Source organism: Macaca nemestrina, chromosome 4 (genome assembly GCF_043159975.1).
Source record: "Macaca nemestrina isolate mMacNem1 chromosome 4, mMacNem.hap1, whole genome shotgun sequence".
NCBI classification, from domain to species: Eukaryota; Metazoa; Chordata; class Mammalia; order Primates; family Cercopithecidae; genus Macaca; species Macaca nemestrina.
The window spans coordinates 109196757-109406901 of record NC_092128.1 but is presented as its reverse complement, the minus strand read 5'-3'; the positions used below and the strand labels follow the sequence as shown (position 1 = coordinate 109406901).

General features: G+C 38.4%; 1 protein-coding gene across 2 annotated transcripts; it reads left to right on the top strand.

Annotated features, from left to right (window-relative positions):
* The first annotated feature begins 1781 nt into the window (after nt 1-1781).
* Nucleotides 1782-209736, top strand: LOC105497763 (VPS41 subunit of HOPS complex). 2 transcript variants are annotated; one of them, XM_011769100.3, is made up of 29 exons: nt 1782-1830; nt 33610-33648; nt 65613-65720; nt 73949-74026; nt 105703-105777; nt 114446-114508; nt 117801-117866; nt 138332-138451; nt 139585-139731; nt 145356-145422; nt 157340-157437; nt 159898-160027; nt 161503-161618; nt 162893-162949; nt 166419-166480; nt 168632-168713; nt 170706-170798; nt 175743-175870; nt 177237-177381; nt 179593-179634; nt 179777-179827; nt 182206-182343; nt 188917-188971; nt 190993-191133; nt 192426-192562; nt 206499-206598; nt 206703-206747; nt 208325-208404; nt 208978-209736. In XM_011769100.3, exons 3-29 carry the CDS (start codon nt 65703-65705, stop codon nt 209056-209058), a joined length of 2415 nt encoding a protein of 804 aa, XP_011767402.1. In that variant the 5' UTR covers nt 1782-1830; nt 33610-33648; nt 65613-65702; the 3' UTR covers nt 209059-209736. The 2 variants fall into 2 exon arrangements, with proteins under 2 accessions (XP_011767402.1, XP_070951163.1); XM_071095062.1 differs by lacking the exon at nt 1782-1830 and adding an exon at nt 22207-22270.
* The last annotated feature ends 409 nt before the right edge of the window (nt 209737-210145 follow it).

Sequence of the window (210145 nt, the reverse complement as noted above, 5' to 3'; positions counted from 1 at the left end):
TTGGAGAGGGATTCATGAAACTATCAATAAGCTAGATCCTAATTGCTGTAAATTTCAGTGACTTGACCCAGCAATAGAGAGGCGCTTGACTCTGGTGTCAAACAGATTGGGCTCTAATCTCATCTCTGCTCTTTTCCATTTGTGTAAACTTGGAAAACTAATTGTTTCTGAAACTTGGTTTCCTTATATGGAAACATCGAGTTGGTTCTCCCAAGTCACATGAATGAAAAATGGCAGAGACAAGACAGGATAACAACCGTGCCCTTGAGGACCACTCCTCTAGAAGGGAAATGAACACAAATAAAAAATTACGTCACCAAGCAACTTGGTTCCTTAAATTTTTATTGTACTTCTTGAAGGGACTTCAATGACATGCCAAAGAATTTAGACTTTATCTTGTGGAAGAAGGGGAGTTAGTAGAATATTTTAAGTAGGAATAGGGTAGGATCATGACTAACTCAACAGGATGTTAAGAGAATTTAAGAAACAACCATATGTGAATGTGATACATTTGTAGAAATTTTTACGGCTATATTTATCGTGGGTGATCATGCAGGGAAAAGACCCAAACACTGTATCTCTCACTCTGATGCTGGACATTTGTGTTCTAATATGATGTCCTACGGGGATAAAGTAAGACTACTCCTCTATAGGAAATTAGAACTTGGAAACTTAGCCTTAATTAATGGCTGCAGATCAACCTTTCCTGTTTTCACTCATCTCTTCCTTTGATCTGGATTCCAAGAAAGCTTGACAACTGTCTACATTGATGTGGAAAAATGGCCTCTGCCAAGAGAGGCAGCCAGGGCTGGACAGCCAGTCCTTCCCATCTAAATATTCTCTCCTCAGTGTCAACCTTGGAACATAGCAAGGTGATAAAGTTGCTGCCAGATATGTGAAGAGAATAAGGTTAATTTTGTTGTCTTAAAGGAGAAGCTCCATCCAGTGTTGCTATAAAGCAAATATAAATCAATAAGGCACTCAGATAAGCTCAATATCTAGTCCTTGACAATCAACAGGAATATGTTCCACTTAATATGACATCTCACCAGTTAATTTATTGCCAAAATGTGACAGGGTTATGTGAAACTTTGGTTATAAATTCCAGTGCATGTAGTTCCTGATATCTAAATGCTCTGCTTTAGAGTTCATTTTGGGACTGGGGGTGTGGAAAGATAGAGCATGCTTATTAAGAGAGGTCAGCATGCGGTGATGACAGTATTTCTAAATCTGGGTCATGGATTTATAAAAGGCTTATGATCCATCAAAAGACCTCTCTGAGTCTACAGAATGAAAAGAATGTAGAAAAACTATTGTTCAGGGAAATGCTTTCCCTGTTATCAAGATGTGGTCATTTCAATTATTAACTTATTCTGTAATGCAATCACCCAACTACAATTCTCTACTTAAAAGTGTATGTCTTTGGAATGTTACATAATCTTTTCAAAATAGTATGTCTTCCGTTTCTGAAAAATTCATTTCTCCAATGGATTAGGAAGCTGAGTCACTTTCCTAATCAGGACAGGCCCCTCCTCCAGGAGTGCTGTTCGGCTCCATTTTAACCACCCTGGCAGGTGGCGGCCTGGTTTTTAATTCCTTGAAATCTACAAATATACTCTTCACTTTGGAAGAGGCTCTTAGCTCAAAATGCATTTCTTTAGAAGATTCACTAAGAAGAAGTAGGGGAAAAAAAAAAAAACCACCACAAAGCCATGTACTTAAACAGTCTCTTTCAAGCACCACTTAATGGTGTGGAGCTGAACTGAAGAGATTAGGATTTGACGTCTGACGTAGTCACTCTGTAGCTCCATAATCAAGGGCTGTCCAAGGGTGAGTATGGGGCCTTGGGTCTCTGCGTTAGTGTCAATTATTAAAGGAGTTTTGGTAGAAAAGGAGGAAATAGGAAGGGCAGCCTATTTCTGTGAAGAGGAGAGGATTGATACCAGCACTGGAGTGGAAACTGTAATGAAGGAAGTGGCTATCTGGTTGGCAAGGCGGTGATTGAAGGGGTCAGATCCCGTGGAGAGCACCTGCAGCAGATGGGACCCACGCCACACTTTTGTTGGATTTTGTCAGTGGGGATGGGGGGAGGTTTAGGGGAGCGCTCTTTCAGAGGCTCTTACGTGCGTCATTCACTCTAGGGGTTTGTTTTGTTTTGTTTTGTTTTTGAGACACGGTCTTGCTCTGTCACTCAGGCTGGAGTGCAATGGCACCATCACAATTCACTGCAGCCTTGAAGTCCTGGGCTCAAGCAATCCTCCCACCTCAGTCTTCCCAGTGGCTAGGACTACAGGTGTGAGCCACTGCACCTGGTTTTTATCTGTAATTAATGCCATATTTTACCCTTCAGAAAATAGTATAGGAAAACTCCTTCACTGAACTCTGCAGGTTGAATGTTTATGGCTAAACCAGAATGAAAATTATCATAATGCAGGGTAATAGTTATCAAACAAAAACATAAAAATTCTCCAATGATAGAAGGGGCCTTGGGAGGCCATCTAGGCCAACCCTATTCCATCAGCCCTTTGAACCTGACAGCACTTACCATATACAATGGGATAAGCTACATGCATTTCTGCACTCCCTGATGCATGGTGAGAGTCACATGAGGACAGGGAATCTTGGGCTGTCTCCTTAATATTATTGGTGCTTAGCATTGGGCTTAAGTAATATTCGTTTGATATTTGTTGAGAAACCATGAAACAAAAGTATATAAAATAGTGTAGTACTAATGGACTGAATCCCTATTTAGAAAAATGTATAATAATCGAGTGTGAAGGTGGTGGTGGTCATAGTGTGTGTTGAGAGTGGGAGTGGAGTTAGAAGTCAGGTAGGGTTTTTTATGACTACCTAGCCTAGAGAGATTTCTGGCTGGTAATAAGTTGTTTCATCGAAGTCTGTATGCAGTGGACTTTAATGTCTCCCTGTGCGTCAAAGGCCTCACACTGTACTTCAAGGGGCTTTTATGCATCCTGGTGGCTGCTGTCTACCCAAGGTTATAGGAGATACTGGGACACCAGACACTCAGCAAGTGATGTGCTAGCTGCTGTTGCAAGAAAATTCTTACTGAGCCTCAATGCAAAAACAATTAACAAAATTCGTCAGCACGGGGGATGCATGGTCCTCACCTGAATGGAGTCAGGAAGTCCCCTAGGCATTAACATTGGACTCTGTTCATGGGACAAGGAGCTGGAGCAGAACAGGACAGCTTTGCCTCTGGCTTCTCCCAGCATTCTCCCACTTCATGTTCCCTCCATCCTTCATACTCCTCAACCTAGGGATTCCTTTCTGGTCTTAGAATTACAAAGATTTTTATTCATCAAATCTCTTTCATGTGCTCCTGAAGCCTGGGCATTTGAAAATGAAAATACAAGACTTTGCATTTCTGCCGTACCTTTTCCTTTCCTGAGGAAATGAGTAAAGAATGCCAAGCTGACAACACGAGAGAAGACAAGGGGTAGAAGAACTGGTGCAGGAGGAGGAAAGAACATATAAATTGATACTTACACTTTTTAAAATATACTATCCCGTCATGTAAGTGACTAAGCAGCCCATTTTCTCAAGGATGATAGAAGGGAGACAGAAGATAGCCTTTATTAATATTTTCAATATGGACACAGGTATGTGGTCTTCCCACTCACATCACAAATATCAAGCCCTCTGTGTCCGTCTCTGTTACCATATTTATCAGGACTCTTACACTTGGCAAGTAAGAAAACTGAAATTAGCCAGGCGTGGTGACACATGCCTGTAATCCCAGCTACTCTGGAGGCTGAGGCAAGAGGATCGCTTGAACCTGCAAGGTGGAGGTTGCGGTGAGCCAAGATTGAGTCATTGCACTCCAGCCTGGCGACAGAGTGAGACTTCGAAAAAGGAAAAGGAAGGAAGGAAGGAAAGAAGGAAGGAAGGAAGGGAGGGAGGGAGGGAGGGAGGGAGAGAGGAAAATTAGATTGTCTCATGTACAGGTTGCTCAAGCATTGATCCCAGGGCTCTCGCTGTCCCTTGCTAGTCCTCATCAGAGCAGTCCTGATTGACTTTATTATTCAATCAGGCTTTCTCCACACAAGCAAGATGAAGGTGGCGGCAAACAGTGCAGACTCACATTCTCTCAGGTTGGTGAGCCCAGAAGAAAGAGGTTCTCTTCCACATTCATTTCAGTGAAGAACTTTTGATAAGCACACCTTGAGTTAAAAGTCCTTATCTAGGACCGGGTGCGGTGGCTCATGACTGTAATCCGAGCACTTTGGGAGGATAAGGAGGGCGGATCACGAGGTCAGGAGTTCAAGACCAACCTGACCAACATGGTGAAACCCCGTCTCTACTAAAAATACAAAAATTAGCCAGGTGTGGTGGCGGGCGCCTGTAATCCCAGCTACTCGGGAGGCTGAGGCAGGAGAATTGCTTGAACCTGGGAGGCAGAGGTTGCAGTGAGCCGAGATCACACCATCGCACTCCAGGCCTGGGCGACAGAGAGAAAATCAGTCTTTAGGAAAAAAAAAAAAAAAAAAAGTCCTTACCTAGAAGAATTACTGTTTCCTATAGGAAATGTATTATAATTGGTTCAACTTGCTCACATGCTCGCCTTGAATATAGGAAGTCCTGGTAGTTGAGCCCAACCAGCAACAACTAGAAATTAAAGGTTAAAATGTCTTGAAAATGTTCCAGAAAGTAAAAAACTAGTTATTTCACTTACCTTGTTATTTTTGTATTTTTTTAAAAAAAACATGATCCAGTACTTTTCAAATTGCAGATTGTTGCCCAATTACAGATTATGAAATCAACTTAATGAATAGTGACTAGAATATTGTAGGGTAATATAGAACAGAATAGAATTTAAAAAATTAGCAATGTCAGTTTGCATCACTTATACTAAATGTAAGTATTATTTCATGGATATTTTGTTTCAATTATGTCTCTCTGTGTGTGTATACTCTTTGAATATACATATCAATATCTAGGTTATGATATAGAACAAATTACTTACTGTGGGGTGCAGTAGGTAAAAACGAAACAAACAAACAAAAACCTTTAAGATACACTGAGACGATCTACCTACCAGTAAGACTTTCAAATACTCTTAATTTTTTGGAGGATAAAATTAATTCTACTTAGCACTTGGAGTGACTAACGTCTTCTGTTAAGAATCCAAATTTGTTCTACATATTTAATGATAATATGCCAGTTTGTTTTCTAAAGGGTTTGGCCATGAAAACAGTAAAACAAAAAGTCCTAGGGACCTAACAATAAGGGCGTATAGTTTGAATGTTCTGAGATTGGCACTGTAAATTCAGAAAATAGAACCTCAAAGGCAGTTCATATAAAGGGTTGTAGAACAACGTAAGTAGCATACTCTATCAAATGACTATAAGAGTCTGGGCACAGTGGTGCCTGCCTATAGTCATAGCTACTTAGGAGGCTGATGCTGGAGGATGGGTTGAGCCCAGGAGTTTAAGGCTGCAGTGAGCTATGATCACACCAGTACACTCCAGCTTGGGCAACATAGTGAGACCCTGTCTCTAAAAACAAACAAACAAACAAACAAAAAACACTTTAAAACAACTGTAGGGAAAGCAGCATTAGAGTTGAATGTCTTTCACAAAGCAGGTCAACAATTTGCAAAGATCCAAGAAAACTAGTTCCAAGAGTCAGAATTGTTTTGAGGGCTAAGTTATTTTTTTAAGTTATCTATAACTTACTGATGGAAGATACATAGTAAAATATTAAGCTGTTTTCATTGTCAAATGGTAGCCTGGAAGCAGGAAAAGTTGTTATAGGCAATATTAGTCACAGAAAGCAACTTGCTCAACTCAGAGTTAAATCGTCACATGTTTGTGGAATAATACCCCAGTGGCTTAAAAGAGCTCTAGCTTCTTGGGGTCCTGATTCCTTTCCAAAGACAGAAAGACCATCCTATGTTTGCCAAAAAATGTTATAGTCTCATTGCCACCAGGTATAGATACACCGGCAGCTTGAACTGCCTAAAATCTTAGGGAATTCACTACAAATACAAACCAAAAGTGAAAAGTATAGTTCCTTTAGAAGAGATTCATAGGCAATTTGTTGTTGATACATAATAATTGTACATGTTCATAAAGTACATGTGAGATTTCAATATACACATACAATGTGTAATGATCAAATCAGGATATTTAGGATATCCATCACCTCAGATGTGTATCATTTCTTTGTGCTGGGAACATTTCAACTCTTCTCTTCTAGCTCTTTTGAAAAATACAATAAATCATTGTTAACTAGTCATCTACTATGCTGTTGAACACTGGAACTTACTTCTTCTATATAGCTGTATGTTTGTTTCCATTAAGCAAACTCTTTTCATCCTCACCATATACTCATCCCAGACTCTGAGAACCATCATTTCTACTCTCTACCTTCATCAGATCAACTTTTTTAGTGCCCACTCATGAGTAAGAACATGTGACGTTTGTCTTTCTGTACCTGGCTTATTTCACTTAACATAATGTCCTCCAGTTCCATCCATGTTGCTGCAAAGGACAGAATTTCATTTTTTTATGACTGAATGGTATTTCATTGAGTATATCTACCACATTTTGTTACCATTTCATCCATTAATGAACACTTAGATACACAAGCTATGAATGATTCCCTATCTTGGCAATTATGAATAGTGCTGCATGGCAGTGCAGGTATCCCTTTGATATACTGATTTTCTTTCCTTTGGATAAATATCCAGCAGTGGAGTTGCTGAATTGTATGGTAGTTCTAGTTTCAGTTTTTTGAAAAACGTCCATTCTGTTTTTCGTAATGGCTATACTAACTTATGTTCCCACCAACAATGTGTGAGTTCCATTTTCTCTGCATTCTTGCCAGCACTTACTTTTTGTCTTTTTGATAATAGTACTTGTAACTGGGGTGAGATAATACTGCATTGTAGTTTTGATTTGCATTTCCCTGATGATTAGTAACACTGAGCATTTTTTCATATAACTGTTGCCCATTTATATATCTTCTTTAGAGAATATCTATTCATGTCCTTAGCCCACTTTTTAATGTGATTATTTATTTTACTGTTCAGTGGTTTTAGTTCCTTGTATATTCTGGATATTAATCCCTTATCAGATAAATAGGTTGCAAACATTTTCTCCCATTCTGCAGGTTATATCTTCAGGCTGTTTACTCTTTCCTTTGTCATGCAGGAACTTTTTAGTTTGAAGTAGGTTCATTTGTCTATTTTCATTTTGATTTAATAGGTAAGTTTTATTGCCATTGCTAAGGCAATAATGAATGACAGTTCTGAAGCCTGAGGCTTTATCAATCAAGTATGGAGTGGGATGGCAGAGAGGGGACAGTGAGATTCTTTTAGATAAAGCAAACCCTCAGAAATTAGAGATAGTGGGACACTTACGGCATGCCAAGTGTTTCTGTGTGGCTGGAGAAGAGAGTGGCAGAAAGTGTGGTGGCATATGAGGCTGGAGAGGTAGTGAATATAAATCAATTGTATTTTAACCTAAGAGCAATGAAGAGTCAATGAAAGATTGTAGGCAGAGAAGTTTACAATCAAATATCTTTTCTAAAACGTCACTCTAGATGCAGCATGAATAAACAACGGAGAGGAATGGGGATGGAGAGACCAGTTAAGAGGTTGTTATAATAGTCTAGATGAGGGTCGATAGTGCATTGAACTAGGAAAGATGTGAGAATGGAGGGAAAGGTACAGAGCGACAAGTTAACAGGTGAAATTAACAGGGCTTGGTGACGTATTTGGATTTGGGAGTATATATGAAGGAGATGCAGCTGAGAAGACTCCCACCTTTCTGACTTGGGCATGTAGGTGCTGCCAATCATGAAGAAAAGAAACTCAAGAGAAGATTTTAAAGAACGGATAATGAATTCAGTTTGGGATCCATCCTCAAAAAGGAGAGAAGAAAAGAGAAAAATATACAATAATCAATGACAGCAATCAATTTGAGTCTCTGTGAATTTAGTGAATATTCTTACACTGTATGTTTAGTTGAACTGTCTCTCAATCTTTGCATTCATGTGTTTACCCTTAGTAGATGCTAATTGTTAAATAAATGAATACCATCTGTGTAAATGAGTAGGAGAAAACATGCCTTTTGAAAAATCTTCAAAATAGATTACATAGTAATAACGTGTCATTAGCATTTCTGAAAGGGAAATCAGGATGTTGGACACATTTCATAAATGAAAGAATCCAGTAAAGGGCCCAAAAATTAAATCATGGAACCTCCAGGAAAAACAGCTGCCCCATATAATCTTTTGCATAGGCGAAATAAGTCTTCCCAGAAGCCTTCCTGCTATAACCAGTGGAAAAAAACATTTAAACAGACTTTACAATGGCAATATTAACTACATGCCACCAGCTTTAGTGCACATGAATGCTCACAGTAAAGGATAGCTTCCTAACACGTAAGTGGGGGGCGATGTCAAGCAAGGAGCCAAAGATTCTTTGCTTGGCAAAGAAGCCTTATCCTATTTAAAGCTGAGAGAAGACTTTCTGGTTGAAATACATGATATCCACAAGATAACACAGATCTTGACAGTGGAATTGGGAGTCACCCTGACATAATTTTCTTTTCTTTTTTTTTTTTTTTTTTTTTGACTCGCTCTATCGCCAGGCAGGAGTGCAGTGCTGCAATCTCTGCTCACTGCAACCTCTGCCTCCCAGGTTCAAGCTATTCTCCTGCCTCAGCCTCCTGAGTAGCTGGGACTACAAGTGTGAGTCACCACACCCAGTTAATTTTTGTATTTTTATTAGAGACAGGGTTTCACCATGTTGGCCAGGCTGGTCTCAATCTCTTGACCTTGTGATCTGCCAAACTAGACCTCCCAAAGTGCTGGGATTACAGGCGTGAGCCACCGCGCCCAGCCTCTGACATGATTTCTAAGAGGTTCGATGAGGCTAGCTTAATTCATAGAATTTAATATGTGCAAACACAGAAAAGAGCCATTATTGTAGGATGAAAAGACTTTTTGGGTTTGTAGATGCTCTAAAGGCATTGATCTTCCAGCCATTTCCAGCAATGTGGCATTTGGAGCACAGCTTGTAACTGTTACCAATAAATCCTTTCCCAGATACAAAATTACACTGAAATTATACCAAGTCTGCAAAGAGTATCACTACTGAAGTCTGAATATTTTCTTCAATCCTGCAGTTTAGCATAAGAGTCTTAGATAGTATTTGTAAATTGTGGACCACAGTGTAAACTTAGCAACATTTTAGATCGCTAGAAAGAGAAAAATCTGTAATTTATTTGTTGTTAGTAGAAAAGAACCCACCATTACAAAATGGGAACTCAAAAGAAGAAGAAATTTAATGCTCTGAGAATACACTGTGCCTTATTTCAGAAAGGTTGTATTGCAAAAAGTCATCTTCAAGTCTTGGATTTTCAGTGTTTTATTCCTTTCTATTAAAAAGCAGGAACCTTATCTCCCAACCACATGCCACTTAAACATGAGGAAATGTATTTCTTTTAACTCAAAGAATACTTATTGTATTAGGAATACTCCCAGGGTATTGCAGCTAGGGTTTTGGTTGGCTGGCTGGTTGGCCTCATGGTTTTTCTCAACATTCTCCGCTTCATAGTGATCCCACCTCCAACAAGGAGTGGGAACCCAAGGCCAGTCCTCTACTGACCTACTCCTTAAACCAGATACTTGAGCCAATATCTTTGAGGGGTTCAGTATTACAGTTTTTCCTAACTTGAAACTGAACTTCAAAATGGTGCCTGACCCTGAATCTGGCTGATCTGTGATTGCCCATCCAAATCTTGCAAAGAAGGCATTGTCAAGTCAGTTGCTGGCTGGAATTCAGCTAGAATTGGAAAAATGGCAAAGTCCTAGCCTTTGTCAGTGCCACATGCAACTGAAGAAATGTGGCAAGGGTAGATAGTAGTGGCAATTATATGCATCATCCAATGAGCAAGGAATTCAGCCCTGCTGCTGTCTCTTCTTTTTTTTTTTTTTTTTTTTTGAGACAGGGTCTCACTTTGTCACCCAGGTTGGAGTGCAATGGCACGCTCTCAACTCACCGCAGCCTCGACCTCCTGGGTTCAAGAAATTGATCCTCCTGCCTCAGCTTCCCCCAACAAGTAGCTGGGACTACAGGCATGCACCACCACACCCAGCTAATTTTGTTTTCTATTTTTTGTAGAGATGGGGTTTCACCATGTCGCCCAGGCTAGTCTCAAACTCCTGAGCGCAAGTGATCTGCCTGCCTCCATCTCCCAAGGTGCTAGGATTACAGTCATGAGCCACTGCATCCCAGCCTGTTTCTGTCTTTTCTAAGATACCTTTCCTTAATCTCTTAGGGCTGGAAACCAAGACTGTTTCCCTGGTTACCGAAGCCCACTTAACTAAAGCAAAGGGCAGGGAAGAGAGGATATAAAAATTGCTTGGAGAAGAAAGCCAACTTGTATGTGTGTGCATGTGTATGTGTGTGTGAACACGTCAGTTAGGCCTCTGACAGTTAGCATCAGAAAATGCATTTGAACTTGTTTGAACAAAAAGCTTCCTGGGATAGCTTATAGAGCCCAAGCATCAGGAAATAGTTTGACCTTTTTCAGTCTTAATTCCAAAAATCTCAGAGAAGGGATGAAGATCAATAAACTATATCTAGGAAGTGGAAGCCTTTGCAGGTACCTTGTGGGTGGTGGGCTGGGGGCATAGGGTGGTAGGGAGACAAGTCCTAAAGAATGGGTGCTAGACAGACAGTCCAATAGATGGTCATTACAATATATCATAAATGATTAGAATAGGACTTCTGCAACATTAGGCCTTCTCAGCTGCAATAAACAGACCCAGGATGGAAAAAAACAGGAGAAAAGAGAGGTCCATTATCTATATCAGCTGATGAAAGCCCATGACTTTCTTACTCCACACCCAATCCTATCAAAAAGACCTTTCCCCATCCTTCTTTTCACTTATCTGCACCAATGACAGGCACTGAAGCACAATGACAAGATGGGAGGGTGTCTCTAGAGCAGGGTAATGGAGAAGGAGTAGGAACGAGCTTGTGAGAACAGCAAGAGTGGAACACAGGATCTACAGGAAGCGGTGTGAGGGAAAGGCATCAAAGGAAGAGCATTTCCAATGGCCTTCGGAGGGAGTGGGCATTGGGGTAAAGGTGGGGGAGTTTCTCCAGTACTTTCCAGTCATTTATGTGTCAGAGAAGAAGTTCATGATACATCAGCTGGTGATGTTAGGCCTTGGGTTCTCGTACTGCCATGTCAGTATTTTTCTCCAGCAGTTGTCAAACCAGTTAGAAATATCACCCAAGAGTCTAACAATGATGTTCTTCTTTCTTGGGTTCTCCTGGGTATGCTCCCTTCTTGAGGGGACAAGTCTTCCCTATTAATGATTAAAGCCATTTTCTCCTTAAGGCAACAATCTAAAGGTGATAACCTTGGCATCGCATGCAGTTCTAAGTGGAAAAAAAAAAAAAAAAAGCCAAAACCTAATTTCTGAGTCAGGGGCTTGCAACTAAGGTTGTTTTTCTATGATAAGAATGCCATCAGTGCTGGATAAGACCTCAGGTTGTCACAGTCCAACACAGCTTATATAAATGAATGGAGTATAGCAGAAACACAATAAAATATAAAACATAAAACTGTGGTGATTAAGTTTGGTTTTCTTTGTAAACTAATGTTCAGGTAAGTACAAAACTATGAAATGGACATTATAGGGTATTTATTTTATTTTATTACTGGTACTGCAATGGCAATAGTTTGTACTATTTCTCATATCATGTATAGATTCAACTGTATTATGGATTAAAAAGCTTTCTGGGTCAGAAATAAGGTACAATTACTGTTTCTACAAAAATGTAAGTATTAAGATTTAATCCATTAACATACTGGTTGTGTTAAATTTCGGAACACAATTGGTGACTGCCATTGCTTTCACTTAGTGCAGCAAACCCTTCTTCTTCTTCTTTTCTTCTGTTCCTCTTCTTTTTCAATTTTTCATGTCTTTATGTTAGAAGAAGGCTCTTGTGCCACAAACGTACCTTGAAATTGGACTCTTGCTGAAAAATGGATCTTGTTTTGCAAATGATATTTGGATCCAATGGCAGGATGTGTTTATGTATTTTGTTACAAAATTTTGATTGAAAATGAAAGATTTTCTATGAAATAATACACTTTTCTGGAACAGCTAAACATCTGGATACTGAGTAGATTGAATTCATGCTTTAAGTTAAAAAATTAGTTTTGTGCTTTTCTGTCAAAAATATGAAAGAAGTGCAGTAAGTGGATTGCACATAAGCATTCTATATCTGGGGAAAACTCAAACAGATGGTCTTTGAAATATTCTTTTAGTAAACATATAATAGTAATCCAAAGGATGAATAAAATATTTCCTGCATTATTCAAAATCACCACATTAGAGTATTGAAGAATATTTTGTTTTTGTTTTTGTTTTTGTTTTTGAGATAGGGTCTCACTCTGTCAGCCAGGCTGGAGTGCAGTGATGCAATCTCAGCTTACTGCAAACTCTGCCTCCCGGGTTCAAGCGATTCTCCTGCCCAGCCTCCCAAGTAGCTGAGATTACAGGTGCGTGCCACCATGCCTGGCTAATTTTTTATATTTTAGTAGAGATGGGGTTTCATCGTGTTGCGTTGGTTTCGAAGTCCTGAGCTCAGGTGATCCACCCACTTCTGCCTTCCGAAGTGCTGGGATTACAGGTGTGAACCACTATGCCCAGCCCTGAAGGGTTTTTTCTTTTTCTTTTTTTAAAGGAATTTCCTGATATTTCCAAAGAACTTTTAAGAGAATTTCAAATGTTTCAGTGACCAAACTATTACATTTCTACACATTTTTACAAGAAAATATTTATAATTTGGAGATATGCACAAGATGCAATGTTCATCACAATACAGTTTATAATGGTGAAAACTAGAAAGCAACCTAAATATTGAAAAGTAGAGGAGGATTGGTCATATAAATTACCGAAATCAACTCCATGGAAGACTATATAAGCATAAGTAATTATGTAGCTCTGTATTATGAGAAATTGCATTGTTGATGTATTAATAAGTTTTTGTTTGGTTGGTTGGTTGGTCGGTTGGTTGGCTTTTTTTTTTGAGATGGAGTCTCACTCTGCCACCCAGTTTTGAGTGCAGTGGCAAGATCTCGGCTCAGTGCAAGCTCCATCTCCTGGGTTCACGCCATTCTCCTGCCTCAGCCTCCCAAGTAGCTGGGACTACAGGCGCCCGCCACCATGCCCGGCTATTTTTTTTTTTTTTTTGTATTTTTAGTAGAGTCAGGGTTTCACCGTGTTAGCCAGGATGGTCTTGATCTCCTGACCTTGTGATCTGCATGCCTCAGCCTTCCAAAGTGCTGGGATTACAGGCGTGAGTCACTGCGTCCGGGCAATATGTTTTTTAAAGATGCCACAGAACTCTAGAGTGTGATTCAAACTATGTTTAAAACACACAGAGGTAGCCCTTGTATATATGTATCTGTGGGAAAAAAATCTGGAAAAATATCCCTCAAAATACTGCAACGAATATAAAGACCAAATTCCTCCTAGGGTCTCTTCTCACTCTCGTTCATTACTGAATAATATTGGATAGACCATTTATATATTGCCTCTTTCTATTTAAAAAGACATTAACCTTCTCCATTAATTTCTAATACTTCCCATCTAGACATCTGTAAATGTGAAGTATTAACATACTCTGGAGTGTTTTCCAATACTTACAATCAACTCTCGAACTCACTGGACACCAGCTAGGTGTTCAACAACTTAATTCAATTCTGATACTAACCACCCAGCGTTAGCACAGACCCTACAGCTTAAGAGCTCAGTCCCACAAAACTGCCCCCTGCTTCAAATGTCAGTTGCAAGTCCTGGGCCTCCTGTGCTTCGGGCCAACCAGATATAAATGGGAGCTTCCTATGAACCCCTCCTAAAGTTCCATAACTTGTTAGAATGACTCACAGAACTCAGGAAGACACTTTACTTACATTTACCAATTTATTATAAAGGATACAAATGAACAGCCAGAAGAAGAGGTACACAGGCAAGATCTGGAAGGGTACAGGGCACAGCAGCTTCCATCCCCATGGGGTACTCCATGCTCCCACTGCGTGGACGTGTTCACCAAATTGGAAACTCATCAAATCTCATTTTAAGAGTTTTTATAGAACTTAATCTCCAGTCTTCCCCACCCCCTCCCTGGGGGACTGGAAGTTCCAGCCCTATAATCAATTGGTCTTTCTAGTGACCAGTCCCATCTTGCTGCTATATAGGGGTCCCACCCTAAGTCACCTCATTAGTATAAACTCAAGTGTAATAAAAAGGGATTCAATAACAAAACATACTCCTATCACTCGGGAAATTCTGAAGGATTTTAAGCACTCTGTGCCAGGAACCAGAGATAAAGACCAAATATATTGCTTATGATAGCACACATACTTAGAAGGATGATCACTTATGGGAAATTGTATAGAAAAGGGTAACTGGTAGCATTTTCTAACCTCACTATGAGTAAGATACAAGTCCATATTCTCTGTAATTGTACAGAAGCTAACATTTTTGGGCCACACTCTTTCTGTATCTATAAGAGATCTCTTGAGAGATTGAGTAAAGGGGGACTCTGTACATTCCTCCAAATTTCTTTTCTTCCTTTTATGAAAACGAGTAAGACTTGAGAGTGGTCCTGTACCTCCAAATGAGGATCAGGAAAAATGGAATGTGAAGAGGAGACTGCAGTGTTCCTTATGTGTATAGTGAAGTGCAGGAAACAAAATAGCAGTACAACAGTGATAAATACAACTAGGCCCCAGCCTTTGGCAAGGACCTTGATGTACATTTTCTCATTTATTTTTTGCAACAACTCTGATTGGAAGGTACTTTTAGTCCATTTAACAGCTAAGAATACTGGACTTTGGAAAAGTTAACTTGTCCTAGATTTATTATAAATGGCACACACAAAATTTGAATCCTGATCTGATTCTTAAGCTCTCAAATATCACAATGAACTAGAAAAAACAAAATGCAAATTGGTACCCTGGCAGTACTGTTCTTGTCCTATGTCCCAAGATTCCAAAACTTTTATAATCTGAAAGTTTGCTCTTCTCACACACGTGAGCATGTGATTGCTCCCTTTCTCCTGTGTCAGGTGGTCAAGTAGAAGAATAATAATTTCCTCAGGTGCAGTAGGTGATGTCTTTTGGCCAAGTCATTTCTATTCTCAAAACTCCTCAATGACTCCCCACCACTGTATCAATTAGGATTAATTCTGTCTGCTTGTGATAGGCAAGCTACAATAACACAAGGAATTATTATTTTATTCAAAATGAGTTTGGAGGCCGGGTACAGTGGCTCACACCTGTAATCCCAGCACTCTGGGAGGCCAAGGCGGGTGGATCACCTGAGCTCAGGAGTTTGAGACCAGCCTGAGCAACATGGTGAAACCGCGTCTCTACTAAAAATACAAAAATTAGCCAGGTGTGGTGGCATGCGCCTGTAATCCCAGCTACTCAGGAGGCTAAGGCAGGAGAATCACTTGAGCGGGTAGGTGGAGGTTGCAGTGAGCCAAGACCCCGCTGCTGGACCCCAGACCAGGTGACAGGAGTACAATCCTGTTTTTAAAAAAAAAAAAAAATTAGTTTGGAGGCAGGCAGTTTAGAGGGGCATGTTGCCTTCAGTCATCAGGGACTCAGGCTTCTCCTATCTTTCTGCTTCATCCTTGAACTTGGTTTTCATCCTCTGGGTCACTTGTGGGACCTGTATGGTTGCTGGAGAATCTAATCGCAGAAATGGTGAAAGGGGTATCCCCAGATGTCTGTTCCCCTTTAATAGACTTCCCTGAAAGGCACACATAACATTTCCACTTGTACGTCATTGACCAGAACTTAATCGCATAGCCATGCCTAACTGTGATGGAGACCAGGAAATGTCTTTTATTTAAGCATATTGTTGCCCCTAATATTTTAGTTGTTTTACTAATAAAGTAGAAGTGAATGGATATTAGGCAGGCATTTAAGTCTCTGCTACAACTGCCTATGGAATTAAACACAAATTTATATCGACAGACTCTAGCATCATCCTACCTAATTGGTCTTGTATCTGACTCTTTGGATGCTATTCCACATTTTTATGTCTCTTCTTCTTCTTTTTTTTTTTTTTCCCGAGACAGAGTCTCGCTCTCTCGCCCAGGCTAGAGGGCAGTGGCGCAATCTCAGCTCACCGCAAGCCCTGCCTCCCAGGTTCACGCCATTCTCATGCCTCAGCCTCCTGAGTAGCTGGAGCTATAGGCTCCTGCCACCACACCCGACTAATTTTTTGTATTTTTGTAGTAGAGACTGGATTTCACCATGTTAGCCACAGTAGTCTCAATCTCCTGACCTCGTGATCTGCCCGCCTCGGACTCCCAAAGTGCTGGGATTACAGGCGTGAACTACCGTGCCCAGCCTATCTTTATGTCTCTTCTTATACTGTTCCCTTTACATGGAATATTTTCCCTTTCCTCTTACCATCAGCCTCTTACCTATCCTTTAAGGAACACTTGATGTGCTGCTTGAAGTCATTTCTGATCTTCCCAACTGATTTGATCACTCCCACCTTCAAACTCTCACAAAATGACTGACTTTAAACTTCCCAGACACCACTTTCTTTATGTCATTTCGCTGCTCTAAATCTTCAGTATCTTTTTATTTTCTCATAGAACATGTCTGAAACGTACTCAGGTGGCAGGGCACCAAATAGTCTCGTTCTCAAGAAAGCATCATGAATGGAAAGATGTTCAATTAATTAATTGATTCAGTCAACAAATAATTATAGTGACCCTATTATGCACATACACTGTGCTAGGTGCCTGGTACATGTTTAAAAGTAAGACGTTGTCAAAGCAAGCTTTATAGTTTCTTTCTGATTTTTTTTGTTGGGATTTGTTTACTATTTTTATGTATTTTTATGTCTCAGTGCTTGTTTATAGCTAAACAAGAGCAAAAAATCAAAGATTTCAAGAAAGCATATGTGAAAACCCTAAATAAAATATTTTACCCATTAATCAATTGATTTCTTTCTGTGGATTGGGAAAATAAAGTGACTATTTGATTTTACCAATAAAACCCCTTGATGCAAATCAAGGCACACTAATTTCACAAGAGTCTAGCATGAGAACCACCACAGTGAGTCTAAACTTTACCCCTTCAATGTTCCCTCAAATCTGTATATTTCCAAAGATTCTCTCTTAGGTTGTAATACTACACAATACTATGCCTCAAATATCAATTAAAAGTAATGGCAAAAGCTGCAATTACTTTTGTGTCAACCTAATATATGTTGAAGATCTCAGATTATTTATCTCCAGCACCAGACTCCTCTTAGCTTCAAAACCAAATAATCAAATACCTACTGAACACTTCTTTTACAAGCCAAATAGGGAAAAGATCAACTTTCCCACAAGAGATGGGTAAAGAACAAGAGTAGAAAGGATAGAAGAAAGTTGAAAATGGCCAGTAAATTTATGAAAAACATCAACTCATCAGAAATCAAAGAAATATAAGTTAAAACAAAAATTAAAATATTAATACGATTTTCCCCAGCTAAACTGACAAAATGTGTAAGAAATGATAATATCTAATGTTTGATGGTAGGAGGGTTTAGAGCTCTCATATATAGCTTAAGGGAGAATAAATTGTGAGAGATTGAATATATAAAGGGACAATGGCCAGACCATATATTAAAATAGAACCCAGACACACAGTCTGGAGCAAGCTGCAGCAATTGCCCAGGAAACCAAGCCATTGTCTACAATAGACAACCCAGGAATCTAGCCTGATAGTCAAACTGCCATCTCTAGTAACAATCCAGGAACCTTAACTGTAACCTCTGAAACAATCAGCCTAAAATGACCAGGACTTTATTGGTAGTTAACAACTTCCTTAATTTTTACCCCAACTTCCAACTAACGCCAACCAGAGAAAACCAAATATCCACCCCTAACCAATTACGTAGGTTGCCCCACTTCTAGTTAGCCCACCTGCAGCTTTCTCATGCCAACAGCTTCCAACCAGGGCCCACCTGAAGCCTTCCCTTTTTCCAGCTTTCCACTCTTGTGCCTGTCTTTGAGTCTCTGCCACAGCGCAAGTGCTGGTGGCTGACTCCCTTTCTAGAGCAAGCTCTGAATAAATCCTCAATGGCATTTCTCACTTGAATGGTTTTTATTTCTACAGTTGATACCATCTTGTATTACAGCATTTTCTAAAATTATGCACAGGTATGTTAATTAGATGTACTTAAAGTATGCAACAAAATATAATGATTATATACATTACTTTTCATAGGACGGAATTATAAGGCAAAATCATGTTTTATTAAAATCACGTTTTAGAAGAATATTTTGCAATGTTATTGGGAAACAATCTTGAAATATGACTAAGTAAAAAAAGTAAATGACAAAACTTGGTAATATGATCTTTGCTGGAAAAAGTTTTTAAATAAATACAGAGAGAGAAAGAGAGAAGGGAAAGGAGGAAGAGAGAGAGAGGAAGAAGAGAAGAAAAAAGAAAGGAATATATCAAACAATCATAATCTAAGTGGAGAAATCATGAGTGGTTTTAGAATTTTATTTTATAATTTATTGTATTTTTCCAGTTATCTATCATGAACACATAGTACTTTTGTAATTAGAAAAATGTAATTTAAAAAAATCTAATGTGGTTGCTCAGGGAAATTTCCAATAAACTATGTCTTAAAATGACATTTAGAATATTAGAAGGTAACAGGTTTCAGTGGGTACAGTTTTGGAAAAACTAAACTGCAAAATAAGCTGAGACAGTCCAAATTTGCTAAAGATATCATCAATATTCTTTTAGCTATTTGGTACAGTTAATTAAATAAAGGCTAAGATTATAGCTTGGAGTTAGTAGTGTAATGTGGTGTAAATTTGCTTGTCATTAGCTGTCAGACTTTTAGATTGAGAAAGGTAGCAATCTAAGAAGGAATGGAAGCTGAAGATTGGGAAAATAATCTACAACGCATCCCCTAATTAGCAAGGGCATAAGAGTGAATTATTTTAACTTTCTCTTTCCACTCTGCTGATTTTTCAAGTTTCCTGAATTTATAAATGCTATTTAATAATGGAAAATATAGAAGCCATTCATATTGTTTAAGCAATGAAATAATGCTATTGTCATGAATAAAATGGCTATAATTTGAGTTAGTAAACTGTTTCAGACCTACGAAACAAGCATATGATACAGATCCTTGAAACCAGTGAGCCACTCTACAAATATAAGGTCTTAGGTCTGTTTTCCGAAGTCTATTAACAATTTTAGGTCCTATAGACTGAGAATGAGAAGTTGAATCTTACTTTTACCTCCATATATTTTTTGTTTTGTTTTGCTTTGTTTGTTTGTTTGAGAAAGAGTCTTGCTCTATCACCAGGCTGGAGTGTAGTGGCGTGGGCTCACTGCAACCTCTGCCTCCCGGGTTTGAGTGATTCTCCTGCCTCAGCCTCCCAAGTAGCTGGGACTACAGGAGTGCGCCACCATAACCGGCTGATTTTTGTATTTTTAGTAGAGAGGGGGTTTCACTATGTTGACCAGGATGGTCTCAATCTCTTGACCTCAGGGGATCCACCTGCCTTGGCCTCCCAGAGTGCTGGGATTACAGGCGTGAGTCACTGCGCCCAGCCCTTTACCTCCATATCTTGAAGCTGGGAGAGGGTGGATTGATTATGTGCAAGAAAAAAAGCAGGTGATTTGACACAGATTCAGTGCCAGTTAGGCTGAGTACTCCTCAAACTTTAAAGTATATGCATATGACTGAGGGATATTATTAAAATCTAGATTGTGGTTAAACAAGTCTTTCAAAGGGCTCCAAATTCTTCATTTTTAACAAGCTCCTAGGTAGTCTTTGGACTACACTTAGAGTAGTTGGAGAGTACAAGACCACCTAGATAAGAGAGTCTCAAACTCTCACTTCACATGAGAAAATGGGGTTTGGAGTCACATGTGAATTTCATCCTGTCCACTGGCCCATCATGAACCTGCTAGTTCATAGTAGGTTTCTTCCTCTAATCCAGCTTTCCATACCTGTGTCTCTTCCCTTTTCCAGTCTCTCCAAAAGGAAAGAGGCTGATAATATTTTATTGTAATCAACAGAGTATACTGAATGCGGAACAAGCTTGGGGAATTGAGAGTTTCTATGGTTAAATGAGCAGAGAAAAATCTGTAAACTTTGGCTATATCTTTAATAAGACCCATAACACCCTTTTTGAGAAAGAGAAAGAGAATAAACATTCTCATTCCGGAAAAGTAGAAAGGCCAGGAAGGCCCAGAGTGAATGGCCTTCAGCTTTGCTTGCTTGGGCGGCTTGACTTCTCACTGAAATAAAATGGAACCATAAAACAAAAATGCCCTTGTGGGTAAGACAGTGGCAATAATCCTCTGTTTTCCTTCTTCATCCCAATCTCATCTGTTCACCATAGAAGAGGAGATTGCCAAGTTGGAGAGGCTGTAGTCCTGTCACTCATAATGGGAAAGAGAAAATTGGAGTTTGTGAGGAAAATCAGAAAAGTAGAAGATCTCATTTTATCTCTCTTTCCCATGGATACTGGACTGAGAGCTTCCACAGTCTCTTTGATCTGTATTAAAGTCTTTCTGGGATCTGGAGTTCACCATGAGCAATGTTTGACCCTGGACTGCTTTGCAAGATATTTCAGAAACTCTTGGGTTAGGTTTATACTTTCCCTAGGTTTATACTTAGGACATTGGGTGATTGCTTATGGATTTCTTTTTTCTTTTTCTTTCTTTTTTTTTTTTTCAGATAGGGTCTCACTTCATTGCCCAGGCTGGAGTGGCACCATCAAGGCTCACTGCAGCCTTAACCCCCACCTCAGCCTCCTGAGTAGCTGGGACTACAGGCACACACCATTATGCCCGACTAACTTTTGGTATTTTTTGCAGAGACAGGGTTTTGCCATGTTGTCCAGGATGGTCTCAAACTCTTGAGTTCATGAAATCTGACTGCCTTGACCTCCCAAAGTGCTGGGATTACAGGTGAAAGCCACTACACCTGGCTGCTTATAGACATTTAAATGCCCCAGGGTGGTCTATCCTGTTGGCTGAGTGATTAGCCCACTGGAAGAGGAACCCCAGCAAGGCTTGGAGGAAGAAGATGGAGGTAAGGCTGTTTAGGCCCTGGGGAGAAGATAGGTGTCTCAGAGATGATGTCACCTTGGCTTCTGGGCAACTGAGGAATCATGGGTTGAGCAAGCTACAGACAGAGTACTGAGTCCATGACTTCCTACTGGGTCAGACTCAATGAGGCACAGGGAGTCAAAAATGTACTGAGGCAACCACCACATGCTGCCATTTGCGATGCCCTCTTCTGGTCACTAGCTACTCCAGTGAATGGAAATTTTTAAATGTCTGTCTTTGGATAAGGTGCTGCAGATTCCTGAGGATTAAGAAGAAGAATTCATAATGTTCAGAAACATGGAGAGAGGATCACTCATTCTGAAGGCTGGAATACAGTGGTTGTGCAGATTTGGACCAAAGACAACTTCATATTGTGTCTCCACTTGAACATTTACCTATTGAATATCCTCAACAAAAGTTTAACATTTAATTTATTAAACAATAGAGATTCTTTTTTAAAATCAATGTTCATATGACAGGAGAAGACAACTTAAAGTAGCAAGCAAAAATAATAATATTATTTGTTGGTGTATAAATTTTCTCTGGCTCTCCACTGCAAAGTCTGCTTTATATTCACTGAATGTACTTAAAAAAGAGAGAGAGAAAAAAAGGATAAGAACACTTTTAGAGTAAGCAGCATTTGGCAATCACAGAGACTTTGGCATCAGACAGGGCTGAATTCTGTTACTAGTTCTGCTTCTTAATAGCTGCATGACCTCTGAGCTACGGTATTCTCCCCTATAAATGGTGATGATGGTAGGAATTGCTGTGAGGATTAAATGAGATAATTTATGCAAAGCTATAAACCCAGGGCGTGATATAGTTAAGTCCTTAATAAACACTAGAATAACTACAGAAACAAGAACAACAATAAAATAAGCTATAGTATTAGCAATGGTTATGTTCAGATTCTTCAAAGCAGAACTCCATTGAGTTTGGAGAATTGGCAGCAGAAATGAGCCCCAAGAGGTCCGTCCCCTAGAAGAGATTTCCAGGCTCAGATGAAGCTAAAACTACATTTCCCAGAAGGCCCCGGGCCCAGGGTCTGGTTTCCTCTCATTTCCGGGTGTGTCATGTGATTCTCCGGTCGCGCCATGGCGGAAGCAGAGGAGCAGGTAAAGGGTGCAGTTGGTAGTTGAGGGCACAGGGATATGGAGACTAGGGTGGGCTGTTTGGGGAGGGTGGAGTGGAGTGGGTGGAGGTGCGGAGCTGCTGGAAGAGGGCAACGCAGGCCCGCGGCAGGGCGGGATGGGACGGTGAAAGTTGCTTTCGGAGAGCAGAGAGGATGCCAGCCCCGGGAGGGCACCTGGGGAAAGCGCACCGACACACCCCGCCTTCGGGAGGCGGCCTTTCCTCGGGCCCCATCCCTGTGCCCTTTGCCCAGTGAAATTTTGGCATGAAGGCAGGCCAGGCTACCCCAGGGACTGACTGCCTGTGGGAGGCGGAAGAGAGGCCAGGTGACTGAAATTTACGTTGCTTTCCACTTGAAGTAGGACAGTAAGAACTAGGAGAGAGTAGACGATGAGTTTTGTTTTGTATCGGATTTAGGTACAGAACTGGAGCACTGTTGCGGTGCAGCAGGGATTAAGTGCATCGGTTCTGGAGCAAAAATGCCTGGGGTCCAAGTGCTGGTTCCTTTTCTTACTCAATGTGTTACTTTGAGCTACTGATTTAACTTTCTAGTGTAAGATGGGGATAATAATAGGACCGTCCTCAGAGTGTGGTTTAAGATGGAGAGCGTTTATACACAAAGTTAGAGTGCTTAGAACTATTGGGCTCAGTAAAAGTTAAATGGGATTATTTGTGGCTGGCAGTATCCAGTCAACAACTGGCAATGTGGCACTGGAGTTTTAGCGTAGAAATTAGTGATGGGAATACGGATTATTTTCATATAGCGGTAGTGGTAATCCCACGTTTTATGAAATGACGAAGTAAAATAAAAAAGACAAAAAAGTGAAGCAGACCAAAAGAGAGGCTAGAACTTGGGGGAGATAACCTGAGTTTCCTTTTCCAGTGTTATTTCAGTTGGATACTGTTTTTCCTCACAAGTTAACAGGGCTGTTAGCAGTGATTGTCTCTAAACAGTGACTTGATGGGCTGTTTAGTGTCGTAAGACATTTACCTAGTTCAATAATTTTTACTATTTTCAACATACTTCATTTGTTTTTACTTCATAGTGAAAATTTGCTCTGTATATGTTTTACATATGCCAATAATTGAGACATTTCACTAGGATGAAATTTGGTTTGGCTGGTCCTTGTGATAACAAGATAACAAAATCTCTTATCTAACACTAGAACCTCACATTTCCATTCTGGCAATTAAAAGGAAAACGCTCCATAAGAACGTATCATTTCATGACTGCCATTGCTCGTTTGAATAAGGGCGAGATTGTTTTTCACATTGTGCATCTATTTCATGTTGAAATGTTTGTTTCATGGTTTGATTTAAAAGCAAAAAACTGAGTTTCATATGTTCTTAGATATAGTATAATAAAAATGGAGAGAGTTGCTCTTAGAAAAACCAGTGTTTTTTCTTCCCTTGAAAAAAACCTGTGAAATATTTACCACTGTTTAGTGCCGAAGAAGAATTTGACAAAGTTGTTGGATGTAAAAATGACGCATACAAAGTTAGGGATATAATAATGTTTCACATTTGTACATTATTTTCTAGTTTTAAGACCCTTCCATATTGCATTTGGTCTTCTAAAAGAATTCTGTGAGGTAAATGTTTATTCTTTTTTTTTTTTTTTTTTTTTTTTTTTTGAGACGGAGTCTCGCTCTGTCGCCCAGGCTGGAGTGCAGTGGCGCTATCTCGGCTCACTGCAAGCTCCGCCTCCCGGGTTTACGCCATTCTCCTGCCTCAGCCTCCCGAGTAGCTGGGACTACAGGCGCCCGCCACCTCACCCGGCTAATTTTTTTGTATTTTTAGTAGAGACGGGGTTTCATTGTGTTAGCCAGGATGGTCTCGATCTCCTGACCTCGTGATCCGCCCGTCTCGGCCTCCCAAAGTGCTGGGATTACAGGCTTGAGCCACCGCGCCCGGCCGTAAATGTTTATTCTTATACATGGGTGAAACACCTTTGATGTTCCAGACTTTCTAGTGGCTTCTAATCTTATTCAGAGGAAAAGCCACAGCCATTACAGTAGCCTGGTTGCCCCACAGGACCTTGACCCAGCTGCCTCTAGCCCCCTTTTCTTGACCTCGTTTGTCCAACTACCCTTCTGTGATTCTGCATCGACTGTACTGGCTTTCTTATTCTTCAAAAAGCCAGGCAGGTCCTACCTCAGGGACTTTGCTCATGCTGTTTCTTTTTGAGGAACGCTGACGTTTACAGGCTTAATTCCTCATTTCCTTCATGTCTTTGTCCAAGTGTTCTTTTCCATTGCGACCTTCCCTCACCATGCTTTGAAACATTCCTGCATTATTTTTCTCTATAATGTGCATCACCGTTTGACATACTGTATTTTAAAATTTGTTGTTTTTTTTTCCCCTGTATATTGCTGTGTACCTCTCACCACAGAGCTTGGAACATCATGACAAGGATTTATTCACTGTTGTATGTCCAATACCTAGAATATTGCTTGGTACTTAATAAAATGTGTTAAATGATTGACTTTTACTGATAAGCAAATTGAAATTCAGGCAACTTGAGTAACGTGCTCAGGCTTGTATCTATAATATAAATCTCCAGTCCTCTGTCTCCAAAGCTCATGACTTTTCATTAGAATATCCTACCTTTTAAAAATATATGTAGGAACCTCAATCTAAATTGTTATTTTTTAGTTTGTAAAGTAGCATTAGCCCTTTTCATTTTAATGATTTTCCCTCAAGCCATCATTCCACCTTTGATACTTTAACAGCCTAATATATAGTTGGAATGGGCATTCTCCTCTCCAATGGTGTGAATATCTTTCTTAAAAAGACCAGTGGTGGGCCAGGCACAATGGCCCATCCCTGTAATCCCAGCGCTCTGGGAGGCCGAAGTGGGGCGATTGTTTGAGCCCAGGAGTTCAAGACAAGCCTGGGCAACATAGCAAAATCTTGTCTCTACAAAAATTACAAAAATTAGCGAGGCATGGTGGTGTATGCCTGTAGTCCCAGCTACTTGGGAGGCTGAGGTGGGAGGATTGCTTGAGTCAAGGAAGTTGAGGTAGCAGTGAGCCATGATTGTGTCACTGCACTCCAGCCTGGGCAACAGAGCAAGACCCTGTTTCAAAACAAAACAAAACAAAAAATCCCCCCCAGCAGTCTATTGTAAATGGCCGAAAGAAACAAACATTTACAAATTGTTAAGTTCTTTTTTTTTAAAGAAAGCTAGTAATTTTACCTAATCTTATCTTTTATAGATTAAAAATGGTTAAGCTTTTCTCTGTTTTTTGTTTTTTGTTTTTTGTTTTTTTTGCATTTGACAGTAGGAAGCCATTGAAATCTGATGGCGGTAGTAGGGCTTTATTATATCATTTTTTAAAAAGCTAAAAGTGTATAAAAATGGAGAAAATTGGGCTGGGCTGGGTGCGGTGCGGTGGCTCAGGCCTGTAATCCCAGCGCTTTGGGAAGCCAAGGTGGGTGGATCACCTGAGGTCAGGAGTTCGAGACCAGACTGGCCAACATGGTGAAACCCTGTTGCTACTAAAAATACAAAAAAATTAGCCAGGCAGTGGTGGTGGGCGCCTATAATCACAGCTACTCGGCAGGCTGAGGCAGGAGAATCACTTAGAGAACCCAGTAGGCAGAGGTTGCAGTGAGCCGAGATTGTGCCATTGCACTTCATTCAGCCTGGGTGACAAGAGGGAGACTCCATCTCAAAAAGAAAAAAAAAAAAAAAAGGAGAAAATAAACTGTTCTATTGAACTTTTTAGAAAACTTGACATAATTTTTTTTCTTGGTATCATGTATCATGAATGCCAGTGATCTCCAGAATTAGCAACACAAAACTAAACGTCTCCACATTATCTTTCCTGAGTGGTGGTGTTTCTCTCATGATTGCTCCCCTCCCCCTTCATTTTCAGAAGAACCAAAATAGTGACATCTGCACTGAGTTATTGTGATATAAAACAGCTCAGAGGATCTAAAACTAAAAACACTTTTTAGATATGAATGAACATTTTTTTATAAGTCTTTGGGAAATCCTTGCTTTTGCCTAATATGGTAAAGGTAGTTGTCAAAAGTAACTACATATATATTTTATAGTTTACAGAAAAAACGAATACCCTGCATTCTGCCTGGAAATCTTCTAACCAGCAGTTTTACTTAGCTCCAAAATGATTTATAGTTGACCTTCATAATCACAGATGCCCAACAGTATTTGTCCATATCTTTCTTATGAATAACATTCTGCTTGAAGTCTGGTTGTTTGTGTATTTGTCTTATCTCTCCTAGAGATTGCTGAGTCTTCAAGAATAAGAACAAGAACTTACTCATGTCTGTATCTTCCACAGGGCTAGTGCTTTCTAGGTACTAAGTGTTTACTAAAGTGTTTAAATGAATTTATTAAGGGGAAAATAGCATTTCAAATTGTCAAATTGTAAATTAGTAGGATTTGCATGAAATTATTTTATCTTACTTGAACCTTTTGTAAGTTATTAATTCAGATGTAATGTGGATTACATCTCTCCTATAATGTGGATTACATTCTATACTTTCTTTACTCTTGCCTGCTCCCCAGGTATCCTTTGATCTTTCCTACTCAACCAGCCTGGACCCTGCCTGGTCCATTAAAGTATTTCCACGATTAGACCATCTATTTCTTAACCACGTAGGAAAGTTTCTACTTTGAATTCTCCTTCTGCATTTTAGAAATTAGGGGATTTCTGTCCTTATTGTAGATTACTTATGGATTATTAGATGTCACATTTGTCATGTATATCCCTGTGTGATTATGTTACAATAAAAATCAAATCAATACAATTTTGCGTGCCTCAATTTTCTTGCCTGTAAACTGGAAATTTTACTCTCTCAAACTTTGGTGAGTATGAAGTATGTCAAAACTTTTGTGAGTATAAACTATGTAAAACTGGATAGGTTGAAATGGTCGTATAAATAAGACAGAGGTTAATCATCGAAACCTGGACTTGGCTTACGTACGCCCAATTCTTTTTCTTACAGTTTGGCTAAGATAGATATTTTAAAGGCAGCGTTACTACTAACTAAAGGAAAAATAAAACCAAACAAGAAGTTTTAAAAGTATAGAATCAGACAGATTTTTAGAGGGCGCACTCTCCCATCATGTAACTAAAATGCAGTCACAAATTAGTTTTGCTTTACTTGTGGATTGCTTTATTAGTTTTTCCACTTATTTTCACCTGAGTTGGTCGGCTAGAGGCCAGTTCACTAGTTGATTATTAGTAGCCTCACCCACACCCACATTAACACCTTGGAGAGAGGACACTCATCAGATCAGGGGCTTCTGTGTCTCATGCTACTTCCCATTCATGGCTGTGCAGTCCCCTGTTGCCTCTGTATCTTCTTGATGCCTGGGCCTCCTTATGGTTTTTTTTGTTTTTGTTGTTGTTAAAAACCACTTGTGATTCCAGGCTCTTATTTTAAACCTACTGAATCAGAATCTGTGAAGATGGAGTGTATTAGTGGGTATTAGCTAACTCCCCAAACTGAGTTTTGATGATTCTGATGCAAAGCCAGATTTGGGACTGGATCATCGGGTCGCCAGGTTTGTCCTTTTTTCCACGCTGGGGCAGACATCAAGGTTTTTCTTCATTTGCAGAATAACATGAGTGCAGTAGCTGAGCCCAGTGGGTGGAGTGGGCTTGGTAACCTGAGTCCTCATCTTTCCTACTCCACCAGTGTAGTCCCTGAGTATCTAAAACTGGCCACAACTCCTTTGAGGTTTTTGAAATTGAAGCTCTGTGACAACAGAGATATCACGTACGTACCACACAAAATATTTCCTCCTTCCTCTGCCTGTATCAGACAGTGCCTATATCAGAACTCCCTTTCTTATTATGCTCAGCTAGGGCACACAGTTTGTTGGAAAGAGAGAGAAGGTGGCAGTACCTCAGTGAGTGTTCACACGTACCTTCAGGCATAGATGGAGATAGATGATTTCTTGGAGCCTGGTCTCTGCTCGTTTTTTTCCTGCAACACAGAGCCATGTGAGCCCTCCTGCAAAGTTTGGAGTGGCCTTCCTCAGGCCCCAGCCTACCATTTCTCCCCCAAATTCTGTTTTTCTTTCCCGACAGTACGTGGGCACTTACAATTCTGAGGACTTCACAACCCAGGCAAGTCCTGGATCCTCTTTCCTGGGCTGACAGTCTTCCTTTTCACCACTCCTGACCTCTGAGGCCAGCTGGGCCAAGCCTTCTCCCAGGCCACTGTCATAGGGTTCTGTGCTGATGGGAGGATTAGGGGTGGGGGTTGGTTAAAAGCCTATATTAGAGAAGTCTTCTAGGAGCTTAAGTAATTATTGGAATTGCTGCATCCTTGTTTGATGCTACTTTCCTGCAGTTCCCTTTCTGTAACTGTCCTACAGTTCATAAGCTAATCAGATGTGAATCTGGAGAAAATATGCTTGTTATTGCTCATAAGGGAAAGGCAATATATGGAGGAGGAAGAAGATTGTTCTAGATTGGCAGCTTATCTCATCATCATCACCAGCAACATGTTTTTCCAGTAGGATATTGGGAGACAAAGAGGGCAAAGCCTTTGGGTTTATCCACAGCATATATGTAATGAGAACTAGTAGGACAAGGCATTTAATATTAGGTGCTAACTGAGGGGCATGGGAAGAAATGTAAAAACCAAGATGTTGAAGAGAGAGTGAAGGTCCTCAGGCTGAGTGCCTGGCAACCCCTCCCTGGGGTATCCCCGAGAGGTCCACTGAGCCTGTAGAGCATTCCATCAGGATGAGTGCAGGATGGGGCCAGGGGCCTTCTAAATGGAGGGAATGACATGAGGAAAGTAAAGAGCAAGCAGCACAAACTCAGGCAGGCAGGTGGTGGTGCACATGAGCAGGAGTGCCTTGGTGTTGGAAACTGGGAGTGGTGGGGGTGGTGAAGTGCATTCTGTCCTGGGTGTATGTTATGTGGAACTGTGGATCCTATGTAGACATACAGTCAGAAGTACAGGTTTTTATATGGAAGCTTTTTTAAAAACACCATCCAGGCCAAACAAAACACCTGCAGGCCATATCCAGACCCCAGGCCACTGATTTGCCACTTGTGGCATAGAGATACAAGCAGTGTCTCGGTGAGGGGTCCTCCAGTGTGGCTGGAGGGTCTCAGGTTTGTGGAGAAAGTGGGGAGTGAGGCTAAGGGTCTGTTGGGGGCCAGACTGAGAAGGACTTTGACTGCTGGGGAATCTGAAAGCTATTCTTCAGGCTGGGGCACTACTGAGGGTTGTTTGAGGAGGGCAGTGGCCATTTGGTCTGTGCTTTGGGAAGATAATCCTGATGGCAGGTGATGAGTATATTAGGCCACATGTCAAGGCACAGAAATCATTAGGTAAAGCTGTTTGGGTAGGTGATTGGGCTTAAGGGATTGGTTGGCAAAAGAAAGGTAAAGTGAAATGTTTCTGAGTATAGCTGTCAATCTGTTACCCAGAATTGGCCCAGCTAGACATTTGTATCACTGGGTATCTTCCAGCCTATCACTTTTGCTTTGATCAGAACAGCACTTTTTTTTTTTTTTAATTGTAGTAAAATATTCATAGCATAAAATTACCATTTTAACCATTAAAAAAGTTGAAAACATTTTTTTGTAGAGACAGGATCTTTCTATGTTGCCCACGCTGGTCTCAGATTCCCTGGCCTTAAGCAGCCCTCTTGCCTCAGCCTCCCCAAGTGCTGGGATTACAGGCGTGAGCCACCCCCGCCTTAATCATTTTTAAGTGTATGATTCAGTGACATTAAATATACTCACATTGTTGTGCAACCATCACCACTGCTGTCGTTTTGATGTTTGTCCACCTAAAATCTCATGTCCCCCCCAGTATTAGAGGTGGGCGGTGTTTGAGCCATGGGGGCAGATCTCTCATGATGGCTTGGTCCCATCATTGAGACAGTTAGTTCTCTCTCTGAGTTCCCACGAGAGATGGTTGTTAAAAAGAGCCTGGCACCTCCCCATTGCCCTCTTTTGCTTCCTGTCTTGCCATTTGATCTCTGCATATGCCAGCTACCCTTCAACCTACTGCCATGAGTAGAAGCAGCCTGAGGCCCTCATCAGAAGCAGATGCTGGTGCCATGCTTCTGGTACAGACTGCAGAACCATGAGCCAAATAACACTCTTTTCTTTATAAATTAACCAGCCTTAATTAGGTGTTCCTTTTAGAGCAACGCAAATGTGCTAAGACAGCCACTCTGCCTCTCTAGAACTTTTAGTCCTCACAAACTGAAACTCTGTACCCATTTAACAATAACTCCCCAACACATCCTCCCTCTGCCTTTGGTAACCTCTGTTTTATTTCTGTGTTATATAAGTGGAATTGTGCAATATTTGTCATTTTGTGTTTTGCTTATTTCACTTTGAAAACAGCATAATTTTATAACATATCTTCAGGATTTGAAGTTAGATTCTTTAAATGAGAGTATGAAGCTTAAAAAAAGTTTGAAAACCACTGACTCATTCACAAATTGTGACCATTCTCGAAGTTCAGCCTTCTTGGATTTCTTACTGAGGGCATTTACTTTATGTCTTCTTGTTTGCCTTTCTGTCTCTAGCACGTTAATTAGAGGGCTTGATGAATGAACAAAGCTAAAAAATAACAGACCAGCCTAATTCTTGACATCACTCATGCATTGCTTTGGTAGGATTGTGGAAACAAGTTTTTTTTAAGGTCACCTGTCTGTGTGAGATGTTCGCAGTGGTGCTGAGGGCAAGTCTCAGAGTTTCCTAGGGTAAATGTTCTCCATCAATTCCGTAGCCAAAGAAGCTACTCTCAGGGCCCAGTTTTCCCTGAAGATTCGGATCTCAGATCTTCATGCCTCAAGGTGTCAAATTCTGGCACTGCATGCTTTCTGGTGTGGAGAAAGAGTGTAATTTGATTTTGAGTTTTTGGATTGAAATTGCTGGTTGGAGACTTGTGTTTTTTCTTTTTTAATTTATATAAATTTAAGGGGCACAGGTACAATTTTGTTACATATATTGCATAGTGGTGAACTCTGGGATTTTAGTGTCACTATCACCTGAATAATGTATATTGTATCCATTAAATAATTTTCTTATCATCTACCCTTCCCAGTCTCCATGGTCGGCCATTCCCTACTCTTTGTCCAAGTGTACACATTATTTAGCTTCTACTTATAAGTAAGAACATGAGTATTTGACTGTTTCTGAGTTGTTTCACTTAAGATTTTTTGTTGTATTGTTTTAATTGAGACAGGGTCTCACTCTGTTGCTCAGGTCGGAATGCAGTAATGCGATCACAGCTCACTGCAGCCTTGACCTGCTGGGTTCAAGTGAGTCTTCCGGGTCAAGTGGTCCTCCCAAGTAGCTGGGACTACAGGTGTACGCCACCGCACCTAGCTAATATTCTTTTTATTTTTTCTAGAGATGAGGTTTCACCATGTTGGCCAATCTGGTCTCAAACTCCTTACCTCAGGTGATCCACCCACCTCGGCCTCCCAAAATGCTGGGATTACAGGCGTGAGCCACCGTGCCTAGCCCAAATGTTTTTGTTTTAATGAAGAACATAAATGGGGTATTCACCCATTTACCTCATGTGCATACTTGAGTGGATTCTATATGAGGAAAAAAAAATTTCCTTAGGTTTAATGTAATTTTTCTGAAAAGAGTACTCAAATGTCTTTTTAGAATTGTACATACAGGAGATAGGAATCTAAGTGTACTTTATTGGCATCGTTATCAAAGCCTTGTATTGCTGATGCTAATAACATAATATTCAGCAACTCACAGAGATGGAAAGGATGTTAGAAGTCATTAAACTTAACCTCTAAGCCTCACTCTTCCGACCCCAGTGGTGTTAGGAAAGTTTATAATGTTGCGGGTGGTGAATGGAACATAATGAGTAGTTTATAATAGATGTTCAGTAAAGAAGTCAGAATACTGACTGTTAATGTTAAAGTGGACTATGTCCACAAGAGAAGGATCAGTAGAGTAAGGGGACTAAAACCAGAAACTGTGATGGTGAGTGCAGAGGAGAAACATTTTAGAAGGTGGAACATGATACATGTCATTAACTCTCTGGACAGCTATCATGTAGTGGAATAATTGGTTTTTTTATGTAGTGCTAAGAACAAAAATGTTACTGTGGATTATTGTAGCTTCAAATGAATACGAACTTTATGAGACTTGGATTGACATTAAGCTAAACAGGCTGCATTGAGATATAGAGGAGATTCTAATATTCATTGTGGTTAATGATACAAGTATAATAAAATTCTTAATTACAAGGAACATATCCCCATTTTACGCATGGCCTTTGAGGGCAAGGACTGTGTTGTCCTCCAGGCTGTACTTTGGAGGGTGCCTGCCACCTGTCAGGCTCTTGCTGATTTTTAATGAATGAAATTAAAATTATTTTAAACACCAGATTTACATTTATCCTGCTATCCAACTTGTATTGAGTAATATATGCGTCTGATCTTCCTTAAAATGTTCTTTTTTTTCTTGAAAATATATTAGTTATATCTAAAATGTCCTTGCCCCATTTTTTCTTGTTCTTTGTTTATCTCATGGATTGTTGTAAAGTGCTTACATTCAGTGTCAGCATATTAGTTGTAACCTTTTATTGCTATTGATATCTATAAGTACGTTAAGTAAATCTTCATTTTGCTGACCTCTTTGAGGATGCATGGTATCAGCAGATTCTTTCTTTCACTGGACAGGTGAGAGATTAGCAGGATCAAGTCAATTTTTCCCTTTTTGCTTTGTTTCCTTCAGAGCAGCAAGATTCATTGTCTAGCAAGAGGGAAACTGTGTTAAATGGCGGAATTTGTCTTAGTGGTAATGGTTTAAAGAGTGCATGTAAATTATACAGCTAGTTTACACAGGGTCTGATAGGTACCACTGCAGGAGATTCTTTTTAAAAAGCTGTTTTAGCAAGACAATCATTTTAACTCAACCAGATTAATAGCATGATAATTAATAACACAAGAGCTTTTCAGTATAAAAATTGGCTTGTAGATAACATGAGATGGCAGTTTCCTCTTGCCTTCTGAGATTAGTGAGGCTGCTTTGCCAGATGGGTTTCCATTATTAACAAGGGAGAGAGTCTTCCAGGGCCTCAGATGACAAGTTCCTGGGGTAATTTGTTTACCTGTTAACTCTTTGAGGGAGAGCAGCAGGATCTGCCTGCCAGGGTGTGGAGAAGTTGTAGGAGACACGTGAAAGAGCATGTGGTCCTCTAAAGAACAGTTTTAGATTCTCTTCCAAAAAGGGCAGATGGGTGGTGATAGGAACACAAGGATTCTTTCCCCTTGCAAATGATTGTTATTCTTTTATCATCTCTTCTGACCATTTTCTTTTTCTGTGCTTTGTAGGAAACTGGGTCCCTTGAAGAATCTACAGATGAGTCTGAGGTAAGGTGGTGACTCAGGAGCCCTCGGATTTGTAGCTCACCACGTTGTTCTCTTGAGTTGCGCTGCTTTGCTAAATGCAACATTCGCAGGGGCTGAGGGTGTAAAGCAGGGCCGTAGGTAACTGAGCCGTGGGGAAGAGCTTTTAATATGCCAGTTTTCTTAAAAAAGATTAAATGGATTAGCTTAAAAATTAAACAAGAAAAGGAACAAAAAGTTTTCATCTGGAACAATATTTTAACTTGAAACATGTTGGCAGTGGGAAAATTGATACAAAGTTTTAGAAATTTATCTCAACACTTTAACATCCCCCTTGCCTGCTTTTTAAAAATAGCCACTGTAGGTTTTATGATGTTTATTCTTTCTTTGTTCTTTTAATGAATGTGACATGTTTATTGGTATAATTTTTGAATCATTGAAATTGGAGTTTGCTTCTTAAAAAGGGAACTACCTTAAAAGTTGTTAGGGTGTTGTGATAAAAATAGTTTCTTAAGGAGAATAATATATAAGGAAGGACTTTAAAAAAATTATTTTCAAGTCTGCATAAGAAATGTTTAAGTGTAAGTTTTTTTTTTTTGTTTCTTCTTTTTTGAGACAGAGTTTTACTCTTGTTGCCTAGGCTAGAATGCAATGGTGCAGTCTCAGCTCACTTCAACCTCCGTCTCCTGGGTTCAAGTGATTCTTTGGCCTCAGCATCCCAAGTAGCTGGGATTACAGGTGCCCGCCACCATGCCCAGATAGTTTTTGTGTTTTTAGTAGAGACAGGGTTTCACCATGTTGGCCAGGCTGGTCTCCAACCCTTGACCTCAGGTGATCTCCCTACCTCAGCATCCCAAAGTGCTGGGATTATAGACATGAGCCACTGTGCCTGGCCCAAGCATAATGTAATTGGCTTATCAGTTTTCTAGATGGACTCAGAAGAAGTACATTTTTCCTTTTAATATTTTGTTTCACTCAGAGAAATGAAAATGTACCTGTGATAACCTGGAAATACACACTGACATGACTCTAGCCATGATAATCTGTTACATTTGGGTTGATATTGCATAAGCTTATGTGATTTTTGTTGCTTTTCCAAGGAAAAGTTGGGCTTGTGCATGTTTCTGTAGAGAACAGCTTATATATCAGGGATGTCCAATCTTTTGGCTTCCCTGGGTCACATTGGAAGAAGAAGAATTGTCTTGGGCCAGACATAAAATATACTAACAATAGTTGATGAACTAAAAAAAATTGCAACAAAAAATCAAACAATGTTTCAAGAAAGTTTATGAATTTGTGTTGGGTCACATTTAAAGCCATCCTAGGCCACTTGTGGCCTGTGGGCCATGGGCTATATATTATGTCATTGCGTAGTCATGGTTTCTAACATTTTCATTGATAAGGACTTCCATTACTGTGGGGCTCCTGGTAAGGCATTTCTGAGTTTTCTTATAGATAGGGTATATTTGTTAATTTCTCATAGAGTATTGAAAAGCATTTTAGGTTACCTTATTTTAGAAATCTCTGGTTAACTAAGATTCCAGTGTTCTTAGAATCATTGGTACGGAATCATACAGTGTTGGAACTCTGTCCAGGAATTTCATATGACAGGTGAGGAGGGTGTTGGCAGCCACCTAAATCTAAATCTTTCCACACATGCTCCAAATACTAAACAGCTCAACAAGGAGAGCAAATAAAAGCACACACAATCTAGGCCTTCCAGTATGATTAGCAAATGGGGAGTAACACAAACTTCAGTGCAAGTGGAGAAATAAACATCCAAAGCCAGCAGAATCGGCTCTGGAGTTGACACTGGAGCTGACAGTCAGATGGAGACTGGGTAGAAATGAAGAGAGTACAGCTGAGACCCAGCCAAGGCAGAATGCACATAAAAATCATGCTTAGTGAGAAGGGGGCCCCATTCTTAGTGGGGAAATATGAGAACAGATGTGAGGCTTGGTAGATTTGGAGAATTTAAAGAAAGGAACTTGAAAGTATATGGGACTTTAGGTGACAGAGTTGGATGGTGTTGCTTTTGGGAGAGTTGGGGGCGGCATCCCTTAGAGGCTTGGCAGTGAAAGAAAAGGACAAAGCAGAGGAAATTAAGGGTGCCCAGAGACAAAGAACATCATCAGATCAGGAGACTTACTACTCACCACGAAAGGATGCCACTTAGAAAAGAAAATGCAGAAACCTGGTAAACCACACAGATGCCTCACCCCTTCTTCCCTAGTAGCATCTAGTACTGCTATCCAGGAAAATCCACGTCATTTAAAAATGAATTGAAATGACAGGTAACATCCATAAAAAGCTGCTATAGGAAGAAAATAGAATCAGAAAGCAGAAAACAATAACATAACACTCCATCGTGAGTAGAATATCTATCAACAAGCATTTGCAGATACAATAAACTACCTTAACATGTTTTTTGTTTTGTTTTGTTTTGTTTGTTTTGTTTTCTTTTTTGAGACAAGTCTCACTTTGTCACCCAGGCTGGGGTGCAGTGGCACGATCTCAGCTCACCGCAACCTCGACCTCCCAGGTTCAAGCAATTCTCATGCTTCAGGCTCCTGAGTAGCTGTGATTACAGGTGTGTACCAACACGCCTGGCTCACTTTTGTATCTTTAATAGAGACAGGGTTTTGCCATGTTGGCCAAGCTGGTGTCAAACTCCTGGCCTCAAGTGATCTACCTGCCTCGGCCTCCCAAAGTGTTGGGATTATAGGCGTGAGCCACCGTGCCTGCCCACAGTAAAGTACCTTAAATCAGATATTTAAAAACTATATTAGAAATGGACAAAGAAACTAGGAAGTTAGGAAATGAGAGTTGGCCAAACTGAGGAGAGAAATGGAAGGAAAAGGTAGTTATTGTAAGGTTGAGGAAAGTGAGACCCAAATGTGGCCTGATTGTCTAATGTCCTACAGCTGATGAGTGGGAGAAAGGGATTCCAACTCTGGGCTCTTTCCATTGTCTTGCTGTCTAGCCTCCAGTGCCTGCTGCTTTGGATAGTGCTAAAGGACTGGAGGTGGACCCTCATTTGTCACTTGGCCATACCTTGTGGTTTTTGTGTGACCTGGGCATAGCGCTTACCTCCTGTATTCTTCAGTTTCCTCGTGTGAAAAATGGGGCTTGTTGCTTGCCTTGTAGGGTTGCTGTGAAGATTACATATGATTAATATTCATAAAGCATCTTGTATAGAGCCTAGGACATGGGAAGCACTTCCTAAATATTAATGACCTTCAGTTTATATTTTAGATATTGTCATGGTGGCTCATTTTCCAACTTGGTGCTTCAACCTGAGGGCTTAGAGAGATTCCTCCCCCACTTCTCCCCGCCTGACCTCCGCACCCCCGCCGCCACTAGCTCTATGAAAGCAGTTACTCTTCTAGATACTACTGATTCTACTGAGTTTATGGACCAGCAAAGTAGTCAGAATGTTGACAGACCAGGTTTAGGCCTTGTAAGTGTAGTAAACCTGTTTGCAGTTGAGCCTTTGAAGACTTTGGAGTTTTTTTACTCAGTTTGAATCACTTTCCAGTTCCAGGAGCAATATTTTGAGACACCGCTCAGTCTGCCAGAGAATCCTCCTTCATCCATTTCTTTGTTCTCTATTATCTCTTCTCATTATGTTTTGTAACTGTTAAACTTTTTTTGAAGGACAGGCATTTTCCTTATATAGTTCTACCTTTTCCTTATTCAAGTGCTAGGATAATTTCCATTTCCATAAAGAATAATGTGTAGTGTTTTCAACCATGTAACAGTTTATATATCATTTTATGAAATGCTGCATTTCATGTAAACTGTGCTTTTATAGTATATCAGGAAGACTTTTAAGTTTATCTGAAGGTCTTATTTTGATATATGTTTGGGAAAAGAATATTGTCTACCTAAAACTGGCCATATGTTTTTCTTTACTCTTGAAAACTGCAACCAAATGAAATGAAATTGTTGAGTTAGTATTATTAATGTAAAGGAAAGTGGTGTATATGCCAATATATAATACTTTAAAAATTTTAATATATTTTGCAATTAAAGTAGAAATGCAAAATCATATTACAACCAAGATAGTTAATATGTCATTTAATAGGCTACATAGTTAAGGGTCCTGCATTTACGGTAATAATTGGTTGTTGCAAAATTCTGTAGACTAACTAAACTGGTCCTTCCAGCTAGGATTTTTTGAAAAACATGCAGTGTACTGTTTATTTCACCTTGATATTATGAGCCAGATTATTTCTTAGATGGTGTTTTATTTTGAAGAGCATAACAAAGAAGTACATTATCTTCCAAAGGATTTCACTCCTATTGTGAAGCACTAAGATCTTTTCAATACTTACGGATGATTGCTCTTGTGTAAATGGTAGCATAGTGAGGTGGGAGCACAGGGGAGTGAGTGAGTGGTCAGGAATGGCTTCAGTTGGAATCTTCAAGAGTGAGTATGCCTGGAACCTTGGGAGGTGAGTCTGGGCAGCGAAGCTGGGTGTCTTTGGGAAGGAGGGAATGTATGTGCAGAGACTGAGTCGTGGAAGAGTACGTATGTATGCATGTTCAGCCAACCATGAGGCACTCAATGTGGCTGTAGTGTAGGAGGAGGGTGGGAACAGTGAGGCTGGCGAAGGAAATTGGTGTGGTTGTGAAGCCCCTAATGTATCAAACCAGGAAGTGTGGACTTGATTCTGCGGCCATCAGGGAGCCACCCCAAAGCTTGATTGTTGAGGATAGGGAAGGGTTATTGAGGGTATTGTTGGTGACAGATGAACTGGAAGGAGAGACGATAGCAGGAAGACCATTCATGAGGTTCTCATGGAAGTCCCCATAAGAGATAGGAGGAATGTAGGGGCCTGGGCAAGGCAGTAGCAGAAGACAAAGAGGAACTGACTCCAAGAAGATGCTTCTTGAGTCCGGTCAATAGGAAATATAGGGTAATGTGGAAGAGATGAGCTAGATGGGGAGTCAGGAAGATTCCAGTGTCTACTTCAGCCTTGTTACAGGAAAGTGAGTCCAGTGTAAACAGTGAGAGGAAAAAGATGTTCTAATCCTGAATTCTGACCCTAAAGATTGATTTCTTTTTGTTTAGATTATTCTTTTCTTTAAAGTGGTACATTGCAATCCATTGGTGACCTCTTTTATATGGTTTTCTTCAGGCTGAAACAAATAATATGCTTTTGTATTAAATATGTTTTCAAAGAAAAGCAAATAATCAAATTAATTTCTGGGATTTTATTTTATTTTTTAAGTCCTACAAGTTACTGCTTGTTAGAGGCAGGTCTGAGCCCCCTTTGGAGCAAAGGTGTAAAGGAACAAGTATTGTGTGAGAAGTCTACTCTGATGATGATGATTATTACAAAAATGAACAGTTATTTAGTATGGAAAACAGTGCTGGGCACTTTGGTATGCTCTTTAGGTATCTTAATCTGCCCTGTGACTTGGCCACCATGATCGCTTCTGGTTTACAGATAAAGACACATACTTCAAGTTTTCGGAAACTTGCAAGGCTACCCAGTTGGTAAATGGATTTGGATCCCGTAGTTTGACTCCAGGGCTCCAGCTGCTAGTTATACTGCCTTTAACTTCCTTGTGACTTTCTGATTTTAGGCCAAACTCTTCTTCTGTGTACCTTTATAGAATTTGACAGGATTAAAAAAAAAATCTTTGGAATTTTCCCTATGTATAAAAATGAAATTTTTGGGTAATATTACAGATTTTGATTTGTTCAACTTGTAGGAAAATATACCAATTTCAGAATTGCTTTCTATTCTAGAGAATAGAGAATAGTTGATTTATATATAATATTAATTGTTTAATAAAGTTCCTGTTTTACTACAAAATATATAATGCTGTTTATTTACAAAACAATTATAAAAATATTTATAAAATAATGTTAACTATAAGTGAGACTTCCTTAAAAGTACTCATTTCTATATTTAGAAATTTAGCTATAAGAGCATTCATTTCTTTGTATAATACAAAAATTTGGAAACAGGTTAAATATCCAGAAATAAGAAATTGATTAATAAAGGTTTATTCATATAATCCATATAATGGATTGTTATTCTGCCACTAACTTGATTAATGGCATTAATATTTAAGTAAAGAAAATATTCCTATGTCCTTTTTCATGCTATCTTTATAATTTAAAAAGCTTTTTTATAAAAATGCCATTAAGAACAGGAGTTGACAGGCATTTTCTGTAGAGTTCTAGGTAGTAAATATTTAAAAGCTTTGCAGTCAGAGGCAATATGGCACATATTATGTAGGTATGTAACTGTAGAAGTGTAAACATCATGCTTCGTTTATGGGCTGTGCAAAAACGATGCTTGACTGGAATTGATCTGCAGGCTGTAGTTTGCTGATTCCTGATTTTGGATGTGTACTGGTTTCTCTCCATCCCACAAAATCCATATATAAGCAAAGGAAAAAAGCATGCAAGAACATATTATCAGTGGGACATGTGCTTTTTATTTTATTTACTATCATTATCTAAATTTTCATTTTCTAAATTTTCTATAATAAATATGCATCACTTATATACTTAGCAAAATAACTTTTTTTTTTTTAGCAAAACATATTCATCTTTATACATATTATAGGTGTCTTCTGTATTGATGTTTGGGTTGCAGAGCTCTGGAACCCAGAATGAAATGGTATGTCTTTCCTTCCCCGTCTCAAACTCTCTAACAAGGGAGTTAGGAGAAAGATTTGGTTTATTTCTTAGCCAATTTTATTGTATTCAAGATTTTCTGTTAATATAAAGCCAAATTTGTTTGTTGTTTTACTACCCTTTTTTTCCTTGAGATATTAATTAAAAAAAATCATTTTGAAATAACTGTATATTCACATGTAGTTAAGAAATAACACAGAGGTGGGAGGTCAAGGCGGGAGGATCACTTGAGGCCAGGAGTTTGAGACCAGCTGGGGCAGCACAGTGAGACCCTGTCTCTACAAAAAATTTAAAAATTCACTTGCCTGTAGTCCTGGTTACTTGGGAGGCTGACGTGGGAGGATCACTTGAGCTCAGGAGGTTGAGGGTGCATTGAACCACGATTATGCCACTGCACTCCAGACTGGACAGCAGAGCAAGACCCTATCTCTAAAAGAAAAAAAAAGGAGGAAAAACACAAAGATATTCTGAATACCCTTCACTCACTTTCCAAAGGGTAACATCTTACGTAACTCTAGTATAATATCACACCAGGAAGTTGATACTGATACAAGGCACAGACCTTATTTGGATTTCACCCGTATTACATGCATTCATTTGTGTGTGCATGAGTTTGTGTGTACTTAGTTCTGTGCAGTTTTGTCATGGTAAGATTCATGTAGCCACCACTCCACTGCTGTGAAAATACAGGACAGTTTCATCACAAGGTTCCCTGTGCTCTCTTTTTGTCGTCACAGCCATTCCTTGCCGCATGTCCAACTCCTGGCAACTAGTAATCTGTTCTCCATCTGTATAATTTTGTCATGTTATACATACTATATGCATCGAACCATATAGAGTGTAACCTTTGGAAATTGGCTTTTTTTGGTGCTCTGCTAGTCTTTTAACTAGTTGTAGGTAGACCACTCACATTTAAAGTATTGATATGTTAAGGCGTAAGTCTGCCATTTTTTGGTTTTCTGTCTGTATCCTCCGTTTTTCATTTCTCTTGTTTCTCTTTCCTTTCTTTCCTGTGCATTACTTGAGCATGTTTTAGGATTCCATCTTAATTTATAATATTTTTTAGTTACTTTGTATAATTTTCCTAGTGGTTACTCTAGGTATTGAAATATATGTACATAACTTATCACAGTCTACTGGTGTCCACAACATTTTGCCACTTCCAGTGAAGTGTGGAAACCTTACTTCCATTTAGTCCCTTTACCCTCCTTGCTTTTTAAGTGCAATTGTTTAAATATTTACTTTACGTACTTTGAGCGCCACATCAGTTGGTATTGTATTTTTTGGCTCCAACTATCAAATGTCGTTTAAGAAACTCATGAAAAGAATAATCTATTATATTTACCCCTATTTTCACTCATCTCTGTGTTCTCTTCTCCTTTTTGAAGTTCTAAGCCCTTTTTTCTGTTATCGTCTATCTCCTATCTTCTCTTCCTTTCTGTATAGAAAACTCCCATTAGCTACTCTTTAAGGATAGGCTTGCAAGTGACAAATTCTTAGTAATTTGAAATTTTTTAATATGAGAATACCCTTTATCTTCTCTTCAGTTTTGAGGTGGTTTTTGTTTTTGTTTTGTTTTGTTTTTTAACCAGATACAGCATTTGTGGTTGGCAATTCTTTTCTTTAAGGACATAAGGTATGTTGTGCCACTTCCCTCTGGCTTCTGTCATTTCAAGTGAGAAATCCATTTTCATTTGAATTGGTGCTTCCCATAAGTAATATGCTGTTTCCCTAGCTGTTTTCAAGATTTTTTTTTTTAACTTTAGTGTTTACAAGTTTAATTATAAGGTCTTTGGGCATAAGTTTCTTTTATTTTTCTTATTTGGGGTTTGCTCAGCTTCTGAGATCTGTATGTTTATGCCCTTCACTAAATTGTGAAAATTTTCAACCATTTTTTCTCCAAATACTTTTTCAGTCCTATTCACTCTCCCTGTGGAACTGTGATAACATGAATGTTGGCCCTTTTGTTATTTTTTTCACAGGCCCCTGATAAATTCTTTTTTTTTAAATTATACTTTAAGTTCTGGGTTACATGTGCAGAACATGCAGTTTTGCTACATAGATATACAAGAGCCATGGTGGTTTGCTGCACCCATCAACCTGTCACCTACATTAGGTATTTCTCCTAATGTTATCCCTCCCCTAGTCCCCCACCCCGCACAGGCCCCAGTGTGTGATGTTCCCCTCCCTGTGTCCATGTTTCTCATTGTTCAACTCCCGCTTATGAGTGAGAACATGCGTGTTTGGTTTTCTGATCTTGTGATAGCTTGCTGGGAATGATGGTTTCCTGCTTCATCCATGTCCCTGCAGAGGACATGAACTCATCCTTTTTTAAGGCTGCATTGTATTCCATGGTGTATATGTGCCACATTTTCTTAATCCAGTCTATCATTGATGGACATTTGGGTTGGTTCCAAGTTTTTGCTATTGTGAATAGTGCCACAATAAACATATGTGTGCATTTGTCTTTATAGTAGAATGATTTATAATCCTTTGGGTATATGCCCAGTAATGGGATTGCTGGGTCAAATGGTATTTCTAGTTCTAGATTCTTGAGGAATTGCCACACTGTCTTCCACAATGGTTGAACTAATTTACTCTCCCACCAACGGTGTAAAAGTGTTCCTATTTCTCCATATCCTCTCCAGCATCTATTGTTTCTTGACTTTTGAATGATTGCCCTTCTAACTGGCGTGAGCTGGTGTCTCATTGTGATTTTGATTTGCATTTCTCTAATGACCAGTGATGATGAGCATTTTTTCGTATGTCTATTGGCTGCGTAAATGTCTTCTTTTGAGAAGCGTCTGTTCATATCCTTTGCCCATTTTTTTGATGAGGTTGTTTGCTTTTTTCTTGTTAATTTAAGTTCTTTGTAGATTCTGGATATTAACCCTTTGTCAGATGGATAGATTGCAAAACTTTTCTCCCATTCTATAGGTTGCCTATTCACTCTGATGATAGTTTCTTTTGCTGTGCAGAAGCTCTTTAGTTTAATTAGATCCCGTTTGTCAAGTTTGGCTTTTGTTGCCATTGCTTTTGATGTTTTAGACATAAAGTCTTTGCCCATGCCTGTATCCTGAATGGTATTGCCCAGGTTTTCTTTTAGGATCTTTGTGGTCCTAGGTCTTATGTTTAAGTCTTTGATCCATCTTGAGTTAATTTTTATATAAGGTATAAGGAAGGGGTCCAAGTTTCAGTTTTCTGCATATGGCTAGACAGTTTTCCCAACACTATTTATTAATTAGGGAATATTTTCCCCATTGCTTGTTTTTGGCAGGTTTGTCAAATATCAGATGGTGGTAGATGTGTGGTATTATTTCTAAGGCTTCCATTCTGTTCCATTGGTCTATATATCTGTTTTGGTATCAGTACCATGCTGTTTCGGTTACTGTAGCCTCGTAGTAAAGTTTGAAGTCAGGCAGCGTAATGCCTCCAGCTTTGTTCTTCTTGCCTAGGATTGTCTTGGCTATGCAGGCTCTTTTTTGGTTCCATATGAAGTTTAAATTAGTTTTTTCCAATTCTGCGAAGAAAGTCAGTGGTAGCTTGATGGGGATAGCATTGAATCTATAAATTACTTTGGGCAGTAAGGCCATTTTCACGATATTGATTCCTCCTATCCATGAGCATGGAATGTTTTTCTATTTGTTTGTGTCCTCTCTTATTTCCTTAAGCAGTTGTTTGTGGTTCTCCTTGAAGAGGTCCTTCACATCCCTTGTAAGTTGTATTCCTAGGTATTTTACTCTTAGTAGCAATTGTGAATGGGAGTTCACTCATGATTTGGCTGTTTGTCTGTTCTTGGTGTATAGGAATGGTTGTGATTTTTGCATATTGATTTTGTATCCTGAGACTTTCCTGAAGTTGCCTATGAGCTTAAGGAGATTTTGGGCTGAGACAATGGGATTTTCTAAATATACAGTCATGTCATCTGCAAACAGAGACAGTTTGGCTTCGTCTCTTCCTATTTGAATACCCTTTATTTCCTTCTCTTGCCTGATTGCCCTAGCCAGAACTTTCAATACTATTTTGAATAGAAGTGGTGAGAGAGGGCATCCTTGTCTTGTGCCGGTTTTCAAAGGGAATGCTTCCAGTTTTTGCCCATTCAGTATGATATTGGCTGTGAGTTTGTCATAAATAGCTCTTATTATGTTGAGATATGTTCCATTGATACCTAACTTATTGAGAGTTTTTAGCATGAAAGGCTGTTGAATTTTGTAGAAAGCCTTGTCTGCATCCATTGAGATAATCATGTGGTTTTTGTCATTGGTTCTGTTTATGTGATGGATTACGTTGTTGATTTGCATACGTTGAACCAGCCTTGCATCCCAGGGATGAAGCCAGCTTTATCTTGGTGGATAAGCTTTTTGATGTACTACTAGATTCGGTTGGCCAGTATTTTATTGAGAGTTTTTGCATCGATGTTCATCAGGGATATTCGTCTAAAATTCTCTTTTTTTGTTGTGTCTCTGCCAGGCTTTGGTATCAGGATGATGTTGGCCTCATAAAATGAGTTAGGGAGAATTTCCTGTTTTTCTGTTGATAGGAATAGTTTCAGAAGGAATGGTACCAGCTCCTCTTTGTACCTCTGATAGAATTCGGCTGTGAATCTGTCTTGTCCTGGACTTTTTTTTTGGTTGATGGGCTATTATTGCCTCAATTTCAGAACCTGTTATTGGTCTATTCAGAGATTCAACTTCTTCCTTGTTTAGTCCAGGAATTTATCCATTTCTTCTAGATTTTCTAGTTTATTTGCATAGAGGTGTTTATAGTATTCTCTGATGGTAGTTTGTATTTCTCTGGGATTGGTGGTGATATCTCCTTTATCATTTTTTATTGTGTCTATTTGATTCTTCTCTCTTTTCTTCTTTATTAGTCTTGCTAGTGGTCTATATATTTTGTTGATCTTTTCAAAAAGCCAGCTCCTGGATTCATTGATTTTTTTTTTGAAGGGTTTTTTTGTGTCTCTATCTCCTTCAGTTCTGCTCTGATCTTAGTTATTTCTTGTCTTCTGCTAGCTGTTGAATTTTTTTGCTCCTGCTCCACTAGTTCTTTTAATTGTGATGTTAGGGTGTTGATTTTAGATCTCTCCTGCTTTCTCTTGTGGGCATTTAGTGCTATAAATTTCCCTCTACACATTGCTTTAAGTGTGTCCCAGAGATTCTGGTACATTGTGTCTTTGTTCTCATTGGTTTCAAATAAACTTATTTATTTCTTACTTCATTTCGTTGTTTATCCAGTAGTTATTCAGGAGCAGGTTGTTCAGTTTCCATGTAGTTTTGGGGTTTTGAGTGAGATTCTTACTCCCAAGTTCTAATTTGATTGCACTGTGGTCTGAGAGACAGTTTGTTGCAATATCTGTTCTTTTACATTTGCTGAGGAGTGTTTTATTTCCAATTATGTGGTCAATTTTAGAATAAGTGCAATGTGGTGCTGAGAAGAATGTATATTCTGTTGATTTGGGGTGGAAAGTTATGTAGATGTCTATTAGGTCTGCTTGTTCCAGAGCTGAGTTCAAGTCCTGGATGTCCTTGTTAATTTTCTGTGTTGTTGATCTGTCTGATATTAACATTGGGGTGTTAAAGTCTCCCATTATTACTGTGTGGGAATCTAAGTCTCTTTGTAGGTCTCTTAGAACTTGCTTTATGAATCTGGGTGCTCCTGTATTGGGTGCATATATATTTAGGATAGTTAACTCTTCTTGTTGAATTGATCCCTTTACCATTATGTAATACCCTTCTTTGATCTTTGTTGGTTTAAAGTCTGTTTTATCACAGACCAGGATTGCAACCCCTGCTTTTTTTTGGTGCTTTTCATTGGCTTGCTAGATCTTCCTCCATCCCTTTATTTTGAGCCTATGTGTGTCTTTGCACGTGAGATGGGTCTCCTGAATGCAACACACCAATGGGTCTTGACTATCCAGTTTGCCAGTCTGTGTCTTTTAATTGGGGCATTTAGCCCATTTACATTTGAGGTTAATATTGTTATGTGTGAATTTGATCCTGTCATTATGATGCTAGCTGGTTATTGCTCCCATTAATTGATGCAGTTTCTTCATAGCGTCAATGGTCTTTACAATTTGACATGTTTTTGCAGTGGCTGGTACTGGTTGTTCCTATCCATGTTTAGTGCTTCCTTCAGGAGCTCTTGTAACATAGGCCTGGTGGTGACAAAATCTCTCAGCATGTGCTTGTCTGTAAAGGATTTTATTTCTCCTTCACTTATGAAGCTTAGTTTGGCTGGATATGAAATTCTGGGTTGAAAATTCTTTTCTTAAAGAATGTTGAATATTGGCCCCCACTCTATTCTGGCTTGTAGGGTTTCTGCTGAGAGATCTGCTGTCAGTCTGATGGGCTTCCCTTTTTGGGTGACCTGACCTTTCTCTCTGTTTGCCCATAACATTTTTTCCTTCATTTCATACTTGGTGAATTGGTTAATTATGTGTCTTGGGGTTGCTCTTCTCGAGGAGTATCTTTGTGGTGTTCTCTGTATTTCCTGAATGTGAATGTTGACCTGTCTTGCTAGGTCAGGGAAATTCTCCTGGATAATATCCTGAAGAGTGTTTTCTAACTTAGTTCCTTTCTCCCTGCGACTTTCAGGTACACCAATCAAATGTAGATTTGGTCTTTTCACATAGTCCCATATTTCTTGGAGGCTTTTTTTTTTTTTTCCACTCTTTTTTCTCTAATCTTGTCTTCTTACTTTATTTCATTAATTTCATCTTCAATCACTGATATCCTTTCTTCCACTTCATTGAATCTGCTATTGAAGCTTGTGTATGCTTCACGAAGTTCTCATACTGTGGTTTTCAGCTCCATTAGGTCATTTAAGTTCTTCTCTACAGTGGTTATTCTAGTTAGCCATTTGTCTAACCTTTATTGAAGGTTTTTGGCTTACCTGCGATGGGTTAAAACATGCTTCTTTAGTTTGGAGAAGTTTGTTATTACCGACCTTCTGAAGCCTACTTCTGTCAACTTGTCAAACTCATTCTCTGTCCAGTTTTATTCACTTGCTGGCGAGGAGTTGTGTTCCTTTGGAGGAGAAGAGGCGTTCTGGTTTTTGGAATTTTCTGCCTTTCTGCTCTGGTTTCTCCCCATCTTTGTGGTTTTATCTACCTTTGGTCTTTGATGTTGGTGACCTACGAATGGGGTTTTGGTGTGGATGTCCTTTTTGTTGATGTTGTTGCTATTCCTTTCTGTTTGTTAGTTTTCCTTCTAACCAACAGGCTAGTTAACAGAAAAGGTTAACTCAGCTGCAGGTCTGTTGGCGTTTGCTGGAGGTCTACTCCAGACCCTGTTTGCCTAGGTATCACCAGCAGAGGCTGCAGAACAGCAAATATTTCTTCCTGATCCTTCCTCTGGAAGCTTTGTCCCAGAGGGGCACCTGCCTGTATGAGGTGTCTTTTGGCCCCTACTGGGAGGTGTCTCCCAGTCAGGCTACCCAGGGGTCAGAGACTCACTTGAGGAGGCAGTCTGTCCGTTATTGGAGCTCGAATGCCATGCTGGGAGAACCATTGCTCCCTTAGAGCTGTCAGGCAGGGACATTTAAGTCTGGAGAAGCTGTCTGCTGCCTTTTGTTCAGATATACCCTGCCCCCAGAGGTGGAATCTAGAAAGGCAGTAGGCCTTACTGAACTGCAGTGGGTTCTGCCCAGTTCGAGCTTCCCTGCTGCTTTGTTTACACTGTGAGCATAGAACCGCCTACTCAAGTCTCAGTAATGGCAGACGTCCCTCCCCCCACCAAGCTCCCGCATCCCAGGTCAATCTCAGACTTCTGCGTTACCAGCGAGAAAAGCTCCATGGGCGTGGTACCCACTGAGCCAGGCACGGGAGGGGATCTCCTTGTCTGCTGGTTGCGAAGACCATGGGAAAAGCGCAGTATTTGGGCAGGATTATGCCGTTCCTCCAGGTACAGTCACTCACGACTTCCATTGGCTAGGAAAGGGAAATCCCCCAACCCCTTTTGCTTCCTGGGTGAGGCGACGCCCCACCCTTCTTCTGCTCACCCTCCATGGGCTGCACCCACTGTCCAACCAGTCCCAATGAGATGAACCAGGTGTCTCAGTTGGAAATGCAGAAATCACACATCTTGTGCGTTGATCTCGCTGGGAGCTGTAGACTGGAGCTGTTCCTGTTTGGCCATCTTGGAAGTGTGGACCCTTCATTTTTAAAAGCTGGTTTTCTCTCTCTCATTCAGAGGGTATGCATTCTCTTGATCTATCCTCAGATTCAGTGGTTCTGTCCTGAGTCATCTCCACACTGCTATTGAGCCCATCCAGCGAGTTATGTCTTTTGGTTATTGTATTTTCTAGTTCTAAAATTTTCCTTTTTTAAAAAAAAATTCTATTTCTTTGCTGAGATGTCCTATTGTTTCATTTGCTTCAAGAGAATTTATAACTACAACAATTTTCTAATGGCTACTTTGATATTTCCAACACTGGATTCGTCTCATGATAAACATTTTAATGCAAGACAATATTTAAATCATGAAGAATCAATTGCTTCAATATTTCCTATATGCCTCATGTTGTGCTGAGTGCTTTATGTGGATTATCTCATTTAATATGGACCACAGTCCTATCAGATAGTATATTTGGTGGGAGAGGCTGGTTATGCTTAAGTAACAGACAGTTTCTAAATTGTAGTATCTTAACACAACATTTATTTCTAAGTAGAATTAGTAGTGCAGGGAGAGGAAATTGAGCCATAAATAATATAGAAATGTGATCATTTTCTGTAGTTTTTTTTTTCTATTTATGGAACATAAACAATGTGCTATGGAATACATTGGTGATAGAACTGGAGACTAAAGCAGGTCTGCTTCATGGAGATAAGTATTTTTTTTCTTTTAAATCCTGCATCTTGGCAGATCACGAGGTCAGGAGATCAAGACCATGCTGGCTAATATGGTGAAACCCCGTCTCTACTAAAAATGTAAAAAATTAGTCGGGCGTGGTGGCATGTGCCTGTAATCCCAGCTACTCGGGAGACTGAGGCAGGGGAATTGCCTGAACCTGGGAGGTGGAGGGTGCAGTGAGCCGAGATTGCGCCACTGCACTCCAGCCTGCACGACAGAGTGAGACTCTGTCTCAAAAAACAAAACAAAACAAAAGCAAAAACAAAATCCTGTGTCTCTGAATAGGTTCTTGGTGTATTATATATTTATAAGTATATCCCACCTTTCTCAGAAGAGTTTAGAGTATTGTACAAAGAACTTTGCTATACAAACCTCAAGTTATTAGCCTAACATTTCAAGATTACAGTTGAACAGCAGAGAGAAAAATAAGAAGGGAAAAAACAGGCTAAAGAGGAGTGTCAGGGAAAGAGAAGAGCACCAAATAGCAAGTGAAATGTTTTGAGGTCTGTTTCGTACCAGATGAGGGTTCCAGAGACCTTTGATTTGTGAACGCAACTGAATAGCTAAACTAGGCTTATTCTGCCTATAGTTTGTTCCATTGAAGCAAAGATTGTATGTGCGTTTTATTACTCAGAGCCCAGGCCAAGGCAGGTAATTACAGAACAGTTAATTGGTGTAGGCCAGGTGCAGTGACTTACACTTGTAATCACAGCACATTGGGAACCTGAGGTGGGAGCATTGCTTGAGGTCAGGAGTTCAAGACCAGCCTGGGTAACACAGTGATCCTTCCTCTCTACAAAAAAAAGCAAATTAAAAAAAATATATATTGTGTCACCTCTGTCTTTACAATTTTTGTTAACATTATTAAATAAGCATTGCCTTATTTTTTAAACATTATAAATACATGACATTATTAAATAAGCATTTAATAACATATTACATAAGCGTTGCCCCCTAAACAGATGTGTATTTAGTTCTGGTTTAATTCTTCCAAATACCAGTTAGGAGTTCTTAAATATGTTAGATATATAAATTTTAATAAAACCAAGTGGACTGACAAATACTTGAAATTATTAAAATAAACCTGTATGCTATTTAGTTGAATGAGAAATTAATTTTAAAATAAAATGCAATTTCTAGGTGTATCAGCCACAAAGAGAGTTCGTTTTCAGTTTTATTAAAATGAAAACCAGTCATTGTGAGAAATCAGGAGATAGCTTTTTAAATCAGGAAATGTATCACACAAAAGTCATTTATTTATCTCACCTGGTGGGTAGAACATTTATGAATCATTTATTGAAAATTAAATTGATTCTTTATGTGTATTAATTTTAATAAACAGATTTATGGCAACTAGTAACAAAAATGGTAATGCACCCTGTTATGAGATTGATTGCTGAGAAAAATGGAGCATAGGGTTATAGTGTCCACATAGCTTCCACATAGCACTTGGCTTATAAACTTGATCTTTCATTTAATGAGCTATTAATATTAACAGGTTCTGCTGATTATTGCGTCATTCAGGCATGGATAAACATTCCCTTTGAAGCATATATTGTAAAAATTATATGTTTGAAAACTTAGTAGATACTTTCTGGGGGCAAGAATTTTGAATCTTTATTACTGCCCTTTCTTAGAGATTGAAGAAAAGAAAACAAGTCCCCTGGTATGATATATATTGGAGCAGAATTTATAATTTCACTACCTAGAAGAAAATTTATTTTAGGCAGTCCAAGATTGACTGGTTGATCATTTTATTCATTCAACAAATATTTATTGATGACTTTTATATCTTGGATGCTGGGATACACAAGTATTTCATGAGGAAGGGAGACAGTAAACAAAAAAACTTAAATATGTAATAAACCAAGTGAAATAACACTAGGTAAGGGGACTACGGAGTGGTCTGAGGAGTTGCTGTTTTATGCTGGGTGGTTAGGGAAGGCCTGTCTGTTCAGGTGACATTTGAGTAAATATCTGAGGAAAAAGTCTCATAGGTAAAAGGAAGAGCAGACGCTGTGCCCAGAGGTAGAGGTCATGCTGGGTGTCTTCTAGAATGTGAATGTGGCTGGAGCAGAGTGGTGGGAAATGGTGTCCAAGAAGTAATGGGCAGCTAAGAATGTTGACCCTACAGGTCAATTTCTTGTCTTTGTTGTTTTATTTTTTGTTTGTTTTTGAGAAAGAGTCTCACTCTGTCCTCCAGGCTGGAGTACAGTGGCCGATCTTGGCTCACTGCAACCTCTGCCTCCTGGGTTCAAGTGATTCTCCTGCCTCAGCCTCCTGAGTAGCTAGGACTACAGGTGTATGTGACCATGTCCAGCTAATTTTTGTAGAAGTAGAGATGGAGTTTCACCATGTTGGCCAGGCTGGTCTCAAACTCCTGACCTCAAGTAATCCGTCTGCCTCGGCCTCCCAAAGTGCTGGGATTACAGGAATGAGCCACTGCGCCCGGCCCTTGTCTTTGTTTTTTACTGTAAGCTTTGTTTTAGTAGGATCACTCTGGATGCTGTTTTAAAAAATGTCTAAGGAGGATAATAAGTAGGAATAGGGGAGACCAGTGGGGAGTCTTTGTTAAAACTCTGGGCTAGAGGCGATGAAGGCTGTAGTTGCTTTTTGTTGTTAAAGTATAGCCAGTAGATTTCCTGACTAAAATGTGGGTGTGTAAGTGAAAGGGAACAGTCAAGGATGAGCAGTTGGAACGATGGGGTTGCTGTAACTGAGGTTGGGGAGGACTCTGGCTAGAGTTAGTTTTGGTGCTCAGGGTGAAGGCGGTGGTGGCAGGGTAGGTTGGAAGTTCTACTTTGCATATTTTGAGTTGGAGATGTCAGTTAGACATCCAAGTGGAATTGTCTAATAGACCTGAAAAAGAGTAGTTCAGATCTGGACTGGAGGCAGGAATTTGTGACTCAGTATTTAGATGGTATTCAAAACCATGAAACTGGATGAGATCATTTAGGACATGAGGACAGATAAAGAGGCCTGATGCCTGGACCCTGAGGGGTGCTACCACATTTTAGAGATCTGGTAGATGAAGGGAAATCAGCAAAGGAAACAGAGAAGAGGTAACCAGTGAGGTAGGAAGAGAACCAGGAGAGAGTGGTGCCCCAGAAGCCAAGGGAGGAACACATCTCTGGATGAAGGGCACCATCATTGTGTCAAATGCTGCTGAGAGGAGGAATGAGATGAGGTCTAGGGATTCACTGCTGGATCTGCAAAAGTGAGGCCACTGGTGATTCTAAGAGCAGTTGTGGTGACCTGTGATGGTGGGCCTTGACTGGAAGGGGCTCAGGAGAGATTGAGTTGGCACAATGTCTTTGAGGTGCCCTGAGAAATTCTTGTACTGTGTATTACAAAATGATGCAATCTAGAATGCTTGTATGGGACACGTTTGTTGAGTGACTGTTAAAGGAGATAGTGTGTATTCGGCACCTTGTCTGGCATTAAAAGGTATTCAGAAAGCATGCTGCTGCTATTTTATTATTTTCTGTCCATATGTATGCCAGGCACTTTCATGAGGGTAGGGACCCTGTCCCCAGTATCTAGTAGAACTGCTTGTCAGTGAATAAATGAATTGATTTTATTAATTCTCTCAACAATTATGTCAAGCTGGTGTTGCGTCCTTATTTTGGAGTTGGTGAAACTAGAGCTTTGAGAAGGCCTTTGTCAAACAGAAACAAGGACCACTCCTTGCCTCCTGACTCAACCCGAGAATTGTTTTATCCCATGCCGTGTCCTCACAGGGATCAATATTTAATTTAGGAGCAAGCAAATGAGAAGTTTTTTTATTTAGCTTTGGATTTGGCTCAGGGTTTCCAACTCTTTCGCTCACCATCATTTTTATCCTCTCTGATCCTTGTATTATTCTCCGTAACAGGCAGAATAATGGTTCCCCAAAGATGTCTACATCCTAATCCTTGGAACCTGTGAATATGTCGTGTTACACAGCAAGGGAGAATTAAGGTTGCTAATCAGCTGACTTGAGAGTGAGATTATCTGGGCAGGACCAGTATAATCCTAAGGGTCTTTATAAATGGAAGAGGGAGGCAGGAGAAAAGGCTGTGATGTGGTAACGATTGAACCTGCCTTTGCTAGCTTTGAACGGGGAAGAAGGGCCCACAGCCAAGGATTGCCGGCGCTTTGGGAAACTGGAAAAGGAGAGGAAAGGGATTCTCCCCCCAGTTTCCAGGGGAGGGCAGCACTGCTGACACCCTGATTTTAGCCCAGTGAGATCTGTGTCGGACTTCTAACCTACAGCATTGTACGATAACAAATTTGTGTTGTTTCACACTAAGTTTGTGATTTTTTTTTTACAGCAGTGATAGGAAACTAATACAGTAAATAATTTGATTGAATGACCTTGTCTCCTTAACACTTTTCATTAGGCTGCATTTCAGAGTTTTGGGAGTCAAATACAGCAAGGAAAATATACAGAAAATGGTTGTGACGGAACTGCTAATACTGTGGGGAACTGTATTTATAAAAATATGTCTTTTCTGATGATCGTTCAAGAGTGTGTTTAAACGATCATTTCACCTGACAATTAGGACCTGATTCTATGCTGTCAAGGCTTTAAGGCATTCCTGTCTCTGCAGGCTCAAGGAATGCTATAACAAATCTAAATAACACGAAGGCTTCTTTCATCCATGAGCTATTTCAGTTTCAGTGCAGCCGTTTTTAAATACAGAGATTCACAGGCATCCATGTCATCACAGTCGTTTACTTTAGAATATGACTGTTTTCCCCAAAGACCTTGGTAGATTAAATACGTCTCTCAGAATCGTATCAGGGAGGGATGGAAGTGGGGAAACCTCTGATAGAGCTTAAGGATTTAGTCTGTTGTCATCATTTCCATCACCAGTGTTTGGGCAGTTTTGAGGGATTTGGGCTGTAATGGGCTACTTTTATGTCCTTACAGGCATCCAGGAGAGGTTCTTGGCTTAAATAGGAGATGGTAGTATTTCCTTTTACATTCCTAATAACAAGATTCACGCTCAGATGTGTGTGAAAAAAAATTTTTTTTAAATGATGTGGTAAAACAAAAAGTAATGTATCTTCGTCTTTTAATAGTTTAAAACAATGAGGTAATTAGATGAGAAGTGTTACTGTTTGGTTTTATGGTCTCGTCATGTGATAGGAAGTAACTTAGAAGGGAGGCTGTGAGTTCTGCAGTGTGAAGTTGGGGTTGTAATACACCTCATGACCGTATTTTTAGTATTTGACATTCACTGGGTATTACCAGATACTGGGCTTTGTGCTTGATGTACATTTATTACATTTAATTCTTACAAAAATCCTCTGAGGTCCAGGTTATCATTTCCCTTTCACAGAAGGCAAGGTAACTGAGGTTTTAAGTAACTTGTACAGTGTATATGCACTGCATATGGTAGAACTGGCAAAATAAAAATTTTAGTTTATTTTGTGAGTGGCTCTTGATTATAAATTTCAGTAGGATTTTGGATAATTCTCTCCTTTTTTCTTAAAAAAAAAATGGCATTAGTGACCTTTATTAAGATACTTGATTGTCCTTACATCTCATACCTTTTTCAGCAGGGGTCTCCTACCCGCCGGTCCATGTGCGCAGCAAGGGAGCAAGCATTACCACCTGAGATCCATCTCCTGTCAGATCAGCTGCAGCATTAGATTCTCACAGGAGCATGAACCATACTGTGATCTGTGCATGCAAAGGATCTAGGTTGCACTCCTTATGAGAATCTAATGCCTGATGATCTGAGGTGGAACAGTTTCATCCCCAAACCAAGACCATCACCACCACCCCCACCCTGGTGGAAAAATTGTCTTCCACGAAACCAGTCCCTGGTGCTCAGAAGGTTGGGGACCACTGTCTATAGCAGCTTCTGGATTTTTTTTTTCCTGTTGTTTGAATACTTCCTCCAAAAATACGATTTAGTGTGGGAATTTGTGAGATGATTCTTCTGAGCCTTCATGAAGTGCACTTTGGGTTAATCCACAGAGGAAGCAGACCCTAACAACCATCTCTGCTTGTTAGGAGGAAGGGAGAAAATGGAGGAGTGAATGCAGCTGGCCAGTCCTCACCCCTGTGAAGCTGGGCTGTTGCTGCCCATTTCTGTAGTGAAGGGGTCAGCAAAACCAGGCACACTGGGGAGAGGCCTTTGCTGGATCTGCCAGCTTTCCTTGACCCTCATCCTCACTGTTGCCCCTGGCTCCCCACTGTGGGTCGTTTCAGTGCCTCCATAGTTTCTTACTTGGGCGTGTTAATTTCTGGAATCTCTCTTTCCTCTCATTTTTATCATGTCTTCAGGGCTGAGTTGGGAGTAGGAGACCAGCAGCGCAGGTCAGCTCTCTGTCTTGGCAGAAGCTGTGTTGTGTTCTTTCTCGTCATACTGTCTTCAAATAAGACTATACCAACAAGGATCTATTTATTATGTTTTCCATTTTCTTGTCTTTTGCCTTGGCTAAAACTTCTAAATTGGTTTTGAAAAAAGCAGAAGTGATTGTTGGCACCTGTGCGTTGTTTCCTGCTCATGATGGGAATGTTTCTCTTACTTCTTGTTCCGTATCATGTTGACTTCTGATTTCAAACGGTCATTCTTGGCTCTTCATTCTTAGCTCTTTGGTAAAGAAACTTTTTTATTTACTGAAAGCTTTTTTAAGATCAGAAACAAGTGTTGAACTTTATAAATGCTGTCTGCAGTGTCTGTCAAGATGGCCCTGTGTTTTTTTTTTCTCTGCCTTACCAAATGACGTCAGATTTCCTAATGTTCAGTCTTTGTGTTTTTGCAATATTTGATCTTCAGTGTTTTCTATTAATATATGCTGGGTTTGATTTATGATATTTAGACTTTCTACATTTAAATTCCTACGTGAGATGACAGAATTATATGTATATTTTTTGTTGTTTTTGGTGTACTCTTTGGGAGTTTTGATATCAGGGTTACAAAAATGAATTTGTAAGTTTTTATATTTCCCTCATATGGGGCAGCTTAAATAAGTTGGGAATTTTCCATTCTTTGAAGGTTTTTAATAGAACTTGCTTAGCACTAGAACAGTCTGAGCCATGTACCTTTCTGCATGAGATAGATAGTACTTTAATGGCTTTTATTTTCTCACTGTTTGTGTGTGTCATATTCAATTTGTCTTTAAAAGGTACTAATGCTTGGACTTACTAATTTTTTTTCTCTGGTTTATTAATTCATTTTAGCTTTACTTTTGTTAGTTTTCTCTGGTGCCTGCAGTGCCCACCTTCCTGCTATTAGAGGTCCTTTGGTCCTGCACTGCTTAAGGCTGGACTCCCACACCATGGAGGGCACTGCCCAGGTGATAGAGGTTTAGAGTCTCAGCCTGTGGAAGAAAGATGTAGAAAGATGGTGGTCAGGGCTAAAATGTGTGAGGATTGGAGATACAGTGGGCAGAGGCTGCAAGCATAGTTCTCCTTCTGGAAAAGAGTAGCTAAGGGGTAGGACAGGGGTCAGCTCTGTGAGGCTGGGGCAGACTCAGCCCCAGTCTTGGGCACAGAGGGTTGGTGAGAGAACTAGAAATCATCTGAATACCTTTCGCTCAGGTGGGTTATGTTTCTGGAAACAAATCAGGATATGTCAGGATTTTAGATTCAACCAATGTGTCAGTTTCTCCTTGATTTTGGTAATCATTTTAATGCTTACTGCTATAGTGAGTTTTTGTCTGATTTTTCTGGGAAATTATTGAGAAACTGGAAGAGGCTTTGGTAGGGGTGGTTAGCAAGATGCTTCTTTGCACTTGGCTTATGGGATGTGCAATTGGAAATGCTTGAGAGGTATTTAATCTCCTCTCAAACAAAATAATTTGAAGAACTTCAGCATTGTCCTTTTTCGTATAACAACATAGATTTATTAGAAATAAGTGTTAAGTTTTTCCGACAACTGAGTTTGAAGGACCTCTATTTGCTTCTACTGCTAGAAGATGGTATAGTTCCACTTCTGTAAATTTTCTATAATTCTAGTTTACAGTATTGCAAAATTGCCAGCCCTTTCCTTCTGTTTGGTGCCTCTACCTCCTTACTCCCCCTTTTACCCCTCCCTCTCTGTGTCTGCGAAGTAACACATAGTTTAGATGATCTCTGAGGTTCCTTTGGTTAATATTCTATGATTTGGATTTTCCTGTGTGGAAATCTAAATGAGAATGTCTTAGAAAAGCTGCTTACCAAAACTGGTCTGCTGTTACTACATACGTTTGTTTTCACTGGTCTTTATTAGGTACCCACAGTTCTGTTAGGTGAAGTTCAGAACAATGAAAAGGCATAAACTCTGCTTCTAAGGATCTTGTGATCACTAAGGGATATTGGCAAGAAAGGAAAAGAGGGTTATGTTGGCTTTAGTGGCGGAAATTGTCCACCTGAATGGCATAGCTTGAAGATTGGTGAGGTTATTCCATATGGCTAGAAGGAAATGAAAAGCTTATTTGCTTTTCTCATTTTTTTCCCCTTTTCTATATATTCTTATCACTTTCCCAATATAAACTAAATGATGGGAGTTGATCCTGTTTATGGTATGTGGCTTAGGGCATGGGAACCTTCACCTTATTTTTTCCTCCTTGAATTGAACATGAAATTCTAATACTACAGGGCACAGGAGAGACCAGGGTTTATGAAGACTGCATATCTTGTGAATCTTAAGTAGAGCTCCTCAATTATTAGGGGCTCAACTTTTTCTCAGTTTTCTGGTCACTGTGTTACGGTAAAGGAAAGCAGCTTTGAGAGATAAAAATCTTAGCTCAGTGGATACAAAGTGTTGAAGAGGATGTTGAACCATTTATTTTTATAATAAGTATGTTTGTTTTAGAAAATTTAGAAAATATTGGCACTAGCTCACAACAGTGATTTTTTCATTTGCTATCTTCAATAGTTACAGCAAGCCAGTGATGTGATTTCTATGATCATCCCTATTCTACAGAGGAAGAAACTGACCTTAGGGAAATTACCATTTTGGTTTTTATTCTTCTCATCTTTCCCCCATATATGCATATACATTTCTTAAATAATATTTGGATCATACAAAGCAGGTTTTATGACCTATTCTTTCACTTAGCAAGACATTGTGAGAACATTTCTTTTTGTTATTAAATTGTCTTTGAAAACAGATTTGAATGTACATGTAATATTTTATCTTGTGAAATTTACTTAATCCAGAATTTTTCAACCTTGGGGCTACTGGTACTTTGGACTGGATAATTTTTTGTTCTGGGAGAGTGTCTTGTGCATTGTAGGTTGTTTAGCATAATCCCTGGCCTCTACCTGCTAGATGTCAGTGGCACCTTTCCCCCACCCAACTGTGACAACAAAAATGACTCTAGACATTGCCAAGTAAATGTCCCTGGGGGACAAAAATCACCTCTGGTTGAGAACTACTCATTTAACTGTATGTATTTTATGCTTTAAATAAGAATATATGGGTATAGTAAACTCATGGTGAATTTTCTGTTTGAAAAAGTAGACCCATGCCGTCCAGATTACATTTATCAGCTCCTAAAATCAGCTACTTTAAAAATTAATATTTTTTTCCTTAATAGCAATTTTGCTTGTAAGTTGAAAATTTAACAACATTATTTGCATTCATATAAGAATGTAATTGCCTATCTCTCCGCAGTCTGATGGAAAGGCATGCCGGGAGCTTTGACCACAGTTATTTTACTGTAGATGAATTCCATTATCTTCATGTCACTTTCTTAAAAAGTTTGGTCATTGAGGCAACTATAATACCTGGTGTTATTAATGGAAACCAGAAGTTACTCTTTCAGCTTATTTATGTAGTTTTCTTTATACGTTTTGACACTTTAGAAGGATCTATAAAGCCATCTTTCCTATCAGATAGTCATCTTTGTGTGTAAATAAAATGATCTTTCTTTAATAAAACTATAGCATACAGTATTAATAGTTACAGTTGTCCTTTTAAGGAACTAGCATTCTTTCTTGGGGTGAGGTGGGGTGGGCAATACAAAGCTAATTGAAGACTTTACTCTTTGATTAATTTTGAACTTTACCTTCAGGTTCTTTTTTAGGCATTCTTTTTTTCTCATCTTGGATCTTTTCTACACTTTATGGAAAACTTTAATACGAACATGACAAATTTGGAGATGTCCCATATTATGCATGTACTTTTAGTGATAACGTTATAGTTTCAAATAAATGTAAATATCCAATAATATGTAGCTCCTGTCTATGTTGCCTTTTGTGCATGTTGATAATATGTTAATATCCTATGGTAGTGACTAGAACTTTTCCTTAAAATATTATTATATATTGGCTGTGCATGGTGGCTCACGCCTGTAATCCCAGCCCTTTGGGAGGCTGAGGCGGGCAGATCACGAGATCAGGAGATCGAGACCATCCTGGCTAACACTGTGAAACCCCATCTCTACTAAAAATACAAAAAATTAGCCAGGCATGGTGGTGGGTGCCTGTAGTCCCAGCTACTTGGGAGGCTGAGGCAGGAGAAAGGCGTGAACCCAGGAGGCGGAGCTTGCAGTGAACCGATATCGTGCCTCTGCACTCTGGCCTGGGCGACAGAGCGAGATTCTGTCTCAAAACAAACAAACAAACAAGCGATAACGAGATATATATATATATATATATAGTTATATGTTTTTGAATCTCAAGATATGTTTTGATTGACTTGTATTAATTTTAATTATGCTCTTAAAAATTTGTATTTAGTACCAACTGTGTTTTATCTTTCTATTCTCTCTCTTCTCTAATAAATAGTAATAGCAAAGACATATTTTAGTTTAGGGCTTCTACAAATTGAATTATTTGTAAAGAGAGAATATTTTAAAATGCAAATTTCCTAAAATTCAAATGTTCTGATACAGGATTTTGATAGCTGTTTTTATATGTTAAGCTTGTAAGGTCCACTACCAATTTTGGATATTTCAATTCCCCATAGGTAATTAGAGTTCTAGAAAGAATGTTCTAGAGGAAGAAAACCTGTATTTTATAGCTTCATCCCCAGGGTTGGTTATCGATTTTCTTTTTATTAATAGTTGGTTTTTTACTGTGGAAGTTCAAACTGCATGAAAGTTTTTTGTGTGTGTGAATTTCTTTTGAGGATATTAGTGTTTCCCTATTGTATCTAGCTTTAAAACATTGGATATTTATTAAAAGGATTTGCCCCTAGTCAGATGTAGTTGATGACATGAAACCAACTAAACCATTCATCTTATTAAAATTCCTGGAGGTTCAGCTGAGTTCTTTCTCAGGTGGAGCTGGAGAGAATGAAGGTCATCTCCACAGAGTGCGATGTGAATAGTCCAGGAGTGCTCCACTGGTGGTGTTTTCTACCAGCCTAATTTGGGCTTTGTAAGATATCTCACCTTTCTCCAACCAGTATATTGAGTATCATTTTATTTTGTAAAAACAAAACAAAATTGGATTTTAATAAAGAAATGTTACCCAGAGATGACATTTTAAGTTTTGTATAAGTAGTAACAGTAGAAAATGTAATGATCTTTCTCTTAACCCCTAGAATTAATGTGACAGACATTTTTAAAAAGTAAAATTCAAGTCTTCATTTGGTCTGTAACAGTGATGCCATATAAAATGTACTAATATGTGAAAAATACAACGTTTAAACAAGGTGAAGAATGTAGAATCCATTCTACACAATTATTTTTGGTTGTAAACAATGAAAAAATCAGTTTCTTGTACACAAATTTTAAATTATTAGGTGAAAAGAAATATAAAATATTCTTGTTGGTGTACAAGACCAAGTTAGGTAAACAGGACTTCCTCCATGAAAATGTACCCGATGGTAACACTGTAACAACATTACTAAACAGTTTTTCAGGGAGAAGTCTTTAATTGCTTTAATTTGTTATCCTTAAAAGTAATTTCCCTCCTCCTAAGTCCAAAACTCAGTAAGATTGACCATGATGTGACATTTATTTTCAGATAGTGTTTAGAATTCTGTAGCATGGTATAAAGGACTTGTCTTTAATTAAAAGTGCTCTACACTTAGTAAAAATCTATGTGAGTTGAGGAATTGATTGTTTTTAAAAGAAAGCCGCAAATTTTTCTTGTATGGGTAAATGTCACTCTGTTCGTATCTCCGCTTAGCTGCAAGTCAGGACTTGTACTATTCTACTAGGTTGTCATAGAAACGCAGTTAACTGTCATCTCAACTCAGACTGTTGATGGTTTTATTTGTAGGTTTGTAGGATTATTAAAATTTAACAAAAATTATTGATTTGCTTTTTATTAACACTGGGTTGTTTACCATGGAAGTCCAAACTGCATGGAAACCTTTTTTCTATTATTATTATTTTTTAGTTAAAGAGAAACTCTATAATCTACTAGATTTTTAAATGTTTTTTATTTAAAGTATGATGTGGAGTCTCCAGTAGCAGAATAACCTCCATGAATCGTATTTTTGAATCACTTTCTATTTTCTTTGTTTATAGCAAGGAGAAAAAAAAAAACTTAAAAATTCACCTTCACCCTGCTTTTAACTTAACATAAAAGATACTTGTCAGAAAAGCATGAAAAGGTACATCAAATGCCTAATATTGGAGTCTTCATTTTATTTATGGTTTTTGAAACCCAGTAAGGATGCTTCACTGAGCTGTATTGTGAAAGTATTTATTTTTGTATATTTATGTGTGAGAAATTATTTAGTTTTCACTTATAAGTAAGACAGGAAAACCTTATTTACAGTGACTTTATCTAATGGTCCGTGGATGAGTGCTTTTATGCAAAATAGTCAAGAGGCTAGAATTAACTTTTCACATTGGATGCACATTTGATGTCCCGACTTGAGCAACATGTGGCATCTTATTATAAAGACTAACACTCAGGATTCAATTTGTATTTAACATGTTTACTTCAGAATGCACACATCATCTGTGCTACATTTAATATTAACTTTGTAATGATTTCTCTTTCTTGCTTGTAGATACATAAGTAGAAGTGTCTGTTGTTTTTTGTAGTTTTCTTTTTTTCAGTGTTTTTAGTCTTGGCTAATTAGCTATTTTATATTTTCTGTTAGAAACAGGTCAGTTTTGGGGTGTAACAGCTCCTTGGTTTGGGTAGATTATCACTACCTTTTCACAGAAATGTGTAGGCCCTGTGGATAACTGTGCTTATACTTCTCTTTTGTTGCCATTAGTTCTTCAAGTTATTCTTGGAAAGTTAATAATAGGTATATCATCTTTGTTTTTAATACTTGCATCCGAAATAAACAGCTAATAGCTTATGTATAACTAGGGAATTAAATTTAAGACAGCTCATCAGTAGACATGAAATACTGATTTTAACTGAGCTTATGGCTCTTAAACTGTTATTACTGTTCTTGTAGCTAGTCTGCATGATGGCTTCCAGTGACCCTCACCTCCTATTCCTGCTCTGTGCTGCCCCTCCCACACTGACCTGTGTGATTGAAAGGATATTGTAGAAATAACAGCATTCCATCTGAGGCCGTATAAAACATGGAAGGGGCTTCCACTTTTTTTTCTTTTGGATCACTCTTGCTTCATGGACCCCTCCACAGGGCTGCTTGATTAGAACATGGCAAGTGACTTCCTTCAGAATGAGTGATCCAAGAGTGTTGGCAACTTCTGCCAACAGTGAGGACCAACTTGCCAGCCATTTGATTGAGCCATCTTGGAAGTAGATCCTCTAACCCCAGTTAGGCCTTCCGATAGTTGCAGCCCTAGCTGACATCTTGTCTGCAACCCTGTGAGAGATCCTCAGTGAACCACTCAGCTAAGCCACTTCTGAATTGCTTACCCATAGAAACTGTAAAATAATACATATTTATTGTTGGTTTAAATCAGTACATTTTGGTGACCAGGAGTGTGGCACATGCTTGTAGTCTCAGCTACTTGGAAGGCTGAGGCGAGAAGATCTCTTGAACCTATGAGTTTGAGTCCAGCCTGGGCAACATAATGAGTCTCTATCTTTATAGGAAATAATAAAATAAGTAAATCAGCAAATGTTGGCATAATTTGTTACACAGCAATAGCTAGCTAATGCACCTGCTAAATAAACATATTTTAAAATGTTTTCTAATAATCACATAGTTTATAATTATTTCTAGGTTTAGAATAGGCTTCTGTTGTGGTTTGTAGAGTCATTTTCATAGGAGATTTTGGAGTGTGTTATAGAAGGTATTGACTTTAGAGCACTCATAGCTGAATTTGAATTTTAGCTTCTCCTCTACTCACTGTATGTCTTGAAGAAATTACTTAAAATCTCTCATCACCAGTTTTTGCTGAAAATCTGTAAAACAGGACAATTATACTTAACTCTCAGTAGGGTTTTTTTTTTCTTTTAAGTCAGGTTGAAATGAGATTTCTGATATTAAGTCTCTAGCATGATGCTTGATATAGTCCATCATTTCCATTAATCCACAGATTAACCCCTTTCCATGTGAAGATATAATCCTTTGCCCCAGAGGTGAAGACTTCTGTAAGAATTTGAGTTTGCAGTCTCTGCCTAGTCTGTCCTCTCAGTCTTATAGTCTTCCGCAGGCAGAGCACTTACTACTCTACAAGTCGTTTTTCTTTTGCCTAATTTTCTTTTTACTATGATGCACCTTAGGTGTGACTTTATATTTATCCTGCTTATTGCAGAGCTTCTTGAGTTTGTAGATTGATGTCTTATCAGTTTTGGAAAATTCTGTTACTGTCTCTTTAAATGTTGCTCTTGTTCCTTTCCATTTTTCCTTATCCTTCTGGGACAGTAATGAAAAGTATGTTAGAGCTTTTCAGTGTGTTCTATATGCCTAATAGATTCCTTTATATATTTTCTTTCCATTTATTCTTCTCTGGGGTTCCCTTTGGATATTTTTTTTACTCATTTCACTTATTTTGTCTTCCGTTTTACTAATCTTCTATTAAACCATCTATTGACTTCTTAATTCAGTTAACATTTTCAGTGTAAAAATTTTCATTTGATTCCTTTTTTTTTTTTTTTTTTTACAGATTAGAATTCTGTTGAAAATTTCTATCTTTTCATCAGCTTTCTGTCTTTTTCTGTTTTTTTTTTTTTTTTTGAACATGTAGTTGTAGTTATTTTAAAGCCCTTTACTGCTAACTTCAGTGTCTAGGTCACCCATTTGTTTATTTTTATGGTCTTTTTTCATCTTGATTTTTGGTCATTTGGTCCTGTCTTATGGCATACCTGGTAATATTTTATTGAATCCTTAGTACTGTACATGAAGAATTGTAGAGGCCTCGGTAGTTTTCTTTCTCCAGAGAGGAGTCACCCTTTCCTTCACTAGACAGATATATTGGGCGTTATATACCTCCAATCAAAGATTGAACTGAGTCAGAGCTCTATGGGAGTTAAGTTTTTGTGTCCTCTAGGGACCAGGGGTTCCGACTAAGACTGTGATATTCACCAGGATCCAATTTCCCGATGCCTCTTGAACTCTTATTCTTATCTTCTTAACACATCAAGGCAGTTGATTTGCGTTTTTCTTTCTGTTCAGCTTTTCAGCTTCATCCTGTGCCATTTTAGAAATTGACAGTTGTCTTACAGGGAGAAGTAGCTGTGTAACAAGCTTGTGTCTCTGCCTCTTTTCCACTGATATCTTGGCCCCTCAGGTCTCTCTCCAGTTTTGTCACTCTGTCCCCACAAGTGCCAGAAGGTGTGCTGCTTTCCCTACCCCCAGCAGTGGCTGCCTTCCCAGGCAGAGCTTGGGTTCTCAGCCTCTTGTCCTACACCCAGAATTAGTAAATGCCTCCAGGAAGAAAGTGGCTGAAGAATGCCAGTGCAATTCTTTGCTGCCCTGGAATCTTGACCCTTCTAGTTGAGGTTGCCTCAGCAGCCCTTTGATGCCTTGGATAGATGATGTTGTATATTCCATTAAGACTTTCTGGTTATTTGTAGTGGGAGCACTAATGTCCTCAGGCTACTCTAATATTAGCTGCAGGGTGAAGACTGTGTAATTATGGTGGTTTGTATGGTGTTTTGACACTGCAAACCACGATAATTCCATAGTCTTCACCCTCTAGCTAATGTCAGTAAGTAGATTATTTTTATGGACTTCTGTTTTGGCTAGCTTTATGCCATCACAGTTTTCTGTATATAAACTTTTTGTTTCTCATTACTTATTGATGTAAAATAAAATCTTACTCTGAATCATAGTAACTTTTACAACTCTCCTTGATTTATTAATTCATGGCCATTATAGGAAATATTGATTACTAACTTTCTTCCATAGGAGTGAGGATTAAGAATATTTTATGAAGCCGTACCAAATAGTAAGTTTCAACATGTAAAGTTAGTGACAATGTAACACTAAGTCTGTATACTCTTGTTTTCAACTTTTGAATTTATTTTACCAGTGAAGTTGTAGCAATTAATATGCCTAGGCAAAATGAAATATGAAGATCTTAAACTTTAGCTGTAGTTGGAATTATTAACATCGTTGAAGGAACCATCTCTGATTCTCTCGTAAGAAGTGCATTTTGAGGTTTTCAAAACAAAAGCGTATGACGCCAGTCATTTTTCTTTGCCGTTTGTGCAGGAAGAAGAGAGCGAAGAGGAACCCAAGCTGAAGTATGAAAGGCTTTCCAATGGGGTAACTGAAATTCTTCAGAAGGATGCAGCTAGCTGCATGACAGTCCATGATAAGGTAAGGTGGCACTTTCAGAGGATTCTTCTGTAAATTGTTTCTATTGTAAATTTGCTTGTGCTTTGGAGTCCTGATGCTTTTGGTGGTGGCTTTTTACAGTGATCCTGTCTCCTTGCCGCTACTCTCTTCCTCCTTGCCAACAAAAAACGAACAAAAAAGTCCAAATATTTTATATGTGTGTACACGCCCATTCACACACATACAACATACTCCAAGACTGTATTAAGTAGAATGTAGACAGTGATCAAAGTCAAAGATTTATATGAAATGGTTTTTGGAAACTCTATCGCTCACTTAATTCCTTAAATTATAAGGATTCCATTAGGAACCTGTTAAGATTAGAAATAATGTGAAGCTCAGTGCTTTTATAGGGGTAAAAGGGATTATATTGTAGGCGTTATGAATAGTAGAAATGCCCCAAATTACTACTTATATCAGTGAATGAATTTATTCCACATCTGGGTCCTTGCTATAACAAAGCTCCAACCAACTTTCTGAGTGCAGGGTAAGTACTGGATAGCACCCTTAGCCTACTCTTGGACCAAAACAGTTTGTGTCATAGTCAGAATATTGGGGGGCATGTAGCTTCACCCATTGCTGTCTTCTTCCCTATGACCTTGTAAGTTTTAGTCCTTCCACAAAAAGCAAACTGCTCTTGTCTGATCCATCGCCTGGCTTTATCCTATGTTACTAGAAGTGTGGCTCATCCTCCCCCTTGCTTCCCACCCAGTTCCTTTTTACCTCAAATTTTGTTTAATTGTAAATAGAGTCCTGTACCCACAACACTTTATTAGAGTATGTGCCTTCTTTCTCATGTTTTACCAGCAGCCTTCTCCTTTGAGGTGTCTGCCATTTGGCTGCAATGCCATCGACCCCTTTTCATTGCTGCCATTGTCCAACTTCTGGTCCCTTTTCTTCACTCATTGAAGACTGCCTTTGAAGTTCTTCAACCAAATTTCATTCCAGTGACCCTTACCTCTTCCCTGTTTCATCTCCCCACTGATAAAGCCACACTTTGGATGGTGTCAGCACTGGAACTTGAGGATCTTAGCCTCTGTGACACTCTTTGTTGACCCCTGTTATTCTTCAACCTTTTGTGCTCATTTTCCCACAAGCTGTATGACTTTATGGAGTCTTAATCTCTAATCCATTCATTCTTTTTCTTTTACTTTTCTGTGCCTGTGAAATGATTGATTATCCTAACTCTATCTTACCAGCATCTTCAGTTCTTTTACATCCCTGTCTTCCCATTGTGCACCTCAGCCATACTCTCAACCCTGAATTAGTGCTTTCGTGACAAGGACAGCCATGTGCTGTTACAGACTCACACACCTAGGTAAATTTGTCACTAAAAATTATTCTGAATTATTTGTCCTTCGTCAGTTTCTTTAGTCCTCAGTCCCTCTTCTGAACCACTGTCCCTTCTTTCTTAGAGGATGATGTCATTTCTATGTAAGAAGATTGAAATTGTCAGGTATGAACAGCCTCAATTCCTGACCTCTTTTTCACACCCATTCTTACCCATGGGAGATTTTCTTTCTTTTTTTTTTTTTTTGATTTGGGTATAACTTTATTTATTTATTTATTTTGTATTTATTTATTTATTTATTATTATTATTATACTTTAAGTTCTAGGGTACATGTGCATAACGTGCAGGTTTGTTACATATGTATACTTGTGCCATGTCAGTGTGCTGCACCCATCAACTCGTCAGCACCCATCAACTCGTCATTTACATCAGGTATAACTCCCAATGCAATCCCTCCCCCTTCCCCCCTCCCCATGATAGGCCCCGGTGTGTGATGTCCCCCTTCCCGAGTCCAAGTGATCTCATTGTTCAGTTCCCACCTATGAGTGAGAACATGCGGTGTTTGGTTTTCTGTTCTTGTGATAGTTTGCTAAGAATGATGGTTTCCAGCTGCATCCATGTCCCTACAAAGGACACAAACTCATCCTTTTTTATGGCTGCATAGTATTCCATGGTGTATATGTGCCACATTTTCTTAATCCAGTCTGTCACTGATGGACATTTGGGTTGATTCCAAGTCTTTGTTATTGTGAATAGTGCCGCAATAAACATACGTGTGCATGTGTCTTTATAGCAGCATGATTTATAATCCTTTGGGTATATACCCAGTAATGGGATGGCTGGGTCATATGGTACTTCTAGTTCTAGATCCTTGAGGAATCGCCATACTGTTTTCCATAATGGTCGAACTAGTTTACAATCCCACCAACAGTGTAAAAGTGTTCCTATTTCTCCACATCCTCTCCAGCACCTGTTGTTTCCTGACTTTTTAATGATCGCCATTCTAACTGGTGTGAGATGGTATCTCATTGTGGTTTTGATTTGCATTTCTCTGATGGCCAGTGATGATGAGCATTTTTTCATGTGTCTGTTGCCTGTATGAATGTCTTCTTTTGAGAAATATCTGTTCATATCCTTTGCCCACTTTTTGATGGGGTTGTTTGTTTTTTTCTTGTAAATTTGTTTGAGTTCTTTGTAGGTTCTGGATATTAGCCCTTTGTCAGATGAGTAGATTGCAAAAATTTTCTCCCATTCTGTAGGTTGCCTGTTCACTCTGATGGTAGTTTCTTTTGCTGTGCAGAAGCTCTTTAGTTTAATGAAATCCCATTTGTCAATTTTGGCTTTTGCTGCCGTTGCTTTTGGTGTTTTAGACATGAAGTCTTTGCCCATGCCTATGTCCTGAATGGTACTACCTAGGTTTTCCTCTAGGGTTTTTATGGTATTAGGTCTAACATTTAAGTCTCTAATCCATCTTGAATTAATTTTCGTATAAGGAGTAAGGAAAGGATCCAGTTTCAGCTTTCTACTTATGGCTAGCCAATTTTCCCAGCACCATTTATTAAATAGGGAATCCTTTCCCCATTTCTTGTTTCTCTCAGGTTTGTCAAAGATCAGATGGCTGTAGATGTGTGGTATTATTTCTGAGGACTCAGTTCTGTTCCATTGGTCTATATCTCTGTTTTGGTACCAGTATCATGCTGTTTTGGTTACTGTAGCCTTGTAGTATAGTTTGAAGTCAGGTAGCGTGATGCCTCCAGCTTTGTTCTTTTGACTTAGGATTGTCTTGGAGATGCGGGCTCTTTTTTGGTTCCAAATGAACTTTAAAGCAGTTTTTTCCAATTCTGTGAAGAAACTCATTGGTAGCTTGATGGGGATGGCATTGAATCTATAAATAACCTTGGGCAGTATGGCAATTTTCACGATATTGATTCTTCCTATCCATGAGCATGGTATGTTTTTCCATTTGTTTGTTCTTTTTTTTTCTTTTGAGATGGAGTCTCACTGTTGTTGCCCAGGCTGGAGTACAATGGCGCAATCTCGGCTCACTGCAACCTCCATCTCCCAGGTTCAAGCAATTCTCCTGCCTCAGCCTCCTGAGTAGCTGGGATTACAGGCACCCACCACTACACCTGGCAAATTTTTATAGTTTTAGTAGAGACAGGGTTTCACCATATTGGTCAGGCTGGTCTTGAACTCCTGACCTCAAATGTTCCACCCGCCTGAGCCTCCCAAGGTGTTGGGATTACAGGTGTGAGCCACCACACCCGGCCACCTACAGGAGATTTTCTTTCTCTTATTTGTGAATCTTTTTGTCCACTTTTGTTGTTCACTTCATCACATTTCCTCCCTTGTTTCCCAGCAATGCATACTATGTCATGGAGCGTACCTAATTCTACCTCCAAGTAACCAGGAATCTACCTTGTATCTATATAGAGTTGCCTATTTTTGTGTATTTCATGTAAGTGCAGTCAACATTATTTGATCTCTTGTATCTGGTTTCTTTCACTTAATGTAATGATTTTGAGCTTCATTCGTGTTGTAGCACGTATCAGTACTTCATTCCTTTTTATTGCTGAATAGTATTCTATTGTATGGGTATGCTATGTTTTGTCTATCCATTCACCAGCTGATGGACATTTTGCTGATTCTGAATTCTGGATCTCACCTTTCTTCTCAAAACTTCTTTATCGTCACACCATTCTTTTCCTATTTTCTTGATCATTTGTGACATTCCTTTGTTTCTTTCACTTTCCTTTCTTTGCCTCCACTTTTCCTTTACATGTTGGCTTTCCTAGGATTTGGTCCATTATCCACATTTCTTCTTAATTTGTACTTTATCTTGGTTTTAAATCTCAGGATTTCTGTGACCACCTGCAGACTGACCTTCACTGGAATAGCATGCATATTTACTTATGGTCCTCTTAAACATCTTTATCTGCTGTTTGTCTTTTTACCTGAACCTCAGCATGTCCATAATGAATTCATTTTCATTTCCCTCTAAACTTGCATCTATCTTTATTCTTTATCCCATTTGGTGGCATCACCACCTCCTTTGTCACCTAAGCCACAGATGAATCCTTCTTCCCTTTCACTCAGCCGTTTCCTAAGTCCTGATGATTTTCTTACTACTCTTGCTCTGGCTTAGACTCTTATCTTCTCCTGCCTCTACATAGTAAATAAAAGAATCTCTTGTGCCTCTAATTTTTCTACTTTAAACCCATCTGTCACCTGGTTGCCAGAATGATCTGCTGAAAATACAGATTTTAAAACTCTTGTATGATTTTGCATCAACTATGAAATAAGACTTGAGCTCGTTAATGTTGTATCTAATGCTAAGATCTTGCTCCCTCTCTGTTATTGGCTTGTGTCTTACCACTTTCTGCCATAAGTGTGGTGCTCTGGCTACAACACTTGGCTGTTTCTACTCACACCCCATTCTGCTTGATCCACACACGTCCGGAGCCTTTCTCTTCTGTTCAGGTATTCTTTATTTTTTCCTGGGAACTAATGCACATAACTGCGAACTCGTCTATTTTACTTCAGATTTGCTTTCACCCTAGTCTGTTCATAACATTCTACTAGAGTAATCTTCCAGAAACCTCAACCTGATCGTGTAATCCTCCTTCTTAGAATTCTTTATTGGCTTCCTGATGACTTAATTATTTGGGCCTTCCCACCCTGATTTCCTCTACTTTCCTGCCTTTCATCTCTCCATAAATATTTGAATGCCTCTTATTAGCTGACCTTTCAACCTTATCACCTGTCTCTTCCCCGGGCATGAATTAGATGTGTCATCCATAATTTCTGGACTTTGTCCTGCATTTTATGTGTCTCCGTGCCTTTGAGCAAGTTGTATCCACTCTGCCTAAAATTGTTTTTACTACAAGCCTACCCTGTCTGCCTTAGTGTCTATTTTCTAATTTCTTTTTTAAAGTTCAGCACAGCTGTCAAATACTATGTTCCATAGGGTCTTAGAGATACTTCCATTTTAAGCATTCTCTTTAAATTTAATTGTAATTAAATTTTTATGTCTGTTTCCCTCATTATACCATAATCCTTTTAAGTCACACTTGGTTATTATCTAACCATATTGTAGTGTTTTTTGTGCATTTGTTGAATGAACCAGTGAATGGATGAAATGGAGAACAAAGTTTGCCTGCCTAGAGGTCAAACTTTATTAACATTGTACTTAAACCAACGTTGCCAAAGAGCCTGATGGTTGGGAACTGTAATCAATGCTAACTTTTAGAACATGCACTCTTTATCTGAAGTCCATGTTTCTATTTAAGAGGATTCTGATCCAGTTGAGTGTTTTAGCTTTTAATTCTGGCCCTAATTCTGCTACTCATCGACTGTTTCCTGGGAAGTCTTATCAACTTTCTGAACTTACTTCCTCATGTGTAATTGAAGGCACTCCCTGCTGTAATGCTTTGAATACTATAAAACACTATGTGAAGGTAGATGATATTAGACAGTTGACCAGATTTAAAATGGTCTACTTCTTGTTTCCTTTGCAATGTCCAAAGGACTGCTTATCACCTTTTCTACTTGTTTCGTTACATAAAGTCCAATCTTTATGGATGTACATATATCAGTTACTTAAGTTACTTACATGAAGTTTAAGGTAAAAGCAGTTGTGCTTAGTGGATGATGCCCAATCTGGTAGTATAGAAAATGAGTCAAGTTTCTGTAATTAAACGTGAAAGGGTCTAGTGAAATTATATTTATTCTTTGCCCATCCTGAATTTTAAGTACATTCAGGTTAAAAAAAAGAAACAAAACTCAGTAGTTACAAAAGTTCAGCTTTTAATGGCTGGAAGATGGGTAAAATTGGAGAATTTGTATTTATGTTGTCACATTTGTGGCCATTTTGCATTTTTTGTTTTGTTTTAAGTAGTGGAAAGTATTAGTAAATGATGAAAATACGACTCATCCATAATATTGGTAGTTAAATAACTATCATTGGCTTATTAAACCTTTTTTTGAAGAGTATATATTTCTAAAAATGGATAGCACTGATTTATCTAATCTAATAATGAAATGTTTTCCTTAGCACAAGATAGCTTGTCAAAAGAATCCCTGAATCTTTTTTTCCAAAATGTTCTAACATAGTTTTAGTTTTAGGATGAGACTAAAGTCAAAATAATTATTTTATGTTTTATTTCTATTTTAAAGATTAAATGAATGAAATTAGTAATTTAGAAAAAAGAAGAGAAGGGATTAATATACTTGGGTAAATTACGTAAAACTTGTAACTTCCATAAAATAAAATGTAATTAGAAGTTCAAAAGTGGCCTTTACAGCGGTGTCAGAGAATGACAGCATTAAAGCATTTTAAAGATCCAAGCTCCCTTCTCCCTTAGTTTCCTAACAAACTAAATATAGTATTTATGAGGAGAATCAATATCGTGAAATACTTGGGGTGCAGTGAGCTTTTAAGACCCGTTCTTTTACCACAGATAGCCTCAGAATGGAGTATTGTTTGTTTTCAATTCTTATCATATGTGGTGTTTTTCTATTTAAATATTGTCAGTGTCACTGTAGCGGTAAAATTACAATCATTCGAGTCCTCTATTTCTGATTAGAACATTCTTTTGCTTTGGAGGAAGCATTCCTGTTTGTTTTAACTATTCAGACTAATTTCCCCCCAGAATTACCTATTCCCCTTTCCCTTCCAGCGCCCAAGCATTCTGTTTTCACCAGGCTTGCTGTCTGCCCTGGATGACTAATCGTCATGGCACCTGGTGCATTCAGGCAGGCCTGTGCAGCGGAATCGTCATACCTAGTTATGTCTGCACACCTGATGTTTTATTAACCAGTATTGATTTTTTTACCCTGGGGACTTTTTTCTTCCTGAAAAAAGGCAACCTTGCAGGAGTGAAAGGCATTGCAGGGGATGAATTTCTAATGAACTCCTTCTTTCCCTTTTTGTGACTCGTCTTTAATGTAGCTTCATATTTTAAGTGCCTGAACTGAAATTTCATTTTAAGCAATTCCATTTTGATAAATCCTTTTAAATCTTGACTTTCTGTAAGGTTATTTTTTAAAGATTGTGCTGCTTGACTGAAACACTTAGTGGTGCCTGTAAATTTGAGCGTTTCATTATGGGTTGCAAGGAAGCATGCTCACATGCAATGAAATACAGAGAATTTTGGACTATTTGAGTAATGCTGAAATAAATAAAAAGGGAGAAAACTCTCATGTCATATTATAGGTAGTCCTAAAGTTTCTTCCGGTTTATTTAAGGTTAGTTCAGATAATTAAAGAAACAGTAGGAGTTACGACATAAAATGAATATGTAGCTCAACAGTTATTTTATGACACAAAAGGGGTTTTTATTTTGCATGATAATATAAACACTAACACTCAACATTATACATTAACTTTTATAGAAGCATCCTAAAGCTAACTGATGGTATGAGTACACCTGAGATTTTCGGTTTCTCAATATGGCATGGATTTTCCATTTGAAAAAATAATTTGTTGTTTGTGTATGTGTGCAGCTTAAGCGATAGCACTGATTTACACATTTGCCATAAATTAGGGGGTGTTTCTGAATCATTCTCTTCTCACTTTGAGTTCAACTGTAGGTTGGTCGTGTTTTCACCGCTGCATTTTTAATTTACTGCCTCAGTCCATCAGGCATTGTGTATAGACTGCATACACACCATTAGTTGTCAGTAGATGAGGGTCCTCATGAGTCATTCTGACAGCTGGCTTGCACTATCACAATAAAATAGGCCCTGTTCTGTTATTTCCCTGAAGCTGGAAACAAGCCTTCTCCAAGGAATGCATATCTTCTGAGACATTGCAGATCATTTATACATTAAGCGTCTTGTCTTTAAAAATGGTTTTATTACTACTTGTGTATTAATAATATTATCAATTAATTAACTGGCCCCTTTGTTCTTCTTACAGTTTTTGGCATTGGGCACACATTATGGCAAGGTTTATTTACTTGATGTCCAGGGGAACATCACTCAGAAGTTTGATGTAGTAAGTATTCTGTATAAAATAATGTATGAGCTAAACTTCATGTTAAGTATTTGTGTTTTAGAATATTGGTTTACCAGTTTGTTTTAATAGCATAAAGAGGATCTTTATTAATTCAGTCAGAGTTCTAAGAGTATAAAATTGAACTTTATAATGTAGTCTAAAAACCTAAAGGTGAACTTATAAAGAAAGGGGTCTAGATACATGCATTATGTATTTTGACCGGGTATCTATTATATGCAAACTCCATGTAAAAATCTATACATCTATTTAATTGCAAATTCTTAATTATAGTCATCTATTTGGCTAATTTCGGGCATTTAGAATACTTCTGTGTTCTTTTAAAATTGTGACAGTGTAGAATGTCTAGATGAATTGTTGTTAAAAGAAAAATTGCTGCGTTGTTAGTGAATAATAGTGCAAATTTACATACTCTGGAAGTTTGTGGAATCCTTAAAGTATGAACCCCCTCATTTAGTGACTAATGTCAGTTGTAAGTACATGCCCTGTCTTCTTATTGAGATGCCAAATGTAATTGAAAGTTGATTGATCACCTTGCTGAATCAGTTTATCTCTTCTAAATATACAAAGAAAATATTTTATGTGACTCTTTTGATGCTTGGACTCTTAGGGGATTATATTGATTGAAAGCAAAGAACCAGGCTTTCTTTTTTAATTGTGCTTTGGAATCATTGAGGATGAAGATACTATTGAATTTGAAGCTTGATTTTGGTGTGTAAGGTGTACCTTAAAGGTGTCAAGAACTTCCATGGTTGTGTAAATATGACACAACCGTTTGGTATGAAAAAGGTGCTCATTTCGGGGTAAAGGTGCTCATTACTACTTTTTTGAAGAAAGCATCAGCACTTGTCAAAAGATCCATCTATTGATGTAGTTTAGAAAGGAGATTACAGTTTCTAAAGCTGACACATTGTGTGGGAAAGGAAAAGGGATGCCTTGTTTTGCTAAAAAGAAATAGAACCCTGGAATGAGGACAATCTTTGGAGCAGCACAGACAGGGAATTATGTGCTCTTATCATACTGATGCATCAGGCAAATCCCTTTGAGGTAAGAGGAATATACTTTTGACTCTCCCTCATCTTCCCCCTGGACACTGGACATGCTTCTTGATGACCAAAGCATTTGGCCTTTCAGTTGCCATCCATTAAAATGTGTACCTGGTACCGGGCCAGGGCTCGTTTTTGTGGCGTTGTGCATGCCCCCTCACCTTTAAAAAGATTGGCTGTATAGTTTCTCAAATTTCCTGCTCCCATTAAATGAGTCCCTGACACTCTGCTTCTGTCTTTTTCATATTAAATAGAAATTGCAGTGTTTGCTTGCTAAGGTTCATGGGCATATACCATTGGTTCCATTGCCAAAAGGTTCATGGGCATATACCATTGGTTCCATTGCCAAAAGTCAGTCCTTGTATCTGTTCCATATAAGCCTTCAGTTATATCTTCTCTCATGTCTGTTTTATGTCGAGTATATCCTACATCCATCCTCTTTCAGGTAATTTATGATATCATCCATAAATTTGTACAAATCTGTCTTCAATTCTTTTTTCAGTCCTGACTATATGACATCTTTGAAAATGAAGCTCTCTATAGCTTTGCACCTTTTATTTGGCCAGGGAGGAAGATAGTTTGATGCTATTTTTGTGTGTTTGTTTACCTTACTGAAGAAGTTGATAGTCTGTTTTTGAAAGTTCTCCTTAGGCCATGGCTTCTTCGTGATCATTGGCAGAATCTACTGCAGCCAAGCGTCTGTCTGCCTAATGACCTGGCAGTTTGCACTCCTAAGTACATATTCAATAAAAATACATGCAGTGCATATGTCCACACAAAAAACAGTTTGTTAATAATAGTTTAATTCATAATAGCCTCAAACTAGAAACAACTCAAATGTCCGTCAATAGTAGAATGGATAATTGTGGTGCATTCTTAGCAAATTGAAAAGAACAAACTATTGATAGATTAATTTCATAGACTTAATGTTCAGCCAAAGAAGCCAGACCCAAATATGTTCATGTGGTATGATAGCTTTTATATGGTCGTCAAGAAAAAGCAAAACTAAATTATAGCAATAGAGTTCAAATAATGGTTTGACCTGGGAGGGAGCACAGAAGAGTCTTCTGGAGGGCTGAAAATACTGTCTTGGTGGTTTTCTCATGATCTACATATGTAAAAATCACTAAGCTATCATTTGAGATCTTTGTACTTTATATAAATTGTTCCTCAATAACACGCACATACTTGCACAAACACCTATACATGTGTGCATGTCTTTGGTTGAGCTTGAGCAGTGCTCAAATTATCCTGGTTTGTTGAAGCAACCCCTTTCTGCTACTTAATTCTGAATAATAGTAAACTTCCTAGGTTGATATCCTGTTCAGAGATCATTTTGTACATCAATCATGACACTGAGGTTATTCCCATGGCTGTATATTCTAAAGTTACATAAGAAGGTTGACAGGATTCTGTTTTGTACAGCCATCTTTTGTTAATGAAGAATGACAACTGCTAGAGTGATACTTTATTATGCATATTAATCCTCAGTTTTCAGAATATTTGAAAGAATATTCAGCATATGTTAATTCAAACACTTTGGCCATAAATGTTTTTTTGAGATTATTTCTAGATATAGCTTTATGTTAACTCAAAACTTAATTGCTAAAGCAGTTTTACTTAACTCACAGAGTAAAATAACGTGACCTCAGAATTCTTACAGAATCTTAGATTCCTTCTAAATTCCCACAATATTTATGCCCATATAACCACATTAATCATAGTATAATCATGCGTCGCTTAACAGTGGGATGCATTCTGAGAAATGTGGCATTAGGCAATTTTGTTATTATGTGGACATCATAGCCTCTACTTACACAGATCTAGATTGTACAGCCTACTATACACTTAGGCTGTATGGTATAGCCTGTTGCTCCTAGACTACAAACTTGTACAGCATATTATTGTCCTGAATACCTTAGGCAATTGCAACACAATGGCAAGTATTTGTGCCTTTAAAGATACCTAAATATAGAAATGATACCATAAAAATATGGTATATAAGATGACAAATGAATGATACATCTGTATAAGGGACTTACCATGAATGGAACTTACAGGACTGGAAGTTGTTCTGGGTGAGTCAATAAAGGAGTAGTGAGTGAATGTGAAGGCTTAGGACAGTACTGCTGTAGACATTATTCATCCGGTACACTTGAGCTAAACTCAATTTATTTAAACATTTTCTTTCTCCACTAACATATTAAGCTTAGCTTACTGTAACTTTTTTTACTTTATAAGCTTTTTAATTTTAAAACTTTTGGCTTTATAATAGCACAGCTTAAAGCAAGCACATTGTACAGCTGTACAAAATATTTCTTTATATATTTATTTTATAAACTCTTTTCTATTTAGTCTTTTTTTTTTCTTTTCTACTTTTAAAACTTTTTGTTAAAAATGAAGATACAAACACACACATTAGCCTAGGCCTACCCAGGGTCAGGATCTTCAATATCCACCTCCGCATTTTGTCCTGCTGGAAGGCCTTCAGGGGCAGTAATGCACATGGAGCTGTCATCTCCTGTGATAACAATGCCTTCTTCCTGATACCTCCAGAAGGACCTGCGTGAGGCTGTTTTACAGGTGACTTCTTTTTTTATAAGTAGGAGGAATGTATTCTAAATACCGATAAGAAGTATAGTATAGTAAATACATAAGCCAACAACACAGTCATTTATTGTCATCATAAAGTGTTATGTAGTACATAATTGTGTGTGCTAGACTTTACATGAGTGGCAGCTCACTAGGTTTGTTTACACTAGCATCATCACAGACACATGAGTAATGTGTTGTGCTGTGGTGTTACTAGACTGCAATGACACAGAGTGATAGAAATTTTCCAGCTCCGTTATAATGTTTTTTTATCTAAATATTTAGGAAAAGATAGCTTGTAAAGCATTACAGTCTTATGGGACCACTGTAGTCTATGATGTAAACCAAAAATAAAATTCTAAGCTTCTCAGTCTACTGAATGAACTCCTCCTCTCAGGATTCGTGGAAAACTGGTTCAGGCCATGATGGGAATGGGGATTCAGACATGCCTCATGATATTCTCTTCTTTTTGGAATTCAGGCACAACTGCCCAGCATTAACATTAAGACAGAGATCTTAAGACTGACAAAACAGAACTCTTTGTAGTGTGAAAGGAAATAAGATACCGAATTCCAACCTGACTCTAATATGGCATCACGTGACAGATAGCAGGCCCCGAAAGAAGTCCAAGTATTTTACTCTAATATATATTTCTTTGACATATTTTGAAAGAGCTGTGTCAAGCTGTCTCTTTTGGGGAAAATTTACATTCTGTAGAGAATCCCCTTCCCTTTCCGGGTCTTTTTCTGATCCTGAAGAGAGTAGCTTCAAGGTCTGAATAGGAAACATTTGTCATGTGTTACCTCTAAGGGTGCCACCTATGAGACTTCTTCTGCATAGTAAGAACCTTGGTCTTCACAATTCCCTATCTTAACTCAGATATGCCTTTCTGCTGATTCTTTCTAGTGATAACTCTTTCAAGCAGTTGCCAATCAGAACATCTTTGAATCTATCTATGACTTGTAAACATCCCTCTTTCCTCTCATCTCCTCTTTGAATTGTCCCAAACCATTGGTTTTTCTGGACCAAACCAATGTGTACCTCACATGTATTGATTGATGTCTTAGGTCTCCCTAAAACATGTAAAATCAAGCTGTAACCCAGCCACCTTGGGCACATTTCTGAGGATCCCTTGAGCTTTATTATGGGTCATGGTCCTTACATTTGGCTCAGAATAAATCTCTTAGAGTATTTTACAATTTGGCTTTTTAGTCAACAGTGGGTGTATGTGGTCTCTTGTTGACCAAAACGTTGTTATGAAGTGCATGATTGTAGTTACTTTTTCTTTAATAGCCTCCAATTTATTTAAGCATTTTAATTAAAAACTTGTTAATTAAGGGTACTTAGTTTGAAGCAATGATCAAATTATTATGCCATGTCTCTGTTAAATATTTAGGAGCATTAGGCCATGTGTTTTAAATATTTATTCCTTTAAGTGTGCTAGTGAGAGAGCAAAAAACTTGCTGATCAAACATAAATTTCTACTGTTTACCTTTATGTGTTTTTCTTTCTTTGCTAGAAATAGAAAATGATGAGGTTTTGCTGTAAGGCACTATGGTAAGAGACATTATATAAATATTTATATAATGGATGATTATGAAAAAAAGGGGATTAAAACAAAACAGGAGCTTAGTGGGCATTTTGTGTTAAGATAAATATCACATTTTTGAAATTAATCTCTTGAGGCAGAGGTGGGATGATGATTCACCTTGTCAGCTAGCAGAATCTATTAGTATTTCTATTCCTGTTTTTGATTTGAGATTAAACTAACAGACTGTATTCCTTAGTTGCTCACACCTTTCATGTTCATGTGCTAGTAAAAACACAGACTTCTGTCCATCTAACGGTTGTGTCTCTGAGAACATTTCAGAGTTCTTTGTTACTTCCCACATCAAGTCCTAACTATCTAGCTAAGCATTCCAGACCCTGGTCATTTGGTGAAACCCACCTTTCTAATCTTAGTTTTAATTTCTTCCCCTCTAGTAATTTTTATCTGTTCACCACCTTCTAAATTTTGCCGTGAGCATGCTTGTTTCTAAGCTTTTGATCACTTCTTTTCTCTCTAGAATGCACTTCTGTGAATCTCCATTCTTTCTGCAAAGTACCTCCCCTGGATTGTAACCCTGAGGTGTTTTCTTCCTCTAAACTCCTGTATTATTACTATTTCACTTGTAGTGTGGCCCCTCATAGTGTCAGTACCAGCCTCACATTCATATTTGAAGTCTTGGAGGATAGTTTTCATGTCTCCTGGTATAATCCTCTCCTCTTCCTCACCTTTCTCTTTTCTCTGGTGCTATTTGGTATCCAGTAAGTATATATTGGCTGGTAATATTGTTTTGAAACAAAGCCATGGAACTGGTGATTTTCTGTTACTACCTTTCAGGAAGGCCTCTGGGAGCCAGTTCTCTGTTCTCCTCTGTATTATTCCACCTTCACTTGCCCATTGGATGTATAATTAGAAATTTCATACTGAGAGCTACTGCAGACTGAATTGTTCCCCACCTCCTAATTCATGTGTTGAAGTCCTAACCCCCAGTGTGATGGTATTTAGAATTGGAGACTTGGGGGGTAATTAAATTTTAGATGAGGGCCAGGCATGGTGTAAACTCAGGAGGCTATGGCGGGAGGATCACTTGAGCCCAGGAGTTCCAGGCTGCAGTTAGTTATGATTGCACCACTGCACACTCTAGCCTGGGTGACAGAGCAAGACTCTGTCTCTTAAAAACAAAAACAAGTTGAAAACAATTTAGATGAAGTCATGAGGGTGGAGTCCTCAAGATGAGATTAGTGCCCATATAAGAAGAGACAGGAGAGACCTTCCCTTCCTCCCCTTTCCTGCTGGCCATGTAAGGACACATCAAGAAGGCTGTCTGCAAGCCAGGAAGAGAACTCTCACCAGAATGTGACCATACTGGCAGATTGAGGACCTCCAGCCTCCAAAACTAAGAGAATTTCTGTTGTTTAAGCCACTGTATGATATTTTGTTATGGCAGTTCAAGCTGGCTAATATAAGATAAGAGTCTTAAATCTTACTTTTGGAAAGTAACCCTTATATTTAGCAGTATTTAAGTTTTTAATATATACTTATACCTTTTCTAGTTGCTATGGGTAATGTGTAAAGTCATCAAAGCGTAGAAGCTAAAGAGACTTTAAAAGATCATTCCAGGTATAAAAGGTACCAGGGAAGAAGTGTGATGTAAATTGGGCTTGAGCTGTTCTGGTTATGTATTCCATGCCCACTACTCTTCCACCCTTATCTCCTTGTACATTCAAGACCTCTGTTACGTAGCGAGACAGTCTTATTAGGGCACTTCCCTAACTTAAGTATCAAAACATGTTTTTGTGACTGGTTCCTCATCTATGAGTGATGATGGTTTCATTTTTCTCCCTGGACTTTGGAACTCAACCATCTTTTGGACTGTACTCCTGACCTTTTGTTGCTTTCTTTGACTTAGAAGAATTTATTTCCAATATAAATCAGCTCCTCTTTTCTCTTTCCTCTGGATTAATATATGAGTGTTTGGAGGATCACCCATCTCTCTTTTCATGTTTCAGCAAAAGAAATGCTCATCTTCCTTCTCTCCTCTCTCTTTGACAGTATAATCCTGAAGATTCAGTGTTCCTTTAAGCTGTTTAAATTGCATTTTTAATATTCACAACACAAACACCTTTTTTTTTTTTTTTTTGAGACAGAGTCTCAGTCTGTCACCAGGCTGGAGTGCAGTGGCGTGATCTCGGCTCACTGCAACCTCTGCCTCCCAGGTTCAAGCAATTCTCCTGCCTCAGCCTCCCTGAGTAGCTGGGACTACAGGCGTGTGCCACCATGCCCAGCTAATTTTCATATTTTTAGTAGAGACAGGGTTTCACCATGTTGGCTAGGTTGGTCTCAATCTCTTGACCTCATGATCCGCCCGCCTCGGCCTCCCAAAGTGCTGGGATTACAGGTGTGAGCCACCACGCCCAGCCCACTTTTTTTTTTTATCCTTTACATGGCTTAACCATCTCCTTCTTTGTGTTACCTCCACTTTCCTTTTTTTTTTTCTCCACTTCTTGAACATACGGTACTTTTGTCACAATTATTTGCCTCAATGTCATTTTCCCCATAGAATGCTAATTTCCTGAGGACGGTTTGTGTAATTTATCTCTGCATCATCAGTGCTCAGCATAAAAGCTAGTGAACTGATAGAAATAAGAAATTGATGGAAGTTGGCTGAACTAATCCATAGTTCGAAATTTGCAAAGTTCACATATTTAGACTATTTTCCAGATAATCAAGGTTTTTTTATACTTTCCTCTCCCATAATCAGGATTATTGTGTGTACGTTATAGGAAATTGTTTGGGCATGACCATCTCTTTGACAGTTAATACAGATGCCATACATTCATTATTCCCCTAAACAGCCTAACTGTTTTGGGCTTATTCATAATGTGGCCAGTGTGATGCTGGGTGACTATTCATTGGAAGAATCTTTGGAGCAGATCTATAAACTTAAGCTGTGTATCCTTGAACAAAGAACCATGCTCTACTCTTGGTCTAATGGTACTCACTTATCGACCTGAAGCAAATACCATCTGTAGTATGCTGTTCTAGATGTGACATCATTAATTGACAAGCAGGGCATGTATCTTTTTGATATGATCAAAGTGGTTCATTGTTGGCTCAAATGTGCCAGTGCCTGTAATACTTGTTTAAGACTGATTGACAGGTCTCAGATTCTTGTGTGTTTAAAGAACTTGTTTTCTATATTTGAACTCCATATTTTGAGTGATAAGAGATGTGTCAAAGGAATTGAGAATTACTTAAATGGAAATCATTGTAACTTCTGATGAATGATGCCAAGGCAAGTCATATTTCCAGTTGTCTGCATTAAAAAATAATCTCAAGTTTGTGGGTTAAGTATTTATAGGTAGCTCGATAATTTTGATGCATTAAAAAATAATCTCAAGTTTGTGGGTTAAGTATTTATAGATAGCTCGATAATTTTGATGGCTTCTATGCACCAAAGTGGCTAAGAAAACATGGTCAGAATTAAGGATGCTTCTCTCTTTTAGAGTAAAGTGTCATACTTACAGAATGTTTTAATGTCTGACCCTTTAATGGTAACTCCATTTAGGCGAATATGCCTTAAATAGCTAAAATTGAAAATGCTCCTTCACTGAATGAAATTACCCTGGTATTTCACATATTTCAAAGTCAGGGTTAAAGTAATTTTAACTTTGTGGAACATGACTCTGAATTGGGTAGTAGACTGGGGCTTAGTTGTCTGAAGCCTTTGGATTTCATTCTTCAGTACAGGGTACTCTCAGTTCTGGTGCTTCGTTCTTTGGGGTTCAAGGCCATCATTGCAAAGTAAGAGCTTTAAAAGGATTATGAATAAGACGTAGACCTAGGGGAGGAATCTCCACCTTTGTAAGTGGGAGATGGGGAACCTGTAGAAAGTGAAATTTGAGGTGAATCTGGAAAGATGCATGGGCATTTTCCAGGTTGTTATAGTGGAGTTAAGACAGTGATAACATTCTTCTTATGAAACAGGGAATCACCAAAGGGTGAGGAACATTTACCATGGACTTTTTATCTTCATATATATTGTGTTAATTATCTAGTAGTATCTTGAGAATAAGGGAGAGGAGAGGAGAGAATGGATGGTGAGATGCAATGGGAGCAAATTATTTGGCAGGTTTCGCCAAAGGACCAAAGGAAAAAGAATGGAGTGATTTCAGGGGAGTGTCTTTGTGGTGACTGACTTTGGAGTTCAGGGTATTTAGGGAACTAAATGAACCAGAAGGATGATGGTAAATCAGATGTCAGGGACTAGAAGGCAGGGGCTTTGTATGTGAATAGGGTTTGAGTGTCTGTGCATATGGTTTAACAACAAATAATTTATACCTTGAGTTTGTTTTGTTAATAATAGACTTCTTAGTCTCTGGGAACCATGACAGGGTATATTTCAAAATGATAGTGTATGCTTCTTTCTTAAACAAGCTCTGTTTTTCTGTTTGAGTAGCTTTGTTTGAGTCACCTTCTCTAGAACTTGTTTATTTGGCTATAATTCCTAATGTTTTTCATTTAATAGGATTATGATATATTAGGATAGATGAATACTTAATGGATATTTTTCATGTGTCCACTCAAGACATGAAGTTCTTGTTACCCACACAACAGGTTGGTTTGATTGCTGGGCTAGGTATCAATGACCACAACCAAGGAGATTTAGTAAGATTTAGTATTTAGTAAAGGGATTTTATTGGTTGTAACAAGTAAGGAGAACACCAGGGATAGTTCTCAAAGCAGTGTCTCTCGAAGCTGGGGACTGGGTCAGGTTTTATAAGCATAGGGTAATGAGGTGTGATCTGATTGGATCTTGCAATGAGGTGATGCTGGGAGGCCTGATCTGACAGGATTCTGCCTTGGGGTAATGCTAGAGCTCCATCTGATTGGATCCTGGATCCTGTTGTGTGGTGTTCACTTCTTAATTCATCCTGCTCTTAGATTCCCCCTGTGGTTGCATGCTTGGTTCATCTGGGCATGCTCAGGTTACATGAGCTGAGGGTCCATGGCAAATGAAAACGCACAACCTTGTTACCCAGAAGTTGAATCATATTGTTCTGGTGCGACTATACTTCCACAACATTCTTGTCATTTGGTTGCCCAATCTTTATTTTATATTTCTATTAAGATGAATTTCGTTATTTCCATGGGCAGCTATTAAATCTTAACACTTTGACTTTTTTTTAAGTTTAATTTATAGCAAGGAAAAAAATCATATTAAAACTAATTAAAATGGAATAATTCATACCACTAAATATACCTTTAGAATGGCTGAAATTACAAAGACGAATCATACCAAGTATTGGTGAGCATGTGGAGGAACTAGAATTCTCATACATTGCTGGTGGATGTACGATAGCATAACAACTTTGGAAAACAGTTTGGCAAAATTTTGAAACATGAAACATATATCTATCATACAGTCCAGCCTTTCAAACTTAGGAAATGAATACATATACACCTATAAAGATTTCTACATAAATATTCATATCAGTTTTGTTTGTAATAATCCCAAAGTGGAAACAGTATATATGTCCATTTGCAGGTGAATGGGTAGACAAAATGTGGTATATCCAAACAATGGCCATTCAACTCACAATAAAAAAGAATGAACTATTGATACGTGCTAAGTATGGATGAATATCAGCTCTATAGTGTTAAGTAAAAGAAGGCAGATTCAAAAGGCTACATGTTATAATATTTGCATTTAGATAACATTCTAGAAAATGCAAACAAATCTGTAGTCACAGAAAGCAGATCAGTGGTTGCCTGGAGTTTCATCTTAGAGGAAAAGAACTAAATGCCCTGTGGGATAGTCTAAAAATCTGATTTCATTTTACTGATGTGGAAAAAAGATTAATATATTTACTCAGGGCTCTCTTCGTTGCTTGGTGGCAGACGTGTGTGAGTCCTAACCTAATCATATAGAAGGAGTTTCTTACAGAAAAAAGCAGGTTTGTTACTGCTTTAAGCTGCCCAGGAACCAACTTTTCAGTGTCCCGTACACATAGTGAGTGATGTGAAATCTTTGGGTGGGGTTGGGATATTGTTACTGACTCTTTCCTTCGAATAAATTCTATGGAAATCACCTGGACAGATGCTGTAAACATTTTTAGGGTTCTATTGCAGATTGCTACATTTCCCTGCAGTTAGGTTACACCGAAATTATGTTCCCACCAGCAGTCTGTTTATCATTGTATCTCATCACCAACATTGGCTGTTATTATTTGAAAATTCATTGCTGCTTGGATTTCTAGAAAATGGGAATTTGTCAATTTAGTTTGTATTTTTCTGGTTCCTAATGAGGCTGTTTACTCTTGAGAATTGTTAGTTTATATACTTTGCCAGTATATGTGTAAAGTTCTAAATTGATTTGTAATTAAGGAGTTCATTGCTTATAAGCAGAAATAACATTGATCGGGGTGGCTCATGTGATGACTCAAAATCAGAAGAATTAAGTCGCTACCAAGTCAAATTTAACACTTACCAGTCTTCCTATTATTAAATAAAATCCTATGATTTGCTTTTAGGAAAACATTCAATTTCACACTGAATTATTAATATTTTAAATCTGAACTTTTTTCATTTGCTTGTGCACTTGTTTTGATCTTTAAGTTCTTTAAAAGCTTAATTAGAAGGTGTTTGTACCAAGTGTTGAGTATATATATTTTTGTTAAAATGTTACTTACATAAGGAACTCTTACAGATCCATAAGGAAAACCCAAACAACTCAGAATGAAATTGGGCAAATGACATGAACAGGCGGTTCTCAGAAGAACACCAAATGCCCGGTAGCCATGTGAAAATATCCTTGATTTCTATAGTAATCACAGAATAATAAGGGAAATGTGAAGTAAGACAATATGGTACCATTTTATACCCATCAACTTGGCAAAGCATTTAAAAGTCTGATCAATACCAGATCCTGGTGCTGGGCCAGGGAATTGGGAGCTGTTCTCCAGGTTGGAAGGTATAGAAAGTCTGGACACAACTTCTTATTTGAAGAGTGACAAATGTCTGCTAGTCTGTGGGCTTATCTTTCAGTTTCCCATTTATGGTGTTGTAGGTTCAGAAATTTTTTATTTTAATGCAGTAAATACGTATCAGTCTTCTCATTTATAGTTTGTGTTTTTTGTGTCTTCTAAGGGAAAATTGTATTTGCTCCTACAAAGTTGTAAAGATATGATACGGAAGGCGGGCAAGGAAGTTCTGGGGAGAGAAGAGCATGTCTCTGGCTAGGGCTCCACTCCTGGGCCTATACCTAAGGACCTAGGTGAGGACAGGAATTCCTGTTTTCCTGCCCAAACATTGCATTTCCGGAGATCCCCCTGTCCTGCCACCACCGCCCCCCAACAACCTGTGCCTATAAAAACCCTGAGTCCCTAGTGGGCAGAGACAAAAGCAGCTGGACGTCCAGAGGAACACATCAGCAGAAGAACACACAAGTGGGACATTGAGAGGAGCACATCGGTTGAAGAGCATGCCAACAGGCACCAGCAGACACCGGCACCCTGGCCTGGGAGGTTGGAGGAGAGCCTGGGCTGCTGAGCGGCCAGACTTCAGGGGAAAACCATCTCCCTTTTGGCGCCCCCATCTGCTGAGAGCTACTTCCACTCAATAAAACCTTGTACTAATTCTCCAAGCCCAGGTGTGATCTGATTCTTCCGGTACACCAAGGCAAGAAACCCTAGGATACAGAAAGCCCTTTATCCTTGCGATAAAGCAGTGGGTCTGATTGAGCTGGCTAACACAAGCCACCTACAGATGGCTAAACTAAAAGAGCATTGTGTAACCCACCCCCACTGGGGCTTCAGAAGCTGTAAACATTCACCCCTAGATGCTGCCGTGGGGTCAGGAGCACCACAGCCCGCCTGTCTGCATACTCCTCCTAGGGGTCTGAGTAACGGGGCACCAAAGAAGTGAGCCACATTGCCATCACATGCCCTGTGAAGGAGATAAGGGAACTTGTCTTGTTTCAATATTCTCTGTATGTCCTTCTAAAGTTTTAAAGTTTTGCTTTTTACATTATCTTCACTTTTCCTCAAGAAAAAAATTCTCACTGGACTGTGAGAAGAATTTATTCCTTGATATTGTGACAGATACTGAAGTTCTTATCTTGCCAGAAAAAAAATTACATGAAAATGAGTCCCCTGAACCTACTGATTTCCCATTTTCTTTCCTTAGCGCCTGTCCAGCCCTTGACCCTATTGCATTAGTGGAATCTACTATCCCAGATTGGATATAGAAAGAGCAGTGTTGTTGGAATGATTAGAGAAGAAACTCTGGCGGGGCGGTAATGTCCAGCAGAAGGATGGTTGGCGGGTTCTGAGGTGGCAGCACTGCATGCAGACCAGGCTTGGGGTCAGACGTCAGCCAGCCGTCCCTGCCCCATGTTCATTAGCTTGATGTGTTACCACACTTTCTTCATCTGTAAAGTGTGGATCATAGTCATACCTCTCATTTAGATGATGGTTTTGAGAATTATATGAATGAATACATGTAAAACATGTAACACAAGGCTTAGTAAACATTAGTCATTATCAGAAGGTAGGTCAAGCTAAGAGTCCAATTGAACATGTTTACTACACTTCCTGAAGAACTGTTATTTTTGAATTTATTCATATGGTTGGCTTTAATAATGTTCAGTTGTATATGGGGTAGGGAAACCGAAAGGGAGGTAGGGAAGAAAGAAGGAAAAACGAAGGGAAAAAAAGAGAAGCTTCTGCGACACACCCGTTCTTACACCCATTTTGCTACCTCCCCATCCCTCAGCTCCTGTGTTTATTTGTGTTTATTCTTTTATCACATGACACAAGTAGTATTTTAAGAACATTATTAAGCTTGAGTAATTAGGTGTGTGAAGTCGATCCCAGTGCAGGTCTAGTGAGTTGACTTCCGAAATGTCTTTTCGACATAGCAACATTGCAACATGGCTTGTAAGATGCTTCTTTTGAAAAGTTTTGAGAGACTACTTGGAAAATGATTTAATGGAGATTGATAAAGCAATGTTTTCACACTGGGGAGAATTATAACAATAATTTCTGTGGTGGAAGTAGAGCCGAATTTGTGAAGTGTTCAGTGGTCTTTCTTCATCATATGTTGGAAAAATAAATTAGGCATTTTCTCTTTGATTAATAACTTGGTCTCAATTATTTAAATTATTTGTACTCCCCACCCTTTTTAGATAAGTGACTATTACTAACGTGGAAAACAAGGGCTTTACTCTCTTAAACATTTAAATTTTAGATAAATAGAATGCATTAGCATTGCTGCAGCCATTATTAAATCAAAAATAAAAGTGAGAAAAATAAGAACACACCTTTACTCCTAACAGATTTTCCCTTCATTGTTGATGGTATCATTTACGTGTATGTTGAGAACTTAAACAGGGATATTAATGGGCCCTGCTGAGATGTTCGTAAAACTCTGCAGCCTTCATGGATCTGCTATATATTTGGCTTTCTTTAGCTGCTTTTATTAGTGGAGTTTGTCCTCAAACGCGTGGCATAGCAGATCCTTAGGATTAGGATAGCCTAAGGATCTGAGTCTAAGGATCTGAGACTTAATTTTACAGAATATTAACATACTTATAATTTCCTTTTTAGTTATATCGTCTCAGGGATGATAACCCCGTTTCTGCTGCCTTACTCTTAGAGAAAAAAATTTATTACACTCCTAGGGAATGTTCTCTGGGAAAAAGGAAGAATTTTGTTTTCTGGAACTGTAGTGTTAGATGCCCTGTGGACTAGGAATCTTAAGGCTATGGCCAACTACTGGAGGATGCTGTATTTTTTTTTTAACAAACCCATTTGGATACTAAAACATCAGTGTTTATTTCTAGGCTAAATTATCATTTAAAATAGTTCAGATCAGTTGGGTTGTATGATGTATGAAAATGTCTATTTTGTGAATCACAGTTGGAATGGAAGGGATTGTCCCTTCTCCACTGAGTTCTGGCTCCACAGACAACACTGAACTATTCCCAGCAAGGTCCTGCCAGTGGGACAGCCCTTTTAATTATTAGACAGCTTATCTTTTTTAAGTCCTTGTTTCTTTTTCTGTGTGGTCTACTGGGCCAGACAAGGTGAAGTCTCCTACTCTTTTTTAATCTAAATACTGGGCCCAAGAAAAAGCCACTCTTTGCCTAGTTGCAACGACTGTGTTTCCAGACTCCTGATGAATATTATCTCTTTAGAAGGCCTGTTCTCTTCTACCCTCAGTGTTTTCTTCCATCTCTGTGACGTTTTATCCCCTATCATCTGCCTCCATTATTCCCCGTATATCCTCCTGATGCTTCTTTTAGCTCGTTCTTTCCTTTGCTGGTTCTTTATATTGCCATCATCCTTGTTCACGTCTTTATTGAATCTCACCTGGGTTATTGCAGTAAAACCCAACTGATCTCCCTGCCTTGTGTCTCCCGTAATCCCTCTTTCACACAGCTGCCCAAGTAATCTTCCCAAAGTAGTGCTGGGATTTTGTTATTCCCCTCCCTGAAAACACTCGACTGACTCCTTGATGCCTGTGGAATAAAACTTAGCTCTTCTGTGAGGCACTCAGGACTTCTGCTTTCTGTCATAACAGTGGTCCCCTGCATTGCGCCTACACTGTATCCAGACTTCGTCCTTAGGCTCTCATTGGAATGCACTTTCTTGTCTTTGCTTATGCAAACTATCGGTGTCATCTTCTCTGTGACACGGTCCTTGATGACTCCATGCAGAAGAATATGTGTTTGGTATTCATTTAGTAATTGCTACTTATTCCTTCAGCAAACAGTCTCCAAGGATGTGCTAGGGATATTAGACAGATAAAACACAGACCCTGTTCTCAAGTCACTTGTGGAACTTGCCATATAAACAATGGTTTGTAATGTAATGTGTTAGAGTATAAAATAGAGTTGTGTTCAGAGTACTGGGGTTACAGACTCTGTACACAAACATCTTGTATTTGGGCCCGGTTTTTTTTTTTTTTTTTTTTTTTTTTTTTTTAATTCTCTTTATATCATGTTGGGTGTTTGGTACTATTAGTTGCTTTTTTGTTAAATGCTGTTATTAATGAATTCTGCATTATTCCCTTGCAATAATCCGGTGACTTGGTCATTTCTGTGTTTCTCTATCACTCTTTCTTTTGTATCTTTGTTGGATGTATGTACAAGCAAGGAAAATATTTACTTGGTTTAAGAACAAATAATTTTTTAAATCATATTTGACACATTGTATGTCACCATTTTGAAAACTTAGTTGTCTTTCATTTGAGGTTACTTATATATGGAAAAAAAGTTTATTCTTTTTAAGAATGATATTCCTTTTAACAATGATATTCCAGTAAAGTGGATTGTTTCACAGTGATATCAGAACCAAGTGTAGGGTTTGGTTTATGGCAGGTGCTTGGCAATTCTTCATTGACAGTGTGAATACTAGAAAGAGAAACTTTGTTGGCTCCTTATGTCATTGCTCAGACTGGTTTTGACTTACATAAAAGGTCCTATTAGTTTTCTCTCTTCCCTGCCAAATTTAGTATTGTAAACAACCATTCAAGACATCATCAGGAGACCACAGTGCAACTTGTCCAAGGTGTTGATCTGAACTGTTAGGGAAATTTAACTTTCTCTTAGTAGCAGTAGGATATAGGCATTGCAAACTCCAGGGAAAATGAGCTCCAACTCTAGATTTACTGTTCATCCACCTCACTGTACAGGACAACTTTAGGATTTGTAGCATCCCAGAAGGTGACTATCTTCAACCTGATTGTATTTCAGTGATTTGTAAGCTTAATAAGGGCAAGGATCACATTTGTTTTGTGTACTACTGTGTATTTGGTATCCAGCACAGTCCCTGGCATGAGAATAAAAGAGATAATTTGTACCAAAAGCCTCTTTTTTTCCTTTTATTGAAGTAATGTTTTGAATATTTCCCAGATTGTGAATAACTGTCTTGAGTATATAGTCACTGTCTGGTGCCGTGTGCAAGCCAGGCTTCTACCATTGTCCATGGTCATGTGGCAGGCATGGGCAGAAGATGAAATTTAACAAAAAGAAAACAGCTCAAGGAATCAGCAGTATGCCAGCCTTTTAGGAGGCAAACCCTTCAAATCCTCCATGTGCTTTTAAAGGTTGTTAGGATTTAGAAAAGCAACGTCTATCTAATGAGTCTTCTGTAGGCGGAAAGGCCGTTCTGTGCCCCTGCCTCTGTTGAGGTTCTACCGTCCTGGTGGGTGCAAGAGCAGGTTGAATATCTGAGCCTTTTACCTGTCAGCCATGCACACAGGGCTGTTGGTCTCAGGCACAGAGTAGAGACAGCAGCCTAGGGCTTTAGGGGTCAAATGAAGTTGCAAATGGTCATTGCCTGTGGTCTCATAAGTTTACAACATATAAATGCTCTTATGGGGGAGGTGGTTAAAAACTCTTGATTAGAGGAAAAGTTAAGGAAAAGAGTAGGGATATTTTAATGAATAAACAGAGACTGATATATAATCATTCTCATAAATACAGAAAATTTAAGCTCCGTTGTTAAACAGGGATGACGTGGATGGGCAAAATTATTTTCTTTCCAAACAAGATGACTCTTCCTCAGAATTTCTTTCCGTTCTTCACATTCTCAGATGATTTTTATTTTTTTAGAGATTATTTCCAAGATGTTAGAGTTTAATCAAGGATGTTTTTATTCTAATAGAGTAATTTGATTTTTAGATCATTAGAATGGAAGTTTAAGTGGCTAAAGTTTCCTAACAAATTTACTTTTTTCAGTCTATGTTAGAAGTTAGAGAATATTAGGGCTATACGGAGATACATATAAATGGTGCAGTCGTATATCTTGAAGTAATCGTTTTATATTATTCACTTTAATTTTGTAGCATCAGGGCACAGCTCTGATGAACCATAAAGCCACTTGAAGCACTGCAGCTAGTTTGAAATCACTGGGAAGGAATCGTCTGCAGTTCAATCGACTGTGGTATTTGGGAAACATTTGTGCACTCTTGTATTAGGAGTATAAAACTCATCATCTCAAATAATAGACATGTTATTGTTTCGTATTATTAAAATAGCAGTATTGGTATGACTAATTTTTAGCTACTATATAGCTTAAATAGATACCTTTCGCTTAGAAAGCAGCATTGCTTCTATATATAAATAGAGGTGAACTTTTTAAAGTATACATTTATAGTAGATAATCAATAGTTGTTTTTGGAATAAAAGGATATTTCAACCACATTTTCATGCAGTATATTAAATGTAACATAACCTGGCCATGCCACATTTTATCACTTACCCCTTCTGTTTATAAATTGCTGCCTTTTGAATTTCCTAATTATTTCTCAAGTTGGAATGAATTGTTACTGAGAAAGCATTATTTCCTCATCTGTAGAAACAGCAGCTTCTGTTAAAATCTGGATTATCTTGAAAGAGCTTCCATTTAATATAGTCATTCAGTTTTAAAGGCGTAGAGTCATCTTTAACACCTCATAAGAAGACTTTTTTGCATATTCATGTTAGTTCTGAAATATAATTAGTGTTACGGGGACCTAATTGCCACATGTGGACTGTCAGCTCTTCATCAGCTACTCAAATCTGATCAAATCTTTTCAGTTGAGTATTGAAAACCTTGGGTCCCAAAAGAACAGGGGCATGTCAGAAGTTAACTCTTTCCATTGAACTTAATTGAGGCTTTATCATCCTTTAAATTTTTTCTTATTTTTAAGAAAATAACATTTTAACAAAACTCTGCCTCTGCTTTTATTCCGCTCTGTAGTTGTCTTTTTCTAGAGCTTTTGTTTATTTATGTATTTGCCTGTTTTCTCGTTACATGAGATGTGCTTCAGACTCCGAATGATTGTGGTTCTTGTTCTCTCGGGAGCTTCATTGAGCTTTTCTATGCCAGATGCTGAGTTTAAAGTAGATTTCTGCTCTCTTGGGCTCACAATTAAGTGCCAGAGACAGGCAGCAAAGTGAGTTATTGTTCTGAAACAGAAATGCTTGGATAGAGACTGATGTGGGAACACACAGAGGGGTATGCCATCCTGCAGAAAGGAAGTTAGGGGCCTTCCCATAGGAGGTGATGCTTGCATTGAATCTTTTAGAAAGAGCAGGAATTAGCCAAGTGGTGGGCGACAGAGGCTGTGCATGGCCTATTCTAAGCCGAATATATAGAGTTAAAGAAAACATTTAAAAAAACCGGGATATTTAGAATCTTGTGAATCTTTAGGATCTGGCTGGAAATGAGCCTGAAGAGATAGGTGGAGCCACAAAATGAAAAATGGCTTTATCAGTAGGACGACTGTATATTTTACTATTTAAATGAAGATGAAAGGGCAGCTCTTAATAATAATACCTGGGCAGCCGTGACAGACACTGACAAGGGCAAACTGGGATGTATGGTTATTCTGTTTAAAAGCCATATTAAGGAATTTACTTTAAACAGAGTAGCAACATGCGTAATTTGCTTTTAGAAGACTAACTTTGGGATTCGCAGTGTGGAAAATGGGGTGTTGGAGAAGACGAGTATATGTCAGGGGATGTGCTTGTGGGGCTTGTTTGGGGAAGTGGTGTGAATTAAGAGACCATCTGCTACAGCAGTGGGAAAAGGATGGATTTGAGAGGTATTAAGAGAGATAGAAGGATAGGACTTAGTGACTTTTGATTGCTTGTTGGGGGTGTGAGGGAGAAAAATTTCTCTGGGATGACTCTTAGTACTCTGGCTTAGATAGCTAAGTGGACTGAGGGTCATTAGGTGAAATAAAGAATACAGAAGAAGGCACTGGTTCTGGAATTGACAGTTTGACATAGAGCTGTAGAGTAGTTGTTAATGTGAATATGCAGCTCTAAAGAGAGGCCTGAGCTGGATTGAAAATACTGCTGTTTAAGAGGCAGGCTGAGGATCTACAACCTGGAAGGGTGACTGAGAAGTTGTGAGTAGAGGCCGGCTGCGGTGGCTCACGCCTGTAATCCCAGCACTTTGGGAGGCCAAGGTGGGTGGATCACCTGAGGTTAGGAGTTCGAGACCAGCCTGACCAACATAGTGAAACCCTATCTCTATTAAAAATACAAAAATTAGCTGGGTATGGTCATGCATTCCTCTAATCCCAGCTACTTGGGAGGTTGAGGCAGGAGAATTGCTTGAACCCGGGAGATGGAGGTTGCAGTAGGCCAAGATCACGCCATTGCACTCCAGCCTGGGCAGCAAGAGCAAAACTCCATCTCAAAACAACAACAGCAACAATAACAACAACAAAAGTTGTGAGTAGAAAGGCAGGAAGGAAATGAAGAGAAGTGGGTGTAATGGAAGCCAGTGGAGGAGAGTTTCAGGGGCCAGAAAGTCATGGGGACTGAAGGGCATCCACTGACTTTGAAGCTAAGAAGGCTTTAGCAACCTTTCCCCCAGCAATTTTGGTGGTGTCATTCAGGTAGAAGACCTATTTTTTGTCTACTAGTAAATGAACATAGGGAATGAAAGGAAATAGGCAGCCATTCCTTTGTATACCTTGGATGATTGGTTCCTTGGAAGTATCTTTTCTCATCAATTGGCAAAAATGGTAACTTGAGCAAGAGAATAGTGAGGCATGTGTATATATATTTTCCACATCCACGCTCATGAGGAATGAAGTACATCTGAGGCTGGCCAGCCAGGCTTCTTTGTTGGTTAAATGACTGTGACGCAATATAAACAGTATTTGTAATACAAAAATTGGTTCTTTTTTATTTCGTAGTCTGGCTCTGGATTCTTCCTAGATACTTACTCAATTCTAAGTGTAGTTATTTTAAAATCTAACTAAATATTTTAAATTGGTTTTAAATGAGAACAAAAGGGGGAAGGAAGATGAGTTGCTGCCAACACAGTGGCGACTCTCAGCTGTTCAGGGGCAGAAGGGCGAGGTCACGTGAGAAACTTGTGTACTTCAAGTGCAGGAGCGGTGAACTGGACCAGGGAGTGGGTGGGTCTGGTCCTTTTCACTGTCTGTTCCCGGGATGAAAACATTAAATGGTTTTACTGTTTCAATGAAGGAAGTCATCTCTTCTCACTTTTAAGCGAAAGCCAGCAGTCTGTCTGGTAATTAATATGATATTTCCATTTGCTAAGGGGACTGAAATTTTCAGCGTCTTAATTTTTGTTTCTTTCATTTTACATTTAATGTTTACTTTTGCATTACTTTGTTTTAATTCTGAACTCGTTTTTCATTATATGTTTAGTAATCATTGTTTCTGTTTTTTATGTTGAACATTTAAAAATCTTCATTTACTTAACATTTATAACATATCCAGAATTTAATATTGCTGTGACACAGACTAGGAGTGTATTCATTATTTTTTCTTGTAGGATTTTTGTTCAGTCTCTTTCCTAATATTTGTGATGATTGTTCACTTGAGAGCTAAAGTCTTCTCCCCCATTTCCCTAAGGGGAAGCATATTGTAATAACTGTCATTAAATAATTTCCCCACAAACGTGTGCAATAGGTTCATGTTTTTATAGCCTATTTTTTGGTGGGAAGGAGTACTGATGTGCTAGGTAAGAATGATGGATTTTGCTTTTGTCATTGGGCCCATAAATAACAAAAATATAACAGAAAATAAAAACATAACAATAGTTTACTTATTTTTTTACTCAACAGTGTTTATATAACTCATTGTTATCAATGCTGAGGGAAAAGAAAGTTGGAAGGAAGCAGTGGGTCAGCAGCATCAGTGTCACAAAGCAGTCAAGGATGGGAAGGCTGAAAGAATTCCCCGTTTGCTTCAGCCTCTGAAGTTCTTGGCAACCTTAGGGAGAGCAGTTGGCGATGGAAGGGTGGACAGCAGCTAGCTGCCATGCTACTCAGGAGTGGCAGTGATGGGAGGCCCCGGAGCACTGAGTGGATGGCTCTCCTAGGGAACTGGCTGGAGCCCTTCCATCTTCCCTTTTGCGTTTACTGAACCTATATTGTGAGACTTTCAAGAAAGCTTCATGAGAGTTCTCCAACTTCAGGATTGATTGTTTGATTAATATATTCTCCATCTTGAATCAAAGAAGGGTTTAGTGCTGGAGAGGAAATCTTAGAGCAACTGAAAAGATTGGAGAGTTTATAGTTAAAGGATATACTGTTCTGGCCGGGCGAGGTGGCTCACACCTGTAAATCCAGCACTTTGGGAGGCCGAGGCGGGAGGATCACCTGAGGTCAGGAGTTTGACACCAGCCTGGCTAACGTGGTGAAACCCCGTCTGTACTAAAATTACAAAAAAGTTAGCCAGACTTGGTGGTGCACACCTGTAGTCCCAGCTACTCAGGAGGCTGAGGCAGAAGAATCGCTTCAACCAGGAGGCAGAGGTTGCAGTGAGCCGAGATCACATCACTGCGCACCAGCCTGAGCGACAGAGTGAGACTCTTGTTTCAAAGAAAAAAAAAAAAAAGGATATACTGTTCTGGTTTTAAAATAAGTCAATGAGAAAATAAGTATTTGTATTTGTTTTTGTTTCGTTTCGTTTTGTTTTGTAGATGTATAGAAAACCTGCTATTAGGTGTGTTTTTCATAGGCTCCTTAAATCCAGGTGGAGGTCTTGCTTCCCTCCTGGGTACATCATCAGTGGAGAGTAAAATAAGCAGTAAAATGAGCTTTTCCCAAGTATGAAAGAACAGACGTTTGCTTTTCACACATGGAGTGTAAGTGTGGTGTGCTTGCTAACTGTGACTAAAGAGCATGAAGCTGCATAGGCAACCATGTGGATGTTAGGATTGCTAACTAGTGGGTCTCTGAGAGAACAAAAATGAAATCCTGGCTTCTATTTCTTATTCATTCCTCTCTGTGTCCGTGGGGATGCAGCATTTTTGAAGGAATCAATTATCCATTTGTTAGTCAGAGGAGCCTTACAAATTATACATTAGCAGATTGATTTCTTGGGTTCACTGTTGGGGGACTGATAGCTTAAGGTGGGATGATGAGGAGTGTCAAGGGAAAAGAAGTTGCCACAAAGAACACCATTAAAAGCAGCTTTCGAAATGACCGTGAATTTATTCCTAATTGAAGAGCTGACATAATCCATACTAAGTGTATTTATTTCAAGCATCTTACATTAGGTAATTGATTATCACATGAGGTGTACATGTTGGTAATTTTGCCTTTTCTTTGAATTTAAGAACTCGAGACCACCTGTAGTGGACTTAGATTTAGAAGGTGTGTGCTGGTCCTTGCCCCCTCCTGCTTACTCGGACTTCTTTTTTTATTCCATTAAGGAAACATTTTTGTATGTTCTATAGTGTCAGCTTGACATTATTGATTTTTGAACAAACTCACTTATATTGTCCAGAATTCCAAACATGTCTCCATTAGTAATAAAATTGTAGCTAATGGAAAATACAGCTGAGGCCATTTTTCTCTGGTCTTCTTTTCTCTGGTCACTCTCTCTTTCCTATATTTATGCCAGTATTACATCTTTGCAAACACACACCCCAAATTGTATGTTTAGATGTGATGCTTTCTGCTCATTGCTGTTATGGTGAAAGGTTTAGGAAAATCAGTCATTTTAGCTATGAAGAATCTTGTACTGGAAGTTTTCCCGCTATGTTTGGGAATATCCTGTACCCTTTCTGTCTTTCCTGTTGTTGTTGTTGTTGTTGTTGTTGTTGTTGTTGTTTTCCTGTCGTTGCTGTTTGTTTCTTTGTTTTCAGTATATAGAAATGACAGATGTGTGTAAGACATTTGTTTCTTTTATAGGAGGAATGATTATGGATGCCAGGCTAGTTGCATGCAACATTGACAGTTGTAATATTGAAATCCTCTTGTTTATTTGTTCTTTATTAAATGTTATGGAACTGTTATGGAAATGGAATGTGCGTAGTAATGGTATTCAGTTATCACTCAAAAATATGCATGTGAGTTCCTGGAATCCTGGTTTTAAATATTATATTTAATATCTGGTTTCTTTTTGTTTTTAGATTAATGAATTTGCTACCTTGCCATATTTTAAAACTATCTTCTGATTAGAAACAAAATAAATATTTTTTTTGTAGAAATCTAGTAAAACATAGAAAGGAGTAACCCAAACAATAATAACTTAGCACTCAGATATAACCAATGCTAATATTTGGGAGTATCTGCTTCCAGTCACATAGGTGATATACAAATACTCCAAATACAGTAATATTCGGTTAACCTAGAGTTAACCAAACTTCAAAGTTTGAGAGCACAGTTCTCCTGACAGCCAAATCTACCGAAGCCTTCTGACACACACTGCAAATTCTGGGGATTCCCAAAACCACCCTCATGTTTGATAGGTAGGAGACTCACAGAACTCACTAAAAGCTGTTGTATTAATGGTGCTTTATTACAGGGAAAGGATACAGGTCAAAAATCAGACAAAGGAAGAGAGAACATGCAGGCTACAGCATGGGAGAGTTTCAAATGTAAAGCTTTCATTGTCCTCAGGATGTGCTACCCTCCTGGTATAGATGTGTGCTGACCAGAGAAGCTCACCTGAGCCTCAGTGTTCAGGATTTTTATGTAGACTCTATTACACAGCATGATCGATTGAGGATTATTCATGTGGTTAATCTCAGCTGCCAGGTTGACTGACACCACTCTGACCCAAAGCCCCCACCCACTACATGATTGGTCTTTTTGCTTTGTCCAGCTCCCACACTAATATGATTGGGTATGGCAGGCCTACCCTAATGTCTGGTCTGGCCAGCCCCCTGCCTTTGACTTAAGATGTTCCTGTCTGTTACACAGAAACCAAGGGCAAAGACTGAACCTCACATTGGACAAAGCCAAATACCTTAGTACATAATACCTTTTTGTTAACTTAATTTCTAAGAATTATCATTTAGATGCTTTGCTTTTAGAAATTTAGATAATTTCTATTTTTTAGTATCTTACAAAAGAAACTTGTTGTGAAAAGGCCCTTGTGAAATAATCTTTCTGCTTCTCTTTGGTCATAATAGGTAATGTATATTTTAAATAATTTTGATACACATTTTCAAATACCCTTCAGAAACATTTTCTAAATTTGAATTATTACCAGCAGCATGAGTATCCTTTTTTGTGCTTCTTTACCAAAACTGTTTTTAAAAGTTTGCTATTTCCAAAGGTAAAATATATTGTTTTGGTTTTCATTTTGTTGTTGTTGTTGTTAAATTGACTCTTATTCTTGTTTACCTACAATTTATGCACATTGACTGTTTACTTGGTTTGATTTTGGTGACTAAAAAATTCAAATTTATTCAAAAATCACTCCAAAGAAAATTTTAAAATGTGTAATAAGGTACAAAGATGTTTGCAGTCTGCATGACATGGGGTAAATCTCCTTAAATATCCTTAACCTATAATGACTTCTTATAAATCAGTTTAAAAATTACAGACATCTCAAAAGTAAAATAGTTTCTGCTCCTGGATTCCTTCTTAGAACCGATAGCTTAAGACTGCAGTTTTTACTGATGTGTTAACTAGCTTTTCTCTCCAATTCTATTTAAAGTGACCCAAGAAATGGAGAATATTTATACTTTCACTTTGAAACAGAGAAGGGAAGACTGTAGTAAATAATCAAGTACTAAATAATGTGATTGCATTGATTTTGAGGAGGCATAAATCAAGTATAATTTATAATAATTTAAAAGTAATTGCTAATAAGATAAAAGTAGCTCAACATCATCTAATTCTTGGATAGAAAAGAAAAAACTTGAGTAATATAGCAAATAATAAAAAATGAAATGGGGACACATAAAAACTGTAAAATAATGTAGTAACTAAGCCAATACTAAATGGATCAGATATTCTGTTACTATTAATTAAAGAAAAATAACCTTAGCTTTAAAGGACACATATTTTATAAAATGATGAAAGTGAAAAATAAAAATGTGAGCAAAATACACAGTAAAAAGCCAAACAGAAATCAAGTGTGTTGGCGGTAGAAATGTGACAAAAACTAGAATTTAGAGCAAAAGAGCATTAACAGCAGAAGGCATAGTATATTGATTACATTTACAAGTTAAAAGGAAGATTGAGTATAATCATTATACCCTTTGATATGCCAAATTATAGGGCATCTAATATCTGGACCAAAATTCATTTGAAATTCAAGGATAAATGAACAAAACTACAATTGGAGTAAGAAGTTTTTAAAACTTGTTTTTAATCAGTTTCGATAGATGAAGGAAGAAAACAGTAAGTATATAGAGAAATTAAATAATATAAATAGCATGATTTAAAAATACATATTTTGAGCCTAAAATGGAGAATATGCATTATTTTTGAAATTATATCTTAGGTTACAAAGAGAAATTATTGAATTTCTAAAAACAGATTTTATACAAACCACATCCACAGACCACAATTCATTCACACTAGACTTTATTAATAACTAGATTAATGGGCAAATACAGCATCACCATCCTTGGAAATGAAACAAAATGTTATTTTCTCAAAAAGGAAATAATTATTGTAATTACACATTAACTTTTGTCCTTTGGTTTGTGGCCAGTGATAATCAAAAGCATTTTATTATATGACTGACAAATGAGTAATTATAATTATTAGGTAGTATATTAAAGTCTGGAAATTTCAAGGTGGTGAACAAAATTGTTCTAAAATAAAAAGGGAAAAAATTAAGGAAGAATAATAAGAAAGTAATAAAATAGAAAAATTTTAAAATAAAGCAAATTGATGAAAATATTGTTTCTGCAAAGAGGCCACCAGTACAGCGGATATACACCTGATAATGATAATCAAAGAAAAAAAGGAAACAAAGTACTTATACCTGTAAGATATCTGTATATTTGCAAATATGAAATAGGAAAAGTAATAGTACCTACCTTATAGAATTGCTGTGTTAAATGATGCATGTATAAAACTCATAGAATAGAGCCTGATGTATAATGACCATATAGTAAATATTAACTTAGTAGTAATAGTTTTACTATTTATTCTTAGTAGTATTAATATCATCAGTATTATTAAAATAGTTAAAGAATAAAAAGTAAAATAAAAGTTATTTTCATCACTAATGAATTTAAAATGTGCTATTTTTTTTTTCTTGGAAAATATAAATGACCAGATTAGATTGAGAACATTTGAGTAGCTTGACAATTAAAGTGGAAGAAAATGAAAAAAAGATCTCAAAATTTAAGAAATAACCCATTAAAGATGTTGATCTCAGACATTTTTATGAGCCGGTTCTTTTTTATCTTCTTAAATTTTTAATGTTTATTGTGAAATGTAACTTTACATAAAACGTGTAGTAAAACAGATCGTCACCATGCAAACAGTCACAAAACTACCACTCGGTTGAGAATAAACCATGTGACCCTTCCTCATCACCGTGTTCTCTCTTCCCCTCAGAGGTAACCACTATACTGACCTTTATAGTAATAACTCTCTGACTTCTCCATTTTATTTTACAACCTGTATGTGCAACCCCTACACACTCTGGTTTTGCCTATTTTTGTATGTTGTGTAAATGGAATCACACAATATGTGTCAGGAATGAGGAAAGGATGCTTCCTGTGATTGCTGCTCCTTGAATAAAACTGTCAAACGAATGTTAAGACCTCTCGGGGGAAACATATAAAACTTTATTTAGAGATATCGAAGAAGACCCAAATAAATGAAGAAATGTTCCATGTTTGTGGATTGGAAGATTCAATATTACAAAGATAACAAAGGGAGAGCTCTCAACATTTTACCATTAAGTGCAATATTTTCCTTACCATTCAGAAGACATTCTTTAAGAGGTTGAGGAATTTTTCTCCTAGTGTGCTAAAAGTTTTTTTTTTTTTTAAATACCATGAATGGATATTGAGTTTCATCAAAAACTTTCTGTATCCATTGAGATAATTCTATGATTTTTTCTCATTTATCAATATAGAAAATTCGTGTTCATAGGTTAAATCAGCTTTGTAGTTTTGGAATAAACTTGGATTTTCTCTATAGGTTGGCTTTGTTAATCGTTTCTTTAGGATTTTTTCATTTATGTTTGTGGGTAAGATTTACTTGTACTTTTTCTTTCCCCTAATATTCTTGTTGAGTTTTATTAGTATAAGGTTATCCTAGTCTGTTAAAATGGGTTGAGGAGCATTTCCTTTTTATTTTTTCTCTGGAAGAATTTATGTTGAATTGGAATTTTTTATTCTTTGAACATTCTCTCATGAAGTTAATATTCTAGTTAGTGAATTTGAAAATAAATAAGTAAAAGATATGCTAAGATAGTGGCAAGTGCTAAGGAGAAAAAAGCAATGAGGAGTTATGAAATGTTTGGGTAAAATGTTGAACTTTTAGATTGGTTGGCCAGAGTCTCACTGAGAAGATGATTGCCAGCACAGAGTAGGCAGAAAAGCATCCCAGGCACAGGGTGGACAAATGCAAAGGCCTTAAGGCTTGAGAAGCAGCAAAAGGTCATCAGGACCGGAGTAGAGAGAACCAGGGGGAGAGGGGATGAAGTCAGAAGTTGGAGGGAAGGCAAAGGCTAGATAATTTAGGACTGTCAGGTCATAGTAAACATGTTGGCTTTTCTCTTGAGATAGGAGGCCATTGCAGGGTTTTAAGCAAAGGAACGACTCTTATTAACCTGTTAACAGTGTCACTGTGCAGCCTTGGGATTGAGAACAGATTTCTAGGGGAGTCAGGGCAGGAGAAAGTCACTTAGTTAGGAGACAATTATGATAATCCCTACTAGAATGATGGACCAGGATAGCAGCTGTAGGGGTGGTGAAATGTGGTCCAAGTCTGAATAAATTTCATCAGAAGAGGTGATAGGAATTGTGAAATATTAGATATAGAGTGGACATAAAGACAGGAATCAAAAGTGACTTGAAAGTTTTTTCCCAGAGCAACTAGAAGGCATTAACTGAGGTGGGGAAACCATCAGGAAGAGCCCTTTCCAGAGGGAATATTGGGATCTTGGTTTTAGATATGTTTTAGATGAGGTGCATATTAGGCATCCAAGTACAGATATAAAAGAAATCATCTTAGATACTGGTCTGGAATAGGGAGAGGCCCAACCTGGAGATAAAAATGTAGGGGTCATTCCATGGCCTGGAGAAAATACTATGTTTTGAGTATACATGTAAAAAAGAAGAGGCGCAAGGACTGAACCATGAGATGTGGGAGTCAGGAGTTACCAGTGGTGCTACGTGTTCCAATTAGGTGAAGTAAGTTAGGATTGAACAAGGACCATTATGTTTAGCAGCATTGGGGTCATTTGATCTCAAAATTCACAAGAATAAATACTTGAGAAAAGCCAAAGAAAATGTGAAAAATTGTGACTGAGACTTACTAGATATCAGAACATACTGTGTACACCCTCTATAATTAAATCAATGCTGAATTGATATGGGAATGGACAGAGACCACAACTGAAAACCCAGAATGTTATGTGAAAATTAGCTGGACGTGGTGGCACCTGCCTGTAATCCCAGCTACTTGGGAGGCTGAGGCAGGAAAATCACTTCAACCCAGGAGGCAGAGGTTGCAGTGACCTGAGATTGTGCCACTGCACTCTAGCCTGGTGACAGAGCTAGAATTTGTCTCAAAAAAAAAAAAAAAAAGAAAGAAAATAAATTCTGAAATGTGAAAGACTTAAATATAAGAAATAAAGTAATAACCATCATGCAGAAAAATAGGAGACTGCATATACAATGTCTGGATAAATATTATACTTCATACCCTAAAAATAGAAAAGAGCTCTTATAGATTGACAAAACAACAAACATGTTAATAGAAAAAAAATGAGTAAGAGAGGTGAACAAGCAGTTTACAGAAGAGCAAATTAATTGGCCAATAGACTTAAGAAAAATGCTTAAGTTTATTAGTAGTCAGGGAAATGAATCAATGAATATTGATTGTTGGCAGAAAAAAAGTGAAAAAAAAAAAACCTTCTATTGCTAATAGAGGTACGTGGGAAAAAGGATTCTCTTACCTTAGAGGTATGATTTTTCCCCCCATAATGTTGCTAATGTGATGGCACAAATGGTTTCCATTCAGTGAGAAACATGTTGTATTGAAAACTTTGGTTTATTTGCACTTGGAATACTATTGTGTGGTATGCATTCCTTAGTAGCACTGTGGCTGTAGACACTCACATAAATTCTTGAAGCCTCATTTTCCTCATTGTGAGATGGAGATAACCAGCCTTAGCTGACTACTTTCCTCTGGGGTTCAATAACAGATCTTGTATATGCCAGGTCTTTGGAAATGATATAATGTGATTTACAGAATATTAGGATAGGCCATGAGCTTTTCAATACCAGAGTCCAAGAACAAATTACATAAACACGTATATAGAAAGAAAATCTACTAAGTGTAACTTGCAGTAAAGAAGAGCTTTGTAAAGAAGGCTTGATGTCTTAGTTGCTTTCATTATTGGGTGTCAGTTTTCTAAGCACAGAACAACGCTGTCCAGTAGAACTTACTGCAGTGATGATGTTCTGTGATCTGTATTCTTTCCAGTACGAGTCACATGTAGTCGTTGAACATTTGGCATGTGTTAGTGCAACAGAGGAACTGATTTATCGAATTTTAATTTAACTTTCAGTTTTAAAGGCTGCGTGTGGACAGTACCATATTGGACAGGAAACCTAGGCTGCACACACTTACTAAATTATAATTTGAGGCAGCTTACAACCAGATGCCAAAGAAATTACAATCAGAGGTTTTTGGAGTTTATATTTGCCAAGACTAAAATCGATATTAAAAAATTGTTGTTTGATGAACTCACAATCTGAATAAGGAAACTATTGACAGAAGATACTCAATTTGAGAAAGGAATTTATTCAAAGACTATAGAAGTTGAACATTTAGACTTCTCAGCCAGAAGTCCAGACATGCTGGTCTAGGTGCTTTCCCAGATCAGCTTTTGCTTTCTTTGTAGATTCTTTGCTGCCCAGTGCAGTATTTTTCACTCTTCCCAGGTTGTAGCCCTGACTCCTCTGTTTTCTCTGTTTTGATTCCCTGCTATGAGCTTCAGTTTATTCTTCTACAAAATGGATCAAATATCTATCTTCAAGGACCTTTACTCTTCTAACATTCTAGGAACTTTAAGGAGCTAGCTTATTTTTCATGGGCTGCATCTCAGGAGTGTTGCTCGTGTGGTGATTTAGGGATCAAGATGAGAAAGGATTTTGTAGCCAGGAGTCTCATCTCCATGTCGGAATGTCTTTCAGCAGCATCAATCAGTGGGTGGCCTTTTTGAGGTCTGGGAGCCTTGGTCTGCCCTGACCTTTGCCTACTTGCTCTATATTTTTCACTTGAAGATCCCAGATTCAACTTTGCATATTTACATTTATTTTATCAACAAGCCAAACCATTTTAAGGCTAAATATTTTTTAAAAACTACTTCGCAAGCTCATGTTGTAGCTGCTGTAGGCTTACTTTTCTTCTCATAGTTTCTACTGTGCTTTGTGTAAGATAGTTGGAAACTGTCATTATTTAATAAGAAAACAAAGAGTTTACTATTTTACAAAGAGCAAAGACATTTGATTGTTGATACATATGTTCATGAAGTTTCATCTTTTTCTTTTTAGAGTCCTGTGAAGATAAATCAGATTAGCTTGGATGAAAGTGGAGAGCACATGGGCGTGTGTTCAGAGGATGGCAAGGTATGGCAAGAATGTGGTCATGCTGAGAGTTCTGCTGTGGCGCCAGCCCCAGGTGATCGGAACAGCACCTTGCTTACTATATACCTGCATTAAGACAATCTTGATTATTCTTTCTGAGTATTGAACTTGCTTCTGATTGGTCATAATTAAAATAAAATATATTTTGCACAAATGTGCCTTAGGAAAAGTAATTACAAGAATGTCAATAATGTAACTTGTATTAAGCTGATTAACAGCTGTGGCAGGGTGACGTGTCACCTTAATCATTACTACCGTGCCACTTCTACTTCAGTGACTAGTCTGCAGTTCCTGCAAGATAGTAGTTTAATGCCTTTCTGCCATAAATCCACAAAATTGGATTTTGTGGGCATGATTTCTGTGGGCCAGTGGTTTTCATTTTCACACACAAGTTATGAATGTTTCTCTTGAATTATAGAATCTTTTGATAAGCAATCATAGTTTATCAGAAGAATAAAGTGTCTTACAATGGCCACATTAAATAAATGTAAAATCAATATATGTACAGTTTTCTAAAAACCTGGTGCCTACTTCCTTGACCAAGGACATACATCATTTGTGCAGTGTATAACTAACAATATCAGTGCTTCTTGCTGATGTTGAGCTGTGACATTTAATGGTTGTGGTGATTGATTTTCCACTTATAAGAATGTCTTTTTTGTTTTTAAGTCGATGGAAATCTTTTCTAATGTTGGTTTGCAATGATAAAATTCTAATGCACAGTATATTTAAGCTACTTTTCTAAAATAACAGTTTGAGAGAGTGCATTAAGAATCATTATAGATCTTTACATATTCCTTACTGAGTAAAGCAGATTTTCTAATCTAATTTTGTATTTTTTATGTGCCCTAAATTCAGTGGGCCATTAAGATGGGTAAATTAAAAACAGTAAAAGTTTAAAAGTGTAAAAGAGTAATATATATATCTTAGTGTAAAAGAGATATACCCATTTAATCTGTTAACAAAAAGCAACATGAAGTCTCTTGACATACAAGAATGCATTTTATAGATCTAAGCCTAATGTTGCCCAAAGAGTCTTTTGAAACAGTAATTGGAACACTAGTGCTTTTCAAAAAGCACTGTCAAATTTTCAGTACTTTCAGAAATTCTGAGCTTGTCATGATTATCAGAGAGAGATGAGGGAGGAGTTGGTTTGTGCAGAAATTGAGAAGAATTATCCACACCGCTGAAAAATTTTTTGTGTTCATGTATTTGTAAAGAAAGATAATCTTCATTTTGTTTTCTTAAAGGTGAAGAATTCCTTTTGGGCTGTTATCAATTTAACCGAACTAATTAGTTCAAAGATAGTACTCTTTTTTTTAAAAAACTGGAAACAAATTTTTACTAAATACTTCATCTAGGAATTTTCAGAGCTTTAAATGTTGAAGAATTATTATTTAATGCACCAAAGTGGAATATGTTAGCTACTCCATCTGGTGGATAAGATGAACCTCAGATTATCTCGTGGTACCATTCTTGTCAAACACCTTTGGTTTCCTATTTTGGTGAAATTTATAGCTGCCATATTTTGGTGTGGAACTGTGATATATTTTGGGAAATGATTTTCCCATATTTTTATTAACATTGATAGAATTGAAAATAAATCTTTTAGTACACATACTTATATGTAAGCTACCCCCTTACCATGGGTTAGTCAGTATTGTGAAAGTTGAGAAGCTAGTATAGAATGATCTGGTAAAGTGGTTAGTGATGATAAAAACATAAAGACATTACACAAATATATTCCAGATATCTAAATCTAATGCTTCTTTAAATAGGTTTTGTGGGTATTTTTTTCTTTTCTTCAGTCTGTTAAGGATCCTTGTTAAACAATTATTTATTAGGTTATTTCGAGGGTAACCTTTGATATTTGCATTCAGTTTTCAAGTCATAATTCCATCAGTTGTTTAAAATTTACTCTTTATTCAGCTGGTGGTCATTTTCAATCTTTTTTTGTCATGACTTTTCTACACTTGAGTTCTGCATTTTGAGACACACACATATATTGTGCGTGTGTGTGTGTGTTCAGTTTCAGTTCACTGGCATATGTTTCTAGAAAACTTTTAGGATAAGCACATAGAAGGTTTATTTTGGGATCGCTTGCATATGTTGCTTTCATGTGTAAACTATAATTTAGTATAAAATTCTGGGTTGGAATATTTTCTCTCAAAATTTTGGAGACGTTGTTCCCTTTTTTCTGACATTTATTTTTGTAGACATGTCTGAAGCCAGCTTACTTTTGTTCTTTTCTAAAACCTTTACAATTTTTTTTTTGGTCCTGCCTTGGAACTTGGACTAATAATAATAATTACAACAAGAACAACAACAGTAATAAATGGTTTGTGTAATTCAGTTTGCTAAGTTATGTCTAGTTCTGGTCTCTTTCCATTAATTTTGTCTGGTGCACAGTCAGTCCTTTTGATCCATAGACTGAAGTATTATTTTCATTTCAGAAAAGTTTACTTCAGTTATAATTTTGATGATTGTCTCAGTTGCATTTGTTTTCATTTCTTCAAAGAAACTCAATAGTATAAAGCTGAAGGCAGTATCGCTTAGAGGCTAAGTGCATAGCTCTGTATTACAGCTGCCTGGGCTGGCATTCCCACTCGCTGTGTGAAGTTGGGCATGTTGCTGGGCCTGGCAGTGCCTCCCTCTCCTCAGCTTGGCAGTGGGAGGCCCCTGAGGAGTGTTGTGAGGTGCAGAGTATATGGTGAACTGTCAGTTATGTATTAATTGTTTTTATTGCTAACCATTCATTTTTAATCCATTGCAGTCTGGCCTCTTCCTGTCTCCCATTCTTGTACCTGAACTTTTCAAGGCAAGAGGGTGAACAATCAAAGCACTATTTACCCTTCTCTTCCTTTTGGCAGTACATAAGTTGTACAGAAAAGTGTTCATTCATATTGTGTGATGTCTCACACATGTACTTTGCTTTCTCATTTTTAGCTTTTTATTTCTGTGTAGTCAGGGAGAGTTTCTCTACTTGTTTATGCCCTTCGCTGATTCACTTTTCTTCCAAAGTCTGTTTTGTGTCTTACTACTTCCTGGAGTAGATTTTTATTCCATTTTGCATTTTTAATTTTTCTGAAAGCTTTCCCAATTCTGTTTTCATATCAGCCTGATATATATTTAATTTTTTAAAAATTACAACTTTTTATATGCCATGGAGTGTCAGGCGGGTGTTGTCTAGTGGTTAGCAGTGGAATTATCCTGTCACTTTTTAGCTGTGTGATGTCTGCTAAGTTATTTATACCTCTTGTGCCTCAGTCCATTTCCTCCCCTGTAAAATGGGGATAATAACAGTACCTACTTATTGAGAGGATTAAATGAGTTAATATATGTAAATTACTTGGAATAGAACCTGGAACAGAAGAATCACTTATTAATTGTGAGTTATTATTATAATCATTGTTGTCATCTTCCTGTTTTTCTGCTCCAGGTTCATAGAGGTCTGATCTTCTTATTGTGGTTGCCAAACAGTTTTCTAGTTTTTCTTTGGTTTCTGGTTAATATGATTTATTAAAACATGGTTTTTCTCCCTTTGAGTCTTTGGAATGTTCTGCAGGACTTTTTAAATAGACCTTGACTATGCTTTTTGTTTGATTTGTTTATTCATTCCAGAACAGGGAGATCTCCTTCTGAACCTGGGTTAGCAAAGAGATTCAATGTCTAACTTGCCCTTGTTATTGTTTTGGGTATTTTAGAATCACGCTAGTTCAGTAACAGGGACCCTAAAATGAGCTCAGTTTCCAGTAACTAGATGAAGGCAGCTCTCTAGGGGGAACTAGAGGCTTCTGTCATCACTCTCTGGTCTCTGATAGTCAACCTGGGTGGAGAATATGAAAACCAGCAATCTTGACCACCAGAGTCCCTTTAGCTACCACTGGAGGTATGATGACAGTCCACATGTCCACCCTATTTTGATTTGTAGTGTGTTGTTTGGAAGTGGAAGTTTGAAAGAGGGTGTTACAAGGGAAGTCTAACTGGGAAGGTTGTATAGCACTCTGGCCACCTCTGTCCTAGTTTCTCTGCATCAGGGCTGTTGCCCAGTATTCTGGTTGGCAAATACATAGAGTTTCATGCTAAAGTGGAGAATGATTACATCCCTTACTGTTTCATGAGGGTAGGTTTCCTCTATTTCAGGTAATAAAACACATACTACGTACTTCTAAGGTACTCACATGGCTCTCTGGTTTGTAGCTAATGAGAAGTTCCCCCAGGACTTTGCAGGAGATTGGTTCTATGGCCAATTGTTAGGAATTTTCTCTTTTTCTTCATTAGGTATTTTTGTTAGCAGATTCAGGGAAGTTGTTAGGGCTTCTACAGGAGATACCATTTTCAAAAGGGTCCTCTCTCCTGTAACCTTTAATTACGTGATTCTTATCTCGGATGAGCTCTTCCCAAAAGCGAAGGGATTCCCTTCACAGATAAGTGTGAGTTTCACTGACAAAATGGCAAAATAAATAAAGAGGGAGAGAGAGGGGAAATAAATGAGAATTGTTTTGGATTTTATTAGCATTAGTGGTATAACCTGTGACCAGTTAGTTTGGCATGTCGTAGTACTGAAATGAACCAAAACATTGAAGGTTTTACAAAACACCCTTGTGCGGATACTGACAAAGCTTATGAGATTTGTCTTGTGAAGTTATATTTTTTGATATTGAAATAGAATATAAGAACAGTTGAGGAAAATGTTGCTCAGATAAGCATAGTAATAGAAACTGACCAGAGAGTTCTGTTCTTGATTTGCCACCTTCAGCAGTTACTCCTCCAGCCCCTGCTGTGGGTATGACAGTGATATTTTTGCCTCTGGCAAATTCTCAAGGATAGTGATGCATATCGGTGCCTGTTTACTATGAACTTGTTTGATTTTATTCTCTTTTTGTTTATTCCTCTTTATCACTATACTATTATGCCTTCAATATGCATTTTTTATTTTTAAAGGGACATTTATCCTTGGCAATTCCTAATTTAATTTTCAGCATTACATCCACAATCCCGGTATTTATCCACACATTTACTGATCTGTCAGTCTTCTTCTGCAGGCTTATGCATCATTTGTTTACATCTCATATACTTTTCTGCCTAATAGAAATCGCTTTTCTCTAAAAATTACCTTTATCCCATCTGTAAGGCAGAAGGAAGTTTATCCATTTGAATGAATAGTTGGCTTCATTTAATTTCAATTTCTGTCATGGAGTACCCTTAATTCAAAGTCTGATATTCATGTTCTTTTCAGTTTGGCACATATTTAAGGCTTTTGAATGTTTTTTATTGTGGTTCTATTCTACTCTTCTTACACTTTATGTAAAAAGATATCTTTCTTTTTTGCAAGTTTCAGTTTATCCTATATAAAGATAACATGTAGAAGAATAGGATTTAGAATGCCTGGGTTCTGGTTCTAACTCTTCTGCTTATGATTTTTGTGACCTTAGGCAAGTCATTTTTCTACAGAATTATCTGTTCAACAGGCATAATGATGTTTGCTCTCAGACCTAGCATTTTTGCTATGAGGACCAAATGAGGAACGGCAGAACATTGCCAATTGTGCAGAACTTCAAAAATATCATTTCACCTCACCAGAAAGTTTGATTTTGTTTGTTTGGGGTGGGATTTGGCCATTAGTTTCCAGGGATTTTAACTGTACAGGTGTGTTTGAGAACCACTGAGGTAAAGCATGTTGAAGCATTTAGGGATGTCAGTTAGTAGCAGTAGTGTGAGATTTCACACAAGACCATGCAGTACATGACCTTATTGTACTGAAAAGAAATAGATTATGTTAGGAGAAGTTCAGCGTGCTAGTTGAGCAGGTGTTCATACTGAGGTAGCTTCACCAAGGTGGCCACTTGTTGATTTGCTCCGTTAAGATTCACATGATTCAGGAGCCTTCTTCCTTTCACCTAGTTTTCTTAGATTTGTTGGGGTCCATCAAGTTAAACTTCCCCAAGTAAAGTGAAACCCTGAATGCAGTGCTTTCCTTTTCTGCTTCTTAGCCATTATTTTATAAGATGTTTGTTATATTATCCTATGCCTTTATATTTCCATAAAAGTAATGACTTTATAGCCTCTGAACAATGAGAAGCCAGATGATGGGGGGCATATGTGTATTTGCCATGTCAAAAATACATTTCAAGGCTGGCCTCAGGAAAAATGAAATTCCCTCTGTTTTGCATTATATTATCGCTTGTTTGTGGGACCCAAATAATAAACTTGGCACAAGTATATGAAAACAGTAGTTACAATATGAGTGGATGGTCCCAGAAACTTTAATTTTAATGCATGATTCCATCTCCCAAAATTATAACATAAGTGAATTTCCTGCTTGGGACTTGAAAGAATGAACCACTCAGAACTTACCAAGATTAAAATAAGAAGAAATTAAAAGTTTGAATAGCCCTATATTTATTTTTCAAATAGAATTTATAATTGGAAACCTTTTCACAAAGAAACTATCTTAGTCCATTTGTGTTGCCATAACAAAATACCTTAGACTGGGTAGTTTATAAACAACAGAAATTTATTTCTCACAGTTCTGGAGGCTGGGAAGTCTAATTTCAAGGTGCCAGCATTTGGCATCTGGTGAGGGCTGCTCTCCTTGCTTCCAAGATGGCACCTTATTGTAACTTCACATGGCAGAAGGGATGAATGATGTGTCCTTGTGTGGCAGAAGGCAGAAGAGCAAAAGGGCTAGCTAGTTACCTCAAGCTCTAGCTAGTTACCTCAAGCTTTCTTATAAGGGCACTAATCTCACCTATGAGGGCTACACCTTCATAACTTAATCATCTACTAAAGGCCCTACTTCTTAATACCATCACCTTGGAGGTTAGGTTTCAACATAATGAATTTGGGGAGAACACATACATTCAGACCATAGCAAAGCTAAGACCTAGATGGCGTCACCAATGAATTCCCACAAAAGTTATAGAAGAATAATACCACTATACTAGAGACTAGAAAGAGAGTGTGAACATATTCAAATGTTAGGAAATAGTTCTCATTGACTCTAGTACTATTTGTTAACTCCAAGCTAACAAATAGATCTCATGGAATTCTCATGCTGAGAGTATAAATAACCATCACTTTGGAGGTTAGGTTTCAACGTAATGAATTTGGGGGAACACAAACATTCAAACATTCTCATGGTAAGAGTGTAATTAATTTGAAACCACTTTGTGAAATGGTTTGCCTATTAAATGTGAACGTGCACATAAATTATGACTCAACAATTCCATTCTGTTATACATCCTTCATAAATATGTGTATAAGTGCACCAAAAGATTTGCAAAGTGTGTTCTTAGCAGCATTATTCGTGATAGCCACAATCTGGAAACAACCTAAGTGGTCATCAGTGGAAGATGGATATGTGAATTTTGATGTATTCATACATCGAAATAATACACAGCAGTGGCAAAGAACCAACCTCCACTATATGCAACAGTGTGGCTAAATCTCACAAAGAAAATGTTAAATAATGAATGAAATAAATCAGTGAAATAGAATATGATTCCTTACTTATAAAATTCTAACACCAGCACAACTTATCCATGGCAATAACTTTGAGGGTAGTGATTAGTTGGATGGTGTTATATATTGGAAAGGGAAACATAGGAGCTTATTGGCTTCTATTTCTTGATCAGAATGATGGTTACAGGGATATGTTTGTGTCGTAAAAATTTGTCACACTATGAATTTATGATTTGTATTCTTTATAGCATGTGTTTTATATTTCAGTTTTGTTTTTGTTTTGTTGTTGTTAAGTAAAGCACTCAGAAAATATACTAAGTATGAATAAAGTAGCCTGGAACAACTTTAAGGGAGACACTGATAAGCAGGAACTTAAATCTATTTCTGTGTTCTCAGTAGATTCAGCATAAGGTTGTGAGTTAAGTGTGGTTCACCTAATCTCTTACCATATTGATCTACGTGGTTGGTTTATTTTATATATAAGACAAAGACTTAAAAAAAAAAAAGCTTCCCTTTCATTTAAGGGATGAAAAAAATAGTTCCTTTAGGGATAGCTTATGGAAGTTTATAAAAGAATATTAATAACTTGTTCAAATCTGTTTCATTTTTTTAATGGCATGCATTTAATACAATTTATGGTGATTGAAGGGAACTCTATCCGTGGAATTCTTATAAAAGCTTAATTGCAGCAAAGTACCCTCACCCTGATGGGATTTTCTTTTTTCTTTTTCTTTTTCTTTTTTTTTTTGAGACGGAGTCTCGCTCTGTCACCCAGACTGGAGTGCAGTGGCGCGGTCTTGGCTCACTGCAACCTCCTCCTCCCAGGTTCAAGCAATTCTCCTGTCTCAGCTTCCTGAGTAGCTGGGACTACAGATGCACACCACCATGCCCGACTACTTTTCATATTTTTATTAGAGACAGGGTTTCACCATATTGGTCAGGCTGGTCTTGGAACTCCTGACCTTAGGTGATCCACCCACCTTGGCCTCCCAAAGTGCTGGGATTACAGGCATGAGCCACTGCGCCTGGCCGATGGCATTGTTTTCATTAGATATTTACTAGAGGTCATAGGGCCTTAGAATTATTAAATGTTCTACTTTTCTTATTGATAGTATGTGTTCGTACTGACTCAGTAACCTTCTCTGTTGCTGTCATGGTGAACTGATACAATCCATTTGCTTTGTAGGTGCAGGTATTTGGACTGTATTCTGGAGAAGAATTTCATGAGACTTTTGACTGTCCCATTAAAGTAAGTATTCAGCAAGTTTTACTTTTTCTAAGGGTTTTCTCAAGTAAGGCAATATGGATTACAGTAATTTGAACATTACCACTTCTGTATTAATTTTGTCAGTAAGTGTCTGTTCAACACTTCAGATGTACTGGATACTATTTAGACGCTATGAAAGAAGACAGAATGTATATTTTGTTATTGTGATCTCAGTCTGTCTTCAGGGGTATTTTATTATAGTGAGTGAGATCACACACACACACACACACACACACACACACACGGTCTGTGATAAAAGACTCAAAGAGGTAGAAATAATATTAAGCATTCCAAATCTGAAAGGAATCACTTTTAATTGTTCTTGTCAGTGATGGCTTCATTGGTGGAGTGATATTTAACTTGGCTTTAATAAATGGAGAGGGACTGTTGGGAGAAGCTGGTTTTCCATGTGGAAGAACGGCATAATAGAAATGGAGAGGCTAAAAAGTTCAACTTGTGTTCAGGAAATAGCAAGTGGTCCATTTTATTTGGTACATAAAAGACTGATTTGACAATGGAATGTGGAGGAAGATTGGGCTGGCTTTACATTCAGGCTAAAGAATTTTGATTCCATTTGGTAGATAAGGAGAAATTACTGAATATTTAAGAACAAAGCAAATAAACTGAGCTAAGCTTTAGGAAAATTAATACGGTGACTGTACACAGTATTGATTGAAGGACAGATAAGAGTCAGGAGGACTAGTTTTAGATAAAAAATATGGTAGTTGAAATGTCTATTATAGTTGTTGAAGGAAGAGGTCATTTATTTTTTTCACTTGTTTATTCAAACATTTATTGACCAGCAGGTAAAGGAGAGAGAGGGTCTGATGTATGTTTTAAAAAGTTGAATTTGCCGAAGTGGAGGGTGATATAAATAGGAGAGTGACTGGGGACAAGAGACAATTTAGAAGCCTAATATAGTACTCTAGGCAGGGCATTACATGATCTCAATGAAAAGAGTGATAGTGAGTGTTCAAGATGGAGTGGATGAAATTTATTTGGACAGCCTGTGCTAAATAGACTTAGGGAGCCTAGTGATGGCTTGGATGAGGGTGATAAAAGATGGAAGAGCTCACTGTCAGTTCAGGTTCTCACTTTGGGATGGGGTGTTGAATGCCATCAGTTGCAGTAGGGTATGTTTGAGTAAGGACATGGCTAGTTTGGTCTTGAGTTTAGGTAAGTGTAGTACATCAGGTGGGGATGTTACAGAGGTTTTGGAAACATGAATATGGGCCTCAGGATGGAGATTGGCCCTTAAACACAAGCGTGATAACCGTAGTTGAATAAGGTGAAGCTATTTTAAAAGATATTACCCAATTTCGAGCTGTAGAGTGAGAAGAGAAGACTGATGGTGACATTTTGGAACACTCTAACTTGAAGACTCAGGCTGTGGAAGAAAAAACAGCAAAGGAGTCTAAGAAGAAGCAGTTAGAGGGACTGGAATGAATCCCGAATAATGGTGTCGAAAAGCCAGCGGAGAGAGGGTTTCTACGAGGAGGAAGTGGTCAGCAGTATCAAATGCAGTGTGGAGATTAAATAGCGGGAAGGACTCAAACAAGGACGTTCTACGTGGTAATTATGAAGTTACTGGTGACCTTGCTGAGGACTCTTTTCAGAGCAGGAGGGTCACTATACATGAAGGAGTAAATTGGAGGTGAGGAAGTAGAAACAGCCAGTAGAGACTCTTCTTTCAAGAAATTTGGTAATAAAGAAGAGACATCATCTGGTAGAGAGAGGGGCCATGTCCTGGGAAGATTTCTGCCAATCATGTTTTGGTTCATGGCAAAAACCAGTAAGGAGGAAAAGATTAAAAATAAAAGAGAATGCTTCTTGGAGCAGCACTAAGCAATGAGATCAACAGCTTAGGTAGAGAAGATAATCTTGGAAAAGAGTCCTAGACCCTCTGCCTGTGAAACAGGCATGAAGGAAGTGGACTGAGCCCAACTATTGCAAGTTAGGCAGTGAAGGAGGAGTACTTGTGGGCAATGATCCCAATGGCTTTATTTTCTTACATCTGAAGGGAAAGAAAAGGATAACATAATGTGATTGAGGAGCAGAGATATTTAGAATCAGTCACAGATCTACAGTTATGCATTACGAGAGAGCTAGGGGGAGATTTTAAGAATGTGAAACAATAGAATGTGTGAATCCTTCAGTATTGGTATTGAGGATGGATTAGGAAGGTATTGAAAGGAAGAAGAGCTAACCTGGGAGGGAGGAGTGGTTAGAGCAATGAAGGGTCATATGCTAAGCCTTAAACATGACACTGTAGGAAGAGGAATCTATTCCATTGTAGGAAGGAAATATATCAATTAATACAAGTATAAAATATGTTTAATTGAAGGTTTATAGAAGTATAATTGTGTGGGATTTTGTGTGTGTGTTTACCTAAAAAAATATTCTCTATGTTAAATTAGAAAAACATAAAATTAGTTAAGTTGGTGATTTCATGAGTGGTTTGGGGATAAAGAGAGAAGGAGGTGGAGTCTATGCGAGCTTACAGCCACAACAGATGAGCCCCAAAGATGGAGATGTACTGAGTGGAGCCATGAGGGCTTTTGTTTTCACCCTCTCTCCAAGATGTTAATGATGCTATGTAATCATAAAGCCCTTGCAAATGAAGGAAACAGTAACAAAGGTGGTGGAGCAACCTTAAGAGAAACCTGGGTAGCAAGGGGCTGGGGAAAGATTGGATGAGTGGGAAGCAGATGAGAACCACAGGAACAGGTTGTATGTAAAAAGGTAAGTCCTGAATGGTTAGCTCTTTGGGCCTGTAGCTCTGTTATCTCTCCATTGATGGGGTCTTGGTGTAAGTGGGCTAAATATCTGGGAGGCTGCATTGCTACTTGGTGCCGTCTGTCACTGGGAGGCATCTTGGACAATGAGTTAGTTGGCTTCTTTGTTTTTTTGTTTGTTTGTTTTGTTTTCTGTAAATTGTATACAGTTAGAAATAGTTGTGACATCTTGCTGCCTTGACCGACCTCCCTTGCTGCCTCTATACAGGGGACATCCACTCATAGGGGTCCTCAGCCAGAAACTAGAACTGACTTATCCTACTCTTTGAGCTTTGACCTGGCTTCAGAGAAGAAATCTTTTTACACAAGAAGAAAACTCAGATGTCATCAGTTGTTGTAAAATATTATTTGAATATATTACTTCCTACCAAAGTTTCAGGATAATTTTTAGATAATGCTGCTTGAACTGTATTAGGGGTTTTCGTTCTGTGCTTTAGCCATGACTCCTAAACCAGAGTTGGGTCCTGTTTCTCTTGTAGATTATTGCTGTGCACCCACATTTCGTGAGATCCAGTTGCAAGCAGTTTGTGACCGGAGGGAAGAAGGTAAGTGCTGTGTGTCTCTACCTTGGTATGTAGCCTTGAGGGGTGTTGTATGTTTTCTCTATAATTTATCCTTAATTTAATGTCTGGCTATTCATTAGGAGAAATTCGAGAAAGACAGTTGTAATGAAATCTGATGATCATCATCTCTTGGGGGAGTTGTGGTTTCACTGTTTCTCACTACATTGCTTTTTTTGTTGAGATGGAGTCTCGCTCTGTCGCCCAGGATGGAGTGCAGTGGCGAGATCTTGGCTCACTGCAGCCTCTGCCTCCCAGGTTCAAGTGATTCTCCTGCGTCAGCCTCATGAGTAGCTGGGATTACGGACACCCGCTGTCATGCCTGGATAATTTTTGTAGTTTTAGTAGAGATGGGGTTTCGCCATGTCCCTACTAAAGACATGGCCGGGCTGGTCTCGAACTCCTGACCTCAGGTGATCTGCTCTCCTCGGCCTCCCAAAGCGCTGGAATTACAGGTGTGAGCCGCTGCGCCCAGCCTCTCGCTACATTTCTTTGAAGTAGATATAGGACAAGAAAATAAGAGAGCTGTTACATCTAGAGCTTTGAAACATTGCCCCTTCCATTAAAAATAACAAAAGCACACTTAAACTACCGGTTTTTTTTTTTTTCCTATTTTTTTTTTCCTTGTAGAAAATCTCTTGAGGGCCTTGATAAACTTTTAGAACAGTTATGGCTACTCTTCACTGACATGTTCATGGCACATTTTATTATCTCAGTGCTATTTTAAAAATAAGAAATTAGGCTGGGCATAATGGTGGTTCACTTCTATGATTCCAACACTTTGGGAGGGCAAGGTGGGAGAATCACTTGAGGCTGGGAGTTTGGAACCAGCCTAGGCAACAGAGTGAGACCCTGACTCTACAAAAAAATTAAGAAATTAGCTGCATGTGGTGGTGTGCCTCTAGTCCTAGCTATTCAAAAGGCTGAGATGGGAGGATCACTTGAACGTAGGAGTTTGAGGCTGCAGTGAGCTATAATTGCGCCACTGCACTCCAGCCTGTGTGAAAGAGGGAGACCCTGTCTCTTAAAAAATGTAAAGAGAAATAAGAGAGAAAAACTTTCATATATTAACATTTTTCTGTTTATAGATATAGTAAATTCTCAAATTAAAGAATCGGTCTGCTTATAGAATAAGTCAAATTAGGTTTCTTTTTCCTGTTTTTATTACCTAGAGATCTTTTAAAGACTATTTTTATCGTAAATGCTATCACCATACTGGAATTCCGAATATTATTTACTGTTTGGTTTGGAGCCAGTGAAAAGGAAGTAGTCTGTAGCTATTTCTGTAATAGTAGAGAGGTATGGAGTAGCTGCTTTGAGACCCAGCTACTAAATGCTTTTAAATGTTTTATACTTATCTGTCATTTTCCCTTGGTTCAGTAGTTAATAGAGTGATAGGGCAGGAAAACCTTCTGGTCTTTCCATGACTTGTCGTAATGAGTGGCAGGTTGGTAGATCCTGATTCCATTCCACGACATAAAGCCAAGATCACGCTGGCTCTGATTTCTGCTAGAGAGCCCCTCCGTCCCGCATCTCACAGTCCATTGTTATTCTTAGGCTGTAGTCGCATTCACCTTATGTAAAAATGTCCAGGGGACTAAGTAGTGGGAATTACAGACCTAATCTCACATTCCCTAGCTTAGATCTGCAGCTGATCCACTCCTGAAAAAATAACTACCTTACTTGTCTTTGTCTTTGTCAGCCTCAGGAAAGAGTAGCATTAACATTCCTCTCGTATTTCTTAACTAAACACTTTTTGGGTTAAGAAATTTTGTGTGTGATTGTGTTAGGGTTCTCTAGAGGGACAGAATTAATAGGATATATATATATTTATATATATATATATATATATAAATAGTTTATTAGGGAGTATTAACTCACAAGATCACAAGGTAAGGTCCCACAATAGGCCGTCTCTGCAAGCAGAGGAGCAAGGAAGCCAGTCCGAGTCCCAAGCTGAAGAACTTGGAGTCTGATGTTCAAGGGCAGGAAGCATCCAGCATGGGAGAAAGATGTAGGCTGGGAGGCTAAGCCAGTCTAGTCTTTTCACATTCTTCTGCCTGCTTTTATTCTGGCCATCGTGGCCAGATTAGCTGATTAGGTTAGATTGTGCCCATGCAGATTGAGGGTGGGTCTGCCTCTCCCAGTCCACCAACTCAAATGTTAATCTCCTTTGGGCAACACCCTCAGACACACCCAGGAGCAATACTGTGCTTCCTTCAATCCAATCAAGTTGATACCATCACAGTGATATAGCATAAGTTCACAAGGCTGAAATTTAAACCCAGGTGTTCTTAGGACTGAAGATCTGGAGGAGAGATTTTGCTTTGTTGGTTTGTGTGTGTGTTTTTTTTTTTTTTTGAGACAGAGTTTCGCTCCGTCGTCCAGGCTACAGTGCGGTGGCGCAATCTTGGCTCACTGCAAGCTCCGCCTACCGGATTCACACCATTCTCCTGCCTCAGCCTCCCGAGTAGCTGGGACTACAGGTGCCCGCTACCACGCGCAGCTAATTTTTTGTATTTTTAGTAGAGACGAGGTTTCACTGTGTTAGCCAGGATGGTCTCTATCTCCTGACCTCGTGATCCACCCGCCTCGGCCTCCCAAAGTGCTGGGATTACAGGCGTGAGCCACCGTGCCCGGCCTGTGTTCTTTAATAATCAGTGTATTCGTGAAGTTTAATAATTGCTTTTCTGCTGCAAGGGATACCTGTAGTCTCATCAAGTTTGCCATATTAATTCTACTGCATGAATGTCTTGTCTCCCTGTAGGATGTCTGGGTGAACTGTGTCAGTAACATATTCTTCATCCTTTTACTTAGCATATGATATCATTTGCAGACATCCATAGAAAGGACAGTGTGCATGCAACAGTCTGGGTCAGAGTCCATTGAATAGATCCGTGAGCAGTGTAGGAACAGCAGAGTAATCTAGCATCTAATTATTGGTGAGGTAACATGGGAAGAGCTTGGAATTTATAGAAAGTTGGACATTGTGATAAGCAATAAAATAAGTAGAATTCAAAAAGTGCTGAACAGGCAGAACATCAGGGGTTTGGTTTGTCTCTTTGGTTGTCACTGACTACTTGACAAGCTGTTCTATATTCAGTCTTCTGTGAGAGTAATTTTTTTTTTCCTATTCAGTTCTCCAAAAATGCATCTGTTGACATCTCTTTCCAAGCACACACAAAAATGTTTATGTGTATATAAAATGAGAGTAAAATAAAAACAGTTAAGGTCATCTGGTGAAAAATTGAATTAAAATTGATTTTGTTATTAACTTACACATTCGGGACTAAAATAATTTAAAAGGAAAAACACACTGAAGAGCTTCGTATATTGTATATAAGGCTTAGTATGTGGGGCATGAGAAAAGCACATGTATGATATTTTAAAGTGAGGAATCCCGTGATTACCCATGTCAGTGTAAGTAATTGGTATTAAGTCATCTATTTTTGAGATGTTTTAAAATAGCTTTATTGGTACATAATTTGCATACCATGAGGTTCACCAGATGACAGTGTGCTGTTTAACGGTTTTAAATATATTTACAGTGCTTTGCAACCATCAACATAATCTAACTTTAGAACACTTTCATCACCCCAAAAAGAAACCTCGTACCCATTAGCAGTCATTCCCCATCTTCCTTCCTCCCCTCCTCTCATCTCTAGGCAACCACTAATCTATTTTCTTTCTCTATAAGTTTTCCTATTCTGGTTATTTCATGTAAATGGAATCGTGTAATATATGGCCTTTTTGTCTAGTTTCTTTCCTTATTTTTCTAGGCACATCAATGTTGTGGCATGTATTCATGTTTCATTCCTTTTTATGTCCAAATAATATTTCATTGTATAGATCTATGATGTTTTATTCATCCGTGTATCACTTGATTGACATTTGGATTGTTTCTACTTTTTGGCTATTATGAATAATGCTGCTATGAACATTTTTGTACGGCTTTTTGTGGCTATGTGTTTTCATTTCTCTTGAGTATGGAATTGTTGAATCATATGGTAACTCTATGTTGGACATTTTGAAGAATTGCCAAACTGTTTCCCAAAGTGATTGTTCCATTTTACATTCTCATCAGAAATATATGAGGGTTTTAATTGTCTACATTCTCACCAATGTTCATTCTATTTTCTCTTTTTGATTATAATCACTCTGGTGTGTGTTAGTAATACCTCATTGTGGTTTTGACTTGCATCTAATGACTGATGATGTTGACCATCTTTTCCTGTGCTTATTGGCCATTTGCATATCTTCCTTGGAAAAATGTTTATTCAGATTCTTCGCTTATTTTTTAATTGGGTTTTTATATTATTATTATAGAGTTGTAAACTTTAAAAAATAAATTCTTAGCAGATATTCCTTATTAGATACATGATTCGCAAATATTTTTTCCCAGCCTACGAGTTGTTGATGGTATCATTTGAGGCACAGAAGTTTGTAACTTTAATAAAGTCACATTTATCTTAATTTTTTTTGATACTTGTGCTATTGGTGTTGTATCTAAGAGATCATTTTCTGTTGCCTGTTCCAAGGTCATGAAGATTAATGCCTGTTTCTTTTAAGACTTTTTTTTTTTTTTTTTTTTTTTTTTGAGACGGAGTCTCGCTCTGTCGCCCAGGCTGGAGTGCAGTGGCGCAATCTCGGCTCACTGCAAGCTCCGCCTCCCGGGTTCACGCCATTCTCCTGCCTCAGCCTCCCGAGTAGCTGGGACTACAGGCGCCCGCCCCTGCGCCCGGCTAATTTTTTCTATTTTTAGTAGAGACGGGGTTTCACCATGGTCTCGATCTCCTGACCTTGTGATCCGCCCACCTCAGCCTCCCAAAGTGCTGGGATTACAGGCGTGAGCCACCACGCCCGGCCTTTTAAGACTTTTGTATTTTTTACTCTTAAATTAGGTGTATAACATATTTTGAGTTCATTGTTGTGTATGATGTGAGACAGGAGTCCAAATCTGTTCTTTTGCATGTGAATATCCAGTTGACCCAGCATCATTGTTGCAAAGACTATTCCTTTCCCATTGTCTTGGGCCCTTTGTGGAAAATTGGTTAACCATAAATGTTAGGGTTTATTTCTGGACTCTGAATTTTACCAGTCTATATAGCTATCTTTATGCCAGTGTCCCTTTTAGGTTTCAAAGCCACTAATTTTTCTGTAATTAGTTATGGGATGATAGCTGAACTACAGATGCTCCTCAGTTTACAGTTGGGGTTGTCCCAATAAACCTATTGTAAGTTGAAAATATCATTAAGTCAAAAATGCATTTAATATACCTAACCTACTGAACATCACATCTTAGCCTGGCCTACCTTAATTGTAGTCAGAACACTACAGTTAGGCAAAATCATTTAGCACAAAGCCTATTTTATAATAAAGTATTGAATATATAATGTAATTTATTGAAAGCTAAAAGTGAAAAATGAGTCATTGTATGGGTACCATCATAAAGTTGAAAAATCGTTAAGTCAAATAATCGTAAGTCAAAGACTATGTACTCTTAAAACTTTGGTTTGGGGTTCTTTCCCTTTAAAAAGCCATTTTATATATCATCATTCTTTAAGGAAAACCTGTTTTTATTCCCAGTACGATTAAAGCACCCTAAGGTAATACAAACAAGTTATTTCCACTTACTAAAGAAGATATATATATGAGATCTGTCTATCTATGTATCTAGATGGAGGGGTGTGTGTGTGTGTGTATGTATGACAAAACAAGTCTTTTAAAAGTGTGATAATAGTTTATGATTTAGAATAATTTAAAAAGTCATTATAATTTATTTTACTTATGTTAAAGGCTTTAGAAACACGTAACTGTGTCCACAAATTAATGACTTGTAACATACAAACTTTGATTTATTTGGATCCATTAAATTTTACCATGTAAATATGTATTTAGTAAGTAGTAAAAAGTACCATTTACTTGATAAATTATAATGATCTGTTTGCATATGGTTAAATGGAGATTTTTAAAACATGTATCATCCTGGTGTGATTTGCAGAAATCTCCAGAGAATTTCCTTTTTCTACATGTTGTGTGGTATATACTTGTAAAGATTACTGATGCTACATGCTTTTGACATTAGTGTGTTTTGTTTTGAAATAGATTTATTTAGTTGAGGTATGTTAGGATGTGTTTTTCTAATTTCATTAAGAAATATATCTTTGATGTTAAAAACTAAAGGCATGTAGAAGGTGACATTAAGAAAGGAGGACTATTGTGAAATGATCACTTTCATTTTGAAAGTGTTCGCAAATTTTTAGGAGGAGCTGCTCTTTTAGTAACTGAGTTTTAGAGGTTTATATCTTTGACAAATGAGATAAACGACTACATTGGCTCAGTAGCTACTCAAATCCTTTCAGCTGCAATTTTAAACTAGCAGCATAAACTAGGCAGAACAATTTTGAAAAGCCCAACATTTAGCAAATGGTTATAACCTTGCAATAATCATATGTCATAGATACCAAGATCCCTCCTCTGTTGAGAACAGGTGGCAGATCACATAGAGGGAAAAGAGAATAAAGACATATATCAGATAACTGGAGGTTATGACTTTCTGCCTTTAAGAAATAATTTAATCTTCAAAAAATTGGAGCAAAGACTAGCCAAATGAAGGTGTAATGTGGAATAAAGACATTCTTAACCCTTAAGAACACTGATCTCTAGACTGACAGCCAAATAAATCCTTGGAATTATATGCCACCTTCTACAAACAATGGGTTAAAGTGGCACAGAGACTAGAAGAACTAAGTAGAAAAGTAGAGGACCACTATGAGATATTCATGAAGTCATAAGAAAATTTGAGAGAGATGTCTATTAATATTTAATAGTTGTTTAATCTTATTACAATTTTTGATTCCTATAAAAATTATTAAAGTAATTGGAACATACTTTTCAAAATAGTACTGCAGAACATAGCAATGTAGCAGAAGAAAACCTGAAACTGTAGTTTGACAGATATTTCCTTTTTAAAGTTCTCCTCCTTAGGTGTTTAGAGGTAGCTCCTTATCCACCAGGGACTAGGACTAGGAGGCTATAGTTCTGTCTGGCATAAACTTTTATTTTAGGTTTTCAAGGTATCTTCTTAGTAGTTGAATGCAGTAGCTGGATTTATGGACTCCAGTGCTTGACACATGAGCATAAAAAGCTTATTCCAAATTCTGTTTTCTTTCCATCTTGAAAAAAGAAAGAAAAGAGAAAGCACATGTCTTAAAAGTGCCATTGGAGAGAGCTTTCAAACATGTGAACCAATGAATTTTTTTTGTAAGTGTAACCTTCTGGTGTAGCAAGAATTCTAATACAGGAGCATGGCAAATGAAGTTTCTATTTTAGAAATAAATCTGCCAAGTGAATCTTGTCTGGAGTTTGTTTTTTTTAATTGTCCAGCTTTCCCTCTCAGCAGGTAAACTTTAGCTTCATAGGACCTTTACCTTTGAACTCTGAAATACACTTTATGATAACTGGTTCTACTACTTTGACAAGTCATTAAATTGTCGTGATGCCGTTTGCAGTGGAGTTCACTTTTAGAAATGAGATAGTCAGCTGTTTGGCGTTATGGTGGGATAGAATGAGGGGACCTGGCCGCAGGGACAAGTTGCTTTGTAAGCTGGAAAATGTCAGTCAGCAAACAAGGCAAGGACCAGAGTGAATGAAATGAGGAAAATTTGAAATGGTAAATTTTACCTGAAGGACAGAGATGGTAGTGTCAACCAGCTTCTGTAAGCTTCCAGCAGTGATCTGCAAATAATGAATTGGATTTTGAATCCTTTTTCAAAGAGGAGTCAATACGGGAAGCTTTTTATAAAACTGTAAATTTTAAAAAAATTATTATTACGATTATTTTTAAATTTTATTTCTTTTGCCCTTGTTATCAACATTATTTTTATCTTTTTCTAGCTTAATTGAGGTATAATTGACAAATGAAAATTTCATGTGTATATATATATAGAGAGAGAGTGTGTGTGTGTGTGTATTTTTAGTAGAGACTGGGTTTCACTATGTTGGCCAGTCTGATCTCGGACTCCTGACCTCGTCATCCGCCTGCCTTGGCCTCCCAAAGTGCTAGGTTTACAGGCGTGAGTCACCACACCCAACCAAATTATAGATATTTAAGTTACAATGATAATTTGATATATACCAAATGTATTTAGTATTTATTGTGAAATGATTGCCATATTCAAGCTAATTAACATTATCAGTTGCCTCACATAGTTACCATTTTTTTGTGTGATGAGAATACTTACAATCCATTAGTAAATTTTAAGTATTTAATATAGCATTATTGAAAATAGTAACCATCGTGTACATTAGATCCCCAGAATTTATTCATGTTAGAACTGAAAGTCTGTGCCCTTTTGGCCAACATCTCCACATAGCTCCCAGTCCCCTGGCTACAAATCTTTTTAGAATCTGGATAATCTGGTGAGCCTTTTCTTACCACTGCCATCCCTAAACATGAAGTGTAGGGATGCTTCCTAATGTGTTTGTTCATCTTTGGGTCAGATTGGAGCTGGGGTTTTGATGGCTAGAAGGGTTTTGACATTAGCAGTTCCTCTCTGTCTCCTGTCCAGTGTTTGGATCTTTAGGATAATATTTCCGCAAGTTGTCAGATGCTTGATTGTAGCCTTCTACCTGAAACTTCCTTCCACATTACTTACCATTGTAGTTTTCAAGTGAATCGTCTGAACATTTTTAAGAATTAAAATTAAGGCTTCCTAATTAATTTACAATTACACCACAGGCAGCCACCAATCTAATGGTTGCATATTGAGGCATTGTAAATACATACCTTTATTTCTTCTAGGTACTGTGTTGTAAGTTGTAGTTCCATTCCTAGGAATTTATTTCATGCTGTCATCAATGTACCAAAATTGATTAAAAACCATTGATTAATAGGAAGTAAAACACAAATGTAATCTTCACAAGCATTTTTTTAGGTATTAAAAATGAAGCAATAAAACAGCTCTATTAAAGTATTTTTTGGTGAGTTTTCCTATGTATGCTAAGCTATCTGAGGCTAAAAATAGAAATATAACACTTAAATAAAAATCGTTTTCAGTCTGAAAAACAGGTGTTCTTCATTGCTGATTGCTTTTTTGATGTCAATATGTAGGACTCCTAGAGTATTTGAATGGTATCTACAGTGGTTGGGGTGGGAGAGTTGGGTCCATAGCAACTTAATTTTCCTTTATGATTCCCATTGTCTCATATTCATCAAATGCCTGTTAAAAATATACTTTTTTCTTTAATGAGTTCAGCTAACTTTTTCATATAATATTTCCGTACTGATTGTAGCTTTCCCCTGAACTCGGATGTTAAAACTACCATCTCTCTTCCTGGAGTAGTCAAACCATCTTTTGCTCCTTGCTGATAATACCTTTTGCGTATGGAGAGTCCTGTGCATATTCTTAAGTATTTTGGGGAATGACCGCAAGTGTCATTGCCAGTTCAGAGATGTTCATTAGATTTTCTTGTGGAATTTAACCTCAGCTGATTCGTTAACACTAAAGAGTTTCTCTTTCTCTCTTTTGCTTTAAGATAAGGCTGTATAAAGCAAGGGGTCACAACTGCAGTCGTTGTTAGTTGGTGTCACGGTGCAAACTAAATCAGTCATTTCCTAGGAGTATTTGGTTTGAATCTGCTTCCTGAATACAACTTTGTGTCGTGCTTCATGTTAGGTGCCATGAGTACACAGGATCTTGATTTCAGAAATGGTGGTAGGCTTCCAAAAGCATACAGGTAGGATGGTGTAGGTAGAATATAGTTAATAAGACCATTAGTCAGAAAAGTGGTTTGACAGGAAATGAGTGTGTTTATATGTTCACATACAACACTATGGGGTAAATTTACAATCCTTTATTTGTCTTTAAGCCTTTTGGATCCCCCTCAGCCTGTACGGTTGTTTGTTTTCCTTTTAATTTTCTAACTCAATTTCAGCCAATTTTCTTGATGTTTGTAACAGTGAAAATTGGTGCAAGCTAACTGTCTAACAATAGTGAATTAGCTGTGTCAGTGTCCTACGGCCAAAGATCACCAGGAGCACCCCATATGGTTTTAGGAAGATGTTAGAAGAATTGTAGGATTTAGGCTGGTATGAGGTGATTTGGGGGAGGTTTAAGGCATCAGGGCTTTGCTCTAGATTGGATACTGTCATGCAGTATGAGTAATTCTACAGCTGGGCATTTTAATAAATCTTATCTAGAAGGAGAAAAGGCTAAGCCAAAGCCAAAGTCATAACTGGTAAAGAAGCAGCAGTCTGTCATTTTAGCCAAAGTGGAAGGTGTTTGGTCGTTGCCACGACTTGGAAAATGTTCATGTCTGGTTTGCGTTCAGACGTGATTATGGAGTGGTCTTGCTTCTGTCCTGGGCCTTCACGGTCATGCAGTGGCCTCGGCTGATACTGGTTTTCTGTGAAATTGTTTATATTCATAAGGAGAACATCAGGGCCCTGCTGTGGGTGCTAGGCTAGCTTCTGGATGTCAGCTTTTCTCTTTCTCAGTTGGAATAAATAAAATTCTCAACATTTGATAGATTGCTTCTGTTGAGATTCTTTTCTAAAATATATGTATGGTTCAATTATCCTTTTTTGTAGAAATAAAATTATGTATGTAGATATGTTCATGGAAGGCTGTACACCAAATTATTAACAGTGTTTGTGTCTGGGCAGGATTATGAATGTTCTTTCTGACCTTCATTGACTTTTATTTACTTTTTTGTAGTAAGCATACATTATTTTTATAATAACAAAAAGCAAAGGAATGTATAGGGTAATCTCAAATATTTTAGATCTTGTTTTTAACTTATGATTGTACATCATATGAAATTCCCTACATTATTGATGTCTATTCTTGGCTCAGTGTTATTGAATAGTTGCATACTATTGTATCTTATGGATCTATTTGATTTTCTTAACCGTTCTATCTTTGGACCTTTAGGTTATACCCAGTGTTTGGCTGTCATAAATCATGATGTGGTGAAGCTTAGAATCTTTGGGCTTTCAATCTGTTCCTCTGAATGTTTTCCTATCATTGATTCTTAGGATTAGAATTACTGAATCAAAGGTTATGATTATTTTTTAGGCATTTAATATGTGTTGCCAGGTAAAATTGTATTCCAGAAAACTTATACAAGTTTATATCAGCTATGTGTGAGTACCTATTTTACCACATGCTCATTGCCAATCTGATATATAGAGATACTGCATTTTTCTATTTTGTAATATATTTGAATTGTTAGTGATTTTGAACATTTTTATTTATTAGCAACTTCTGTATCTTCCTTTGTGATTTGTCTGATTGTATTCTTTGCTTAGGGCAGCTTTTAATATTACCATAGAAGCCAGGACAAGGAAGGCTGTCCAATTGATATTTACTGTCAGTTTGAGCACAAATTATTGCTGCTTACTGAATAGCCTGCAGCCTTTTCTCCAATTTTGGCCAAATCTGGAATAATTATTCTTGTTCCCAGGGAGGCATTATATAGGAGTCTAAATGAGACTTTAGACTCTGAAGTGTGTAGAGAGGATGAACATATATTACCCCGTAGATGTGAGTCTGCCCCAAAACCGTCAGTTCTGCCACTTCTGTGAAAGCTATCAGTGCTGACCGGTGTGTCCAGTTAATGCCAGTTTTTCAGAGATGGTAAGAAAGTGGATTATAATGCTCAAAATTGGGTTCATTTGACTCCATTTGTTCTGCAGATAGTGTCTTGATTTTTTTTTTTTTTCCAACTTTTGGGCTTACTTTGTTTTGTTTTGTTTTTAGTTTGGGTTTTTTTGTTTTGTTTTGTTTTGTTTTGTTTTTGAGACTGAGTCTCACTCTGTTGCCAGGCTGGAGTGCAGTGGCATGATCTCGGCTCACTGCAACCTCTGCCTCCCAGGTTCAAGTGATTCTTCTGCCTCAGCCTCCCGAGTAGCTGGGGCTACGGGTGCACACACCACCACCATGCCCAGCTAATTTTTGTATTTTTAGTAGAGACGGAGCTTCACCATGTTGGCCAGGGTGGTCTCCATCTCTTGACCTTGTGATCTGCCTGCCTCGGCCTCCTAAAGTCCTGAAGCCACTGTGCCTGTCCTGTTTTACTTTGAATTGTGTGAAGGGCTTGTTCCAATACATAAACCCATGTTTTCAGGTAACTGTCTACATTATTCAAGACTTAGCAATTTTACATTTCTTTTTGATATGCTCACTGTGCAAGGATTTTCACCAGTCATCAATGATTGAGATTATAGGTAGTTAAAGTTAGAGATATTTGTTCATTGCACAGAACATTAATTCAAGTTTAATCACCCAGTGGATGACTTTTGTGTTATCTCTACCCTGATGATGAGGGTGTTTGACCTTGAGCCCAGCCCCGGGAAATGTATCCTCGGATAACTGCAAACTGAAAAACAGACTCAAGGTGTTTGGTATGAACAGCCAGCTCTATTAAATTTGTAGAGTCCATATGGAAGATTATTTTTTTAAGTGGTAAAATTACTTAGAAAGTGTCCTAGTCGTTTCTGAAATCACACTTGTAATTATGTGCTTGCATTTGCAGAAACTGCAGATTAGTAGTTTAAATAGGGGCCTACCTCACATGCTGGCTTGATTGCCAAACCCACATAGGTGTGTAGGTAGATACTGCATAGGTGGGTAGGTAGATCTAGCTGTCATCTCTGGTTTTTTAATGCAAAGAAAGCTGCTCCTAAATGGGACCTCCGGTGTTTAATTTATTTTGTTCTCATGGAACCTTTAGCTTAGATTTCTTGGTTGCTGAATTGATTGTTACCTTGTGTTGATATAGTATTTTTTAAATTTCAAAGCATTGGTCTGTCTATATAGGTTTCACAGAATTAACTGCAAGGGCCTGTCCAAAGCCTGTGTTGCTAATGCAGGAACAGAAAACCAAATACCACACGTTCTCACTTGTAAGTGGGAGCTAAATGATGAGAACACATGGATACATAGAGGGGAACAACACACACTGGGGCCTATTGGAGGATGGAGGATGGGAGGAGGGAGAGGATCAGGAAAAATAACTAATGGATACTAGGCTTAATACCTGGGTGACAAAATAATCTGTACAACAAACCCCTGTGACACTAGTTTACCTCTGTAACAAACCTGCACATAAACCCCTGAAATTAAAAAACAAGTAAAAAAAAAAAAAAAAAAAGTCTGTGTTGCATGGGAATGGTGTTTACTAAAATACTGTTTGTAAGCAAGTGCCATTTGAGTTGGCTCTAGGAACCCTTGTGCACACAAGTTTTCTATGGTACCAGCATTTTGTCCGTACTGAACTTGTTTTAAACATGTTAAATTCAGATAAAGGAGATTGAAGCATTATAACTTGTTCAGAAAATAACCACTGAAGTTAAGGCAATAATATATTTTGGAAGTTCTCTTTTTCTTCCCACATGTTTATGTTGTATCTTGATGGACATAGTAGAGCTGTTGATGGTGTTTAGAAAAGCTGCATGTTTGAAACTTTGGCACTAAGCCTAAGCACGAAGCAAGACAAAGACACTTACCTGCTCCACATGGATTCCTTGTCATTCCTGCCTCCTTCAGGATTCAAGAGCCCATCTGCTGTCAGTAGCCAGCCACCATCCTAGGTCTTCTCCACACTCATATTTTTCTCACTTGCCTTCTTGACTTTTAAAATTTTGCTCGTGATCTTTTCTAATCTTGAATATTTAAATCCTTTTGTAACAGGATGTTCCCATTGTTATGCCTTTGTTTATTTTTATTGAGACAGTTTTTTTTGTTGGGTTTTACTTTTATCTATTTCTCTATTTTATTACCTGGATCTTCCACACCTTCCTGACCTAGCGCAGGTTCTCGTTTGTGAAATATTTGTTTTCTTTAAGCCCCTTGGTTCTCCCTGTAGGAACACACGTGGTATCTAAGCCTTGACCCTGGACTGAAGCCCCTGCTGAATCTTGCCCACTTTCTTGTCTGCCTCAAAGCTAGCAGTGTGGTCAGTATTTAGGGAACCTGAAGGAGCCAAGTGATTTATCAACTTGAAAGATTACAAGATGATTAAAACAGGGCCAACCATACTCTTTTCAACTCCATCAGGGAAGAGTGAGTGACAAGTAATGATGGACGTTAGGTGACCAGAATCGGGGACTTCATTACAGCCCGATAGGAATCTTGCCACACATGTGGGAGATTCTGGGCTCCGTGTCCTTATAGCGCTCTGTAGAGTAGGAAAACACTAGATAGATTTATCAGCACAAAACAGAGGAGAATAAAGTATATTGCTGAGGATGTGAGGGCTCATATTGAAATATAAGTACTGAGAGTGCTGACTGCCAGAATGTGGATTTATGGGAGATAAAGCCCTAAAATACTTTCTCCAACAAAAAAATAGACCTCTTGGAAACAGCTTTTCCTCTCTATGTACTTAGCTCCCATTGAGCTTAAATTGCTCTTAGTATTGTGATAATGACAATTCAACATTACAGGGTATGGAAGATGAACCAAATAAATTAACCAGCTGCTTTTAAGGGTAGTTTTTTTCAATGGCTTACCCCATAAAATGCTTTGTAGAACATTCGTGCTCAGTAGGTCTGTGGGCAGTTTTATGACTGGAAGGAAAAAATGGGTATTATTAAATGTCAGTGAAGTACAGGCAAATAGTTTTGTGGTAGTTAAATTAGTATAGAATGTTTGTAAGAAAAGGAGTTCATCTTTTCTTAAATCACCAAAGCAAAGCTTCCCTTGGCATTCCCATCAGAAAATATGTTTCTTCTTGAAATTCACGGAGATTAGGATAAAAAAGCCAATGGAGAGTGGATCATTTGGCCATTGTCCACTTATGAAACTCTATGTCAAATCAAAGCGAATCCTGTATGAGAGTTTCAGAGGTATAGAAATGACTCCGTAATTATTAGTGAGCATTTAAGGTTTTATACTATGTAGGATAGGAAAAGTGGACTCACGAGTAAAGAATAAAGTAGAGTGGAGAGGAAAGGCAGAAATAAATGTTCGACGGGGCCAGGCTGGTAACATCGAGGAGAGAAGCAGGCCAGGTGCCAGAGTGCCTGGAGAAGTAGGCGCTGTGGCAATATAGAGAGCCTTCTGCAGGCTTGCAGACACATTTCAGAAATTACCGTTCAGGCCAAATGTGCGATCAGTTCGTGTTTCTGAAATAAAGGAGCTGCAATTACTTAAACCTAAGAGAGGAAGGCTAACCTTAAAAGCAGCTTTCAAATTTTTGACAAGTTGTGCACAAATTCTGTCTGCTGGCCTTGAGCGAAGGGAAATAAAGTGACATTACGTGCCTGGATGAGATCCATAGAAATGAGCTCTTTCTAAAAGCAAGGCTGTGTTGATTGTATGAATTAGTCATTGGGTTCTTTAAATTTTTGAGATTGGAGTAGATTCCAATATGTTCAAAATACTTCAGGAATATTACTAACTGTAAAGATAGGCTGAGTAACAAAGGTTTTGGGAAATTGCATAGCTCCCCCTGTAGCAAATGCATTGTGTATATGGTCAGAAAAGGAAAGAATTAAGACTAGTAGACTAGGATAGTCTACTTAATATTTAATATTTATTATGCCTGTGTGTCTAGCAAAGTATAAGATATGATCCTTTTCCCCAGCACACTGGTTGGGGAATTGCAAGGTAAACACGCCAATCTCAGTGCACAAGATTTAATAGAGTTAGTTGTGCAGTGAGAAAACCAGTGTGACCATAAAACATATACAGAACCAACAAATTGGGGGGAAATTATTTGACTTACAAAAGAATTCTCCTAAATAATCACTTCCCTTAGTATGTTTATGATGACCTGCTTTATTTACAGATATTTTCTTATTTTTTTATCCACAAAATATAAAGTGATAGGGACTTAGGCTATTTGAAAAACGTAAGAAAATAATGTGAATCCTGTCAAAACTTGTAATGTTAATTAGTTAAAATTTGTTTCATTTACAGAGCTTAATTTTTTATTCCCTTCCGTTTTTGAGCACACATCAGCTGCATAGAATGGCATGTGCCTGTCTGCATTGTAGAAATAATCACTGGGAGAAGCTTCTTTGCTCTTTTGATTACATGTCAGAGCAGGGTCCACAAGATTTTTGGGAATCAATCCTGAGATGGCCTGGATTCAGAATTCTTCTGTCCTTCCTTTGCCTCCTCCCCTCTGCTGGAAGTTTTTCGTTTCTTGTTTTGGGAAGTAGAGTAGGAGACAGAAGGAGGCCAGAGTTCAGCCACCTCTACTTCTTCCCGTAGCTCGAAGCACACAGAGTGTATAGAAAGGGTCCGTTGGAGTGAGCTTACATTTTGGTGGGAACTGCAATAAGATTTAATTAACAGTTTTCTGAAGAAGTTAATGTTTTATTTGAAAAGTATATACAGTTTATGTAAATTCATTCTAATATATGTTCAGTATGCCTCAAACATTACTTCTTTAAGTTCCAGTGAATTTTTTTTTTTTTTTTGAGACAGAGTTTTGCTCTTGTTTGCCAGGCTGGAGTGCAATGGCACAATCTTGGCTCACTGCAACCTCCTCTTCCCAGGTTCAAGCGATTCTCCTGCCTCAACCCCCTGAGTAGCTGGGATTACAGGTGCCGGCCACCATGCCTGGCTAATTTTTTTTGAATTTTTAGTAGAGACGGGGTTTCACCATGTTGGTCAGGCTGGTCTCAAACTCCCGACCTCAGGTGATCCACCCACTTCGCCCTCCCAAAGTGCTGGGATTACAGGCATGAGCCATTGCACCCAATCTCCAGTGAAGTTTTGATATTGCTTTGTTGTTTCATTTTAACTATTCCCCTAAATTTTCCTGATTCTAAAAATAAGAGAATGGATTTTCATTCCCATTAATGTATTAACATTATAAAAATATTCATATATTTAGTGCAGAATAATTATAACATAGAAATAATATAAAATTTCAGCACTCATTTATACAATTAGGATTACTTCATTATGTATCTTTTAGATTTTATAATATATGTGGATACACATTCACATTTTAAGGACATTGTGTTGAATACTGTAATTGTAATCTACTTTTTTATTTAATATGCCCTCATAGGTTTTTGTGTTAATGAAGATACATGCATAAAATAATTTAATAATGGATACATACTCATCGTGTGTGCTCCACTGTATTATGCTCCGTCATTCCTCAGTTGTTAGTCCATTTCTGGTTGTTATAAATAGCTTTACATGCATCTTTACTAAGTCGTCTGATCATTTCTTAGCGTAAGTTTCTAGGTAGCAACCTCCTGGTGTCATGTTTTTTTTTAGAGCTTTGAGTCCATGATGCCAAACGATCCTCCAGAAAGCTGGTGTCCAAGATCACAGCTCAGTAGTTTGAAGATACCTCTTTCTCTGCACACGCTCCGCTCTACCCCTCACCCCACATACCCATTCCTGACCATGTCATTTTGATTCATCTTTATCAGTTCATTCTTTTTCCTTCATCTATCAGTTCTAGAAACATTGCTGGACTGTTTTGAGTGTAGTTTTTATAAAATGTTTTTACTATCTGGACAAATCCATTCCTCCCCCTAAATTACTTGATAAAAAAAATTCTTATTTTTTTAAGTGAATTTTTAGCATTTTTGGAATTTCTAGAAATAATCCCTTTGGGATTTTCTTTGGACTTGCATTAAAATTATAGGTTAATTTAATGAGACTTAAACTCTTTAGTGAGAACTGGAGTCTTTCTATCCATGAATATAATGTGCCTTTCTGTTTATTGAGTTCTCCTTTCGTATCCCTCAATGAAATGTTTTTGTTTTGTTGTGTAGCGACTTGTCATGTTCATTATTAACTTTTAAATCTAGATTTTCCGTTTTCTACAACTTTCTATCCCATAAAGTTTCGGTTTATAGTCTTTGTTTTCTCATTTTTCAAAGTACTCTGGTTACCATAGGAATTCATCTTTTACCCAAAGATTGAGAAAATTTTTTGTATCATTTTTGTTTTGTTTTGTTCTTTCTCTTGCTCTTTGTTATTAATTTCTTAATTTTGCTGTTACATGAGAATTATGATGATAAGAATTAGATCTTTTAAGTTACTTTGTTTTTTTCAATGTCGTCTTATTCATATGGAGTCACAAGTTGGGGATTACTCCCTGGGTAATTTGTGTTATTTTCAAATGCAGGATTTTTCCATAGGTGCCTGCCTCTTGTCAGAGTGCCTGCTTTCCTTCCCACCTGGGACAGCTACAGTGCTGGCTGCATGCTTGGGGACCCAACCTTTTGTGTTTCAGAGTGAGACTGGCCACTCCCCTTTGTTCCTGCCCCATTACACTGAGTATCCGGGGTGTTGTAGCATTCTAGGACCTGCCTGACCAACTACTTCCCAGGCAGGCTTTTACTGGGGGAATGAGTTAAATCATGGCCTTCACTGGGGTCTTACTATTAGCATATTTTACAGAATTTTTAGCTTAAAATTTGGAGCGTATTTAACTTTTTCAACACAGGTGCAGAGTTTCTCCTCTTAGTACTGCATTGGTCATTTCTAGGTGGGAATTGGTGAGGGAAAGGAATTTGATGCTGTGTCCCACCATGCTGTTCTCCTGGCCATCCAGCCAACCCTTCATTGCAGCAGGTGGTTATTGAGCACTCACTGTGCTTTGCCCATTTCGTACGATCACCTCCATCAGATCCAGGCCACAGATAGAAGATAGACATTTTGATCTTATCAGTTCATCATGTTTAATTGTTGTGGCCGGGCATGGTTGCTCACACCTGTAATCCCAGCACTTTGGGAGGCCAAGACCGGTGGATCACCTGAGGTCAGGAGTTCAAGACCAGCCTGGCCAACATGGTGAAACCCCGTCTCTACTAAAAGTACAGAAGTTAGCCAGCCATGGTGGTGCACACCTGTAATCCCAGCTACTCAGGATGCTGAAGTAGGAGAATCACCAGAACCCGGGAGGTGGAGGTTGCAGTGAGCCGAAATGGTGCCACTGCACTCCAGCCTGGGTAACAGAGCGAGACTCTATCTCAAAAATAAATAAATAAAAAGAATTGTTTTTAGCTGCCTGTCTTTAGTGGGGCATAATCTTCTCTGTAGCAGGAACTGTATGCTCAGCCTTTCTCCCCCTTTCCTAGATTTTGAACCTGCCCTTTCAAAATACTGAACACATTCATCATCCCTCTGCATTTGGGCTGACACAGGAGCTACCCTAGCTCTGTTCTCTGCAAATGGCAGAAAGAGGCTGAATCACAGTCAGGGGACACTCCCGAAGGCCTCTAACTGGGGGGTAGGGAGGCATGGTAGTAGTGACTTCTGAATTGGAACCTGGGATGGGAGAGGACAGGGTGGGTTAGAAGGTCTCTGAGAATATATAGGATATATCTTAATGGGAAGGTGGGGCTAAGTATGGTCAGAAGAATCCCTGCCTCCAGTCTCCCTGTGGAAGTTGTGAAGTCACACAACTTCAAATTGTTATAGCATTTTAAAGTAACTGTACTTTGCTTACTTGTGATGATGGACATCATATTTAATTTTAGGGATTTTATTTTGTGCTTCCTCTGCCTGTGTTAGTCTAACTATTGAGAAAGATATACAGGAAATACAAATAAAATGTGAATTACTCTCTTTCCCCGTTACCTGTTTCCCCTGTCTCTTTTGGGGTGGGTAGAGGACATAAAATATACTAAGGTAGACTGAAATTGCTTGTAGTGGTAGGAATTTTAATAATTCTGTTATGGAATCTGTTGTCAGCATTTGCTTTTAAAGGGTAAACATGTGTTTCAGGATTGCGTGCCTTAAGTTATATACTGTATAAATGTCTTTTCTCAAAGGATTTAAATGGAATATATCAAGAAAAATATTTATAGTGTTCTTAATAATGTATGACTTCCTAGAATTACATCTTCATTAATCTTAGAGGTTTTTGACCAGTTATATTTTATATTAAAATTTATCCAGCAGGTTTTTTGAATGATGGAATCTTCCCTTTAAAATAAAGACCCTAAATACTATGAAATTTCTAAAGAAGCTTAATTCCAATTTTTCTTATTTTGTGATGTGAATTGCTGTTCAAAAGTCGTTGTTCAGTTATTTGAGTTAAATGAAAAACATAGACTGCTTCTATTACAGTTTAATCTGTGACTAATATCTTATTTTCAGTGAAAAACTTAAGAGGTTTTGATTTCCCGATTTACAAAATAAATTAGTTCCCGGACAATCATTTGAAGAACTTTTGTGATACAAATCTTTTGATTAACTAATGTGCGTTATTTTCCATGAATCTTGGTGTGTTGGTGCCACCCTGTGGCTTGGCCTTGTAGTAACTTCAGCACTCGTCCATTTTAAACAACGTCCTGGGGAGAATGTGATGTGCTAGGAATTCTTTCCAGGGTACAAATAATATATGTTGTCGAGAGTGGACTTGTTTATTATTTGGTCACAAGGATAGGTAAAACTTAAGTAAAGAACCTGATACATGATTTTCAGTTTCTAAGATTCTTTGTTTATGCTCTTTGTCCCTAGCTGCTACTGTTTGAACGGTCATGGATGAACAGATGGAAGTCCGTTGTTCTGCATGAAGGGGAAGGGAATATAAGGAGTGTGAAGTGGAGAGGCCATCTGATTGCTTGGGCCAATAATATGGTAAAAAATACGCCTCTGTCTTCCTAATGCTTGTTCAGTGGCAGAAGAATGGCCAAGTTGATAGGGCTGTAATGAGGGGAAAAGATGCCACTCGCTGTGGTGGTGATTTCTGAAAGGTGAAAGGACGATTGGTATCGTACCTAGGAGGTTAAAGAAATTAGATTGCTTTTGGCTTTCATAATATAGTAATTCCCAACATATTCTGGACTCTATTTTAGAGTAAGAAACCTGAGGCATGGAGAGTAGCCAAGAAAATGAAAAGCTATCTTAATAATTGAAGGACTGCATTGGGAATGGGTCTTGAAAATATCATTTGCCTGTTGGCCAAAGGCAAGTAAGAGTTGATATGAAACAAGTGCAGAATATTGCTGATTTCTCTTTTACTCCCAGTATAATCATAGGCAGAAGTATAGACCTGCCTGTAAGAAAGTGAATTGTGACTTTCAGTGCTGCATTTTAACTTAAAGTTTACTTGCTGTGAATTGGGGCTAGTAGGAAGTTTTAAAAAATGGTCTTTTTGACATCTGGCATATGTTTTGGAACATCAAGGTATAATTTAGTATATCAGTTCTATTCAGTTTTAGATGGTAGAAATCTGGCTAGACTCTACCTTTTTATTCTGGACTTTCCTTACTTCTCCTGGGTCACAGTGAAGGTAAAACAAACCTGTGGTCTCTTGGTTCATTTTTAGTTAGCTGCTTGCCTGATGTTTTCATGTGAGAACTTGAAAATGTCAGATGTAGTTTTCTTTATATAGGTGGCTTTTCAGACTCAAAGTCGTTCTAAAAAACGAACTTCATTTTTGTGGTGGAACGATAAAATTAGAAATGTTACTTGCCTGTCGTTTTGGAAATGCAGCTATTGATGTCTGTACATTTCATGTTTCTGTTGGATTTGAGTCACCCATGCCATCTAAGAAAATCTCCTTTGTCCAGAAAGAAGGGTGGAGGTTTCCTTGTGGTTTAAGTTCCCATAGGGTTTGTGTGGAGCAGGAGCATTTTCCTTGCATGCTCAGTAAACACTGCTAATATTTCTCCGTGCTGGTTATTGCTAGTATGTAGCAGGGGCTGTTAATAAGTTTTCTGTTACTTTCCTCCTGAGTAGAGGATGCTTACTACTGTTTTATTTTCCAGGGTGTGAAGATTTTTGACATCATCTCAAAGCAAAGAATCACCAATGTGCCCCGGGATGATATAAGTCTTCGCCCGGACATGTATCCCTGCAGCCTCTGCTGGAAGGACAATGTGACACTGATTATTGGCTGGGGGACTTCTGTCAAGGTGGTTTTGCTTGTCTTTATAATAAGTCCATGTTATTATAGATCCACTGAGGGTGGTCCAAAGGACTGTGAGTCTTGAATGGCTTCTAGGACCCAAATCTTTTCACCTGGATGTTATTGTGATGTGATTACCATTTAATGCTCAAATTATTTCCTGTGCATAAGTTTTAAGATATATTCTTTCTTTTCCATGGCATGTAAAACTATTTGTGAACTTTTTCATGTTCAGAATGGTGCTGTCTTTTTCAATCTTCTTTTAATTTCTCACATCCCGGCTGGCCTTAGCTATTTACAGAACATGGGGTTCGTTTTGTTGTTTAGTCAGGTTTTCTTCTCTTTATTATTCTTTCCATTTTCCCTTAGCTTTGACCCTTCACTTCTTCATTAGAGTTATTGATAGTGGAGAGAGAAGGTTAAAATTAAATCATCCTGCTGCTTGGTGATAATTTGATGGAGTAGAGGCCCAGACTTATCATCAATAATAAGATTTGGGAATATTTTCTGAAGTTTAATTATCTGACCCTTATGTGCCTGGGTAAATGAAATTTAGCTGCTCTGCAAAAGGGGGCCCAGAGCTCATTCACATTTATTTTATGCCTACTAGTGCTTCTGTTATATTAGATACTTCAGTGCCAAAAGTTGTTTCTCTTTAAAAAATAGCTAAATTCAAACAAAATAAACTAAAAATTAGTGGAAGTGTAAAAATGGCATGAGAGAGTATCCCAGCAATAGCCTCATGGAAGAGCTTAGGCTTTGAGGCCAGACAGACCTGGGATCAAGTGCAGCTTCTCCATTTTCCTTTGTGATCCTCTGTGAGCCTTACTGTCCTCATCCACAAAATGGTAGTGCTAATTGTTCTCACATCACAAGTTTTGGGGAGAAAGAAGTGAGCTAATGCACGTAAAGAGTTTTGCATAGAATCTGATGTATTGTAATTGCTTAATAAATGTTAGCTGTCACTATTATATAAAGTTCTAGAAATGTCATGAAGGGGACATGGCTGTTTAAAATTTACTCTTCTCTGGAAAGGGAAAGTGGAAAAATTATTAATGGAATGACTGTTATTAGCAAGACAAACATTGTTACACTTCAGGCCTTCCCAGCCCTTATTTTATTATCATTCAGGTTCTGTTTTCTTCATGTGTTAAGTGAACACAACCTGATTTATATTTAGGGTAACAGGAAAGAAGCTGTGCCTATAGCATAGGATGGAAAAAGTGATTCCCTGTGGGCTCTCTGTCCCATGTGTGTGGTTACTCATCCAATAAATTTATATTCTTACTATTTTAAAAATCCCTTAAACGGACCAGGTAGCTTGTTAAAGTTCTGATTTTCTTTTCTTATGGTGAAAGACAAGGAAAATTAGCCTATAAGAATATGTAACAAGTTCACTCATTACTACCAGAAATTGTTTCTCTGGTATGCTGAATGATGGCCCCAAGGATAGCAGGCCCTAATTCCTAGAACCTGTAAATGTTTCTTTATATGACAAAAAGGCAAATATTTCTTTATATGACAAAAAGGTAAATATTACTTTATTTAGCAAAAGATATGATTAAGTTAAGGATCTTGAGATGGGGGATTAACCTACATTGTCTGGGTGGGCCCTAAATGCAATCACGTTTATCTTTATGAGAGGGAGGCAGAGGGAGATGCTAACATGGAAGAGAGGAGGAGAAGGCAGTACCACTGTGGAGGCAGAAATTGGAGTGAGGTGGCCAGTGAATGGTGGCAGCCACCAGAAAGCTGGAGGAGACAGCAGATTGTCCCCTAGAGCCTCCAGAGGAAGTACAGCCCTGCCAACACCTTGATTTTAGCCCAGTGAACCTGATTTCAGACTTCTAGCCTGCAGAACTGTAAGAGAATACATCTCTGTTGTTTTAAACCACCAAGTGTGGCAGTCTGTTATAGCAGCCATGGGAAACAAATACCCTTTCTCTATGCCTAAGTTAAGATCCAGCTTCTATACAATTTTTATGTCAAATATTTCATTTTATTGGAGGTTCCTTTTCTTCAAACTCAGTTCTATATGTTGAGCACTTCTCAGTGTAGACTCTTAGTGAGTTCTGTTGAAGGAAGAGGAGATAAGGACATGGTCTTTCTTCAGAGAGACAGCAATCTTGTTGAGGAGAAGCAACCAGAAACAGTATAATAAAGTGTGCAATTGGAGCTTACCATTTACTTCATTCATTCATTTGCCCAACAAACATTTACCAGGTGCCTGCAGTGTGCCAGGCAGTGTTCTAGTGTTGCAGAACACAAATAGACAAATGAGTAAGTTCCTTCCCTTGGGAAATTTATGTTCTAGTGAGGAGGGTGGACAAAAGCAAGTAAGTATAGCATGTTGAAGGTGACAAATAAAAAGGAGGACATTTTAACAGGATAATAGGAAAAGGGATTGGGGTAGGTACCATTTACTATAGGGTGGTCCAGGGATGGCCTGTCCAATAACTAATATGTCGTTTGGTCAGAGATCTGGAGAGAAAAGTTATGCAGCTTTGTGGGGGCCTGGGGTAGGAGGTGTTAGCAGAAGGAGCAGGAGTGCAAAAATTCTTGAAGCAGGAGTGTGATTGGTATGCTTTTGAGGAATAGCAAGGAAGCTGTTTGTGTCAGAGTGAGTGGAGCAGGTGTGGAGGAGAGGGATGTAAGTGAGGGTGGAGGAGGATAGGGTGGAGGAGCAAATGATGTTGGAGCCCAGGGGCCGTTGAGAAGTCTTTGGCTTTTAATTTGAGTGAGGTAGGAAGCCAGCACAAGGCTTTGAGCTGTTGTGGAGTCAGTTAAGTGATCTAACTTGTGTTTTAGAAGGATCTCTGGTTGCTGTGTGGAGCTAAATAGCAAAGGGGCAGCCAAGAGGGGAGACCAGTTAGGCTACTGCAGTCATCTCCATAAAAAATAATGTTGTCTCGGATCAGTGTAGTGCAGCTGGTGAGAAATGACCAGATCCTGGATATATTTTGATGGTGGACTCTGCAGTATTTGTTGACACTTGCATGTGGGGTGTGAGATCACAGTCACCTAACATAATGGAAGGTGAAGCTACCTTTTGCTGAAATGGGAAAGACTATTGATAGAGCATGTTTAGAGTGAAAAAGGCAAGAGTTGGTTTTAGGTGTGTCTAGTTGAGAGATGCCTGTTATCCACCCATATGGAGAAATGGAGGAGACAGTTGGAGGAAGCAGATTAGAGTTCATGGGCAAGAACCTACCTGTCAATGGTAAAGGGCTCTTATAATAATTGATTTGTGCTTATGCAGGACATGAGCTTAGGGCAGCACTTACCTATTCACCCACCTTTACCTGCCACTTTCTACCTATGAGACAGGTGCTGGGTGAGCCCAGACTGCAGAGCTGAGGAGTACAGTAGAGCCATGCCCAGCTACCAGTAGTGCAATGCGTCCTTGTTCTCAAGCTGTGGCATGGCCAACAAGATACCAGTCAGGCCTTGGTGTGAATTCCAACTCTGACCAGGCAGTCTGGCATCACTCACAGAGCTTCAGTGTCCTCATCTCGAGATTAGACATAATAATGTTGTCTTTCAGGGGTGTCTGAGTGTCGGAAGACTGTCAGCCCTCCAGTTCTGTCAGTGTTCCCCAAATCTCTGCACTTCATCTTCCTGTCAAGTCTTTTTGGTGCTGGTTTTGCCCCAACTAAATCTGTGCTCAACAGTGTAGTTAGAATAATCTAAGTGCAGGTCAGATGAGGTCAGTCCCCTCCTTGCCCATAGGATGATTGATCATAAGCATGACTTCCAAGGTTCTGCGTGATCTGCCTCTCCATTCCTCTCCAGCCTCAGCTCTGTATCCTTCTTCCCCCATGCCCTCCATTTCTGTCTGATTGAACTTCCAGTTGAAGGCCCTACGCTGTCACATCGCCCTGTTCTCCTGTGCTGTCTCTCCTGCTTCAACTTACATGTCACTTCTTCCAGGAAGTCTTCCTGCCCTAGCAGGAGATGCCCCTGCTCTGTACTTCCCTGTCACACTTCAGTAAAGTGCCTTATTTTTGTGTCTCCCCCGCTGCACCATAATCTTAAGAAAATAATGATATCTATTTCACAAAGGGCTTAACTCAGGAGCGGTGCCAGTAAGTGCCCAAAAAGTGTTCACTAATATTGCTGTTACATTTGCTTTTTTATTATACTTCAAACCACTTGAAAGACTGTTCCTCATGTACTTATATCAGCACATTAAAACAGTTGTCCATCTGGCATTGTGGAATGTGCCATTAGATGATTTAATAGTTCCCTAGTAAGTGTGGAAAGAAGAGTGGATCACTTATAAGCTCAAAAGTCTACCAGAAGGGAAGAAAATTGGAGAGCGGACAGGAAATTATATGAAACGGACAAGAGACAAATGGCAGAAAGCAATCAAGGAAGAAGACAGCGGTTGCTTCTATGTGGTGGCTTCTACCTCTGTAGCCATGGGTTCAAGCCCTGCATTAGGGAAAGTAAGCACTCTGCATTCACTGAGTTGCTGCAGTGTTGCTGGGCAGCAATTCATTATACTACGTATATTAAAAAACAAAACCTTACAAAAGTGTACATACCCATTGGTATCAATTCAACTTCTAGGAATTTATCCTAAGGAAACAAAAGTCCTGAAGTTTTATATATAAGTATGTTGATTGCACTATTGCTTACAATAGATATAAAAACAAAAAAACTATGCCCCCAAAGGGGGTTGATTAAGTGTAGTACATTCATGTAGTAAAATGTAGTCATCCCTCAGTATCTGTGGGGAATTGGTTCCAGAACCCCTGTGGATCCTGGGCTCCTCTGATGCTTATATAAATGATGTAATATTTGCATATATAAAATGATGTAGTGTTTGCATGTAAGCTATGCACATCCTCCTGTATACTTTAAATCATCTGTAGATTACTTATAACACCTGATACAGTGCCTACATATCACTGCATTTGCATGGACTTAATGAAGTAGTTGGTGTGCAGCAACTGGTCAAGTTTTGCTTTTTGGAATTTTGTGGCATTTTTTTTTTTCCCTGAATATTTCTGATCCTTGTTTGGTTAAGTCCGTGAAGGGAGAATTCATGGATACAAAACCCAAGGATGTGGAGGACCCGCTGTATTATAAAGACTTTACAGAATTATGTTGTAGAAGAATCTTTAAATGACATACCGAATTACTTGTATTAAATTGTTAGGTTAATAAAAGTAGCTTTCGTAAAAAAGAAGATTATTAATGGTGTTCTCTTTGTGCTGGGACAATGACTAATGTTTGTTTTCCCCTTTGAGTTTTTCCGTATTTTAGAATTTTCCATATTATAGTTACAGTTATGGTAGCAGTTATAAAAGAACACTATGTAAAAGAAAAAGGAAAAAACCCTGATCACAGACAGAAGTTGTACTTGGATTAGTATTTGACTTCAGGTTCAGTCTCACCAGGAAAGCTGAACTTATGTGAATAAGGCTTTACTGAGGAATAATGTTGGTGAATATAAATAGTGATCGCTATATGTCATTTACATTAATTTCTGTCATTTAAGTCATAGGGTAGCACTCCATCTGCAGTGCTACATGGTTAATTTAACAAAGATACCATATATTGAATAAAATGTTATGAAGAATTTTCCATCAAATGAATAAAATAACCTGCAAACTTATTTTCCAGATATGCTCAGTGAAGGAACGGCATGCCAGTGAAATGAGGGATTTGCCAAGTCGATATGTTGAAATAGGTATGGCTCCAACACTTGCCTTCTGTGGATGTAAAACTTAATTCAAAATTTTCATCTTCATTAATCTCACCCAGACTGCCATAGTCTTTTGCCTGGACCCCTGCAGCAGCCTCCTAACTGGTTTATCTTCTTCCACTGTGAATTACTCTCATCTACTCTCCCCTCTGCTGTCAAAATACAGATCAGATCTTGTCATCATCCTTCAATTCCTCCACATCATTCACAGGGTGCAGGTGGAACTCCTCAGTGGATCACAGAGATCTGTGTTGGCCCCTACCCGCCTCTCCAGCTGTAGCTTACACCAAGCTTCTCCTTGGTCTCTGTGCTACAGCCACACTGACCTTTCACCTGTCCATGCCTCTCCTTCCCCTTGTCTAGCACATTCTTCGGCTCGAGTGTTGCTTTCCTGGGAAAGCCACTGGACCTCCCTGACTGAGTCAAGTCTTCCCATTTTAGGCAGTACAATACTGCAGGCCTCCTCCCCTTCCTAGCACTTGTCATGGGTGCCAATGATCCTGTGATTATTCGATGCATTTCTGTCTTTTCTACCAGATTGTCACCCCCTTGTGAGCACACACAGGGTCTGTTTTTGCTCACCGTTTGTATCTTAAGGACCTGGCACAATACTTGCATGTAGAAGGTGCTTAATAATATTGAGTTGAATGAATCAGTGACTCTGGTAAACAGCTGTTCAGAAGTATGCCCTGGATGATATACCATGACTTTTATAATTTAGTTTGAAAAAATTATTCTGAGGAAAAAAATTGCCATATTGTAAGTCAGCTGAAAAGCTCATTTGCCCATTTGCTTGGTGGATGGGTAATATAAATTTGGTGGGTTATTCTGCCAAGGTGAAGTTGAAATAAATTATTTGCACATGACTATATTTCTGTAAACAGAAAGACATACATTACCCACATGGCTAGTGTAGTTATAACATTTAAATCTGGGCTATTTTGTACTTGAAGTCAGAAGTTGGCAGTAGAGTTTTAATCTTTTTTTTTTTTTAACTTTAGGAGGATAAATACATAGTTCAGATTGTGCAGCATAGGTATATGAAGAATGTGGTAGTGCTGAGAAAAACTGAGGACCAAGATAAGAGACAAGACTTATAACTAGATTATATAGATAATTGTTTCAATATCTTTTTATTCTTTCCTTGCCTACCAGAAAATAAAAACAAAAGCATCTCAACATCTCAATGCAATGTCCTGAGAGATTAGTATTTGGATATTTTAAATTGCCAGAGAGGTATAAAAATGTGGCAATTGTCATCTTCTTTCCTTAGTTGATATCTATTGATCATATGCTAGGTGGAGGGCATTGTGCTGTGTACATAAACTGCAGTAACTCACTTTATCCTCACAGGAACTCTTGAAGTGCAGGTAGTTTGCTTTTTATTCTATAGATGAAGAAATTGAGGCTCAGGAGGTAAATGACTTGTCCAAGATCTTACTACTATAGCGTTAAAATTGGGTAGAATCTAACTCTACAGAACCACCAGAAAGCTTCCAGGGAGGCAAGGAGGTTTGCTGAAGTGTGTGATCTTGATGAGGTTACTTTACCTTCTTGACCATCCTTTTCTCACCTGTTAAATGGAGGTGATAATATCTGTCTTTCAGGATGGTTGTGGGAATTAGACATGGCATAAGAAATGTGCCTAACATGGTACTTGGCACACAGTAGATGCTCACTAAACCATGATGGTTATTATCACCATGCACACTTCCATCCCAACTCTGTGACTGCTGGTAGCTGGCTCAGTGGTGGCCCTATTAGCCTAGAACCCTGGGATCACATTATTGCAGTGTGGTTCATCCGTACTGTAATTTATGTGAAATAGATCATATGTGGGTACTAACGGTATCACATTACTGACATTTTACTACTATGGTTAATGGTTAAGTACCATTTTTTCCCGTCTTAAGAGTAAACCTTTAAGAATATAAGCCATTTCCACAGCAGGAGGCAAAATGGTTTGGATAAGAGTCCTTGAGTAGGATAACAGAAAGGGAAGTATTAGGAGGTCTGGATTACAATTTCCTTTAGCCCTGAATGGTGTGAACCACTGTTCTTTGGTAAATGAGGTGAAAATGGCATTAAGGTTAAAGAAATATGTATGGCTGTACATTTCTTAGAAACCAAATGTTTGTAACTCTTTCACTTACAACTCAGATTCTCAAAAATAGCACAAAAGTTATTCCTATTCACATAGGCTATTGATTTATTCTGTTAAATGAAAAATAATAATAACATAATGAAGATTAAGCTTCTTGGACAATCACCAACACATGAAGAGATTCTCTATACATAGGGCTTTTGGTACATTATGTTTTCTTTCAGATTACATTGTTAAAAATAGATTGTAGTTTGTGCCTGGCATCCATATTTTAACTTCACTTGCAACTCTTGTATTCTCACAGGACTCCCTGACCCTCTGGTACTTTTCGCCAAAGTCTTCCATGATCTCTGTGGTATGGTAATTGGAGAGCTGATGTCATGATATTGGGAAATGAAGCCAATGTTTGTGTGTCATTTTCTGGGTGTTTTCTGCCAGGGGCAGTTGACTTAGATGCAAGGAATTAATGATTGACTTCTTGGTCTTAATTTCATATGGAATTTTGTTTAATAATTGAGATTAAACACCTGTATGAGAACCTATATCGAATGACAAGCCAGGAAGAAAGGGAAGAGAAAAAAAGGGAAATCCTTTTTTACTTTCAGTATTGTCTGTATCTTCAGTTGATCATATACTGTGGTCTTAGAATTTAGCACATCGTTCTTTTTTCAGTCTCTTAATTGATTGAAAAAACAATGACCTGAACATTGAAGATCTGTTTTCATAGTGGAGGAGAGTTGTGAGATAATTCTTTCCTGGATCTAAGTATCTCTCTTTATCCACCTGTTATCATTTTGATTCAGCTATATGGGTTACAGTAGTGGGATCTTTTTGTGTGTGTGCCCAGGAGTGATTTGGTTTCATCTCTTAGTGTGAGTCTCAATAGAAATGGTGACAACTGGCATTCTTCAAGGTGTTTTTACTTGAGGGTCTAGGTATGTATGGTTTTCTGTTCTGTTATAGATAGTTCAGCATAAATCTTTGTAATATATTAATTCTTCTGTTCTGCATTGAATTTTTTTCTAACATACTATTATGAAACTTTCCTTAAAGACCTTTGTAGTGCACAGAACCTCCAAGATTCTGCAGTTTAGATTTTACTGTATTTGCTTTATTACATATCTGTTCATCTATTCCTTCTTTTGGGAGGGATGTAACAACTCTTTCCCCACTCAGTACCATGGACTCAGGTTTTTGTTGTTAGGAGTGGAATTTGAATGTTTTTGTTGTTTTGTCCATTAGCCATTCTTTTCAATTTCACTTCATGTATCAGGTCTTCTCCGTAATTTGCTGATGTAAAGCATTGTAAAGTCAGTTTTACTTTAATGTGTCTGCTTCGTAGCACAGCCCTGAAGCTGTTGAAGTGCTGTGATTTCCAAATGTATTTTCAGTGATAAGTGGTCATACTGACAGAATGTCCAAACTTATTGAAAAGTCTGTGGGCATTACATCCAGTTGATTATAAAATACTAATATCTGGTGACTAAAGGGCCAGAATCTCTTGGGAACAAGACACTACCTATCATAAAGGGCCCTCAATGTGTTTTCATAAATGAATATAAGACAATGAAAGGTATTTGTTCTTATTTTTAAATTGCTTGACAGACTTTTTTGTTTGTTTCTTTAAGAATCATAGAAGCTAAGATCTGTGGGATGTCACCTTATTTAACTTCAGTAAAGAAATCTGGGTAACATTTAGCCAATGGACATTTGGGAACCAATAAGGGGATAAGAAATGGGGGGAAAAGGCAGTGCAAGTTCTGTGTACCGCAGAGCTTTAGCCCTCGCAGTAGCGCTACAAATTCAAGAGAGGGCCTGGGGCACCCTGACTGCGTGCAGCAGAATCACCAGAGAGCCCTCACTTCTGTTCTTGCCAACTGCAGTGTGCTTTGAATCTAAGCATCTCTGAATTCTTATATTCTTCCCCTTCCCCCCACCTTTCCCCTTCCCTTTCCCGCTCTTCTTCCCCCTTCCTCCTCCCCCTCCCTCTCCCCCTCCTTCTTTTGATATAGGGTCTTGCTCTTTGCCCAGGCTTTAGTGCAGTGGCATAATCATGCCTTACTGCAACCTCAACCTCCTGGGCCAAAGCGATCCTCCCACCTCAGCCTTCTAAGTAGCTGGGACTACAGGCGTGCACTACCACGCCTGGCTAATTTTTTAGTTTTTTGTAAAGATATGGTCTCCCTAGGTTGCCCAGGCTGGTATCGAATTGGGCTTAAGAAATCCTCCCACCTTGGCCTCCCAAAGTGCTGGGATTGCAGGCATGAACCACCATACCCGACCCTGACTTATATTTTCTCGTGTGACTTACAGTTGGGAAAAAGAAGACTTCAGATTCCTACTTCTCTTGCCTTCCACTTAAGTGACTTTAGTCAAGTTACTTAACCCCTCTGAGCTTCCTTGCCTCTCTAAAATAACCATGGGGTTGTTGTGGTGAAAAGCGATATTTAGGATACTGCGTCACAGCATAGTAATGTTCATTAAATGGGAGCTATTATTAATATTAGTATTATATTTAGTTACAGTGAGAAAAATGAAAATTCTGTTTTATAAAAGTAATTGAAAGAAAATTTGGGGAAGATGTAAATAAGGGCTTGCTGAATGATTCTGAGGAGATTGATACCTTTTATAATTGCATTTTTCAGTAAAATCTATAAACATACATGACAGAGGTACAAGTAATAAGAATATTGATTTAATGTTGTCTCATAGGTCTGAATACACAGATAAATAGTGGGATAAACTAGTTGGTAATTATTGGAGGATGGTTTTTTCTTTAAACAAAATTTTGATTTTTATCCTTTGTAATCTAATATCCATTAGGGTTTTAAGCAATTTTTTTTTTTTTTAATGAAATGAAGAGGTTGTTTTCTCTTATGTTATGCACACCATTTCTGGCTTAAGGGGCTTATGGTCATGATTATTGCTGCTCTTTCCACCCTCATCCGTACCTCCTCAGAAGCTAAATTTTCCTACACTGTACTATTTTTTGTTTAACACCTGTTCCTGTTTTTCTCATAGCATGTGGTATTTTAATTATCTCTCTTTTTTTTTTTTTTTTTTGAGATGGAGTTTTGCTCTGTTGCCTAGGCTGGAGTACAGTGGTGCGATCTCAGCTCACTGCAGTCTCCGCCTCCCAGGTTCAAGCAGTTCTCTGCCTCAGCCTCCCAAGTAGCTGGGATTATGGGCACCTGCCACCACACCTGGCTAATATTTGTATTTTTAGTAGCGACGGGGTTTCACCATCTTGGCCAAGCTGGTCTTGAACTTCTGACCTCATGATCCACCTGCCTTGGCCTCCCAAAGTGCTGGGATTACAAACGTGAGCCTCCGTACCTGGGCTAATTATTTCTTTAAATATGCAGACTCATAGTCTCCTTTAAGTCAGGGTCAGGTCTTAGTCATCTTGATGCATCTAGAAGAGTGTCTCATGTGTAATTGGTACTCAGTTACTCTTTTTTTTTTTTTTCTGAGGCAGAGTCTCGCTCTGTCACCCAGGCTAGTGTGCAGTGGCAGGATCTCAGCTTACTACAGCCTCTGCCTCCTGGGTGCTCGCAGGTTCAAGTGATTCTCCTGCCTCAACCTCCCAAGTAGCTGGGGCTACCGGTGCATGTCACCACTCCCAGCTAATTTTTGTATTTTTAGTAGAGACAGAGTTTTACCATGGTGGCCAGGCTGGTCTCGAACTCATGACCTCAAGTGATCTGTCCGCCTCGGCCTCCCAAAGTGCTGGGATTATAGGCATGAGCCACTGCACCCAGCCTCAGTCACTCTTCATTGAATTAAGTTGTAACCCTCAGAGATTATTAGACCCAAGGTATGAGAAAGTTCTTTCATATTAATTTTTATACCAATCCTATGGCATTCATTCTGAAACTGATAGTGTGTAAGCTATCGAGAGCCAGACACTGTTGATCTATTTGTGACTCTCCTGCTGACTCCATTGCCCTGGGCAATGTAAGGTTGATGTATAAAACATGTATAACACCATGTATATGTGAAACATGTATAACAACATGTATATGTGAAAATTTTGTGGTTAGAAGATTCTGGGAATGTGGTGGCAGTGGCAACATAATTTTTCAACTACCTGAGTCCTCTCATAAAAGCAGAACAACTTGGTCACAGAACCAAAAACCCACAGACAACATTTACAACAAAACTTAGTGACAAAGGTAGTCCTAAGAGCCCCAAGACACAAATTAATGGGAAAATAAAACACTGATAGCTGCAGGGTGGTATCAGCATCTCTGTGAGAGAAATCAGAGGGGAGCAAGTGGCTATCTAGCAGACTTGAGGCCAGGGGAACTCCAAGATAGCCAGTTGGCATTCATGGAAAGGCCAGCAGGCTGCTCTGAGAACAGTGGGTCCAGGACCTGCAGTTAGGTGTGAGAGGCTAGGCAGCCCAGCTACCCCTGGGAACTCACTGTGGAGCAGCCAGGCCTCCTTTCTTCTGCTGGGAGCAGAAGAAAGCCTGAACAAGACAGGGACAATAGAAACAAAAGAAACAGGTGCAGATAACACCCAGGAGGAGCTGAGCCAGGAATTCTCAGAAAGCAAGCTGCCATATTTTTCAGACCAAATGGAAACAGCAGAAGAGGGAGCTCTAAGAGTTCAATAATGGTCATTTCCCCTAAAAAGTGAGCAAGGTCAAATCCATAATAAGTTTTAAGAAAAAGGGAATAAGAAGCAGACATACCAGAAAGACACACCTACACAATAGATTACAACTGTAATTTCCTGTTTCAGAAGGAGCTACAAGACATCTTTAAAAAGTGATGTAAGAAATCAGAATTTGAAAATCTCAAATTAGGTGGCAGGCTTCAGGAAGAATTTATAAATAAAAGCTCATTTCAGAATTGAAAACTGAACCTGAAGGAAGACAAGAACAAATAGACACAAAGATAATGTTGGTAAGAGGAATAGAAGGGGAGCAGGAGGAAAATTGTAAAAATCACGAAGCAATAAGGACAAAAAGATTTAAGGTTAAGTGATAAATACTAAAGACAGGCAAAGATGATTCATAAATAAAGAGTCCCTGAGGAAAAAATAAGAGAATGGGACAAATGCTATAGACAATGTCAAGAAAAATTTCATGAAAATGCAAAGAAACAGAAGTTGAAATTATAAATTAAAACAGCAAACTCTGTATCTGAAAATAGTGACCCATAAAGAGCACCACCAAGATACGTTCTAATGAAATTACTGGACTTCAAAGACAAAGAGGGAAACTTGGGTGTCTAGACCTGCACTGTCAAACGTGGTAACCATTAGCCACTGTAGCTGTTAAGTCTTTGTGGTATGGCTAGTGTGGATTGATTTATGCCACATACAGAATTCCAAAGACAGTCTAGAAATAAAAAGTAAAGTATCTCATTAATCACTTTTTATATTATTACATGTTGAAATAATATTTTAGGTATGTTATGTATTATTAAAATTTCACCTCTTTTTTGAACTCTTTTATCGTGGTATATTAGTCCATTCTTGTGTTGCTATAAAGAAATTCCTGAGACTGGGTAATTTATAAAGAAAAGAGGTTTAATTCTCACGGTCCTGCAGGCTGTACAGTAAGCATGATGCTGGCATCTGCTTGACTTCCGGAGAGGCCTCAGGAAACTTCAATCATGGTGGAAGACAAAGTGGGAGAAGGCACCTCACATGGCAAGGGCAGGAGCAAGAGGCAGGGGTTGATGCCACACACTTTTAAACCACTAGATCTTGTGAGAACTCACTGTCATGAGGACAGTACCAAGAGGATTGTGCTAAAACATTCATGAGAAATGACCATTCATGTGAAATTCATTTCTGTGATCTAATCACCTCCCACCAAGCCCCTCCTCTGACATTGGGGATTACAGTTCAACATGAGATTTGGGCAGGGACACACATCCACGCTATAGCACGTGGCGACTGGGAAATTTTAAATTGCATATGTCATTTGTGTTTTGACCCACGTTATATTTCCACGGGGCAGCTGATCAAGAACTCTAGCCTCCCTTTTGGATGAGGACTGCATATAGAATCGTATTTATCTCATCCTCATTCTGGATCTAGAAGACCTTGCTGAATAGAATTTTCCTGTGAATATAGTCCTTTTGAAACTCTCTTTCTTACTCTACTAGAATCTCTGTCTTTTTTCTTGAGTTATTTCTAGCATGTCTAGGAATGCTTTATCCTCCTGAATAAAGCAGAATGCAAAAGTCCTTCCACCTCCATCAGGAGGAGGAAGGCTGTGCCTCAGGTGTCATGCCCACTGTAGTGTAAGACCATCATCTCGGTGAACATAGCACCTCCTTGCAGGGCCCGCGAGCCGAACCTCAGCTGGCTGTCTAGATGACCTTGATCTGAAGTAAAGCCACTGTCTTTTGTGGCTACCTTTAGGAACTCTGCCTGCATTTTTCACTACAAAACAACAAAACAAAACCAAAAACCCTCTCCAGCTTTTGCTTCCTGTTTTCATATATTTCCTCTCCAGCAGAATTTATGTTTATTTTCTTTGTGATTTATCTTTTCCAGATAATCAGGTTAAAAATGAGCTTCTGTAGTATTAGACCTGACAGCCACCTGTATTCAAACTGAGTCTCCTTTAGGAGAACAAAATACTTTCATTTAAATTAGTAGAGTCATTTTTATGTGGAATAGAATAGAATTTTAGTGAAAGTAAATAAACTGAAACTTCCATTCGTTGGCTGAAAATTCGAAATATAAAGTCTATAATTACTTGAATATATTTTACAAAGTCAGTCCATAAGCTTTTATATATTTTATGTGTATTTTTACAAGAATACATATTGTCATTCAACATTTTTCTCTCTCAATCTATATGAAGAATATTCCTTATACCTTCATGCTCATTTTGACACCACTGTCTGCAGCCAGCCCTTCTGTGACTCAGCATTAATATAAAAAATAAACAGAATCTTGTTAAATCTAAAAGCAATTATGTTTTGCTGCATTAGTAAAGACTAATGGAAAAACAATACACCACGATTTATTCTAAAATATCTTACTTTGTGGCAGAATAGCTGCAGACATTTCCCTAAATCAGCAGCTCACTTTAGAATTGAGTTCTTTTTTACATGATATCATTACTAGTGGGTATTAATGGAGACAAATTGCTGAGTGGGAGAGTACTCAAAACCAGATAAACGGACATTATTTTGGAATTCTTAACTTGAGAATCATGCTGAGTATTACTATAATTGCAATTTTGTTTTCTATAAGAGATTTTTATTGATATTAGGGAATTACTTTAACAAAAAGATAATTTAGTTTCAGTTTTATCCAAATGTTGATTACTTGCTTACCTGTGCATCTGGAAGTCTTGACAATATTATTTTCATGTACCACATCTTTTCTTTATAAATAACATTTTTGTCAGCTTGTAATTTAGCCACTGCATATAGTCCATGTCCAAATTATTCTCAGTTAGCAAAATTTGGCAAGGTTTAGTATTTAACAAGTAAGCATTTATTACAACACCTGGAATTGAGAAGTGAAACAGATATGTGATCTGCAGTTTTTCTTTGTTTTGTTTTAGAACACATTGGAGTTTCTATCATGTTCTTAGTTAGAGAACAGGTAATTTTCTGTCTTACTCATACAAGCTATTGTGGACTGGGGAGTTGGGATGTAGAGGAGGAAAGATTTGGGTAGGATTTTTTGTAGCTTCTCTGTTCTGTATCTTGGAGCTCATCCTCAAAAACCAAGGCCTTTGATGTATATTTGGTTACCTTTAGGAGAAATACCGGCAGTGTCTGTCAGTGAGACTAGGCAGCCTGTTTGGCATCCCAAGTGGGGAGAATACCTCCTTCTCCCACCATTTCTTTTATGATTAGATGTTTTCCCTTGCGTGTCTATGGCAGACAAGCACAGCAAAGCCTGTGATTCCTGTGAGAATCTCTGATTCTCTGCTCTTCACCCAAGATGCTGGTAAGGGAACTATATGTGTAGCATTTCAAAAATGAAATGTGATTTAGTAAAACAGAGCACAAGCCTGGAGATTAGTAACCTCAGGAGTAATGACAACCAAAACCTCTTGTTAATATGCCGTATGTCTTCTAAAATGTGAAGCTGCCACCTCTTTCATCACTGGATCCTCTGTGGCCCCATACTGTTTAATATCATCTGTACATTCCAGCTCTCCCCTGCCCCCTACTTCACTGCCCACATGCATACACAGCACTGTGAGCTTCTCTAGAATCTTCCCCAGCCTGGTTACGCTAGAAACACTGTCTGCACATGTGGTGGAGGTTGAGATGGTTTTCCATATAAGCTCTTTTGTGAACATTTATCACATTACCACTTTACCAAAACTATTCTTAAGTACCTGGATAAACACATTCGGTTCAAGCCCACAGAGGTTAAGGAAAAAATGTGTTCGTGGCAGAACTGGGACCAGAGCACCTGCCCTTGGACTTCCATTGTATGGTACTTTAATTGAGGACAAGGCAGACGAAATAATGTCTTTTTGTAAATTTATGTTGCTAACTATTATATCTTTTTGGTCATCCACAATTTTATTTTGATGCAAACGTTAAATTGTTATAACAGCTGTGTAAGGAGGATCATTAAAGGTCAGCAAAGACAAGGAACACTAAGTGATCTGCAAGGGAAAGAGGAGGACAAAGGAAAGTTCAGTGTTTCATCTGTATTCTGGATTTTATTTCTACTGTCATTCCTTTCTCTTATAGATGGGAAAAGTTAAAATGACTTGTTCAAGTTCAATTTAGTAGAAGTTATAACCCAAATTTCCTTATTCAGCATTCAATATTGGTTCCAGTATGATACACTGAGGTCTCCTAATTGGGAAAAGAGTGTGGAAATTAACTAAATCTGCAGCTAATACCACAGAACCATGGAGATGATCTGAATGAAGAAACTCTTAGAAAATGTGGTGGGTCCGAATGAGAGTTTACTCCCAAATGAATCTGTTAAGTGTAAAGTATGGTTTCTGGAAGGATCTCTGTAATACCACCACTGTATCAGTTAGATTCTGCTTGAAACAAGCCACTCCCAAACTCAGTCTCTTAAAACAATGATCTTTTATATTTTATAGCAGTTAATAATTAGAATCATATAATAATAATATGTGTACTTCTAAGCTTTCTGTCAGATCTTTGGGGTCCAGTGCAATTAAAGTCATGTGCTTCTTAAGTGATGCAATATGTCTTCTAGATTTTAAAAGGGCTATTTTTTAAAAGGAAAGAGAAATTTATTATTTTTCTCTAACCTTTATTTCACTTAAGAAATAGTGACGTTTCATCATAATCTGTATTTATGCATCTTTCTTTTACTTCAAGTTCTTTAAATAATATCCCTGTTCTCCAAAATAGTGTTTTATAATTACAGATAACATTCTTTGTGACCTTTGTACTACTGTAATGCCCCAATTGAGAAAAACAAACTCAGGAATTTAAAAAAAAGTATTACTGTTACCAATAATGGTTTCCATTTCTTTCTATGGGTTTCAAAGTGTCTTCATGTCGTCTATGTCCTTTTAAACCACCTGAGCACAGTGTCACCCGTGACCATTCATGCTGCTTGTTATTGTTGGATTCATTTTTGTTTGTGATGGGAATTTGCAAGTTTACTTTTCCACATATTCTTTTCCAGGACTGATCATGGTGAAGCACTTGCAGTGCTGAGTCATCAAAGTATGTTCAACGGTGTCCCCTTTATGTTAGCTTTTAAAAAGGGGTCCACTAGCATTCCCAGTTAGTGTGTCCCTCCAGATAGATGTGTGCTGCCGTTTGCTCCTGTTAATGGTGGCTCCTGTATCCCTTTTGTTTGCAGTGTCTCAGTTTGAAACTGAATTCTACGTCAGTGGACTTGCACCTCTCTGTGATCAGCTTGTTGTACTTTCCTATGTAAAGGAGATTTCAGAAAAAACGGTAATTATTTTCTCCCCAAATGCAAAGGCACGTGGGGGTTCACTTCTTTAGCATTACACCCAGATCAGGTTGTTCATCAGTGGCGTACGCTATAATCTGAGCAGAACTTTCTGACCTATAAAATAAGGTTGGCAGAGATTACCCTTTAGACCTGACATATTTACTTTCCGAAACTCTACTCATTGCCTGCCTTTGTTCCTATTGCTAAGCGAAAAAAAGAGTAATTTTTTTTTCCTCTTTTTTCAGTCTCTCTTGGTATATTAGTCAAAAGGAATGAAGGATTCCTCTTGCTGAAAGGGGAAGAAACTAAGCTGACACTGTGCATTAGCAGAAATGACAGCAATGAAGTTGATCGGCAGCAACCACAGGGGTCCCTGTGGTCAGAGGGAATTACAGAAAGGGCATTTCATTATTTTCGTTGGTCCAGACATATTTGTTTACTTCCCAGTGGCCTGGTGATTCTAAGTAGCTTGATTATGGCTTTGAAATGGATTGTTGTGAAATCTCAGTTATCAGTGCAAATAATGGTACATCAAAATCTGTGGCTAATAAAAAGCAGCAGATGATCTAAATTTTGTTGTGCGTGTCTTTGGAATAAGCTTATATATTGCCCAGCGGAGGGGTATCCACACCCAGTCTCTCTTCAAAGCTGAGGATGGCCCCATTCCGAGCTTGTCTTTATTATGAGAATCCAGGGGTCCTGCCAGCACAAGAATAGGGGTGGCTTCAAGGCACAAACAAGGAGAGTGTACTGTAAAGGATTTTCTTTTGGATACTGTATATAAAAGAAATTGTAATTGATTCTCTAGTCCTTTACAGTAAGTAGGCAAGTGGGCTATCCTTGTTTGTATCTTTTTTTTTTTCAAATGGAGAGAAATAAAATGGGGGAGAAAAACCCTGGGAGCCCTGGTTTTGAAGTGGTAGCTGCTCTTGAGCATTTCTCTGAGCAAGCACTTGCATTAGGAAGCCATCACTATAGTAACCTGAAGCTCTGGGTGCCCATGTTGCTAGGCAATGAAATGCTATAGACTTAAGTGAACACTCAGACCTACTAAAATCGATAGGGTTGGCTTCTAGCCCGTTGCAGGACATCAGTTTGCTATTATTTTATTTATTTTTTGAAAATAAAGAAAAGCAGTGGCTCCTGGGGGAGTAAATACAGTGCTTTTTGAGGAGGAATGCAGGAAGGATTGAGAATGTGATTGGAAGAAATAAAGAAAGAAGCAGTAAAATGAAAAAGGAGAAGCCTAATAAACAACTGAGCAAAGAAAGAAAGGAAACCTTTGTTAATAAAAGAGTATTTGAAGGGAATAAATGCCGAAGACAGGCCAACCTCATAGAGCACATAGAAAATGGATTTTTCTAGATGAAGAAGTGAGGGTTTGGGAGATAATTGGAAAATGTGTGTGCCAGTTTATGTAGATACTCATTTTATAGACCACTAAAGTACACCTTAAATCCTTAAACACAGAATAAACTAATAAAATTAAGGCAAAAGGAGCAAAGAGGTAAGCTCCCCTTCCCCCTTTATTTTTTCATACTGAAAAGATGGTTTAGTGACATTGAATAAAATTTGTTTTATATCATTCCGTATTATCCCCCAAATATTATCCCCCAGATATCCACGTGATACCTTTCACATACATGCATGTCTTCACATAGTTGGAGGGATAGTCATATGCTACTCTGCATTGCCCTGTTTCCATGGGCATTATTCCATTCTGCCTGCGTATGTCTGTGTACTGTCCACCATCATTGTGTTTAGTGGTTCTGTACTGTTCCAAATCTGCTTGGTACACTTTAATTTATTAAGGTGTTCTCCCAGTATTTTACTTTTCTTTCATTCGTTGATAAAGCACATGTGTGTTATAAATTGTGCTGGGCACTAGGGATCAAAGATCAACAAAACCAGATTTCTGCTCTTAGGGAGTTCACAGGCAAGGGCTGTTTGGCCAGGGAACAAAAGTATAAAATGAGATTCATATTGCTGATGCTTTTCTTATACATATAAAAGAGCCTTTTCTATGGTCTAGTGAAGTGATTTTCTTTTTATTTTGTTCAAAATATTTTTTTTAATTTGGCTATTCTGATTTTGATATTTTTATTGTTACAGTGGTCAATTTTTAAATATATTTCAGTTTTCTCCACTTTTTTTCAGTTGTTTCAAAGTTTAGCAATTTATAATTTCTCCACAGATCTGATAGGTTTTTCTTCACTAGTTGATCTTTTATAGTTGCTATTTTATTTTTGGAAAGTTTTCTGATTGTAAGTTTCCTGAGGCCTTTCCTGCCAAGCGGAACTGTGAGTCAATTAAACCTCTTTCCTTTATAAACTACCCAGTCTTGGGTATTTCTTCATAGGAGTGTGAGAAGAAACTAATATGTATGGCTAACTAGAATTAATTTGTGTAACATATAGAAATGTAATTTAAATTAATGTTTCTCTCTTTTCCCCCACTAGGAAAGAGAATACTGTGCCAGGCCTAGACTGGACATCATCCAGCCACTTTCTGAGACTTGTGAAGAGATCTCTTCTGATGCTTTGACAGTCAGAGGCTTTCAGGAGAATGAATGTAGAGATTATCATTTAGGTAAGAGATATCAAAGATCTGGCTAATATGATTTTTTTGTGTTTTTTTTTTTTCCCCTTCCTACTTGCACTAAATGGAATTTAAATTAAGGTGCTGAAAGAATCTTAAGAGAATACCTGGGTAGACCTCGTATGCTGAAAACAAGGACATTTGGATGCAGAGATGTTGCAGAACTTGCATAAGCTCCTATAGCAAAAGGGAAGACTAGAGTTCAGACCAGGACCGGGGGGAGGATTGGGCTCCTTGTTTTTTGTTCTTGTGTTTTTTCTATTGTCCTGACTATTTAATGTGACACATAATTTAATGTCAAGCCGCATGGCTCCATGGTTGTCATATCTCTTCCATTTTACGTGTCAGGAAAGTTCGCTCTGGGATGGCAGAGAGGTTCTTTCTTGTTTGTAACTGAGTGCTCAGAGCCTGAACGACTTCTGGCACATTCTAGGTATTCGGTCAATATTTGTTGAGTGGATGGAGGAATACACTTAGTCACTGCTCATAAATACAAGGAGAACCATTAATATTTAGTCATACCAGAGACGTCTGTGTTTGGCTATTATCATACCTTTGTAAACTATATTAATTAAAATAGAACAGTTAAGCTTTGTAGGAATGCTGTACTGCTTTAAACACAGTTGTCATTTTTTGAGAATATTTTCAGTTCTCATTGTGGCCAAAGGAAATGAAGAAATATTCTATATATATTTAAACTTTCTTATATGAAGACCCTAATCTGTTGAAAAATGTAAGAGTATATTCTAGACTTGGCAAAAAGCAACTGTGATTCACAACTGAAAGTGTCCAATCGAGGTATTTGGCTCAGAGCAAACTCTGCTGCACACTTAGAAACCCTTCAGAGCAGGTTTTATAATTGAATTCTGCAGGAAACCCTCAGATTGGCATTGTGCACAACATGCTGAAATGATAGATTATGTCCCTAGGGCTTGGGCGTCTGTCATTTATGCCTTAGGTGGCCTTGACCTTGATGAAGAGGAAACATTTATCGCCGACTGTGGGGTGTAATTGTTCTGTAAAAATAGAACAGTGCTGTAAATGGCCATAAATAAAATTTATATACAGTAGATGAATTCTAATATGCAATAGACATGGAGAATTTTTAACACTTTTTCAGCTGAAGTCAGAGTGTTAATGTATTAAATGTAGAATTTTAAACTCACCTTATTTTTTTTCAAGTTTTTTAGTATGTCATTGCCTCCCTTCCTGTCCCTCTCCTTCTCTCCCTTGCTTTTTTATCAAGTATTTTTACACTTAAATATTTTTAAAAGCACTGAAATATGCTTCTGTCATTCTTTACCCTGTCTCCCACACTTACCTTCCAACAGAGCCAAACACACAACAAAGATAGACACATTTTCTGTTCCTTCTTGGGCTGGGTAACCTAACCAGGTCCTCTGAAACCATTGCCAGATTTTCTGCTGTTGAGTCACCAAGTCGTTCCTCTCTTTTCTCACCTATAGAGTACTCTGAAGGGGAATCACTTTTTTACATCGTGAGTCCGAGAGATGTTGTAGTGGCCAAGGAACGGGACCAAGATGATCACATTGACTGGCTCCTTGAGAAGAAGAAATATGAAGTACCCTTGATTTTATTTCTTTGAAAGTATTGACTCATCTACAGCATAGAAAGGATAAAATATTTTTGTAATAAATCTTTTATGTAGTCAAAGTAGAGTATCCCTAGCCAAAAATATGTAGGAAGTTAATAACTTTCCAGTATCCCCTTCAGAAATTAGAGAACCAAAAGATTGCAATGGATTAACTGGCTTTACTGCTAAGTGGGGGAGCAGTTGGGAGTGGAAGGAGGAGGTGAGTTAGATCTAGACTGTTGGAAGTTTTATTTTTTGATTTTGTTCAAGGAAATTAAAATAGAGCTAGTATTTCAGAGGTGTCTATTTGGATTTAATGAAATCATTTATTTTGTGCTTATCACATTGATACTCACTTAAGATGATTTGAACTACCAGTTTGGATAGAATGATGATGTCCACTTCATTGAGTTCTGGCTTAGATTAATTTGAATAGATAATGCCCAATATCGTTTAAAAAAAAAAAAAGAAAAAACCATTTTTCAACTTTAATAGCTACTAAGTTATGTTATGTAGATGGGCTTATATACTAATTTAAAACAGCATCAACAATAAATAGTCTACGTATTTGTTGCACTAAGTTTGTAACCATCTGAAAGGATTTGGAAAAAAGAATTTTTTTCATTTATAAACCATTTAAAGTCCAAGTATTGATAGCTAGTTCATAACCCAGTTATTACCATGTTACTTTAAATCCAGTAGTTTCTCAGAGAAGTAATTGTATGTTTTACACATTTATGTTAATGTAGTATTTGTAAACTTTCCAAAATTAAAACAAAATCAGAGATTTTTCAAAAACTTAGTTTTAGATATACATAAACATATGCATATAATTCACTTTTTTATTGAAGCATAAGGGGGAATGCTCCTTTATCAATAGTGTCATAAAGATTTAGAAAACAGCTGCCTTTTTATATATGGAGACTAGGAGACTGTTGTTGTATTTTGATTTGTGTCTGAAATGTGATTCCAGTGTCCTAATGAGGAAATGAATTCAAATGGAAGTAGGAGAAGTCTTCATTTTGGTTGACTGCTTTTGAGTTTGAATTCAGTGAGGTTCATTCAACCATAGTATTAAGAATTCCAGTGCTTCAAGCAAAAGCCATGGGAAAATGGAGCTTTATTCGTGTAGTGCAGAATTCTAAACCATAATAACTGTAGTGTTTATAACCTCAATATCTTTTCTCTCCCACCTTCTCCCATTTTCCCTCCCTCCTTTTCTGCTTTTTTTTTTTTAAATCATCCTTATGTTTGGAATATAGGAAGCATTGATGGCAGCTGAAATTAGTCAAAAAAATATTAAAAGACATAAGATTCTGGTAAGTGTGCAATTTGTTGTTTGAAACATAACTTTATCTTTCAGTAAGTTATAGTGAGACTGAAAATAATTTGAAAAGAACAGGTTTTTCCTATCTTTTGAGAATTTATTTTAAACTAATTCCCTAACCTATGAGGTCAAAATATTTTATTTTATCGAATCAGTTTCTGCTTGTAAACAAGAGACTTGAACGCTTGCTAGAAGGCAAGTTTAGGTAATTTGGAAACTGTATGTGTGAAAAACACTTTAAATACAGAGCTTTCTAGTTATGTGTATGAAAGTTTCTCTAAATCATAGGTAAAAATCACATTATCACAAAATTTATCAAAAGAGAGGTTTCATAAAACTGCATTGCTTTGGTGTTTCCATAATAACAGACTCAGTTGATTTTGTTATGGAAACTAATCTAGAACATCAAATACATTTTTAATACATTTTGGACTCAGGGAAAATAGAGCGACTGAAAGCCCCTTTCTTTGCTAACTGTGACAGTGAATGTGCAGATGGAGAGCAGAGAGGAGCTCATATCCTTCACATGTGAAGGGTCCTTGGAGACCATCTAGCCTAGTTCCCTTGTTTACAGGTGAAAACTGGAGGCTTAGTGTTTTATGGCTATTTGGGTTTCGGCACAGATTCTTTCTGCCTACATTTTCCCTACCGTAAACTTCTCTGTAAAACTCCACACTAAAGCCTGAATTGCCAAAGAGTGCAGAAGCAAAATAATTTAGGAATAACAGGAGAAAAGAAAACCAGAGCATCTTAAAAAAAAAAAAAAAATCCAGCCAAAATTGTGGAGAATAAGCAAGGATTCTCTAGAATTGGAAGAGAATGCATTCCGGCCCTTAGAGTAGTTAATATATGCGAAGATGCAGAGATGTGAAACAGCTTGGCCTGCTTGGTTATGTGGGCAGTTGAGGGCTTTTATTTTATTTTTATTTTTATTTATTTTTGAGACGGAGTTTCACTCTTGTTGCCTAGGCTGGAGTGCAATGGCGCAGTCTCGGCTCACTGCAACCTCTGCCTCCTGGGTTCAAGTGATTCTCCTGCCTCAGCCTCCCAAATAGCTGGGATTAAAGGCATGCGCCACCACGCCTGGCTAATTTTGTATTTTTAGTAGATACAGGGTTTCTCCATGTTGGTCAGGCTGGTCTCAAACTCCCGACCTCAGGTAATCCTCCTGCCTCAGCTTCCCAAAGTGCTGGGATTACAGACGTGAACCACTGCACCCAGCAGTTGAGGGGTTTACTACACGGTAGCAAAGACCAGATCCTGAAGTGCCATTCATAATTGAGAGCTTGGTTCTCTCTTGGAACATCTAGAAGTCAATTTAAGCTTTCAGACATCAGATTTCCCCATTAGAAAGATTCTCTGATGGAGATGGGGCCAGAGGAGGGCCAGCTGAGATGGAGATCAATCAGAAGGCTTCCTAATCCGGTGGAAAGTGATGAGACTTACACACAATCAGGAGGATTGGAGAGGTGAAGATAGATGGAAGATACAGTAAATTTGAATCTTTGGGATATGGTGACTGATGCTGTGTGGATGAAAGAATAGGAATAAAAATCAAGACTGACTCCCAGGCTTTGGGCTTGGGACTCTGGTTTGGTGCTGCTGTTCACTGATTGATAGAGATACCCTGTGGAAGGAGGAGCAGGATTGGGAGAATTGATGAGTCCTGTTTTAAACACATTAGTTTTAGGTGTCTGTGGGACATCATAGTGGAGCCCAGGAAAGAAATTTGGACTCAGAAATAGATTTGGGATAATTATCAGCAAACAAGTGTTACACAAGCTTGGATCAGCCCACATGGGGTGAGTGTTATGAACAGAGGACCATGAATGGAACCATCAGGAATGCCGTCATTCAAGGGATGATGCATACATAGTAGATTTGGAAGAGCCAGAGCAAGGTCATTTCATGGGAGCTGAGAGAGGAGAGAACTCCAGGGTAGAGTTAAATACTTGAGTAGTGGAGGTAAGTAGGTCAGAAGGTTAAGACAAAGTCAGCTGGTCAGTTGTACACTGGATTTGGTAATATGAAAGTAGTGAATTTTCTGTATATGTATTATTTATTCTCAACATGTTATAGGGAATGAAAAGTGAATAGGAGATTATAAAGATAGACTATCAGGTTAGCTGTGAAGGGGAAGAGGGTGAAGGCTGTAGCTGGGGGCTATGGCATCGTGGGATGATGGTAGTTTTTGGGTATTTTGTGTAAGAGAGGCAATTAAACATGCTTATGCTGAGGGAAAAGAGGTAAAATAGAGTTGACATAAAAGGTTGATGTAAAAGGAGGAGGAGGAGTGCAGGATAAGCTCCACAGTGGAGAAGCATGGACACGAGGATTGACTCTGAAAAGGAGACGTTCTTTCTCTGAACCTTGATGGAAAGATCCTATATAGAATTGTTATGTGTGATCTGTTTCCAGAAAAATAAGGAAGTTAGACACTCTTTCTTCACTTGATGTCTCATATAGTAGTTATTAAAGTAAAAATTTAATAAACTAAAAATGATGGGTATTTTCCTTCACTGTTGAAATGGGCATGTCCTATACGTTAGTCCTATACATTAGTTATGAACAGATTTTTTTCTCTTAGCATGATGTAATTTCATACCAGACATGCAGAGAAGGAATGGGCTGCTGCCACTTTTTTTTGCCATACAAGAAGGTGTTTCACATGCACCTTTTTGTATGTAAAGTAAAAATTAAAATCCAACTTTTGTTATATAGAGAGAGTTTAAGCTTCTGGTGAAATACTTTTAGGTGCAAATAGTATATGAGAAGATTAGTCATAGGGAGCTCAAGCAAGAACTGTCCTCCCATGCCTCTGGTGATGTTGGCCACCCAAATCCTTTCAGAACGGAGGTAGAATAAGTGAATAAACATGAATACTCTGAAGCCAGTCACTTCCCTGCTCTCAGCCCAGTTTCTTCTCCTGTAAACAGATAGGTTTGAATCACAGGTTTTTCAGAGTTCAGTTTTACTTCAGTATCAACTTTAATATTTCCTATTTCCCTTTAATATGATAGTCATTATTTCATTTTTCTTATACCATCTTTTCAGACTTGGGGTAGAAGAAGCAGGTAGCTTGCATTCTATAGATGAAGACACAGGAAACAGAATTTTATATCCATTGACAATGTGGAACTGTTGGATCATGTTTCTAATATCGAATACCACCTTTATGAAAAAATCTCTTAAAGGGGGCAGATTAGGAAGCTTTAAAATACTAACATTATTTACTTTTTTTAGTGACCTGTGAATTGTAAAATGTATGAAAATACAAATACATTTAAATATGAATATGCTTAAGAAGCAAGCATAATAATTACATAAAGCAAGATAAAAGTATAAACAGGTTATAGTCAGTAGTGCCAATAGGATCCTAATGTGCTGTGTGCAGAAACTGAGACTGAACTTTTTAGTTATTCCGGTTAAATTTTGACATTTCTTCATTTGACTTTCCCTAGGATATTGGCTTGGCATATATAAATCATCTGGTGGAGAGAGGAGACTATGACATAGCAGCGCGGTAATGATGACATTTTCAATTATTTTTAATATAAATAGAATTGAGCGTTGCTAACAATACAAATAAGCCATTCTTTGAAGTTGACATTTTATTTTTGTACATCTTTCTAACAAGGGTAATTTTTGAATATTATTTTTGAATATTAATGATTTCAGGTATATTATTTTCCCAACTATTTCATTTTTACCAGAGGAGAATTGTTTTTCTCATTATTTAATGAGAAAGGTATCAAGAACCATGAAGGGTCTCAGATTTTACCTATTTATGTCTAACAAGTTAGCTTGTCATTTCCCTGGTTGCTGGCAGAAGACAAGAGACTCCCAGGGCAGATCTAAAGGACTCTCTGAGCAATAGTACCAGCCAAGGTACTACTACAACAATAGCAGTCAACCAGAGTGTCAACATTTGCCGCGGTCCCCAAGCCCCAGTTCCCACAATGCAACAGAGGGTGGACATGCAGATCCTGCCCATGCAGTGGGCTGTGATACGGGAGAGAACCCCTGAGCTTAGGGTATCTGAATCTTTTCTAGTGACCAGGAACCCCATGTATTAGTACATTCTCACGCTGTTAGTAAAGACATACTCGATACTGGGTAATTTATAAAGGAAAGAGGTTTAATTGACTCACAGTTCAGCATGGCTAGGGATTACTTACAATCAGAAAACTTACAATCATGGCAGAAGGGGAAGCAAACGTGTCCTTCACAAGGCAGGCATGAAGGAGAAGAACGAGAGCCCAGTGAAGGGGGAAGCCCCTTATAATACCATCAGAACTCGGGAGAACTAACTCACTATCATGAAAACACAATGGGGGAAACTGTCCCCATGATTCAGTTTTCTCCACCTGGTCCCTCCCATGACATGTGGGGATTAATGCTAACTACAATTCAATTTGGTGGGGACACAGCCAAAGCCTATCTCCCTGCCTGCCCTTTGTCCCAGAAGGCATCATTTTACCTTGGTTATACTGGGCAGTAAGAAACCTTCCCTTTCCTCTGGAGGGAGACACTATTTGTATCCTCTCATTTCTAGAGCTGTTTGCTTTGTAAGCATCCTTGGAAGATAGTCCAGAACAAAGTGCCTCAGTTTATGATTCAAAGAAAATTTTCCCAACCAGAGGATGACAATTAAATAGAAGTGACCAGACCACAGCATCCTGGGTTGCAGAGGTCTGTGATGGGCAGAACATGTAAACGTTATGCAGTGGTGTGCAAGTCTGTGTGAGTGGTTCCCACTGGAACTGGGCAGTGCCCACTGCGTGACTGCATGGCAGCCCTGGAAGAGTGGCCTCAAACCTGCTTCTGGTCCCCTGAGGTTATTTAAGAAAATGTGTTTCTTTGATATGTAAAGTAAGGTTTCATTCATACATAATCAGTCCTCCAGGTTATATAGTAGGATAGGATTCTAATTTTCTGAAGTCTGATTTTGTAGTGCATAATTTAAAGCCATTCAGAAAGGATCTGGCACTTTGGGGTATGACGAGTTTTCTTCAAGGCAAGAAAGGTCCCCCAAAACCAGCAGTGCTCATCTGGATAAACGGGAAACTTAGAACAGGCAGATAGTTGGGAAAGCCCCTAGTTGTAGTCTTCTGAAAATGATTCATCTTTATTTATAAGCTTTTTATATTAACTTTTATAAGTTGTGTTAACTTATGTATGCAACCAAATGAGTAACAGTAATACCTTTATGTTCATTGGTACTTGAGATAGAAATTCATCAAAACTCTGAGAAGAGGCCGGGCGCGGTGGCTCACGCCTGTAATCCCAGCACTTTGGGAGGCCGAGGCGGGCGGATCACAAGGTCAGGAGATCGAGACCACGGTGAAACCCCGTCTCTACTAAAAATACAAAAAATTAGCCGGGCGCGGTGGCGGGCGCCTGTAGTCCCAGCTACTCAGGAGGCTGAGGCAGGAGAATGGCGTAAACCCAGGAGGCGGAGCTTGCAGTGAGCCGAGATCGCGCCACTGCACTCCAGCCTGGGCGACAGAGCGAGACTCCGTCTCAAAAAAAAAAACAAAACAAAACAAAAAAAAAACTCTGAGAAGAGAGAGTTCTCTAAACCTCTGGGGAAAATGTCCATTTATTCTGTCTCTGTTTTTGTTTTTGTTTTTGTTTTTTGCTTTCTTTCTCCCTGGGATGTTTTTACTGCCAGCAAATGCCAGAAAATTCTTGGGAAAAATGCAGCACTCTGGGAATATGAAGTTTATAAATTTAAAGAAATTGGACAGCTTAAGGTAAGCAAAGCCTTATTTTTAACTCTCAGTTTCTGCAAGTAGTATATTAATAATGCAATGGAAACAAAGATAATAGTACTCAGCTCTTTATTGGGAAGTGATTATTATCTCAGATGGAAAGAAAAATCAAACTTTTAGAGATCAGTTTCAAAATATAAGCCTGGTGTAAAAAATATACATATATATAAGATTATATTACATATACAATGTGTTCACTTATTTCTTTCCAGTTCTGTGTTTAGACGAAGTTTTCATGCTCTTTTTAATGACTTTTGAAATAGGTGGAATCTCATCCAGTAGGTTATAAAGCATAAGACTTTTTTTAGATTTACTGAATAATTAATGTATTTTTCAAATAATATTTTACATGCTGAAAGATGGAAAAAATTGACCGCCTAGCTCTAATGAATAATTTTGATGTTTTAAATCTTTCAACTTGGTGCACAACATCCTAATCAATCAATAAAGTATTCCTATGTTTGTTTTAAACATTTAAAACATGTTCAGTATTTGTGGACCTTTTGAACGCTCTCTTGGAGTTATAAATATGCTTTAAAAATTCCCAGTTACTCAGCTTGTCCACCGTGTGACTCCTCCTCTGTCTGCCCTGTAAATGTTACACTTCTCATTGGATTTATTGGGCTATTCTGGAGGACTTTATCCAGTCCTGCCTCCCTGTTTACTTTAATGGCTGTGTAACTCGGACCTCTTTTTTGAATATCATGTCATGGCCATTTCTCCTTGTATATACTGCTGATAATGATAATTCAAGTTAATATAAATCCATTTCCTTCCCAAATTCAGTCCTTTTCCATTTAATCTGTTTATGATACACAATATACCCATTCCCCAGGGCGCAAAGCCACTGTTCTTGATTAGAACTTATTACACCCCTCCTCATTCTGTTTAATCTCCACTTCTTGTCAGTTTTATCATGTCAATACCAGTCGGGTCTCTTCCCCTGTGGTACCATTGCCTTCACTCTTGCCTGAGCCATTGCAAATGCCTTCTGATAGATCTGTGGGCAGCCCTAGCCCAGAGTTATCTGCATAAAAAATAAGTCTTGACTCTCACTTCCCTAATACCTGTTGCTTCCCTCCTGCCTGTAGAATAAAATCGGAATTCCTCTCATGATCCCACCTCCCCTTCCTCTCCAGCCTCATCTCCCTTCAGTGATGCCATGTCGCATCTCTGGGCCCCTCTGACCTCCCTGCACACAGATGCATGTTCATGGCTCTGCACCTTTGCTCATGCTATTCCCCCTGCCAGATGTCCTGCCCCTCTCTTATTTTTTCCTGAGAAACCCTGGGCTTTAGTAGGCAAGGTTCTCCTCTGCTGCTGCAGCACTATGCCGACCCTTCTCTTGTAACACTTACCACACAATACAGTTATTGTCTGTTTAATTGTCTGCATATCTTTCTTCTAGGACTTGTGAGCTCCTTGGGGATCGTGACCCTCTCTGTCTGTCCCCAGTATAAAGCATGATGATTGGATCATAGGGCATTATAGTGACAGTATTTGGAAATGGACTTTTAAAACAGCACTGAAAATATCTGAAGAACCCAAGATGTATTTTTCCTAATTTCAAAAGATGATTATGCATTGGTAAAGGTTGATAAACTCCAGTTGAAGGAAAGAAAGATGAATAGATTACCTATACTCCTTAATTACTTAAGAAGTTGACTTTTTTCATCTCTGTGACTTTATCCCTCCTATTATTTAGATTTCTATTAACTCATCAGGAAGAACAGAGAGATAAAGATTAACCGAGGCAACTTTTAAGTTCATTCATACATGTATACTTTTGAAAATATATTATAATTTGTTGTTAGAAAGTAGTGTTCATTTAAATCCTCCTCAGAACATTTTTTTCAGAGTACTGTATTGCCTCACATTTTTAAAGTAAAAATATACTTTATGTTTTCTGCATAATTGGAATGCAGTTTTGTTTTGCCATTTTTTAAAGGATTTTTTTTCCTTTTCCTTACCTAGGCTATTAGTCCTTATTTGCCAAGAGGCGATCCAGTTCTGAAACCGCTTATCTATGAAATGATCTTACATGAATTTTTGGAGAGTGATTATGAGGTATGGTATTGTGATGTGATCATATTTACTTGTTCTCGATGGGAAATATTAGGAAATCTAGAAAGGAATACAATGGAGCAATGTCTGTAAAGGAAACAGATTTGTAGTTTGCATGTGGCAGGTGAAACTGAGCTAGAGAAACTCCAGTGATAACTCACGTTTATGTAGACAGTGAAAACACTTAGTCCTTGTGCATTTTAAGGAATTCCTTAATGTTATCTTCTTTCTAGAACTAAAGAAAAAGAGCTAAGTACTATTTTGTGGATTTCATAAATACAATAGCAGCTGCTGTTCCATCTTTGATATCATCCCAGGAGAAAGAGAATTATGAGTGTTCTGTGAAAATGATGGAGAAAAGTACAAACTTTCTTTACAAATGCTAAAGTATATTATAATTTGCCTATTTTTAAAGTAATGTAATTTAAGCATTTAAAAAAATTTATTGTTTTTATGATTCTGTTACAGTTCTTGCACATGCTCGAACTCTTACTTTTTCATGAAACTTTTAAAAATCCTGTATCATCAAAGTTATCTTGTTAATTTCATATCTAGAACACTTTTTACTGAGATGGAAAGAAACAAGCGTGACTTAACCTTAGAGATTGTAGATGTTTTCTCATGAATGTTTTAGGATGTCTGTCTGGTCAGTACTGTTAAGGAGGTTGTAAATAATTTGTTTTTATTTTCATAAGCTCTTATATAATTCATATTTTACCTTCCCTTATTCTCAGCTTAATATTTAATTTTGAATTAAATTGTCACATAATCATTCAAATAGCTGTGTTCCCTAACAACACTTTTGATCACATATGTGGAGAGAAATTTTGTGTTGCTAAGCAGAGCACTGAAGGTCGGATTACAAAAAACAAACTGTACTTCTCTGGAATATTGACTTGTCAATTTTTTTTTTTCTCCCTAAAAAGATTTGAAGTAGTATTGGAGGTAAAGGTGCTTCATGACTTCTTTTTATGGGGTTTCTAGTCATATGCCTGTAGCTTTGCCTATTAATTTACAACCCAGCAGAGTTATATTAAACAGTTAAGCTTTGTTTAATATTAACGACAAATGTGTAAGTATGTTAAAAATGGGATGATTTCCATGGCATTTCGTTTCATGAGTACTTTCTAGACTTTTACTTACTATAATAGGCACCGAGGTTTTCTATAACTTTGCTCATTCAATCATAACAGGTCCCTAGTACCTGTGTCCTCTAATTAATAATAATGGCCACAGGATAGATTTTATAAATATTTCTTGGGTAGCACATTTATTCAAGGGTACACAAAGCCAGTTAAACAGAGAGACGCCTGACATGAAATATGATAGATGTTTATTTCAGTTTATGGTGGGGTCATCATGCTTTTATCACACAAGATGTTTGGTCATTTTGTCTTATTTTGTGTTTGAAGTTGGCAGCACCATGAGGCCCTTGCATGATAGTGAAAAGAAAAAAATGGAGCCAAACTTTCTTCTTTCCCTGAGCATTGTTATGAATGGTCTAGAGGCTACTGTGAGCTGCTGGTATTGGGGTAGAAATCTTTTCAGACTATTTTATCTTATGTAGTCTTAAGAAAACAGGGCTGTCACAGTGGCTTACATCTGTAATCCCAGCACTTTGAGAGGCCAAGGTGGGAGGATGGCTTGAGCCCAGGAGTTCAAGACCAGCCTGGGTAACACAGTGAGACCTGTCTCTACAAAAAACTAAAAATTAGGTGAGTGCCGTGACATATACCTGTATTCTCAGCTCTTCAGGAGGCTGAGGTGGGAGGATCACTTGAGCCCAGAGGATGAGGCTGCAGTGAGCTGTGATCATGCTGCTGCACTCCAGCTTGGGTGACAGAGTGAGACCCTTTCTCACAAAAAGGAAAGAGGCCGAGTGTGGTGGCTCACACCTGTAATCCCAGCACTTTGGGAGGCTGTGGGAGGCTGAGGCGGGCGGATCACAAGGTCAGGAGATGGAGACCATCCTGGCCAACATGGTGAAACCCCGTCTCTACTAAAAAAGAAATACAAAAGTTAGCTAGGCATGGTGGCATGCACCTGTAGTCCTAGCTACTCGGGAGACTGAAGCAGGAGAATCACTTGAGCCCGGAAGGCAGAGGTTGCAGTGAGCCAAGATCGCACCACTGCACTCCAGCCTGGGTGACAGAGCAAGACTCCACCTCAAAAAAAAGAAAGAAAAAAAAAAAAAAGAGAGAGAAAGACAAAGAAAGAGGGAGAGAGAGAGAAAGAAAAGGAAGGAAAGAAGGGAAGGAAGGAAGGACAAGGAAAGGGAAACAAAGGGAAGGAAGAAAAGAAAGAAACTTGATCTGAAATATTATTTTGGTTCTACAAACATTTTAATGTTCTGATTGAATCCATTCCCCAAATTTCTGAAGTAAAATTTCAATCATGTTAATATATAAGAAGGTTGCAATCTAAATGGAAAATATGTGGTCTTTTGTTCTGGTCTCTTGCCATCCTTCCAGGGGTTACTTTGATAGAAGTTGGGTAGAACTTTAATGAAAACTATATTACTGAATCTTTTGCGATTTTCTTACCAAATCCTGATGCATTACAGAAGCAACTTTACGCTGTTTTCATTTCTAAATATTATTTAAACAAATTCACAGTAGTTCATTAAAGTATTAATGGAGTTATTTAATAGTAATAATGTACCTTTTTTTATATAAACCAAAAAGTGACCAAGGCAGATCTCAATTGATTTAAAGGTTTATTTTGCCAAGGTTAGGGACATACTTGGGGAAAAGAAACAGGGTCTGTGTCCTGTGCTTTTTCCAGAGAGAGTGTTGAGGACTTCAAAATGTAAAGGGGAAAGAGCAAGCAGGAAGAGAAGGAGGAAATTTTAAAAACAAATAAATAAATACATAGGGGGAGAGTAGGCAGTGAGGCACGTGGTCACATACCAGTGATGCTCTGATTCGCTCAGGGAATCTACGTTTTATACGTAAAAAGAGAGAAGTGGGGAAAAAGTCAATTATGCATTCATCTCTTGCTCAGTAGATCTACCTTTGACATGAATAAAAGAAGCATGTGAAATGACAGCTCTCTGGGAACAAAAGGAAGGCAGTTTTTGCATGACTCAGTTCCCTTAACTTTCCCTTTGGCCTAGTGAGTTGGGGGTCCTGAGAATTTATTTTCCTTTCACATTTAATAACGTGGACATTTTAAATTCTCTTTACTGCCTTACGGATATGTTTTTGTTCTAAACGTTGTCAGGGATCAGTAAGTAAACTGCTCCACCATATTTTGAGTTATAAAACATGAGGGCTAAAGTCAGGAATCAGGGAGTAGAGACTGAGCAAGATACTGGCCCAGAATCAGCTCCGGGAGGAAACAGGATCAAATCAGGGAACCACAAAATTTGAGATCTAGAAATAGCCAGAATAAGAGCCAGGGGATAAGACTGGAGCCAAAGTCCCAAATTCCAACATAAAACTGGCATTAGAAGCCAGAGTGGAAGGAGGACCAAGATGGTGACTTGTTAAAGGTATAGAGTGCTGGACAGTTTCATTGTGGGAGCAGTCCTGTCCCAAGCAGGCCGCCTCGTACAGTTGTGCTGGCTATACAGTACACAACTGCATAACCAGTCGCACCCAGCAGCCCAGGCCTAAGTGCATTAGAGGACTCTTGGTGGTGGGGAACGTAGCTGACTTGGGTAATATCTGTAAGATGTTAAAGCTGTCATCCAAATGTTACAGTTAGTCCAGAATGGGGATAGAGCAAGTCCAACCTAAACTCTTGTCCATGCAGTGAGACTTTATAGAAGGAACAGGATACCTTTCTTAGTTGTACATTCCGTAAAACTAAGGACCGAAGTAGATGGCACAACCTGCCTCCCAGGAATGCTAAATGGAGATTTATTGTACAATAATATTCCCTGCAACTCTTCACTACACCCAAACCCATAGTCTTAAAATTGATGAAATGTTTATTGAAGAAACCTTTAATCATATAATTGTTTGGGCTGTTATATGACTAAAAGTGAATACTTTAGGGATGGTTTAAATTGTTTGATTTGTTTTGAGAATTTAGGAGAAACCAAACTCAGTTTCTCATGCTATACTCTCACAACACAACGCTTCTGTGACCAAATGTGTGGATTTTTCTGCTACAGACTAAGAAAGCAATTAGTTCTGCTGTGGACACCAGCTGGGTGTCCTCTAATTCAATTCAATTCTGACACTATCTACATGAAGATAGCATCAGATCCTGCAGGCTGAGGGCTCAGGCCCATAAGACTGCCCCCACTTCAGATGCACCAATCGCAAGTTATAGGCTGTTACCTGTACTTCTGACTGGTCAGCTATAAACTGGCATTCCCACTACCACCTCCTTAGATTTGACTCTTGCTAGAGCAGCTCACAGAGCTCAGGGAAACATTTTACTTATATTTACTGGTTTATTATAAAGAATATTGCAAAGGATACAGATGAACAGCCAAATGGATTAGATGCATTGGGCAAGGTGTGTGGGAAGAGGCATGAAGCTTCCAGGCCCTCTTTGGGTGCACCATCCTCCAGGAACCTACAGGTGTTGAGCTCTTGGGAGCTCTCCAAAGCCACTCCTTTTGAGTTTTAACGGAAGCTTCATTACTTAGACACGATTGATTTCAATCATTGGCCATTGGTGATTGGCGTAACCTTCAGCCCCTCTCCCCTCCTTGGAGGTTGTGGGGCAGGGGTGAGGGTAGGGCTGAAAAGTTCCAACCCTCTAATCCTGCCTTGGTCTGTTCTGTGACCAACCCCACCCTGGAGTTACCTAGGGGCTGCCAGCCACCAGTCAGCTCATTAGCATAGAAGAAGACACATCATTTTGGAGACTCCAAGGATTTTAAGAGTTATATGCCAGGAAACAGAAGGAGGACCAAATGTATATTTCATAATATCACAACTATTATTCTGTTGAATGAGTGTTCTTTTTCTGTTTTTCACCTTTGGTTAGGGTTTTGCCACATTGATCCGAGAATGGCCTGGAGATCTGTATAACAATTCAGTCATAGTTCAAGCAGTTCGGGATCATCTGAAGAAAGATAGTCAGAACAAGACTTTACTTAAAACCCTGGCAGAATTGTGAGTATACTTAAGTGTTTCTTTTTCCATATCAGTCTATGTTGAAAAGTTTTTCGTACTTTAGATTTAGCACATAAGTAGAGAGGATGCATTTTATACCATTTCCTACATTCCCTCTTAGTAAAAACCTTCATAAACCTCAAATGAGTAGGAGAGAAGGACATACGTGAAACTGTACAATTGCAATGTAATCTGTTTCCCAGAGAAGAGAAACCCTAACGTGCAGCGCTTGGGAGAGGCAGTGGTTAGGAAACAAAAGGGTGCCAAGTTAAAACTTGCATCACTCAAGCATAACAGTTTCCCAATGAGCGAAGCTCTGGATTTTGCTCTTCTAGGGGCTTCAAGTCAGTTAATTTAATTTCTCAAATGTCAATTCCTTATGGGATAATTTTAAGCTTTAAAAGAGATGTCATAATAGAGGACTAAGTGCACTGCCCTGACCCTGAGTCAGGGCTCAGAAAATGGCAGCTTGGTTAATATTTTTCATATTTGTTGGGCACATTCAGTGATGCAGACTTTGTGCGAGGTGCTTATGATACATAGATAAGATATGCTCTCAAGTACCTTCGATCTAGAGAAACAAGAAGTATACTGCAGGTGTAGCCAAGACGACCATCCCTGCATCTACCTCTCCTCAGTGCCCCCATCACCTCAGACCACTCCTCTCTCTTCTTTTTTCTTCTTTTGCCCAAAACCAAGAAAGGTATACCAAAATGACCTAGAACTCTGGACTGTATTGGATTTTCCACAGAAGAGGTTGTGTTTATGGCATTCTGAGTTGAAATGCTGATCATTTTCTCTTGGAAACGTCCTGTTAGATGCCCTTTAGAGTCTGCAGTACCGTTCGTAATGGACCAACAGTACAGCTTCAGTGCAGTGAGCTCTCAAGAGCTGGCTTAGGGACTTAATGTGAAAAACATTGTTTCAATGGAAAAACACATTTCAGTTAGACACAGCTCCTTTAAAATCAGCTTTTGGAATATTAGCCATTTGTCAGCTGAATACTGCTTGTAAGAATTGGAACGCATATTTCTTTTACCAAAATGAGAACTTCATCCTGGATCCTAGTTTCCTTGCTGTATGGATGTTTGTAAATCTTTTGAGGCTGAGACCCCCAATAAAGACCATTTTTATTACTTGAATATTGTGAATTTTCTGAAATTTTGGCAACAAGAGAGGCAAAGTTCTGAGAAAGAAACACTTATTGGTCATGTATAGTTAAATCCCAAGGAATTTTTTTTAAATAAAGTTAACTTTTCTCTCGAAAGGAGTGTTTCCATTTTTAATAATGTGAACCATGATCTCTCTGTGTGTGTTTTAATTAGAGCTCTTGATGAATATTAATGTAAAACATTTGTATTACCAGGTACACCTATGACAAGAACTATGGCAATGCTCTAGAAATATACTTAACATTAAGACATAAAGACGTTTTTCAGTTGATCCACAAGCATAATCTTTTCAGTTCTATCAAGGATAAAATCGTTTTATTAATGGATTTTGATTCAGAGGTAATGTGCTTTTTATTTTAGTACTATCAATTATTTTTACTATTTCAAGTATTTAATACTTAGATATCTATCCAAATGCTGGATTGGTGAACGAATCACATAATTTGGCTGTATGCTGACAATCTTTAGAACCCTCTGACCCTCACTAGATGTTGTTATTTTAGTTGTTTGGCGTTCAGGAATCCTTTGCTTAATGTGGTTATTCTGTGAGAGCAGTTCAGATTTGATAGAGAACTTTTAAAGTTGTGTGTGTGCGCATATAAAGTAATTTCTTGCTAAAACAATTCGTATAATTGATAGAAACAAATCAGGTATATACTTTGACTCATTTTTCCCTCCTAACCTGTGTTCCAGAATTTAAAAATTTAAAAATTAAGTGAACGTCTGTCTTGACCCACTTATTACTATTTTATTTCTTGGTGTTCACGTATCCACCATGTGGGATTTCCACTGGTTTGAGTTGATGCTCATGTCTAGGACATGTGGAATATGTTATTTTATTGTGTGACAAATTTGAATACCCTAATAACAAATTTAAGCAACCTAATGAGTGGACCCAGCCACAGTGCACATTGGCTCTTGCAAAGTGATGCAAGCTCTGTGTGTGTGTGTGTGTGTGTGTGTGTGTGTGTGTGTGTGTGTAAAAGAAATCTAATTATGGTCAGGCGCGGTGGCTCACGCCTGTAATCCCAGCACTTTGGGAGACCGAGGTGGGCGGATCACGAGGCCAGGAGATCGAGACCATCCTGGCTAACACAGTGAAACCCCGTCTCTACTAAAAACACAAAAAATTAGCCGGGCATGGTGGCAGGTGCCTGTAGTCCCAGCTACTCGGGAGGCTGAGGCAGGAGAATGATGTGAACCCAGAAGGCGGAGCTTGCAGTGAGCCGAGATTGCACTACCGCACTCCAGTCTGGGTGACAGAGCAAGACTCCGTCTCAGAAAAAAACATCTAATTACAATTGCTCATGACAGAAATAATGAGGTTTATAAACAGTGTTCTTATTCAAAAAATTGAAATTTTAGATAAACCTAAAAGTAGAACCCTAAAGGCTCCAAAAGGATTAATGCATTTTTCAATTATATTGTACTGTATTTAGAGATATTGTGTGCTGTATTAATCTCCACCAACGTAATTTAGATAGAAGCTAGATCTACCTTTTTTTCTCAAAGATGCTTTAGCCCTTTTTAAAATACTGAGTCAGGTCTTTAGGGACTACAGATTTGCAAAGAATTATGTAGCTCCAAGGAAGTTCAGGTAGAGAGGCTCTGCTTGTCTAGCAGAGGATGAGATGCTTATGTAAAAATTAATTACATTTTCCTCATATCTAGTCTCCCCTCATGCTCTCCCCTCCATTGTTCTCCAGAGCCTCGTTTTGCATATGTAGCTGTGGAAAAAAGATGAATGAACTGAAACTAATTGCTATTCGAGAATGTGATCCAGATGTAAGGAATCAGTCTTCTGGTTAGAGGAGACCTTAGGGGTAATCTACTCCAACACCCTCGTATTTCAGAGAACAAAAGTAACATTTGGAGCAGACAGCTAAGTAGCAGCAGAGTCTGGAACAAGGCCCAGGTGTTCTGTGTGAGGCTCAGTCTAGTGTGCTGTTTTCCCTCTTCCTCTTGACATAAACTGTCTAATTCGTGTTTCCCGAATGATAAAAGTGGCTAAAGTAAATTCTGAACGTTCAGAAGCTTTGTGTCATTATGAAACTTCAAGTATCTCATTCCCTTTCTGGCTCTTATATTCCCTTCTCCTCATAAAGCCAGCTCCTTCTGTCTGTGGTGTCTTATAGGGAGACTAGGTCAAGGTTCAAGTAGCCAGAATAAAAGCTCATTTTCTTGATATACCGGTAAAGAGATGCTCTCCATAACTACTGAGAGTCTCATGAGAAGGTGTGAAAGTATCTGAGACATTGAGGGTGGGGGGCTAGGATATGGGCAGTCAAGATGTTTTGTATTTGGTAAATTATAGCAAAGCACCATTTTAGTAGTATGCAAAATACAAAGACTTCAGATTGAGATGCATTTGAAAATGCATTTCTTCACAAATATCATTTTCCATAAGGGCCATTGTAAAGCTAAGGGCCTCTTTAAGTATACAAAATAAGCCCTCCACCTGTGAACGGTGGTAACTACACTGCATTGTGTTTAGTCTTCTCTTCTTAAATAACAGATTTCATTGACTGTGGCTTTTTTTATATGTTTCAGAAAGCTGTTGACATGCTTTTGGACAATGAAGATAAAATTTCAGTGAGTGTCCTTTGTTTTTATATGTGTTACCAGATGAACATCTGGGACTCCTATAACTGTGAAGAAGAGAGTTTATCAGATAATTTTGCAGCTGTCTTTCTATCCTCATAACTGTACCTTGAAACTTTTCTTTTTTATCTAGATTAAAAAGGTCGTGGAAGAATTGGAAGACAGACCAGAGCTGCAGCATGTGGTGAGCACAGCAGTGTCCTCCTTTTGCCCTTTTGATTGACCAGTGAGTCAATCACCTTTCAGTATTGGTACGAGGAGGATACTGGAGTGAATTCTTCAAGGAGGTTAATATTCCGGTTGGAGGTTTCACCACAAACAATGTTCTGTAATTACCAAAATGCAGCATATGTTGTGAATTCAAGAAGGTCAGGGATTAATTGTAGATCAGGCACTTGAATTTTGACCCACAATTGAATTGTGATGGAAAAAAGTTACCAATCTATTATATTACTATAATATAAATATATATAACATAGCTATATATTTAACTATAATGAATGTTTTTGTGTTATGCTGTGTGTAGGAGTAAGCACTCTCCGTCTGTAGTTCCATTAAATATAACCATGGTGTACATCACAGTAAAGGCCAGTATGGCACTGCTGAAACTGTACCAAGTTCTCCTGCTAAGGAAATGTCAGACAACCATTCCATATCCAGGACCACAGGGCGATAAAAGGGCAGAGCCTCATTTCTTTTGTCCCTTACCATGACAATAGCTAATTCCATTTTTCTTATGTGCTACTGGTGGTTGTGCAATTCAGGCCTGTTATTCTAAATTTCTTTGGGGGGCTACTTCGATTCTCTGCATTGCATCATCATGAGAGTAAAGCAGGAATAGTTGTTGTATATGTCCTTTAAAACTTACACAAGAGAAAACTTCAGCAGACATAAGGACTGTGGGACTATCAGTAGGACTATGGGTATCAGATACAATAAGTGCACTTGTGTCTTTGCCTATCTCCTTGCACCCTAGGAGGAGGCTTAGGGAATAGAGCATTTTTTTCAAAAGTCAGTTTTCTGCTTTGAAGCTTTTGAAGACTGCAGGAAGGGAATGAGAGGCATTTCTCTTTTGCTCAGATGCTATTGCTGCATTGTTCATTATTGGAAATCTCAAGATTATCTGCTTCCCCAAGCAAGGCTCCACACTGCTAGCCACCTTGGGAATTCATTTATAAAGCAGTGATTTCTGACCTACTTAAGCCACGAGACAGGATTACGGGCAGTAGCTATCTGTGTGACAGTGTAATCAGTGCAATGGTGAAGTAGTGGCACAGCCCACAGTAACATGACTCATCTTCCCTGCCAGGCAATGTCTTGTCTCTATAAATTTGACTCAGCATTCATGTGACAGAGCCTCCCTGTCCTGTTTGCACTCTGGGAAACAGCACCACGTTTCCCCGCTCACACACTGACCGCAGTGCCAGTGGACTGGCGGTGGTGCTCATTAGACCTCAGCCTGGCACTTCAGTTCAGTCTACTGCTTGTACCGCTCCGTTTTGCCTTAGGAAGAGGTGAACAGGAAGCCTGAGGATTGGTTTCTTAAGGTACATGTGTCCATGGTTAGGCCTCATTGTGACCAGATGCAACAGCGATGACAAACATCAGCGCATTTACAGTCTCAGCTGCAGGGTGGGCTGGTGCTCTGTGTCTGTTATAAACCAATCCACTTGGAAACAGCCACCCAAGGTTTAATGCACATTGTGGGATTGGTGATTAAGTCTTCCTGTCTTCAGTAGATTGTGGGGTTTTTGTTTACGTTTAATATTCGGTAAACATTGAATTGTTTTCTGACTTCTGAGGACTGTATTGATAGACTTAATCTTGCCTGTGAGGAGAAAGTGAATTACTGATTTCCTCTGAAGTCGATTAACTTTTTTTCAGACAGCTAGGGTAAGGAATCAGTTTTGAAAACTGTTTCACAACATGTGCATTCTTCTTGATTTTTACTTTGTATTTTTGTTTTTGATGTTACCAGTTTAGGCAGCATTTCATTTGAAGACTCAGCAACGAGGAGATGCAGAATGTATGGGAATGAGTTTAGTGCCCGCTACTTGAGTTTTTAAGAACATATGCTTGTCGTAGGACTCTGCCCTCTTTTATATAAAATAATTTTTATGATCTGGGAAGACCGCTCATCTTTTTACTTCTGAGCCAAAGCAGATGGCAGTGAAGATATTGACAATTGCTGTCATTAACATTTCTGTAGTGCTTGGTGTGTGCTAAGTTCATTGGTTCTGAGTGATTTTGTAATGGCAACTCTTTTAATTGTCACAGTAACTCAATAAAATTTTTGTAGATAAACTGAGTCTCGGAGAGATTAGTGACTTGCCTGAGGTCACAGTTGGTACGTGGCAGAGTCAGATTTTTGGGCCCTTCTAGAGAAAGTATCAGAATTCTTTGCTCTCCCAAAGTGTTTTCCTTTCCACCTCTCCATCACCTAGAGGTTTTCCCTGAAGAATGCTTCTCCCCCAACCATGTTTAGAGCTAAAAATAGCAATGTTAGCCAGGTATTGCTTTTCTTATTTTAATGGGTCACGGCTTATCTTTTGTTCCTTTTAGTATTTGCATAAGCTTTTCAAGAGAGACCACCATAAGGGGCAGCGTTACCATGAAAAACAGATCAGTCTTTATGCTGAATATGATCGACCAAACTTACTTCCCTTTCTCCGAGACAGTACCCATTGCCCACTTGAAAAGGTAAGGCACAGATGTCCCCTACTTGTACACTTTGGATGAAGAGGTTGTCATTGTTGGTAAGTTGTTTGTCTTTCTTCTCTTCCTGTCTCTGCTCATCCATCCCTGTCCAAGGGGAAGACTGTTGCTCTCAAAGAAGTAGGTTTTTGCTTAGACCTGCTGTCAAGAAAAGGAGGTCTCATTGGATTAGACTTTGGTGAAGAGCTGAAGCATTTCTGTGACAGGTTTAATTGGAAGAACAGTTTAATCTAGGGCCTAGGACATAATCAACCATCAAGCAAAAATGATGTATTAGGAGTCTCAGTCCATCTCCCAGGGTCAGAGTGACACCTCACAGAGTCAGAGCCTGGTAGGGAGACACAGACTGTCCTAAGCCAGAAGCAGTTGCTCCAGTCAGGAATCAGGTTTGATAAACCAAGGTCATAGCTTAGGTCCTGCATCCTATCTTCTTTGAGTGTCTACCCTGTGTTTTTCTATATTTCTCCTACATTCTACATTCCACTATAATTAATCTACTTACTAGTCTCTCTCTCCTGTAAATTCTTCAAAGACAAGGAATTTGTCTTACCCGTTTTGGTAAATCTAGTACCCACCCCACATTAGACATTTACTAAGTGTGTGTTTCATCATGAGTGAGAGAATGAATGAATAAATTAAATACATGCAAGGTCCTAGTTAGGGCTAAATAAGGACTAGTAAGTTTTATGAGACTGCTGTTTCAAAATAAACTGAAGCACTTAACTATATATGTGCTAACAATTGGGCAGCCTTAAAGGCAACAGTATTATGTCCCACAGTTCTCGATACCATCTATCAGTAACATCTACAAATGTCTGACTAAAGTTGGATGGCCAGATACTTTTTAAAAGTTAGTTGTGTGACCACCAAAATAAAAAAAAAAAGACATATTTGACCCATACGGGATATGTGCAAAGAAGCTGGATGATAACACAGTTTATGTACTTACAACTTCCATGTTGCTTCTTTAGCCCATGATGATTAAATGCATTGGAGTTACTGTGAACCAGTTTTAGCTCAATGGATTTTTAAAGTCTACAATTAATGGAAAAAAATCTTGCCTGCCTGTTAACTTATAAAACAACTTTAGTATTTTATATTTGTGGCCCTAAGACATTTTCTGAGGACTTAATTTGGAAATTCATTATCTTACTCTAAAAATAAAAACAGATATTACCCTCTTCTCTCACCATAGGCCTTTATAATCTGGCGATAGAGTGAGAATTGTATTCTTTAAACAGTGCTCCTTCATTTGTTTCTCAGTTTTTAAGAAAACATTGTATATTTGCAGAGAGGATGTGGCAGTCTCCTGAAGTCTCCAGTTGACCTCTGAGACAGAGAGGTCACATGTGGGTGATTAACAACCGTTCTCACTCCCTAAGCACAAGGTGCAGAGGCACCACCCAGGTTCCAGTATCTTTATATTGCTCACACACTTTATGCCCACCTGGTTTAAAGTTTTTGGGTCTAGTAGCACTCAGTGGAAGACGCCCTGTTCCACCCAGTAGGGAGCAGCAGAACGTTGCAGACCTGCACGTGATGCTTCCTACACATGTGGTTTACTTAGAGCGTTTGTGTAGACCTTGTAGAATTTTTTTCTCTCTGGGCCACTGAAAACACCATATTGAATGTAAAAGAACTCAGCACAAGCATAGTAAAACCAATTATGTTTTAAACACAGTTGTTTTTAAAAATTTATCTCATGTGTCCCACTGAAAGAGAATTTTGAGCATGGACTAGAGGTGGTAATGGTGGAAACAGACCATTATGAGATAATCAAGTAGTAATCCGTATTTTTAGGACTCCCTCAATGGGTTTTCGTGTTTCAGGTTATTGAGACTTCTTCATAAGAGATTATCTCTTTGTCAGGATCTATTGTGGGAAATCTGTATATTTGTAGAAAACATAGCACTCTACCCTATCAGGTACCCAAAGCTGTCTTAAAGGAGAGGTCCATGACAGTATTACTAACTCAAGATTCTTACCCTTTTCCTTAAAAATAAGTTCTGGTTGGGTGTAGTAGCCCACACCTGTAATCCCAGCACTTTGGGAAGCTGAGGTGGGAAAATAGCTTCAGGCCAGGAGTTTGAGACCATCCTGGTGAACATAGCAAGACCCTGTCTCTACAAAAATAAAAACTTTAGTCCAGTGTAGTGGTACATGCTAATATTAGTATCTACTCAGGAAGCTGAGGGAGGAGGATGTCTTGAGCCCAAGAGTTTGAGGTTATAGTAAGCTATGATTGCACCAGTGCACTCCAGCCTAGTTGAGAAAGCAAAATTCTCTTTAAATAAATAAAAAGAATAGTAAGAAAGAATTCTGTATATACTCAGTCATCTTAGAAACAAATCCCTTTTATGTTTACATGTGACATGAAAAAGCTATCATATGTACCAATTTGTGAATGACAAAGTGAATTTCTCCAATTAAATGCATCCCAAGCATGCTAGTAAAGGGCATGGAATACATGTCTGCCTGTTTTGTGTAAAGAGCGACTCATAGAAAATGTGGTCTCTTTTCCTCCTGAATCTGAAATTGAGAACTTTAAAATTCTAATGCCTCCCTTTCCCCAAAGAAATTTCTGTCTGCTTCCTTAGAATTTAGAGATTGTTGAGTCCTATTGGTACAAGAGAATTTTTTTTTTTTGTTCTTTGTTTCTACTTTAAATGAGAAGTGTTTAAGCTTTCAAAGGCATATTCAGAACCTGTTGATCCACTGTTGTTTATAATTTACCTCTGGCAGAATAACACTATATCTTTCTAATTTTTGGTTGTCTGCCTTTGCTGGGGATTGGCTAATTGTTGAAAGGAGGTGATTTCAGATTGGCAACTGATTGAAATCTTCAAGAATCTACAAAATAAGAATCAAAACCTTATTTTGAATTGATTGAAATCCCACAATCAATAGTATTTGGCCCAAAACTTTGTAAAGATCCTGATGTCACATCAAAAGCCCTAGTTATGGTTTTCAAAAGCTGAGGTTCAGGATTTAAAATCACCAAAATCACCACGACTCTGAAATTCAAAAATTAATCATAAACTTTTATGAAATTGTTTGTTCTAAAGGAAATACAGAGTGTGTAGGAATTTATAACATCTACAGCAATTTTTAAAGATGATAAAAATTATATGTATTTCTTTTGTGCTTTATAATGTATGCTTTGCCTTCATGTATATTGTTTCACTGAATCTGTACGAAAGTGCAGTTAGGTGGGTAGAGTCCTTTTATACATGACAAGCCAAGTCTTAGGGAGCTGGAAACAAGCCTAAAGTCTAGAGCTAATAAGTTGAGGGACCAAGACTTAGAACTTGGATCACTTAACTTTAGGCTCTGTATTTTTTCCACTATGTTGGGGAATCATTTTCAGGTTTAAAAAGTTAATTGAAATAGTAACAATCACTAAAGCATTTCCTAGTGTTGCAAGAATCATGAAAGATTTTTTTTTTAACTGTTAAACTGTCCTTCTGTAATTTACAGATATGGTCATCAGGCCCTGGTTTTCATTTTGCAAATCTGATTTGCTTGTGCCTAGAGTGGTTGAAAGCAGATCATCAGTTTTATAGTTTGGCAGATTTATACCCAAATTTGTGATCGCTTTCATATCTAATAGTATTCACAAGGTGGCAGTATTTCTGAATTTGGAAGAATAAAGCTGAGAGATGCCAAGTTTTGCAGATTTTCATTAAAGAAATTTAAAGAGAAGATTGGATAAAAGATGACAAGATCAAGGATAGGTAGAAATAATTATTTAATTTACATTTGATAAGGTTCTTATTAGTTACCCTCAGTTTTCTAACTTGGTTCTTTACCTTCATACTAAATTAGAAAGAGGAGAATTAAAATATTATTTTTGCATCATTTTTTACTCAAGTTCTATTATTATTCTGACTTTTCACTTTTATTTTCACTACATTCTCCGTGTGTGTATGTTTGTGTGTGTGCTTGTGTTGTGTGTCTGCTTTAAAAATCTTAGTTTCCCTACTCTCTCCTCTAGAGGGAGCACCATGGTCCAGGAACATTCAAGAATCTAAATGCTTTCTTTTTATACTTTACTCAAAATTTCTAGAGACCTCTAAAGTCCATTCTCTCATTTGTGAGAAGAGGATAATTTAAGATACTGTTAGAAACTCGTCATAAAACATCTAAAATTATGTGAAATTGAAATTTCAGAGACTCAAATTATCTTTGAACTTGGTGAAACTCATCTGCTTGCATTCCATGTCATCCCTAACTTCAACTTGCCTTCAGACATTTCTTCCCACATGACTTCCTTTTTGATAGTATATACAGGATTTTATAGCCTTGCTATTCTATGGCATATTCTATGGCATATTCTACAGCAATGGAAATGTTTTATAATCCGCTCTGTCCAACATAGTAGCCACCAACCACATGTCACAATTGAGTATTTGAAATCTGGCTGGTGCTACCAAGAAACCGAATTTTAATTTCATTTCATTTTAATCAATTTAAACTTAAATAGACACGTAGAGCAAGTGGCTACTGTCTTGGATAACTCAGATGAGGCTTCAAACTGCAAACTCTTTGTGGTTTGAGACTAGCATGTTCTTAGGCGTTCTCATGTGCAGAAGAAAACGGGTCATGGCTCTGTTTGAAATCTTGAATGGTATTTTAAAGTGTGTAAGTGAATTTCCAAGTACAGAACTGATTCATGGATACCCTTTAATAATAAATTATTTTAAGCAGCATAAGTACTTATCATTATTCAGACTTTCTCTAAACATTCTCCTTATTCCGTTGAATTACAGTATTCTGTTTATCTGTGAATGGCAGTCCCACTCAACTATAAACTCTCTGTATCTTAACACCCAGAACAAATCTAGGCACTCGGTTGACTTCTCAGTGATTTCTTGTTTGAATCCCATGTCCTCTGATGTTTCTGCTGTGTTCTGCTTTATTATTGAACTTCTTACCTATGTTTTTTGTCTCTGCAGTAGTGTCGCTGCAGGAGAGTGAAGAGTTGGTAAGAAAGTTTCATCATTTACAATGATGATTGACAGGCAAGACCATGTAGGAATAGGTAAACCATGTTTTTAATCAAAATAAAGGAAGATTTTCTTCGGTATTAGCTAGGGATTAGATTCAACTGTGAGTGATAAAAAATCCCAAAAGAATAGTGGCTTAACAGAGCAACAGTTTCTTTTTCTGTCACGTGGAAGTGTTGGTTGAGTGGCCCTGCTGAGGGCAGCATGCCGCAGGGTCGGAGACCGGGGCTCCTTCCTCTTGTTCATCCACCTTGGGTGACCTCGACCTCATGACATAAGGTAGTGCCATCCAGTAGTGGAGAGTTGGGGGTAAGGGAAGCATTTCAGGCAAGGGGACGCAATGAAGAGATGAGCAGAGGGAGGTGAAGCTGCACAGGAATTCAGGGCTAGGTTGTGGATGCCTTGTAAGTCGTGGTAGAGATTCTCAGCTTTAAGTCTGAGTGGAGCAATGCAATAGAAAGTTTTGTATGCAGGGTGTGAGATAAGGTTTCCCAGCTGCGCTCATTGATCATACTGCATCCAGTTCAGATGCCACTTCCCCTTGAAGCTTCTCACAAGAGGACCACACAGTTTCAGTGTCCCGCCTCTGTACACATGGCCCTTTGTTCATGTTACTCTAATCGTGGAATGATGCGTTGTCACATCTCTTGTCACTTCCTGGACCCTGAGCTCCCAGGGGTGGACTCATGCTGCTAATGCTCCTACTAAGCCGCCTCCTTTATTCTCTTCTTTGTTGTCCTCTTACCTATAATCATCACTAACATTTTTATTATTGTCATCTTTCCATCTCTATTTAACCTGACCCTCTAGCACCCAGCACAGAGCGTATAGTAAATGTGTTCTGATTAATTTAGAATCAGTAAGTAATTTATCAATATGTAGGAGGTCTTTTTTTTTTTTTTTTTAAACACTAATGGAAATGCTCTCATCTGCATAGTTGCTCCTTTTTGGATCCTTGATCATCAAAGGTATTTTTTTCCTTCCCACCTTTGACAGATCCTTGAGCAGAGTTCTCTTTCAACCCCTGTGTTCTGGCAGTACAAATATTCGTAGTAAATTCATTCATTCATTCATTCGTTCATTCATGCAGCATGAAATCATATTTTCTGAGCATATTGTATGCACAATACTGGGAAAGTTCAACCATGAACAACATTCATTACATCTTAATGGAGGTAAACAGAGCTTAAACAAATGACTACAGATTTGGAAGGAAGCAGTGCTGTAAAGAAACCTAAAGTAGTGTAAAGAGAGAAAGCTTAGTGGGAAAGGCCCTTTCTTTTCATTTGGTGTCCTGTTTTCTACTCTTGCTCATGAAATGTTCTGAGTAGCTTCAAATATGTTTTAAGTTGAATTGTGTAGAGTCCAGTACCTCTGAGAGGTGACCGAGTGCAGCCAGTCTAGGGAGCTGTGTTCCTTATTTGTTTGCTTTGTTTTATTTTTAAAGAAAAGCTGTGGAAAAATTCTTTCAAGTGTAAGTTTAAATGACTTTATTACTATTTGTTCTTATTTGGTAGCCTATAGTAACATTTTTACCCTGCTTTAATTGAAGGCTCTTGAGATCTGTCAACAGAGAAACTTTGTGGAAGAGACAGTCTATCTTCTGAGTAAGTAGCTTTTGTTCATTTTGGTCGCCATAAACTAAGAAATGGGATGACAACATGAAGTAAATTGTCTAAGAAAGGACATAGGTTTTAGACCAATGTAACACAGAATTTGAGCCTATTTTGTACAATAACTTAATATATGAAAACAGACTTCACAGCACAGTAAAGAAGGAAGAGTTGTTTAATAAATGTTGAAATAACATATTGGTAATTTATAATCAACACATAAAAATTTATCAGTTTATACCTCACAACATAGATTAAAATAAATTGTAGATGAGTTGACAAGTTTTTTCATTTTTAAAAAAATTATAATCAGCTTATATTCCATCATATTGGTAGAAAATAAATAATCACTTTTAGAAATCACACCCTAAATAACTGGAGGAAATGCAATTGAATAGCGTAGTTTTGGAGAAAGAGGAGAGCTTTTTAATATCATCTAGGTGTCAGTGTTCCTGGTCTTCTGGCTCCTACCTCCACATGAGTCACAGTTTTTGTACCATGCATACCAAGAAACAAAACTTGTCATCTGTTCACATTCTTCCAAAATGAGCCACGAGCATGACAGCAATGTGGGTTGTACTGAGGATTGCATAATGTGGCATATAACATAACATTCATATCTGGTGTTTCTCCATTGTCACTTCCCTGCTGACCTCAGTAGGGTTTTTCCACTTTACACCTTTCCCTTATACAACACTCACCCTCATTGGCCTCTTGGCCTCTGTTGAAAAATAATCCAAGTCCTCTATTCCCATTTATGTGTATGCAGATTCATGGGTGCTCAGCCACAAACCCAGAATTATCCAGTTGTAGCACCTTCCCTTCTTAGGAGAAGTGCTTTTGGGGCTGCATTTTGTTACTTCAGCATGTTCCTGGGGTTCTAATCACAATTTTAAGTAGCTCATCAATTCACTAGTTGCAAACAGTGTTCTCCCCAAGAAATATTTTGGTGGAATACATTTTTGTCATATTGTCTTAGAAGCAGTAGAGGACTTATAGGGACATATAGTCGGATTTTATAAAAACTTGAAAATCCTGTAAACATTTTAAATAACTAACCATTTTTAGAGACGTAGGCTGTGGAAATAATATTTGTAAGAAACACAAAATGCTATGGAAGGGATATTAAATGGGATATCATTTCATTCACGAACCAGCTTTTATTGGTTGATTATGGCCATGTACAGTGACAAAGATTCAAGATCCTTTACTAGTTCCTGTGCAAGCCCAGAGACAGCGGTAAGGGTGACAACCTACAACCAGGTAGTTGCTGTCCCTCCACTGAGTAAGGCTTTCTTACATGTACTATATTAAAAACTCATGGAAAAATTTAAACTGTTAAAATGCCATAGATCAATGAGCAAAGTATGTAAAGAAGATTAGCCAATAGAAGCATGGTTGATAAATACTTTCATCTCATGAGGGTTATTGAAAGACTTTCCCCTGAACTTGGGAGAGAAGAAAATGAGGTAGCCCTTTGATAATCGAATTTGCAATTGGCACAAAGTGTATCAGAAAAGCAATATGCACAGCTACCTCATGAGGCAGAGTGACTTTAGGGACTTTAAAAGTCTTAAGTGTATCTGAATGTGAAGGTATTGACCTCCAGAATATATATAAGTCTACCAAAAGTAAGTCAGAGTATGACAGACCTGGCTTCAAATTCTGGGTGTACTATTTAGTAGTTGTATGATCTTAGCAAGCTACTAACATTTCTATTTCCTCTTCTATAAAAGAGGAATATTAGTAGAACATGCCTCATAGGATGGTAGTGATGGTTAAATGATGCCATTTATATGAGGCACTTAAATGAGTACTCAGCACAGAGTAAACATCCAGTAAATAGGAGATATTTATTTTACTATGTTATAGAGAGTAAATGTTGTTGTCACATGAGAAAATAGCCTTGTCTTAGCTTTCCAACTATGTAAACAAATTAAGAGATATGCAGTTAAAAAAAAAAATCATTAAAATAACCTTAAATGAACTCTTTCTCCCATCTTCACCCCACCTAGGCCGAATGGGTAATAGCCGAAGTGCCCTGAAGATGATTATGGAGGAATTACATGATGTTGATAAAGCAATCGAATTTGCCAAGGAACAAGATGATGGAGAGCTGTGGGAAGATTTGATTTTATATTCCATCGACAAACCACGTAAGCATAAAAGCCATCTGTGGTTATAACTTTTTTTCTATCAGTGTAGCCAGTTATGTCTAGATTAAAAACTATCTCAAGATACATTGGGTTAAAAAAATGGCAGTGTACCTACAATAAAAATAGGCCAGGTGTGTTGTAATGATTTCCAGTACTACTCCTGTGCTGGAAAACCTGGAGCCTCGTCACTTTGCATTACCTGAATGTGATGAAGAACAGGTGGCTACACAGTTTATTAATTGTGTCCCCATGAGGCATGTTTTTACCTGCTGCAAGCAAATTGAATAAATGTCATCTGGGTTGTGTTGGTGTGGTTTTTTTTGTTTGTTTTTAGCTTGTATATGGGAGTGTTTATAGTTTAAGTGTATAGACCTTACCAGTCTTTTTTGGAAACATGTAACTGTTCTGGACATTGATGATATTTGGATGTTTGCGTTGTAGCATTTAGCCTCTTTCCTGCACTATTTTGATCAGTACAGCACCCAGAGTTTGTATTTGTTGGTCCTCAGCTTGACTATTTGTATTGGGTCTCCCATTTTGGAAAGGAATAAACAAAAGCAGTCACCTAACAGAAACCTGACTCTTTTGAAAATAACTAACAGTAGTGATTTGACATTTCCTCTTTCCTTTTTTTTATTTTTTTTTAATTTTTAAGTTTGGTAGGAAATCTTTATGTTCATGTAACTACCTTAATCTGAAATTGACTTTAATAACTATCCTCTTGACAATATAAGGAGTCTCATTTGTAACTAGCAAGATAAAGAATAGTTTAAGAATCTCAAGAGGCAAAGTGATGTCACAGAACACATCATAAACTTGAGGCTGGCCTGAGTGAATTTGGGCACATTACTTCTTAGCTGTGTGACCCTGGAAAAATTAAACACCCCATTTCCCTTGTCTGTAAAATGCGACCACAGCATTCCTACCTTGCGCAGTATTTGAGGAAAGTGTATATAATACCTGAACGGTAATCAGTTGTCAATAAATACTGTTTGCATCCATTTGATGCTAAAAACTGTCATTTGAAGGCAAGTAATCATTTGTTCAGCTGTTTTAAAACAGTTCTTATTTACTTTCTCCTTCGTGCCTTAAGGAGCGTTAGTTCTTGGAAGTTTAGAAGATTAATTCTTAAGAGTTTAGAAATTTAAATGGTTTTAACACTTACTTTGAAGGAAATAATTTTTTCTTTGAGTTACTTTTGGTCTAAAATTGCATTATGTGCAAACTATGTGCAAATAAAATTGCATTATAATGTTGCTTTTATGTTCATTATTTTATGTGATATTTTGTAGCATTTATTACTGGCTTGTTAAACAACATTGGCACACATGTTGACCCAATTCTACTGATTCACCGTATTAAGGAAGGAATGGAGATTCCCAATTTGAGAGATTCCTTGGTTAAAATTCTGCAAGACTACAATTTGCAAGTAAGTATCCTTTCCTGGACAAATGAGCGTGCTGAATGAGTTGACTTAGATTGGATAAATATTTCTAGGGTTTATGTTAGGTGTCAGTTAAAAAGTTTCGATTTTATGGTTACATTTTATTTAGGCCCAGATATTTAGAAAACTGTTCAAACACAGTAATTAGAAACGTCACCTTTAAAATTGTGTTGTCCAGTAATACCTCAAAGGCCTTAAGAAGGCTATTTGATTCTTTAGCCATCTCCAATTTTCACTTGCTTTTGAGCAGACATTCTTACATTTGTATGGTTAATATAACATGAAATTGAGGTATGAAAGCAGTTATAGTGGCCATTAGATCAGGCCACCCCAACATTTTTAGGGAGAATAAGTATTGTGTCCGTTTGAGGGAATTAACAAAAATGTTTTTCAGTAAGGTAATAATTCTTTTTTGAAGCCATTCAGTAATCTGTTGCCTGAAAGCTGTTAAAATATAGGATTTTATTTAACCTTTTGTCTGTTTTCTAGAATAGTGCAACTTTATTATCCTTGTTAAATCAGAATTTGTGATAAGAACAGTGGAACTCATTATTTTCATATAAATTATTATACTAATTACAAAGCATCTTAATCTTTTCCTTAAAAAGACTCTAGCGATTACTATTTTTCAGGAAGCTGGTAGCTTCTATAGAACTTGAATTAAAACATTTCCTTAAAAATTCAGACTGTTGCCCGGGTGCAGTGGCTCACGCCTGTAATCCCAGCACTTTGGGAGGCCGAGGCGGATGGATCACGAGGTCAGGAGGTTGAGACCATCCTGGCAAACATGGTGAAACCCCGTCTCTACTAAAAATACAAAAAAAAATTAGCCGGGCGTGGTGACGGGCACCTGTAGTCCCAGCTTCTCAGGAGGCTGAGGCAGGAGAATGGCGTGAACCTGGGAGGCGGCGGAGCTTGCAGTGAGCAGAGATTGCGCCACTGCACTCCAGCCTGGGCGACAGAGCAAGACTCCGTCTCAGAAAAAAAAAAAAAAAAAACAATTCAGACTGTTGTTCTTCCTCTAATTCACTTGAAAATGAGTTTTTGTTAATAGTGGGTGAAATTGCTTTCCTAGAAACAATTTTTGCAGGTAAAGCCAAAAGAAAAGGCTATTAGCTGAGGAGCATTGTGATGTGAGATCCATTGGGCAAGGATTCACCATGCAGGTTGCAAAGTAGAGGTCTGCCTGCACTCAGGGTAACAGCCTTAGGTAAGAGGCAAGGTGGAAAGGAGAAGATATTGCAGGTACATTGGTGACATCAAAAACAGATGTAAGAGATGAAAGGGATGGCAGAGCTGCAGGGACAAGAGGTTGTGCCAGAGAGTGTGACGTCATTAATGTTTCTGAAGCGGAGTCATGGTGTATACATGTTCAAAAAGTGGGATGATGGTAAAGGTCATTTGTGTAGAATTAGTAGAGAAACTGAGGCCACAGCCTTTCTGAGTCATCCTCATGGACATGAAGGCCAGGAGGAAGAAACGAGGTGCCCTAAGCCAGGCTCCAGCTTCCATTGAAGAGTCCACAGGGGACAGTGGTATTAACTGGACAACACCACTTTAAACATGAAGAAGTTTGAAGATGGGGGTGGGGGTGGGGATGAGGGTGTGAGAGATCATGGAGACTTCACTCAGGAGAGCTTTGTGAGAAATTGGGTTCATGGGAGAGAAATTTGTATTCAGTTAAGCCAAAGAAGTAGATTACCTATTCCGCAAAAAGCTTAATGATATACAGGCATGTATTTCCAGTGGGATTTGGAGGTGTGCAGATGACCCAGGGGAAAGGTTATTGGAAGGAGAATGAGAAAGGCAAGAAGGAAATAAAAACGTGGGAATGGGTTAATAGGCAGAGAGGTGAGATGAGGAGCTGGCCTTTTATGGCCGCGCCGTGGGAATCCAGAAAGGTGACGTCCCTGCCTGGGGAAGTCACTAATTTAAAAAGTCAGAATTGGGCTTTGATGAAAGTGGTTTCAGTGTCAGACCTTATAAGCCTCTGAGTGTGAGTGAGCTTGGTAATGACCTGTACTTCACTGGCCCTTACCAACCCCAGGCATGCCAGAATATGCTTTAGGTTTCAAATCCACATTTGATGAGAAGTCATTTAGGTGTCTCTGAACAACCCTCCCCCAAGGGAAGTAGTCAATAATTATCCCTCTGCCTTTCGCCAGTAGTGCAAGAAACTTGGCCTCCAGGTTAGAAGTTGTGCCTTTCTTTTTCCCAGCCTCCACAATGACTGCAAAACCGCATAGTGCATACCTCTGACTAGGTCATTCTTCCAGAGAACCAAGCTCATGGGCACCACTGTGGTCTCCGTGTTCATTCATTTTTAATAAATAAATTTGCATCGTTCTGAGTCAGCTGGAAATAAAAATGAAATTAATATTAGATGCAAAATGAATGCCTAACATAAAAATTTATACCAAAGACTGCTAAATCAGTATTTTTTCTTAACTAGAGCTTTTCCTTAAGATATGTAAGTCTGTAGTTTGGTAATGTGTTAAGGAGGTTCAGAATTATTTAGCCAGTGGGTCCAAAAAGCTGTGGTTGCCTATGAATCCCCCAACCAAGGAGTGGCTTCTCAGAGGGTGGGGGAGAGATGAACAGGGAAGGCAGCAGAGCCTACGGAAACTGCTGCATCTGGAGTCCCCACTGGAGCTCAGGCATCTTGTTGGAGAATGCAAACAGAAGATGCTCTCCGGGGGCAGGTTGTTCAAATAATTCCAGGTGTTATTTTTCACTCACAGATAAAGAGTTTAAAATATTTCTCTGCTCTTTTTACATAATATATTAATGACCACTTAATGTGTTTCCTTTCTCTAGGCAATCTATTAGAGTTCACTGTAAAAATAAATCTATCTAGAGAGTATTTTGCACTTTCCAGAAGGATTTCACATGCATGTTTTTGTTTTATTCTTTTTTTTAATTTTGTATTTCATTAAACTATGTTGTTTTTCACATACTCTCACCTAAGAAAGTAAAAAATTAGCAACCCTATTCAATCTGAAAATTCGGGAGAAATTTTGCATGTTCATCAATTTCCAGGAATCTGGAACTGACTCTGTGTGTGATGGGGTTGGGTGGGACAGTAACCCCAGGGGATATCAAGAACCATTCAGTAGTGTAGGGATCTGTGGTTAGATGTTGGGGAAATGTTCTCACAGGGTTTCTCAGCACCTTTTCTTGCTAGTATGCGTTGGAAATCTCTAAAGGGAGATTGACAATAGAGCATACAGCATTTAAAACTTACTTGGGCACTGCTTTGGGAGATCATTCATTAGCCAGTCGTTAACTGGAAGGTGGGTGAGAGAATGTTGTGGGAAAAACTTGAAATGAGTAACTCTTCTGCTTTTGGTTTCACGTTTTCTAAAATGTAACAGCTTTCTTCAACTGAAGGTTAGCATCATTAGGTTTGTTAGATGCCTATGACATGACATAGTTTAAGGAAATAGTATAATCAACTACATTAACAGTGTTTAATTTCTTTAACTTTCTATGTTTTTATACCTAGCTACCTTGTTAGTGTAATCACTGCACAAATTTTAAAAGCTTCATGAAGTCAGTAAGATGCAAGTAGCATGTATTGCACGTCATAACTTTAAATGTTTCTAGGCCTGATTTCAAGGACAAATAGCACTTATTTTGATATAACTTACTTCCAAAACAATATGGTATCAATGATACTTCAGTTTTTACGTGAACTGACCAGTTTCCAAATGAGTTTATGCTATAAATTTCTAATGTTTTGTATTTTCTATTTTTAAAACATTATAAATTTAGCATTTATTTATTTAGTATTTATATCCATTTTTGTAGTTGGAGGCTTTTTTCCCTTAAGAATTTCAGCATCTTTGTTCTTAAACACTTTTCTTGATGGTTTTATTTGACAAACATTTCGTCTTCACAACAGTTTTGTAGGAACTATCATCTTTGTTTTACAGATGAAAAGACTGACTCTCAGAAAAGTTAAATGATTTGCCAGTCTGAGAAGGTGATGAACTGGGTTTGAACACAGATCCTCTGACTAAATCTCATGCCTTTTTTAAATCCATGACTGCATTACCTTTTGTCCCAAAAGTAATCTAAAAAATCTGCTAATTAGAGTGAGGTCTTAGGATTTTTCATTATGGGTAACACCTCTTGGGAAAAGAATATAGCAAGCATGTTTTAACTCGCTTCTAAGGAGGTGTCATGGTGCTGTGGAAATCTCACCAGGCTAAGCCTCCTGAGTCCCTGGTGTGAGTCTAACCTATAAGTAAAGTAGCGGATGATCCTGAACAAGTCATTGCACATCCCTGGACCTCTGTTTTTCCTAGAAAAATAAAAGGGAACAGGGGCTAGATTAAACATCCATCTTAGATGCTTTAGGGGCTGTAGACATTCCTAAGGCTAACTGAAGCTAAGGCATTAGGTACAAAGCTGAATTGCCTTTAGCCAACACCTGCTTAGTTAGGTTTCTCTACATTTCTCTCTGGAGCAGGATGTTCAGCTTTGGGCACTGGTTTGGGTCTCCTGATAACAAAAATTTCGAAGATCACTGCAGAAACCTGTGACTTAGCCTTTACAAGATGGACACAACACTCAGGAGTTTCCACTGTGATGGAAACTCCTCTGAACTTGTGTTATTGTGGTGATCGACCCCCGTATTTGTATCCTTTTATACTTGGCAGAATCACGCCACATGGTTCTCCCAGCAGGCCCTCATCCCTGCTCTGCAGATGAGAAAGTTGAGGCTAGAAGATGTTGCGTGATTTGCCCATGTCATGCAGTAGAGCCAGGATTCCAAGCCTATGCACTTGGTACTGCTCTGCCTCCTGCCATTTGGCAGTTTTATGTTTTCTTTTCATGGATAATGCTGTGAAGTTTTGTTTTTATTTTTTATTTTTATTTTTTTTTTGAGACGGAGTCTTGCTCTGTCACCAGGCTGGAGTGCAGTGGCGTGATCTCGGCTCACTGTAACCTCCACCTCCTGGGTTCAAACGATTCTCCTGCATCAGCCTCCTGAGTAGCTGGGATTACAGGCACATGCCACCATGTCCAGCTAATTTTTGTATTTTTAGTACAGACAGTTTATCCATGTTGGTCAGGATAGTCTTCGTCTCCTGACCTCGTGATCTGCCTGCCTCGGCCTCCCAAAGTGCTGGGATGACAGGTGTGAGCCACCGCACCCAGGCTGTTTTTGTTTTATTTTTTTAAAGATAGATAATTATCTCCCCAGCTACCAATCTAAGAGAAGCATTGCCCGACTTCCTTTTCCACCAGCTTTCAAAAGTGGTGTGAATGTGGAATCTCTGCTTATTGAAAATAAGGTCAACTCACCTGATGAGGGAGGGAAAATCCACCCTGTACTGTTCTTTTTCTTGAGATAGAAGCTTTGTAGATGAGATTTTCCACTTGCTATAATTAGGTGTAACTGTTTATAAATGCTTTTGTTTTTAATCCATCTATAAGACAAATATGTGCCAAAACTTTTTGGTGCTCATGCTTTCAGTTTTACAATTATGATTTTCATCCTCCTTTCTATAGCAGTGTCTGTGAAGCTCTGTGTGCATGCCTAGTGGTACTTCGTTTATGTTATCTCTGGATAAAAAATGGACTATCTACATAGTGCTGTTGTGTGGCCTTCCACATCATATCTCGTGTACTCTCACTGCTGGGCCCGTTTGGTCTCTGGAGATGCATTCATTGTACTGGCAGTTTACACCAGAGTCACATACAGAATTGGTATGGAAGACAAATAGGCAACTGTTGTCTTTTAAAGAGCAATGGACATGGTATTTGCAGACCTGGGCTCCAGTTCTGGCTTTGCCATTAACAAGCCTGTTGAGACTTTGGTAAGGCACTTCAGCTTTCTGGAGCTTGGTTTCCCAATTAGATTAAGCCAGTGTTTGTGAAGCCTGGCTGCACACCAGAATCATCTGGATTCTTGTATACATTACATAGTTTGAGGCACCCAGCCCAGATCTGCTGAATGAGACTCTCTTGGGAAGGACTAGGGAACATGTCCTGAAACCACCTTGATATTTCTTACTCACCTAGTCTGGCACTAGTCTGTGTATTGAAATTTTAGAACCTTGAAATTAGATGATCTCTAAAATATTTTTTGTTTCTAAAGTTCTTAACAGAGGCATTTTATAAATATGTCTTTACATATTGAATACAGCTGCATATTTAATGTTAACCTAATATTTTAATGTAAGTCTTAATATTTATTTTGGGATCTAATAAAGCAGCTTAGATTTTTAGGTATAATTGGGGTTTATTTTTCACGGTTTTTTCTTTTGCCTCAAAAGTGACATTTATTTAAAGAAAAAAAAAAAAAACGACAAATTGTCCATCCCTTGGCTCCCTTCCCTCCCCTGCCCTGTTCCTCCCAACTGCCCCTTGGATTGAACCCTGGCTGGGGCTGGGTAGCAGGACAGCTCCTCTCAGATGAAGTCAGCAACACTGATGGGCGTCTCCTTAACAGAGGGGCTGTCAGAGGCCTTAGTGTCTTACGGAATAGTTGTTTTCAAAATGCCATATACTTGATGACTTATAAACCCATTTATTCAAATATGTGAGTATCTCCTGTGTCAGACAGTATGTTATGTGCTAACAGGGCCTCGACATGTGGTCTCATAGACCTGGAGATGAGCGAGACGCAGCCCTTTGTTCATGCAGCTCATGATCTGAATTAATGTTTCTGGGAGAAGTAAAATGCCTTAACACTTCTGTTTTGTTAAACTACATGCACCATGCACACAGACACAGACACGCACACATACCATATACACATGTACACACACACACACACACACATGTACACACACATACCTCATGCAAACTGGTAAGCTGATTCCAGACATCTCCATGCCTTCCAAAGTTATTTTTCCAAGTTTACATTTGCTGCAGTCCCCATAGTCCTTTATTTCCCATATCTCTACTTTGCAATCCAAATGGGATAAGAGGAAATAACGCTTCTTTCTTACCAACCTTTTTTTTGGGCCTACATGGATTTCTTTTTGACTCTCAGTATATAAGCTCCTAATTTTCTTCTATGTGAGAGTTTTTGAATAAACTCTCACATAGAAGAGTTCATGAAATAAACTTTTAAGACCAAATGAGATTTGTTGTTTTCCTTTTGAAATTATTTCAGTTTTGCCTTATCACAGCTTTTAGGTGACGTAGGTGGCCTGTGACAACAAGGTGTAGCTTTTAAAATTAATTTGGTGCATCCATACCTTGTGCTATTAGAAATTTAAATACAACTGTGTTTATAAGATTGTTTCTGAACTCCAACATAAGACCTTAGGATCTCTTTCCCTTTGTATTTCTCTGCAACTCATTATCTTTATAAGAATCCCAGCCAAAAGCAAAGCTTTTTCAAGAAGAATTCAAGTTCCATAGCATTGTGACCTAAAGGAAGGATTCGAAATGAGGGGAAAAGTTTCTCAGTCTAACCCCGTGTCCTATTGGGGGCTTTTCAAACCAAGTAGCTGTCTGTCATTTGCAGTTCTAATGACAAGCATTGCAGTATGAACAAGGCAATGTCAGCAAAACGTTTGGTGTTCGAAGAATCTTTTAAAAGAAAAATTTCAGAATTTTTACTTTACTTATTTTATTTTATTGCAAATTTTTATACTTGTAGTAAGTAATTATTACAAATGTAATAATTATAAAATGTGTAATTAAGTTTACATTATTTTATTACACATTTTTATTTGGCGACTTTTGATGGCATTTTTCCCATGGCCGCCATTTCTAATGAAGCATAACAACTTTGCTGATATACAGTTCTTTTATTGCTTTATACAGCTTCTGTGGGTCTGGTGTTTTGCTTTTGGTTGGGATTATTATCAGTGATGATGAACTGCAGAGAAATAAGGAGAAAAGGGGAAGCTAAGGCAAATCTAAGTTGTCATGTTGGTTTTCAACAGTTGTATTATAAATTCATTCTCATTTAAATTTACAGTAGCACAAAATATAATATGTAACAGATTGTTTATAGAAGCCATAGCTGGTTGACTTCAAAATGATGAAAAGGAAAGAATAAAGGTCTTGTTGATAAAATATGTAATTTAGAAAAACTTAGAACTATGGAAGGAAACAAAGTAATATTAAGAAAACAAGAATCCTGGAGTAGGATGTAAGAAGAAATTGACCCCTAGATTTGAATAATCTTGGAAAAATACAGGAAAGTCCCGTAAGGAAAATAAATCTCTGAAAAGTAGTATTGTACTTTCTAGGCCATACCTACAAGTATTTTTCGAGATGAGAATTAATACTGTTATGAAGTTGAGGAAAGAAAAGCCTGGTGTATCCTCAGTGAAATTCTTTTTGTTTCGTTTTGAGACAAGGCCTTACTTTGTTGCCCAGGCTGGAGCTTGGCAGTGGTGCAGTCACAGCTCACTGTAGCCTTGACCTCCTGGGCTCAAGCGATCCTTTCACCTCAGCCTCTGGAGTAGTTGGAACTACAGGCATGTGCCACTATGCCTGGCTAATTTTTGTAATTTTAATTCTTTGCTGAGGCAGGGTCTCACTGTGTTGCCCAGGCTGGTCTTGAACTCCTGGGCAAAGAGATCCTCCTATCTCAGCCTCTCAAAGTGCTGGGATTATAAGTGTGAGCTACCACACCCATCCGATTGTCAGTGATATTCTAATAAGAGATATAGATTACAAAGCAAAGGTTAATAATGGTGCTGTTTAATTTACCAAGTAGAGATATTTCGTAGAACAGTTTTAAGTTTTAGTTTTAAGTTCTGAAAGTGGTATCAGAGTCTGTCCAACACAGAGAATAAGAAACCAGGATAAAACAGGAGGAAACAGGTGAGAAAGTTTTTAGTGGGTTAAAAATGATTATCTTTGAAAGGCCAGTTAGGCATACTTTGGAAAACAAAAACTACTTTTGGTGGGGAGGAGGACATATCTTCAAAACTGCATGCTTATAAGCTTCTGTAGTCCATAAACATTCAGGAAACATCACAAAATGTATTTGCAAATTCCGTAAAGTTGGAGGAAAAGGCACAGGGAAACAATCAGCATAACCATAAAAAACAAAGTTCATGCAGACTAAGTTTTCAACACCTAAAGTAAGCAAAGAATACAAGTTTATATCAATATCTTTGAAAACTCAGAAGAACTGAACTATTTTCTAGGAAAATAATAAGTTATAAAAGTTTACTCAAGCAAATAGAATAAACCTGTAGTCATTAACTAAATTGGCAGTCAAAATGTATAGCTACAATAAAGGCACTTATTCCATAGACAGTTTTAGAGACAAGTTTTATCAATCCTTTTAAAAAAATAGGTGGCTGGATACGGTGGTTCATGCCTGTAATCTCGTCACTTTGGGAATCTGGGGTGAGCAGGTGGCTTGAGCTCAGGAGTTTGAGATAAGCCTGAGCAACATGGTGAAACCCTGTCTCTACTAAAAATACATAAATAGCTGGGTGTGATGGCTCATGCCTGTGGTCCCAGCTACATGGGAGGCTGAGGCAGGAGGACCACTTAAGCCCAGGAGGTCAAGGCTGCAGTGAGTTCTGATCATGCCACTGTATTCCAGCCTGGGTGCAGAGCAAGACCGTGTCAAAAAAAAATTAATTAAAAGTAATAAAACTAAATAAAAACAGGCAACCTCTGTTTTACATTTACTTTTCCAGATAATAGAATGGAAAAGTTCCTCAGTTCCTTATGGGATGCTAGTATAACCCTAATACCAGCATTACGTGAGGGCAATATGGGAAAATTATAGCCCTATCTTTTTTTTTTAAACACAAATGCAAAAATAATACATAAATCAATAGCAGATTGAACTTGACCATTTATTCAATTGTTAAAAGTGCATCCATATCATAAATGTTATTAGTTCTCCCTAAAATAATCATCTGTATGTTCAATAAAATTTTAATCAAAATCTCCAAAGAATTTTTCATGGAAATTGATAAACTGGTCCTAAAATTTACATAAAAATTAAGAGTTAGATTATTATTCAAGAGGGAAGGTATTTTTATTAGATATCCAACTTAATATGTGGGAGTATAAAATGGCATATAACCACTTTGGAAAACTGTTTGACATTTACTTGAAAAATTAAACATACACCTACTCTATGACCCAGGAATTTCACTCCTATGTATTTACTCAAGAGATGAAAATCAGTTCCATAAAAAGGAATGTCCTTTGGATTTCCTTAGTAGCCCTAAACTGGAGATAGCCTCAACATGCATCAACAGGAGAGTGTACCTCAGGGTTGTTGCCTCTTGGTGACAAAGTAGATGCCGTACCAGTAGGCTTTACAGCCACACTCCATATAGCACATGCAGGAAGCAAGGGGTTTTTTCCTAATGAGGCATTGCTTTTTATTTGAAAGGGCCGCTTTCCCAGGCTTGATGTTTATCTTTTTGACCAGATTTATGTTACATGAGCCCCAGCCAGCTGTATATTTCAGTCGGACACACCCTGAACAAAGTTGGAGTTGTGTTTGAAAAGAAGGAGCAGGAATGGTAGACTGGGGCAAGAAGGTGTCAACTGTGTTTGTAATACTTTATTTTCTGGAATGAGATCTGAAGCGTGGGAAAATATCAACATTTGTTAAATCTAGGTGGTAGGGACTTACTTGGGTCTTTTTTTCTTTTCAGTTTTTTTTAGTATTTCATATTTTAAAAAGAAAAAGAGCACAAAGTAATGAAAGATAGTGCTCAGAGCAAGAGCAGCAGTGATCGGTGCCATTCTGGTCATTGAAACCTGAATAACAGAAGAGAGTGCATGTGCCCTAAATATGTGAAGAACATCACATTTGCAAGTTAGAAGGGAGATGGGGAAGGTGATGATAGGCTATGGCTGGGAAGATAGGCTGGGTAAGATGACCTTGAAACATGGCAGTGATCCAAAATCATGAATGTGAAGGTCAAAAAGGGGTGAGGATGATCTGCTTACACCAACTGCTGTGGCATCTGACTTTCGGCCATCAGCGTCTTTATAAATAGGACACTCATGGGAAATTCCAAACATGAGCTTTTGAGGGTGAAATGAATGTGAACAACAGCACATTTTTCATGAGTCACTGGTGGACTTGCTAATAGGAATCCATAGTCAACATAATGCCTTGTCATACAGCTGATGTTGAAAGCAATACCTGTAGATTGTCATACATTATAATCTTGTACTGTCTTCCTTCACTTATCACCTTTAATTGCCTTCAAATTATTACAGATGTTATAGAATAAGTGATTACATTCTATAGAGGATAGTCTCATATTTTGAAATACCTGCCTGGGATCGTATAAATGAAACTTAAAATGTTTTCCTGTTTTTCTGATTTGAAGCCTTGGATTTTGACCAAATGAAGTAGTAAATAGCAGTAAGCTGTATTTATGTACTTTCCCCTCTCCTGGCTATTTGCCTCTGAATAATGAATTTTCCTAGAAAATGCTTTCTGCAGGCAGACAGATTGTACCTGTTTAGAAAAATGTAATCCTGCTGAAGAGATGGTTCCTTCCTGGTTTGCATATCTTGCTGTGTTCCTTTTTAGCTTACAGACACAGTGGCCTCTGTCTAGACTGCTGCCTCTGCCCTTCTCTTACATTATTCATGCCATGGACCTGGAGCACCCACTGAGAGTCAGAGCCCCTTTTTATTTTCCAATTATTTTATCTGAGATGTTGTGGTCGAAACCATTACTCTCTGTTTTTTATTTTTTATCTTCAAGGCTAAGCAGCTTTATATGTTTGCTTTTAAATTTACTTAAAGTTTTCCTGACATCAGTATTTCTTAGCTATCTTTCTTACTGTATTGGTTATTTTTCTCTTCTACCTGTATGTTTTAATGCAGTCTGTTAAAATTTTAATGTGTTTTTTTTAAAAATCCAAAAAACAGCACTTTGGGAGGCCGAGACGGGCAGATCACGAGGTCAGGAGATGGAGACCATCCTGGCTAACACGGTGAAACCCCGTCTCTACTAAAAAATACAAAAAAAAACCTAGCCGGGCGAGGTGGCGGGCGCCTGTAGTCCCAGCTACTCGGGAGGCTGAGACAGGAGAATGGCGTGAACCCGGGAGGCGGAGCTTGCAGTGAGCCGAGATCGCGCCACTGCACCTCCAGCCTGGGCAGCAGGGCGAGACTCTATCTCAAAAAAAAAAAAAAAAAAAAAAATCAAAAAAATTTGATTCCTGGTAGAATTTTAAACAAGAAAACTTCATAGGCAGTTTCTCAATTAATGTAGGAATACTAAAGTCATGTAATCTTGTTCATCAGTACTAGAAATGGCAGGCATAGAACTTGAATCTAGACATTAGTTTTGTTTTCCTGAATATTAATTTGTCTTTGTATAATTAGGGGGAAACGGCTTTTGGCTGGATTCACCCAAAGCCAGTGCTCTTTGGGATTTTCAGAGGAACACGTGGACCACTGAGGATAGAGGGCTGCGGTGGGCTGCTCCTTTACTTTTCTCCCCCAGTGGCATGAATTTAAAACTTATGAAAGCAAAATGCCCATGTAGGTTGTCGAGTCAAGAGTAACTTCAGTATGAAGAAAGCCAGAGTGCCCCCTCCAAACAGCAGAACTTGCCACTGAAAGACACATGCTTCCCAGCCTCGGAGCTGCACTGTGGTGAGACAGCGCTATCTGTTATGTGAATTTCTATGATGTGACGTGTGTTACTGCACATAACCACATATGATAAGACACATAGGCCCCGAAGGGAGAAGCCACAGGCACAGCCCCAGAGCGTCTCTGTCCTTCAGGCCTTGAATTTCTCCCTCTGAAAAAGCAGCAACAAGTTCTGGTTAAAAATAATAATAATAAAATATAAAATGACATCTGGCTTATGTGCACCTCCTGGGCCTCTCTCAGTTTCCTACTCATACCTAAGAAAACCCAGCAAAGGGTGGAAGCTCACACTCTGGCCCCACAGAATGGGCATGAAAGGTAAAGTGTTACCTGCCCCTGCTGTGTCCCCACCTAAAAGCAGGGAGACTCTTGGACCCCATCATGTCTCCAGTTCTGAAATACAACCTTGGTACCAGCCAAGTGGAGGGCATCATCCTCCACTGTGTGCTTCTGACTTCTGAGGCTGCCAAAGCGTTGTGATGTCTCTTGTCATTCTCCAGGCAGGAAGGGGGGGAAGTAGTAAAAAGCCTACAGAGGAGTAAGAAAAATGTGTCAAGAAACAAAAGCTGTAATGCTGGGGTGAAGAATAAGAAAATGACTCTTGTGTCAGAATATTCATATCCATGGTTTTTTTTTCAATTGTCAGCCCTCCCAGGAGTCACCGAATGTGAAGGTTATTATAGTCAGTTAATACCACACACACACACACACACACACACACACACCCCACATTCATAGCACTATGCTGAATGGTTTGGATTAGATTTGGTAAGAAAAAGACAGGTTGCAGCCTGGAGGGGATTTAGGACAGAGATTGTATCTGTTTAGTTTATTATCTATACCCAGTACCCTGTACGTGATACGGACCCAGTACTTATTTGTGCAGTAAATAGATGAATTTATGAAGTAAATGGATGATTTTGGAATAACAGATTTTCACTCTGGGTAAAGATCTGAAGAATGGAATGAGCACATGATGTAGGAGCCAAACTCTGCCCAAGAGAATCTGTATAAAGAAGCCCTCTAAAGTAACAATAGGGTTAGTTAATGTGGGGCCTTCTTTGCCAGACTTTGGAATGTATGTTTGATTATACACATGCTACAGGAGCCAGTGTATGGTTGGAAGAAACGATGCACAGTGTAATGAGTGGATCCTGGCTGGCCAGGTCAGCCTGGCAGTGGTTTGGCGGGAAGAGGGTACTGAGGGCAAGAGAATCAGTGAGTGCCCCTTTAGAGTATGTCAAGCATGCCAGCTTTTGGAATCCCCAGTACCGTGTCCCTTCACCCCTCAGATTTGAGTCTATTTAAGATGACTTTTCTTTTAAAATGTGTGCATTAGATTTTGCTTCGTGAAGGCTGCAAGAAGATTCTCGTAGCTGACTCTTTGTCCTTACTGAAGAAAATGCACCGAACTCAGATGAAAGGTGTTCTTGTTGATGGTGGGTAAAATTGAAATAATCATATGGACTACATGCCCTGCTTTCAGAAACGGCCGAGCAGGTATAAACAGGGCATAATCCAAAGTGTGTGTGCTTTCTTACAGAGGAGAACATCTGTGAGTCGTGCCTTTCCCCTGTTCTTCCATCAGGTAAGAAGGTTTTCCCAAAAACTTTCCCAAATATATATTTTAATGATGAGTGGAATCAAAATTTTGGAATTAGCCAACTACCGTTTATAAAAAATGTATAACTTTCAGAATAACCCAGTGGAGAGAAGTGTTGTGGCTCGCATCCCGCTCAGTGGAATGCGGGTGTTGCCATTGCTTAGAGCTGAGGTTCTCAAGCTGTAGGGTGAGTCAGCATCACCCACCAGGCTTGTTGGAACCCAGATCGCTGGCCCAGTCAGTCTCCCTAGAGTCTCTGGTTGCAAACTTCCAGGGCAGGAACTGAGAAATCTAACAAGTTCCCAGGTAATGTTGATGCCACTGGTTCGGGGGCCCTTCTTTTAGAACTGTAATCTAGGATAAAACAAAATGAAAACTAACCATCAGCATTTAAATTTCAAGGTAGGAGAATCATGTATGTGTCTGGGAAAAAAAATTATAGGTAGCATTCTCTTTAATCTTTTTCTCTGCTATATGGTTCTACATGCCCAAGTTATCTCACATTTCAATGGAAACATACATAATACCTGCCATCTAATTGGAACTGCCAGTCTTTAAAAGACATAAGCATTTGTTTATTTCTAGTTCTTAGCAGATATATATATATATGTCTTCATCTGTAATGAAAAGCACCTTCTTAAGGTTCATTATGACATAAGAAATTTGCATAATTCGAAAGCGGAAATTAACAAAGCATTGTCAGGATGCTAACAAATGCTTTTCAAATGTAAGTTCAGCATAACAAAGTACTAAAAGACCTAGTTGACCTCATATTTACTTAGCATTAAAGGATTATTTCGTGGGTCAGCGCATGAGAAGTTTTTCTACTTAGGTTCTTTTCTAGAGGAATTAGATTTGGATGTTTACGTGTGAATTAGATTTGGATGTTTAAGTGCTTCTGTTGAAAACTGCAGTGGGCTCAGATGAAGAAGTGAGCTTCCGTAGTGTTTCAGTCAGTGTTGCAGCAAAAAGGAACCACATACATTCCCACTCTACAGTTAGATTTAATTCCAAATTTAATCTGCTGATGACACTAAATCTTACCAAAAATAAGCTGGCCACACAGAGCAGAAACAGATGAGGGGATTTGCCCAAGTAGAAGTGCAGTAAAATGCAAGGTCACAGCCTGGGCTTGTAACCCAGGTCTGCCTCTGAAGTCAGTGTGTGGTCTTGGCAAAGGTAGCGGGTGGACGGGGAAAGCATTTTTATGAAGCCACAGACTTGACTTCAGCTGTGGTGTATGATGATTATAGGGGTTAGGGGCATGTCGGCACATACACAGGCTGGTTTTCAAAATAAAGGTTACTGCAGTTTGTCCTCAGTGTAGTCTTGGTAACTGACACAGAGGCTAAGCAAGTAACCTGTGAATCACATAGCAACATGATTATAATACCTGTTTTGTGTCTGATCATAACACCCCTCAGGAATGCTTTTGTAAATAAGCCACTCTCCAAAGGCAGCTTATTGCTGATAAACTGCAACTGGACTTTCAGTTGGCATTGGTTTAAAATGATCTTGCTTGTTGCATTGAGTTCTCCTCCTTTCTCTGCCCTCCTCGCCAGATGCAGCTAAGCCCTTCAGCGTGGTGGTCTTCCATTGCCGGCACATGTTCCACAAGGAGTGCCTGCCCATGCCCAGCATGGTGAGTTGGCAGCTTGGTACCTATCAACAAGAGGGAAATTAACACACTTAGAGGAATGTGCTTGAATCACAACCCGTCATCCTTATGGCTGTATGGCTTAAAAAAGTATAGAGAGATTCATGTCACATAACAAAAACTAATCTAGTTTAAATGTAAAAATATTCAGAAATGTTTTGTATACTATAGTAAGTATAAAAGCATACCCATTTGAAGGAATTCATTCAGGCCAAATTGACAGCTGTCGTGCTTGAAGAGATGAGCAACAACAGTAGAGAGCCATTGTGTATCTTATGTGTTTTCCAGCCTGATTTGTGTTCCATGATGCTATCATTTTCTTAGTGTCGTGTTCCCCCAGGTCACACTAGACTTATTCTGCTGTTGGGTGTCCTTTGAGTCGCAGAGTAACAGCTGATCTAGACTGAATCCTATGTTAACCAGAAATAAACTCCAGAAAAAGGAGTGACATTGTATTACTTCCTCTCCACCCCCTGGCTAATGTTACCATAGTATTTCTGAATATGAGAGTAGAAAAAGATCATGTTTTAAATCTGTGTTTTTAAATTGCATTTTTAGAACTCTGCTGCACAGTTCTGCAACATCTGCAGTGCTAAGAACCGTGGACCAGGAAGTGCAATTTTGGAGATGAAAAAATAGCTCATTTCTGCTTGTCAGTCTCCTCGTCACCACTTTTTGAGACTGTTTTTGCAACAACAGAAGCATTTGTTGACACTCGTGCTGTTAAGAGATTTGTTTATGTTTATATTATGCTCAAAAACAGTTTCTTCATCTATTCCTGTGCTAATGGTTTCTCTTTGCAGTTGACAGAGAATTTGGGGCTCTCTTCATGCCTTGAAATTTTGGGGTCCATATTTTGTTATTTATTTGTTTGGTTCATTCTTTATATAGTAATGGAAACATAAGTCTAGGAGTTAGAAATGAATTTTTTAGACCTTAGTAAAACCATTTAACCATAAAATGGACTACTGAGAATTCTCCCAGCTGCCTGAAAGCGTCGCCAACTGTGGTTATCCTGCAAGCTACTACCTGCAACCTGGACCTTGTTTCCATGTGCTCTGCTGGCTACCGTTCTTGCATTCTGGGTTTGACTTTTTTCTATGTCATCATCTATGGTTATCCTCTAAATAGGCATTTAATGAAACATTATACAAATTGTCACTCATTTGGTGACATCTGGGAATAACAGCAGGCTGATGTCCTCCACCATTATGTTTACTAATCACATGTTCTGTGTGCTCTGACGACTGGCAGATTATCCGGCCATGGCAGACACTCAGCATTTGTTGATTGAATAAATGTTAGCTCTTCTCATTGTGAAGGACTCACTTTTAGTGGGGTGAACAAATGCAATTAAGAATTCTGGCACCCTTGTAAGGAAGAAAAGAGAGTTCAGCACCTTCGAATCTGAGCGCTTGTGGTTAGGGTTTGCCAGGAGGGAGGAAACCAGTGACCCTGAAAACTGAGGGTGTCTCAGGAGCAGTAGGACAACCTGATGCTGAAGGATGGGCTAATGATGTTTCCTCTGGCCGCCTCTGGTGCCTCCATTGCCCTCATGGAACAGAGCATATCATAGAGGGAGAAAAGTCAAACTTGTAATTGTGTCTTACAGTTATTGGCTTCATCTTCCTTGGGATATATGGTCATCCTCTAATGAATGTAAAAGTGTGCAAAACACATCCTCATTGTTCCTGTTCTCTTTGTCCCATGAATGGGAACAAATACA

Coding starts and splice junctions, on each gene's coding strand:
- LOC105497763 (XM_071095062.1), top strand. CDS start 22,250: ATGGCGGAAGCAGAGGAGCAG. Junction 157,438..159,897: donor AGGAGATTTCAGAAAAAACG/GTAATTATTTTC, acceptor TTCCCCCACTAG/GAAAGAGAATACTGTGCCAG. Junction 179,828..182,205: donor GACCAGAGCTGCAGCATGTG/GTGAGCACAGCA, acceptor TGTTCCTTTTAG/TATTTGCATAAGCTTTTCAA.